The sequence below is a fragment of the Salmo salar genome, chromosome 14 (genome assembly GCF_965601325.2).
Source record: "Salmo salar chromosome 14, fSalSal1, whole genome shotgun sequence".
In the NCBI taxonomy this organism is placed as follows: domain Eukaryota; kingdom Metazoa; phylum Chordata; class Actinopteri; order Salmoniformes; family Salmonidae; genus Salmo; species Salmo salar.
The window spans coordinates 73,915,134-74,174,711 of record NC_138304.1 but is presented as its reverse complement, the minus strand read 5'-3'; the positions used below and the strand labels follow the sequence as shown (position 1 = coordinate 74,174,711).

The 259,578-nt window shown below is 42.9% G+C and overlaps 13 protein-coding genes and 1 long non-coding RNA gene across 22 annotated transcripts in view; 7 read left to right on the top strand and 7 right to left on the bottom strand.

The window, feature by feature from the left end:
• The first annotated feature begins 3,595 nt into the window (after positions 1 to 3,595).
• Positions 3,596 to 13,255, top strand: LOC106569882 (tyrosinase). Its single transcript, XM_014141595.3, has 5 exons — positions 3,596 to 4,595; positions 8,782 to 8,998; positions 9,372 to 9,519; positions 12,213 to 12,394; positions 12,480 to 13,255. The coding sequence occupies exons 1-5, from the start codon at positions 3,768 to 3,770 to the stop codon at positions 12,731 to 12,733; spliced, it is 1,629 nt and encodes a 542-aa protein (XP_013997070.1). The 5' UTR covers positions 3,596 to 3,767; the 3' UTR covers positions 12,734 to 13,255.
• A 3,434-nt stretch (positions 13,256 to 16,689) lies between these two features.
• Positions 16,690 to 17,763, bottom strand: LOC145860305 (uncharacterized). The gene has a single exon (XM_082960667.1). The coding sequence runs from the start codon at positions 17,419 to 17,421 to the stop codon at positions 16,714 to 16,716; it is 708 nt and encodes a 235-aa protein (XP_082816793.1). The 5' UTR covers positions 17,422 to 17,763; the 3' UTR covers positions 16,690 to 16,713.
• A 6,988-nt stretch (positions 17,764 to 24,751) lies between these two features.
• On the top strand, positions 24,752 to 42,542 carry LOC106569890 (GON-4-like protein). 2 transcript variants are annotated; one of them, XM_045694714.2, is made up of 28 exons: positions 24,752 to 24,868; positions 25,551 to 25,834; positions 25,977 to 26,084; positions 26,323 to 26,528; positions 26,700 to 26,774; positions 26,881 to 26,931; positions 27,035 to 27,070; positions 27,207 to 27,302; positions 27,565 to 27,681; positions 27,879 to 28,076; positions 29,334 to 29,532; positions 29,981 to 30,085; positions 30,185 to 30,225; positions 30,401 to 30,519; positions 30,882 to 31,092; positions 31,764 to 31,850; positions 32,003 to 32,180; positions 32,377 to 32,527; positions 33,921 to 34,071; positions 34,375 to 34,491; positions 36,303 to 37,502; positions 37,610 to 37,694; positions 38,077 to 38,255; positions 39,420 to 39,617; positions 39,767 to 39,907; positions 40,086 to 40,399; positions 40,911 to 41,013; positions 41,206 to 42,542. In XM_045694714.2, the coding sequence occupies exons 2-28, from the start codon at positions 25,561 to 25,563 to the stop codon at positions 41,323 to 41,325; spliced, it is 4,860 nt and encodes a 1,619-aa protein (XP_045550670.1). In that variant the 5' UTR covers positions 24,752 to 24,868; positions 25,551 to 25,560; the 3' UTR covers positions 41,326 to 42,542. The 2 variants fall into 2 exon arrangements, with proteins under 2 accessions (XP_045550670.1, XP_013997081.2); XM_014141606.3 differs by having other exon boundaries at positions 27,035 to 27,085.
• Positions 42,543 to 43,278: 736 nt separating this feature from the next.
• Positions 43,279 to 54,089, bottom strand: LOC106569893 (uncharacterized). 2 transcript variants are annotated; one of them, XR_006758900.2, is made up of 5 exons: positions 53,874 to 54,089; positions 45,064 to 45,228; positions 44,354 to 44,527; positions 43,584 to 43,747; positions 43,279 to 43,450 (listed from the first exon to the last, which is right to left on the bottom strand). It is a non-coding gene; the product is annotated as an uncharacterized LOC106569893 (long non-coding RNA). The 2 variants fall into 2 exon arrangements; XR_001320576.3 differs by lacking the exon at positions 44,354 to 44,527.
• A 3,558-nt stretch (positions 54,090 to 57,647) lies between these two features.
• Positions 57,648 to 80,217, top strand: LOC106569891 (protein disulfide-isomerase A3). 2 transcript variants are annotated; one of them, XM_014141607.3, is made up of 14 exons: positions 57,648 to 57,926; positions 58,055 to 58,148; positions 60,494 to 60,572; positions 67,402 to 67,519; positions 67,593 to 67,700; positions 70,569 to 70,698; positions 70,903 to 71,016; positions 71,338 to 71,463; positions 73,895 to 74,077; positions 74,317 to 74,425; positions 74,631 to 74,759; positions 76,792 to 76,871; positions 77,007 to 77,064; positions 78,748 to 80,217. In XM_014141607.3, exons 1-14 carry the CDS (start codon positions 57,773 to 57,775, stop codon positions 78,835 to 78,837), a joined length of 1,572 nt encoding a protein of 523 aa, XP_013997082.3. In that variant the 5' UTR covers positions 57,648 to 57,772; the 3' UTR covers positions 78,838 to 80,217. The 2 variants fall into 2 exon arrangements, with proteins under 2 accessions (XP_013997082.3, XP_013997083.2); XM_014141608.3 differs by having other exon boundaries at positions 57,656 to 58,148.
• Positions 80,218 to 80,395: 178 nt separating this feature from the next.
• LOC106569895 (T-complex protein 1 subunit gamma) lies at positions 80,396 to 105,037 on the top strand. The gene is made up of 14 exons (XM_014141610.3): positions 80,396 to 80,574; positions 81,498 to 81,559; positions 90,553 to 90,603; positions 90,700 to 90,762; positions 90,883 to 90,979; positions 91,130 to 91,247; positions 92,096 to 92,282; positions 92,389 to 92,538; positions 102,621 to 102,753; positions 102,857 to 102,938; positions 103,161 to 103,341; positions 103,564 to 103,809; positions 103,993 to 104,124; positions 104,240 to 105,037. The coding sequence occupies exons 1-14, from the start codon at positions 80,547 to 80,549 to the stop codon at positions 104,330 to 104,332; spliced, it is 1,623 nt and encodes a 540-aa protein (XP_013997085.1). The 5' UTR covers positions 80,396 to 80,546; the 3' UTR covers positions 104,333 to 105,037.
• Positions 105,038 to 105,299: 262 nt separating this feature from the next.
• glmp (CA085 protein) lies at positions 105,300 to 110,625 on the top strand. Its single transcript, NM_001173837.1, is given in 6 exon segments — positions 105,300 to 105,400; positions 106,524 to 106,799; positions 107,127 to 107,321; positions 107,598 to 107,816; positions 108,520 to 108,785; positions 108,992 to 110,625. Coding segments are annotated over 6 exon segments (1,221 nt in total). The 5' UTR covers positions 105,300 to 105,307; the 3' UTR covers positions 109,164 to 110,625.
• A 1-nt stretch (position 110,626) lies between these two features.
• On the bottom strand, positions 110,627 to 123,649 carry crtc2 (CREB regulated transcription coactivator 2). The gene is made up of 14 exons (XM_014141609.3): positions 123,382 to 123,649; positions 120,799 to 120,900; positions 120,482 to 120,595; positions 115,918 to 115,979; positions 115,757 to 115,825; positions 115,586 to 115,674; positions 115,340 to 115,413; positions 115,148 to 115,197; positions 114,840 to 115,051; positions 114,288 to 114,739; positions 113,280 to 114,173; positions 112,213 to 112,299; positions 111,921 to 112,077; positions 110,627 to 111,420 (listed from the first exon to the last, which is right to left on the bottom strand). The coding sequence occupies exons 1-14, from the start codon at positions 123,553 to 123,555 to the stop codon at positions 111,239 to 111,241; spliced, it is 2,718 nt and encodes a 905-aa protein (XP_013997084.3). The 5' UTR covers positions 123,556 to 123,649; the 3' UTR covers positions 110,627 to 111,238.
• A 6,210-nt stretch (positions 123,650 to 129,859) lies between these two features.
• Positions 129,860 to 134,009, top strand: jtb (jumping translocation breakpoint). 3 transcript variants are annotated; one of them, XM_014141613.3, is made up of 6 exons: positions 129,860 to 130,005; positions 130,997 to 131,187; positions 131,276 to 131,316; positions 131,630 to 131,715; positions 132,260 to 132,336; positions 132,652 to 134,009. In XM_014141613.3, exons 2-6 carry the CDS (start codon positions 131,090 to 131,092, stop codon positions 132,806 to 132,808), a joined length of 459 nt encoding a protein of 152 aa, XP_013997088.1. In that variant the 5' UTR covers positions 129,860 to 130,005; positions 130,997 to 131,089; the 3' UTR covers positions 132,809 to 134,009. The 3 variants fall into 3 exon arrangements, with proteins under 3 accessions (XP_013997088.1, XP_013997086.1, XP_013997087.1); XM_014141611.3 differs by having other exon boundaries at positions 132,257 to 132,336; XM_014141612.3 differs by having other exon boundaries at positions 129,865 to 130,005; positions 131,000 to 131,187; positions 132,257 to 132,336.
• An 856-nt stretch (positions 134,010 to 134,865) lies between these two features.
• si:ch211-191i18.4 (uncharacterized) lies at positions 134,866 to 137,710 on the bottom strand. The gene is made up of 3 exons (XM_014141614.3): positions 135,763 to 137,710; positions 135,452 to 135,577; positions 134,866 to 135,093 (listed from the first exon to the last, which is right to left on the bottom strand). Exons 1-3 carry the CDS (start codon positions 135,892 to 135,894, stop codon positions 134,980 to 134,982), a joined length of 372 nt encoding a protein of 123 aa, XP_013997089.2. The 5' UTR covers positions 135,895 to 137,710; the 3' UTR covers positions 134,866 to 134,979.
• Positions 137,711 to 141,224: 3,514 nt separating this feature from the next.
• Positions 141,225 to 142,514, bottom strand: LOC100196198 (Cocaine- and amphetamine-regulated transcript protein). The gene is made up of 3 exons (NM_001141227.1): positions 142,232 to 142,514; positions 141,775 to 141,864; positions 141,225 to 141,521 (listed from the first exon to the last, which is right to left on the bottom strand). Exons 1-3 carry the CDS (start codon positions 142,376 to 142,378, stop codon positions 141,414 to 141,416), a joined length of 345 nt encoding a protein of 114 aa, NP_001134699.1. The 5' UTR covers positions 142,379 to 142,514; the 3' UTR covers positions 141,225 to 141,413.
• A 14,923-nt stretch (positions 142,515 to 157,437) lies between these two features.
• On the bottom strand, positions 157,438 to 214,237 carry LOC106569899 (uncharacterized). Of its 3 annotated transcripts, none has more exons than XR_014380421.1 (5): positions 214,091 to 214,237; positions 161,264 to 161,347; positions 160,967 to 161,115; positions 159,421 to 159,498; positions 157,438 to 158,754 (listed from the first exon to the last, which is right to left on the bottom strand). XR_014380421.1 is itself a non-coding variant. In XM_082961185.1 (5 exons), the coding sequence occupies exons 1-4, from the start codon at positions 170,660 to 170,662 to the stop codon at positions 159,424 to 159,426; spliced, it is 384 nt and encodes a 127-aa protein (XP_082817311.1). In that variant the 5' UTR covers positions 170,663 to 170,761; the 3' UTR covers positions 157,438 to 158,754; positions 159,377 to 159,423. The 3 variants fall into 3 exon arrangements, 2 of the variants coding, with proteins under 2 accessions (XP_082817311.1, XP_013997090.2); XM_082961185.1 differs by lacking the exon at positions 214,091 to 214,237 and adding an exon at positions 170,587 to 170,761 and having other exon boundaries at positions 159,377 to 159,498; XM_014141615.3 differs by lacking the exon at positions 214,091 to 214,237 and adding an exon at positions 170,587 to 170,759.
• Positions 205,202 to 217,270, top strand: LOC106569900 (acidic leucine-rich nuclear phosphoprotein 32 family member E). Of its 2 annotated transcripts, XM_045694713.2 has the most exons (8): positions 205,202 to 205,470; positions 210,767 to 210,916; positions 211,088 to 211,210; positions 212,072 to 212,234; positions 212,320 to 212,444; positions 212,542 to 212,587; positions 214,105 to 214,139; positions 215,365 to 217,270. In XM_045694713.2, the coding sequence occupies exons 1-7, from the start codon at positions 205,417 to 205,419 to the stop codon at positions 214,134 to 214,136; spliced, it is 693 nt and encodes a 230-aa protein (XP_045550669.1). In that variant the 5' UTR covers positions 205,202 to 205,416; the 3' UTR covers positions 214,137 to 214,139; positions 215,365 to 217,270. The 2 variants fall into 2 exon arrangements, with proteins under 2 accessions (XP_045550669.1, XP_013997092.1); XM_014141617.3 differs by lacking the exon at positions 214,105 to 214,139.
• A 19,607-nt stretch (positions 217,271 to 236,877) lies between these two features.
• The window catches only part of plekho1a (pleckstrin homology domain containing, family O member 1a), a 29,104-nt gene continuing 6,403 nt past the window's right edge, over positions 236,878 to 259,578 (bottom strand). The window contains exons 3-6 of the mRNA XM_014141619.3: positions 256,131 to 256,271; positions 242,482 to 242,586; positions 241,715 to 241,816; positions 236,878 to 241,564 (exon numbers count right to left, since the gene is read on the bottom strand). Coding sequence (XP_013997094.1) covers positions 240,266 to 241,564; positions 241,715 to 241,816; positions 242,482 to 242,586; positions 256,131 to 256,271 — 1,647 coding nt within the window. The 3' untranslated portion in view covers positions 236,878 to 240,265. The remainder of the gene's footprint in view (positions 241,565 to 241,714; positions 241,817 to 242,481; positions 242,587 to 256,130; positions 256,272 to 259,578) is intronic.

Below are 259,578 nucleotides of genomic sequence, written 5' to 3'. Positions count from 1 at the left end.
AATTGATGTAGTATGTGAAATGTATGTATGTGTAACAAAGAAAGCTGTAAAAAGGTGGTGGATGGGTTAATAGTTAATAGTTAAAAATAGAAAATCAAGAAAGGGGTGTCACAAAAACCACAATTTGGCCCACATAGAATATAGTTGAATAGCCCTGCCATAGCCCTTCTAAGGATGGCCTTTCCACTCCCTATTTAATCTTTCTCTTGTGACTGACTGGTTTCAAAACAGGTCTCCTTCATGTCACAAGACTGTGTTAGCCCACTTAGCGAAAGCCCATAGGGATGAGTGCACAAGCTAACACAAGTATTTAAGTGTCCAGCAAGATTACTCATCAAAGGAGCATGGTTCAATGAACCACCTCAGTTACATTTCACCCCCATTTGATTTCGTATACTCAGAGATCTCAGCACCAATATAACTGACTGGGTGCGTAACCAGGCCTACTACACAACAACAACACTTTCTGTGGAAAACACAAGCAGAAGGATCTGTGAACCCCATTTAATGAGAACGCAACACGGGTGATTTGGTGATCCATGCACATGATGAGCAACCTTGCCTGAGACCTGAAGACGTGTTAGTTTGACTGATGGGGTTCTAACCCAGGGCTCCCGTGGGCCAGACAATGCCACTTTCCAGGTCTCAGATAAGTTCCTTATCACACAAGCGTGGTCACCGAACCACCTGTGTTACACTTCACCCCCCTTTGCACCCTCCTTGAAGAGACCCATCCAAGTCCCAGGACCAATGCCTAGGTTTTAGCTCAACAGGCTAACACAGTCTTAACCCAGTCAGACACATGTTAACCTTATAATGACTACCCTTGCTGTCAAACACAAACAAACACGTCAAACCAACAAGTCTTCAGGTCTCAAACTAGCTTCTCATCACATAAGCATGGGTCACCAAAACACGCTCTTTTGATGAGTGACCTTGCTAGATCTTGAAGACTTGTATTAGTGCAGCATATAGGGATCTGTGAACCTCACTCCTCAGCCTGAAGTGTCGCCGCTTGCGCAATTAAAGAAGGGCTTTTTTAATAGGACGGGTTGGAATGCTTCAGAAGGGCAGTCAAGTGTGTTTGCGAGGCAGAGGCCCTGAGTTCGAATCTCGGTATGAGCTGAATCAGGGGGAAGCGATACATGTTAAGCAAACATGGTTCTATAAAGTGTTTGTTTTTAATTCTTATCTAATTGTCTTCATTATTAGACAATAGTTGACATATTAATCTTGTTAGGCCTACTAAGTATTGTTTTAGCACAATGTCCAATAGGCCTAAATAAATAAATAACCGTTTTTTTTTTATTATTGTTAAAAAGGCTATTCATTTCTCTGGGAGTCAAATAGAAGGTATGCATCCCAGAAGGTGTCTATTTCATCCATTGCCATCTATAAAAAGGCTTTCATCTCAGGATGAGACCCTGAGAGTTGCTGAGATTTAATGTCCCTTCTGTCAACTGGAACCAGAGGCATCATACACATAGGAGGCAAAGGGGCACGTCTCCCCTCAGATTTGTCCTGTTAAAAAATGTATTTGACTATTTAAATAAAATAACAATAATTGTAATAGGCCTACTACTAGCCACCTAGCAATGTTGAAGTTGGCTTTGGCTAGCCTGGACAGGTTCCCAATCTCCCAACCCCATAACTAGCTACCAAGAAGGAATTTCACATTATCAATCAAGTTAGAGTAGCTAGCTTGTCTAACTATCTTTTAACTGGCACGCCTGCTGCCAAGGTTGGTAGACTTTACAAAAGCAAGCAATAACTAAATGTACTGATTAAGACTGTCATTCCTTTAAATATTTGACCCAGATTTTAGCAGAGATGCAAAGAAGCATTTTTAATGTAATTAAAAAAAGAAACACCAGTCAGGAGGATACATCTCAAGAGGTATGCTTAGATATGCAGGGAAATAGACACATTTTGTTAATAGAATTAAGAATAATGAGTGTGCCTGTAGATTGCAGGAATAAGCTGTTTCTGGTGTTTGAAAAATGCTAAATTCTCCAACTTCTGGACGGAGGACCACCATCCTGCAACACATACAGCTTTTTGGGGTGCATGACGTCCAGTGGTGTAATGTACTTAAGTAAAAATACTTGAAAGTACTACTTAAGTATTTTTGGGGGGTTTCTGTCCTTTACTTTACTATTTATATTTTTGACCACTTTTACTTTTACTTCACTACAAACAAAATAATGTAGCAGCACTTATCAAGAGAACACGTGGTCATCCGTACAGCTTCTGATCTGGCAAGACTCACTAAATACAAATCCATCATTAGTAAATGATGCCTGAGTGTTGGTGTACCCCTGGCTATCCATACGTTTTAAAAACAAGAAAATGGTGCCATCTGCTTTGCTTAATATAAGGAACTTGAAATGATTTATACTTTTACTTTTGATAATTAAATATATTTCAGCAATTACATTTACTTTTGATACTTAAGTATATTTAGAAACAAATACTTTTAGACTTTTACTCAAGTAGTATTTTACTGGGTGACTTTCACTTTTACTTGAGTCACTTTCTATTAAGGTATCTTTACTTTTACTCAAGTACGACAATTGGGTACTTTTTTAACCACTGATGACGCCCCTGAACTCAACCGTTATGAACGTTCATCTTCACATTTTACTGTGTAGGGAAGTATTTAAACACTTGCTTAGGTCCTACCTCTGATCTTTGGACAATAAAGGCATTTAGTGTTGTCTAGAGCGAATGACTCTCTCTTTCTCTCTGCCCAGTAGCGTGATGGTCCTGTGATGCGCTACCCAGGCGTTGAGAGTTAGGGTCGTAGGGGTAACTAGCCCCCTGGGGTAACTGCCCCTCCCCCCGTAATTCACATTAAAACTACAAGATGTCACCAAATTATTTCTCCAACACGTTCCCTGGCTGCCACTACTATTGCTCAACAAAAAATGTCCTCTGTGTCATCACAACTTTTGGAGATATTTCAACGAAACAATTTTGTGATAAGTTTATCAAATGTTTTGAAATTGAAAGTTGTAGATACATTCCAATTAAGTTACATATATATATATATATTTTTTTTTAAATATACAAGTAGGGAAGCCCTAAGATAAATAATCCACTTGTTCAGAGAGAATATTTTTGAAAATGTTTGAGTAAAGTAGTAATATGCTTTATTTGTGACCTATGTACAAATTACAATTGTGCAATAGCAGAGCATAATAGAGTAACCACATCAATGTTACACTGAATTAATTAGTTCAGTTATTGTTATTAAATGTTATATTCCAATGTTATTTAATGTTATTAGTTATATTCCATTCCAATATTAAATTCCAATAAATAAAAAAATATGAATTAAAAACAACTTTTGAAAACCTTTTGCTCCTGAATGTCATTTTAAAGAATGCTGGGATTTAAAGACTGGTATGTATGTGTGTGGTTTGGAGGTGATTCTGTTAGTCCGTCAGAATGTGTGAGAAAGACCCTCGGTGTGTGTGTTCAGAGAACCACCCGCCCATGAAACAAGCTCACCCCCGGGGTCATGGGGTATGTCCCCACCGGTCCAGAGAGGGGGGAGTGCGGGGGAGGGAGGATAAGTCGAGTCGGAGCCGCGGGGTCTCTGATCTGACTGGAGGAGCTACATGGATTTCGTCTTATCTCACTTCTACTTACCAACTTCTCTCTCAATGACTCTAGGCACGTCACCGGGCTGGTGTGTGTGTGTGACAGGACAAGACAGGCCTGGACAGTTGTGTTTGTGTCGGTGTGTGTGGTGAAGTGTTGCGATGCGGCTCTTGCTCCTCCACGGTGTGTTTTTCCTCCAGTGTGTGCGGTTATCCCAGCAGCAGTTTCCCCGTCTCTGCGCCACCACGGAGGCCCTGCTCTCTAAGGAGTGCTGCCCGGTCTGGGATGGGGATGGCTCGGCTTGCGGGGCCAGCTCTGGCAGAGGGTTCTGCCGGGACGTGGAGGTATCGGATCTACCCAACGGGCTGAATTACCCGTTCTCCGGCTTGGACGACAGAGAGAGGTGGCCTCTGGTGTTTTATAACCGGACCTGCCAGTGCGCCTCCAACTACATGGGGTTCAACTGCGGAGAGTGCCAGTTCGGGCTGTTTGGTACTAACTGCGGGGAGAGGAGAGAGTCCGTGAGGCGGAACGTGTTTCACCTTTCGGCGGCGGAAAGGCGGAAACTAATCTCTTACCTCAACCTGGCCAAGCACACAGTCAGCCAGGATTACGTCATAGCTACCGGGACCTACCGGGAGATGAATAACGGGAGCACCCCACTGTTCTCTGACGTCTCGACCTATGACGTGTTTGTGTGGATGCACTACTATGTCTCGAGGAATGCTCTTCTCGGTGGACCGGGGAATGTCTGGACAGATGTGGATTTCGCCCACTGGGCTCCCGCCTTTCTGCCGTGGCACCGTGCGTACCTGCTGCACTGGGAGCGTGATATTCGGAAGCTGACCGGGGACTTTGAGTTCTCCATCCCGTACTGGGACTGGCGGGACGCGCAGGGCTGTGACGTCTGCACCGACGACCTGATGGGCGCCCGGAGCCCGCGAGACCCCAACCTCATCAGCCCGGCTTCAGTGTTCTCTTCCTGGAAGGTGAGACACCTTTCATCCTCTTCTTGTCTCTTCCATCCTCTTCCTTTCTCTTTTCTCTTCACCTCTCCTGCCTACCTATTTTCTCCTCCCTTCCTCTCACTCTCACTGTCACCTTGGCATTATTCTTAGAAGTTCACAATAGTCTCCACAGTGTTGTATTTTCATTGATGGTACGGGGAGGACTGGAGAGGAGAGGAGGAGAAGTCCCCCTTACACTATAGAGATGTAATCAACCAGACAGTACATGCTTCTCAACTCACAAAACGTGAATAGACATTTTAATAATTCAACTCTTCTTTATTACTTTTCCTGTGATGACTTGAATACTGTGATGATATACTATCATTGTTGAGCTCCCCTGTAGCCTAGATAGGAGGGAGGAGAGGTGGAGGACAGGAGAGGACTGGGGAGAGGAGAGGAGGACAGGACAGGACAGGAGAGGACTGTGGAGAGGAGAGGAGGACAGGACAGGACAGGAGAGGACTTGGGAGAGGAGAGGAGGACAGGACAGGAGAGGACTGGGGAGAGGAGAGGTGGAGGACAGGACAGGACAGGAGAGGACTGTGGAGAGGAGAGGAGGACAGGACAGGAGAGGACTGGGGAGAGGAGGACAGGACAGGAGAGGACTGTGGAGAGGAGAGGAGGACAGGACAGGAGAGGACTGTGGAGAGGAGAGGAGGACAGGACAGGAGAGGACTGGGGAGAGGAGAGGAGGACAGGACAGGAGAGGACTGTGGAGAGGAGAGGAGGACAGGACAGGAGAGGACTGGGGAGAGGAGGACAGGACAGGAGAGGACTGTGGAGAGGAGAGGAGGACAGGACAGGAGAGGACTGTGGAGAGGAGAGGAGGACAGGACAGGAGAGGACTGGGGAGAGGAGAAGAGAGGACAGGAGGAGAAAAGAGGAGAGGAATGGGGAGAGGAGAGGTTCGCAGAGGAGAGGAGGAGAAGAAAGGAGACGAGAGGAGATGAGGAAAAGAGAGGAGAAAACTGGGGAGAGGAGAGGAGAGGAGGGGGAGAGGAGGGTGGTTATCAGGAGACTGTCTGAGTACCTCATGTCTCTGCCAGAGGCCATGTTCTGTGATTAATACACACACACACACACACTCTCTCTCTCTCTCTCTCTCTCTCTCTCTCTCTCTCTCTCTCTCTCTCTCTCTCTCTCTCTCTCTCTCTCTCTCTCTCTCCACAGACTGTGGTGGGAGGCTGTAGGTGAATGGGAGAGAAGAGAGGAACCCCAGTATATATGGGGTTTGATTATATTACACAATATTATATGGGCAAAGAAAGTTGTGCTTTAGACTGAGAGGAAGAGAAGATGCTTTATAAAGTTCAACCAGGAGTAATTCTGATGTTTCAGTAAAATAAACCGTGCAGGGTCATAAAGCATCATTATCCAATGGATGACCTTCTACATATAGTATCTCCATCACTACTGCTGTCTCTAACTCATGTTGAAGTGAGCCTTATATAGTTTGTATACTGTGTGTGTGTGTGTGTGTGTGTGTGTGTGTGTGTGTGTGTGTGTGTGTGTGTGTGTGTGGTGTGTGTGTGTGTGTGTGTGTGTGTGTGTGTGTGTGTGTGTGTGTGTGTGTGTGTGTGTGTGTGTGTGTGTGAGAACGTGTTTAACTATACTTGTGAGGACCAGAACGAACAAAGTTTGACCAACTGGGGACATTTTGTTAGTTCCCACAAGGTCAAATGCTATTTCTAAGGGGTTTAGGTTTAAGGTCAGAATTAGTGTTTGGTTTAAAATTAGGTTTAGGGTTAGGAGCTAGGCTTAGGTTTAAGGTTAGGGTAAAGGTCAGGTTTTGGGTTTAAGTTTAGGGTTACGGTTAGGGTTATAGTTAAGGTTAGGGTTAGGGAAAATAGGATTTTGAATGGGACTGAATTTTATGTCCCCAGAAGGTTAGTTGTACAAAACTGTGTGTGTGTGTGTGTGTGTGTGTGTGTGTGTGTGTGTGTGTGTGTGTGTGTGTGTGTGTGTGTGTGTGTGTGTGTGTGTGTGTGTGTGTGTGTGTGTGTGTGTGTGTGTGTGTGTGTGGTTTGGAGGTGGTTCTCTGCCTGAGATCTGAATTTCTACATTGTAAAATAATAGTGAAGACATCACAACTATGACATAACACATATGGAATCATGAGGTAACCAAAACAAATCAAAATATATTTTATATTTTATATTCTTCAAAGTAGCCATCTTTTGCCTAAATGACAGCTTTGCACACGCTTGGCATTCTCTCAACCAGCTTCACCTGGAATGCTTTTCCAACAGTCTTGAAGGAGGTCCCACATATGCTGAGCACTTGTTGGCTGCTTTTCCTTCACTCTGTGGTCCAACTCATCCCAAACCATCTCAATTGGGTTGAGGTCAGGTGATTGTGGAGGCCAGGTCATCTGCAGCACTCCATCACTCTCCTTCTTGGTCAAATAGCCCTTACACAGCCTGGAGTTGTGTTGTGTCATTGTCCTGTTGAAAAATAAATGATAGTACCACTAAGTGCAAACCAGATGGGATGGCGTATCGCTGCAGAATGCTGTGGTAGCCATGCTGGTTAAGTGTGCCTTGAATTCTAAATAAATCATAGACAGTGTCACCAGCAAAGCACCCCAACAACATCACACCTCCTCCTCCATGCTTCACGGTGGGAACCACACATGCAGAGATCATCCGTTCACCTACTCTGCGTCTCACAAAGACACGGTGGTTGGAACCAAAAATCTCAAATTTGGACTCATCAGACCAAAGGACAGATTTCCACTGGTCTAATGTCCATTGCTCGTGTTTCTTGGATCAATCAAGTCTCTTCTTCTTATTGGTGTCCTTTAGTGGTGGTTTCTTTGCAGCAATTCAACAATGAAGGCCTGATTCACACAGTCTCCTCTGAACAGTTGATGTTGAGATGTGTCTGTTACTTTAACTCTGTGAAGCATTTATTTGGGCTGCAATCTGAGGTGCAGTTAACGCTAATGAACTTATCCTCTGAAGCAGAGCTAACTCTGGGTCTTCCTTTCCTGTGGCGGCCCTCATGAGAGCCAGTTTCATCATAGCGCTTGATGGATTTTGTGACTGCACTTGAAGAAACTTTCAAATTTCTTCATGTCTTACAGTAATTATGGACTGTCGTTTCTCTTTGCGTATTGAGCTGTCCTTGCCATAATATGGACTTGGTCTTTTACCAAATAGGGCTATCTTCTGTATTCCACCCCTACCTTGTCACAACACAACTGATTGGCTCAAACACATTAAGAAGGAAAGAAATTCCACAAATTAACTTTTAACAAGCCACACCTGTTAAATGAAATGCATTCAAGGTGACTACCTCATGACACTGGTCACTTTTCTGTTTACTACATGATTTCATATGTGTTATTTCATAGTTTTGATGTCTTTACTATTTTTCTAAAATGCAGAAAATAGTAAAAATAAAGAAAAAGCCTGGAATGAGTAGGTGTATCCATACTTATGACTGGTACTGCATGACCTATAATTAAGCAATAAGGCCTAAGGACTGTTCTTATGCACGACGCAACGCCCTTAGCCGTGGTATATTGGCCATATACCGTTAACCCCTGAGGTGCCATATTGCTATTAAAAACTGGTTAGCAACGTAATTAGAACAGTAAAAATAAATGTTTTGTCATACCCGTGGTATACCACGGCTTTCAGCCAATCAGCATTCAGGGCTCGAATCAACCAGTTTATAGATTTGAGGGAAATCGTTTTCCTTCCAAGAACTGGTAATTAAGTATGTTAAAAATAAGCTTTTCTGTGTTGGAATGGTGTGGGCGTACGTACCGCAACAACAGAATAGTGTGGGCGTATACCGGTCATAAAAAATATTCATGCAAGTAGACCCCTGATTGGCGAGCTCATCCTCCTCTGGAGGATAATGTCATCCGCTATGAGGAAATAGCAAACATTTTTTTAAAGATCTGTTTGAGAAACAAGTTTGAGGTGGGGTTTTTGAAGTGTTTTTCTCCAATTTATGCTTTGGCAACAGATGCGAGTATAGGATGAGTCAACAACTTTATTTGGGTCGGAGTTAAGAGAATATGAACTTTTAAAAGTGAGATTTTCACTGGACAGTTACTTTAATGCTAAAGCCTAGGCTTTAGCTCAGCAGGCTAACACAATCATGTGGTATGCAGTCGTCCTGATTCTATAGTTTTGTGTGTGTATATGTGTAGGTGATGTGTTCGCGTGCGGAAGACTACAGCGTGAGGGGTGTGCTGTGTGACGGTAGCGACGAGGGGCCGTTGCTGCGTAACCCTGGCAACCACAACCGTAACTTGGTTCCACGGTTGCCAACGGCAGCAGAGGTGGAGTTCACGGTCAGTCTCCGTGACTACGACACGGGAGCCATGGACCGCTCCGCTAACTTCAGCTTCAGAAACACAATGGAAGGTAAGTAGGGGTGTGTGTGTGTTATTAGTTCTAGACCTCTAGAAAGTCAGTAGTTCTAGAACACTCTAGAGAGCATTGTTCTAACCCTAACTCTTGTGTTGTATTCTGACCCCTGACCCCTAACCTCTAGGTGTCGGCAGCTCTGTGACAGGCCTGGGTAACAGTGTGGTGATGGGGATGACATCTAACCACTTATCTCTGACCCCTGACCTCTAGGTTCCGGCAGCCCTGTCAGGCCTGGGTAACAGTGTGGTGATGGGGATGACCTTTAATCCCTGAACTCTAGGTTTTGGCAGCTCTGTAACAGGCCTGGGTAACAGTGTGGTTTAGGGGGATGACCACTAACCTTTGACCTTTTACCCCTCACCTATAGGTTTTGGGAACCCTCAGACAGGCCTGGGTAACAGTAGGGTGATGGGGATGCACGCCTCTCTTCACATCTTCATGAATGGCTCCATGTCTTCAGTTCAGGGGTCAGCTAATGACCCTATTTTCCTACTGCACCACTCCTACGTCGACAGGTGAGCACACACATACACACACACACACACATGCACGCACACACCCACCCTCACCCTGTTTCTCTCTCTCTCTTTCTCTCTCTTTTTTTCTTTCCCCCAACACACACCCTCTCTCTCTCAATTCAATTCAAGTGCTTTATTGGCATGGGAAACATATGTTAACATTGCCAAAGCAAGTGAAGTAGATAAACAAAACTGAAATAAACAATAAAAATTAAGAGTAAACATAACACTCACAGAAGTTCCAAAAGAATAAAGACATTTCAAATGTTTTATTTTTTTTATTTCACCTTTATTTAACCAGGTAGACTAGTTGAGAACAAGTTCTCATTTACAACTGCGACCTGGCCAAGATAAAGCAAAGCAGTTCGACACATACAACAACACAGAGTTACACATGGAATAAACAAACATACAGTCAATAATACAGTAGAAAAGTCTATATACAGCATGTGCAAATGAGGTAGGATAAGGGAGGTAAGGCAATAAATAGGCCATGGTGGCGAAGTAATTACAATATAGCAATTAAACACTGAAATGGTAGGATGTGCAGAGGATGAATGTGCAAGTTGAGATACTGGGGTGCAAAGCAGCAAGATAAATAAATAAATACAGTACGGGGATGAGGTAGATTGGATGGGCTATTTACAGCTCTGACAGCTGGTGATTAAAGCTAGTGATGGAGGTAAGAGTCTCCAGCTTCAGAGATTTTTGCAGTTTGTTCCAGTCATTGGCAGCAGAGAACTGGAAGGAGAGGCGGCCAAAGGAAGAAGTGGCTTTGGGGATGACCAGTGAGATATACCTGCTGGAGCGCGTGCTATGGGTGGGTGCTGCTATGGTGACCAGTGAGATGAGATAAGGCGGGGCTTTACCTAGCAGAGACTTGTAGATGACCTGGAGCCAGTGGGTTTGGAGATGAGTATGAAGCGAGGGTCAGCCAACGAGAGCATACAGGTTGCAGTGGTGGGTAGTATATGGGGCTTTGGTGACAAAATGGATGGCACTGTGATAGACTGCATCCAATTTGTTGAGTAGAGTGTTGGAGGCTATTTTGTAAATGACATCGCCGAAGTTGAGGATCGGTAGGATGGTCAGTTTTACCAGGGTATGTTTAGCAGCATGTGTGAAGGATGCTTTGTTGCGAAATAGGAAGCCGATTCTAGATTTAATTTTGGATTGGAGATGTTTAATGTGAGTCTGGAAGGACAGTTTACAGTCTACATTTACATTTTTAGTCATTTAGCAGACGCTCTTATCCAGAGCGACTTACAGTAGTGAATGCATACATTTCATTTCATACATTTTCTTTATTTTTATTTTTTATTTTTTTCGTACTGGCCCCCCGTGGGAATCAAACCCACAACCCTGGCGTTGCAAACACCATGCTCTACCAACTGAACCAGACACCTAGGTATTTGTAGTTGTCCACATATTCTAAGTCAGAACCGTCCAGAGTAGTGATGCTGGACGGGCAGGCAGGTGAGGGCAGCGATCGGTTGAAGAGCATGCATTTAGTTTTACTTGCATTTAAGAGCAGTTGGAGGGAACGGAAGGAGAGTTGTATGGCATTGAAGCTGATCTGGAGGTTAGTTAACACAGTGTCCAATGAAGGGCCAGAGGTATACAGAATGGTGTCGTCTGTGTAGAGGTGGATCAAAGAATCACCAGCAGCGAGAGCGACATCATTGATGTATACAGAGAAAAGAGTCGGCCCGAGAATTGAACCATGTGGCACCCCCATAGAGACTGCCAGAGGTCCGGACAACAGGCCCTCTGATTTGACATACTGAACTCTATTGGAGAAGTAGTTGGTGAACCAAGCGAAGCAATCATTTGAGAAACCAAGGCTGTTGAGTCTGCCAATAAGAATGTTGTGATTGACAGAGTCGAAAGCCTTAGCCAGGTCGATGAATACGGCTGCACAGTAATGTCTTTTATCGATGGTGATTATGATATCGTTTAGGACCTTGAGCGTGGCTGAGGTGCACCAATGACCAGCTCTGAAACCAGATTGCATAGTGGAGAAGGTACGGTGAGATTGGAAATGGTCGGTAATCTGTTAACTTGGCAAATGTCTTATTATGTCTTATATACCGTGTTGTAACGATGTGTAAATAGTTAAAGTACAAAAGGGAAAATAAATAAACATAAATATGGGTTGTATTTACAATGGTGTTTGTTCTTCACTGTTTGCCCTTTTCTTCTGGCAACAGGTCACACATCTTGCTGCTGTGATGGCACACTGGTATTTCACCCAGTAGATATGGGAGTTTATCAAAATTGGGTTTGTTTTCAAATTCTTTGTGGATCTGTGTAATCTGAGGGAATTATTTGTCTAATATGGTCATACATTTGACAGGAGGTTAAGAAGTGCAGCTCAATTTCCACCTCATTTTGTGGGCAGTGTGCACATAGGCAGACCTGGCTCTCAATAGAAGACAGGCTATGGCGGCCTTTCTCAATAGCAAGGCTTTGCTCACTGAGTCTGTACATAGTCAAAGCTTTCCCTAAGTTTGGGTCAGTCACAGTGGTCAGGTATTCTGCCACTGTATACTCTGTTTAGGGCCAAATAGCGTTCAAGTTTGCGCCGTTTTTTTGTTCATTCTTTTCAATGTGTCAAGTAATTATCTTTTTGTTTTCTCATGATTTGGTTGGATCTAATTGTCTCTCTCTCTCTCTCTCTCTCTCTCTAGTATCTATGAGCAGTGGTTGAGGAGACATGCTCCAGAGCAGACCCAATACCCAGAGTTCAATGCTCCCATCGGCCACAACAGGCAGTACCACATGGTGCCCTTCATACCTCTACACAGGAACATAGAATACTTCACCTCCAGCAAAGACCTGGGGTACGAATACTCCTACATGCTCGACTCAGGTACGTGTGTGTTGTTGGCATGTTTTAATCGTGAATGCCTGAAGGATTGTAAAGGACTCATCCTCTCCTCTCCCCTCTCCTCCAGACCAGAGGATATCGGAGGTTCTCAGTCCTTACCTGGAACTGATGATGGAGGCGTGGCCCTGGTTGCTAGGGGCGTTGGTCCTGGGGGCCCTGGTAGCTATGACTGTGGCTGCGGTAGCTGTGACTATGACCCGGGTGTGTTGGGGTGCGTGGCCATGGCAACGTGGGGAGAAGAGTTCAGCGTTCCAGCTACCAGAAAGGGAACCTCTCATCATCAGCAGTGATAGTGATACCCCCAACTACCACACTGTTTAGCCCCAACTACCACACTGTTTAGCCCCAACAACCACACTATATACCCCCAACTACCACACTGTTTAGCCCCAACTACCACACTGTTTAGCCCCAACTACCCCACTATTTAGCCCCAACAACCACACTATATATCCCCAACTGCCACACTGTTAAGTCCCAACTACCCCACTATATACCCCCAACTACCACACTGTTTAGCCCCAACTACCACACTGTTTAGTCCCAACTACCCCACTACATACCCCCAACTACCACACTGTTTAGCCCCAACTACCACACTGTTTAGCCCCAACAACCCCACTATTTAGCCCCAACTACCCCAAATGCCACACTGTTTATCCCCAACTACCACACTGTTTAGCCCCAACTACCACACTGTTTAGCCCCAACAACCCCACTATTTAGCCCCAACTACCCCAAATGCCACACTGTTTATCCCCAACTACCACACTGTTTAGCCCCAACTACCACACTATTTAGCCCCAACAACCACACTATTTAGCCCCAACTACCCCACTATTTAGCCCCCCACACGAGCCCCACCCCACAGCCCCCTCCCGCCCCTGTTACCCCCCCCCGGCCCCAACTACCCCACTATTTAGCCCCCCCCTGTGCCCCACCCCCCGTCCGTCCGACCAGTAAAAGGGGTTGTTTGTTATTATAGTTCGGTCAGGGCGTGGCAGGGGGTGTTTGTTTAGTGTGTTTCGGGTTTTTTGGGGCAATGTTCTATGTTAGTCTATTTCTATGCTTAGTTTATTGGGTTGACCTTCAGTTGGAGGCAGCTGTTCCTCGTTGCCCATAATTGAAGGTCCTATTTAATAGGGGTGTTTGTTCATTGGGATTTGTGGTTAGTTGTTTCTCCGTATAGTCATTGGTCCTTACGGGACTGTTTTTCGTCGTTGTTTCGGTTCAAGTGTTTTGTCTCGTTTATTTAATAAATAAGAAGATGAGCATACACATTCCCGCTGCGTTTTGGTCTACTCCATACGACGAACGTGACAATTTACCCCCAACTACCACACTGTTTAGCCCCAAATGCCACACTGTTTATCCCCAACTACCACAATATTTAGCCCCAACTACCACACTATTTATCCCCAACTACCCCACTGTTTAGCCCCAACTACCACACTGTTTAGCCCCAAATGCCCCACTATTTAGTCCCAACAACCACACTGTTTAGCCCCAACTACCCCAAATGCCACATTGTTTATCCCCAACTACCACACTGTTTATCCCCAAATGCCCCACTATTTAGCCCCAACAACCACACTGTTTAGCCCCAACAACCACACTGTTTAGCCCCAACAACCACACTGTTTAGCCCCAACAACCACACTGTTTAGCCCCAACTACCACACTGTTTAGCCCCAACAACCACACTGTTTAGCCCTAACTACCCCACTGTTTAGCCCCAACTACCCCACTTTTTAGCCCCAACTACCACACTGTTTAGCCCCAAATGTCCCACTATTTAGCCCCAACAACCACACTGTTTAGCCCCAACAACCACACTGTTTAGCCCCAACAACCACACTGTTTAGCCCCAACTACCACACTGTTTAGCCCCAACAACCACACTATATAGCCCCAACTACCACACTGTTTAGCCCCAACTACCACACTGTTTAGCCCCAACAACCACACTGTTTAACCCCAACAACCACACTGTTTAGCCCCAACCCCCTGAGCCCCACCCCCTGTTTAGCCCCAACAACCAGCCCCACCCCCTGTTTAGCCCCCACCCACTGACCCCACCCCCTGTTTAGCCCCAACTACCCCACGAGCCCCCTACCCCTTTAGCCCCAACTACCACACTGTTTAGCCCCAACTACCCCACTGTTTAGCCCCAACTACCACACTGTTTAGCCCCAACTACCCCACTGTTTAGCCCCAACAACCACACTCTTTAGCCCCAACAACCACACTGTTTAGCCCCAACAACCACGCTGTGTAGCTCCAACTACCACACTGTATAGCCCCAACAATCACATTGTTTAGCCCCAGCAACTATACAGCCAACTCCTAGCCCTGCAACCCTAGGCTACAGCCAAGCCGTAACCTTTAAATTACCACCCAGACAATTCCTTGCCTATCTGCCACACCTGCCAACATGTGACGGGGCCCTATGTACAGTTGATGTCGGTAGTTAACATACACCTTAGCCAAATACATTTAAAATCAGTTTTTCACAATTTCTGAAATGTAATCCTAGTAAAAATTCCCAGTCGTAGGTCAGTTAGGATCACCACTTCATTTTAAGAATGTGAAGTGTCAGAATAATAGTAGAGAGAGTGATTTATTTCAGCTTTTATTAACTTGGCTCAAACGTTTCGGGTAGCCTTCCACAAGCTTCCCACAATAAGTTGGGTGAATTTTGGCCCATTCCTCCTGACAGAGCTGGTGTAACTGAATCAGGTTTGTAGGCCTCCTTGCTCACACACGCTTTTTCAGTTCTGCCCACTAATTTTCTATAGGATTGAGGTCATGGCTTTGTGAAGGCCACTCCAATACCTTGAGTTTGTCGTCCTTAAGCCATTTTGACACAACTTTGGAAGTATGCTTGGGGTCATTGTCCATTTGGAAGACCCATTTGCGACCAAGCTTTAACTTCCTGACTGATGTCTTGAGATTTTGCTTCAATATATCCACATAATTTTCCTTCTCATGGTGCTATCTATTTTGTGAAGTGCACCAGTGCCTCCTGCAGCAAAGCACCCCGACAACATGATGCTGCCACCCCCGTGCTTCCCGGTTGGGATGGTGTTCTTCGGCTTGCAAGCCTCCCCTTTTTTCCTCCAAACATAACGATGGCCATTATGGCCAAACAGTTCTATTTTTGTTTCATCAGACCAGAGGACATTTCTCCAAAAAGTACAATCTTTGTCCCCATGTGCAGTTGCAAACCGTAGTCTGGCTTTTTTATGGTGGTTTTGGAGCAGTGGCTTCTTCCTTGCTAAGCAGCCCTTCAGGTTATGTCGATATATGACTTGTTTTACTGTGGATATAGATACTTTTGCACCTGTTTCCTCCAGCATCTTCACAAGGTCCTTTGCTGTTGTTCTGGGATTGATTTGCACTTTTCGCACCAAAGTACGTTCATCTCTAGGAGACAGAACGCGTCTCCTTCCTGAGCGGTATGACGGCTGCGTGGTCCCATGGTGTTTATACTTGCGTACTATTGTTTGTACAGATGAACGTGGTACCTTCAGGCGTTTGGAAATTGCTCCCAAGGATGAACCAGACTTGCAGAGGTCTCCAATTTTTTTGTCTGAGGTCTTGGCTGATTTATTTAGATTTTCCCATGATGTCAAGCAAAGAGGCACTAAGTTTGAAGGTAGGCCTTGAAATACATCCACAGGTACACCTCCAATTGACTCAAATTATGTCAGTTAGCCTATCAGAAGCTTTTTCGGGAATTTTCCAAGCTGTAGCAGTTTGGACTACTGTGACTATCAGTAAAATAAACTCAGCAAAAAAAGAAACGTCCTCTCACTGTCAACTGCGTTTATTGTGTAAATATTTGTATGAACATAACAAGACTCAACAACTGAGACATAAACTGAACAAGGTCCACAGACATGTGACTAACAGAAATGGAATGATGTGTCCCTGAACAAAGGGGGGTGGGGGGGGGCGGGGGGGGGGTCAAAAAATCAAAAGTAACAGTCAGTATCTGGTGTGGCCACCAGCTGCATTAAGTACTGCAGTGCATCTCCTCCTCATGGACTGCACCAGATTTGCCAGTTCTTGCTGTGAGATGTTACCCCACTCTTCCACCAGGGCACCTGCAAGTTCCCAGACATTTCTGGGGGGAATGGCCCTAGCCCTCACCCTCCGATCCAACAGGTCCCAGACGTGCTCAATAGGATTGAGATCCGGGCTCTTCGCTGGCCATGGCAGAACACTGACATTCTTGTCTTGCAGGAAATCATGCACAGAACGAGCAGTATGGCTGGTGGCATTGTCATGCTGGAGGGTCATGTCAGGATGAGCCTGCAGGAAGGGTACCACATGAGGGAGGTGGATGTCTTCCCTGTAACGCACAGCGTTGAGATTGCCTGCAATGACAACAAGCTCAGTCCGATGATGCTGTGACACACTGCCCCAGACCATGATGGACCCTTCACCTCCAAATCGATCCCACTCCAGAGTACAGGCCTCGGTGTAAAGTTAATTCCTTCGACGATAAACACAAATCCGAACATCACCCCTGGTGAGACAAAACCGCGACTCGTCAGTGAAGAGCACTTTTGCCAGTCCTGTCTGGTCCAGCAACGGTGGGTTTGTGCCCATATGCGATGTTGTTGCCGGTGATGTCTGGTGAGGACCTGCCTTACAACAGGCCTACAAGCCCTCAGTCCAGCCTCTCTCAGCCTATTGCGGACAGTTTGTGCACTGATGGAGGTTTTGTGCATTCCTGGTGTAACTCGGGCAGTTGATGTTGCCATCCTGTTCCTGTCCCGCAGGTGAGATGTTAGGATGTACTGTTCCTGTGCAGGTGTTGTTACACGTGGTCTGCCACTGCGAGAACGATCAGATGTCCTTCCTGTCTCCCTGTAGCGCTGTCTGAGGCGTCTCACAGTACAGACATTGCAATTTATTGCCCTGGCCATATCTGCAGTCCTCATGCCTCCTTGCAGCATGCCTAAGGCATGTTCACGCAGATGAGCAGGGATCCTGGGCATCTTTCTTTTGGTGTTTTTCAGAGTCAGTAGAAAGGCCTCTTTAGTGTCCTAAGTTTTCATAACTGTGACCTTAATTGCCTACCGTCTGTAAGCTGTTAGTGTCCTAACGACCGTTCCACAGGTGCATGTTCATTTCCATTGTTCATGGTTCACTGATCAAGCATTGGAAACAGTGTTTAAACCCTTTACAATGAAGATCTGTGACGTTATTTGGATTTTTACGAATTATCTTTGAAAGACAGGGTCCTGAAAAAGGGACGTTTCTTTTTTTGCTGAGTTTATAAACACAACGTGTAAAGTTTTGGTCCCATGTGTCATGAGCTGAAATAAATGATCCCAGAAATTTTCCATACACACAAAAAGCTTATTTCTCTCAAATGTTGTGCACAAATTTGTTTACATCCCTGTTAGTGAGCATTTCTCGTTTGCCAAGATAATACATCCACCTGACGTGTGGCATATCAAGAAGCTGATTAAACAGCATGTCATTGTGCTGGGGATAATAAAAGGCCACTCTAAAATGTGCAGTTTTGTCACTCAACACAATGCCACAGATGTCTCAAGTTTTGAGGGAGCATGCAATTGGCATGCTGACTGCAGGAATGTCCACCAGAGCTGTTGCCAGAGAATTACATTTTCTTTTAGAAAATTTGGCAGTACGTCCAACCGGACTCACAATCGCAGACCACGTGTTACCACGCCAGCCCAGGACCTCCACATCCGTCTTCTTCACCTGCGGGATCATCTGAGACAAGCCACTCGGACAGCTGATGAAACTGTGGATTTTCACAACCAAAGAATTTCTGCACAAACTGTCAGAAACCGTCTCAGGGAAGCTCATCTGCATGCTTGTCAGTCCTCATAAGGTCGTAACTGACTTAAGTGGGCGAATGCTCACCTTCGATGGCCACTGGCACGCTGGAGGAGTGTGCTCTTGACAGATGAATCCTGGTTTCAACTGTACCAGGCAGATGGTAGACCACGGGTATGGTGTTGTGTAGGCGAGCTATTTGCTGACGTCAACGTTGTGAACAGAGTGCCCCATGGTGGCGGTGGGGTTATGGTATGGGCAGGCCTAAGCTATGGACAACAAACACAATTGCATTTTATCGATGGCAATTTGAATACACAGAGATACCGTGATGAGATCATTGTTGCTCCATTCATCAACCGCCATCACCCCATGTTTCAGTATGATAATGCATGGCCCCATGTCGCAAGGATCTGTACACAATTCCTGGATGCTGAAAGTTTCCAAGTTCTTCCATGGCCTGCATACTCACCAGAGATGTCACCCATTGAGCACGTTTAGGATGCTCTGGATCGACGTGTACGACAGTGTGTTCCAGTTCCCGCCAATATCCAGCAACTTCGCACAGACATTGAGGAGGAGTGGGACAACATTCCACCGGCCACAATCAACAGATTGATCAACTCTGTGCAAAGGAGATATCGTGCTGCATGAGGCAAATGGTGGTAACAGCAGATACTGACAGTTTCTGATCCACACCCCTACCTTTTTTTAAGGTATCTGTGACCAACAGATGCATATCTGTATTCCCAGTCATGTAAAATCCATAGATTAGGGCCTAATGTATTTATTTAAATTGACTGATATACTTATACGTTGTCGTGTCTTTGGGGGTACCATTAAACGGAAGATATGTTTATCAATTAGCTCCCTGTAATTATTATCACGCGATTAAACTGATTAATCGTTTAATTGTAATTAACTAGGAGATCGGGGCACCAAGGAGAATATTCAGATTACAAAGCTATAATTTTCCTAATATAACTTTCCTGTACTATAATATTATATTCTATTATAGTATAGGCCGATTATCTTCTAGTTTCAATGGTGTATTTTACCTCTAGTCCAGTCTCATTCCAAACGTCGTAAATTGTTGTATCTGCACGAACCCAGTCTTTACTAAAATCATCCATACATCAATTGTCTTAAAATCATTTATTTACTACACTAAGTAATTAACAGAAAAACATACAAACAGCAACTATCGTCACAGAGGATTGGTAGAGGAATGTGCCCTAGTGGGCTAAACAGCCCGTTGAACAATGGATCATAAAAGGTCAGCTGTGGCACACAGAGTTCATTAATATTAACAATTGACAATTGAAGGCTCACTCATTCGGGAACAATTGCAATCAATATATATTTACGCTCAGTGTGTCGTTCTGATTCTTGTTGGAGAGTAGTTCTGATGGAGAGTCTCTCTCTCGGTTAAAATGGATCTTTCAAAGCGACATTCATTAATGTCGTCATCGAATGGTTGTTTCGTTGGTCTTCGCGTTCAATGATATAATTTACTTAGCTGCAGACTAATAATTAATATCAAAGACTTGTTCTTATTCTGTCAGTATCAATAGTCTAAAAGTTAACCACGTGGTATGGTTCACTTTCAGTAGAGGAATTGGAAGGTAAAACCTATTAGCCAACGGAGTGTAGGCCTGGTCTGAAGAAATGTAAATCCGGGGGTGTTTTATAGTGCCCATAGAACAGCTTGTCAAATGACGCCTGGTCCTGTATGGGTCCCTGGGGGCGTGCCTATGACTGAGTTAGATTTGGTTACAGAAATACAATTCTATCACATTACATCAGTACAATAGCATCTCAATGTCTTACAAAAGCTTTATCCTTATTAATACATTCCATACACCCATATGATGCAAGTCTTAAGCTGAGTCTATTATATAAACAGTTTTATGGTAATATGGCTATATTGTCTCTTCTGAGTATCACAAAATTGTACCAAGCGGATCAATTCGTAGCTGGATTCTTCACCAATCTTCCATACCTTCTCCAGAACACAAAATGTCGCTTGGCCCTCCAATTCTATGAGTTGGAAGAATTTCCTGTGTCTCTCTATGGGCCATGTGGCCAGAGACTCTCCTGGAATTTTAGAGTTTTTACAACCCTTTACACACAGGGTGGATTGGGGGGGGGGGGTAGGTTGGGTGGTGGTGCAACAGGGAGGGGATCAACTGTCCTCCCTGTACCAAAAGAGGCCAACGTCATAACAACGTACAGTCAGGTCCATTAAATATTTGGACATTGACCAAGTTATTATTATTAATTTAGCTGTCTACCACAGCATATTGGAGTTGAAACTAAATTATGAATATGAATATTGAGGGTATTTACATCCAAATTGGGTGAACGGTGTGGGAATTACAGCACTTTTATATGTGGTCCCCCCTTTTTAAGGGACCAAAGGTAATTGGACAATTGGCTGCTCAGCTGTTCCATGGCCAGGTATGTGTTATTCCCTCATTAGTTCATTTGCAAGTAAGCAGATAAACGGTCTAGAGTTGAAGTCCAAAGAGCTGTCACTGCCAGTGAAGCAAGCCATCATTAGGCTGAAAAAGAAAGAACACACTGGTGAGCGCAGGAACACCAAAAGGCCCGGAAGACCACAGAAAACAACTGTGGGGGATGACAGAAGATTAATGTTATGGCCACTAAAATGTATTAAATTGTTTTGTTTTTCCTCATCAATCTACACACAATACCCTAGAATGGCAAAGCAAAAACAGGTTTAAAATGTTTGATAATTTCAAAAAAATACAAAACTGAAATCACATTTGCAAAAGTATTCAGACCCTTTACTCAGTACTTTGTTGAAGTACCTTTTGGCAGCAATTGCAGCAGAGTCTTCTTGGATATGACGCTACAAGCTTGACACACCTGTATTTTGGGAGTTTCTCGCATTCTTCTCAGCAGATCCTCTCAAGCTCTGTCAAGTTGAATAGGGAGCGTCGCTGCACTGCTATTTTCAGTGCAAGTCCGGGCTCTGGCTGGGCCACTCAAGGACATTCAGAGACTTGTCTTGAAGTCATTCCTGCGTTGTCTTGGCTTTGCTTAGGGTCGTTGTCCTGTTGGAAGGTAAACCTTTACCCCAGTCGGAGGTCCTGAGTGCTCTGACATGCACTGTCAACTGTGGGACCTTATATAGACAGGTGTGTGCCTTTCCAAATCATGTCCAATCAATTGAATTTACCACAGGTGGACTCCAATCAAGTTGTAGAAACATCTCAAGGATGATTAATGAATACAGGATGCACCTGAGCTCAATTTCGAGTCTTATAGCAAAGTGCCTGAATACTTGTGTAAATAAGGAATTTCTGTTTTTATATTGTATAAATTTCCTAAATTTCACAAAACCTGTTTTCGCTTTGTCATTATGGGGAATTGTGTGTAGATTACTGAGGATTTTTTTCTATTTAATCCATTTTAGAAAAAATATGTAATGTAACAAAATGTGGAAAAGTCAAGGGGTCTGAATATTTTCCGTAGGCACTGTATGTTTCAGTAAGGTTGGCTTCTTAGCGTTCATAGCAATGGTTATCAACTGTACCACAGAGATGGAATGTAAGTCACAGAAAATAGATGTTGTGGTGTCATCTGCAGAGAACTACTTGGGGGTACAAGATACATAAGTTACAGGGTGTGTGGAGTGGCCGTGTCCCGTCCTCTCAGGTCTTTAGCCTGGGGTAGGATCAGATGGGTTAAAGTAGTGGAATAAGGGGGTGGGTTTTAATGAGTGTAGGGTTAGTTGGTAGCGTAATTAAAAATATATTTGTATTTTATATTTCCCATTTCCCCATTTATACTATAGTTCAGTTGGGGGCTTTAATGCAACATATTGAATGCCAACATATTAAACTCCAATGAAGAAGAAGAAGAAGAAGAGTTACACCCGTGAGGGTCAATTATCGGAATGGTCAGTAGTAGAAAGACAGGAAGAAAAGAGATCATGATACAGAAAGCAGTGGAGCGTCTTCTAAAGAATGCATAAAGAGGTCCAAGGTAGGAAGCAAGAGAAATTATGTGTTGGAGTGGAAAGTGGTGATAGCATTTTATTTTGTATTTTTTTATTTCACCTTTATTTAACCAGGTAGGCCAGTTGAGGACAAGTTCTCATTTACAACTGCAACCTGGCCAAGATAAAGCAAAGCAGTGCGACACAAACAACACAGAGTTACACATGGGATAAACAAACATACAGTCAATAACACAATAGAAATGATGAGACCACAGGGCCTCATTTACACCCTATCCGAATAACTAATGCCATAGAGAAAGAGGTGAAGTCAAATTAGCTGGGTTCCTTGGAAATGGTATATTGTTAATATTTTGTGGTAGCCAGGTGCAGCAATAGAAGATTGTGAAAATGGAAAAGCTAAATGGGAAGAAGATTAAAAGCCATGTCTCTGGTGTTTATGCTAGATTGAGGGGAGTCATCACTGGGGTCCCAATATCTATGTCCACAGTTGATATTAAAGAACATGTGAAGGGAGGAAGAGTGATTGAGACCAAAGGTTGATCAGTAGGAAAGAAGATCAAAGAAGTGAAAGCATGATTCTGGTGAATGATGGAGCAATGTGAAGGTTAAATGTTGTAATTATGGGGGGGTGCGGCATAGTGCAGTATTTGGTGGATGCCAGGTGCAGAGGGCCTCTAGAGAGGCTCAGAGATATAGAATTAGTCATGATGTATCGTATGCAAAGGCTGTAAGACAGATTTGTGGAACTACAGTGTGGAATGATGAAGCTTCCATGACTGCTCCTGTACTAGGTAGACCTACTGTCAGACTGATGAAGCTTCCATGACTGCTCCTGTACTAGGTAGACCTACTGTCAGACTGATGAAGCTTCCATGACTACTCCTGTACTAGGTAGACCTACTGTCAGACTGATGAAGCTTCCATGACTGCTCCTGTACTAGGTAGACCTACTGTCAGACTGATGAAGCTTCCATGACTGCTCCTGTACTAGGTAGACCTACTGTCAGACTGATGAAGCTTCCATGACTGCTCCTGTACTAGGTAGACCAACTGTCAGACTGATGAAGCTTCCATGACTGCTCCTGTACTAGGTAGGCCTACTGTCAGACTGATGAAGCTTCCATGACTGCTCCTGTACTAGGTAGACCTACTGTCAGACTGATGAAGCTTCCATGACTGCTCCTGTACTAGGTAGACCTACTGTCAGACTGATGAAGCTTCCATGACTGCTCCTGTACTAGGTAGACCTACTGTCAGACTGATGAAGCTTCCATGACTGCTCCTGTACTAGGTAGACCTACTGTCAGACTGATGAAGCTTCCATGACTGCTCCTGTACTAGGTAGACCTACTGTCTGGGTTGGTGCTTCTGATGGTCCTGGCGTGGTTTCGAGGTCTGTTCAGAAATCTTGTTATGAATATGCGGTGTCAAATGCCACTTTGATAATAAATAAAGTTGACTTCATAGCTTTTAATGGTAAAGTTATCAATACGACTTGGGTTGTGGAAAGCAGAAATGCCAGGTTGAAGGTTATTGTGGAGACGGCAAAAGAGATATTGGGGGTAACAATGTTACTGTTGAAATGGTTGTTGACATGCTGAACAATCCTATGGATGGAGTGTTTCAGTATGATATAGATACAGTTTAATGGGCTTGGGGAGGGGAAGAAGTTAGTAGGGATGTATTTTATTTTCATGGAAATACAGAATTGGACAGATCATGATTGATCTTACATTCCATCATAGTAGGTGGCTGCATGCACTTCAACGATTGTTTACGGACCGCCGTGATATCATAGAAGAAGAAGAAGAAGAAGAAGATTATTGTGTTACACCTGGAAACATAATGTTGTGCGCAAAAGGAATGTGTGGCATTGGGGAAAGTAGTGGTATGTGTTAATTGTAAGGGTGCCCATGGGCCTGAGGATCAGAAATGTCCCATGTGAGAGAGGCAGGTTGAGTTGGGGCAAGGGGAGGGATCCTGTGAGGAGTGTGTGAATACATTTTAGTCATTAGCAGACGCTCTTATCCAGAGCGACTTACATGAATGCATACATTTCATTTCATGCCTTTTTTTTTTTGTACTGGACCCCCCGTGGGAATCAAACCCACAATCCTGGTGTTGCAAACACCATGCTCTACCAACTGAGCCACTGGGAATACTACATCTGTACCAGTACAGAGATATAGGCCAACAAGTAATATATGTAAGATTGGATTTTTTGCATTTATAGCAATGGTTATCAACTGTACTGCAGGGATGGAATGTAAGTCGCAGAAAATTGAGGTTGTGGTGGCAGCTGCAGAGAGGTATTTGAGTGTGCTAGACTTGACATCAGAAGAGTTACAGGTTGTTGGTCTGAGGTAGGACTAAATAGATTTAAATAGTGGGGTTATTAAATAAGTTATTTTTTTATGAGTGTAGTGTTAGATGGTAGGGTATTTGTTATTTATTTTTCAAGCAAAATATAAGGGCCGTCTAGTAGGTGGCGGTAATGCAACATTTATTGGACGCCAACCACCGTTAAACCTTATCAAAGAAGAAGAAAGAAGGACGGAAGGAAGGAAGGAAGGAAGGAAGGAAACAGAACGTTTGTTGCAGGTTTCATCGTTTACCGCTGATGGAGCTAGCAGTGTTGTGGCGGGGTAAGATTTTGTTTTGTAAATTCATATTCACCAATTAATTTCAACATAGTATTCGCCATGTGGAAAATGAGTTTGTTGACGTGTTGTCCTGTTGAGAATAATTGCCAGGCTATTAGCGAAGGCAGTTTGTTAGCTACTTAGCTAGCTAACTTAGCTTGCTAGCCGTCACACCACAACAACAAGCGTGATGATGATGATTCATGCCACTGACCGATGCCATGGCCAACACCACTCACTCAGTAACAGCTTACATCTTTCAACTAAAGCTAATGATATGCAAACGTCTTCATACATACTACCTCTAACTAGCTATGTTACATAGCGAGATCTGATAGTTAACGTAAGTACTTTACAAAAGGAGCTTGAGCAGATAAGTATTGACATTTTAGCTTTGAGTGTTAGCTAATACTAGTAGGAGTAGAGCCTATATGTGTACAAAACATAGTGTGCATCTCATTCCTCTCCCTCATCCAATCTGAGCTGACAACTGGACAGGTAAAATCTAATTATCTTATACTGACTAGCAAGGATATGCTATTCTGCCATATGGCTTCCCCCACATATTGTCAGACCAGTGCCAATCAAAGGGTCCAGAAGACACAAGGATAGGAAGACACTTTAGACTAGTAATACATGCCCAACCATAAACTCTTATCATGCTTGTTCTCAATTAATCTCACAGGTGGTACTACATGATGAATCTGGTCCGCAAACGCAACTCCAGCTCTCTCAAAGGTGGCCCTGCCAAATCTATTAGAACAGAAAAACCACAGTCTGTAAGACAACCAGCATCCCACAATGCATCATCACCACTCACAACAGAGGCCAGTGGCATTGTCACCACTTCCAAGGAGGAGAGAGGCCTGGAGGTCCATGGGACATCGTCGCCATGGAGACGGTCTCCCAGGTTCAAGAGTCAAAGCCTGCTTGGCCAGGTTCCCAGCGCGGACCTTCTTGTTGCTGAGGGTAAGTAGAGGAAAAGGAGTAGGGGGCAAAGGAGAATAGATCTCGCGTCACATTTAGCTTTCATGATACGTTTTATCTGTTTTGTGTGTCCTACCTAAGCAATTGATATATATGTAAATAAGTGAGTCTCTTGTCTTTGCAGGATCTCCAGGTCAGGTAGAGAATGAAGAGGAGGCTGTCCAGTGCAGCCCTGCACAGTGCCCCCCTCAGACAGAAGAGGATACAGACACTGACCTGGTCATCACTATGGGTGAGGAAAACCTATATCTATTAACTGGCCACCCTTAGCAACTGATCCTGAAACAGTACTCACATCTTGTATACAACATGAACAAGGTTAGGAACAATGTACAAAATGACCCCCTCAGCTAACTATTTTCCTTTTATTTTTTTTACCTTTATTTAACTAGGCAAGTCAGAATGACAGCTGAGTAAAGCATACTGTAGGAGTTCAAGACTGATTGACTCTCTCTCTCTCTTTTTGTCAGATGAAAGGCATGGCGGGGGATACAAGGGCAGCAGGAAGAAGGGAGGGGTAAAGAGGAAAAAGAGAGCTGCGGACAGAGAGCTGGGAGAAAGACAGCAGGAAGGGGCCGGTCCCGAGGTGGAGATTGACAGGGAGCTGGACCGTGAGCTGGAGAACAAGTCCAGACAACATAACCTGACCACCGCCAATGTCCGCAACATCATTCATGTGAGTGCAGAGGGGGGCCAATAGCTGCAACCTAGCCAATGTTTCTTATACAGCTAGTGCGGACTGTGGAAGCGTCAATTTCCTACAATAGCAATTTGCCTACAACCTCACTCATGCAGACAGGCTGATTGTAAGCCTGGTTTGAAACCTTTTTTACCTTTTGAACCACAGGAAGTGATCACCAATGAGCATGTGGTGGCCATGATGAAAGCTGCCATCAATGAGACGGAGGCCATGCCTGTCTTTGTGAGTGTCAACCATTGCATATCCATGTCCAAATGAAGATTTTTCCAGTTGAGAATTGACACTCTGTGTGCACTTTCATTCAACATCTTTCTCATCTACCTCTTAGGAGCCCAAGATGACACGTTCCAAATTCAAGGAGGTGGTAGAAAAAGGAGTGGTGAGTTCACTGCCTTTTAGTGTGTGTGTTTTTTAGTGTACATTTTAGATTTGTTATGTTTTGCTATTGAGTCTCTTGTAATTCAGTCTTTGTGTTATTTCAGGTCATTCCCACTTGGAACATCTCCCCCATCAAAAAGGTCAATAAAGAGAAGGTACCACCATCGTACTGCTATGGAAGTAGTATCAAACACTCATTACCTGACTGGAAAGTATGGCTCCCAACTAGAAAGTGCTGAAGTGCTTGTCTGTTTCTTTTTTTCTCTCTGTTTTCAGGCACCACAGTTTGTGGACATTCAATTAGCAGAGGAAGACTCCTCTGATGAAGAGTACTGCCCTGACGAAGAGGAGGAGGACGAGACAGCAGAAGATGTAAGAGATTCATAGGATTGGGCTTTGTTAGCTTGTGGACTGAACATGTGTTTTTTTTTTCATACATTGGGAGGCGTTCATGCTTAGAGTTGTGTGGTTAACAAAGTAGTTCAGCTTTATCAACTTTAGAATTGCAACAGTATATGATTGTAAGTGGTAATAGATGCATTGATTGGATATGCCAATACTTTAAATATAACATTTTTCGTGTTTCTCTATATCTATATATTGAAATGACTATATTGGACTTTGTGTGTTGTAGACATTTCAGGAAAGTGACATGGAGAGCACAGCCTCGTCTCCAAGGGGAACCAGAGGAGGCTTCCACAGGAAAATACACACAGAGTGGGACGATGACAGGAGCTGCAGCCCCATGCAGGTAACACACAATTCAATTTAAAATATTTATATTTTTACCTCAAGCAATAACATATATGTAAAAACATTATTATTTTTTTAATGTGAAATTAATAATATACAGAATATTGGCTTTTGTAAATAGCATAATATGTTATTGTTATATTCTTGTGAGATACATTTCAATGTTGATATCTCATGAAACTCATCTCTTCCCAGGTCAATCACAGCAGGTCCAGACACCTGAAGGTGGAGGTTGTCCCCATGGGCCCTCCCCCTCCTCCCCAGCCCTCCTCCTCCTCTGGCCCACATGGATTCTATACCACCAGGGCCCCTCCAGAATTCAGCTTCCTGGAGAAGCTCCATGCCGTGGAGGAGGAGCTGGCCATCGGCCCAGTCTGCCTGGAGCCTTACCAGGTACCATGGCCATATCTCAGATTGTTCTTGCAATTCTCACATAGAAACTTCATTGGGAGGAATGATGTTTGACATGTTTTGTTTTTTACATTTGTATCACAAACCATTTTTTTTGAAAATCATGATTAAAGTGGTTATTTTAGGCCTATACTGTACATACTTTCTGTAAGACCTTATAATCTGTGAACCGTACATGATACAGACGACATCGGTGTCATTATACTCTTTGTGTGCTCTACAATATGGAGTATGTCTAGATTCTGATATACAATTTTTCACATACATTTGAATATTAATATCTCAAAAGTACCCATTTTGATTCTGTTAAATTTAAAACATATTGGTTGGAACAATATACTCTACAAGTACATCACATTTCCAGAGTGGGCTTGTGCTAGCATAATTTTGAAGTTCTGATTTTAATTTTATGAGCACCACCAACACAGTGAATGGGGAAAATGGATTCAAAGGGATCTCCCTCTACTGGTGATTTGCTCAATGTGCAGTGGGCTGTAATTGGTTAATGACCTGTCAATTTCTATGTATAAAATGGTTCAGCCCTTCGAAAGAACCATAGAGCCCACTCTGGAATATGACATGTTAGAGTATATTGTTACAAACAGTATGTCTAAAAATAAGCAAAATCAAAAAGGTACTTTTGAACATTTATTCAACACAAACTATTTTGAACATAAATATTTTTCAGAATATAGACATACTCCATATTTTAGAGCACACTATAAGGAGTATGATGACACCAAGACGTCTGTACCATGTATGGTTCACGCGTCATAGGGTCCATGCATAGGTCTAAAAAGTGCTTAAATGGCCACTTTCTCATGATTTAAAAAAATAAATTGATACCAAGGTAAAAAGAATGTCAAACATCTTTCCTTCCAATGACGTTTCTATTTGAGAATTGCCAGAACAATCTGAAATATTTTCGGTCATCCTGGCGTGGAATCGCCCACCACCCACATCAGATAATGGCTCCTGGTAGACGCAACATATCAATGCGATGCTCATAGATTTAGAATGGAATGCGATAGAGATTTCTGCTTTCCGGGTCCTGTTCAGTAGGCTTGAAACAGGGAAAACATTTTGAAACGTGGTGAAACCAGAGGCGCTACCTGAACTACCTGTCCAAAGACATGCTTGGAGATTTACATGACTTTGCACTGCTAACCTCAAGCGTTCCCTCTCTGTTCCCCCTATTCCTCTTCCTTCACCCTCGCTGTCTCCCTACCACTCTCACAGCCACCCCTGGCGGACGGTCTGATGGCGTGTCGTACCCGCTCCAAGAGGCCCCTCCGGGACGTCCCCATGGGCCAGTTGGAGGCAGAGCTCTGTGCCCCTGACATCACGCCCGACATGTACGGGTGTGACTCCGCCCCCGAGGACCCTGAGTGGACCCACTGGCTGCAGGGCATCATGACCTCTGACATGTACAACGATGGTGAGGGGGTGGTGCGTGTGTGTGTGCGCTGCTCAATTCCAAATCCACGCCTAGCAACTACCCTCGGCCGCTAGTGTAGATGTGAAAGGACTGGATAGGTGTAAGCAGTAGGACAATTCTATTCTACCTATATCAGGGATGGGCAACAGTCCTCCTGGGCCTGATTGGTGACATACTTTTGCCCCAGCTAACACACCTGACTCCAATAATCAACTATCCCTGGTCTTTAGTTTACAATGCAATTAGTTGTGTTAGGTATAGGGCTGAGGGAAAAGTGACACCAACCAGACCCCTGAGGACTGGAGTTGCCCATCCCTGATCAAAACTGAGTGTACCTAACATTAAGTACACCTTCCTAATATTGAGTTGGCTCTTCTCACTCTTGCACTCTGATCCTCTTTCTCGATGTTCTATGTTCTTTTTTTACATTTAAAAAAAAATCTTTTAGAGGAAGGCGATGATGATGACGACGACCCGGAGTATAACTTCCTGGCGGAGATCGACGAACCCGACGTGGAGGATTACCGTAACGACCGAGCCGTCCGCATCACCAGTGAGTTACCATGGTGACGAGATGGAGTCAGTTTATCTAGGCTGTGACTGTCAGGCATTGACCCTCATCTCCAATTTTTCTTTTCTTTTTTCCCCACAGAAAAGGAAGTGAACCAGTTGATGGAGGAGTTGTTTGAGACAGTAAGAGAGGATCTATGTTGTGTTTGTCTGTTTTTTGTCCCCCCTCTCTTTCCCTCCAAACACCCCTTCTATGTGTCCTTTCTTCACCCCTCTGTGTTTGGTGTGTTGTGTGGTTGTCTATGTATCATTTATTTCTCTCTCTGTCCCTTTCTTTCTCTCTCTGTGTGTGCACCAGTTCCAGGATGAGCTGACTGCTCAGGAGCAAGATGGGGAGGGACACGAGGAAGAGGAGGAGAGGGAGGAAGAGGCACCTGCCCTGGGGACACCCACATTCAACACCCCACCAGATATCCCGTAGGTGTATCCACTTCATATGCACACTGTTCTGATGTTTGTTACACTGTCATCTTCCCAGTATATAGTTCCATTTATCAAATACGGTTTTAATTGTCACATGCTTTGTAAACAACAGGTTTGTAGACTAACAGTGAAATGCTTACTTACGGGTCCTTTTTCAACAATGCAGAGATAAAGGTACAAAAATAGAAATGGTAACACGAGGAATAAATAGTGAGTAACATTGTCAGAATTCTGTATATTGATTTCAACCTCTAATCACGACCTTTATACCGTCTACTCACCCACACAGTTACAACTTTCAACCTCTTCTGATTTGACCTATGTATAGCTGACCCAGTTTGACCTTTGATCCCTAGGTTGGAGGACCCTATGGCGGAGGTGACGGCAGGGCGCTACCGTACAGTGAAGCAGCAGCTGGAAGCCATCCGGCGTCGCCGGGCCCTGCTGGAGAGCCAGGGCCTGTTGGTCCCCAGGGCCCTCATTACCAAGCCCCGGGAGCCCCCGCCTCCATTCACCCCCACCCTCTCCCACCACCAGAGACTCCAGCTGCAGCAGCAAGTCCAGCAGGTCTGGGGTCCTTGGCTTTGTGTCAGGGTTGGGATTAATTCCACAAATTCTAATTCAATTCCCTCTCCCTGTAAATTCACTCAATTCAAATTCCAGGTCAGTCTTTGAATTCGAGAATTCAAATCCTCTCAATTCCAATGTTGGGTAAATTCTAAGAATTCTATTCCCAATTCAATATTATCCCCAACAATTCCACAAATTCAAATAAAATTCCCTCAGGCTTTCAGGCTGAACATGTCACTGTTCAGACAGCCTAGCTGGAAATATAGGAATACATGTTTAACTAATTAAAAACAAATACTGCAGTACATTTCTTATACTAAGTGCATTAATTCCATTATCTGGGAAATGTACAATTATTAAATTCCAAAGATGAAATTATTTTACAAATTCATTTCTAATCTAAAATTGAATTCAATGCAAATTCTCCACTCCATGAGTGAATTCAAGAATTGAATTGGAATTTCAAATGAAATTGGAATTGACCCGACCCCTGCTTTGTGCTCAATATTTTGTTATTGAGCTTTTATCTCAATGAGTCAAACCTGGTCAAAACAAACATCTAAATCAAAACCTAGGTAGTGAAATCCTGGTCAAGGATCCACAATGAAGATAACCTTTTGTTTGTTTTTTTTGGTCGGTAATTACTGTATTTTTTTCTTCGTCTGCAGCACGTCCAGCTCCTGACCCAGGTCCATATGTTAACCAGCCCGGTGGCTGCACTGCAGAGCGAAGCTGCCACCACCAAGCAGTTCCTGGTGAGAGAGAAACATACTGACAAACCCACTTTCACTAGTGCCTTTAGCTGCACCAACTTCTAAATGTACTCTCGTTCTCTCTCTCTCTGATACTCCCACCATATCTCTGTCTTTCTCGCTAACTCTCCATTCATTCTCTCTATCACTCACAGATGGAGCTACAGATGTTTGCACAGCGTGGGGAGTTGACCCAGGGCCCAGTGGAGCCAGGCTTCACCAGTGTGTTCAGAGCCTGTAACCTACAGGGGGCACTGTCACTACTGGAGGAGCTGAGACTGTCCCCAATCCCTTACCAGGAAGCCCCTAACGAGCCACGAACATGCAGGAGAGGTAAGCGTGTGCATGCATGAGAGCCATGATGATAGTCAAATTGATGAGGTAAAGATGACTTCTAATTTACTAAATTGAATTACAACATACCCGTCTCAGTTGAAAATGTTTGGACTCATTCAGGATGTAGGCCTAATTCATGTTTAATTCATCTCTCTCACTCTAACTGGTTTGTTGTGTGTTACCACTTTGCCAGTCCGGAAGCACCCGTCAATGCCACCCCAGCTGGCATGGCTGTTTGCCACACGGCCGGTGTTCCTGTACCCTGAGCTACTGCCCCATGTCAGCCTGGACCCAGCCCTGCACTCCGCTCGCTCAGTCAGCATGTTCACCGCAGGAGAGGACTGGTAAGAAGGACCTATTAGAATTCCAATATAATGCCCAAACGTTATAACCTCCTTTTAATGCCCATATTGTATCTGATTCCTCATAGAATACCCATATTATACCTGACAAAAATATTAATGCAACATGCAACAATTTCTAATATTTTACTGAGTTACACTTAATATAAGTAAATCAGTCAATTGAAATAAATGCATTAGGCCCTAATCTATGGATTTTACATGACTTGGAATACAAATATGCATCTGTTGGTCAAAGATGCCATTAAAAAAAAGGTAGGGGCGTGGATCAGAAAACCAGTCAGTATCTGGTGTGACCACCATTTGCCTCATTTAGCGCGACACATCTCCTTCACATGGAGTTGATCGGGCTGTTGATTGTGGCCTGTGGAACGTTGTCCCACTCCTCTTCAATGGCTGTGTGAAGTTGCTAGATATTGGTCGGGAACTGGAACATGTCGTACACGTCAATCCAGAGCATCACAAACATGCTCAATGTGTGACATGTCTGGTGTGTATGCAGTCCATGGAAGAACTGGGACATTTTCAGCTTCTAGGAATAGTTTACAGATCCTTGCGACATGGGGCTGTGCATTATCATGCTGAAACATGAGGTCATGGCAGCGGATAAATGGCACGACAATGGGCATTCAAATTTCCATTAATAAAATGCAGTTTGTTAGTAGTTTATGCCTGCCCATACCATAATCCCACCGCCACCATGGGGCACTCTGTTCATAAGGTTGACATCAGCAAACCGCTCGCCCACACAATGCCATACACGTGGTCTGCGGTTGTGAGGCTGTTTGAACGTACTTCCAAATTCTCTAAAATGACGTTGGAGGCGGCTGATGGTAGAGAAATGAACATTACATTCTCTGGCAACAGCTCTGGTAGACATTTCTACAGTCAGCAAGCCAATTGTACACTTAACTTCTTACATCTGGCATCGTGTTGTGACAAAAATGCACATTTTAGTGGACTTTTTATTGTTCCCAGCACAAGGTGCACCTGTGTAATGAACATGCTGTTTAATCAGCTTCTTAATATGCCACACCTGTCAGCTGGATAGATTATCTTGGCAAAGGAGAAATGTTCAATAAGAGGGATGTGCACAACATTTTTGAGAAATTAGCTTTTTCTGGGATATTTTATTTCAGCTCATGAAACATGGGACCAACACTTAAATGTTGCGGTTGTATTTTTATTCAGTGTACTGTGTATGCTGTTTTAAATGCACACCTTGTCCTAAACACATTTTGTTTCCGTAGTACGTAAACTTGGAATCTAAAATTAATTTAATTTCTGCATGCCTTTTTATGTGTTAAGAACTTGCTGACAAATGAACTAAATCCTTAGCTTGAGTCCTTTACTCTCTGCCATCTTGTTTTCCCAGCCTGATCGTCCTGGGCCTGAGAAACCTGGGGGAGACCCTCCAGCCGAAGGAGCTGCTGTGTCACTACCTGCTCCGCGCCAAGAGGGTCTCTCAGCTCCGTGACCACATTATGGAGAAGTGTAAACACACCCATCCCAACAACGTCATCAAGGTAGGACCCGGATCTATATATACACTATTACTAAAGTAAATGTGTTAGGGCGACTGTTTATAGTTTGGGATAGTTCACACACATGTTCTAAATTACTAGTTTCTAGTTGTTTCCTTAACTTGGACCTGTTCTATATTCCAGGAGAGGAATTGATCCACGCTCTAGATTTGTCCACATATCCACTAACATTAACTAATACTCAACTAACATTAGCGTTCACCATAAACAATATGAACGAATGAACCTCAAAAAGCACCTCTCCCCACGTCTTTTTTTAACAATTATTATTATTTTTAATAAAAGGCCTACCAGCTCCAGAAAGTGGTCCTTCCCATGCCGGTGGCCTGTGAACGAGTGGAACCGGGTGACCTGCGCCCTTCAGTGGAGAGAGAGGAGAGAGCCATGCCCGGATGGCTGAGGGTACCAACTACATTTAGAATACTACTGCCTGATCCCAATCCTAAATCAACACCTATGATAGTTAGTAACTACAGTGGCAAGAAAAAGTATGTGAACCCTTTGGAATTACCTGGATGTCTGCATAAATTGGTCATAAAATGTGATCTTATCATTGTCTAAGTCACAACAATAGACACACTGTCTGCTTAAACTAATAACACACAAACAATTATATGTTTTCATGGCTTTATTGAACACACCGTGTAAACATTCACAGTGCAGGGTGGGAAAAGTATGTGAACCCTTGGATTTAATAACTGGTTGACCCTCCTTTGGCAGCAATAACCTCAACCAAACGTTTTCTGTAGTTGCGGATCAGACCTGCACAACAGTCAGGAGGAATTTTGGACCATTCCTCTTTACAAAACTGTTTCAGTTCAGCAATATTCTTGATGTCTGGTGTGAACTGCTCTCTTGAGGTCATGCCACAGCATCTCAATCGGGTTGAGGTCAGGACTCTGACTGGGCCACTCCAGAAGGCGTATTTTCTTCTGTTGAAGCCATTCTGTTGTTGATTTACTTCTGTGTTTTGGGTCGTTGTCCTGTTGCATCACCCAACTTCTGTTGAGATTCAATTCGCGGACAGATAGCCTTACATTCTCCTGCAAAATGTCTTGATAAACTTGGGAAATCATTTTCCCGTCAACGATAGCAAGCTGTCCAGGCCCTGAGGCAGCAAATTAGCCCCAAACCATGATGCTCCCTCCACCATACTTTACAGTTGGGATGAGGTTTTGATGTTGGTGTGCTGTGCCTTTTTTTTCCCCACACATAGCATTGTGTGTTCCTTCTAAACAACTGAACTGTAGTTTCATCTGTCCACAGAATATTTTGTGGAACATGCAGGTGCACTTTTGCAAACTTCTGACGTGCAGCAATGTTTTTTTTTTGGACAGCAGTGGCTTCTTCCGTGATGTTCTCCCATGAACACCATTCTTGTTCAGTGTTTTACGTATCGTAGACTCGTCAACAGAGATGTTAGCATGTTCTAAAGATTTCTGTAAGTCTTTAGCTAACACTAGGATTCCTCTTAACCTCATTGAGCATTCTGCGCTGTGCTCTTGCAGTTATCTTTGCAGGACGGCCACTCCTAGGGAGAGTAGCATCAGTGCTGATGGATTAATGAACATCATGGCTTTTAGAGATACTTTTGTAACCCTTTCCAGCTTTGTAAGTCAACAATTCTTAATCTTAGGTCTTCTGATATCTCCTTTGTTTGAGGCATGGTTCACATCAGGCAATGCTTTTTGTGAATAGCAAACTCAAAGGTGTTTTTATTTTTAATAATTGGGCAGGGCAGCTCTAATCAACATCTCCAATCTCGTCTCTGATTGGACTTCAGGTTAGCCGACTCCAATTAGCTTTTGAAGAAGTAATTAGCCTAGGGGTTCACATACGTTTTCCGACCTACTCTGAATGTTTAAATGATGTATTCAATATAGGCAAGAAAAATGCAATAATTTGTGTGTTATTAGTTTAACCTCTTAAGCGGACAAATGTATGCAGAAATCCAGGTATTTCCAAAGGGTTCACTTACTTTTTCTTGCCACTGTATATTGTTGGCCACCTAGCCTTCCATTTGTCCTAGGAGAGAGTCCACCAAATTGCCTATGCTTATTATTGTCAGATATTCTAACAATAAAGGTTGTTTTGGACTGGAAGTTTCTTTATTTCAGTGAAGATAAAAGTACATGTATTTTGGATAAAGGATGACGTTTCAGGAACCAGCTAAATAGTTCATATTGATTTAAATAAATGTGCTGTTCCTACAGAGAAGTTTGCCTTATATCTACGAGGCAATCAGAGAACTCAACAGCTCGCCGGATACAGAAGCCATGTCGGCCTGTCAATCAAAGAAAGCCCCACTCGTCACTCTTCTCTTCAGTTCCTCCAGAACTTTGGACTACAGCTTCCCTCCCGGAACTCGCTACCCGCCCCAACTCCCCGACAGCCTTTCATTCCAGCGCTGTGGCTTCAGGCGCTGGCACCGTCCACCACCCTGTGACCTCTCACTATCCCTGGCTGTATCGCACAACGCCACCCAGAGTCTGGGAAGTGGAACTACATGCTCTGAAAATAATTCCCAGACAGGTGCTGTGATTCAGCAGTGCATGGCCCACCACAAACTGCGGCCCATCCAGCCTGCAACATTCAAACCTCCTTCTCTTCAGCATCCCACCAAGCCTCATCTGAAACGTCCCCTCAAGCCTCAACACAAACCTTCCCAGAAGCCCCTGCACGTCATCCTCAATTTGCCTGCCCCAGTGCCCGCAACTGTCCTTTGTCCTGCCCCTTCCGCCAGGGTGTTGGCCTCCCGGTTGTCACATTTCGCTCCATTGGCCAAAGACCTGGTTGCTCGGAAGTTCAGCACGTTCGCCAACCTCCGCAGGCTGCCCAGGCTGCTGCCAGCTCCTCCACCCAACAACAAGAACCCTCCCCAAACAAACCTGAATACTGTGGCCCCCAACAGTGGAGCAAACCTCCTTTTGTTGCCCCACATGAGTAGTAGAACAGCCTCCACTGTTACCGAAACCCAAACCTCGGTCTCTACTACGACTCCTATCGAACAATTCAAGAAAAAATCCTCCAGGACGAGCCGGCGGCGGGTGACAAAGAAACCTAAAAGCAGCCTGAAGAGCGAGAGGAAGCCCCAGCCTTCAGCCTCCACGGAACCACCTGCCCTGGACCAGGCTCTGACCCCGTACGACTATGTCACAGTTGTAATGGAGGAAGAGGGGGTGGATGAGAGGGACGAGGATGGAGGTGATTTTGATATGCCCCTCCTGGCCCTGTCGGAGTCCTCTGCCAGCCCCCCGGGGAGCGTTGACCCCGCTGAGGAGTCAGAGGAGGGTCAGGAGATAACGCTGAACCTATCGCCCGGGCCGTCGGACATGGGGGACAGAAATCAGGAGGTAGAGGAAGTCATGTCACCAGCTTCTGAGGAGTCCACGTTGTCCGTGCCAGAGCTGCAGGTGAGTGAGGTCATGCGACACGTTGATATTACACGAACATATGAATACATTTTATTTACATGTCACACGTCTCATCGTTTGGGTTTGTGTGTTATCTTTCCTTGTAGGAGACGATGGAGAAACTGTCATGGCTGGCGTCAGGGGGGAGGTCAGAGGACTTGGAAGAGGGTGAACGATCAGGCACACCCTCAGGTTAGCTTCCCTCCAGTCTTTAAACGCCACAACATGGATGAACACAGTTATTTTTTTCCCCCCTTGTTTTATTTTTCAGCAGCAGTGGCAGAGTTAGCAAGGGTGGGGTCTTCTTATGCGGGGTGGCCGATTTGGGTCTTCCAGGGGCATACATCTATATATCTACATTATAAATAAAACTTTATTACATTTCTTGCAGTGGACGCCACGATTTGGCTGCTAAATGCATAAAGGGGAAACACTGCACATAGGTTCAGGAAATATGTCAATGCTATTAAATCCTTTCAGATTTCTACAAAGTCCTATGGGTCTATTTGGAATTAGGGAGTCCTCCTCTTCTCCCATCTAACCACACCTGCTGGATTTGATTTGTCCTTCCCAGAATGCCATAGTAGTAGCCCCAACCCTCCTAGCTCAAGGCACGAGCAGCGTCACACTGGAGAAGTCGGCAGCAAGGGGATATCCAAAAGCCCACCGATCGTCTACGACGATGACCTACTCGACAGCGACCCCCTGAGGGAGAAGAAGGAAATAGCCTTCGCTCAGAATTATCTCAACAGGGTAAATCATGATAATGATAATGATGATGATGATTCGTTTCATTTATAAAGCGCATTTCTCGCACCCAAGGTGCTTAAAAGGCTGCAAAGGCTTTGGGCTACATTTTCTGTCTGATGAACAGCCCTCTAATTGGGGGAAGTTGTCCCAAAACAATGATTTGAATTGTACTGGGTGGCATTCATTCCGAAACTACATCGGAATAAGGCAGCTTGCGATTGGATGCAGTGCATCACATGCAATACGTTGTTGCGCTATTTATAGTTATAGCCACCCTATCATCAACATAATTTAGATTTCTGCCTAAATAGACATACCCAAACTTGAGATGGTCATAAACAATAACTGTTGTTGTGTAGTTTTAGAAAGCTCTGGAACTCCTTTCTGGTACATGTTGTTTTATAAATTGCTGAGGTGTAGTCACTTTGAGGACCCATACTCAAATATTATGAAAATAATCAGGATTTCCCCCCCATTCAACAAAAGTGGGGCAGTAGGGCTTGAAATGACTAACATGCTTTCTAAATATAATAGCAAATTAGAAACAACTTGCTATAAGGTTTTGCCTTTTTTATAACAGTCAGATAAATATGACCATATTTATTGGTCACAATTTCATATAACTGACGACAGATACATTTCTCCCAAACGTCCACTGAGTGGCGCAGAGACGCCCTTCAAATGTGTGCAGATTCATTACAACTTTGGCTTTTAAATAGTCATTTCGTCCACCTGTGACCAAGAGAACGCGGTCTTGTTTCAACTCTATGAAATGAGTTGGTACATGTATGCAAGCTCTAAATCCGTCTGAGAATATCAGTCACTCAGAGGAAGAGCAAATCAATTCTTTGTCTGGATAGGCCCGAAGATGTGACGTGTCACTCCCTATGCAAATGTGGGGTCTGAAACCTGACACTTCAAGTCCGCTCCGCTGAGAGAGTGGGCAGCACAGAGCAGACAGATGGGGGTTTCTGGCACTATAAGGAACGGGACCCTACGACATTCAGTATACCGAAATGTCAGTTGGAACTGGTCCAGAACCGCCCCAAATCCCCTATATAGGGAGTTTAACCACCTAAGAGGATTTAAGAAATCCTTAATCCTACTGCAAATATAACTCTGCATATCCTACTGCAAATATAACTCTCTCTTGTTCTCTATGACCAGGTGTGTCATGCCCTGCAGGAGGTGCCGGGGCGCGTGGAGGAGTTTCTGGAGGTACTCTACGAGTTTGAGCAGGACGGAGATGAGCACACCTCTGTGGAACTCTTCACCAGGCTAAAACCTGTTCTGAACGAGTGGCCGGAGCTGCTCCGAGACTTTGCTGCCTTCCTCCATCCCGAACAAGCCCAGGAGTGTGGACTGGTATGTGCTGGCTTGGCCTCCTATACACTTTGACAATATACACTTTGAAGCTCGTCCATTACCTGTGTTTGGCTGTGATTACGTCAAAACGAACTCTTATTTGTGTGTGGCAGTGGTCAGTGTTAATGTTCCTTCTCCTCCCGCCGTAGCTGTCAGAGCAGCAGGCGTTTGAGCGTAGCCGGCACTTCCTGCGACAACTGGAGCTGAGCTTTGGGGAAAACTCCTCCCACTACCGCAAGATAGTGAGCGTCCTTCGAGGCCCTACTCTCAGTCCTGCTGGCATTAAGGAGGTGTGCTAGGGAGTGCTACATTGATTTCACTCTCACATGAGCAGACTGTTCTAACTGTCGTGGAAAACAGCAGTATAACATAATTATTATCAAATCTAGCAAAGCAGATAGGAGTGATATATCGTAGTGGAGGAGATGGTAGATTAGAACATTAAATGTCTCTCTTTTTATCTTTCAGGTGAAGTCCCAGATAGCCAACCTTCTCCGAGGTCACACCCACTTGCAGGGGGAATTCTGGGTGTTTTTCAACGAGCTCCACTTACGGCCCTCGCTGCAGTGTCAGACTGAGAACAGAGGCCGTGGTGATGTGACCAACACAAACTCCACTTCCCAGAAGTCATCAGCAGCAAATAAACCTAAGAGATGCAAAGGCACTAAAGCCACACAAGTAAAGGCGAAAGAAGGGGATCGCTACACCCACCCTGAGCCCTCAGTCTGTGCCAAAAACATCTCACTTACACCCAGTGGAGAGAAAGTCATCCTCTGGACCAGGTTAGAGCCACTGTCCTTCTGTTGTATGCTCATTTAAAGTGGCAATCAGCATTTGCTACATCCATTTTTTGACTTAAATTAATATGGACCCATTTTGATTCTTGAAGACTAAAGCTTAGAAATGCCACATGAGCTTAGTTCAACTGTCATCCATCCTCAGAACCCAAAATAGAAGCTTGTTTATGCCAATGTTTGTAAACAAAGTAAATATAAACAAACACGGTATAGCCTCAAAACATCATTACAACTACTATGTTCTCATGGATTGTCAGTTCTTGCATCCATACCTTTGTCAATGAATTTGAGTGATTACATTTCTCCAGGCCCATCCTGCAGCTTTTTCCCCAAACAGTGGCATGGAAAACGCTTTGCTATTGTTTCGAGTTCTGATTACCGCTTTAGGGAGTGGGATGCAAAGTGTATTGTATCGTTCTGGTATATTGCCAAATAGATATTTCACAATTTAAATGTGTTGTGTTCAATCTTGCTTTGTTTTCGTTGTTTGTAACAGGGAGGCGGACCGTGCCATCTTGACCGCCTGTCAGCAGAAGGGAGCAAATAAAATAACCTTTGAAGCCGTCTCCGCCCAACTTGGCAACAAGACAGCCAATGAGGTGAGAGAGAGAAGCGTGGCGTCTTTATATAGAGTGGCTGCAACAGAGTAATAGTCAGATCAGACATGGGTCCTTTTCCGCTTAGTTATGGCACCACCTCCGTCTATGAAACTATACCTCATGTTGGAGGATCTAACTCTTTAAAAAAAATGTTTTCCTTTACCGTGACTCTCCTAAATGTGTTCCCTCTAGGTTTGTGTCCGTTTCCAAGATCTCATGCGCCTTTTCCTCTCCTCCACCGAGCGGGTGTACTCCGACGAGGAGGTCAGTGACACAGAGCCAACCAGCAGCAGAGAGCCAGACCCGGACTGAGCAGGATCCAACACCAGTGAAACAGTACCGTAATAGCACTTAGTCAGCTGGATTGACAAAACTGCAGTCTGAGCCACAGAAAAGGAGGAGCGCTTGACCAATCTCTAAAAACTTGCTTGGGATTTGACTGTGCTTCCTCTCTGACTCAACACTACTGAAGATGCAGAAATATGGGTAAGTCTCCCATTGATGGCACAGATGCAGGGCTATTAAGACACGGCCAGGACTCTACGTGTCTGTGCTGGTATGCATAGACGAAGTACAAGGGTTCCAAATGTGTTAATATGTTCAGGCCATGAGGTTCCTAGTGTTATGAGGTGCTAAAATGTGAATTCCAATCCCTCTTGAATGTATGAAGTAGAAAAGTGCATAAGGTGTACAAGAGGTCTTAGAGCTGTGTCCGGCTACAAGTAATATTGGATGAGCTCCTGAGGGCCTTCCAAATCACAATGAAGAGACACATTGCACAGTAAGAGTCAGTGTAGACAATAGCACAGTCATGTTGAATTAAAGTCTGCTGAAATGTAAAAAAGGGATCAAAATGGACAATTGATTGCCAACTGTAGTGTTTTCATTATGACGTGGATTGACTGATACTGGAGCGTTAGATGCTTTGCTGGTTGCTAGTATGACTGTTTGAATAAAGTGTACATAATTGTTTTATACATTGACAACCAGACTGTTATTTGCGTTCAGTGATCGTTTTATTGCTGTACTATGACACCAACCATTAACTAGGCCTTATTATGAGTGGTTCAAGAGCAGTGTTTGACTATTTTAAACAATAAGTTAAAAGTTGTAGTTTCCAGAACTGACTGAAAAATATGCTTCATTAACATTCATATACTATACAGTAGTTTTATTATCCATTTTGTTGGCTTCTGAGAGTGGGTAATGTATAACGTTTACATTGTCAGGATATGCTATTGGTAGCCATCAGGGATCCTATGAGAGGAGAAGAGACACAGTCTGGTACCAATCACCATGACAGCCTTGAATTGGGGAGTGAGCACTTTGGGGTAGAGGTCAGGTCAGATGAAGTGAAGAAGAACAGATATCACTAAGGTTCTGTCTAGCAACAGAGATGCATTGGCTGTTCAGATGTGTAGGAAAAGACTGCATAGGAGAAAGGGCTAAATATCAGTGCTTGTGTGAAATGTCATTGTCTAATGAAGCTGTATTGATCCTCTGGGAAGAATAAACTTGGTTTAAGCTTTCATAGTGTCTGAGTTTACTCTGAGATTTAGAACCTAACACTCCAATAGATTGTGAGGTCAGCAGTAACTTTTATATACACAACTAGTACAATGCAATGCAGCAGATGGACTACAGTAGACACACATTTTACTATCACATCTCATATGTAATGTACTACTCTGTATGCACTGAATATATGCTGATTGACTCTCTAGTCTAACTGGCAAAGTGTCAGCTTTGAGCCCATATAAACTCCAAACACGGGATGGAGGGGCTCGGTAAACGTGGTGTGGAATGTATACAGGTGGGTCACTGTCACTGGCGACACTGTAGAAGGCTAGAGTGCCAGCCGGCCAATCCAGACACACCCCAATTATTTTTGAGGAAGTGGAGTGGCTAATTTAATGATCCTCCCATTGTGACAGAAGTGATGGCCTTCAAGGTAAAGGCATGCTTTCCAAGCCCTCGCCTTTCCTATTGATTATTTTATATGTGGCTAGTAACAGCGTGAAGTCAGATACTCTTTGCCCAGAGGTTGGTGACAGAATTCAACACTGTCACCTATCTGGGTGATCAAGAGGTTGCTGGTTCTCTACGTTTCGCCTCACCTCTCCGTTCCCCTTTGAGAGTGGCAGGTGTGGGTGCGCTCTGTTTTGGTCCAGACTGAGCAGAACGGCATCTACTGACAAGTTTGAGGGTAATAAGAAAAATGGCTGGTGTCAGGCTTTGTGTTTGGGTAAACGGAACACAACTGAACCAGTGTATTACTTTATACAAGAGTGTACAAATTCTCTCACGTTAATGTTAACATGTGTAAAATGTTTTGTTTGACTACTTGTAGCCCACATTTTAATTGTAATTCCTATCTAGCACAGACTTTTATTTTCTCAGCCCTGCTTTGGCCCTGCATTCCCCACCGTGATCCACTCTGTAGAGAAAATCGAAGGCCCAGTCAGTGATTCAGATTCAGTCAATATAGTTTGGTACAGAAGTGCAGAAACCCTGAGATGGTAAAAAGATTTTCTTCAGTATCAAGGTTTTGTTCTTTCTTTTGAGTTTACCTGAGTTTCTTCAGCATGCTGTGTGGATCTTCCAGTACAGCAGAGAGCCGCTTCACTCCAGAGTCGCCTGGGTGATTGTAACTCCGGTCCAGCTCTCAGGTGTGAAGGGTTGGATCTCAGAGCGGAAGCCAGATAAATACAGCCTTCCTCTGCAGGTTGTCTGGCTGTAGAATCACAAAGAGACAAAAATCAAGAACTTGTCCCCTTCCTAGCATCTGATATGTCTTGAAAAACATTTCCCTTTAGAGAAATGTCAGATTCACAGAAAGCGGATTAAACAAAAGAGAAGGGCGCGACTTCGCATTCTAAACTTTTTTTTTAACAGCAAATCCATCGAGGGGGGGATTTTCTTTTGTATGTCCAGGGAGTTTTAAATGCACAATTTGCGCATTAGGGGAGTTCTGGGTGAGGGGAGAGTTTGGCCGGCCGGGATGTCCTTGTCCCATCGCGCTCTAGCGACTCCTTGTGGCGGGCTGGGCACATGCACGCTGACATCGGTCGCCAGCTGTACGGTGTTTCCTTCAACACATTGGTGCAGCTGGCTTCCGGGTTAAGAAGCAGTGCAGCTTGGCAGTGTCGTGTTTCGGAGGGCGCATGGCTATCGACCCGTACGGGAGTTGCAGCAATGGGACAAGACTGTACCTACCAATTGGATATCACAAAATTGAGGTACATTTTTTAAAATAATAATGCAGTACAGTTCCACCCTGCCATTTTGCTTAATCAGTATCTATCATTACTAAAATGATACACCGCAAAGCTGCTTTTACCCCAATCTCTGTACTTCACAATGTATGTCTCTGAGCACAGCAGAGAGAAGTGCAACTCCTGAGTTTTGCAGGTTATTGTCTCGTAGTTCCAGTTCTTTCAGCTTTGAGTTGGATGAACACAAAACTGTGGCCAAATCTGAACAGCATACACCTGTCATATTCCACTCCCTCAGACTAAGAGAAAGAGACGAGGTAGAATATAAAGGTTATATCCAACCTGCACAGGCCCAGAAATGCTATAAAGTGAGGCATTGCAAGCTGAGGCAACAATTACTTATTATAAAATTGACACTACAAAAATGTTTCTAAATGGATTTTTTTGCCTTCATGGAACATTTTGCCTTGTCTGTATGGTACACAATAATACTCATTGCAGTATCTCTATATGACAGAGTCGACTCGTCAGTCCAGCACAGAGCAGTTTCACTCCACAGTCCCCAAGGTTGTTGTAGCTGATGTCTAGCTCTTTCAGGCATGCGTTTTGAGGCATGAATGCTGATACCAGAGTTTCACGACATCCATATGAAAGGTAACAGCCAGCCAATCTGTAGTAATTAGTTTATTTAGTATAATGGTACCCTTGCATAAATGTTAGTGAGGTGTTGCATGTTTATTCAAAACATGTACTGCTAGTTCACCCATACTATTGATAAACTCCACAAATGGCAATATTACTACTGGAATTGTTGAATAAACTGTAACGGCATTACCCTAGGTTGGCTAGTTTGCAATGTGGACTTCTCAGGCCATTTCCCAGCAATTTAATCTCAGTCACCTCAGGTTGTTGTCGCTGAGGTCCAGCTCAATCAGATGGGGACTGGAGAGCTGAGCCCAGAGTTTCTAGGGATTCATGTGTCAGATTACAGCCAGACAATCTATTAGGAAGATGGAGCGATACTGAGGATGATTTATTTACATGTTTCAAAGCAAACAAAATGCATTACGTTCACCGCTAGTCAGAGATGTGGTCGCAAAATCCGAAAATATGAAGTCAGGATGATGATGATGATGAGCAAACATTTCCACTCACGCTAGTTTCTCTAGCCTACATTGTTGACCCAGAAGTCCATTGAGGAACCACACTCCAGATTCCTTCAAATCATTGAAGCTGAAGTCTAGTTCCCAAAGTGGACAGCTCTGTCCAGCAGCAAACGACTTCTTCATCTCTGACCTCCCAACGTTATTGTAGCTGAGGCTCAGCTTTGTTAGCGTTTTTGGATTGTGTAAAAAAACAAGAATTGTGTGATGGTTGGGGATGCAGGGTTGTATTCCTAACAACATAACAAGTATGCATGCTCTTGTTCTTCAACGGCACTACTATATCTGAATTGTGACCATGCTTATGCATTTTCTATTTGTTCTATAAGAAACATTTTAGTTTAGCCATATCCATATGGGCCAATTCCCACAAGTGTTAAGGACTATTCGCATGTGGAAAAGGTAAGCAATACAACACATCACCACAGTATCTAATGCTGCATACACTGACACTGAATAATACTATATGAAAGTAGCATAAGTAAAGTACATGTCAAAAGTTTGCTCTTCTTTTTTAGAATCCCACTCAGGTGAATATTGAGAATTGGTTCCGATACTGTACTTGTCTCTCGAGTTAATGTGATTGTAAAATAGTACTTGTGAGTTGTAGACATGTTTTCTAATGTTATTAGTAGAGTTCGACCGATTAATCGGAATGACCGATTTAATTAGGGCCGATTTTTCAAGTTTTCATAACAATCGATAATCGGCATTTTTGGGCACCGATTATGGCCGATTACATTGCACTCCACGAGGAGACTGCGTTGCGGGCTGACTACCTGTTATACGAGTGCAGCAAGAAGCCAAGGTAAGGTGCTAGCTAGCATTAAACTTATCTTATAAAACAATCAATCTTAATAACATAATCACTAGTTAACTACACATGGTTGATATTACTAGTTTATCTAGCTTGTCCTGCGTTGCATATAATCGATGCGGTGCCTGTTAATTTATCATTGAATCACAGCCTACTTCGCCAAACGGGTGATTTAACAAGTGCATTCATGAAAAAGCACTGTCGTTGCACCAATGTACCTAAACATCAACGCCTTTCTTAGAATCAATACACAAGTAGATATTTTTAAACCTGCATATTTAGTTATTATTGCCTGCTAACACGAGTTTCTTTTAACTAGGGAAATTGTGTCACTTCTCTTGCGTTCTGTGCAACAGAGTCAGGGTATATGCAGCAGTTTGGGCCGCCTGGCTCATTGCAAACTGTGAAGACCATTTCTTCCTAACAAAGACAGCCAACTTCGCCAAACGGGGGATGATTTAACAAAGGCACATTTGCGATAAAAGCACAATCGTTGTACGATTGTACCTAACCATAAACATCAATGCCTTTCTTAAAATCAATACACAGAAGTATATATTTCTAAACCTGCATATTTAGTTAAAGGAAATTCATGTTAGCAGGCAATATTAACTAGGGAAATTGTGTCACTTCTCTTGCGTTCATTGCACGCAGAGTCAGGGTATATGCAACAGTTTGGGCCGCCTGATTGTTACGAACTAATTTGCCAGAATTTTACATAATTATGACATAACATTGAAGGTTGTGCAATGTAACAGCAATATTTAGACTTATGGATGCCAGATAAAATACAGAACGGTTCCGTATTTCACTGAAAGAATAAACTCGAAATTATAGTTTCCAGATTTGACCATATTAATGACCTAAGGCTTGTATTTCTGTGTTATTATACACTGCTCAAACAAATAAAGGGAACACAAACAACACATCCTAGATCTGAATGAAAGAAATAATCTTATTAAATACTTTTCTTTACATAGTTGAATGTGCTGAGAACAAAATCACACAAAAATAATCAATGGAAATCCAATTTATCAACCCATGGAGGTCTGAATTTGGAGTCACACTCAAAATGAAAGGGGAAAACCACACTACAGGCTGATCCAACTTTGATGTAATGTCCTTAAAACAAGTCAAAATGAGGCTCAGTAGTGTGTGTGGCCTCCACGTGCCTGTATGACCTCCCTACAATGCCTGGGCATGCTCCTGATGAGGTGGTGGATGGTCTCCTGAGGGATCTCCTCCCAGACCTGGACTAAAGCATCCGCCAACTCCTGGACAGTCTGTGGTGCAACGTGGCGTTGGTGGATGGAGCGAGACATGATGTCCCAGATGTGCTCAGTTGGATTCAGGTCTGGGGAACGGGCGGGCCAGTCCATAGCATCAATGCCTTCCTCTTGCAGGAACTGCTGACACACTCCAGCCACATGAGGTCTAGCATTGTCTTGCATTAGGAGGAACCCAGGGCCAACTGCACCAGCATATGGTCTCACAAGGGGTCTGAGGATCTCATCTCGGTACCAAATGGCAGTCAGGCTACCTCTGGCGAGCACATGGAGGGCTGTGCAGCCCCCCAAAGAAATGCCACCCCACACCATGACTGACCCACCGCCAAACCGGTCATGCTGGAGGATGTTGCAGGCAGCAGAACGTTCTCCACGGCGTCTCCAGACTCTGTCACATCTGTCACGTGCTCAGTGTGAACCTGCTTTCATCTGTGAAGAGCACAGGGCACCAGTGGCGAATTTGCCAATCTTGGTGTTCTCTGACAAATGCCAAACGTCCCGCACGGTGTTGGGCTGTAAGCACAACCCCCACCTGTGGACGTCGGGCCCTCATACCACCCTCATGGAGTCTGTTTCTGACCGTTTGAGCAGACACATGCACATTTGTGGCCTGCTGGAGGTCATTTTGCAGGGCTCTGGCAGTGCTCCTCCTGCTCCTCCTTGCACAAAGGCGGAGGTAGCGGTCCTGCTGCTGGGTTGTTGCCCTCCTACGGCCTCCTCCACGTCTCCTGATGTCCTGGCCTGTCTCCTGGTAGCACCTCCATGCTCTGGACACTACGCTGACAGACACAGCAAACCTTCTTGCCACAGCTCGCATTGATGTGCCATCCTGGATGAGATGCACTACCTGAGCCACTTGTGTGGGTTGTAGACGCCATCTCATGCTACCACTAGAGTGAAAGCACCGCCAGCATTCAAAAGTGACCAAAACATCAGCCAGGAAGCATAGGAACTGAGAAGTGGTCTGTGGTCACCACCTGCTGAACCACTCCTTTATTGGGGGTGTCTTGCTTATTGCCTATAATTTCCACCTGTTGTCTATTCCATTTGCACAACAGCATGTGAAATTTATTGTCAATCAGTGTTGCTTCCTAAGTGGACAGTTTGATTTCACAGAAGTGTGATTGACTTGGAGTTACATTGTGTTGTTTTAAGTGTTCCCTTTATTTTTTTGAGCAGTATATTATAATTAAGTCTATGATTTGATAGAGCAGTCTGACTGAGCGGTCGTAGGCAGCAGCAGGCTCATAAGCATTCATTCAAACAACACTTTCCTGCATTTGCCAGCAGGTCTTCGCTGTGCTTCAAGCATATCAACTCCCGAGATTAGGCTGGCAATACTAAAGTATCTATTAGAACATCCAATAGTCAAAGGTATATGAAATACAAATGGTATAGAGATAAATAGTCCTATAATAACTATAACCTAAAACGTATTTATTTTTAGTTCACTTTTTTTTTAACCAGGTAAGCTAGTTGAGAACAAGTTCTCATTTACAACTGTGACCTGGCCAAGATAAAGCAAAGCAGTGTGACAGAAACAACAGAGTTACACATGGAATAAAGAAGCGTACAGTCAATAACACAATATAAAAAAATAAAGTCTATATACAGTGTGTGCAAATGGCATGAGGAGGTAAGGCAATAAATAGGCCATAGTAGCAAAGTAATTACAATTTAGCAGATTAACACTGGCGTGATAGATGAGCAGATGATGATGAGCAGATGATGGTGTGCAAAAGAGCAGCAAAGTAAATAAAAACAATATGGGGATGAGGTAGGTAGATTGGGTAGGCTATTTACTGATGGACTATGTACAGCTGCAGCGATCGGTTAGTTGCTCAGATAGCTGATGTGTAAAGTTAGAGAGGGAAATGTAAGTATACAGCTTCAACGATTTTTACAATTCGTTCCAGTCACTGGCAGCAGAGAACTGGAAGGAAAGGTGGCCAAAGGAGGTGTTGGCTTTGGGGATGACCAGTGAGATATACCTGCTGGAGCGCGTGCTATGGGTGAGTGTTGTTATCGTGACCAGTGAGCTGAGATAAGGCGGAGCTTTACCTAGCATAGACCTATAGATGACCTGGAGCCAGTGGGTCTGGTGACGAATATGTAGCGAGGGCCAGCCTTACCTGGGAATAATTGAAGACTCATGTTGAAAAGAACCACCAGCTTTCATATGTTCTCATGTTCTGAGCAAGGAACTTAAACGTTAGCTTTTTAACATGGCACATATTGCACTTTTACTTTCAATCTCCAACACTGTTTTTGCATTATTTAAACCAAATTGAACATGTTTCATTATTTATTTGAGACTAAATTGATTTTATTGATGTATTTTTTAAGTTAATAAGTGTTCATTGTTCATTCAGTATTGTTGTAATTGTCATTATTACAAATATACATTTTTTTTTTATTTTTATTTTTATTTTTTAATTCTTTTTAAAATCGGCCGATTTAATTGGTATCGGCTTTTTTTTGGTCCTCCAATAATCGGTATCGGCGTTAAAATCATAATCGGTCGACCTCTAGTTATCAGAGTTGTTTAAAAGCATTTTAATCTAATACTAAAGTAGAATGGGGTAAGTCCAAAACAGTTCATGTACACACCACTTCACTTTCACAAACTACAGCTGTAATAGCTAGCTACATCACCAACATCTTCAGACCCCACCACTCATGCATCAAACTACAACACAACCAGTGTATCATTTTTAAAATGTAGACCTATCCTATTTACATTCAACAAATCCAACAAAATCTATATGAACGAACACCATTCCTAATGCCTCAATGGTACAAATGTTTAAAAAAAAGTGTGCATAGTTAATCAATGTGTGGCACTAGTCTTCTGTAATCAATATGTATAGATTCATCCATGGTTAGATGGTTTCATGAACTCCTTTTTAAAGGTTTTAGTGAAGTTGTAACAATGTCTGCAACAAGGCCCGTTACAAGTTTGTCAGATTTTGTCATTATGAGCTATGCAGAGGTATACAATATTTATTCTTATTTATGAACATTCTTATTTAAACAAATGTTTTATTTTGGTGGGAGGTTCTATAAACATTTTAATGTAAGAACATTTATACATTTTCAGCTACATTATGTAGAACTAGAGTTTAGGAAAACAGCATGCATAACATGTACATGTCGGTTGTTTTGCTCTGGATGCCCACAGGCCTCAAGACTCGTCTGAAGGTTCCCTGGTATCAGTTGAAGAAAATGTATGGAAGTATACACTACAGTACATGACCAAAACTATATCGACACCTGCTCATTGAACATGTCATTCCAAAATCATGGTTATTAATATGGAGTTGGTCCCCCCCTTTGCTGCTATAACAGCCTCCACTCTTCTGGGAAGGCTTTCCACTAGATGTTGGAACATTTCTGCAGGGACTTGCTTCTATTTAGCCACAACAGCATTAGTGAAGTCGGGCACTCATGTTGGGCGAATAGGCCTGGCTCGCAGTAGGCGTCCCAATTCATCCCAAAAGTGTTTGATCGGGTTGAGGTCAGGGCTCTGTGCAGGACCATCAAGTTCTTCCACACAGACCTCAACAAACCATTTCTGTATGCACCTCGCTTTGTGCATGGCTGCAATGTCATGCTGAAACAGGGAAGGGCCTTCCTCAAACTGTATGCTGTAGCATTAAGATTTCCCTTCACTGGAACTAAGGGGCCTAGCTAGAACCATGAAAAACAGCCCCAGACCATTATTCCTCCTCCTCCAAACTCTACAGGTGGCACTATGCATTCGGCAGGTAGTGTTCTCCTGGCATCTGCCAAACTCAGATTCGTCAGTCGGACTGCCAGAATTTGAAGCATGATTCATCACCCAGAGAACGCGTTTCCACTGTTCCAGAGTACAATGGCGGTGAGCTTTACGCCACTCCAGCCGATGCTTGGCATTGCGCATGGTGATCTTAGGCTTGTGTGCAGCTGCTCGGCCATGGAAACACATTTCATGAAGCTCCTGACAAAAAGTTATTGTGCTGATGTTGCTTCCAGAGGCAGTTCAGAACTCAGTGAGTGTTGCAACCAAGGACGGACGTTTTTTTTTTACGTGCTACAGCACTCGGCACATGGTCAACAACGATGGCGCGGACTTCATTAGACACAACAGTTCCCTGCCGTCTGCCTCCCCCTCTCTGATGCCCACCTCTGACTGGGCCCATGCCTACCGCTTTGACGCGGCCTATGCCCATCTCTTTGACCTCTTTGATGGGCCCCATGCCTGCCTCTCTGACGGGCCCCTTGTCCACAAGCTCTTTGGTTTCTTCCTCTCCCTTGATGTCTATGCTGCTCCATGTTGAAAGAAATTGCAAGTGTTCACACACACCCTTTTATATGGTGACCACTATGTGAAATCAATTAGCAATAACGGTTATCATGTATCATACCTAGAACTTAGATGTTTATACTTTAAACATTTTATTTATGTAGTTCTCAATATCCATATAGTAGACAAACTAGTTTAAAATCTATAGGTTTACCAAACGGTTAAGTAATTAACCATTAAGCGCAGTTGGATTAAGTGATGGTCAAATGTATTTAAACAAATGACAAGAATTATATAAATAAGTATTGTGAGCATTGCATTGTGAAAGGCAATTACTTTATATGAAAGGTATTTCTAGATGTAATTTTGTGTGTAATTAGTCAATTGAAAATGTGCTTAACGTTTTGAAAAAAGTCATTTTTGATGATCTGTATTGAGTTTGGTACTAAGAGTTGTGAAATTTTACCACATACTTGTGAAAATAGTACCAAAGCGATTAAAAAAAACGAAATACAATTTCCTGACCTTACTGTATCTCTCAGATATAGAACAGATACTTCAGAAAATACTAACCAATCACATAAACCCCCACCATGTCACCATAGGCCCCAATACAATAACCCCTTAATCACCCCACCAAAACCTTTCACAACATGTCTGCACACAGAAATTAGGACCCCTCCTCACAGCCTCGATACTGTAATCAGAACAATGGGTGTGATGTTTACATACAACATGTGGTAATGCCCTAGCTACTCAAGAAAATGGGTGTGATATTTACATCCTAGGAGGAAGTCCCCACTCATTAATCAACAAGGTGTGAAAAACTGCCTACAATAATTACTAATAATTTTATTTAATATAGAATCCTCCCCTGATATCAGTTTGCCATTGGAGGGAATGCTCAAAGTCCTTGTATATCTTAGTAATTTAAGGTGGTAATACTAATGACATAAAACTAAGGGAAACATATTTGTAAAAAAATATATATTTTAATAACTTTTTTTATTGATCGATGCAATACATGAAATAACTTTCTAGCATTCAAAATAATAGATCTCTTAATCCCAAAAACATGTCACTACAACTCTACTCATCACAAGCTTGTACGAACCATCCTGATCTCACAAGATTACTTTGTTTCTCTACACAGATGTAGAATGTAAGCTTGTTCAAAGATAACTCATCACTACTGGGACAAGCCAATTTGCTTATAAAATAAAGTTTTGCAGTATAAAGACCTTGCATGATGTTTTATCACTGATAAAGGGAAAGGGGGATACCTAGTCAGTTGTACAGCTGAATGTATTCAACTGAAATGTGTCTTCCCAAAGAAGACACATAAAATTAAAAAAACATGTATGAGGTCTAACTATTTGTAATTTTAGGGGTTTTTATGGTTGCGAGTGACACAAATGCCACCGCAATTCAAGAACGACCCACCTAACAATTTAATATCTTAGAGCTGATGACTTGAGGAAGATTAATTGTGTTGTTCCCCGGCTCTCACCCCCAGAGACAGTGGCTATATTTAGGAGTTCAGGATGGGTTAGCCTGGTGAACACACAACACACACAGACAACACACATGAACCTGTTTGACTGGTTACTGTGAATTGGCAAGCAGACATTTCACAGAAAAGGTGTCTCTATTGGAAAAAAAACTATTTTCATTACAAAATGTATTGTTGTATTTTTTTTATAAATTACTGTGGTGAAACAATTTTGTATATGCATACAATTTGATAATCACTCTGAAAATCAATAAAAGCAGTGTTTTTCATGTCACTGCATCCGATATGCTATAGTGCAGGGCTCTCCAACTCTATTCCTGGAGAGGTACTGTCCTGTAGATTTTCGCTCCAACCCTAATCTAGCACACCTGATTTTAATAATTAGCTGGTTGATAAACTGAATCAGGTCAGTTACAACTGGGGTTGGAGCGAAAACCTACAGGAGGGTAGCTCTCCAGGAACAGGGTAGGAGAGCCCTGCTATAGTGTAATACCCTGATATGTCCTATATGAATGCCTTTAAAGCGTATAACAGTTTTCTAAAAACTTACTGAAGATGAAATATGTATAAAGAGCACAAACCTCAGACAAACTTTTCAGATGTTTTCTCCAACGCTGCTGCATCTGTCTGTTCCTCTGCCTCTACACCTCATAACAGGAATCTGAAGTTTCGTTTTTGAATACAGAGGGGAGCTCGAGTACATACAGTTCCTTGTTATGGAAAATTACCTAATAGCCAGACTGCATCCGAAATGCAACCAGTTTGGATGACAAATGAAGATAATGTCACACCCTGATCTGTTTCACCTGTCTTTTGTGATTGTCTCCACCCCTTCCAGGTGTTGCCCATCTTCTCCATTATCCCCTGTTTATTTATACCGGTGTTCTCTGTTTGTCTGCTGCCAATTCGTTTTGTTCACGTTGGCTGAGCGGCATGACTGGGCATTGGACAGTTTGCTGGAGGAATTCCGTGGGTTGTTTGGGAGGCAGCCTACCACGGTGGTAACCCCTATGTAACCCAGCTGCTAGCAGCGCCATCTCATTGGTTACGCCACCTTCTCAGGAGCCCCAGGAGGAAATTCGACTTTGCTTGTACGTCCAGGGATTTCACTTTGCCTCCGAGTCATCCCGGAAGTCCAAGACGATCCCGTTGCCGAGAGAACCCAAGGATTCCTGACCTTCCCCGAGAGTCGCCGACGACTGCTGAGTCACCGCTTCCCGAGCGTATGCAACTAGGTAGAGCTGGGCACATTCTACTGTGGGGAAACCAGTCTAAATCTCTCTGGGTCCTCATTAACTCTGGCTTCCGAGCTGAACAGCCCCTCTCCACTCCCATGGATGTTAGAGCGCTGGACGGGCGCTCTATAGGCCGGGTCACTCATATTACCACTCCCATCAACCTACGGGTGTCAGGGAATCACAGCAAGACTATTCAATTCCTGCTCATCATGTCTCCTCAGATTCGTGGTTTTGGGGTTCTCTTGGCTCCAGCAACACAATCCCCTCACCAACTGGTCTACTGGTGCCATCATGGGCTGGAGTCCATTCTGCCATGGCCAGTGTCTGAAGTCAGCGCAACCTTCCCCGGGACATCGTTCTGGGGGCTCCGAAGGTGCCCCAGACCTATCCGCCATTCCCGCGGTGTACCAGGACCTTTGGCAGGTGTTCAACAAGGCCTAGGCCACTTCGCTTCCACTGCACTGACTATATGACTGTGGGATTGACCTTCTTCCTAGCACCACTCCGCCCCGGGGACGACTGGACTCGCTGTCGGGACCGGAGACCAAGGCTATGGACACCTACATTGGGGACTCCCTAGCTGCAGGATTTATATGTCCTTCGTCCTCTCCTGCTGGCGCAGGATTCTTCTTTGTGGAGAAGGACAAGGCATTGCGCCCGTGCATCAACTACCGGGGACTCAATGGCATAACGGTGAAGAACCGCTACCACTCATCTCCTCGGCCTTTGAGCCACTCCAGGGGGCCACCGTGTTTTCCAAGCTGGATCTACGGAACGCATACCACCTGGTGCGGATACAGGAGGGGGATGAGTGGAAGACCACCTTCCACAAGGCCAGCGGCCACTACGAGTATTTGGTCATGCCATTTGGCCTCACCAACACCCCTGCTGTGTTCCAGGCTCTGGTAAATTATGTTCTCCGTGACATGTTGAACCGGTTCGTCTTCATTTACATTGACATCCTCATCTTCTCCCGCGCCCCCCAAGAACATGTGCTCCACGTCCGACAGGTTCTTCAACGCCTCCTAGAGAACTAGCTGTTTGTTAAGGCAGAGAAGAGTGAGTTCCATCGCTCCACCATCCCCTTTCTGGGGTACATCATCTCTGTTGGGAGTGTCCAGATGGATCCCGGGAAAGTGAGAGAGGTGGTGGATTGGCCCCAGCCTTCGCCCAGGCTGCAGTTGCAACATTTTCTGGGATTCGCCAACTACTATCGCCGCTTCATCCGGGGTTACAGCACGCTGGCTTCCCCCCTGTCAGCATTCACCTCTCCCAAGATTCCGTTCACGTGGTCCCCTGCTGCTGACCGGGCGTTCCGGGACCTCAAACACCGCTTCACCACTGCTCCCATCCTGGTTCATCCTGACCCTTCCCGTCAGTTCGTGGTGGAGGATGATGCGTCTGATGTAGGAGTGGGGGCGGTCCTGTCCCAGTGTTCTGCCCTGGACCTGAAAAGCTACATCACTGTGCCTTCTTTTCCCATCGCCTCAACGCCACGGAGAAAAACTACGATGTGGGAAATCGTGAGCTTCACACAGTGACGATGGCGTTGGAGGAATGGAGGCACTGGTTGGAAGGGGGCGGGAACACCCGTTCATCGTATGGACCCACCACAAAAATCTGGAGCATCTCCACACCGCCAAACGCCTCAACTCCAGGCAAGCTAGATGGGCCCTGCTGTTCACACGGTTCAACTTCTCCCTCTCATATCGGCCGGGATCCAAGAATGTCAAGCTGGATGCACTGTCTCGCTGTTGTAGCCCCACGGCTATTACCCCGGAGCCCGAGACCATCCTTCCCACCTCGTGCCTGGTGACGGCACTCAGGTGGGGTATAGGGAAACAGATCTGGGAGGCGCAGCGTTCCCAGCTGAACACACCGGGGGGGGGGGTCCAGATAATCGGATGTTCATGCCTGACACGGTTCACTCCGCGGTCCTCCATACTGGCCTACCACCCGGGCTCCTGCCGGACCCTGGCTTTTGTGCGTCAACGCTTATGGAGGCCCACCATGGTCCCTGACGTCTCCACATTCGTCGGCTCTTGCATGATGTGTGCACAAAACAAGGCTTCTCAACAAGCTTCGGCTGGTCTCCAACCTCTGCCTGTCCCTCACCGTCCCTGGTCCCACATATCCCTGGACTTTGTCACGGGTCTTCTCCCATCTGATGGCAACACCGCCATCCTGACTGATGGATCCGTTTTCCAAGGCCGTCCACTTCATTCCTCTCCCCAAACTACCCTCTGCCAAGGAGATGGCCCAGCTCATGGTACATCACGTCTTCCTGATCCATGGACTCCCGGTCAACATGGTCTCTGATTGGGGCCCTCAGTTCCTGTCTCGATTCTGGAAGGTGCTCTGAACCCTCATTGGGGCGTCGGCAAGCCTGTCCTCCAGATTCCATCCCCAGTCCAACGGCCAGTCGGAGTGAGCCAACCAGCATCTGGAGACAACTGTGCTGCCTGGTCTCCGCCAACCCCATCACCTGGAGCCAGCAGCTGGTGTGGGTTGAATACGCCCACAACACCCTTCCCTGCCACAGGCCTAACTCCTTTTGAGTGTTCCCTGGGGTATCAGCCCCTGCTCTTCCCTAAGCAGGGAGAGGTCGGCATACCTTCTGCCCAGATGTTTGTCCACCGCTGTCGTCGTAACTGGAGGAGAGCCTGGTCGGCCCTCCTTAAGACCACCTCCACGTATTGACAACAAGCGGATCGCCAGTATCGTCTCGGGCAGAAGGTATGGCTGTCCACCCGGGATCTGCCCCTCCGGGTGGAATCCCGCAAACTCTCCCCGTTTCCAATCTCCAAAATCACTAGCCTCTCTGCTATTCATCTTCTGTTGCCCCAGACCCTTCGTAATCACCCTTCCTTTCATGTGTCCTAATCATATTCATAACATGTAATCAAAAGCTGTATGTTTGGAATGTAGGATGTGCATATGCTTGTGTAAGCCTAACATGTGCAATGTTATTAACCTAATTTTTCAGAATATATTTATTTTTCTATATTTTATAGTGAAATAATTATTTGTGTTTGACGTGATTTTCCATGGCCATGTCATATACATCTGTTTTGAGATCGGTAATCCCCCCTCAAATCACCAGTGTAGCATTTCTCCCCAAAATTATCTGGGATTCGACCCCGGGCACCTAGCTCTCTGAAGAAAGCAAATGCCTTGATGATTATCTACTGTCCTGTATGGTAGGCTAGGGGATGTACTATGATTGACGTCGAAGTGGACCAATGTACTACTTACATCGCATCAATGTATGTCCTCCTCGACCAATGACAAGGTCAGTTTCCGGCATTTCTGTTTATATCCCACCTCTCATTTGTCTACTCTATCGCGTTTTTTGGGAGAGGAGCCGGCAGGTGACTGTGGGTCTTTACAGCATAGGTGCCGTTTTATGTTTCTGTATTTCATTTGAAGATTTTGTTCACTTGAAGTATTTAGAAATATGGCTTCCTTTTTGTCGCTCATCCCTCCTTTCTTGTTGTCGGTTCTCATATTTTCTGGAGCGGCAGTCGCACGGGGTGGTGTGCTCGAGCTAGGGGACGCAGATTTCGATTACCTGGCAGCGGAGCACGAGACCATGCTAGTGAAATTCTACGCTCCATGGTGAGAGAAAATACAAATGAAACATTTTTATGTCCATCCATTGTAATTTCTACACACGTAATGTCATTTTAGGCGAATATGTAAGTATAGTGATTGGTGTCGGCTAGGCAACTGTCCAAGATATATTCCGTTAGTTAGCCATCAGCTAATGTTAGCTAGCTATAGTAGTTCTATTCTCAGTATCGGCAATCATCTGCCAAATTGAAGGCAACTAGCTAGCAGATGGCCATATTTGCAAACAGTATTTGAGCAGTGGCCGTGGTTGTGTAAAATCACTGGGAAGTCAAGCCCCCCCCCCCCCCCCCCCACACACACACACACAAATTACAACCTGTTGTGACATTTGCGTTGTTTGCTCAATAAACCTTGTTAATTCCGAGACAAGAAGACACAGTGGCAGAATAAATTAAACCGCACCTTTTGTTTTATCACAAAACCGGATAGCAACCTCTGTCCAGTGAAGTCCACAAAGCATATTCCATGTAGAGTATCATACAGCTATATGGCCAACAGCATGGTCAAGCAAGTTAATGTTTCCGACATTTTCGGACCACCAAACAACTAACGTTATTGATTTGGAACCACAGAGTTACCGCAAATCGCAAAGAAAACAGGAGCTTCAACATATCTCTGCTTAGCCTAATACAGTGACATCTAAAAGATACCAAAAACGTTTTAGTCTATATTCAAAATAAGCTGAATATGATGTGGCTGTCCATGGTTCTGATTTCTGTGTGCGTTCGATTTATAGAGCTCTGCTAATGCCATCCTCCTTTTTCATGTTGTCTAAACGTGATCACCCTGTCATACAGTACACACTTATTTTTGGTTTTCCTACTAGGCTACCTGTCTAAAATGCTTGCTCGCTAGCCTAACTTCCATTCATGGGCAACGTTAGCTAGCCTAGTTAACATTAACCTTCAACATCTAGCTATATTGAACTTTCATCCTCTCAGGCCAGGGGCACAATAATGTATGAAGGAATGGTTGGATCAGAATCACCGTTATAATCATTGGCCAGTACAGAGAATTATGTAAAACCACAAGTCCAAATCCCTATCTCCATCCATGGCTAATTTAGAAAATTTGCCCATTTTTAACCAGAGGACAACAACACAACGAGATGCAACTGTTGTTTTTTTTGGTGCCAGGAACATCCACAGTTGAGCTCAATGATGATTGGCACATTTTTCATACTTTTTTTTGTCAAGGAAGGCCAGATGCTCGATGTTGGGGTTCCTGTCCTTGTTCCTTGTCAGTCATTGGTGAAACTAGGATTATGACAATATCTTTAATTAAATCATTCAAAACCTTTATTAATGTGATTGCAGACAGAAGTTGACAACAGGAACATAATGCATGTTTCCGAGTAAGTTCTGCATCAAAGAAAAGGTCCCATGTTATTTTATTAAACCCGAAGTCCAGCCATAGTGATGTCACTGCCTACGTCATTATCTTTTACTCATTAGACCAAAACCATGCCTACTCAACACTAAAACGTATTTATGTAGCTATCTAAAAGCTTAGCAGTAAATATCCAAGTTGATTTATAGTAGAATGTCTGACTAATCTCTTCTCTTACACTCCCCTGCAGAGTTTTGTCTTCACAGTCACACATTTCTCAGAGGGGTCTCTTTATAAAAGGCAAAGACCAGAAAACAATTGTGGAACAATACTGAACCTCTATAATGAATATATATTGTTAATCTGTAGTCTAGGACCCTATAAATGTAAGGAGGGTGGGGTTTTATAACCCCTCCCCTTCTATTAATACAACATAAGCATAATCAATTATTATAATACATCAAACATTTGGTACAGCCCCTATCATGACCCCTAGGTGAACCTCTAACACTTCCCTTGCCTTTAATGCTACAGGCGGCAACAATGTCATACTCGTTTGGACCAGACAGCATCAGATGGCCTACACGTAGAGAGACGGTGGTGCTGTTTCAATCGCTCGGATGCTTTCTCCTGTGAGATACATTCAGCCTCTTGCAAATTGAAGGAAAATTATGAAACACAGAGCGACGATAGATAAATAATTTTACGTTTTTAAACATTTTTCTTGGTACATTTTTTTGGGGGGGAAGCCTGGCTTCCCTTGGCATCCATGAATACACGTCACTGTATTTGAGGCTGAGCTATTGATATTATTCTTCAAAATTGGCTTACCTTGGTCGGTATGATTTCTTTTAAACCCCAATTTGCTTATGCCTTTTACAGGTATAACACATTTCTACCCACACAACTATGTTATCAATTGCATTGCCTGTAACTTGATTCTGATTCTGTTCCTTGCGTTATATCTACCTTAATCTGCTTTATGTTTATTTGCTCTTCAGGTGTGGACATTGTAAGAAACTAGCCCCAGATTTTGAGACCGCAGCCACTCGACTGAAGGGGACAGTTCCACTTGCTAAGGTACTTATGAATGCATAATAATGCATAACAAAATGACCAGGTGTTTGAACTCTTGCCGTCATCCAGGGTTAAACAATGTTAATTGGTAGTTGCATGCCCTGCATGGCCCACTCTCACTGCACCGGCATAGTGTAAACTTTGTTAACAGAATGACAGCACAAACCGTCATTCTGTTACCAAACTTGCATCTGACCTGTTCTTCAAGTGTTTTTGTAGGGCCTCCCGAGTGGCGTAGTGGTCTAAGGCACTGCATCGCAGTGCTAGCTGTGATACTAGAGATTCTGAGCCCAGGCTCTGTCCCAGGCTCTGACCGGGAGGCCCATGGGGCGGCGCACAATTGGCCCAGCGTCGTCCGGGTTAGGGAGGGTTTGGCCGGCAGGGATATCCTAATCTCATCGCGCACTAGCGACTCCTGTGGCGGGCCGGGCGCAGTGTACGCTGACCAGGTCGCCAGGTGCACGGTGTTTCCTCCAACACATTGGTGTGGCTGGCTTCCGGGTTGGATGGGCATTGTGTCAAGAAGCAGTGCAGCATGGTTGGGTTGTGTTTCGGAGGACGCATGGCTCTAGACCTTCGCCTCTCCCGAGTCCGTACGGGAGTTGCAGCGATGAGACAAGACTGTAACTACTACCAATTGGATTCCACGAAATTGGGGAGAAAAAAGTGGTGGAAAAATAGTGTTTTTGTGAAATTGTCTGTGGAAATTGTTGTGTACCTTGTGCATACATTATTTAACTTCGCAAATAATTGTTTTTTGTTTGGCATACTTTTTAAAGTAAAAAATCTGAGTCTCAGCATCACTGTGGAATTGTCCATAACCCAGGGGATATGTGTCACGTTGTATAAATGATTGGAGACAGGCACAGGAATATGTAATAGGGGGTTTTAATACTCCACCCAACAATACAACATGCCATGAAAAGGCACGGGGACGAAGCCCTAAACAAACACACATACAAAACACAGGGATGTAACCCCAAAAGAAGAGCGAGGGTAAACCTCTAATAAATACACGGGACGAGACCCGTAATAACAGACACGGGACGAGACCTGTAATAACAATACACGCAGCATGAAAGCCGAAACAACAAAGCACAGGTACTGTTGTGGAAATATTTAGTCAATAATATTTCTCAAATACCAGAGCCTGTGTGTTCAATTAGACTTTATTACAAAGTAATATAAGCCGAGCTTGTTCATGAAGTAACTCCCTTTCCAGCCTTTGCACACACTTTCTATACAGGTTTCATCCTTACGCCACACACACAGTAACTCCTCTTTATGTTAATGATTCATCCCCTCTGGCATTTAGCCACCATTATCTTTTTGCCTTGCACTAATTTTAGTTTGGTTTCATATTAGGGCATAGAAACATTAGAGCCATAGCAATGGTACAAAAATAAACAGGCATGCCCACTCCCTAGACAGTTGCATGTCTAATGGTGCCTAATGACCTAGACACACATTTAGAGTACACTTATCCTGCTGACTACTACGAAATGTGTAATGGGCACATATGTACTGGAAAATGGTCAGTAGTACTCACAAGGCCAACGGACTTGGGGAACAATAACTGACCAAGACAATGGTGAACATAGGGCACAATTGTACAATTACTAATCAGGGGAAATGGCCATACGTGTACGTAATGAGACAGTTCAGTGATGCCTAGAGGCCGGTGACATACAGTAGACCTCCGGAACCGGTACATGGAATCAGAAACAGTACGGGGGGGGATCTGTGACAATATGAGGTGAAACGGCTAATGTACTTTATGTTAGGGTTGGGCGATATGGCCTGAAAATCACATCAACATTTTTTCCGAAACTTATGGGCAATTCATGATATACAGTGCCTTCGGAAAGTATTCAGACCTCTAGATTTTTTTTCTCCACATTTTGTTACATTACAGCCTTATTCTAAAATTCAATAGTTTTTTTTCCCCTCATCAATCTACACACAATAACCCATAATGACCAAGCAAAAACAGTGTTTTAGAAATGTTAGCTAATTTGTTTAAAAAAAAAATGGAAATATCACATTTACTTAAGTATTCAGACCCTTTACTCAGTACTTTGTTGAAGCACTTTTGGCAGCGATTACAGCATTAAGTAATCTTGGGTGTGGCACACCTGTATTTGGGGAGCTTCTCCCATTCTTCTCTGCAGATCCTCTCCAGCTCTGTCAGGTTGGATAGGGAGCATCGCTGCACAGCTATTTTCAGGTCTCTCCAGAGATGTTTGTTTGGGTTCAAGTCCGGGCTCTGGCTGGGCCACTCAAGGACATTCAAAGACTTGTCCCGAAGCCACTCCAGCATTGTCTTGGCTGTGTGCTTAGGGTCATTGTCCTGTTGGAAGGTGAACCCAGTCTGAGGTCCTGAGTGCTCTGGAGCAGGTTTTCATCAAGGATCTCTCTGTACTTTGCTTCGTTCATCTTTGCCTTGATCCTGACTAGTTTCCCAGTCCCTACCGTTGAAAAACATCCCTACAGCATGATGCTGCCACCACCATGCTTCACCGTAGGGATGGTGCCAGGTTTCCTCCAGGCGTGACGCTTGGCATTCAGGCCAAAGAGTTTAATCTTGGTTTCATCAGACCAGAGAATCTTGTTTCTTATGGTCTGAGAGTCTTTATGGGACTTTTGGCAAACTCCAAGCGGGCTATCATGTGCCTTTTACTGAGGAGTGGATTCCGTCTGGTCACTCTACCATAAAAGCCAGATTGGTGGATTGCTGCAGAGATGGTTGTCCTTCTGGAAGGTTCTCCAATCTCCACAGAGGAACTCTAGAGCGCTGTCAGTGACCATCGGGTTCTTGGTCACCTTCCTGACCAAGGCCCTTCTCCCCCGATTGCTCAGTTTGGCCGGGCGGCCAGCTCTAGGAGGAGTCTTGGTGGTTCCAAACTTCTTCCATTTAAGAATGATGGAGGCCACTGTGTTCTTGGGGACCTTCAATGCTGCAGAAATGTGCTGGTATCCTTCCCCAGATCTGTGCCTCGACACAATCCTGTCTCGGAGCTCTACGGACAATTCCTTCAACCTCGTTGCTTGGATTTTGCTCTGAGATGCACTGTCAACTGTGGGACCTTATATAGACAAGTGTGTACCTTTCCAAATCATGTCCAATCAATTGAGTTTACCACAGGTGGACTTCAATCGAGTTTTAGAAACATGTCATGGATGATCAATGGAAACAGGATGCACCTGAGCTCAATTTCATGTCTCATAGCAAAGGATCTGAATACTTATGTAAATAAGGTATTTCTACCAACCTGTTCTTGCTTTGTCATTATGGGGTATTGAGTTTTTTTAATATTTAATCAATTTTAGAATAAGGCTGTAACATAAAATGTGGAAAAAGTCAAGGGGCCTGAATACTTTCTGAATGCACTCTACAGTCATGGCCAAAAGTTTTGAGAATGACACAAATATTAATTTCCACAAAGTTTGCTGCTTCAGTGTCTTTAGATATTTGTCAGACGTTACTATGGAATACTGAAGTATAATTACAAGCATTTCATAAGTGTCAAAGGCTTTTATTGACAATTACATGAAGTTGATGCAGAGTCAATATTTGCAGTGTTGACCCTTCTTTTTCAAGACCTCTGCAATCCGTCCTGGTATGCTGTCAATTAACTTCTGGGCCACATCCTGACTGATGGCAGCCCATTCTTGCATAATCAATGCTTGGAGTTTGTCAGAATTTGTGGGTTTTTGTTTGTCCACCCGCCTCTTGAGGATTGACCACAAGTTCTCAATGGGATTAAGGTCTGGGGAGTTTCCTGGCCATGGACCCAAAATATCGATGTTTTGTTCCCCCGAGCCACTTAGTTATCACTTTTGCCTTATGGCAAGGTGGTCCGTCATGCTGGAAAAGGCATTGTTCGTCACCAAACTGTTCCTGGATGGTTGGGAGAAGTTGCTCTCGGAAGATGTGTTGGTACCATTCTTTATTCATGGCTGTGTTCTTAGGCAAAATTGTGAGTGAGCCCACTCCCTTGGCTGAGAAGCAACCCCACACATGAATGGTCTCAGATTGCTTTATTGTTGGCATGACACAGGACTGATGGTAGCAGTCACCGTGTCTTCTCCGGACAAGCTTTTTTCCGGATGCCCCAAACAATCGGAAAGGGGATTCATCAGGGAAAATGACTTTACCCCAGTCCTCAGCAGTCCAATCCCTGTACCTTTTGCAGAATATCAGTCTGTCCCTGATGTTTTTCCTGGAGAGAAGTGGCTTCTTTGCTGCCCTTCTTGACACCAGGCCATCCTCCAAAAGTCTTCGCCTCACTGTGCGTGCAGATGCACTCACACCTGTCTGCTGCCATTCCTGAGCAAGCTTTGTACTGGTGGTGCCTGATCCCGCAGCTGAATCAACTTTAGGAGACGGTCCTGGCACTTGCTGGACTTTTTTGGGCACCCTGAAGCTTTCTTCACAACAATTGAACTGCTCTCCTTGAAGTTCTTGATGATCCGATAATTGGTTGATTTAGGTGCAATCTTACTGGCAGCAATATCCTTGCCTGTGAAGCCCTTTTTGTGCAAAGCAATGATGACGGCACGTGTTTCCTTGCAGTTAACCATGACTGACAGAGGAAGAACAATGATTCCAAGCACCACCCTCCTTTTGAAGCTTCCAGTCTGTTATTCGAACTCAATCAGCATGACAGAGTCATCTCAGCTTTTGTCCTCATCAACACTCACACAGTGTTAACGAGAGAATCACTGACATGATGTCAGCTGGTCCTTTTGTGGCAGGGCTGAAATGCAGTGGAAATGTTTTTTGGGGATTCAGTTCATTTGAATTGCAAAGATGGACTTTGCAATTCATCTGATCACTCTTCATAACATTCTGGAGTATATGCAATTTGCCATCATACAAACTGAGGCAGCAGACTTTGAAAATTTATATTTGTGTCATTCTCAACTTTTGGCCACGACTGTATATCTTGATTTTACACTGCATTTCAAAAAGTCAGCAATAATCGAATGAATTGTGAAGTTATACCTAGGTAAATATAAGCCTTCCACAACCATAATACCCACTAATCATTTAATTAGTCTATCAAAATAGTTTAACCTGTTTTTTTCTTTCTTTTTTTCTTATCACTGATCTGGCTTTCAGGTCTCTATGAAAATGCCCTTTTTATACAAATTTAACTAGAACCATGCATAATGCACATTCAATACTGATGGGTTCTGACTTGTGGGTTCTGCCTTCTGACTTATTCATGTCACTGATGGAGAGGGGAATGTATAACATTTACATTCTGTCAGGATATGTTATTGTTAGCCATAAGGGATCCTCTGGGAGGAGAAGAGATACAGCCTGGTACAGGTCAACATGACAGCCGTGAGTTGGGGGAGGAGTGAGGAATTTGGGCAGAGGTCAGGTTCGATGAAGTGCGGAAGAACATGTGTAACTAATCTTTTGGATAGCAACAGAGGTGTATTGTCTGTTCAGATGTGTAAGGAGGGGCTCAGCATAAGAGAAAGGGTTAAATACCTGTGCTTGTGTGAATGTTCTTTGTCTTATGCAGCTGTATGACCCAGTGGGTGAATAAACCTGGTTTAAGATTTACTAATCGTCCGTGAGTGTTTTACTCTATTTAGAACCTAACACTACTGACTAAATTCTTGTAGCAGGGCATTAGGCTTTAGAAAATTCACACAAGTCTCATCAACAATCTCTCAAGCCCACGTGCTAGTGATTAGCCAGCTAATCTTTACATTTCAAGGTTCGCCAACTTGGATCTATTTGCTAACTAAGAAAGATTAAACACTCTTCTGTCCGTCTCCAATTGTTGAAACGCATATTAGCCTGTCCAATTTGTTCAGATGTTGAAATCAAGTGGCCTTCCTTATTTCTCAGATTGAGAATGAGTTGTCAATTCCTTATATAATTGGGTTTTTTTTTCTACGAAACATATAAAACACAGACTAGACAGCTAGTATAACAGTCTTTGGCAAACATGCTGCTAGCGCTGCGTGGGTACCCCCATTGTCGCGCACAGCAAACTGAGCATTCATTTTCCAGAATCAATGTTAATTGATACTCTCGTTTTAGTAATGTCTGCTCTGTGTGCAGTTTGAGTAGTTGAGACATAAAAAAGGGTATCGTTAGAAAAGTTAACTTCTCCTCTATTACAGTAACGTCTCAATGTGTTTTAGTGTCCATATGACCCATTCTGTTGGACCAAAATGCAAATAGCGAGTTGAAACCGTTTGACATAGAGGAAGATGTGATCTCACAACTTTGTTGGCGTGAGGGGGAGGGGCTTGGTGTGTGTGTGTGTGTGTAAACTGTAGAGGAAGAGGTGAAGCGATAGGTTTCACTCTCGATAAAATAAGGCCAATGCGTTTCCATGGGCTTATTTTGGACCTAAGCTTGTCGCCTGCCTTCCCGCCTTTGGGACAACTGCTCCCATTGTTAGGGCGGAGACGTGCATCTTGTCATTATATACTGATCTCTGGTGTAAATGGGAAGGTTCACTTTGTACAGAAGGGCGAAGGAGACGAGACCAAAAATACAACATGAGAACAAGCGGACATAAACCATTTTTTTTTACATTTCTTTTTTTTTTTTATGATTCTTGCAATACAGGCATTTGGAATATCGTGCAAAAACACAAATTTGAATGAATCAATATATTGCTCAGCCCTACTTTACATTGCCTCTAGCATCTCCATTTCATTATCTTTCTGCCCAGTTTTCTCACACATTTTGCTTTCTATCATATTTTTCTATCCCTTTCTTTCTCTCTCCTCTCACATTCCCTCTTTCTCTTTCTACCTCCCTCCTTCCCTATCATCTCTCTCTCTCACCCCTTAGGTGGACTGCACAGCGAACCCAGACACATGTGGCCGTTTTGGGGTCACAGGGTACCCCACACTCAAGATCTTCAGAAATGGAGAAGACGCCTCGTCCTATGATGGGCCACGCTCCGCAGGTGTGTGGTTTGAATGTTGTTAGAGTACACTAATTATGTAGGCCTATTAATGAATTTGTCTGCATACACACAGATGGCATTGTCCACTTCATGAAGAAGCAGGCTGGACCCAACTCTGTTACCCTGCGCAGGGAAGCAGATCTCGAGGCCTTTGTCAACCACTTTGACGCCAGTGTAGTGGGTAAGTAGTTCTCTAGAAGAGGATAGTTATCTGGACTGGTCAGTGTTTCATGGAAAGAGCAGGTGTTCTTAATGTTTTGTATACTCAGTGTATATGCATTAGAGCTGGGCAATATGGCCTAAACATCCTATCTCGATTTATTTTTTATTTTTTTCAAACTTATGAGCGAGTCACGATTATATCTCCATTAAAAAAAAAAAAATCTAAAAAAAAATCTGATCAAGTGTTATTTGTCACATGTGCCGAATACAACAGTGAAATGCTTACATACAAGCCCTTAACCAACAATGCAATAAGCTTTGTTGTACAATTTTTTAAGGTAAAATACACTTCATTTCAAACACTCTGCAATAATGTAATGAATTCAGGGCGTATGAAATTAGTCTAAATATATGCCACAATAATTTGATTATTTTATCAAAATAGTTTAACCTGCTTTTTAGCAATCACTGATCTGGCTTTCAAGTCTGTCTATGAAAATGCCCTTTTTGTTACAAATCTAACTAAAACCATGTGAATAATTCACATTCACTAATAGTGACTAACATCTTGTAGCAGGCATTATAAACAATCTCTCAAGCACAAGCCTACATGCTGGTGAGTAGCCAGCTAATCTTTATATTTCATATTTAGCCAACTTGGATCTATTTGCTAGCTAACAAGGCAGAACAGTTGAATTTTTCTAAACACACCCTTCTCCAACTGTTTGAACAGTATGCTAGCCTGTCCACTTTTTTCAGATGTTGAAATCAAGTGGCCTACCTTATTTCTCAGAATGAGAACAAGTTGTCAATTCCTTATGTAATTGTGTTTTATACTTATTGCACAATTATAAAGCACAGACTAGACAGCTGGTATAACAGTCTTTGGCAAAAATGCTGCTAGCAGTACATGGTGCCGCAATATTTGAGCATTCATTTTCCAGAATCAATGTTCATTGATACGTTTGTTTTTAGTAATGCCTGCTCTGCGTGCAATTTGAGTAGTTGAGACATAAAAAGGGTATCGTTAGACAGGTTAACTTCTCCTCTATTACAGTAAAATAATGTCTCAATGTGTTTGTGTCCATATGACCCATTCTGTTGGACCAAACCTCAAATGCAAATATCGAGTTCAAACCGCTTTTCAGGATGGAGGAAGTGATCTCTCAACTTTGTTGGTGTGGGTGGCAGGGAAAGGGGCTTGGTGTGCATGTGTGTAAACAGAGAGGAAGAGATGAAGCGAGAGGTTTCACTCTCACTAAAATCTGTCCAAAATAAGCCCAAAGCGTTTCTTGGGGATTTATGCTCTGGAATCGTGAGACAGAACAATATATCCTCGTGAATAGCATCCCCGACTTGTATAGCGAACAAAAGTCCATGCATGGGCATCTTGACCCTCACAGGTAACGGCCATTTGGAGAGCTCATGCTGGGGAATTTTTGAGTCGTTCAGTCAGCATACTTTCCTGTCGGATAAACAAAGAATTTATGTATGAATCATAAAAAAGAAACGGGTACTAATGGAACTGTATGACAACGGTCCAGTTCGTCGTGAACCGTGCTCCAGGTTTAACCTGCTATGTGTGGTCTGAGTTCCGTAATGATTTAAATAGGCTACATGTCCCAAATTATTGCTCAACATTAGCCTAATATGATCCACTAATGCTAGCGAGCCTCAGGAACAGCTACACAGACGTGAAAGAAAGGGAAACGGAATGGAAGGAGATGATGCAAAATGTAAGCTACAAATTGAAGAAAACGAACACGAAAGTGACAGTTCTAAATGTATGTGTTTATTACTGATGGTGGCTGCCGACAGTGGCTAATATTTAACATGATACAAATTGTCAAATGAAACCAGTCATATGCTTCCATATGACTGGTTTCATTTGAATCTAGGGATCATAAGGAAAAATGATCTAAAACATGTATTTACAATCTCCTTCTCCAAATGTATTACTAATTTACCTAGCTCTTATCTATAGCTGTTATCCATTTAGGAATTACAGTGCATGGAGAATGCTGTTATTTCTATCGGGGTAAAATGGAAGTAGAACCGGTAAATTCGCTCAACCTTATTCATGGTTTCCTCGCGTGTAATGGTGGTGGAATTATGAGGGAATAAAGTTGAGGTCAGAATACGGTGTATCTGTACACTCCTCCGCCACACCTTCATTACTTAGATCTCCACCCCGAACAAATAGCAGGTGAATAGCATGCTATTCTCATGCTTAAGTTCAAGTTCAGAATACGCATAGAGAGAAGTGCATTAAAAGGGAATTCCATTCCATTTACGTGCGCTTAACCCGGGTTAGAATTGGCTGCCATGTATATAATAGTGTGGATAATAATAATCTACCTCATAGTGTGGAAATGTGTTTATAAAACACAGGAAAATCACGTTTTTGAATGCACCTTTTTCTCCCATGGCTGCAACTCCCCAATGGGCTCGGGAGGCGAAGGTCGAGTCATGCCTGCAGGCGCCCGGCCTGCCACAAGGAGTCGCTAGAGCGCGATGAGCCAAGTAATGCCCCCATTGGCCAAACCCTTCCCTAACCCGGACGAAGCTGGGCCAATTGTGCACCGCCCTATGGGACTCCGATCACGGCCGGTTGTGATACAGCCCTGGATCGAACCAGGGTCTGTAGTGACGCCTCTAGCGAATATTATTTAATGTCCTTAGACCGCTGCGCCACTTGGGAGCCCCCTGCACTGCCCCTTTAACTGGCTCCCTGAATCTGTACTTTTCACATAGGTTATAAATGATTTAATGTCCCCTGCTCTGAAAAGCTTGTGAGAGGTCAATACAACATGGTGGAAGACGACACACTAGATGTGTTGGAGAGCTCTAATGTACTTTCTCACCATACTTCTCTCTCCCCTCTCAGGATTTTTCTCTGGGCCTGACAGTGGTCAGCTGGCAGAGTTTCTGAAGGCGGCCAGCGTCATGAGGGAACACTTCCGCTTCGCCCACACCATCGACATGACCCTGGGCCTCAAACACGGGGTGGACACTGAGTGAGAGCAAGAGAAAGGGAGGGAGGATGGGGTAGAAGGAGGGATAGGGAGAGAATGGGAGTAAGTGAGCGTGATAACCATGTAGAGTTCAATCAGGATTCTTAGTGCTGGGCTAGAGCAAAATTGTGTACACCCAGGAATGGATTGAGAAACACTGCTATGGTGTGACCAAACGACTACATTCTTTTCCCCGTGTCTCTCCAGGCGTGTTCTGCTGTTCAGACCCCCAAGGCTGAGCAGTAAGTTTGAGGAGAGCGTGCTGCACTTCACTGAAACGATCACCACCCACACACTGCGGCGCTTCAACAGAGACAACATGTAAGACTACTACTCGAATGTCTGTGTTACTTTAATGTCTCTTTTTTCTGCATCTCTTTCTAACACTTTCTCCCTATCATATCCCTATTCGTCTTTTCATTTACATTTTTTACAGGTTAGTCATTTAGCTGACGCTCTTCTCCAGAGCGACTTACAGGAGCAATTAGGGTTAATTGCCTTGCTCAAGGGCACATTGACAGATTTTTCACCTAGTCGGCTTGAGGATTCGAACGAGCGACCTTTCGGTTACTGGCCGAACGCTCTTAACCTCTACTTGACTGTCTAACATTATTGGTCTTCCTTTTTACTGTTTTTGGTCAGTTTCGGAATGTGCCCCCATCTGACCAATGAGAACAGAGATAAGCTGAAGGGGCAGGACTTGTTGACTGCGTACTATGATTTGGACTACCTGCAGAACCCCAAAGGCTCCAACTATTGGAGGAACAGGTTGGTACCACAACACTTTAAACCAGTGATTCTCAATTGATGGGCCACGGTAGGTTTTCAATGGGTCACGGGTGTCGAAGTAAAAAAAAAAACATTTAAGTATCACGCCCCCAAAAAAGAGAAATTCAATCCGTTTTTTAAATATAGAGCTATTAGCAGTGCTATTTAGCATTTGGTTGATTTTGAGGTCGGTCTCAAACCAGTGAGTTTACCGATATTCTCCATTAAGAATATGTTGAATGGAATTATTGACAATGAATAGATAGGAATATTGTCTTATACTTACGACATTTACTGTCAATATAGCTACAAAACATTTTTTTACAGATTGCATTTCGGGAGAAAAAAAAATTGCAATGTGAATATTGGGTCCAGACAACCTGGTTCAATGTGGGTCTTGAGGCATATTACTGTACATGGTGGTTGGACAACTTATAAAATGTGACCAAGTAGTAAGGTAGATATGTGTGTATATTCGCTTCGGAAAGTGTTCAGACCCCTTGACTTTTTCCACATTTTGTTAGGTTACAGCCTTGTTCTAAAATGTATTAAATAGTTTCTTCCCCTCATCAATCTACACACAATACCCCATAACGATAAAGCAAAATGGGTTTTTAGACATTTTTGCTCATTTATTAAAAAACACATATTTCATTTACATAAGTTTTCAGACCCTTTACTCAGTACTTTGTTGATGCACCTTTGGCAGTGATTACAGCCTTGTGTCTTCTTGGATATGACACTATAAGCTTGGCACACCTGTATTTGGGGAGTTTTTCCCATTCTTCTCTGTAGATCCTCTCAAGCTCAGGTTGGATGGGGAGTGTTTCTGCACAGCTATTTTCAGGTCTCTCCAGAGATGTCTGATTGGGTTCAAGTCCAGGCTCTGGCTGGGCAAATCAAGGACTTGTCCTGATGCCACTCCTATGTTGTCTTGGCTGTATTGCTTAGGATCGTTGTCCTGTTGGAAGGTGAACCTTCGCCCCAGTCTGAGGTCTTGAGCGCTCTGGAGCAGATCTCTCTGTATTTTGTTCCGTTCATCTTTGCCTCGATCCTGACTAGTCTCCCAGTCCCTGCCACTGAAAAACATCCCCACAGCATGATGCTGCCACCACCATGCTTCATCGTTGGGATGGTGCCAGGTTTCCTCCAGACGTGACGCTTGGCAATCAGACCAGAGAGTCTTGTTTCTCATGGTCTGAGAGTCTTTAGGTGCCTTTTAGCAAAGACCAAGCGGGCTGTCATGTGCCTTTTACTGAGGAGTGGCTTCCGTCTGGCCACTCTACCATAAAGGGCTGATTGGTGGAGTGCTGCAGAGATGGTTGTCCTTCTGGAAGGTTCTCCCATCTCCACAGAAGGACTCTGGACCTCTGTCAGTGACCATTGGGTTCTTAGTCACCTCCCTGACCAAGGCCCTTCTCCCCCATTTGCTCAGTTTGGCCGGGCAGCCAGTTCTAGGAAGAGTCTTTTTGGTTCCAAACTTCTTCCATTTAAGAATGATGGAGGCCACTGTGTTCTTGGGGACCTTCAATGTTGTAGAACCCTTCCCCGGATCTGTGCCTCGACACAATCCTGTCTCTGAGCTCTACGGACAATTCCTTCGACCTCATTCCTTGGTTTTTGCTCTGTCAACTGTGGGACCTTATATAGACTGGTGTGTGCCTTTCCTAATCATGTCCAATCAATTGAATTTACCACAGGTGGACTCCAATCAAGTTTTTGAAACGTGTCAAGGATGATCAATGGAAACAGGAAGCACCTGCGCTCAATTTCGTGTCTCATAGCAAAGGGTCTGAATACTTATGTAAATAAGGTATATCTGTTTTTTTATTTTTAATACGTTTGAAAACATTTCTACCAACCTGTTTTCACTTTGTCATTATGGGGTATTGTGTGTAGATTGCTGAGGATTAAAAAAAAATAAAAATTAGAATACGGCTGTAATGTAACAAAATGTGGAAAAAGTGAAGGGGTCTGAAGGCACTGTATTATTTCCTGTGGCGGTCCTCATGAGTCACTTTCATCATAGCGCTTGATGGTTTTTGCAAATAAAGAAAAACCCTTGAATGAGTAAGTGTGTCCAAACTTTTGACTGGTACTGTATCTCTTATGCGCTAACTCAAAATGACACAACGACTAGGTTCCAGTTTAACAACGTTTACTTCACCGTATTACCACAGTACATAGTTGCCATCACACTCAGGCCAGGTTCATCTCCAGTGAGACTGCTGCGCAGGTGTAGAAATATAGGGATACTTAAAACATGAACTTAACATTATGTATGTATATTCGCTTATATTATTTATTTTGATTTAGATCTTATCCTTCAAACAATACATGTAATATCTGAGCCCCAAATATTGTATACAAGGTGGTATATTAAGTCACTTGCCATTATTATTGGTTAATGTCTTTCATTCTCTCTCCTCAGGGTGATGAAGGTGGGTTCTCAGTTTGCGTCCCAGGGCCTGAGTTTTGCCGTGGCCAATCGCAGGGACTTTGTGGATGAGCTGGAGGAGGAGTTTGGTCTGGGTGCGTCAGACGGAGGAGATCTGCCCTTTGTAACCATCAGAACACGACAGGGATTCAAGTACACCATGAGGGAGGAGTTCACGTGAGTTACATAGAACCTCAACTACGTCTAACTTCTGAGTTTTACCGCATATAACCCTACGACCCTAATTTTAACCATGAGAACATGGTCGTGAGTTACAGCAATATCAGACCCCTATCCACAGACAATCTCTCATCCTTACCCAAACTCGAACCATCATCTAACATTAACCCTTATCAAAGAGGGTGATGTGGGCTGGATAATGCCATAGAATAATTGTTGTTGAACCTATTTAACAGGCGAGATGGGAAGTCCCTGGAAAGATTCCTCGTGGATTACTTTGCTGGACGACTAAAACGTTACATCAAGTCGGAGCCCATCCCTGAGAAAAACAAAGGCCCCGTCAAGGTATGTTTGTCTATGTGTACGTGTGTGCATTTCTATGTTATTATTCAATACTCAATCACAGTACATTTTTGTTAATTCTCATGTTAATTCACACATGTACTAAGTAAGCATTTCACGGTAAGGTCGACACTTGTATTCGGGGCATGTGACAAGTAGTTTGATTTGACTTAATTTCTCTGGGTTTGTGTGTTGCGCCCTCTTGCAGGTAGTGGTAGCGGAGTCATTTGAGGAGATTGTGAATGACCCGGAGAAGGACGTGCTGATTGAGTTCTATGCCCCCTGGTGTGGTCACTGTAAGAGCCTGGAGCCCAAGTACAAGGAGTTGGCAGAACAGGTGAGCAAGACTACACACATTCATACAGATTCACCATACAGCAGTCATACAGAATCACTTCTGTCCCTTCTTTGGACACTGTGTTAACTAACCTCCAGATGAGCTTCAATGCCATACAACTCTCCTTCCGTGGCCTCCAACTGCTCTTAAATGCAAGTAAAACTAAAGGCATGCACTTCAACCGGTCGCTGCCCGCCTGTCCAGCATCACTACTCTGGACAGTTCTGACTTGGAATATGTGGACAACTACAAATACCTAGGTGTCTGGTTAAACTGTAAGCTCTCCTTCCAGACTCGCATTAAGCATCTCCAATCCAAAATTACATCTAGAAACGGCTTCCTATTTTGCAACAAAGCATCCTTCACTCATGCTGCCAAACATACCTCGTAAAACTGACCATCCTACCGATCCTCGACTTCGGCAATGTCATTTACAAAATAGCCTCCAACAAATTGGATGCAGTCTATCACAGTGCCATCCGTTTTGTCACCAAAGCCCCATATACTACCCACCACTGCGACATGTACGCTCTCTTTGGCTGGCCCTCGCTTCGTACTCGTCGCCAAACCCACTGGCTCCAGGTCATCTACAAGTCTCTGCTAGGTAAAGCCTCGCCTTACCTCAGCTCACTGGTCACCATAGCAGCACCCACCCGTAGCACGCCCTCCAGCAGGTATATCTCACTGCCCAAAGCCAATTCCTCGTTTGGCCGCCTTTCCTTCCAGTTCTCTGCAGCCAATGACTAGAACGAACTGCAAAAATCACTGAAGCTGGAGACTCATATCTCCCTCACTAGCTTTAAGCACCAGCTGTCAGAGCAGCTCACAGATCACAGATCACAGCACCTGTACATAGCTCATCTGTAAATAGTCCATCCAATCTACCTCATCCCCATACTGTATTTATTTATTTATTTATTTATCTTGCTCCTTTGCACCCCAGTATCTCTACATGCACATTCATCTTCTGCACATCAATCACTCCAGTGTCTAATTGGTATATTGTAATTACTTCGCCACCATGTCCTATTTATTGCCTTACCTCCCTTATCTTACCTCATTTGCACACACTGTATATAGATTTTCTTTAACTGTATTATTGGCTGTATGTTTTGTTTATTCCATGTGTAACTCTGTTGTTGTGTGTCGAACTGCTTTGCTTTATTCTTGGCCAGGTCGCAGTTGTAAATGAGAACTTGTTCTCAACTAGCCTACCTGGTTAAATAAAGGTGAAATAAAAAAAATGCAACATTTTAAATGATTTAAAAGTGTTAAATTCTGGAACAGAATATTTTTTTATTTTATTTACTGCCACCGTTCACGATTATGGCTTTCCTCAGAACAATTGTATGCCATAGTACAATTTTCAATGTCAATAAATTAAGGAAAAGAGCTAAAGCCAAGTTAAGCCCTTTGTTCTCACTGAGTAGGTTTATATGCACAGTAATAATTCAATATTAAACTGATTATGGCAGATTATGCAACAGTCATGTAAACACCGTACTCTGCTTATCTTAATCAGCGTAAGGTCAAAATCGAAGTAAGCATACGCCGATTAAAACACCTGGTTTTCTGAGCAATCTTTCATATTATTAGGACATGTAAACACGTTAATCGGCGTTCCAGCGGTGCATTTGATCTGCAGATGTGCCAGCACCGGTAGAGCAAGCCTCCCTCTTTAGCGCGAGAGAAGTGAGTTTGGAACAACAAGAATTTCTGTGTCTTAGAAAAAGTTTTCACATGCAAACTTTATATAGCCGAGCTCAGAATCAAATATACTTCCCAAAAATAACATGGTCACTGTGGTAGAAAGTTTATTTTGATTGCAGATTTTGTGCGTTTATCAAAATCCGATCAGGGGCCCTGATTTCAGATGTGTCCATGTAAAAAGGATTATTCGGGAAATCGTTCTTCTTGCAAAGCATGTAAAGGTTTCAATCAAACTATTATATTAATCGGACTAGCCACAAAAATCACATTATTGTGTGCATGTAACCCTAGTCATTGGTTGATTCTCCTGTTTTCTTCTCAGCTCTACTCTGACCCTAATATTGTAATTGCCAAGATGGACGCCACAGCCAATGATGTTCCACAAGGCTTTGATGTGCAAGGGTGAGACGCCACATTTCATCACCTGGTTGTCCTTTCCCTTCTATCGGGACTCACTTATCTTTCCATTTATTTTCCCCATGTTTCTTTTCATTCATTCATTGTGTTTCTCTCGCTCTCGCTTTTATTGTTCTGTAGGTTTCCCACCATCTACTTTGCTCAGGCAAGCAAGAAGGACCAGCCCAAGCGATATGAGGTGAAGTGTCCTTACACTGTTATTACCATTTTACACAAGTAGACACAAACTAGTCATATACCAGTGTTTCCCATATATTCAGTTAGCAGTGGCAACCTGCCACTCCAAAAAATATGATATAAAATATATAGAGATTTTATACAAAAGTATGTGGACACCCCTTCAAATTAGTGGATTCAGCTATTTCAGCCACAGCCATGCAATCTCCATAGACAAACATAGGCAGTAGAATGGCCTTACTCAGTGACTTTCAACGTGCACCGTCATATGATGCCACCTTTCCAACAAGTCAGTTCGTCAAATTTCTGCCCTGCTAGAGCTGCCCCGATCAACTAAGTGCTTTTGTTGTGAAGTGGAAACGTCTAGGAGCAACAACAGCTCAGCCGCAAAGTGGTAGGCCACACAAGCTCACAGAACAGGACCACGTAGTGTGTAAAAATCATCTGCCCTCGGTTTCAGCACTCACTACCCCATCTAACACTTTTGGGATGAATTGGAACACTGACCCTGAGCCAGGCCTAATTGTCAAACATTCGTGCCCGACCTCACTAATGCTCTTGTAGCTGAATAGAAGCAAGTCCCCACAGCAATGTTCCATTATATAGTGGAAAGACTTCCCATAATAGTGGAGGCTGTTATAGCAACAAAGGGGGGACCAAGTCCGTATTAATGCCGACGACTTTGGAATGAGATGTTCAACAAGCAGGGGTCCACATACTTTTGGTCATGTAGTGTATATTTTTCTGCCAAGATGTGCTTTTAAAGGGATAGTGTCAGATTGACTTTTTCTACTTACCCAGAGGCAAATTAACTCATGGGTACAATTTTTATGTCTCTGCGTGCAGTTTGAAGAAAGTTGCTAACTTGCGTTAGCGCAATGACCAGACGCAATGGCTTGCGAAACTACTCCTGCTACCTTTGCCACCACTGCTGAAAAAAAATCCTAGGGGAAACTGCATGTATTGATGTGATGGGTTCATGATAGGGGCTGCACCAAATGTTTGATGTATTATAATAATTGATTATGCTTATGTTGTATTAATAGAAGGGGAAGGGCTATAAGTCCCCTTCCCCACTATATTTATAGGGTCCGAGACTAGTGTGTGTGTGTGTGTGTGTGTGTGTGTGTTTTAATATTGTTCCACAGTCTTTTCTAGTCTCTGCCTCCTTATAAAGAAACGGTCTGAGAGATGTGAGTTATTGCATGGGGTCTGTGAGAAGGCACCTCAAAGATAAACACACAGAACCCTGCAGGGGAGTGAAAGAGTTAAGAGACTAGTCAGACATGCCACTATAAATCAACTTGGGGAGTGGACATTTTACTGCTGAGCCTTTAGATAACACTGAAACTATTGTTTGTATAGCTGTGTATGCATGGGCTTGGTCTCATGAGTAGAAGGTAATGACTTATGCAGTGACATCACTAGGTCTGGACTAAAGGCTTAATAAAATAACTTGGAACCTTTCTTATTTTGCAGAACTCAGGAGAGACATCAGTTGTATGTGTGATGTTTGATCTTTGACTTCTGTCTACAGCTGTATTTTGATTAAAATTGTTATGATTTATAAGTTCACATTTTGAGTGTTCCTTATTTGTTAAGCAAAAAAACCAGAGCACAGAATATATCAAAGATTTTATGTTGGGTAACAAAGGGAGCTTACAATGTTTTCCTCTAATTCCAGGGAGCTCATGAAGTGAAAGACTTCATCAAGTACTTGAAGAGAGAAGCCTCGCACGTCCCTGTTGTCAGCGGAGTGAGAGAAGACCTGTGAACAGAAGTAAGGCGATGGCAGGGGTGTATTATGGGAAATGTAGCTTGAGACCCCTGGAATTACAGTTGTGGATACTCACAACTTCTGCTAAGATTCTTTATTTCTGATGAAATGACACTCCAAAAACCTAAATCTACCCACAATAATTTCTTTCCTTGAAACATTAGTTTTGAAAGTCACATGATTGACTCTCCAGGAACAGAGCCCCTTGTAATTGTTCAGGAGGAGAAATACCTTTTCTACAGAGGAAGAGAAAACAACAAAGATTGAGGACTGCCGACCTCTAATGTGAAGTGATCTGGAAGGGAGATGAGGTTGATTGTCTTGGCATAAGACTGAACCAAACCTTCCCAATTTACTTTCATAAAAGGACAAAATCAAAATGGGCATCAACTCCACGAGGAGCAGTTTGGTGCAGGTTTGTCATGCATCAAATACCATGAGATGAATGGGCGCTGTATAATGACACTGTAATAACACCTATTTGTTTCTAGGTCTTGACTTACCACCTGTATCTCAGAACTATAGGTCTTCTTCACCACTATAAGCCATACCATCCATTCCACCAAGGATAACCCATCAACACCCCTAGATTGGCAGCTAATATTGAGCACTCTTTTGCATTGGCATTTCACAAAGCAGGAGCAAGGAGTTGGTCAGCTAACCTTGCTTGTGTAAAATAGTCTGAATAGCTTCATATTAACTAGTTCCAAAAGGTACCCACTGGTCTTTTTATGTGTACTTGAGCTACAGAGTTGGTGTCATTCCAGACAGCACCAACAACCAACCAACTGCTCACCGCCTATCTGCCTACTGACTGCATACAAAACCCAAAACATCCCCACTCATTCTCCTTTTTTTTGTCCATGCAAATATCAAATGAAGCATTTTGGAAATACTGTAAAGGCAATATTCAGATTCGTGGCAAAAATGACAAGTAGCCACCATGGTCTTCTTGAAAACAAATGTTTGCACTTTGTTTTTGACTATTCCGGTTATTATTTATGTTTCTATCATTATACGCCATTTTCCCAGGATTTCTTTTTTAGAGCAAGTAACTTCTGAAAAGCGTGTACCATGTTTGGATTTGACTATGAAGGACAGATGTGTGTTATTTATCATATTTCTTATATAGTATAGGCAATACAGTAATTAACATGCTTTGTACTGTACATAATGTGTGAAAACATATTTGCAATATTAATTGTCTCTTTTTTGACAGAGCCTTATTTATTGATGTACATTTTATTTGTTGCAAGAGTTTGGCACTGAGGACCCATTGTCCTTCCACTTTATTTTTGATCTGCTAAGAAATATTTGTCTTTGGCGTTTTCTCACTTAAAAGATGCTGAAACCATTTAATAAAATTATTGACTTCGATGTGTCTTTGACTTTCTTCTGGCTAATAGTCAGACTGTTTGACCCTTTAAGGGTCTAGCCAATGTTGGACTACTGTATATGGACTTGCTTGGTTTTGTACAGGTCAATGAATGTACAGGGTGTGTCTCACAATGATGCCCTGTACATACTCACCTGCCATTTAATCCTTTTGCGTTTATCCCGTCTCCCTAATTGGTGGAATTCACAGTACATCATTTTTTCCTCGAAGTTTATTGGTTAAGACACTGGGAGTAATCAGCCCCCGATGTGGAGCTTCGTTCTCCGGCTGCCCAGAAGGTTCTAGACTGTTGTCCCACACGCTGTCAAAAATGATGGGCCAACAGGTTCTCGTGCTGAGTAAGTAAATAGAAAACCCATAAGCAACGAGAAATGTTACATCTTAACGTAGATTTCTGTGGAGATTTTACTAATTTTGATGTTTCTGTCGTTTGTAATATCCCGACAAGGGGCCAATACAGGCTCTATAGCGTCGATTTCTAGCCAGCAACAAAGCATGTGCTTCTGCTTCCTTGCCGACAGCTGACAGTAGTGTTAACTAGCTAGCGTTAGCGAACTGGCTCTTTGTATGACTCTATTGGCTGTAACGTAAAATAATGTTACAGCAAACCTCTGGCTGGCCGTAGTGCAATTTACACAACCCTTAACTAGTTAGATAGCTAAGTACTCAACTCAAATGTCCATTCTCAATAATACATTTTGCAGTAACGTTACTGTTACATATTACATTAGCTAACTATTTACAACATACAGGAACCTTAGCTAGTTAGAGGTTGACCAAATGAGGCTAAAAATATGGGAGGGGAGCCCATCTGTTTGGCAACATATTAGTGAAGCTCATAGAAAAATGTAATCAAATCAATCTCATTTTAACCTAGTCGTTGAAGCTTCCAGGCATGTCCGTAGCTAACATGTCAGATGAATGAAGCTGGCTTGGGTGATTTAGTTATGTATGCATGTAATTTAGTAACGTTAACTGTACAGTATAACAGATCAGCCTTCCAAATTATAAAATCTCTAATCCACACATGATACGCCTAGCTATACTCTATGGCGTATTGTAGGCATGTAATTTAGCTAGCTAGCTACAGATGTGGGATCTTAATTTGTACATAGAAATCAAAAGGTGCAGAACAGACGTAGACTGGTTGGATCCCACAGTTTACTAGACTAATTGCTGTAATTATGTTTTGGTCTGCTGTGTTTTTCCAGTAAAATTTTACACAACATAGACTTAACTTGGTTTCAATGTTCCACTACAGGCCAGAATATGAAGCGGGAGTCTGGACGGAAGGTTCAGACAGGAAATATCAGTGCAGCCAAGGTGAGGTATCATTCTTTGGTGTCTTCCACTTAGGGCTGTAATGGTGACTGTATTACTGCCACACTGGTGGTCACGAGTCATGACCGCAGTCAAATTCCACATGACGTTCAGTCAGGCTTCCCCAAGCTCTGATGCTGCTGATGGTCATTAGTAGCCTACCAAACTTGCTAACTGCCTGGTACTCCCTCTAATCACTCTGACATCAATGCAAATGTTTTAGAAAATCAAATCACACATCATGAGAGCAACATTTCCATAGGCTATGAAATGATGTGAGAAAATAGTTTTGACGGCCTCTATTAGAAAGAGGATCCAATCAGCGTTCTATACGCTAGGCCTACTATATTTATTTATCAACTTTCCTTATAATAAGCACATTGCTTTGCTTTGCAACAGGAGTATAGCCTACCTGGCTGTCATGAAAATGAACCACGGGAAAAGCGTCCTCCATTCGCTATTTAAGTGCATAGATGACTTTTTACATTTTTTATGGTCCATTCTATATCATTCACAAGTGATTATTATTACTATCACTTGTGAATGATGCCCAACGTGTGCAGTATGGCCTATATGTTTTCATAAGGTACAGTATGTATCACAACTTAAGTGTCCATATAATTTCATAATATTAAGCACATTAATCCGCTTTACAACTGGTGTAGAGCCTAACTGGCATACATACATGGGCGGCGCGAGTTTCACGTTTGGGTAAGATGATGTTCACCATAAAAATGCACCTTTTTATAATAAAGCGTTACATGCGTAATCGCTTTTTCGGTCACTTTTTCCCACAGCTGTGTGCGTATTGCTGCGCCTATAATGTAAAGAAATAGCCTAATAGTTAAAAAGTTAAGCTAAATGCTCTGATTTGTTGCATCAGCCTCATTGCTTTTCAAATATTTTTTGATGCGAGTGGTTGTATTAGCTTGGGATCTATCGCGTCCCACAACTGTCCCAGCGTGTGTTTGGAATATTTACTGTACCAGTCAAAAGTTTAGACACTTACTCATTCCAGGGTTTTTCTTAATTTTTTTATATTTTCTACATTTGTAGAATAATAGTGAAGAAATCAAAAATATGAGATAACACATATGAAATCATGTAGTAACCAAAAAAGTGTTAAACAACAGAAAATATATTTTATATTTGAGTTTCTTCAAAGTAGCCACCCTTTGCCTTTGACAGCTTTGCACACCCTTGGCATTCTCTCAACCAGCTTTTTTTATTTAAACATTATTTAACTAGGCAAGTCAGTTAAGAACAAATTCTTATTTACAATGACGGCCTACCAAAAGGCTTCCTGCGGGGACGGGGGCCTGGGATTCAAAATAAATAAATAAATACAATATAAATATAGAACAAAACACACATCAGAACAAGAGAGACAACACTACATAAAGAGAGACCTAAGATGGCAACATAGCATGGTAGCAACACAACTTAACAACAACATGGTACAAACATTATTGGGCACAGTCAACAGCACGAAGCACAAAGCAGCCATAACTGTCAGTAAAAGTGTCCATGATTGAGTCTTTGAATGAAGAGATTGAGCTAAAACTGTCCAGTTTGAGTGTTTTTGTTGCAATTCGTTCCAGTCGCTAGCTGCAGCGAACTGAAAAGAGGAGTGACCCAGGGATGTGTGTGCTTTGAGGACCTTTTACAGAATGTGACTGGCAGAACGGGTGTTGTATGTGGAGGATGAGGGCTGCAGTAGATATCTCAGATAGGAGGGAGTGAGGCCTAACAGGGTTTTATAAATATGCATCAACCAGTGGGTCTTGCGACAGGTATACAGAGATGACCAGTTTACAGAGGAGTATAGAGTGCAGTGATGTGTCCTATAAGGAGCATTGGTGGCAAATCTGATGGCCGAATGATAAAGAACGTCTAGCCGCTCGAGAGCACCCTTACCTGCCGATCTATAAATAATGTCTCCGTAACCTTGCATGGGTTGGATGGTCATCTGAATCAAGGTTAGTTTGGCAGCTGGGGTGAAAGAGGAGCGATTACGATAGAGGAAACCATGTCTAGATTTAACTTTAGTCTGCAGCTTTGATATGTGCTGAGAGAAGGACATACTCCCAAGTAATTGTATGAGGTGACTACTTCATGCTCTAAACCCTCAGCGGTAGTAATAACACCTGTGGGAAGAGGGGCATTCTTCTTAACAAACCACATGACCTTTGTTTTGGAGGTGTTCAGAACAAGGTTAAGGGTAGAGAAAGCTTGTTGGACACTAAGAAAGCTTTGTTGTAGAGCATTTAGCACAATATCCGGGAAGGGGCCAGCTGAGTAGAAGACTATCATCTGCATATAAATGGATGAGAGAGCTTCCTACTGCCTGAGCTATGTTGTTGATGTAAATTGAGAAGCGTGTGGGGCCTAGGATTGAGCCTTGGGGTACTCCCTTGGTGACAGTCAGTGGCTGAGACAGCAAATCTTCTGACTTTATACACTGCACTCTTTGAGAGAGGTAGTTAGCAAACCAGGCCAAAGACCCCTCAGAGACACCAATACTCCTTAGCCGGCCCACAAGAATGGAATGGTCTACCGTATCAAAAGCTTTGGCCAAGTCAATAAAAATAGCAGCACAATATTGCTTAGAATCAAGGGCAATGGTGATATCATTGAGGACCTTCAAGGTTGCAGTGACACATCTGTAACCTGAGCGGAAACCAGATTGCATACACGAGAGAATACTATAGACATCAAGAAAGCCAGTCAGTTGATTTATTGACAAGTTTTTCCAACACTTGATAAACAGGGCAAAATATATATATAGGCCTATAACAGTTAGGATCAGCTTGATCTCCCCCTTTAATTAAAGGACGAACTGTGGCTGCCTCCCAAGCAATGGGAACCTCCCCAGAAAGGAGAGACGGGCTTGGCGATGATGGAGGCAGCAACCTTAAAGAAGGAAGGGTCTAAACCATCTGACCCAGATGTTTTTTTGGAGTCAAGTTTAAGGAGCTCCTTTATCACCTCGGACTCAGTGACTGCCTGCACGGAGAAACTTTGTAGCGGGGCAGGGGAAAAAGAGGGAGGAGCATCGGGGATAGTTGCATTAGAAGGGGTGGGAGATGAGGAAATGTTGGACGGGCAAGGAGGCATGACTGAGTCAAATAGGAATCCTGACTTAATGAAGTGGTGATTTTAAAGAGCTCAGCCATGTGCTTCTTGTCAGTAACAACCACATCAACATTAAGGGACATGGGCAGCTGTGAGGAGGAGGGTTTATTCTCCAGGTCTTTAACCGTTTTCCAGAACTTCTTGGGGTTGGACCCACAGAGAGAGAACTGCTCCTTAAAGTAACTAACTTTAAGGAGTGCACTTATTTCTCATTTGCCTGAACGATAGCCAGTCAGCTTCAGTATGCGTGTGCTGAGCCTTTCGCCAAATGCAATTCTTGAGGTGGAGTAACGTTCGATCACGGTCGAACCAGAGGCTGAACCTGTTTTTCATTCTAATTTTCTTTATGGGGGCGTGTTTGTTAACAATACAACTGAAAATATAAAAAAAGAAGATCCAAGTGTCTTCGACAGAGGGGATCAAGCTGATTCTATACCATTTTACAGAGGTCAGTTCATGAAGTAAGGCTTGCTCATTAAGGTTTTTTAGCAAGCGTCTATGACAAATCAGGACAGGTCATTTCACTGAGTAGCTATTACGAACACAGGCTGTTAAACAGTGATTACTAAGGTCATTACAGAAAACACCAGACTGATACCTATCAGGATTATTTGTGAGAATAACATCGAGGAGAGTAGCCTTTTCTGGGTGTTTGGAGTCATACCTTGTGGGATTGGTGATAATCTGAGAAAGATGTAGGGAGTCCCATTGCTTTAGGACTTGGTCAGGTGGTTTAAGCATGTCCCAGTTTAGGTCACCTAGCTGGACAAATTCAGACTTAGTGTAAGGGGCCAGGAGAGAGCTTAGGATATAGGCTGGTGCTGATGGAGGACGATAGCACCAAGCAACAGTCAACAAAGAGCTATTTGAAAGTTTAATGCTTAACCTGTTGGGTCTAGGGGGCAGCATTTGCACGTCTGGATAAAAAAAATGTACCCGATTTAATCTGGTTACTAATCCTACCCAGTAACTAGAATATGCATATACTTATTATATATGGATAGAAAACACTCTAAAGTTTCCAAAACTGTTTGAATGGTGTCTGTGAGTATAACAGAACTCATTTGGCAGGCAAAACCCTGAGACATTTTCTGACAGGAAGTGGATACCTGATGTGTTGTATTGACTTTAAACCTCTCCCATTGAAAAACACAGGGGTTTAGGAATATTTTGGCACTTCCTATTGCTTCCACTAGATGTCACCAGCCTTTACAAAGTGTTTTGAGTCTTCTGGAGGGAGATCTGACCGAACAAGAGCCATGGAACGGTGATGTCCCATTAGACACCTGGCGCGCTACTTCATGTTGGGTACCCTCGTTCCAATACGTTATAAAAGGCTATGCATTCGTCCACCTTGAATATTATTCATGTTCTGGTTAAAAAAGGCCCTAATGATTTATGCTATACAACGTTTGACATGTTTGAACGAACGGAAATATATTTTTTCCCCTCGTTCATGACGAGAAGTCCGGCTGGCTTACATCATGTGCTAACGAGACGGAGATTTTTGGACATAAATGATGAGCTTTTTTGAACAAAACTACATTCGTTATGGATCTGTGATACCTGGAAGTGACATCTGATGAAGAGAATCAAAGGTAATGGATTATTTACATAGTATTTTCGATTTTAGATCTCCCCAACATGACGTCTAGTCTGTATCGCAACGCGTATTTTTCTGGGCACAGTGCTCAGATTATTGCAAAGTGTGATTTCCCAGTAAGGTTATTTTTAAATCTGGCAAGTTGATTGCGTTCAAAAGATGTAAATCTATAATTCTTTAAATGACAATATAATATTTTACCAATGTTTTCTAATTTTAATTATTTAATTTGTGACGCTGACTTGACTGCCGGTTATTGGAGGGAAACGATTTCCTCAACATCAATGCCATAGTAAAACGCTGTTTTTGTATATAAATATGAACTTGATAGAACTAAAAATGCATGCATTGTCTAACATAATGTCCTAGGAGTGTCATCTGATGGAGATTGTAAAAGGTTAGTGCATCATTTTAGCTGGTTTTATGGTTTTGGTGACCCTGTCTTTGACTTGACAAAACATTACACACAACTCTTGTAAATGTACTGTCCTAACATACTCTAAATTTATGCTTTCGCCGTAAAACCTTTTTGAAATCGTAAAACGTGGTTAGATTAAGGAGATGTTTATCTTTCAAATGGTGTAACATAGTTGTATTTTTGAAAAATTTGAATTTTGACATTTATTTGGATTCAAATTTGCCGCTCTTGAAATGCACCTGCTGTTGATGGAGTGCACCACAGGTGGCACGCTAGCGTCCCACCTAGCCCCAAGAGGTTAAAACCAGCAAATCAAATTGTTTGGGGACAACTGAGCACTGAAGGTGATCCTTGGTAAAGATTACCACTCCCCCACCTTTGGAAGCTTAATGAGGTAGTCACCTGGAATGCATTTCAATTAACAGGTGTGCCTTTTTAAAAGTTAATTTGTGAAATGTCTTTCCTCAATGTGTTTGAGCCAGTCAGTGTGTTGTGACAAGGTAGGGGTGGTATGCAGAAGATAGTCCTATTTGGTAAAATACCAATTCCATATTATGGCTAGAACAGCTCAAATAAGCAAAGAGAAACAACAGTCCATCACTTTAAGACATGAAGGTCAGTCAATCTGGAACATTTCAAAAACTTTCAAGAGCAGTCACAAAATCCATCAACCGCTATGATGAAACTGGCTGTCGTGAGGACCGCCACAGGAAAGGAAGATCCAGAGTTAATTCTGCTGCAGAGGATAAATTCATTACAGTTACCAGCCTCAGAAATGGTCAATTAACCTGTCTGGGAACCTGGGACGTTTGCGTCGCACCCTAGTCAACAGCCAGTGGAATTGCGTTGCGCGAAATTCAAATCTCTCATAAATGCTATAACTTCAATTTCTCAAACATATGACTATTTTACACCATTTTATAGATACACCTCTCCTGAATCGAACCACTTGTCCGATTTCAAAAAGGCTTTACAGCAAAAGCAAAACATTAGATTGTGTTAGGAGAGTACCCTGCCAAAAAAAATCACACTGCCATTTTCAAAGCAACTAGCATGCATCACAAATACCCAAAACACAGCTAAATGCAGCACTAACCTTTGACAATCTTCATCAGATGACACTCCTAGGACATCATGTTACACAATACATGCATTTTTTGTTCGATAAAGTTCATATTTATATATAAAAACAGCATTGTACATCGGCGCGTGACGTTCAGAAAATATTTTCCCTCAAATGCTTCCGGTGAATCAGCGCTACAATTTACAAAATTACTATTCTAAAACATTGTTAAAATGTAATATTGTCATTCAAAGAATTATAGATTAACATCTCGTGAATGCAACCGCATTGCCAGATTTAAAAAGAACTTTACTGGGAAATCACACTTTGCAATAAACGAGGTGCTATGCTCAGAAAAATAGGCTAGGCGATACAGGTTAGCGCCATCTTGGAACCATCTAAAATCAAATATACTGTTGTAAATATTCCCTTACCTTTGATTATCTTCATCAGAAGGCACTTCCAGGAATCCCAGGTCCACAACAAATGTAGTTTTGTTCGAAAAAGTTAATAATTTGTCCCAATAGCTCCTTCTTGTTAGCGCGTTCCGAAGGCTACTCATAATGTACGAGGCGCGCGGGACTTGTCGTCACGAATGTGAAAAATATATATATTTACGTTCGTTCAAACATGTCAAACGTTGTATAACATAAATCTTTAGGGCCTTTTTCAATCAGACCTTCAATAATATTCAAGGCGGACGATTGCATTGTCTTACTAAACGTTTCAGAACGAGAGGGTACCCACGGACACCTGCGTCATAGTAGTAATGGCCCTCCCCCTATGACCAACTTTCCAGGCCTCTCGTTCGGTCAGTTTTTACCAGAGAAGACTCAAACCACTTTGTAAAGACTGTTGACATCTAGTGGAAGCCTTAGGAAGTGCTAAATGAATCCGAACTCACGGTGTGTTTCATAGGCAAAGTATTGAAGGTGATTCCACAAATCAGATTTCCACTTCCTGCATGGAATCTTCTCAGGTTTTGGCCTGCCATATGAGTTCTGTTATACTCACAGACACCATTCGAACAGTTTTAGAAACTTTAGAGTGTTTTCTATCCAAATCTACTAATTGTATGCATATTCTAGTTACTGGGCAGGAGTAGTAACCAGATTAAATTGGGTACGTTTTTTTTATCCGGCCGTGCAAATACTGCCCCCTAGCCCCAACAGGTTAACGGCAACTCAGATTGCAGCCCAAATAAATGCTTCAGAGTTCAAGTAATAGACACATCTCAACATCAACTGTTCAGAGGAGACTTGCTGCAAAGAAACCACTACTAAAGGACACCAACAAGAAGAAGAGACTTGCTTGGGCCAAGAAACACGAGCAATGGACATTAGACCGCTGGAAATCTGATGAGTCCAAATTTGAGATTTTTGGTTCCAACCGCCGTGTCTTTGTGAGATGCAGAGTAGGTGAACGGATGAGCTTCGCATGTGTGGTTTCCACCGTGAAGCATGGAGGTGTGATGGTGTAGGGGTGCTTGTTGGTGACATTCAGTGATTTATTTAGAATTCAAGGCACACTTAACCAGCATGGCTACCACAGCATTCTGCAGTGATATTTCATCCCATCTGGTTTGCAGTTAGTGGGACTATAATTTGTTTTTCAACAGGACAATGACCCAACACACCTCCAGACTGTGTAAGGCCTGTTTGACCAAGAAGGAGAGTGATGGAGTGCTGCATCAGATGACCTGGCCTCCACAATCCCTCAACCCAATTGAAATGGTTTGGGATGAGTTGGACCGCAGAGTGAAGGAAAAGCAGCCAACAAGTGCTCAGCATATCTGGGACCTCCTTCAAGACTGTTTGAAAAGCATTGCAGGCATGAAGCTAGTTGAGAGTGCCACCAGTGTGCAAAGCTGCAATCAAGGCAAAGGGTGGCTACTTTGAAGAATCTGAAATATAAAATATATTTTGATTTAACACTTTTATTGGTTACTACATGATTCCATATGTGTTGTTTCTTAGTTTTGATGTCTTCACTATTATTCTACAATGTAGAAAATAGTAAAAAATAATGAGAACCCCTTGAATGAGTAGGTGTGTCCCAAACTTTGACTGTTACTGTGTGTATATATATATTTTATTTATTTCCTGAGCCTTCTTATATCTCCTAGATATAGGATAAACACTTCAAAGCCTTGTTTCTTATTTCTTTTGCCATTTATGAATGTTTTTCAAGGTGTTTCTCTGGCCTATAGTAGTAAAGGCCAAATTCAATATTTTATCCAAAAAAAAATTGATACCTAAAGGGGTCTTAAAGTTCAAAATCAAATAACTAAATGATCCATAGTATGACCATCTTAAAACAATTGCACATGTCATCTTAGAAACCCCCCAATGGCTTAAACTTTTAAGAATGAACTTGTTTTCTAGCTATGTTATTTCAACATAATTCTATGTTTAATCTATGTCTATGGGGCCCAGTACTAGGGCAGAGACGATGCCAATATCGCGATACTCTTTAGTATCGTAACAAGGAAACAAAACACAAAGCGGCCCTAATGTTGGAAACAATCATCATTATGTTGACATCCAGAGTCACATTGATTTATTTTCCAAGTTATAGCACACAATATTTTACATGCAGCAAGTTTTTAAAGTACCAGAGTTTGGTCTGCTTTGTTGAAATATTTCCTTATGTAATAAATATTGCGATACTTTTATCGTCATAGCTACTACTGTAGCTCTATTTATGAGGAATGTAGGATCACCATGATGCATTGCCTGTTGGCACTGTATAGATAACTTATTTTTTGTGTGTTATAGACGATCGCAGACATCATCAGAACATGCCTGGGACCAAGAGCCATGATGAAGGTGAGCTATAGGTTTCCTATTATGTCACTGTTTTGTCTGGAACATACTTTATGGTAGCACTTGAATCCGGAACCATAACATGCTTTGTGTTGGTAGATGCTGTTGGACCCCATGGGTGGGATCGTGATGACCAACGATGGTAACGCTATCCTGAGAGAGGTGAGAAGGGCACACTTGCTATGATTCCCATACATCTACTTCCATGCAGAAAATATCAATGTTCAGTGCCCCGGTGCAAATCCTACGTCACTCCTTCCATCTCTGCTTCCACATACGCAGATCCAGGTCCAGCACCCAGCTGCCAAGTCCATGATTGAGATAAGTCGCACTCAGGACGAGGAGGTGGGAGACGGCACCACCTCTGTCATCATCCTGGGTGAGTCACCACATGCCCAATACTGTGAATACGATTCACCATCAGGTCTATTCTCATTGTAGTAGTCCAATCCAGCCTATTCCTGATGTTTTACTCTTACTACTCCTGTGTTTCAACATGGGAAACATCATACTTTTTATGCATCTCTAGCGGGTGAGATGCTGTCCGTGTCAGAGCAGTTCCTGGAGCAGCAAATGCACCCGACAGTTGTCATCAGCGCCTACAGACGAGCCCTGGATGATATGCTCAACCTTCTCAAAGAAATCAGGTACTCTTCCAGCCTCTACCTCCCAACCACACACACAACCTTTTAATCGTTATAGAGCAACTGCCTTTAAAAAGCAACAAATCCTTTTGAAAACGGCCTACGTGACATCGATATGAGTCAAATGGTTATTCTAGTGTCAAAATTGACTACAAAGTGTAAGTAGGATAACTTTAGTCAAAGTCTGTGTCGTTTAAAATGGAGTTTGGAACAGCCGTGTGTGCGTGGTGCATCACAACAGGTAAATGAAGATTGGGTTTTGATTTGACAATGTCCATTTGCCCACTAACATGGGGTGAACAACTGCGGTGATTGCTCTCTATCCAGTAGCATAGACAGTGAGACAGACCTGCCCAGCAGCCCAACTTTGTTTACAGAAGACAACACGTTGTGCATTTTTTTTTACTTGAGAAATACTGCACCAAACACCTTTTAGTTAGATGTAAAATTGCAAAACTATAACGTCTTCAGCAAAAACTCAATAAATCTGTAATAAATTGTGTTGAGGAAGTGAAATGGGCTTCTTCGTCTAAAGTGTATCATGGGGGACAAACATCATTAACCAAACATCTCCCAGACTGAAATCTTGTTTATCTAATGAACAACAGAAAAACACACATGCCAATCAGCGTGTTCAGTGGCTCTTTAAGAGCTGAATTCTAATTTGACATCTGTGCATAATTTCACTTGTTATGAAAATCTGTGATTGGCATTGGTACTTGATTTACACTCATCAGTCTAGAGTATTGGCCCAAGTACTTTTTCTGGTAACTGCATGTTTTCGATGACAACTGCTTTCACACTCATCAGTTCTTTAACAACACTCTCCTCCATCCCCTCCTCCCCCCCAGCACCCCAGTGGACGTGAGCGACAGGAAGATGATGCTGAAGATCATCCACTCTGCAATCAACACCAAGGCCCTGAGCCGCTGGTCTGACATGGCCTGCAGCATCGCACTGGACGCCGTCAAAACTGTGGAGATGGAGGAGAACGGACGCAAGGAGATCGACATCAAGAAGTATGCCAAAGTAGAAAAGGTAAGGGTCAAAGTGTCTGTTAATGTCATACAGTCCAAGTTCTGCATCAGATCAGCATCAGCTTTAACGTCTGTTTTATCATCTGTGTTTGTGTGTGTTTGTTCAGGTTCCCGGTGGGATAATCGAGGACTCGTGTGTGCTGAAAGGTGTGATGGTAAACAAGGACGTGACCCACCCGCGCATGCGTAGAATGATCAAGGATCCCCGCATTATCCTGTTGGACTGCTCCCTGGAGTACAAGAAGGGAGAAAGCCAGGTATGGTAGAAATGGACACACTGTCATGGAATTATTGTAATCAAAAGGAGAGACTTGCATTTCTTCAAAACAAGTTAACTTTAATTAATTACTGCAGTAATGGCGCTTGTCAACGAACCTCCCGTAGGTGATTCTTTGAGAGCCCAACGACAAAAGTTACCATGGCCTTTTATAGCAAAGATACCCCCTTTAGTCTACATGACAAACAACAGATGTATGGAATGAGTCACAAGGTTAAGATTCGTGTGAACGATACTTATAATTCACAGCAGACAGTATCTGCTATGAAGACTTCTCATTGTATAGAGACCAGGGTCTCCAACTCCATACTGGAGCCATCTCCCCCTGGTACCCCAGTACAGAAACATTAACTCATGCTATGGAATGCGGTCTTGTTAGGCTTATCACCCAAAGACATCGTAAATCTTCTGTCAGTGTTGAATCTCCCGGAGGCCCACTTTCAGTCCACATACACACAGATGAGTGTTCTAAAAATTAAAAAAACTATTCTGTTGCATAAAACAACCATTTGATGCAATAACAGTATTATAACATAATCTTAAAATTTTGCTCACACAACACACACAAGAAGGAGAGAAGAGAGGGCCAGGTATGTATGACACAGTTAGTTACACAAAGTGAGTGGGTGCCATCTACCATACACACATACAAAAAGTTGGACCCGTTCCGAAATGGACCTGGGGCTTTCCCACACAGACCCAATATGCATAAATTATATTTGTTTATGTAGAGAACCGTTCCGAAAGGACCCGAGGACAACTAGACCCGTTCCGTATAGACCTTGTCGGATCCAGCAAACAACCGTGCCTACTCCCACTGTAGTAAACTAATAGCTGCCATAGCATGGTTATTTATCAAATATGATTACATAGTACCTGTCTTGACTGCATCAAACCGGGAGAAGCTAGTTAAGCTAGCTAACATTAGCTAATTAAGACTACAGTGCACACGCTTTCTCATCTTACAGTTAAAAATAACTCCATTCTGAATATTAACCCCCTAAGGTCGATGTCCGCGACCCTGCTGAAATCTAATTAGCATAATACAAATATCCCCATAAAAATCTGTCCGTTTTTAAGCTAGAGATCTGTTTTTTTCTGCATCTGCGGTGAAACATGACAGAGCAGGATCAGTGTTTGTCAGACCATGAGACATTCCGAAAATCGGTCTTCTTACAAAATCAGGAAGCGTCCGAACGATTTGGTGTTCTACGTTTTGCTCCACGATCTCCGGTCACAAGACTCGTAATGAAGGTACCAGTTGAAGAAAGGAATGGAAGTATATATGGAGACTGTTTAATGCCAAAAAATGTAAAAAAAACTAACAAATGTTTCCAATTTTTTTCGTAGTGCATTTGGAAATATTCAGACCCCTTGACTTTTTCCACATTTTGTTACATTACAGCCTTATTCTAAAACTGATTACATTTTTTCCCCCTCATCGATCTACACAATACCCCATAATGACAAAGCAAAAACAGTTTTGTAGAAATCTTTGCAAATGTAAAAATGAAAACTGATATGACATTTACATAAGTATTCAGACCTTTTCCTCAGTACTTTGTTGAAGCACCTTTGCAGCGATTACAGCCTCCAGTCTTCTTGGGTATGATGCTACAAGCTTAGCACACCTGTATTTGGGGAGTTTCTCCTATTCTCTGCAGATCCTCTCAAGCTCTGTCAGGTTGAATGGGGAGCGTCGCTGCACAGCTATTTTCAGGTCTCTCCAGAGATGTTCGATCAGGTTCAATCCACATGGTTAATGTTCTTGGAATAAAATATATATATATATATATATTGGTCATGGCTCCCGAGTGGCGCAGCGGTCTAAGGCACTGCATCTCAGTCCCTGGTTCGAAATACAGGCTCTATCACATCCGATTGTGATTGGGAGTGCCATAGGGCGGCGCACAATTGGTCCAGCGTCATCCGGGTTTGACCGGGGTAGGCCGTGATTGTTAATAAGATTTTGTTCTTAACTGACTTGCCTAGTTAAAGTTTACATTTAAAAAACAACTGGTGGCAACCGCAGCACAATCAATAGGAGGTGAACAGTGGCTGGTGCTGAAAATATAGCCAACTTCTTATGCAAGTGTTGCACACCAACAGATGGAGAGAACCTACACCAGTTGAGCAATTTATTTCAACAATAGTCTTCATTTTAATTTGACTTTACAAACAACGAGGGCTTAATTGGAGTCTTTCTTCGGAGCCTAGACCTATATAAAATAACTTAACTGGCTGAGGTAGGCTATGAGGCTTAACAGTCTAATGGAAGTAGGATTTTTTTTTTATTAGGCCTACTTACAATTGCAACTAGTCAAAAATGTAGCATCCTACATAAAACAGTAATTTAAAGGAAAAAAAGTCTGCACATTTGAACTAATAATGAAAAGCGCACATTTGTAAATCCCAAACTCTAAAAGTAATTGAAAGGAAGATACAAATTATTTGTGACATTGTGGTTACAATAAAGAATGTAAACAAGATGCTGTGTTTTTATTTACAGTAGTGATGGACAACTGGAGGCATTTTGAAAACAGGTATTCAAACACTAGTTTTTGGTGTAGCAGGTGTAGCCCATCATGTAGCAGGTGTAGCCCATCATGCAAATGTTTCCTATTAGCAGGACACTAGACTTTTTATAGCCTGGCTACTGTAGTGAAAATCCCTCAACTTGCAATGTATTTGATGCTTAAGTACTCTAAGGTGTTACATTTGTAACTCAAAACAGCAGTACAGTATTTCGTGATCTTTATGCTTTACCGTAAATTCCGGACTATAAGCCGCAACTTTTTTCCCACGCTTTGAACCCCGCGGCTTAAACAATGACGCAGCTAATATATGGATTTTTCCCGCTTTCAATTTATTTTTTCCCAAAAAAACACATTCTTTGACGTGCTCAGTATTTTGGCTGCATGAAGCTTTCATTAGACCAATGAAATTGCCAAATGGGTTAAGGTCAAACAACTTTTTTGTTTACTGTTTAGATTAAATCGAGCGCTCTCAAACTTCCCATCATTCTGATTACGGTAGTCATTTTGTCACCCTCATCATGGCAAAGACACGGAGAAATGCATATGATGCAGCTTTCAAGTTGAAGGCGATTGATCTGGCTGTTGGAAAAGGAAATAGAGCTTCTGCACGGGAGCTTAGTCTTAATGAGTTGATGATAAGACGTTGGAAACAGCAGCGTGAGGAATTGACTCAGTGCAAAAAGACAACTAAAGCTTACTGCTAATGTTTTATTTTTTGTTACAAGCCGTGTTTCGTTAAAGCCTATTTATTTTTGTTACAAGCCGTGTTTCGTTAAAGCCTATTTATTTTTGTTACAAGGCGTGTTTCGTTAAAGCCTGTGTAAAGTTCATTTGTTTTAATGTACCGGTAGGTACCTGCGGCTTATAGACATGTGCGGCTTATTTATGTTCAAAATAAAAAAATTCAGTGGGTGCGGCTTATATTCAGGTGCGCTTAGTAGTCCGGAAATTACGGTAGTTAATAAAATAACGAGGAAAAAATACATTCAAATGCGGATGTTTATTTAAAGTACATTTTAGTCGCACTTCCACCCAGCTCCACGACCACAGATAAAACCTTGCTGAGATGATCAATGTATTTGTTGCGTTGTTGTATCGTCAATTTCTCTAGCCAAAACATCTTGATGTCCTTGACCAGTTCATCTTTTTTTTCCTCAAAGAAATCTCGAGCCATGATACCTGAAAAAGGAGGCAAGAGTGAATTATTGTGGATCACATAACAGTCCGTGAGGTGTAGGCTACAACATTTTATGTACCATTTGCTTTGTAAATAGCCAAACTTACCATAAAAAAATCTAATATGGGCATGATCCCTGGCGAGAAATTGCCCCCCACACATGGAGTTTGAGGGGATGCTTGGGACTTGGCTTGCTTGATCTTCTTTTTTTCCGTGAGCAATTTGCTCAAAATTGCTAAGGGTCACGGTTGATTCGTCTGTGAAGATGTCATTGAATGTCTCGCCAGCTTTGATCCATGCCTGGGCCTGCAGGACGCAATGTTCTTTGTCAGATGAATCATTGGGTCGAAACTACAGAACAGTACAAATCAAGCGAACACACATGGTTAATGTTCTGAGAATTAAAATATATATATATATATATAACATTACTTACCTTCATCAACATCTTTATGCTTTCGTTAATAAAATAATAAAAATCTTTCAAAATGCTGATGTTTAGTTTTGAATCCATAACGAATTACTGTGGGAATAAATATCACTGAATTACAGAAATATTGGAACAAAGTTGTCGAATGAAGGTTAACAAATTGTTGCTTACTGGAAAATACTCTTTCAAACACACGGTCACGTTGTACAGCGCCATTATGGCTATTAGCAGGGCTATATTTTGGCCTTTATAAATATTATGTTGGCCTTTATTCAGATTACAATCACTCACTTTTTTTAACAAAATATTCTCCGAAATATCGTTAATATAGCCTTCCAGCTGTGGACGTCTATTTCAGCACTGTTTCGCGCTGCTCTGAGACAAACACGGAGAAACGAAAATGTTTAATTATATTCTTAAGTTATGTGTTGACTGAATATAAGCAAGTGATGTGTGCTAAATAATTAAGTTAGGTTGCTCCAGAAATAAATAATTCTAAATAACAAACTGGCTTTATTTACAAATTTGTGACAATGTCTCACCCCATGTTCAAGAATTGCATTTTTCTCGCTCACTCTAGGTTAAATGAAAACAAAATCTCCTAAATATTGTTACTTTTTAAACAAAGCGATTATTATTAATTAATTCTGAATTATATAAAAGCTCCTTAGGATCTGTGAGAATATCTAACGGAAAATGCCCTTTAGATATTAATTTAGAATCCTCCAATCCTCTAAATGTAATTATTGGCGGAGAGTCACGTCATTGAAAAAAAAAACATTTTTAGATCTACTCTAGTCCTACCATAGGCGAAATGAGTTTCACGAGTGTTGAGTAATGTGCTGTTAAAAGTGGTGTAGGTCTTAATTATTTAAAGAGCATACTGAAGTTAGAAGCAATAGGATTTGAAGCAAAAGCCTACAACTATTTTATCACCGTTTTGCGCTGCTCTGAGACAAGCATGGGGACTGGTCTTGATAAATCAATGAGATTTGTATTTTCACTTAATCTCCGTTTGGGTATTGGTTAGACTAGAATGAGAAAATTAGGGTGCAGAAATGTTATGCTCTAGTGTAACCTTTTATTTAACTAGGCAAGTCAGTTAAGAACAAATTCTTATTTACAAGAACAGCCTACTCCTTCCTCCCTGTCGGGGAATTGAACCCCGGTCTCCCGCGTGCCCGCATTTTCTAGTACAGACATGGCCTGCTCTCCCTTATGTAAGGAATTAGGCACTTTCCCATGTTTACTACAGTATATATTGTAGGCTATGTTTACTTAACAGACTGAACAGTAGCCTAATAAACTAATGCAGGTGGCTTATATCTTCAAAAAAAATGTAAATGCTTTATTATCCAAATGTAAAAGCATATACTCTACAGTACTGTATTTCTTCATCAGCATCTTTATGCTTTCGTTAATAAAATAATGATAAAAATACTCTTGCAAAATGCAGATGTTTATTTAGTTATGAATCCATAAAGAATTACTATAGGAATAAATATCACTGATTCACAAAAATATTGGAACAAAGTTGTCTAATGAAGACAAACAATTTAGAATCCTCCAATCCTCTTATGCTGTAGCCTACTCCCGACTGTCTCGTTGTACAGCGCCATATTTTCCATTCCATCCTAACGGATACCCTGAGGTTTTCATTTTTTTCGGAATACGTACGTACGTACGTACGTACGTACGTACAGTTGAAGTCGGAAGTTTACATACACCTTAGCCAAATACATTTAAACTCGGTTTTTCACAATTCCTGACATTTAATCCTAGTAAAAAGTCCATGTTTTAGGTCAGTTAGGATCACCACTTTATTTTAAGAATTTGAAATGTCAGAATAATAGTCAAGTAATTTATTTCTACTTTTATTTCTTTCATCACATTCCCACTGGGTCAGAAGTTTACATACACTCAATTAGTATTTGGTAGCGTTGCCTTTAAATTGTTTAACTTGGGTCAAACGTTTCAGGTAGCCTTCCACAAGCTTCCCACAATAAGTTGGGTGAATTTTGGCCCATTCCTCCTGACAGAGCTGGTGTAACTGAGTCAGGTTTGCAGGCCTCCTTGCTTGCACACACTTTTTCAGTTCTGCCCACACATTTTCTATAGGATTGAGATCAGGGCTTTGTGATGGCCACTCCAATACCTTGACTTTGTTGTCCTTAAGCCATTTTGCCACAACTTTGGAAGTATGCTTGGTGTCATTGTCCATTTGGAAGACCCATTTGCGACCAAGCTTTAACTTCCTGACTGATGTCTTGAAATGTTGCTTCAATATATCCACATAATTTTCCTGCCTCATGATGCCATCTATTTTGTGAAGTGCACCAGTCCCTCCTGCAGCAAAGCACCCCCACAATATGATGCTGCCACCACTGTGCTTCCCGGTTGGGATGGTGTTCTTCGGCATGCAAGCCTCCCCCTTTTTCCTCCAAACATAACGATGGTGATTATGGCCAAACAGTTCTATTTTTGTTTCATCAGACAAGAGGACATTTCTTCAAAAAGTGTGATCTTTGTCCCAGTGTGCAGTTGCAAACCGTAGTCTGGCTTTTTTTATGGCGGTTTTGGAGCAGTGGCTTCTTCCTTGCTGAGCGGCCTTTCAGGTTATGTGGATATAGATACTTTTGTACCTGTTTCCTCCAGCATCTTCACATGGTCCTTTGCTGTTGTTCTGGGATTGATTTACACTTTTCGCACCAAAGTACATTCATCTCTAGGAGACATAACACGTCTCCTTCCTGAGTGGTATGACGGCTGCGTGGTCCCATGGTGTTTATACTTGTGTACTATTGTTTGTACAGATGAACGTGGTACCTTCAGGCGTTTGGAAATTGCTCCCAAGGATGAACCAGACTTGTGGAGGTCTTTTTTCTGAGGTCTTGGCTAATTTATTTTCATTTTCCCATGATGTCAAGCAAAGAGGCACTGAGTTTGAAGGTAGGCCTTGAAATACATCCACAGGTACACCTCCAATTGACTCAAATGATGTCAATTAGCTGATCAGAAGCTTCTAAAGCCATGACATAATTTTTTTGAATTTTCCAAGCTGTTTAAATGCACATTCAACTTAGTGTATGTAAACTTCTGACCCGCTGGAATTGTGATACAGTGACTTATAAGTGAAATAATCTGTCTGTAAACAATTGTTGGAAAAAATTGTGTCATGCACAAAGTAGATGTCCTAACCGACATGCCAAAACTATAGTTTGTTAACAAGACATTTGTGTAGTGGTTGAAAAACAAGTTTTAATGACTCCAACCTAAGTGTATGTAAACTTCTGACTTCAACTGTATGTATGTACGTACTCAGCAAAAAAAGAAACATCCTCTCACTGTCAACTGCATTTACTTTCAGCAAACTTACATGTGTAAATATTTGTATGACCATAAGATTCATAAACTGAACAAGTTCCACAGACATGTGACTAACATAAATGGAATAATGTCTATGTAAACTTCCGACTTCAACTGTATCACACCAACGTGTGCCAGTTCAAATTGAACTTGAATTTAAACTTGAACTAATGACACTCGAACTCCCATAAAACAAGTTAGAGTGTTGTTTCATGGTACACTATCTTTGTTTGGTGCCTTATGCTGATCTCTGTCTATCTATATCTCTGTCTAAAATACCTCATCAAATACAGTACATTATATGGCACATTTATTTTATTTTGCTTTCTTCCTGCAGCTGAAAGTGTAAAATGAACAGTACATGTAGCAGTTTGGACTACTGTGACTATCAGTAAAATAAACTCAGCAAAAAAATAAACGTCATCTCACTGTCAACTGCGTTTATTTTCAGTGAACTTAACATGTGTAAATATTTGTATTAACATAACAAGATTCAACAATTGAGACATAAACTGAACAAGTTCCACAGACATGTGACTAACAGAAATTGAATAATGTGTCCCTGAACAAAGGGGGGGGGTCAAAATCAAAAGTAACAGTATCTGGTGTGGCTACCAGCTGCATTAAGTACTGCAGTGCATCTCCTCCTCATGGACTGCACCAGATTTGCCCGTTCTTGCTGTGAGATGTTACCCCACTCTTCCACCAAGGCACCTGCAAGTTCCCGGACATTTCTAGGGGGAATGGCTCTAGCCCTCACCCTCCGATCCAACAGGCCCCAGACGTGCTCAATGGGATTGAGATCTGGGCTCTTCGCTGGCCATGGCAGAACACTGACATTCCTGTCTTGCAGGAAATCACGCGCAGAACGAGCAGTATGGCTGGTGGCATTGTCATGCCGGAGGGTCATGTCAGGATGAGCCTGCAGGAAGGGTACCACATGAGGGAGGAGGATGTCTCCCCTGTAGCGCACAGCGTTGAGATTGCATGCAATGACGATAAGCTCAGTCCGATGATGCTGTGAGACACTGCCCCAGACCATGACGGACCCTCCACCTCCAAATCGATCCTGCTCCAGAGTACAGGCCTCGTGCAACGCTCATTCCTTCGACGATAAACGCGAATCCGACCATCACCCCTGGTGAGACAAAACCGCGACTCCTCAGTGAAGAGCACTTTTTGCCAGTCCTGTCTGGTCCAGCGACGGTGGGTTTGTGCCCATAGGTGACGTTGTTACCGGTGATGTCTGGTAAGGCAGGTCCTCACAACAGGCCTACAAGCCCTCAGTCCAGCCTCTCTCAGCCAATTGCGGACAGTCTGAGCACTGATTGAGGGATTGTGCGTTACTAGTGTAACTCGGGCAGTTGTTGTTGCAATCCTGTACCTGTCCTGCAGGTGTGATGTTGGGATGTACCGATCCTGTGCAGGTGTTGTTACATGTGGTCTGCACTGCGAGGACGATCAGCTGTCCATCCTGTCTCCTTGTAGCTCTGTTTTAGATGGACATTGCAATTTATTGCCCTGGCCACATCTGCAGTCCTCATGCCTCCTTGCAGCATGCCTAAGGCACGTTTACGCAGATGAGCAGGGACCCTGGGCATCTTTCTTTTGGTGTTTTTCAGAGTCAGTAGAAAGGCCTCTTCAGTGTCCTAAGTTTTCATAACTGTGACCTTAATTGCCAACCGTCTGTAAGCTGTTAGTGTCTTAACAACCGTTCCATGTTCATTATTTGTTTATGGATAATTGCACAAGCATGGGAAACAGTGTTCAAACCCTTTACAATGAAGATCTGTGAAGTTATTTGTATTTTTACAAATTATCTTTGAAAGACAGGGTCCTGAAAAAGGGACATTTTCTTTTTTTGCTGAATTTATATAAACTCAGCAAAACACTGTTTCCCATGCTTGTTCAATGAACCATAAACAATTAATGGACATGCACAGAGATACTGTGAAGACATCCTGAGGCCCATTGGCGTACCATTCATCCGCCGCCATCACCTCATGTTTCAACATGACAATGCACGGCCCCAGTTTGCAAGTATCTGTACACAATTCCTGGAAGCTGAAAATGTCCCAGTTCTTCCATGGCCTGCATACTCACCAGACATGTGACCCATTGAGCAAGTTTGGGATGCTCTGGATCTATGTGTACGACAGCGTGTTCCAGTTCCTGCCAATATCCAGAAACTTCACACAGCCATTATCAACAGCCTGATTAACTCTTTGAGCAAGATGTCGTGAGGCGTGAGGCAAATGGTGGTCATACCAGCTACTGCCTGGTTTTCTGATCCACACCCCTACTTTTTTTTTAAGGTATCTGTGACCAACAGATGCATATCTGTTTTTCCAGTCTTGTGAAATCAATAGATTAGGGCCTAATTCATTTATTTCAATTGACTGATTTACTTATATGAACTGTAACTTAGAAATTGTTGCATGTTGCGTTGATATTTTGTGTGTGTGTGTGTGTGTGTGTGTGTGTGTGTGTGTGTGTGTGTGTGTGTGTGTGTGTGTGTGTGTGTTTTTTTAACCATGTGTATTGTTCTACAGACTGATATTGAGATTACTCGTGAGGAGGACTTTGCCCGCATCCTGCAGATGGAGGAGGAGTACATCCAGCAGATCTGTGAAGACATCATCCGCCTCAAGCCTGACCTCATCTTCACAGAGAAGGGCATCTCAGGTACGACACACACACACTGCTTCAAAATGCAATGCTCTTGGTAAGGCACATGTCTGATGCAACTGACATTTTTACCTTGACTATATTTTGCCTCTCTCTTCAGACTTGGCTCAGCACTACCTGATGAAGTCTAACATCACGGCTATTCGCCGTGTCAGAAAGACAGACAACAACAGGATCGCCAGGTAAGTCCAATACACTATGAAAGCAAAAACATAATTTGATATTTCATCGTTATTGGAGACGCTTATCTCTGTTCTGTTTTGCTTGTCTTCACTGCGTTTTGTTACTATGTACAGTACATAGCTAGCAAATGGCCGGTCACTTTAATTGCATATTGGGGTGTATGCTCTTTACAACCACTGCTCTAACTAAACCAACCATCCTCTTTCCCTGTTACCCCTCAGAGCGTGTGGCGCACGTATTGCCAGCCGTACGGATGAGCTGCGCGAGGAGGACGTGGGCCTGGGGGCGGGCCTGTTTGAGATCAAGAAGATTGGAGACGAGTACTTCACCTTCGTCACAGAGTGCAAAGACCCCAAAGCCTGCACCATCCTGCTGAGAGGAGCCAGCAAGGAAATCCTGGCGGTGAGAAACTGAGAAAATAAAAATGTTCAAATAATATGCGCTTTTTATTGTACAACAATCACTAAAAGAGAGGGATAATGGTGAAAAATAATGTTAATGGGATGAGTCTCTTCCTAGAACATGTTTTTTTTTTTTGTAAGTTATCAGAGTAAAGATGACTGACTGAGGTTTTACTTTTGTTCTGAAATCTCTCTCTCTCCACCATTTTCCCTTCTCTCCCAGGAGGTGGAGCGTAATCTGCAGGATGCCATGCAGGTGACCCGCAACGTTCTGCTGGAGCCCAGCCTGCTGCCTGGCGGCGGCGCCACCGAGATGGCCGTGTCCCAGCGGCTGATGGAGCGATCCAAGGCCCTCACTGGCGTGGAGCAATGGCCCTACCGCGCCCTTGCCCAGGCCCTGGAAGTCATCCCCCGCACCCTCATCCAGAACTGTGGCGCCTCCACCATCCGTGTGCTCACCTCCCTCAGGGTAAGAGAGCGACGGAGAGTCAAAGGTAGAACCTCATACCATCTTGGAGTAAGACCCGATGGGAGAGTGGGTGTGTGTTGTGTGAGAGAACGCTCAAGAAGGAGAGAGCGTTGGTGAAAGGGAGTTAGAGAGGATTTACTGTACATTTTAGTGGCCTTTTCACTGAGCTCCATACCTCTACAGGCCAAGCACACCCAGGAGGACAGTGTATCGTGGGGGGTGAATGGAGAGACTGGCACCCTGGCTGACATGACCGTCCTGGGCATCTGGGAACCGCTGGCCGTCAAGGCTCAGACCTACAAGACCGCAGTAGAGGTGAGACTAGCGACCGCCAGATTAATACAATGTTAAGAGACGCTACGTAAGTGTTCATTAGGTACATGTTTGGATGTGCAGCACTACTCCATTGAACTCCTTCTCCTTTCTCCAGACGGCCATCTTGTTGCTGCGGATCGACGACATTGTCTCCGGACACAAGAAGAAGGGAGACGAGCAGACAGGAGGAGGACAGGGTGCTGAGTAGAGGAGAAGACAAGGATCAGGAACAAGGAAGAGGAAGAGGGTAATGGAGGAATAGGCAATCTGAGCTCTGACAACACTGTTATATAAACCACTAACTCCGATATGACATTTGTTATGGACACACTAAGCAGACTGGGATAGGGTTGTTGCATGTATTACATATGAATGCACTGGATTGGGTATTAAGGCACCCCAGTTAGCTTTGGTCGGTGTGTGTATGGTGTGTGTTTGCGCAGTATTTATGGCAGTAAGTAAGATGACTGAATGTGTTCTCCTGGGACCAAGGTTTACCTCAGCTAGTCACTCTGTAGGTATTTCTCTGTATGGTAAAACTCCTTTGTGTGACTTTAGTTGAACGGTTGCCAATGGATGGTGACCAAATCAAGTGACCAATAAGTCATTTGAATTAACGACAAAAAAAAATAGTAGACCTTGTAAATGATTTAGAGCGTGCAATGTCCACTTCTGAAGATCCTTTTTAAATGTTTAAATTCTGTATTATATGGATTGGATCGTAACACATTACTGCATTTCAATGAATGAGAATGCTTTCTCTCTCCCCCAAAAATGTTGGGGTTGTTAAATTGGCCTGGTGACTATGGTTCTGAATCCGGTTACTCCACCAGAACTTTTTCCTCCATTACCCCTTTGCCTGGTGTTGTTGCCTGTGATTGTATCAACCTCAATAAAATTGGAAACAGATGACCATAGGCCTATATTTGTTTCATTCACTTTGATGACGCCCATGATGTGTCGTAGATGTGATTATGATTCTCTCATCACAGATTCTCTCACCATTTGTGTTAATGATGTAGCCTATGATGAAATATGTTGTTTCATTAATTGCTATGGTGGCATTACATTTGCTGCATCCTGAAATCGATACTGGCGAGTCAGCTGAAGACCAATCAGCTGATCAAATAAGGAACTAGGCACGTGATTCCTCCCCCGAAAAAGAAAGATGGCGGCGGATATTATGTACACAATCCACTTTTATGTCTTATTTGTGCTTTTAACGGTTCGATGTTCTTCTAGTTTTATCGGCAATGGTGAGAACTACCGACGGAATGTGAGTTTGATAGTAAATTGTTTATATTTATGTTGTACAGTAATAAAGTTCTATAAAGGTAGCTAACTAACTTCTCAGGGATAGCGTCAGTTGTAGCTACCTAACTTCTGTTTGGATCCAGTTTTCTGTATTTTGACCCGATATACTGCTAGATAGCACGTTATCATATTTTAGCTAGTTGGTGATTTCGAGCATTTTGGATATACACTTGTATTTTGTAGCGCGAGCCATATTGGAATGATGATCAAAAATCAATGAAACTAGCTATCATAATTTACCCATTGTTGGACCCCAGCCATCCATGCATACCGTAGCGACAGACTACACAATCCCTTGTGGGTGTGATTTTTTAAACTAGGGAAATAGTTAAGTCTAAGTATTTGGGTGTTTTGTTGTGATTGATAGCGGTGGGTAATTAAAACACAATCTGTTATGGCAGTCTAGGTCCAAAAGGCTTCTTAACAGCTTCTACCCCCCAGCCATAAATCTGCTGAACGCTAATCAAATGGCTTCCTGGACTATTTTCATTTTTTTTATATAAAAAATGTACCATGCTGCTACTCGCTGTTTATTATTAGTCACTTTACCCCTAACAACATGTACAGTACATATTACCTCGACTAACCGGTACCCCCTGTTTATAACCTCGTTTCATTATTTTATGCATTTCATGGTAAGGTCCACACCTTTTGTATTTGGCGCATGTGACAAATAACATTTGATTTAAAGAGCCTTACCGGTACCCAAGAGCCCTCTACTGAAGATGCTGAGATAGCTAGGTCAAATAGTGCTGAAACATATCTAAACCCTACTCTGTGCTGGCAATCCCTCCATATCAAATAAGATTAAAATATTATTGATTCCACAAATATATGGATTAAGTGTTGATTATAAACTATCTCATTAGACTTCCTTGCATAGGTCAGTACTCAGTAGGACTCTGACCATGTCAGGACCAGCCAATGTTTTTGAGGGTTGTTGGCCTGAGCAGGAAGCTGTGCAAATCTAATGATTTATGAATCACCTCTGCTTACAATTTCAGTTTGCTTGTAAGAATCCCATTCTGTGTCCCTATGGGAAAATGATAAAACGTACTGTGTTTGTGTGACTTACCTCTTCCCAGTTATCCCTGGAGCTTAACCCTGGTCTAAACTCCTCGCTGATGCCGCTACCCCCTGGTGTTGGCTTGCTCCATGTGCGGGCGCTGGGCAAGAACAACACACTGCACTACCTCCTCTGCAGCCAGGGGGCGCCAGCATTACTACTGGTGCACACAAACTCCACTTCATCCAAGGTGAAGGTAGACTGGCCTGCCTTCTTGGTACAAAATACCACAGGCAGCCTGAAATTGACTCCGGAGAGCAGTGTTCTGTACAGCAACACACTCGTCTTTACCAGGGTGAGTCATAAATTGATTGTCATCTTGTTCATAAGTGTCTGTTGAGGTGATATTCTGAGTGACTGATACAGGTATCTCATCCAAATGCATAAGCCATAAAGATGAGCGAGATGCTAGGTTTTGATCCATAATCCAGGTTATTGAAAATTCCAGGTCCAAAATTCAAGCTCTAGACATTTCTTGTAAATCTTAAATGTTTGGATGGTTGTTAGCAATATGATAATAGCTCTAACAAACACCTGGCTATTAACAAGGGGTTGATTTCAGACTGGGCAAAGCCATAGGTAACTCACTCACTAAACCAACTCGTCATTTGTCTCTCGTCAGCTGTGGGAGTACGACGATGTCAACGACACAGCCGTCCCCGAGCACCTACCCCCCTCCAGCTTCTTCCAGCCCTACGAGCTGCAGAACTTCACCTGGGATGACCTGAACAAGACACTTGACCCCATGGCATACACCGCCCTGCTCTGTGGAAGAGACGCCAGCGAGAGCTTCAGCAACGGTTCGCTCTGTCTGAAGGTAGGTGGAACTGCATCATCTAAAGCCTGTGTGATGAAATTAGACATTGCCTATCTTCACTAGATTCAGACCTATGCCTGGATCCACTCAACAGATAAAGTGGGACATGGACTCATCTCTACATTAGACCACTTTAAAGGTCTGAAAATGTCCGGCAAACTTTGATTTTATCACTTAAACTTGGTTAGTGAAGTGAGTATTAATTCATCAGTGCGATATGATTTATTTTATTACATTTTAGCTAGCCTATATTCAACTACTATCTTCCTATCCTAGTTCTCAGCCTTTGATGTTGAGGGGCGGGACCAAGGCTGGCCCAGTCTCCTCCACAACGCAAACTCCTCCCAGCTGAGGGTGGTGCTGGACGGCGTGGTCCCGAGGTCCAATCGCTCCCGCTTCTCCCTAGAGCTACAGGTTGTGGGCGGCACCCAGTCCATGAGCAGAGTGGACGTGCTCCGGTCAATAGATGACGAATACACACCCTCCATATTCAAGGTGATGTCTCTGTGTGTTATAGACATGTAGTTGTACCAAAGATTTGTATAACTTAACCTAGATAGACCACAGCCTGTCGTTTCCAACGGGGAACAAATGTGGGTAAAACAAGCAATGAAGTGGGCAGAGCCAAGCACGAGCTAGCGAGATCGTATTGGCCCGTTCAAGTATACATCTGCATATTTCCGTTAGGGAACGCCTTCTCTGTGAAGTGCGCATGTGCAATAACTCAATTCACCTTTGTACTCCTTCTAAACAAGGCGATTTTTAAAGACGTTAGCAAAGGGTAAAGTCTACAAAACTTAGTCCACTCTGTTCATAACAGATTCTAGTTTTGGGAACAGAAAACTGTATTGAGATCAAATGTTTCATCGGTGAGAGAATGTGCATAATGTCGGCCAAAATCCATCTTCTCCCCCTGCCGTCCACTGGGCATCCTCTCACTAACATATTTGGTAGTGAGTGGAAATGCCAAGCGGATGCTTCACATTTATACATCCGGTGAAATATCTGTCTCATTGTTCCATCTGTGGTTATACTGGAGTAAATGTTACCGAATAACAGTATTTAGATGTTTATAGTTCAACACATTTTTTGTGGTTGATAATTTATGGTTAATTTACTGTTCTTTACCTTCGTTTCTCTGTAGACTGTCACTCAAGCTTTCAGATGCTTCAGTGGCCTTGTCTTTCCTCTCTTTTAGGTATCTCAGTGGGTGTCCTCTCCAGTCAACTCCACCTCCCCTGTTCTTGGTTACGCCCAATGGAAGCCCGTGGCCTACCGCAGGCCATCGCCTGTCTTTGAAGACGCCACTCCCTGCCGCCACTCAACCCCTGTCCCCATAGCCCAGCTTCCCCCCTCCGGCCTGGTGCTGGCTTATTATGGAGGGGAGAGCCAGACCACCGGGCTCAACATGACCTTCAGTATCACTGGAGACCCATTCTACAACACTACCAACTACCTCAGCTGGTAGGTAGCAGTTTACATCCTATTGGTTCATCCTAACTATAATAGGTTTAACTGAATTCTACACTAAATTGCAGTTTATAGCCCCTCCATTAACCAACTATCAAGCATCTGAGGTTGATATCTCACACCATCACCAACTACCTGGAATGATAATGAAATTGTCAGCACTGATAATATTCTTCCTTATCTTGCTTTTCGTACTTCAGGACTGTGTTGGTGGGGCTGGGCTCTCCTCCTGTGGACTCATTCTCTCCCCTGGTTCTGGTCATCATGGCGGTGGGGCTGGGTACTCCGATGCTGATCATCCTGCTTGGCGGGGTGTGTGTGTGTGTCCGCAAGAACAGGCCCCAACCACAGGTCTATGAGCCAATCAACTGAGACCAAGCCAGGATATGTGTACATTAAGTCCTGCTTTAACTATTTTCTTGCCAATGAGCAGACACCTCTGGGCCCATTTTTTTCAAAAGTTATCTGGATTTAGGCTATCGGATAGGATTAAATGCGTAGAAATAGAATGGATGAATTATTGACTTGAATGGGGACAACTGTTCTATTAATTATATTTCTATGCTTTTAATCCTATCCGATAGGAGAAATACAGATAGACAACTTTTGAAAAACTGGGCCCTGGTGTCCGGCAGGTGTCACTCATTTATTATTATTTTTAAATATGAGGTGCACTGATACACATGTGGAATCCACCACTTGTGCATGACTGTCTAATATGGCCACCCATTGTTGGCACAACCGGCCAATAAGGCTTTGACAGAAACACATTTTTAACCACTTCCATAATTTAGGAATGGACTGAATCATCTTGTGGAAGAGATAGCCAATGAATGAGTGCATTTAGTTGTGCTTGGAAATGCCAAAGGCTCCCATCTCAAACCTAACATTCCATGTGAGAACATATTTATACAGCAAATTGTGAAAAGGCTAGTTACTGTAGTTAAGGATGGTTTTTTTTTCATTGTAAAACTCAAATGGCGTACACTGTCCCTCCAGTTCTGTGTAAAACAGTATATTATCGTATTGTTGCTCAACAAACATTAGTACATGATGACATGTTACACTGAAGTTGTCATGTTTGGTACTGCCTATCTAGATATACTGACCTGACATGGGTCCTAACTAATAATGGACCCAAACATATATCTGATGACAGAAGAAGACTTAAAAGGGAGTAGGGCCATTTTTTTCGTAACACTGATCTGAGGTCGGTTTGTACTGTAATGGTTTAGGAATTGGTCAAACTAAAATAATCCAAGATCTGCGCCTGAAGGAGACCTATACCTGGAGCAGTGAAAGGAAAATACATCTCAAGAGAAGAACCTTAAAGAAACAAGGTTTGTTGCTTTCTTTCCAAACCCCTTGGATGTTGGGTAAGGGGAAGCCTAGTTTGGGTCCATGTGCTACCCAAAGTGAACTGAAATGCGATAATTGTAAAATGTTTTGGGTTTGATTTAATGTCAATGAAGTTAGAAATCGGTATGGGATTACAAAATGTTTTATAATATTGTAATTAATGTTACAATTTTAAGGGCGTGTTGATTGTTATAGTTCTCATTTGGAATTAATTTAAAACAAGCTTCATAGTCATATTCAGGTTGTAAATGGCCTTGGGTATTTACCTGTATTTGTCTATTAGGCAACAATGTGTTACCTTAATTTTAGGACTAAATGCCAAATTTAATGCAAAAACACCAGTACCTGAAATATTATTATACAAGCATCTAATACACAGGTCATATTCATTTGTATTTTGAGGAAACGCTCCCTTTCATTAGTAATGTAATGGTCTGTGCATAATTGTCTTTTTCTTAAAGAAATGTTCTGGCAAGTTATTTCCTGCTCTCATTTATTTTTCTTTTAAAACAATGGTACAATGTCACTACAGAAATGTCATAAGATGTTTAAAAAAGCAACAAGGACATGTAAATAACTGGTTTCTTGGCCACATTAAATACACATAGTTAAAGATTTTTTTACTTTTCATCGCTACTAGAGGGTGAAAAGACACACCATTCATATTAGAATATACATCATAGTATTACAAAAAGCCATATCAATACAAATATATATTTTTTACATATCTGATCTCATTATTCAACTACATTTAAACTAAGGTGCAGGGGATGCCAGCTCTTGGGGTGCATTTTTCCATGGCAGGCAAGCATTAAATGACAACTAAGAAAAAGTGCAGTCAGCTAACTAGTCTCATGTGAGGCAGTCGATGTAAAGTTACATGCTTGTTAAATCCCATGACCTTGCCAATCACATGAGGATGCTGTAAGATAACATTAATGTCCAATCAAATGATGTCCAGCAGCGAGAGATCCTGGGACAGATAGATAAACTACAGCCAACTACAACTGACATTGCTGCCATCAGACGATACCAAGACAGCCATCTTAGTTGAAAGTAGTGTTCCTGGATACTTCCAACTACCCCGGTCACCTAAGTAGGTTAGAGCAGTGTCCTTTCACAGTGTCCTCGACCATGTCTCCATCTGCCAGCATGTTAAGCTCCTCCAGGTCTAGGGGATCGATCTGAAGGGGGTTATGCAGGGTGAAGGAGTCTGCATCAAATCCCAGCATGGGCAGAACACCAGAGAAATCCTCATATGCTGCTTTGTCTGTTAAGTGGGAAACAAAGACAAAGTGGATAAGAGCGAAAGAGTGAGGCTGGTATTCAATCCGATTGCGGTTTATAGGCATTGTGACTTTTAAAGTCAATGCTCCCGTTCACAGATATCCCATTCACAGTAAAAGCTGCATATGACAGCTCAATCAGAAATAGCTTTTAAAAGCAGCCATCGGATTGAATCCTTGCCCTTTAAAAAAAAATATATATATATATAGAGAGAGAGAGAGAGAGACAAGATAAGCTTTGAAATGGTTACAATTGCGGTGCAACAAATATGTTTGTTTCAATTACCAGGTCTAACATTTCAGAGATTATTATTTACTTAGGGTGTAGTTTCATCCAGACAGTTTAAGTCCATTAGTTGGTATTGAATAACCAACAAATGGACTTACACAGGTCGCTGTTGTTTCATCCAGACAATTCTAAGTCGAAAATAAGGTAATACTTCCCCCCAAAAAAGTGTAAGAGGGGGGAGAGAGTGGGCCCTACCTGTCATAAGGATGTTATGACAGTCAGCACTGGTTTGGTTCTGGCAGTGGAGGGACATCTGAGGACCCTGGTTCCCACAGTAAACCCCTCCATCTTTCTCCTCCACAGACTGAGGCCCAGAATCTCCCCAGAGAGGCTCCTTACTGAGCTGTCCCAGCTGGGCAGAGGTGTGGACAACCAGACAAGATTAGAGAATTAGATTGAAACTATGCACAGTGAGTGAATCAACAGGTAAAACAGAGTTGTCCTTTCAATACTGTTAGATTATTTACAGTTTTAGGTCTTAGACTACCTGCTGGGAGAGTGCCTGAGTCTGGCGTGGTGTGAGGTGTAGGCCCATGTAGGACTCCTGCTGTAAATGATTCAGTATGAAAGTGTCCTGTGAGAGCAGAAAGGGAGTGAGTACCATTTAATAGGGCTGCACAATTGATCGAATTCACATTGAAATATTGACATGTGCAATATCCATATCGCATTACAATATTTTGAAACGCATCTGTCGCGTGTAACATCCGTTTAATAGTTTACTCTGTTTTTTTCTCTTACAGCTGCTTCCCACACACAAGAAACCCACCCCCTGTCACTCAAGCAGCACAGTTCCTCCTCTCTCTTAGATTCACTATACAGATGTAGGATCTTCATTTGAGCCAGTTTGCTACAGCAGGAAAATAATCCTGCTGCAACAGGAAATGTGAATTATAATTAATGGACATTTCTATAAGGGTTGATGCATTCTTCGTAAGGGAAAATCAAGTCAAATTTCAAATTGGAAATTACTCAATTCAGAAGCCTTTTTAAACCTCAAATACACTACAAGTTTAAAATCTCCTGCAACAGGGTGATCAAATTAAGATGCTACATCTGTAAATTTGCATTCGGTTCTGTTAGGTCAAATGCAGTCAACCGATTGTTCCAAACAAGAACGATGCTGCTTTCCACTTTGCTTCTACATTCTATTCCAACAGTTCACCCAAGTGTTGATCTATAATCGCATGTCAAATTGCAGGATATAATTATTATTTTTTTAACCATTATTCGATTTTTGCCCATATCGTGCAGCCCTACATTACCATATCTTTCTGACAGACCAAACATCAAATGGCCTCTTATTCATCCTAAACATAACCTAAACTGTCCCTAAACAAAGCCTAAACATAACCTAAACTGTCCCTAAACATAACCTAAACTGTCCCTAAACATAACCTAAACTGTCCCTAAACAAAGCCTAACCTGTCCCTAAACAAAGCCTAAACTGTCCCTAAACATATCCTAAACTGTACACACTGACACTAGCTAAACTCAAACTAGTGAAAATAGACATACACATACACAATATGCAACAGATGGGGATATTCTCACATTGTAAAGGCCTGGATTGTTATCCATTGAGGAGTTAATCTGTGAGAAGATTTTGGTCGACTCAATCTGGTCCTTCTGACCTTGCACCTTCTGATGTGCCCAGCTCCTTCCCTGGGCTTGGGTCTGATGCTTACGAGTCATCTGCATCGTTGGTACTTTTTGTGGGTTTGACATGTTCTGCCCATTCAAGTCAAGGCTCTGAGCTGGCGGGTATGCACACTGGAGATTCCACTGATGTTGCTGCTGTTGCTGCTGCTGCTGGTTGCCATTTTTCTGCTGCTGCTGGTAGAGTTGAACCTGCTGTAGCAGCTCATCTTGTCGAAGTGCTCGGTTTTGCTGAGGTTGTCTTTGGTACGCTTGTTGTTGATAATGTTGCTGATGTGGGTACTGCTGGTGTGGGTGTTGCTGGGATTGTTGCCTTTGCTTCTCTAGCTGGTGCTGTGGAAGGGTTTGGTACACTTGTTTCTGTTGTTTTTGCTGTTGTCTTTGATGCTGTTCCTCTTGTGATTGATGTAGGTGTTGTTGCTGTGGGTTCTCACAATGGTTTGACCCTCTTTGAGATTGCTGTTTTATGTCCAGGTTCTGACCTTCTGTCTGGACATGCTGGATCTGGCATTGATATAGTTGATTTGGGTGTTGGTACTGTTGTCGATGGTGATATTGCAGTTGTTGGAGATTGTGTGTCTGTGGGAGCTGTGGGTGTTGTTGGTCTTGTTGATGTCTGGATTTCTCTTGGTGTGGTGGTGTTTTTTTCGGTTCCTGGCTGGGTTGCTGCTGCCCCTCTATCAGAGAATGCTGCTGAGCTGCTGGAGTACCCTCGTGTTGAGGTTGGCAGTGAGGATACCCTGGTGCCCTTGACTCCTTTGGTAATTGGTTGGTGTTCAGGAGAACTCCCTTGGAATTGAAATAAGAGCAATACATCAAATAATGTCTTAATATGGAGTTCTATGAAATCATCTTATTAACGAAAACAACGACATCACTTCAATTCCAGTTTGTTTGATATACCTGAGTAATAGAAGATAACTTTGGAGACCCAACAGGTGAAAACTGTTTAGATTGGAGCCAGCGAGACTCTCCACCAGTGGGAACGACCAGTGGGCTGAGGGGAGTCCGCCTCCTTAACGAAGGCACCAGCGTCTGGCTAGTTGGACGTGGGGAGCAGGATAGGGAAGACGAGGAGCAAGAGCGAGATCCGCCAATCCCACTGCTGTAGCTACAGTGGCTAGTTGCGGATTGCAGGGATAGGCCGCTTAGGGAAGAGCTGCTGAGGAAGGACTGGAGGGATCGGTTGCTAGGGGATGACTGCAGGGAAGAGTTGCTGAGTGACAAGTTCAAGGAGGTGGAGTTTAGAGAGCTGGAAAGGGAGTGGCTGCGGAGAGAGGATTGAATATTGGGGTTGCTGTGGGAGGACTGGAGCAATGGGTTACTGTACGAGCCTTGGAGAGACAACGACAAATCTGAGAACACAAGGAAAGAAATGGACACCATCATCACCATATGAACATACCTAAACCGACACCAACATACACTAAGAACTTAGCACACAGACAAACATACCTGGCACGGGAAATTCATCATCCCTGGCTTCAAGGTGAGCGGGAGTTCCAGGTAGGTGGCCAGTGCTGCAGGTAGTGGGTTTGTGTGAGTCCACGCCTACTGGCTGTGGGGAGGGGAGGTGCAGGCTAGAGAGGTCGGGCAAGGAGCCACTTGCATTGAGAGCGGAAGGGACATTGAGAGCCCTGAACTGCTGATCAGGCGAGGACAGGATGCTGGAGAAACCGCAAGAGAGAAAGAGAGGTGGTTCAGTCAGGGCATAGGGTTTGCCTTTCTTTTAGACAATATTCATTTGGAAAAGCAGAACATACTTTATACCAGGGACTTGATGCGATTTGACTCCAGTGGGAAGTGCAGGAAGCTAAAATGAGACAAACAATTAGCAAGGATACATCAATGAGAAAAATAGTCATCCATCCGCTAGAGCACATTGTGCAATACTGAACCCATTTGTATAGGAAATATGAAGCATTGTGGATGGTTACATTGGCAAGAAATAATACCTTTTTAGTATTCCTTAATGGTTTTCCCTCTTCAAGGACATTCTCCTCAATTGGAGGCACTGGGTATGGAAAACCTGAGGTGACAGAGACGAAACCATCAGGTGCAAAAATCTAAAAGATGAATACATGATATAGGAAAGAAAACTCACTTTCAAGAGGCATTTGCAAGAATTACCTAAGGAATAATACTGAAACGCTGAACACAATAGAATGACTAAATCAATACAACTGGCATTGTGGACTTACCATTGTGCCTGTTCTGTGAGATTAAAGGCTGCTGGTCCCCTGCGTGGGTGTTCCTCACACTGGTGTGCAGGGCTGAGTCTGAGTTAGTTCTGGGGAGGAGAGCACACATTTCAGAGGGGAAAGCAAGAGTGTAGAAGAACAGTAGAGAAACACGATGGGTACATTGCTCACCTATTAAGTGCTGTTAAGAGAGGGTGCATCAAGTGGCTTTTGTCCACTGGAGAGCTGATAGACCAGTTCCTTTTTGGGTGACAGAATCAGTCAAAATATGTATTAGGATGTTTATTATTAAGTGAGCAAAATGCATCATTTTGGATTGCGCCGACCCTTACCTTCTCCAGCTGGGTTCAAGTTGTGGAGACGGGTGAACTGAGCGGTAGGGAGAGTTGTCAATCTGTGAGGGAGTGTTAAGGCTATACAGAGTGCCCTTGGAAAACCTAGGCATAGGTCGACTGTTGGAAAACAATGGTACACAAAGTTGACGGGGCATTTCTTCACTGTACAGTGTGTACATGATTAATCCCCTCTATCTGCTACTTAAGTGGATCAACAGTTAAAGGGCTCCCGGGTGGCGCAGCGGTCTAAGGCACTGCATCACTACAGTCCCTGGTTTGAATCCAGGCCGAATCACATCCGACCGTGATTGGAAGTCCCATAGGGCGGCGCAGGTTTGGCCGGGGTAGGCCGTCATTGTAAATAAGAATTTGTTCTTAACTGACTTGCCTAGTTAAATAAAGGTTAAAATAAAAAATGTTAAAAAATTAAAAAGGTCCAATGCAGGTGTTTTTATCTCAAAATCAAATAATTTCTGGGTAACAATTAAGTACCTTACTGAGATTGTTTTCAATTAAAATGGTTAGAAAGTAACAAAAAATAGCTTCTTAGCAAACAGCAATTTCTCAAGCAAGAATTCTAATAGGACTGTCTAGGAATGGTTTGAGTGGTGATGGGAAACCTGAAAACTAGCTGTTATTGGCAGAGAGGTTTGGAACACTTTCTTATTGGTCAATTAACTAATTTACTGCTTGGTGATGTCACCAGGCAGCCAAAACTCCATCCCACTAAAGCTGCCTGAAATATCAGCATGTCTTTTCAAACTCGTACACTAACATCACCATTTTTTTATTTCACTGTATAATTTCAATTTATAAACTCAGCAAAAAAAGAAACGTCCCTTTTTCAGGACCCTGTCTTTCAAAGAAAATTCGTAAAAATCCAAATAACTTCACAGATCTTCATTGTAAAGGGTTTAAACACTGTTTCCCATGCTTGTTCAATGAACCATAAACAATTCATGAACATGCACCTGTGGAACGGTCGTTAAGACATTAACAGCTTACAGACGGTAGGCAATTAAGGTCACAGTTATGAAAACTTAGGACACTAAAGAGGCCTTTCTACTGACTCTGAAAAACACCAAAAGAAAGATGCCCAGGGTCCCTGCTCATCTGCGTGAACGTGCCTTAAGCATGCTGGAAGGAGGCATGAGGACTGCAGATGTGGCCAGGGCAATAAATTGCAATGTCCGTCTAAGACAGCGCTACAAGGAGACAGGATGGACAGCTGATCGTCCTCGCAGTGCAGACCACATGTAACAACACCTGCACAGGATCGGTACATCCCAACATCACACCTGCGGGACAGGTACAGGATGGCAACAACAACTGCCCGAGTTACACCAGGAACGCACAATCCCTCCATCTGTGCTCAGACTGTCCGCAATAGGTTGAGAGAGGCTGGACTGAGGGCTTGTAGGCCTGTTGTGAGGACCTGCCTTACCAGACATCACCGGCAACAACGTTGTCTATGGGCAAAAACCTACCGTCGCTGGACCAGACAGGACTGGCAAAAAGTGCTCTTCACTGACGAGTCGCGGTTTTGTCTCACCAGGGGTGATAGTTGGATTCGCGTTTATCGTTGAAGGAATGAGCGTTACACCAAGGCCTGTACTCTGGAGCGGGGTCGATTTGGAGGTGGAGGGTCCGTCATGGTCTGGGGCGGTGTGTCACAGCATCATCGGACTGAGCTTGTTGTCATTGCAGGCAATCTCAACGCTGTGCGTTACAGGGAAGACATCCTCCTCCCTCATGTGGTACCCTTCCTGCAGGCTTATCCTGACATGACCCTCCAGCATGACAATGCCACCAGCCATACTGCTCATTCTGTGCGTGATTTCCTGCAAGACAGGAATGTCAGTGTTCTGCCATGGCCAGCGAAGAGCCCTGATCTCAATCCCATTGAGCACGTCTGGGACCTGTTAGATCGGAGGGTGAGGGCTAGGGCCATTCCCCCCAGAAATGTCAGAGAACTTGCAGGTGCCTTGGTGGAAGTGGGGTAACATCTCACAGCAAGAACTGGCACATCTGGTGCAGTCCATGAGGAGGAGATGCACTGCAGTACTTAATGCAGCTGGTGTCCACACCAGATACGGACTGTTACTTTTGATTTTGACCCCCCCTTTATTCCACATTATTCCATTTCTGTTAGTCACGTCTGTGGAACTTGTTCAGTTTATGTCTCAGTTGTTGAATCTTGTTATGTTCATACAAATATTTACACATGTTAAATTAGCTGAAAATAAACACAATTGACAGTGAGGATGTATATATATATATATATATATATATATAAACTCAGCAAAAAAAGAAACATCCTCTCTACTAGAAATATAAATATTTAATCAATTTTAGAACAAGGCTGTATTTATATCTATTATAGATCCCCATTAGCTGATGCCAAAGCACCAGCTACTCTTCTTGGGGTCCAGCTAAATTAAGTCAGTTTATACAATTTTAAAACATTACAATACATTCACAGATTTCACAATACACTGTGTGCCTTCAGGCCCCTACTCCACCACTACCACATATCTACAGTACTACATCCATGTGTATGTTATCGTGTGTGTGTGTGTGTGTGTGCCAATGTTTCTGTTGCTTCACAGTCCCCGCTGTTCCATAAGGTATTTTTTTTTAAATCTAATTTTACTGCTTGCGTCAGTCACTTGATGTTGAATAGAGTTCCATGTAGTCATGGCTCTATGTAGTACTGTGTGCCTCCCATAGTCTGTTCTGGACTTGGGGACTGTGAAGAGACCTCTTGTGGCATGTCTTATGCATGGGTGTCCGAGTAGCCAGTAGTTTAAACAGACAGCTCAGTGCATTCAACATGTCAATGCCTCTAACTCTCATAAATAAAAGTAGTGATGAAGTCAATCTCTCTTCCACTTTCAGCCAGGAGAGATTGACATGCATATTATTAATATTAGCTCTCTGTGTACATCCAGGGCCAGCCATGCTGCCCTGTTCTGAGCCAATTGCAATTTTCCAAAGTCCTTCTTTGTGGCACCTGACCACACGATTGAACAGTAGTCCAGGTGCAACAAAACTAGGGCCTGTAGGACCTGCCTTGCTAATAGTGTTGTTAAGAAGGCAGAGCATCGCTTTATTACAGACAGACTTCTCCCCATCTTAGCTACTACTGCATCAATTTGTTTTGACCATGACAGTTTACAATCTAATGTTACTCCAAGCATATTAGTCATCAAAACTTGCTCAATTTCCATTATTTATTACAAGATTTAGTTAAGGTTTAGGGTTTAGTGAGTGTTTGGTTCCAAATACAATGCTTTCAGTTTTAAAAATATTTAGGGCTAACTTATTCCTTGCCACCCACTCTGAAACTAACTGCAGCTCTTTGTTGAGTGTTGCAGTCATTTCAGTCGCTGTAGTAGCTGACGTGTATAGTGTTGAGTCATCTGCATACATAGAAACTCTGGCTTTACACAAAGTCAGTGGCATGTCGTTAGTAAAATTGAAAAAAGCAAGGGGCCTAAACAGTTACCCTGGGGAATTCCTGATTCGAACTGCATTATATTTGATAGGCTTCCATTAAAGAACACCCTCTGTGTTCTGTTAGACAAGTAACTCTTTATCCACATTATAGCAGGGGGTGTAAAGCCATAACACATACATTTTTCCAGCAGCAGACTATGATCAATAATGTCAAAAGCTGTATTGAATTCTAGCAAGACAGCCCTCACAATCATTTTATCATCAATTTATCTCAGCCAATCATCAGTCTTTTGTGTAAGTGATGTGCTTGTTGAGTGTCCTTCCCTATAAGAATGCTTAAATTCTGTTGTCAATTTGTTTACTGTAAAATAGCATTGTATCTGGTCAAACACCATTTTTCCAGAAGTGTACTAAGGGTTGGTACAGGCTGATTGGTCGGCTATTTAAGCCAGTAAAGGGGGCTTTACTATTCTTGGGTAGCGGAATGGCTTTAGCTTCCCTCCAGGCCTGAGGGCACACGGTCTCTAGTAGGCTTAAATTGAATATGTGGCAAATAGGAGTGGAAATAACGTAACAAAATGTGGAAAAAGTGAAGGGGTCTGAATACTTACCGAATGCAGTATATGAGGAAATCACTTTTTTGACTGCACTGGGCCTTTAACCTTAGACAGTAGTGTGGCATTTGACCCTGCACGCTTTTACAAACAATAGTTGTTTGGTCATCTTGCCATAGACAATAGGAAGTAGACTACTGTGAATGTAAAGCAATAGTTCACCACTTTATTGCAATATAGTGGTGAACTATTACTTTACGATCACTGTTATGGTCATCCTCCATGCACTTCAGATATCTGGGGAGCATGGAGGAAAACTAATTTGTGTGTGCTTACTCTACTACAGTTGCAAATGGCTAACGTTAACATTTACCATTAGAAACCCTTTCCCTAAAAGCATCCGTTTGTGCTTAGCCCCCCCCATGTATTAACTTTAAGGCATGGGAGCCACTAAGCAATACAGATGTTACACTAACAGTGACCTCACTTTACTTTGTCACTTTAAGGGACCCATCTCTGCCTGCTCTTTGACTGAGCATAAAGGATACATGTCTCCTGTTTGGCCTGACTGGAAAACTGAGCCGCCCCTCTCCTTGTGCCCACTCTGCCATTGGGTGAAGTCTTGTGAGGCAGCCATTGTCTGGACTACAGGAGAGCTGACCCTAACAGAGTCAGACAGATAAACAGTTCATTTGACTTTCAGTAGCCTGCATCATATAACCATTGCTATAGCCTGTTTATTAAATAGGCTTATAAATATAAATGTAGTTATAAGTAGTAGGTAATGTAGGTATAAGTAGTAGGTAATGTAGGTATAAGTAGTAGGTAATGTAGGTATAAGTAAAATGTAAGTAATAACTCTAACCTGTACATCTGAAGTGCTTCTCCCAATCTGGTTGACATTGGGAAGGGAGCCTCCATAATAGGTGCCCAGGCTTCTGGCCTGCCGTGCTCTCTGGACCTGAATCTGAGACCCGGAAAGAGTGGGGGAATAAAGAAGGAGTGAATAAAGACAACAACTAGTTCAATTTAGTTGATTATCAGAAAAAACAAAATGGCATTTACAGTCAGTTCTATAATAGTCTCACTTGTATAATGGAATGACTGTATATAGTGACACTATAAGAGTGAGTCAAGGCGACTGTCGGCTCGATCTCGGAAAGAATACCCCCCGACTGCCAACCCTTGGCATGAACATGGGAATCAGATACTGCAGGAGAAAGACCCTTGCATACTTTAAAAGCCAATGTGTAATAAACCATGAATATAGATGGGTGCCATCTCCTACAGCTACTGTATTTTAAGGAAATTGTTGCATGGTGGTTTCGGTAACATGACTTGAGAGCCTTTGAATTCGGGTATTAATGATATGAAAAGTGCGGGCTATGTAAGAGGTCAAAGAGATGCCATAAAACAAGTGCCATGAGGTCTTGGCTCCTCAGTTTAAAGCCAGAGCATGGGGCTGCACCTCATTTCACGTGACACCAGAGACTTAATCAATAGGATACTGCATTGCGTTCACAACATTGAAGATTGAGATGCAATGTAGCCAAGCTATAAGAAGGACGGTGCGCTCTATAATGTAGAATAGGGAAACTCAAACTTGTGCACTTCACACATACTGTATGTCTACCATGTTTCAAACATATTTATTACACACCTGTAGGGCTGACCCCATTTAGTCGACTTGTCGATTGTTTGGTCGATAGGCTGTTGGTCGATTGAGACTTCTTTAGTCGAGCAGTAACAACAACAAAAAGTATTATAATTGCATGGTGTACAAGACACCTGTTTGATTTGCACCTGTCTGAGTGGACTAATCCATTGTGGAGGCCATGGGAATGGCACAGTCCATCAATAAGACATGCTACTGTAATTGTATATGTATAAGAACAATATAAGAACAATGGCGCAACACTAATACAAATATTAGTTTATAACAAATGCGCTTTCTCCCACGTTGTATCGTGGTATAGTGGTCACTGTCTGCAGTTCTGAAACATCACTGTGTTGTTTTCCTCAACCATGTTGCTATGTGCATAACAGCAAAGTTAACCAGCATATTGGTGTTGAGAACACCATCGAGCTGTAGGCTAAAGAGCACATCCTGTTAAGTCTTAATACCATAACTTACTTAGGCCTAATACAATAACTTATTTTCCTGTCAGGGACAGCCCTACACCCCTGGCAAAAAGCTGGAGTCAAATACACAGAAGGCAATTAGATTCCAAAACGATAACATAAAGTATCATATTTTTCACTACTTAATACACTCACTGCACTGTGAGGTTGTAGCACTCCAACTGTGTAGTGGGACACGACACTCACATAAAAATAGAATAGTATTTATATTTCCTATGGGCACAATAACAAATCAGGGCAACCCCTAGCCTAATAGACACCCCCATAAATAGCAACGTGGGGGCATATCCCAAAAGTGTTAACATATTCACATTACCAATGGTGGAAAAAGTACCCAATTATCATACTTGAGTAAAAGTAAAGATACCTTAATAGAAAATGACTCAAGTAAAAGTGAAAGTCACCCAGTAAAATTCTACTTTAGTAAATATTTAAAAGTATTTGGTTTTAAATATACTTAAGTATCAAAAGTAAAAGTACAAGTATAAATAATTTCAGATTCCTTATATTAAGCAAACCAGACCTCATGTTCTTGTATTTTTTTTGTTTACAGATAGCCAAGGGCACTCTCCTACACATCACTTACACACAAAGCATGTATTTCGTGAGTCCGTCAGATCATTGGCAGCAGGGATGACCTGGATGTTCTCTTTTTAAGTGTGGGAATTAGACAATTTTTCTGTCCTGCTAAGCATTCAAAATGTAACAACTACTTTTGGGTGTCAGCGAAAATGTATGGAGTAAAAAGTACATCATTTTCTTTAGGAATGTAGTGAAGTAAAAGTTGTCAAAAATATAAAAAGTAAAGTACAGATACCCCAAAAAACGACTTAAGTAGTACTTGCAAGTATTTTTACTTAAGTACTTTACACCACTGCACATTACGCAGACTACCCAAAGAGTGCAATTTGTCATTCTAGCCTTGCAGGTTGTGGGCAGCCTGCACTCCATGCATCTGTATGGAAAATCAACAGGTGTTATAAGCATAAATGTTGTATAAATCAATATGACGCACATATTATGTTTAAAGGTTATATTACAGTAAGAGTGTTTTGAAGTTAAATTATATCGACACTTTGGATTAAACAGATTTGTCAACCGGCGTATTTGCAGTGAAAGTCTCTATAGTGCAAAATTGAACGCGATGCTTGATATGGCCTGGAAGTTACTGCGCCTCTGAAAAGTGAAAACAAAGTGCTCTGACTGTCGGGTGGTCAACATCACTGACGTTTGAATATTTTGGACAGATTTATGGCGTCTTCTGTTTTATCAACACGAAGTTCGTAGGCCTGTCATCTTGACTCACCCTGGTGGAAGTGATGTCCATCATAACCTCCTGGAAGGCTGCGGTGTCCTCAGCTTGTCGCTGGGTGAGGAGTGCTATCTTCTCGCTAAACTTTCGCGGATTGCAGGACCCATTACTAGATCCTGACCCCTGGCCAGCCCCGCAGCACCCATTTCCTGTGCCTGCCAGAAACATAACTGACCACAACTAGTGTACAGTTAACTAGACACAAGCCCACGGAGAGAACAAGTTGCAACCCGTGACGGAGCACTTTATGCACGTCGTTTCGAAAGGCATTGTGGGATATGTTGTTGTTTAATCGAAGAGGGACAAGTGTAAATAACAAAATTAAACTACAAGCCCATGCTTCATTTTTTTCATCACAGACAAAAACAACTTGGGGAATGTGGGATATGTAGTTTTGAGTGTTGGGTCCCATTACATTGTGACGACTTTGTAATTACATTTTTATTACATTTTTTATTTTTAAGTAACCTTTATTTAACTGGCAAGTCAGTTAAGGACAAATTGTTATTTACAATGACGGCCTACACCAGCCAAATCCGGACGACAGCCAATTGTGCGCCACCCTATGAGACTCCAAATCACGGCCGGTTGTGATTCAGCCTGGAATCGAACCAGGGTCTGTAGTGATGCCTCTAGCACTGAGATGCATTGCCTTTGACCGCTGCGCCACTCGGGAGCCCATTTTTATAGTGCCTGTTTGCAGTTTCTCACAGATTGACTTTTCTAAAACAAATTAACTATGGCTAATGTATTAAAGGTTTATATACCAGTCAAAAGTTTGGACACACCTACTCATTCAAGGGTTTTTCTTTATTTGTACTATTTTCTACATTGTAGAATAATAGTAAATACATCAAAACTATGAAATAACACATACGGAATCATGTAGTATCCAAAAAAGTGTTAAATCAAAATATATTTTAATTTAGATTCTTCAAAGTAGCCACCCTTTGCCTTGATGACAGCTTTGCACACTCTTGCCATTATCTCAACCAGCTTCATGAGGTAATCACCTGGAATGCATTTCAATTAACAGGTGTGTCTTGTTAAAAGTTCATTTATGGAATTTCTTTCCTTCTTAATGCATTTGAGACAATCAGTTGTGTTGTGAAAAGGTAGGGGTGGTATACAGAAGATAGCCCTAATTGGTAAAAGACCAAGTCCATATTATGGCAAGAACAGCTCAAATAAGCAAAGAGAAATAAATGACAGTCCATCATTACTTTAAGACATGAAGGTCAGTCGATCTGGAAAATGTCAAGAACTTGAAAGTTTCTTCAAGTGCAGTCGCAAAAACCATCAAGTGCTATGATGAAACTGGCTCTCATGAGGACCGCCACAGGAAAGGAAGACCCAGTTAGCTCTGCTGCAGAGGATAAGTTAATTAGAGTTACCAGCCTCAGATTGCAGCCCAAATAACTGCATCACAGAGTTCAAGTAACAGACACATCTCAACATCAACTGTTCAGAGGAAACTGTGTGAATCAGGCCTTCATGGTCAAATTGCTGTAAAGAAAACAATACTGAAGGACACCAATAATACAAAGAGACTTGCTTGGGTCAAGAAACATGAGCAATGGGCATTAGACTGGTTGAAATCTGTACTTTGGTCTGGAGTCCAAATTTCAGATTTTTGGTTCCAACCGCTGTGTCTTTGTGAGACGCAAAGTAGTTGAACGGATGATCTCTGCATGTGTGGTTCCCACCATGAAGCATGGAGGAGGAGGTGTGATATTGTGGGGGTGCTTTGCTGGTTACACTGTTGGTGATTTATTTAGAATTCAAGGCACACTTAACCATGATGGCTACCACAAGTGTTCTGCAGCGATATGCCATCCCATCTGGTTTGCGCTTAGTGGGACTATCATTTGTTTTTCAATAAGAAAATGACCTAACACACCTCCAGGCTGTGTAAGGGCTATTTGACCAAGAATGAGAGTGATGGAGTGCTGTATCAGATGACCTGGCCTCCACAATCACCTGACCTCAACCCAATTGAGATGGTTTGGGATGAGTTGGACCGCAGAGTGAAGGAAAAGCAGCCAACAACTTCTCAGCATATGTGGGAACTCCTTCAAGACTGTTGGAAAAGCATTCCAGGTGAAGCTCGTTGAGAGAATGCCAAGAGTGTGCAAAGCTGTCATCAAGGCAAAGTGTGGGTACTTTGAAGAATCTAAAATCTGAAATATATTTTGATATGTTTAACACTTTTTTGGTTACTATATGGTTCCATATGTGTTATTTCATAGTTTTGAAGTCTTCACTTTTATTCTACAATGTAGAAAATAGTAAAAATAAAGAAAAGCACTTGAATGAGTAGGTGTGTCCAAACTTTTGACTGGTACTGTATAAACCTCACCATAGAACAAATAAAATAAAATCTAATTGTATTTGTCACATGCGCCGAGTACAACAGGTGTAGACCTTACCGTGAAATGCTCACTTACAAGCCCTTAACCAACTATTCAGTTTTAAGAAAATAGAGTCAAGAAAATATTTACTACATAAACTAAAGTAAAAATGTAATAAAAAAGTAATACAATAAAATAACAATAACGAGGCTATATACAGGGGGTACCGGTACCGAGTCAATGTGCGGGGGTTCAAGTTAGTCGAGGTAATTTGTACATGTAGGTAGGGGTAAAGTGACTATGCATAGTAAATAAAGTAGCTGTGGTCCAGGTGGCCATTTGATTAATTGTTCAGCAGTCTTATGGCTTGAGGGTAGAAGCTGTTAACGAGCCTTTTGGTTGACACCCATGACTTGGGTGACTGTAGTCTTTGACAATTTTTTGGTCCTTCCTCTGACACTGCCTAGTATACTGGTCCTTGATGGCAGGAAGCTATGCCCCAGCGACGTACTGGGCTTTGTGCATTACCCTCTGTAGCGCCTTACGGTTGGATGCCGAGCAGTTGCCATACCTGGCGGTGATGCAACCGGTCAGGATGCTCTCGATTGTGCAGCTGTAGAACTTTTTGAGGATCTGACGACCCATGCTGAATCTTTTTAGTCTTCTGAAGGGGAAAAGGCGTTGTCGTGCCCTCTTCACGACTGTCTTGGTGTGTTTGGACCATTATAGTTTGTTGATGTGGACACCAAGGAACTTGAAACTCTTGACCCCCTCCACTACAGCCCTATCGATGTGAATGGGGGTGTGTTTGGCCCTCCCTTTCCTGTAGTACACAATCAGCTCCTTTGTCTTGCTCACATTGAGGGAGAGGTTGTTGTCCTGGCGCCACACAGCGAGGTCTCTGACTTCTTCCCTATAGGCTGTCTCATCATTGTCAGTGATCAGGCCCACCACCGTTGTCGTCAGCAAACTTAATGATAGTGTTGGAGTCATGCTTGGCCACACAGTCGTGGGTGAACAGGGAGTACAGGAGGGGACTAACCACACAGCCCTGAGGGGCCCCCGTGTTGAGGATCAGCGTGGCAGATGTGTTGTTGCCTACCCTTACCACCTGGGGACGGCCCGTCAGGAAGTCCAGGATCCACTTGCAGAGGGAGGTGTTTAGTCCCAGGGTCCTTAGATTAGTGATGAGCTTTGTGGGTACTATGGTGTTGAACGCTGAGCTATAGTCAATGAACAGCATTCTCACATACAGTGGCAAGAAAAAGTATGTGAACCCTTTGGAATTACCTGGATTTCTGAGTCACAACAATAGACAAACATAGTGTGCTTTGTGGCGTACCTCAGGTCAGCCACCAGGGGGAGACTCGTCAAGGCCTGGTGACAGACGGAGTATACATCACGAGGCGATGGCTCCATCTGCTGGATGTGCCAGGTCTCGACGGGCTCTCCGGCCAGGACTAATTGGGGCTGATTGGGGTTGGTGAGTAATCAAGGGCTGATTGCTCACCAGCTGTACAAGTCCCATAAAGCTGCCAGAAGGGCAGCACACAGGGGAGGACTGGGGGAGGAAAGGACTCCTGTATAGTTGAGGATGGTACCAGAGGTAACGAGAGAGTTCAGTTTTTGATCCCCACAGGACACAGCAAGGCCCCGGCGCCCAGAAGACAGTATCCCGGAGAAGGTCTCTTGGGGTGACATATTCTTTTCTTTTGGACTATTATTTTAATAAACACCTTTGAAACTGAGCTAATCATACTCTGTCCGTGTCTGATCTGTGTAAACGTTTTGACCCAACCCCCTGGTCTGCCACAGCTTAAACTAATAGCACACAAATTATTACATTTTTCTGGTCTATATTGAATAAATAATTTAAACTTTCACAGTGTAGGTTGGAAAAAGTATGTGAACCCCTAGGCTAATGACTTCTCAAAAGCTAATTGGAGTCAGGAATCAGCTAACCTGGAGTCCAATCAATGAGATGAGATTGGAGATGTTGGTTAGAACTGCCTTGCCCTATAAAAAATACTCACAAAATTTGAGCTTGCTATTCACAAGAAGCATTGCCTGATGTGAACCATGCCTTGAACAAAAGAGATCTCACAAGAACTAAGATTAAGAATTGTTGACTTACATAAAGCTGTAAAGGGTACAAAAGTATCTCTAAAAGCCTTGATGTTCATCAGTCCGTAGTAAGACAAATGGTCTATATATGGAGAAAGTTCAGCACTGTTGCTACTCTCCCTAGGAGTTGCCGTCCTGCGAAGATGACTGCAAGAGCACAGCACAGAATGCTCAATGAGGTTAAGAAGAATCCTACTGTATCAGCTAAAGACTTACAGAAATCTCTGGAACATGCTAACATCTCTGTTTACAAGTCTACGATACGTAAAACACTAAACAAGAATGGTGTTCATGGGAGGACACCACGGAAGAAGCCACTGCTGTCCAAAAAAAACATTGCTGCACATCTGAGGTTTGCAAAAGTGCACCTGGATGTTCCACAGCGCTACTGGCAAAATATTCTGTGGACAGATGAAACTACAGTTGAGTTGTTTAGAAGGAACACACAACACTATGTGTGGAGGAAAAAAAGGCACAGCACACCAACATCAAAACCTCATCCCAACTGTAAAGTATGGTGGAGGGAGCATCATGGTTTGAGACTGCTTTGCTGCCTCATTGCCTGGACAGCTTGCTATCATCGACTGAAAAATGAATTCCCAAGTTTATCAAGACATTTTGCATGACAATGTTAGGCTATCTGTCTGCCAATTGAAGCTCAACAGAAGTTGGGTGATGCAACAGGACAATGACCCAAAACACAGAAGTAAATCAACAACAGAATGGCTTCAACAAAAGAAAATACGCCTTCTGGAGTGGCCCAGTCAGAGTCCTGACCTCAACCCGATTGAGATGCTGTGGCATGACCTCAAGAGAGCAGTTCACACCAGACATCTCAAGAATATTGCTGAACTGAAACAGTTTTGTAAAGAGGAATGGTCCAAAATTCCTCCTGACTGTTGTGCAGGTCTGATCCGCAACTACAGAAAACGTTTGGTTGAGGTTATTGCTGCCAAAGGAGGGTCAATCAGTTATTAAATCCAAGGGTTCACTTACTTTTTCCACCCTGCACTGTGAATGTTTACACGGTGTGTTCAATAAAGACATGAACATGTATAATTGTTTGTGTGTTATTAGTTTAAGCAGACTGTGTTTGTCTATTGTTGTGACCTAGATGTAGATCAGATCAAATGTTATGACCAGTTTATGCAGAAATCCAGGTAATTCCAAAGGGAAACATACTTTTCTTGCCACTGTAGGTGTTCCTTTTGTCCAGTTGGGAAAGGGTAGTGTGGAGTGCGATTGAGATTGCGTCATCTTTGGATCTGTTGGGGCGGTATGCGAATTGGAGTGGGTCTAGTGTTGCCGGGATGATGGTGCTGATCATAATATATGATAGAAGTGTGTATCTACCATTGTTTATGAATAGACACAGCCATGGTCTACCAGTATCTGTACTGTAATAACAGTATTGGGGACACAATACCCTCCTGTACCCACCTATATATCAGGTATTGGGGACATGCATTGGCTACAGTCAACTGGAAATTAAGTAGGCATAGATTTGATCTGACATGAACAAATATCAGGTTAGATACTATAGAACCATATTATACATAAGCCCAAAATATACTTTTGAACAAATTGAAATAAAGTAGTAGGTCAACATATGAGACAAGGACCAGTGAGCTACGATTTTGTTGATTTATAAGCATTTTCATTGGAGGAGGTGGAGTGCTGCAGTGTTATCTGTATATTGTGAGCAGTTCAATGCACTATTCTCAGAGCCAGGTAGAATATAAACAAAATAGGGCATGGTGGACCTGGGCTGACCGGCCCCTGGGCATTTCAGTTATCCAGACTCAGAGCAACATCATTTTGCATTTAAATTGGTTTCCAGTTCTTTCACTATCAGCAGACCTAGACACACGGTATTTTTCCTGAACAGGTAGGTTTAACACAAGTCACAAGTCTGCCAGAGTTTGCGTTGTAGACAACAAGCGCTAGAGGAAGCTGAGGCTAATGACACCGGCGCAACCAGTATGCAACGCATTTGATGACGTACCGTTACGTATTCATTAGCGTTTCCAACATGACTCAAAATGGCTGTGCACTTCTCCACTTCTTCTTTAACTAAACGGCTATTCAGGGACTGAACGAAAACAACAAAATCACACTAGGTCTTTGTGAGACTTCTGTTAAGGTTTGCTTTTCAACGAATAATATCTAACATTACATTTGTATGGTCAATTCTTTCAGCATGCTAATCAGAATGGATTCTGACGACTAAGTTATGCTACTAACGTTAGCCATCTTCTCGCTATGTTAACGTTAGCTAGTAAACCTTAACCCCCGCTAGGCTAACGAGACTAGCGGCTATACTGGGAACAAAATAGCCGGTTGTTAATCATGTTGCTTTGTATGTCATGTAGCTAACTTGCTTGTTAGTGCCTAAACCAAGTTATGATAGTGCTACTTTACTTGCTATAGTAGCTATTATCAATGATTAGTGGCACGATATCAAACTAACCTATTACTTAAGATACCTTTAACTAACTATTTTGCTAGTTAGCGTAATGCCTTGTTAGCTAGTTAAGTTCCATAACTTTGATTTAGAACTGTTGCTAGCTAGTTAGCAACTACACTCCCTAAAAGCGACCCGCATTGTCTGCTTTGTTAATATGTTTAGACAGATATTACGAATGGAAAGATGAGATAAAGGTTGAAGTCCAGTTGACTGGTGGAAGGTTTGCTGCATTGTCTCATTCACGGATGAGTGAACAGGGAGAAATGGCTGGATAAGTGTTTTCATCATGAAGTCAGTTACAGATATTTTGCTAGTTAGCGTAATGCCTTGTTCAGCAGACCCTGCCCACATAGGTAGGTGTCCACAGTCAACCTACGGCGTATCTGTTGGGGGGAGTAGTTTAAATGACTGGAAGACCGCGTATGAGGTCCAGCTCTAGGCTAGGGAGGAAAACACAGTTGAACTTGAACCATCATGCTTCAATTGGACATGTAACGTTAATGCGATTAACAGTGGCATCTAGATAAGCTTCTTTAACCTCTGCTTAACAGTGTCTTAGTGGTTGCTAATTTTACATGGGCTAAATGGATGTTTGGTTGTTGAACATGGGCATTCCCCGTTGCCCAATGTTTCAGTCTCTTATTATGGTAGGGGTTTGATTGTGTAGCAGGTTTAAGCCATTTTGGACCATAGAGAATAATTCCACGATGACAAGCTTCAGGCCTTGGTTGTAATTGTGGCGCACACCACACGCACCTGCATGGGGAGGATGGAGAGCGATTGCAGAATCCCCATGTCGTGCTTGAGGCCCAGAATCCTGGCCTTGCATGCACTCTTCTGGATTTTGGTGTCTCTCAGGTGAGTGTACTGGTGTCATCCTTATTGCTGATAATGCTTTATGCTCAGCGTTGCTTCAGAGCTTAACCCTCATTACGGTCTCTTTCAGAGTGTTTGGTGCAGCTCTGCTGAGTGAGGAGAAGACCACAGGTGCTATACTTTTTATCAGTATTTGATAAGAATGAGTTGGAGAACTTGAGTACAGGATTGATGTGGTGCTGCAAACACAAATGCCAGTGACTGCTCATACATCGTTTGTTTGTATAGCAAGTTAGCAACACATTTCACAGAGAAGCACAGGTTTGTGTGTGGGGCTGATAGAAGCTCCAGTTTACTTCACTATTGTCAGGGGTATAAACAAAACTGTGTCACTGGTCATGTCATTCAGCATAATTTCTGTCAAAACTATTCCCAGTCCTTTTCAGATACTGATTCAAGGCATTGTGTTTCGCCTGTGTTTTAGTGGCCAGGCCGGTAACCACCCCCTGTTGGCAGATGGAGGAGTTTGTGGTTGCAGTGGAATGCTTCCGGTGCAACACTTTCCAGTCGGTGAGATTTCTCTCTTTGTCCATCTCCCTCCCCACACTTCTCTTTACATTTCCTTTCTTCCGCCAATAGTTCTCTGGTTAATAGACAGTTTATTATTGGGAGATGTGAATATCTCTCCTTTAAAGATGAATGCAGTATATTCAATGTATGCTATTAAGGTAGTCGTGTTTTATGCTACCTCACAGTCCAAGTGGTTGCTTATGGCAGTGGACTTCAAGCTGCAACAAGCCCTTTTAACTGTAAGCTATAGAGAATACTGGGATATTCTTATCTGATTTTAAAGTAGGCAGGTTTAAGCTAGCCCAGTGAAAGAGAAAAACACAGTCTGGTATTGCAACCTGGTTTAGGACACTTCCAAGCTAAACACAAACCCTCTCTCCAACTTTTCTGTTGGGCTTGTATATCCAGTGTAAACCCATTGAATTCCCTTGCACCTTCCACCAACACATTACTGTCATGAAAACATTGTTTTCTGTGTCTGATACATCATTTTCGACAGTTTGTAGACTAGGCGCCCTTAACCATCCTGTCCTCCCCCTAGAAGTCGTGGGCAGCATGTATTCAGACGGGATACGTGGAGGGGATCAACTGTACCAAGTCTAATAAAGACGAGTACAAGAGGTGAGCACCTACAGCTTCTATTGACATTTCGTTGTGATCTTGTGATGCTGAGCTGTCTCTTGATTTCACAGGTTGGACCCACATCTCGTGTGAATTGGATGTCATTAACCAGACTAAATAGATAACTGATCTTAAGAAAACACTATGAGGCGCTTTTTCCTAACAGATTACAAGAGACAAACTCAAATGTTAGACTACTGCACAGACTGATTTTTAAGGTTGAATAAAGATTTTTGTGATTTGTTTTTACACATGATAAAATCGATTCTGTCAAGCTTTCCATAATGCATACGCTTGTTTCCCTTCTGCTCGTAGCTGCCGCTCTACCCTGATGGAGGAACACCTTTTCTGGAAGTTTGAAGGAGCCATGTTGGGCCTCACCATACTGTTTGCACTCATAGTGGTCGCTAGGCAACGTTCGCTGGACCGGCTTGCCTCCGAGAAAGTCCGCAGGCAGATCGAGTCCATCTAGCACAGTACACTGGAGTGAAGAGACTAGTAGAACTCACCATGGTGGCTCATCTCAACATTTCAAACTGTTAAGAATTACCACAGCCGCTTCATTTCAACAGCATGGGGGTCTGGAGAACGTAATGTCCAATGGGCCAGACTGACTGGAAAACGGTTTCACTTTTTTGGGGGGGGGCGGGGGGGTTGTTGAAGAAATTAGGCCTGACAGTAACAAGCTTATAAAATCAAGATTGACAGTGAAACTCCAGCCCTAATTTTAACCCGCCAAAGCACAAATGATGAACAGTGTCTGGCGTTTTGTCAATGGAATGAATATCCCTAAAGGGAATGGCTCTTCTGAGCCGGCAACTTGCAGTACTTTGATCTAGACAAAGTGATGAACGGGAACTGTCTGCATTCTAAGTAGCAGACAACTGATGGATTAGTTCAAGCCACATACATTTCTTTGCCATTTTTTTTTGGGGGGGGGGGGCTTTAAAAAGTGGATTGAAACCTGTGTTCAATATACAGAATTGTCTGACAAATGCCAGAGAAGTTTCTGGCACTTGTCTGACAAATGCCAGAGAAGTTTCTGGCACATGTTTCTGTTCTCTGAGAGAACCAATAATGTAATCTAGTGTCAAATGTCCTGTCTGACTTGGAAACATGGCCTAATAACTAGGTCTGTGACTCAAGTGGATCTAGAATCAGTCTTATAGGGGGAGGGGTGTTGCAGTGTTACTGTGTACTGTTGTGTGAGTTTCATGCTGCAGTGCTGTTTTCACCTCCGTGGGATTCATATTTCCAAGGTTCAGTATTGGTGTTCTGCCAAAAGTCTATAATCACTAGGTGGTGAAATCTTGTGTATTTGGAGATTCCAGGCATGGTTCTAAACGCAAACACTGACATTTGACTACTTTTTGATAGGGTATAGCGTCATCCAATACACAAACGACATACTGCACATATTTTTTTCTGTTTTCATTCATTTAAAAACTTAGTTGCATTTCCGGAGACTCACTTTTTTCGACTCCCCTAGTAGGCTCCTAGTAACATTGGTCTCTGAGCTCGGTGATTGCCAGTATTTTCATGATTTTATCATGGTTTTACATTTCAACTGTAAATAATGTATTTTTAGGAATTATGTGACGTGTTTTCCAGCCTCAGCAGCTCTCAAAGAGTTGAATTGTGCAAGAATAAATGGAAAGTCGGAAAACACTTAATCTGGGTTTGTTGTAATTAAATAGGGTAACACTTGACACCCAGTGATGTAACACGTTATAATATGGTAATAACACTCATGACACATTTACACCTGTTGTGACATATTGCATGGCTGGTTATGACACAAGTGTCAACCCATATTTATTCAAATGATTGTTTTTTCCCGCCAAGAATTTCTTTCGTTTGTTTCATAAGTCCATTGTTGTAATGAATTCTTTAGTCATGTTTTTTTTCCTCGTTTGAAATGACTTGCAGATAATACACTTTATGACACTGTCATGAAGCATTATGACCATCCTGTGTGACTTTACTTGGACTAAGAAAATACTTGACTAAAAGTAAATGCTATACATCAGATTCCTCAAATTAACCTGAAGGCACTTTTTAACCCTCCATTTTTTTTCCTTTACGGACAGACAGGCACATTCCAACACTCAGACCATTTACGAATGTAGTATTTGTGTTTCGTGAGTCTGCCAGATCAGAGGCTGTAGGTATGGCAATGTGTTATATTGATAGGTGTGTGAATTGGACCATAAGTCTCTCCTGCCTGAGCATTCAAAATGTAATGACTACTTTTTGGTGTCAGGTAAAATGTATGGGAGTAAAAAGTACATATTTTCTTTAGGAATGTAGTGGAGTAAAAGTAGAACTAGTAATTTACAGAGTCACAACAGGACTAAATATGTGTCATGACAGTGTTACGACCCTATTATGACGTGCAATGATGTGTTACCTTAAATAGGCAAACTTTTCACGGATGTAAGATACAAGTTGATCATAAAATATGAAAAAGAAGATTCCCAGAGTCAACTTGGACTACTGTATTCATATCAAAAGACACAATTTGTGACGTACTGGGAAAGTGTTCATTATATTTTTCTCTTGAAAATGTGCATTTATTTAGTAGTCAAAACAGTTTGACAGGAGACAAATAGCACAACAGACAAAGGAAATCTAGATTGAGCTCTACAGACTCCTCAGAAAGAAGTATTTACACTTTGATGCTCTTGGACAGCGGCAAATGTGGCCATGTTGAGCTCCTTCTCTGACCGAACAGTACTTGCCCACGTTGGAATTGCACTGAAAGAAAAGTACATGACAAAATTGATTCCATTGTTGATTTGTGTGTGCTAGATTGCACCGATGCCAAACAAGGGCACTGTGAAGTTGGTGGGGGTTTCCAAGGAACCACTAGATGTCGCACTGGTACCACAATCAAACTGAAGGCTAACTAGAGTAACTTGGGGCCCTACTCAATCAAAGCTGGTAGTCCTAAATGGGTTTTGATTAGGCCCATGGTTTATAAAATACTAAAATTAGGAAAAGGGCCAACTACTAAAAATATATTGTCCAACTGCATTTTTGACAAATCGGCTCAACAGAAAAGCAGCTCTAGGAAGCATAAAAAAATGGTGGTTAGTTACAGCCAATAATGTACCAGAATTGTGATTCTCCTTCTGCGTAGACGTTGACATACTCCAGGAAGGCGGTTGAACTTGTTCCTCAAAACTGAGGAAGATATTTCCCTCTGAAGCTTCCCCCTATCATGGACAGGGACACCCAACTAGAATAGAAGAGTGAAAATGACTTGGCTATATTGGGGCCGAGACCAAAGCCCTAATCATCATAGTCCATAGTACCATTAAACAATTATGTTCACTAGACTGAATTGATTCATATAATAAAGTTAGCCTTATATTAAATGACTATGCTGTTTAAATCATAGCCAGGATATCTAACCAAACTCACCTGTTTATGCTTGCGTGAGTCTCGTGTTTCCAACGACGGAACGTCCGGTAATCTTCCCTCTACTCCGACAGACAGAAAGTGCACACATAGAACACAACACATCAGCAGAAACAGCACCGTGACATTCGTCATAGCGTGATTTCCACTAAATTGTCAGACAGTGGCGCTGCTGATCTGTACGCACCACGCGGCCGAGTGATTCACTACGCGCAAGAGCTCTCCAAGGTGCTGTGCGCATTTCAGGTCAACTAATGGGTCGTTTGACTCCGATGTCCACAAACAATAGTTTGTCTCGACGTCAATAGCAGACGCTATAGCCGAGCCTCTTTAACAAGCACACTGCCCAGTGTGCGCAAACACTCTCCTACATGCACGGTAATCTTTCCTTTTCTAAACGGGTTTAATGATCACATGACTTCCGTTGCAAATTACACTTTGACAGGTTGACACAAGCTGTAGGCCTTGGCGTTTAGCTCAAATTAACCAACCACGGTGTAGACTATATCCACAAGACAGAGCAAACATTGCCTATTAGCCTATCACACAATTTCCTTTAGTTAATCTACCGCGCCTTCATGTACATGTCTGATAATTGTCTTAAAGGTCCAATGCAGCCGTTTTTATCTCAATACCAAATCATTTCTGGGTAACAACCGTATTAGCCAGGTTTCCCTCCAATTGGCTACCGATTCAATATTCTTGCGAATGTTTAAAACATCTGCATGAAACAATATGTGCATTTTCCCACCGCATGTGTTTCTATCAAATCGACTTGTTGCGGATAAAAGCGTTATGACATAGTGTACATGAAAATAAATGTTGCAGTTAAATTCCCATTGCATTGTCAACTCTACTGATGGTTTCAGCACCAAAAAATGTGGCATTATATGGTGAATGTGCCCACTCTGGTCTTGGCACGTGCGCTCTAGCCAACAGCTTGCAGATGCAATGTCGGTATAACCTATTACATAATGAGATTAAATATCGAGGTTCTTATAATTTGTCAAATAGCAGCCAAGCATCGATCATTATGTCACCAGAAGAAGACCCTCGACATTTATTGGAAAGGAGCATCAAGCTCATCACCATGCACTTTCATCAAACTGTGAAGTTCATTATCATTTATTTAATTTGTAGCCTAAAAAACTGCATGCTTTTCCGAGGTATAGTGGGAGGGACCACACACCATATCATCGAGAGACTCCTCTAAGTTTACTTCGATATTTACAGTTAGATGGCGCTGACAGAGATGGTCGCCTCACTTCGACTTATTATTTCTAACATTGTTACCCCAGGAAATCTTAAGTCTTATTATATACAGTCAGGAAGAACTATTGGATATAAGAACAATGTCAATTTACCAACATTACGACCAGGAATACGACTTTCCTGAAGCGGATCCTCTGTTTGGACCACCACCCAGGACAATGGATCGAATTCCAGTAGTCGACCCAAAACAACAATGCCGCAGAAGGGGCAGACGAAACGGCCACCTGGCCAGCCTCCGTAGACGTGCACATCGCCCACCGCTCCGAGTATACTACTAGCCAATGTCCAGTCTCTTGACAACAAGGTAGACGAAATTCGAGCAAGGGTTGCCTTCCAGAGAGACATCAAAGATTTTAACATTCTCTGTTTTACGGAAACATGGCTCTCGGGATATGTTGTCGGAATCGGTCCAGCCACCAGGCTTCTCCATGCATCGCGCCAACATAGATAAACATCTCTCTGGGAAGAGGAAGGGCGGGGGTGTATGCTTTAAGATTAACGACTCATTGTGTAATCATAACAACATACAGGAACTCAAATCCTTCTGCTCACCCGATCTAGAATTCCTTACAATCAAATGCGGGCCATTCTACCTACCAAGAAAATTCTCGTCAGTTATAGTCACAGCTGTGTACATTCCCCCTCAAGCAGACACCAAGACGGCCATCAAAGAAATTCACTGGACTATATGCAAACTGGAAACCATACATTCTGAGGCTGCATTTATTGTAACTGGAGATTTTAACAAAGCAAATTTGAGAACAAGGCTACGTAAATTCGACCAGCATATTGATTGCGCTATGCGCATGCGCAATACCCTCGACCACTGCTACTCTAACTTCCCTGATGCATGCAAGGCCCTCCCCCGCCCTCCCTTCTGCAAATCTGACCACGATGCCATCTTGCTCCTTCCATCTTATAGGCAGAAACTCAAACAGGATGTACCAGTGACGAGAACCATTCAACTCTGGTCCGACCAATCGGAAGCCACGCCTCAAGATTGTTTTGATCACATGGACTGGAATATGTTCCGGTCAGCCTCTGAGAACAACATCGACCAATGTGCTGACTCGGTGAGTGCGTTTATAAAGAATTTCATTGGAGATGTTGTACCCACTGTGACTATTAAAACCTACCCTAACCAGAAACCGTGGATGGATGGCGGCATTTGCTCAAAACTGAAAGCTCGATCCACCGCATTTAACCATGGAAAGAGGTCTGGGAATATGTCTGAATATTAACAGTGTAGTTATTCCCTCCGCAAGGCAATCAAACAAGCAAAATACCAGTACAGGGACAAGGTGGAGTTGCAATTCAACGGCTCAGACACGAGACGTATTTGGCAGGGTCTACAGGAAATCACAGACTACAAAAATAAATCCAGCCACGTAACGGACACCGACATCACGCTTCCAGACAAACTAAACACCTTCTTTGCCCTCTTTGGCCATGCACGCCCCCAACTCAATCATCAAGTTTGCAGATGACACAACAGTAGTGGGCTTGATTACCAACAACGACGAGACAGCCAACAGGGAGGAGGTGAGGGCACTCGGAGTGTGGTGTCAGGAAAATAACCTCTCACTCAACATCAACAAAACAAAGGAGATGATCGTGGACTTCAGAAAACAGCAGAGGGAGCACCCGCCTATCCACATCGACGGGACAGTAGTGGAGAAGGTGGAAAGTTTTAAGTTCCTCGGCGTACACATCACAGAGAAACTGAAATGGTCCACCCACACAGACAGCGTGGTGAAGAAGGTGCAACAGCGCCTCTTCAACATCAGGAGGCTGAAGAAATTTGGCTTGTCACCAAAAACCCTGACAGACTTTTACAGATGCACAATCGAGAGCATACTGACGGGCTGTATCACAGCCTGGTACGCCAACTGCACCGCCCTCAATCGCAAGGCTCTCCAATGGGTGGTGCGGTCTGCACAACACATCACCGGGGGCAAACTACCTGCCCCCCATGACACCTACAACACCCGATGTCACAGGAAGGCCAAAAAGATCAAGGACATCAACCACCCGAGCTGCTGCCTATTCACACCACTACCATCCAGAAGGCGAGGTCAGTACAGGTGCATCAAAGCTGGGACCGAGAGACTGAAAAACAGCTTCTATCCCAAGGCCATCAGACTGCTAAACAGCAATCACTAACACAGAGAGGCTGCTGTCTACATGGAGACCCAATCACTGGCCACTTTAATAAATGGATCACTAGTCACTTTATACAATGACACTCGAAATAATGCCACTTTAATAAAGTTTACATGTCTTACATTACTCATATCACATGTACAGTATATACTGTATTTTATACCATCTATTGCCTATGCCACTCGGCCATTGCTCATCCATATACTTACATGTACATATTCAGGAAGGACTCAATTTGGTCGGACAGCCAACTCTAGGCAGATTCTGGGTAGTTCCATTTTTTTTTTTTTTTTACATTTCCCAATGATGTAGACCACTGTGCTCTTGGAAACTTTCAACACTTTTATACCCTTCCCCAGATATACAGTATGCCTCATCACAACTCTACCTCAGAGCTCTATGGACAGTTCCTTGGACTTCATGGTATAGTTTCTGCTCTGACATGCACTGTCAACTGTGGGACCTTATATAGACCAGTGTGTTTCTTTCTAAATCATGCCCAAACAATTGAATTGGCCACAGGAGAACTCTAATAAAGTTGTAGTGACATCTCAAGGATGATCAAAGGAAATTGGATGCACCTGAACTCCAATTTGGAGTGTCATAGCAAAGGGCTGTCATCAAGACAAAGGGTGGCTACTTTGAAGAATCTCAAATATAAAATATAGTTTGTGTTGTTTAACACTTTTTTGGTTACTACATGATTCCATATGTGTTATTTCATAGTTTTGATGTTTTCACTAATATTCTACAATGTAGAAAATAGTGAAAATAAAGAAAAACCCTGGAATGAGTAGGTGTGTGCAACCTTTTTACTGGCACTTCATGTAAATTAGATGTTTCTGTATTTCATTTTCATTTCAAAAATGTCTAAAAACATGTTTTCATTTTGTCATTATGGGGTATTGTGTGTAGATGGTTGAGGAAATAAATCAATTTAATCAATTTTGAAAGCTGTAAAACAACAAAATGTTGAATAAGTCAAAGGATATGAATACTTTCTGAAGGCACAGTACTTTACTCACATAAAAAGGATGGATGGAAACCTGGTTTCTGTAATTGTTTTCAATTAAAATGGTCAAAAAGAAACAAAAATAGCTTAGCAAAGAGCAAGAATTTTTCTAGCACTGTGTGGAAGTGGTCTGAGTGGGGAGGGGAAAACTAGCTGCCATTGGCAGAGAGATTTAGGACTCTGTTTCTTATTGATCTGTCCCCTAATTTACCACCAGCTCTTAGACTAAAAGGGCATTATCATAATCTTAAAAATGTCACAGTATTATTCCAACCTTATAGTGTGGAAATATATATAAAATACAGGTCAAGCACGCTTTTGACTGCCCTGGTCTTTTAATATCTGAAATCTGTATTTAAAAAAAAAAGAGCCTTATCTCATCTTCATATCGCACGCATTATTCGTATGATCTCAGCGAAAAGGTCAGACAGTGTGATCTAAGATGTGATAGAAAAGTGCGTCATAGATTTTGTGTTATGTACACCCGCCTCCTTAACCATTTACGGAGTCTGGCTCCAAATCCGTCTGGTATTAAAGATCACCACTTGTCCATCCAGGTCAACTCAAATCTTGAGAGATTGATTCATATTTGGTTGGAAAGTCTTAATGATGGCAGCACAATTAGGCATATGCATAGTCATTATGGAGCGAAGACATCTGCAGCAAAACAGCAGTAACTGGATCACTCGGCAAGATTAAGGCCTATTGCATTAATAATGTAAAATTACCTCCAAACGTGAAGTTTATCACCTTGGTCTTTTGTCAATGAACTAAAATGTGAGAAAAATTCGGACAACGTGTTTTAATGAAAACGTCATTTTAGATAGCATTTCTGTGCAACTTCATCAAATTTTTCGACTTTCAATGTCATTATAAGCAACACATTTGGAGTATAAACCTAAATAAACTGATTGAATTGCAGCTGTAGGGCTACAAATGCAATAGGAAAATAAGAAGTGAACTTTTGATTTAATGACACATCAAAAAGGGCTTGTCTACAATGCAAGAGGATGCATGGAGCTTTATGAAGGTGTTTTATTAAACGAAAATAAATACATTTGTTTATACTTCCAGAAGGCAAAGGAATTCAAGACAGTCATACATGCAGACTGACATTTACATTGGTAACGGTATAGGTGCATGGGCGTATCACAAGCCTGGGTCTCGGAAATGTTGTGCGCCTGAGGGGATAGGTCTGTGACCGGGGTCAGTAACAACGCAGGAAGAATGTGTTGCATGCGGTGCCTCGCAGACAGTCACAAAGCCTTCCGATGCGCGGCCCGTGCTTCATGGCGCACCGCTCTCCAACATCACACTGTAAATATGAGAGGAGAGAGAGTGTAGCAAAATTCGTTAGGTCCTACTTGCACATTTCTGTTCCCAAATAAAAGCACATTCAATGTAACAGACAACTTCCGACAGCACCGTAGGCTCTGCTGGCTCTCCAAATATATGGCTCTCGTACAACCTTTTGCGCTCATTCGGTTTTGCGTTGGGTGCGTTTTGGAACTGAGATATGTAAGGTAGATGTAAAATAACTTAGGTTATTCTTGACTTAATTGACTTACCCGTGGAATGAGACTTGCTTTCTTCTCCACTGATAGACCTATCATGTTGTCTTGCTGCCCGCCTTCCAGAAGCCCCTCGAGCGCATCAGCCTGAAAAAAGTCGCCAATAAAGATTATTAGAACCATCTTCACTATCAACCCAAATAAATATTGCATGGCATCTATTTTTCGACATTAGCTTGAAGGCGGAACGATATAATCGGCTACTTGACATTGGGCAAGAATGTGCACAAATGTCTAACGTACATAATAGATATCTTACATAGCTAATTTGAATACATAAGGTAAAAGTAGACTATCCTCCATCTCCATCACAGAATAGTTACACATCAGTTGATGGTACAACATAAATAAATACTTGAACAAGTTCTGGATTGGTTTGAGTCGAAACAAACAGTTTTATCCTAAAATCCTCAAAAAGAACAGAAAAATAAGTAAATGAGTAAATTTGACACACCAAATTTCTGGTGACATATACCAGTGGAAATTGTTCATCTTGTGAAGAGAGTCTGTTATCGGGTGACATCTGCTTCTGGCAATCAACACTGAAGACAGACAGACAGACGCCCAGGTAGAAGACTGCGCGGACCCTGATGCTGTCCATGGTGCTGAAAATCTTCCGCTTGAACTGAGAGGATGCGAAACAAGTCGTACTTCAGCAAAGTTCTCTTGGCAACTATCCGTGACTTTGGTATTATTCTCTCCCTCTCTAATTTGCAGTTCAGGTCCTCACTCTTCTGTTCATGGGTGGGTGCTGCACTTACTTCTGTTTTTGCTTGGAAACTTTCTCTCTTTATATAGAACCAGCCCGGTGCTGCTCCCATTTCGCTCGAACGTCATCACCTTGGTCTCCTCAGACCGTGTTTTGCACGGATTGGGTGAGATGGGTTTCTCGGTCAATGATATTAAACATTCCCACCACTCCAAGGAATTCAACCACTAGGGTGAAACCTTAGGAGCCCATCTATAGTCGCGGGAAGAAGTTTAGGGGTGCTGCGATGTTTCAGGGTGGGGGGAGGGATGCAGGTAAGAACAGAAGGCACAGTGGACTACTTTTATGATTTTTTTTAACTTAATGTATTTGAGTGTTTACCAGCATTTGTAACTTAAGTCTGATAATTATATGTACAAAACACTTAATCTGATAATACTTAAAGAATATAAAAATACTTGATTATACAGTACCAGTCAAAAGTTTGGACACACCTACTCAATCAAGGGTTTTTCTTTATTTTTACTATTTTCTACATTGTAGAATAATAGTGAAGACATTACAACTATGAAAAAAAACAAATGGAATCTTGTAGTAACCAAAAAAGTGTTCATCAAATTAAAATATATTTTAGATTTTAGATTCTTCAAAGTAGCTAACCTTTGCCTTGATGACAGCTTTGCACACTCTTGGCATTCTCTCAACCAGCTTCATGAGGTAGTCACCTGGAATGCATTTCAATTAACAGGTGTGCCTTGTTAAAAGTTCATTTGTGGAATTTCTTTCCTTCTTAAGCCAATCAGTTGTGTTGTGACAAGTTCAGGGGGGTATACAGAAGATAGCCTTATTTGGTAAAAGACCAAGTCCATATTATGGCAAGAACAGCTCAAATAAGCAAAGAAAATATAATTTGTTTTTCAACAGGACAATGACCCAACACCTTCAGGCTGTGTAAGATGGAGTGATACAAAAAACATATATATTTTTTTTTTTAAATAATATATATATTTTTTTAATTGAATTTGATTGGAATTTGATCAGATGACCTGGCCTCCACAATCACCCGACCTCAACCCAATTTAGATGGTTTGGGATGAGTTGGACCGCAGAGTGAAGGAAGAGCAGCCAACAAGTGCTCAACATATTTGGGAACTCCTTCAAGACGGTTGGAAAAGCATTCCAGGTGAAGCTGGTTGAGAGAATGCCAAGAGTGTGCAAAGCTGTCATCAAGGCAAAGGGTGGCTACTTTGAAGAATATAAAATAACATATATATTTTGATGTGTTTAACACTGTTTTAGTTACTACATGATTCCATATGTGTTATTTCTTAGTTTTGATGTCTTCACTATTATTCTACAATGTAGAAAATAGTAAAAAATAAAGAAAAACCCTTGAATGAGTAGGTGTACAAACTTTTGACTGGTACTGTATATTTTCCAGTGTTTTAAAATACTTTGCAAATGCAACTTATTTGTATGTGAAAACTAAAATGGTCTATTAATTTATTTTCTATTTTAGTAGACGCTCTTATCCAGAGCTGGTAGCTTCATTAAATAGTACCCACAAAACACCAGTCTCAACGTCAACAGTGAAGAAGCGACTCTGGGATGTTGGCCTTCTAGGCAGAGTTGCAAAGAAAAAGCCATATCTCAGACTGGCCAACAAAAAGAAAAGATTAAGATGGGCAAAAGAACACAGACACTGGACAGAGGAACTCTGCATAGAAGGCCAGCTTTAGAAGGCCAGCATAGAGGCCAGCATAGAGTCTTCACTTTTGATGTTGAGACTGGTGTTTTGCTGGTACTATTTAATGAAGCTGCCAGTTGACGACTTGTGAAGCGTCTGTTTCTCAAACTACACCCTCTAATGTACTTCTACTCTTGCTCAGTTGCCTCCCACTCCTCTTTCTATTCTGGTTAGAGCCAAATTGCACTGTTCTGTGAAGGGAGTAGTACACAGCGTTGTACGAGATCTTCAGTTTCTTGTCAATTTCTCGCATGGAATAGCCTTCATTTCTCAGAACAAGAATAGACTGACGAGTTTCAGAAGAAAGTTCTTTGTTTCTGGCCATTTTGAGCCTGTAATCGAACCCACAAATGCTGATGCTCCAGATACTCAACTAGTCTAAAGAAGGACAGTTTTATTCCTTCTTTAATCAGAAAAACAGCTTTCAGCTGTGCTAACATAATTGCAAAAGGGTTTTCTAAAGATCAATTAGCCTTTTAAAATGATAAACCTGAAATAGCTAACACAAGGTGCCATTGGAACACAGGAGTGATGGTTGCTGATAATTGGCCTCTGTTCGCCTATGTTGATATTCCATTAAAAAAAAAAATCAGGCATTTCCAGCTACAATAGTTATTTACAACATTAACAATGTGTACACTGTATTTCTGATCAATTTTATGTTATTTTAATGCACAAAAAAATGTGCTTTTCATTAAAAAACAAGGACATTTCTAAGTGACCCCAAACTTTTGAACGGTAGCGTATATTTTATTTTTTCCCCCCGATTTTTCAGGTCGTGCTGCAGCACCCCTACTATGACCACCAGTTTATATCGTGCCTCCAAAGTTGCAGCCTGGCCTCAAAGACTAGATGTAACATAGTTCATGTAAATCTCTGCCACTCAAATTAGTATATGTTGCTTTGTTATGGTTACATAAGACAGAAGGCTATTTTAGCTAAAAACAAAAAGAGGGAGGTTTGTCTGGAAAGATGGACGGGCATATAACACGAACGTCTAGTAACCCAAAGGTTGCGTGTTCGAATCACATCACAGACAATTTTAGCTCATTAGCAGCTTTGCAACTACTTACTACTTTTTAGCTATTTAGCATGTTAGCTAGCCCTTCCCCTAACCCCTAACCTTAACAGTAACCTTAACCCCTAACAACCTATAAATCCTAACGCCTAGCCTAGCTAACGCTAGCCACCTAGCTAACTCTAGCCACAACAAATTGGAATTTGTAATAGATTATATGTATTGCAAATTCGTAAATTATTATATGAATCGCAATTTGTAAACATAATGTATTATAAGAATTGTAAGTTGTAACATATCATACGAAATGGATGATGTACATCCACAAATGAATTCATACCATACAAAACTTAACATAATACTAAATGGAGGGAGACCAATTTACAGTTACTATGTTGCGTTTACCTCTGAGTCCAGGTTGAAAGTTGTCATATTACCATATTGGTATGGTGCTACATCAGATAAGAGAAGTCAACATTCTGAATAATGCTTTATGATTTATGGCGTTCTCATTTCTTCAATAGGCAACAGCCCGAATGAAGGAAACTCCAATATGCCTAGTATAAACGCATATCAATTTGCAACAGGTTAGATGAATTATGTTAATTAAGTTGTGCACACTTGGAAATAAATTGCCTTCTTATACCATCACAAATAGGATGAGATTGTGTAATATAGATAATATAGATAATAATCTCATTGTCAGTAAAAAGTGACCTACACCTGTGACCAATAGCAATCTTTACAATAGCCTTAACTGACATGATTCAATTAAATGCCATATTATTCTTCAATATTTAGGACTAAATGCACATGAGGAGTTTATGGATGTTTCTCAATGTTGTGTGACTGACTCTGCCTACAGTGTCTAAAGCACAAAAGCAAGTGACACTCTCCCATATGTAATTTGCTGGGATACTTCATGCATGGCTCCCTTGCTAGATGATGACATCACTCTAGGCATTAAGGGTTGAATTATTGCCTTTCTGTGGAATTCTCTCTCTTTCTTTAATGTTATTCTAGTGTGATTGAATCCAATAATTATCTGCTAGTGTTTATGGGCAATCAAGGGTACGGTTAGAGAATAGGTCCACCATAAATGTCAAATTACTCAATTTATGGTGTCCAACAGATATATCCTAGGCCTAGACAATATCTGAGCAATTTCTGGTCCGTAAACAACATGCCTAAAATCAATTAAAAAAAATAAAAAAACCTTTCTTCAAAGCAAATCTCGAAGGAAGAGCGCCGGTGTCAGGTGCACAGCTTGTTTCAGAGAATGAGGGCAAGTTGTGCGTTTCTCAGATTTAGTAAGGCGCGTTGGGATTAGACCCCCGAGGAGCGTTAAATGGGACCATGCATGCACTGGCCTCTCTTCGCATTATGGCTTTGATGAGTTAGAATGCAGCTTGCGCTTTGTTGAACTCAAAGTACAAGGAGGCTTCAGGCTTCTACCGCGCGCATCACGTGGGTCCATCTTATATTAGACCTATAAGTTGTAAACACATCTACAGACTTGTCCTCACTGGTCACCTCCGGGTCTGTATCAAAAGTAGCATATTATCCCTTCTTGGTTCATGAGGATTGCACAACAGGTGCAAATGTTATATGGTCCCACTGATTGCTAGAGAACATAACTGAAGCATCACACAAGCACAAGCTTTCTGGAACATTGTGCTAAGTATGAAACAGTTGGAAAAAGTATTTCTGTGTCATGTTGAACTTAGTCAAATACAGAATCTAACGTTTTAAGAACATCACAGTTGATAGATACATGTTAGACAGCTGTCATCACTGTCGTCTCATTATAATCCACTGCAGAAGGTCTAGCTCAAGGATCCCTCTCCATTACCAGGGCGTAATTAAGTTCATACTTTCCTGACACTCCCCAGCCACAGATGTGTGAAGGTGGAAACTGGACTGCAGTGTTGAGCCATGATGGACGTCCATTGGGAAAGTGGCTACAGGTGATATGCAGTTATCAAAGAAAGGCACATGCTATTGTGCAAGTGACGTGGACTTTCACATTTGGCCACCTTAAGGTTGCTGCTATCCATTGTTGACTAATTGATAGGTCAAGTAAAGGTGTAAGTAATGAAATGATTCAGGGATTCCAGAGTGAACCGATTGGCCTCATCACAGTGGTTCGTGGATTGATGTGGTAATTCGGGGTTAAATTGGGAATTTGGATGTGGGGGAGCCCTACGAGAGGTTAGGGTAAGGGTTGAGCCAGGGTTCATCAAAAGGGTTAGGGTTATGCCAAGATTAGGGTTAGGCTTGAGGCAGGGTGTGGACCAAGGTTCCAGGGTTCCGGTCTTGTAGCATGGTTTCGACTGCTCCTAAGGTTTTGCTTCTGTACTGCAGTTTAACTGATGCCCGGCCCATAGATGGCCACAAAACATCCATTGAATTATTCAAATTATTGTAGCTGAGGTTTATAGCATGACTTTGAAACAATGACGTTGATTAAAACAAACCATTTTATTAAAAACATTGATGTAAGGCCAAATAACACGTATAATCAATCTAAAATTCAACATAATTTCAACAACCCAATTGATATTTTATTTTTTTACGTTTCTATGTGGAATTATCTATGCAATTTCTACGTATGTCACGCTCGTCGTAAAGATGGGACCAAGGCGCAGCGGGAATGTGAATACTCATCTTCTATTATTACAGAAGAAAACCAAAACAAACACTTAAACGAAAACAACGACGATGAAAAAACTGTTCTGTGAGACACACAGCTACACATGGAACAACTACCCACAAAAAAACACCCCTACTAAATAGGACCTTCAATTAGAAGCAACGAGAAACAGCTGCCTCCAATTGAAGGTCAAACCAATAAACTAAGCATAGAAATAGATAAACTAGACACAGACATAGAAATAGACTAACATAGAACATAGCCCAACAAACCCCGAAACACATTAAACAAACACCCCCTGCCACGTCCTGACCAAACTACAATAACAAATAACCTCTTTACTGGTCAGGACGTGACAACGTATACGTAGCTCTGATGATTATGTGGAAATTAGATTGACATAACAACCTGTTAGTCAGACTAAGCCAATTCATTTAAGTTTAAGTTTTACCCTAATTTCAATGTTTACAACGCAGGTTGAAATGAGAAAAACAGTACTGGTTGATTACTTTTTTCAAATCCAATGTCTTTTCCACGTTGATTCCACATCACAATACGTTGACAAGTTACGTTGAAACAATGTTGATTCAACCAGTCTCTGACGTAGAGATCTAATGCTGTGGTTTGTACACGTGAACTGATCACAACCCAGCCAGGCTAGGCCCCATCCCCAATTTATCACTTTCATTTCAGCAGACAAGTGGTGTGGAAGTGGGTGGTGATAGTGTTAATGAGCCATCAATGCAAAGAAAGCAATTAAATCCCTTCTTTTCATCCATTCTCCATGATGGACAACTGCTGTTCTGATTTACAATGGCAATGATGTTGCATGGAATGATTACCTGTGTGTTTGGTTGGGATACAGACAACTCTCTCTGTCACTAGGATTAGTTTCTCACTGCGGAAGAATTCAGGGCATCAGTAATACAGAACTGAGGTAAGAAAATGTTCCTTGACATGTCATTTACACCTTTGCGATTATGGAGGAGACAGAGAATGTGAGTTCATCCTGACCTCACTCGATCACAAATCCTCTCTCCATCTCTCCCTCGCTTGAATATGGAATGCACAGGGCCTTGCTGGCCAGTTCAGACCAGTTTCTAATACTTCACATCTGATTCCCAGGTAAATGATTTGTCCATTCTTACTAGCGCTATAGGAATGGACAGTTGGTCTTTACCCTGCAGGGCCTCCTCTCAAACAGGGAATAGAGAAGGATCACTCCTCCACCCTTTTCTTGATTATTGTATGGCTGGGAATTGTCAATGAGCCAACACACCTAGATGACTCACTCTCTCTCTTTATTGGAGTGACCAAAAATGGTTAAGTGTCCGTGTTACATATTAACTACTCAATTTCAGTGTTGCAGTCCTGTCAAAATGCGATACTGGAAAAAACATACCACAAAGCAATTGACTGAAGTATTTAGAAGATATTAGCTAAATGTTTTGCATGCGAAGATCACAGAGAACAATTTACGCAAAGAGCAGACACTAGATAGTACACCAAGGCCATAATATAAATTCAAACTTGACAACATATATTGGTCGGTTTTGATTGTTTACATGTCTGTGTGTGCAGTTGTGAGGGGGAGCCTTTGATAGACAGCCCTGCATTATTCAGAGGTGTGGGGTCTGCCATGTCCCCGTCAACAAGATGTTAGGTCATTTTTCAACCCTGCGCCTGATTATCCCAATAACCTTGTGAAACACACTCCCAGGGGAATAAACACTCTGAAATATGTATAGGTAGTGCGTCACCGGCATCGTGCGAGGCCTCCCCAAGGACCTCTCACGTAGTTGCACTCTAGAGCGGGCTTTATGAAGGACTCACTGACTCAACAGGTCTGCAATAGTCCACCAAGGACTTGTAATGAGATTTACTACACATCACTTCTGAATTACCCTAGCCAGTTAGTCTACACATCACCACACTTTCACGTGTAGCCGGTGGAGATTCAAGTTGAAATATTCCCAAGCTGCTGAAAGCTGGCACAATCATGTCTCAATATATGTGTCCTTAATTCAGACCTCCATGCATACAGTACTCCAATCTAACAGTAGCTAATGAAATGTGTATCAAGTGGTATTTGTTATCAAAGAAAATGTGTGATTTCAAAGGAGAGCCGTTTGATCTGACAAGCCACATCTACAGTGCCTTGCAAAAGTATTCATCCCCTTGGCGTTTTTCCTATTTTGTTGCATTACAACCTTTAATTTAAATAGATTTTTATTTGGATTTCATGTAATGGACATGCACAAAATAGTCCAAATTGGTGAGGTGAAAAGAAAAAAATAACTTGTTTAAAAAAAAATTATAATAATATGGAAAAGTGGTGCGTGTACATGTATTCACCCCTTTGCTATGAAGCCCCTAAATAAGATCTGGTGAAACCAATTACATTCAGAAGTCACATAATAAGTTAAATAAAGTCCACCTGTGTGCAATCTAAGAGTCACATGATCTCAGTATATATACACTTGTTCTGAAAGGCCCCAGAGTCTGCAACACCACTAAGCAAGGGGCACGACCAAACAAGCGGCACCTTGAAGACCAAGGGGCTCTCCAAACAGGTCAGGGACAAAGTTGTGGAGAAGAAAAGACAGGGTTGGGTTATAAAAAAATATCAGAAACTTTGAACATCCCACGGAGCACCATTAAAGCCGTTATTAAAAAATGGAAAGAATATGGCACCACAACAAATCTGCCAAGAGAGGGCCGCCCACCAAAATTCACAGACCAGGCAAGGAGGGCATTAACCAGAGAGGCAACAAAGAGACCATAGATAACCCTGAAGGAGCTGCAAAGCTCCACAGCGGAGATTGGAGTATCTGTCCATAGGACCACTTTAAGCTGTACACTCCACAGAGCTGGGCTTTACAGAAGAGTGGCCTTGCTTAAAGAAAAAAATAAGCAAACACGTTTGGTGTTCACCAAAAGGCACATGGGAGACTCCCCAAACATATGGAAGAAGGTACTCTGGTCAGATGAGACTAAAATGTAGCTTTTTGGCCATCAAGGAAAACGCTATTTCTGGTGCAAATCCAACACCTCTCATCACCCCGAGAACACCATCCCCCACAGTGAAGAATGGTGGTGGCAGTATCATGCTGTGGGGATGTTTTTCCATCGGCAGGGACTGGGAAACTGGTCAGAATTGAAGGAATGATGGATGGCGCTAAATAAAAAGGGAAATTCTTGAGGGAAACCTGTTTCAGTCTTTCAGAGATTTGAGACTGGGATGGAGGTTCACCTTCCAGCAGGACAATGACCCTAAGCATAGTGCTAAAGCAACACTCGAGTGGTTTAAGGGGAAACATTTAAATGTCTTGGAATGGCTTAGTCAAAGCCCAGACCTCAATCCAATTGAGAATCTGTGGTATGACTTAAAGATTGCTGTACACCAGCAGAACCCATCCAACTTGAAGGAGCTGGAGCAGTTTTACATTGAAGAATGGGCAAAAATCCCAGTGGCTAGAATAAATCCCAGCAGCTGTAATTGCTGCAAAAGGTGGCTCTACAAAGTTTTGATTTTGGGAGGGTGAATAGTTATGCATGCTCAAGTTTTTCAGTTTTTTTGTCTTATTTCTTGTGTGTTTCACAATAAAAAATATTTTGCATCTTTATACTGGTAGACATGTTGTGTAAATCAAATGATACAAACCCCCCAAAAATCTATTTTAATTCCAGGTTGTAAGGCAACAAAATACTTTTCCAAGACACTGTACATGTCCATTTGCTGTGTGGAATTCAAGGGCATGTGATGGTATCACTCCTCTCAATCTTATGATGGTCTGACAATGGTCAAATCAAATCAAATTGTATTGGTCACATACACGTGTTTAGCAGATGTTATTGCGGGTGTCGCGAAATGCTTGTGCTTCTAGCTCCAACAGTGCAGTAATATCTAACATGTAATATCTAACAGTTTCACAACATCTACCCAAAATACACGGAAATCTAAGTAAGGAATGGATTAAGAATATACATATATGTCAGAGCGGCATTGGACTAAGATACAGTGGCATAGTATAGAGTACAGTATATACATATGAGATGGGTGATGCAATATTTACAAACAATTAAAGTGACTTAAGATACCGAAGAATAGTATAGAGTGCAGTTTATACATATGAGATGAGTAATGCTAGATACGGAACATTATTAAAGTGGCTAGTGATCCATTTCTAAAAGTGGCCAGTGATTCCTAATCTATGTATATAGGCAGCCGCCTCTGATGTGCTAGTGATGGCTGTTAAGCAGTCTGATGACCTTGAGATATAAGCCGTTTTCAGTCTCTCGGTCTCAGCTTTGATGCATCTGTACTGACCTCCCCTTCTGGATGATAGCGGGGTGAACAAGCAGTGGCTCGGGTGGTTAATGTCCTTGATTATCTTTTTGGCCTTCCTGTGGCATCGGGTGCTGTAGGTGTTCAGGAGGGCGGGAAGTTTGCCCCCGGTAATGCGTTGGGCAGACCGCACCACCCTCTGGAGAGCTTTGCGGTTGTGGGCGGTGCAGTTGCCATACCAGGCGGTGATACAGCCTGACAGGATGCTCTCAATTGTGCATCTGTAAAAGTTTGTGAGGGTTTTAGGTGTTAAGCCAAATTTCTTTAGCCTCCTGAGGTTGTAACCAGACCTAAATACATGTGTGCTTGGTGCTTGGTAGGTGGCATTTATTACCATTTAACAACACATTTAACAACACATTATCATCTAACAACATTGATTGAAATCACTGTAGCAGCAAGTGGCCATGAGTCAAACATTTTACGCCATTCACTCAGGTGTGCCACAGGGATCAATTCTAGGTCCTTGATTATTACTAATAGACAACATTGGGAAATAGTTCAAAACAACCATTGTACTCATTATGCAGACTATACCGTTGCTTACTCTAATGACAGTAGTTCAGTCTATGCTTTTAGAAGAGTGAAGCGGGCAGCTTTGATAATTCTACTAACCTTGTTCACAGTCCTCCTGTTATTGTAAACCCTAGGTATTGTTTTGTCTGGCCAAAACTTGCCTGAGGAATGATCTTGGTCTGGGAGCTGTGAATAGAGTCAAAGGGATATCGGAGGGCTATCTCCAGCGCTCTGTTGGTTCACTCGCTTGTACAACTGGCCCTTCCTTGTTTTAGCTGAGAGTATTCACATTTTCACACAGTAGCCAATGATAGTAACTTAAGTAATTGTGTTCTGAGTATAGATGCGTTCTATAAATGTCATAGAAATGTAGGAATATACAGGACATGACATCATCTGGTCCAGTATGGCAGTTTGAATGCCATGGCATTTGTATGCCACAAATGTTAATTTATGCCCTGCCATGCCATGTTACCTTTTCCAATGTTTGTATGTGAGAAAGCTGAAGATACAAAAACATTTTTTCCACCATGTTCTGTATCTCTTGGGAGGTCATCTACTTAAAGTAGATTGATTATAGCATTATTGGCACGTGTGAAAATAAAATGGATGGTTCTACACATTTTGTTGTGGTCGAGCCTCTCTATCATAAGTGAAAACAGCTAGACCATCTACCATTGATCTCCAAAGAACACCCAGCTCTGTGCCACTTATTTAAAAACATTTTTTTAGTACATGCTCAATTGTTCTAGGGAATACATTCATTCATTTAGGGCAACTAAAAGGACCAAAAGATGATGTTACACTATTGTTTCTCAAATAGGAAATTCATGAGAATGCTGGTTTCAAGACTAGCCCCTTGTTACATTGGTGTCAGAAGTGGGATTGGAGACCGCAGATGAGATAACCAAATATTTAGTATGAGAGACTTGAGATAAAGTGTGGCTCAATGTAATGGGAAACAGTGAAAACCACCACTTCATCTGGGGTCCAGTGTTCTGCCCAACAATTCAGTTTGGGTTGGCATCCCTGCAATACATGTGTCTGTAAACCCAGAGGTCTTGCTTGGTTTCCTTTTTAATGGGGACTTGCTGTAGCCCCTTATGAATGGCACAATAGAGCTTACATGAGTTATTATTACAATGCACAGAGATGCTTTATCACACTGTTCAGATTTCAGAGAAGTCCAGCTGAAAAGAGCAGATTAATAACCGGTTCAGACTCGTCTTATCTCTCCTCCTCATCAACGAGCCGGCCAGGTACATCTCTACTGACCTTACCGTGTATTTGTTTTTAAATGCCTTCCGACACCCATTTTCTCTCTCCGTGCGGACCTATTGACACTGACGCCGCTTCTCCAGCCCGTGTGCGCATCATAATTCTCTCACTGACTCACAAATTAAAGTAGCAGACGCAGGATTCCGAAGCAGCGTGACATTTTCAATCCCATTTGTTTTGTTTGTTAATTATGTGATCGACCTGAAGTGGCAGCAACTAGATACACGTAGAGTAATATAAAGGAAGATAGGCGTTGTTCTGGCAGCATGTTGGTGCGCCATAGTGTTTTGACCAGAGGGTTTTAAGTGGTTGTTTACATGTACAACCTACCGTCAGGGAAAGAGGTGATTTCAACAGCTTCTTCCGTTTGACTAATTAGGTCACGTTGACTGATCATATTTGTAGACTTCTTGTCGAACATGCCCTGAACACATGAGATGCAACCACATTTAGGTGTTTGTCTTGGAAATACTGCCCCACAAATAGCGTGTTCCTGAATACTGAATTGTCAATGTGTGCCCTTGAGGTGGCTTTTAGTGTATAATATAATTAATTTGAGGCCTAGTTAGATGGCAACTTAATTCCACAATGAATAATATGGGCAGAACCTTGTGTCAGTGTGAGACTGCTACACATTCATAAGATTAGTCATTTCTTCATAGCACAGTGTGTTCCCATGGCTTGAAAGCTCAGGTCCGACAACATGCGGCATGCAAAGTTAAGATTGAAATGCCAAGCTAGGGAAATGATTAGAATTGATCTTTGTTGCCTGAATCGAGGTAATTTTCTAAGCCGCCAATGTCTGTTATTTCAGCTCTTGTCTCTTGACGCTCTAAAAATGAGGGGTTCAACAAGTGTTCTTCTAAGATCCTAAAAGTTCTTTGAAGAACCTTGGCACTGAAAATTGCCCCCAAAAGGTTTGTCCAAGAACCCCATAGGAGGTAGGGTTCTTCGAGGAACCTCCTTTGTTGGTGGGGGTTCTTGCAGGAACCTAACTGCCCAACTGAAACATTTGGATTTGAATTTAAAAGGACAGCAGGTGCAGGCACATAACTGAAAAATGTAAAGATCTCTTCAATTTAAGATAAGGTTTATCCCTTGTTGTAACGCCCATGGCCATAGAGAGGGGTTTTTAGTTCTCTATTTTGGTTAGGCCAGGGTGTTACATGGGTGGGCGTTCTATGTTGGTTTGTTTCTTTGGTTGGCCGTGTGTGGCTCTCAATCAGGAACAGCTGTAGATCGTTGTTGCTGATTGAGAGTCATACATAGGCAGCCTGTTTTTCCTGATTATTTTCTGTTTAGTTTTGTACCTAGCAGAACTGTAGGCTGTCATTCATTTTCGTGTTTTGTTTAAAGTGTTTCTATTAATTAAATATTGAATATGAACACTCACCACACTGCGCTTTGGTCCCCTACTTCCACAGACGACGGTCGTTACAGAATCACCCACCAACAACGGACCAAGCAGCGGAGGAAGGAGCAGCACAAGGAGGGGATGAAGCAGCGTGCTCAGGAGGTCATAGCATCCTGGTCACTGGAGGTGTTGGAGTCAAGGATTGACTGGACATGGGATCAATTATTTGACCACTGCAACAACCTGCCGAGGGAGAGCGATGGGCATGGGAGGCAGCCCCCCCAAAACATTTTGGGGGGCACATGAGGAGATTGGCGGAGTCAGGCGGTAGACCTGAGCCAACTCCCCATGCTTACTGGAGGCAGCGCAGTACTGGTCAGGCACCGTGTTATGCGGTTAAGCGCACGGTGTCTCCAGTGCGCGTTCATAGCCCGGTGCGCTATAGGCCAGCCCCCCGCAAGTGCCATGCGAGTGCAGGCATCGAGCCAGGACGGATTGTGCCAGCTCAGCGCGTCTGGTCTCCGGTGCGCCTTTTCGGTCCAGGTTATCCTGCACCGGCTCTGCGCACTGTGTCTCCAGGGCGCTGGGAGGGTCCAGTTCGCCCAATACCTGCGCTCCGCCTGTGCCGGGCCAAAGTGGGCATTCAGCCTGGAGTGTGGGTAAAGAGCCTTCGTACCAGAACTCCAGTGCTCCCCCACAGCCCGGTTTATCCTGTGCCTCCTCCGCGGACCAGGCCTCCAGTGGGTCCCCCATCCTGGTCAAGCCTGTGCCTCCTCCACGGACCAGGCCTCCAGTGGGTCTCCCCAGCCCGCCAGTCCGGAGCCGCCAGAGCCGCCCGCCAGTCCGGAGCCGCCAGAGCCGCCCGCCAGTCCGGAGCCGCCAGAGCCGCCCGCCAGTCCGGAGCCGCCAGAGCCGCCCGCCTGTCCGGAACCGCCAGAGCCGCCCGCCAGCCTGGTGAGTCCTGTGCCTGCGCCCAGGGCCAGGCCTCCTTCATGTCTCCCCAGCCTGGTGAATCCTGGGCCGGAGCCGCCAGAGCCACCCGCCAGCCCGGAGCCGCCGGAGCCACCCGCCAGCCCGGAGCCGCCCACCAGCCCGGAGCCACCGGAGCCGCCCGCCAGCCCGGAGCCGCCAGGGTCGCCCGCCAGGCGGGCGCAGTCAGGGTCGCCCACCAGTCCTCCGGCGCGGCCAGGGGCGCCACCTAAGTGGGCGACGCCGAGGGTGGAGCGGAGGCCACTTCCCGCACCTGAGCCGCCGCCGTAAGAAGGCCCACCCGGACCCTCCCCTTCACCTTTGGGGGGGGGGGGTACTGTAACGCCCTGGCCATAGAGGGGTTTTTAGTTCTCTATTTTGGTTAGGCCAAAGTGTTACATGGGTGGGCGTTCTGTTTATTTTTCTATGTTGGTTTGTTTCTTTGGTTGGCCGTGTGTGGAACAGCTGTAGATTGTTGTTGCTGATTGAGAGTCATACATAGGCAGCCTGTTTTTCCTTTGGGGTTTGTGGGTGATTATTTTCTGTTTAGTTTTGTACCTAGCAGAACTGTAGGCTGTCGTTCATTTTCGTGTTTTGTTTAAAGTGTTTCTATTCATTAAATATGAACACTCACCACGCTGCGCTTTGGTCCCCTACTTCCACAGACGACGGTCGTTACACTTGTATGATCTAAATTGACACCATCTCTCTTTTCATATTTGTGCAAATCTTTCTAAAACAGAAAATGGACACAATTCAATGGATATCAAATCAACAAAGAGGTAAGAATTTGTAGGCTGTAAGAATATGTTGAAGGCTAGCTGTATTGGGTGCAGATGACTGATCTGCTCCCTTTTGTGTCTGTCTGCAGGTATACAGATGAGGAGGCATAAAAAGGTATGTTAATTGGTATTGGTATGTTATGCAGATCACATGCACCATCCTCCTCCCTTTCCTCTTCAATGAGTATCCCATAGGCCTCTACATTATAGACAAGGTATGTGTATGAAAACCATTATCAAAACAGTTCTTTTAAATTCCCATTTACCACAAAAACCAAGGTATGAGTACTGTCGTGTACATGTTTAATTAAACATCTGTATAATAAAAAATTGGATTCACAGACTTCACCCTCCCTACACCTCTGATGAATATAACAGGAAACATGTTTGATCACCATGCACTGCAAAATCATTCTGGCTGTGGATACGGAGAACATCAACATCAACACGCCAGAGGATATACTCATTGGACTTGTTATGAAACATAAGCAATATGTATAAATGCATACACTACACTGACAATAACATTCATCAGTTGACATGATTAACCTTGTGTGCATTTGAGTAGTCGGTATGATCCCCTCTGTAGAGTTCATTTATACACGTCTATAAAATATTCATAAAACACTTATAAAAATGGTCTAAAACACATGGTAAATACTGGTATGCTGCAGAGGGTTACCTGCCCTTTTGAGGAGGTGACTGGTGATGCAGAAGTGCCAAAGGAAAGTGCCTGTGTATTTGCTCAAAGTCAATAAACAGCATGGCTTAGATTAAAAGGATGCTGTGCCGTGTTTGTGTATAACGAGAGGAACCAGGGTAAATGCGACACACAGGAAGTAACGGAGCTTGGAATGAACACGTGTGAAACGGAACATCAGATATATTTGTGCTATTGGTATCGACAGGTTCACAATATTTTCAAACCAGTTTTTTCGGAGCTTTTCATTGACAGAACGACGAATTCTCTCAATAAAAATCCACATGACTCAAAGTAGTTCCAAAACAGAAGATTAATAAGATTGACCTCCCCGATGGACAAAGCACGTAACCGGTCATGTCTTTCTGTGGTATTGGATCTACTTTTTGAGAAACAAATTGAAGTCCTCTCATTAACCTGGCCTACTTTCACATTTAGGACCTTCTACCCTTTAATAAATCGTCATTGGGCATTTCTTTCCATCAGCCTAATGGTGCCTGAACCAACCTTACAGATCAGCTACCTCCCTGAATGATGCAACACGGAATGCATATCAATATTGTGCGGTGGTGGCGTTTGCTACATAAGCAGGGTTGCGTGTGTTATAGCGCATAAAAACACAATTGTGTAGTAATTTATCCTACAGTGTGCAGTGGTTTTCGTCTCTCCATTGCTATAGAATACTATGGGTGATGTTGTAGTAACATCATATCCAATGGGAGCAGTGGTTTGAGTCCCTGGTTTGGGCTTCAGGTCCTACGGGGGAGCAGTCAAAGACTGAAGGGGTTCTTTGCATAATAAAGTTTGAGTTCACAGGAGTCCAAGAGTCACTGCCGGTGAGTGTTGAGCCCTGTCCCGCCGGTCTTTCTCGCGCTTCCCCTTCATGCTTAGACTCATGGATATCTGAAATGTTAGAGAAACACTTTAGTCATGTTTTCCACCACATAATAATGAAGTCATCACACTACACACAATGTAATACACATACACTGACTATACCAAACATTAGGAACACATTCCTAATATTGAGTTGCACCTTAAAAATCCTTCTTTAACCGTCTCCTCCCCTTTATTTACACTGATTGAAGTGGATTTAACAAGTGACATCAATAAGTGATCATAGCTTTCACCTGGATTCACCTGGTCATTCTATGTCAAGAGCAAGTGTGTTTTGTATACTCAGGGTATGGAGAGGTAGAGGTATATATTTTTTATACTAATGGTGGGTTCACCTCATAATCTACACAATCTGCACATAGCTCTGTGGCAATCAGCCATATTCACTACATCATTTAGTGTGCACAAAGCGCCATCTACTGTATCTAAATATCACTACATCTACATACCACAAAACATTGTGTTATTATTGGAAGTGTAGTACACAATTATCGGAAGAGTATATTCAGCTTCTGCTTAATATACGTTCTAAAGTATCCCACTTAAATCTGTAGTATGCATTATTATGCATTCGTGTGTTTCAAGTGTGTATTCAGTACATGTATTTTAACGTGTGTGTGTGACCCACCTCCTGAGTGTGTGTATGTGTGCGTCCTATAACGTCGGTGGTACCTCTCATAGGAGTTGGCCCAGCTGGTGCACGGTCAAGCCCAGGGCAAGCAGCAAACATGGAGGAGCTGTCCTGGAGCCCTGTACAAACCAATACACAACAGCAACGTAAGTCCATCTCAACCGTCATAAAATAACAACCGTCCTCCACAGGAGAAAATAAACGATAACCAGAGAGTTAGAAACTGAGGAGCGGCAAGGTGACCAGACGAGAACTGAGTAAGACTCGATCACTGCCACCAATGTCCACCACTGCCATGGACATCCCAAAAGTTGTTAAACTGAAAGATTCAATGGAATTTCTTGTGGGAGAGATGAATGGTTCAAGTCTGTTATATAAATACAGTATGCTTTTGTCTGGCTAGAAGGCAATAATTACAGCTGCCTTCTAACATTTCGACAGTTATGTGAATGTGTTAGCATGTACTGTATATGTGTATAATACATTACTATATATACTATATCTATTCTGTATATTGTCTAGTCTGCATCTTCAGCATTAACTCTATATGAACGTGCAATGTTCAAATAATTTAACACACACCAGCTAAAGATATGGTGTAGCATTGTTACTTAACCTCAGTGTTATATGTACACACTCCTTGACATTTCCTGGAAAGGATCTGAAGGAATCTTGAGCAAGTGAGTTTGAAACCCCCCCCCCCCCCCCCACTATGATTCACCACATGGCCATCCAGCACTCTATTGTTACACAGACAAGGGAGAGCTTCTATCTAAACATGAATTCCAATGATTAGTGTTTGTTTAACTGGCGAAGACTAAACCCTCCTAGAGTTTACGCTCATGGTTGGGAAGTTTTGGACAAATCCTAAAGTGTTTGTTGATGATGGACTTGAGTTTGAGATAAAAAAGCAGATGGGGCTTTCAGACAGACCCGTATTGATAATAGGATACACCTGTTGAGATATTGACTAAGCCACTGAAATGTACTGAGTTTGTACTTTTAAAATAAGCACTCAAAGCAGTATTTATCAGATGTCATCACTAAGTTGAATTGTCTTTTCCAGAGAAAGTATGCGTAATTACCGTTTTGGTAAAGCTATCCACTCATTTTTAAATACAACTAGGCTAACTTAACAAAAGTGTCAGTTTGTTCTTGCTGTCAGTTAAGAATTGAATTTAGAAATGCTGTCTATTTTAAAATAACTGAAAACACTTACAACTGTAGTGGAAGTAGCAGCAGGAGAAGTGGCTCCAAAATTGCTCTGATTCCTAGTACATTTATTGTTCCAAATAAACCCATCTGTCTTAAATCTCTCCAGTGTTGGTTTGTCTCTGAGTAATCCACACACCCACGCAAAACACAAGTAAACTTCCACAAGCTTGGAACAGAAGGTCAGCGTTACATGGTGTTCTCAGGACAGAGGAATGTGGTTTTGGTTTAAGCCTCCATCTTAAAAGATATATTCATCAAAGGTGAACTTTATACACAATAGACCATTTGAGAAGAACAGGCACTGTTACAGTGTCTGGGAGATAAAAAGGAGCCTCATCAGACACAAACGACTGCAGCAACATGATGGGATACCTTCGCTATGCTGCTGTCTGTGGTCGACATAGTGGTCGACATAGTGGTCGACATAGTGGTCGAGAAGGTCGTGTCTTCCTCTTCCCCCTCATAAAACTCCTCTTCACTTGCTCTTAGAAACTTGTCCAGGTCCTCAGTACTAGCGTTGCCTAGTGAACAACACATTTTGTGAGGTACTTTCCAGTACTTAGTTCAAATAATTAAACAAACAATGAAGCAGATTAAATGATTTTGTACAAAACAGGGGGATAAAAACATCCGTCAAAACAATTCAAAAGTTGAGGTGTTTTAACATACTGAAAAAGACGTATTCAAAGGTGGCGTTGTAGTCGTAGTCCGGTGTCGGTGTTGCGTCACCGTAGTCATAATATACAGTTTGGCCTGTAGGGATGGAGTAGAAACAGAAGGTTATGGCAACGCAGTGAGACAATAGCAGATTGTGTTTGGGTCCAAAAAACAACAAATAAAAAGCTTCTGACAAAAATCAAGGTCAAAGATGAGGGGAAAGCTGACCCACAATGTTTTGTTTTCCATGTGCTGTCTGGCACACAGCTAGCATCAACATAGCTTAAAGAGATGGCACACTAAATGCATAGTTTATCAGATATTTTCAGACCTAAAAAGTGGTCTAATGTCAAGAGGAGTCCCAAGCCATCGGTTGTATAGATACAGCAATATTCCTCAATTCCAAAATAATAGGAAAGATGGGCACTAAATAAAATCAGGAAATTAGACAGGGCCTATCTTATATTGATTTAGAGTTGAGGCATATAGCTGTATCTACAGTATACAACCGATAGGTTGGGACTTCAGAGGTCTGAGCATGTCTCGCAAAGATGAACTTTATAGTAATTTATCACTTAAGAGGCCATATGGACAGTTCAACCCCCCCACCAAATAAAACAATTTAATAAAAAGGAGAAATAGATAATGGTGCCAAATCTCCTAAATCTCAGTAAACTTTCAAATTGGTTAATCCATCTCGCCTTCTGTTTAAATTCACTGAGCTCTTTCATCGTCAAGCATTATTAAAGTATTTTTTTTATCAGTATTTACAGACACCCCATTAACACTCCTTAAATGATGTGATTAACCTTTATATTCTGAATAATCTAATGGTCTGTAAAGATCCAGCAGAGGCTGTTGAACGTTAACGGCAGTCTTAATCATTTACTATGATAAATGGATGTAGAGTCCAGTGCTAAACAAAGCTGATCGACTCAAGAACAGAAGCTGACTCAAGGGAAATCATGCATAGTTTTGGCACGCGAGTGGGGGGTGTCCATGAATTGTGCCTGGCCTACAAAGCAGTGGCATGTATTCATGGAAGCCAAGGGAAGCCAGGCTACCTCCCCAAAAAGTCTCTCTGTGTTTCATAAATGTCCTTCAATTCTCAAGAGGCTGAATGTATTTTACCGAGCGAGCATCCAAGCAAACGAAATAGCGCCCCACTGTATGTATAGCCCATCTATGCTGTCTGGTCAGAAAGAGTATGTTCTTGTCGCCACCTGTATCGTTGAATGCAAGGGAAGCCAGCAAGCATTTGGTTTGGCCTCCCTTGATAAAAAAAATGATAGAAAATCAGAATTGAGCTAAACTGAGTGAGCTCAGCTGTGAATGGTCCTGGCGCACCAAAAAAATAAATAAAAAAATAAAAAATAAATCATAATTAAAAAAAAAGTGTCAAGGGTAGCCAGTTTGGATTTGGCTTCAAACCAATCACATCGCATTAAACAGAAAATTAATTGTTGCATCCCGTTGTGCTCCGGTTGCTAGCTAGATAAAATCGTGACTTTACTAAATTAGATGGATGGATGGAGAAAGGGATTTGGACTTGTGGTTTTACTTAATTCCCCATTCTGGCCAATGATTATAACGCCGATTCTGATCCAACCATAAATTCATACATCGTGCACCTGGACTGAGAGGATGGAAGTTCAACATGTAGTTAGATGTAGTTGGCTGGCTAATGTTAACAAGTTGGCCTGGCGCATCATTGCCCATGAAAGGAAGTTAGGCTAGCGAGCAAGCATTTTGACCAGGTAGCCTAGGACAACACTAACTAAATGATTTGATGATGTTGAAATGGTGCTGGAATAGTGGAGGCAGCTCCTGTTTTCTTTGTGACTTGCGGTAACTCTCTGTTGTTCTAAATCAATAGTTGTTTAGTAGTCTGAAGATGTCAAAAACATTAACTTACTCGACCATGCTGTAGGTCTTGTAACTGTTTGTTATATACAATATGCTATGTGTACTTCACCAGACAGATGTTGCTCTCCGGTTTTATGATGAAGAAAGGTGCAGTTGAATTTATTCTGCCGCTGTGTCTTCTTATTGTCTCGGCCTTGCAGTAGGAAGGCATATATATATATATAAATAAATAAATAAATAAATAAAACACAGTCACAAGGCATATGAACTAATAGGTTATAGAGCAAACAACACCATTATCACAACACATAGGTTGTAATATGGCTTTTTTCTTGGGTGGGCTTGGCTTCTCCAGAGATTTTACCCACGCACTGTTACTGCAACAAAGATGTTTCTGTGAGGAAAATATATCTCTGTCACGATAAGTCCTAAATATACTGGGTAGTGAATGCCATCTCACGAGTTGTAAGTATTTCTGGATAACAGCGTCTGCTAAATTGCTAAAATGAAAATGTAAAATCTCTGCATCATTTACAATTAAAAGCAGTGGTTTCCAAATGTTCTACCCTTTTCCCCCAACAAGTTAGAAGCCTCAACAAATATGCCTCGTATTGTTCTACAGTGCCCTTTCATTTCCAACACATTTTCCTTTTATTATCGAACAGCGAGGAGATTTTGATAGGAGGTAAAGCGGTAATATGAGACTGATATATCACCCATACACACCTTGTACGTTAGTCAGCAGATGTTTGGCTGACTGTGAAATGGGCAGAGTTGCACAGGACTAAACCAGGAAATGAGAGGTAAGCTCCTCCAAACCAATCAAAATCAGCGCAGCACTTAGTTCTGACAGCTGTTGCTCAAACTTAATTTAGAACAGCTTATCTGGTAAGGCAATATTTGAGACAAACTCGGGTTATTAAGGTGGGTCAGCTAAATCAATAAAGAAGCAACAACAATAGCTACAGCAAAGCTGGTTCTGTCAGACAATCATGATGGTGGATACAGGTGGCAAAAGGGTTACAGCAAGTCAGATTTTATTTGGACAGCACTGATGTCACTCAAGGAAATGATGTTCTACCCCAATATAAGTAAATGACAATTGTTTTGTTAGCATATCCATCAGTTAGTAATTTCACTGAAACTAACTTCCTTAAGCATCTAAGTCTAAATGTACTCAAGAGAATCAGTAATCCTCTCTATAACAGCATTCAAGCTGCAGAACTTCCATTCAGTCACCTGAGACCTTACTAATGGGTGGACATCAGGGAGAGACGATGGCAGCCACGGTACATCATCGTCATTAAATAGTTTGGAAAGTCACATCACTTAGGCCATGCGAACCAGGGCTGGAGTCCAGGAAAAGAGGACATGATATGGGAGACCTCAGGTCAGGGGTCACCCTGCCTACCCACTACAGGGCTCTGGTGGTTTTTGGTCCATAGAACTCACAGAAGCTCTGGACCCTGCACTTTGGACCGGAAGTTCTGAAGAACAGAGGATGGGAACTAAACTGACCCCAAGAGCCCACTTCCTTATCCCAAAAAAATGCCTATATAAATAGGGATCCATCAGTTGCACGTGATTCATTTATAGTTCCAGGATGTATCACAACCGGCTGTGATTGGGAGTCCCACAGGGCGGCACACAATTGGCCCAGCGTCGTCCGGGTTTGGCTGGGGTAGGCCGTCATTGTAAATAACAATTTGTTCTTAACTGACTTGCCTAGTTAAATAAAAATTAAATAAAATGAATATACAGATGTATTAGTCTAGAGCATTTCCCAAGGATAATATATTGTATGTGTCTGCCTCAGTTGAAATAACAGACTCCCTGCTTTTTTCAAGATGTGTTAAAATGCCCTCAAAGTCAGTGAGACTCATCATGATCATCTGGGTGGACTAGTTTATCATTTTATTGTGCCCATCTCCCTCCTCATTCCAGTTTCACATGCCCCAAACTTCCTCCTGCTTCAGTTCGGTCTACTTGAGCGGAGCCCAATAAATCCTGTACCAGTCCCGCTCTCTGATCATCTGTTTCTGGTGGAGTCATAAAGGCTGCCTTGAAGTAGAAGAGATGGCCTACACATATTACAATGCCTGATGGGAAGGGTCAGTGCAAAATGATAAGATACATGTGGTCAATGTTACTACCAGAGAACTTTCAGATGGGCTTTGATTCTAGCTTCTCATTTCAATTTTTATTTATTCCTTTAACCCAGAGATGAACTGTACTCCTTAGCTTGTGGCAGTCTGCCATCATGACTTCAGATACACAATCCCATTCTCTTTCAACACGCCACAACTGGCAATGGAGTGCTACGTGGAAGAAAACACCAATGCACTTGTATCGGCATTGTGTGGGCAGCTGTGGGCAGCTTAGAAAAAAAAACTGTTGAAACTTGGGTCAAAGCTAACTACGTTGAAACTCACATGCACCATTAATGAGGCAATGTGTGTGCTCCTGTCCTCTATATCTTCCTGTCCTTGATCACCACATAATGCTTGTGTGTCAGTCTCCTCTCAGGACCGAGATTCATGCTACCTCTATGAAAGTCAATTAAAATAAAAACGCCCTCATACACAACAGTGAATGACACAAACCTTTTATACTGAGTGTAAGTGGATCTGTTCTTCCTTTGAGAAGACAGGCTGCTTGTCTTAACACTGTCCACCAGTTTAGGAGGAAAAGGTTCCATTGTGGTCACAGTATGTGCTGCACAGGGAAGGAACTGTAGGAAGGGAATCTCAATCCCATTGCTTTGCATCCTGAAGATTCAGCTGATTCCAATAGTGGGCTCTGATACCAAACTAAATACATGTTCAGAATACCAACCACATCACATGCTAAGCCCGTAGGGGAAACGGTATTAGCAAACCGACACTAACGCCAGCCATATAAGCAAACTGGGGTTAGGTGTTGAATGACTGTTTTCGAACACCCTATCGAAAAGGAGTGGTCCTTTCTTGTCTATCTCCAACAAGGAACATTAATGAAGTCATGGCCCAAGTCGAGCTTGTCCAAACACTGTCAAAACGTTGCCTGGCATGAAACATTGGGAGCCAACAAAAAAATGATTTTTTTCCCCCATACATCCACGGATGAGCCAGTCACACTTCAAATGCAATGTAGGCTATGGGATGGTAGCTAGCTAAGTGTACAGACGCAATCCACACAACACAAATACTTTCTCCAAGCTTGCTAACCACTGTAGCTAGTATTGAAATTATAATTAAATCACAACTGATTAGTTCGTTTCCATGAAACTACTGCCTGTGTTAGCTGCCGAGTTAGTGCAGTGTCCTTAGCTAGCTAGTGTAGTGTCGCTAGCTAGCTATGTTGTGCTAGCTAGTGACTATGCTAACGTTAGCTAGCTAGCTAGCGAAACCTTTGGCTATGGACTGGCACTCAGAGTATGGGATTATAGACAGTGAATTAAATTGTTTCTTCGTCATTTAGGTAGTTATCTAGCTATTGCCATCTGGCTAGTATCAACATAAGCAATTCGCACAAATATCCATTGCCAAACAACGCTACTGCACCTTCTGGTTTGGAGTATTTTAACAAGGCTGAGTGGCTGACGACTTCCAAGGTCTTTGCTGTGTGAACACGAAAGAGATCGACTGCCAACACTGTTCAGAGGTGCTAAGTACTGTCCGCAGGCAAACATTTGAGCTACCAGTGTGTTTGCTTAAAGATTTTCTCCAGCTATTTTTTTACTTTTCCTGTTAGAAAGTGATACCCCAAGTAAAATACAGTACACTCACTAAAGGGTAAAAAAATATATGTTTTGTGCAAAATAGTGCTTTTTAGACAACTGCAAACTTCCCTACTAGTGAGCATTTCTCCTTTGTCAAGAAAATCCATCCACCTGACAAGTGTGGCATATCAAGAAGCTGATTAAACAGCATGATCATTACACAGGTGCACCTTGTGCTGGGGGCAATAAAAGGCCACATTTTTTTTTGAAGTTTTGTAAAGCAACACAATACCACAGTGTGCAATTGGCATGCTGACTGCAGCAATGTCCACTAAAGCTGTTGCCAGATAATTAATTAAAACTTCTTAGGGCTAGGCCCCTTTTTTCTTCACTTCCTGTCTGAATGACGTGCCCAAAGTAAACAGGCCCTGAAGCCAGGATATGCATATAATTGGTACCATTGGAAAGAAAACACTTTGAAGTTTGTGGAAATGTTAAAATAATGTAGGAGAATATAACACAATAGATGTGGTAGGAGAAAATCCAAAGAACAACCAACCTGAGAGACCACCCTCTTAGATATGCAAGAGAAAGGTCATATTTAGAATTAGCTGGACGCAATTCCTATGGCTCCCAGCAGTCTATGTTCAATGTTTCAGGCTTGTAACTTCAAAAACGAATAAGAAATATCAGTTTTAGCAGAAGGACACGGTCTTGGAAATTTGTGTTTGCGCGCACCCTGAAGAAATTACGCACCTGCTAAAATCGGTTTCCTATTGAACATACTTCTTTCCGTAAGAAATATTATAGTTTGATTACATTTTAGGGTATCTGTGGAGTAGATAGAAATGCATTTTGACTTGTTTAAACAAAGTTTAGGGGTAGATTTTCAGATTCCTTTCTCTGCATGTTGAACGAGTGGATTACTCAAATCGATGGTGCCAAATAAAGACTTTTTGGGATATAAAGAAGGATTTTATCTAACAAAATGACACTACATGTTACAGCTGGGACCCTTTGGATGACATTTCAGAGGAACATTTTCAAAAAGTAAGTGAATATTTAATTGTTATTTGAGAATGTATGAAACCTGTGCCAGTGGAAAAATATTTTGATGTGGGGCGCCGTCCTCGCTGTAATAGCTACTGTAAATCGGACAGTGCAGTTAGATTAACAAGTATTTAAGCTTTCAGCCGATATAAGACACATATGTACATAAATGTTTAAAATCCGTATTATTTAAGATTTATTTGAATTGCGCGCCCCCCAGTTTCACTGGAAGTTATCCCGCTAGCGGGACCCCTAGCCCTAAGAAGTTTTTAAACATAAATTTCTCTACCATAAGCTGCCTCCAACGTAATTTTAGAGAATTTGGCAGTACATCCAACCGGCCTCAACCTCAGACCACGCGTAAACATGCCAGCCCAGGACCTCTACATATGGCTTCTTCACCTGAGGGATTGTCTAAAATCAGCCACCTGGATAGCTGATAAAACTGTGGGTTTGCACAACAGAAGAATTTCTGCACAAACTGTCTCAAGGAAGCTCATCTGCATGCTCATCAGCGTCTTGACCTGACTGAAGTTCAGATTCGTAGCTCACCTTCGAATCCCGATTTCAACCGTACGGGACGTGTATGGCGTTGTGTTGGCGAGCGGTTAGCTGATGTCATCGTTGTGAACAGAGTGCCCCATGGTGGCGGTGGGGTTATGGTATGGGCAGGCATAAGCTACGGACAACGAACACAATTGCATTTTATCGATGGCAATTTGAATGCACAGAAATACCGTGACGAGATCCCAAGGACCATTGTCTTGCCATTCATCCGCCACCATCACCTCATGTTTCAGCATGATAATGCACTGCCCCATCTCGTAAGGACCTGTACACAATTCCTGGAAGCTGAAAATGTCCCAGTTCTTCCATGGCTTAAATACTCACGTGTCACCCATTCAGCAAGTTTGGGATGCTCTGGATTGACGTGTATGACAGCGTGTTCCAGTTCCCGCCAATATCCAGCAACTTCACACAGCCATCGAAGAGGAGTGGGACAAGATTCCACAGGCCACAAGCAACAGCCTGATCAACTCTATGTGAAGGAGATGTGTCGCGCTGCATGAGGCAAATGGTGGTCACACCACATACTGACTGGTTTTCTGATCCACTCCCCTACCTTTTTTAATGGTATCTGTGACCAACAGATACATATCTGTATTCCCAGTCTTGTGAAATCCATAGATCAGGGCCTCATGAATTTTTTGAATTGACTGATTCCCTTATATAAACTGTAACTCAGTAAAATCTTTGAAATTGTTGCATTTATATTTTTGTTCAGTGTAAATCACGTGTTAAATGAGGTGGAAGGTGAAAATGAGATGAGGTGAAATGAGTAGGACACCCAATACAGCATCACAGCTTTGTTTGGTTTTTAGGTCTATATTTCATCCTCTTGAAATATGTCATTACCACCAAGATTTCCTGAATCTGGGAGGTGGCCCAAGTCAAGGTACATTTATTTTAAGGAGGCTGAACACAGCCTGAACATTGCAAAGCACGGACAAAATAATCTCAAAGAAATTTGAGACAGGCAAACAGGGTTAGCGTGACATAAAATGTGGCCTCATTCGCTCTAATTATGATTCATCAAATATTTTAAAAAAAATGTCAAGTCCCTGTCGGTACAATCCCAGAAGTGGAAGTTGCCAACCCTCTTGAAAAAAAAAAAAAAACTATCTACACTGTGTACTTTTGAGATTTCAAAACAAAAAGGCAACCATCAAGCAACACATCATGCCATTCGTCATCATTAAGAAGAGTAGCATCTGGTAATGTCGGTCATAAGCATTCATTTATTCAGATATTTCCTTATTTAATTAGATTGCCATTTTTTGTTAAATGTGATGCACAAGTTGCACATGTTTTTCATTCAGAATTGGAACGCGTCCACCACTGCTACCTGATGGACGGAGTGTTTGACAGGCACTTCGCAAACATATACTGAAAACAATCAAGCTTCCCACTCACTGTCTGAAAGCCAATGTGGCCCATGGTGGGACAGGGGGGTTAGAGGGAGAGAAGGAGGATGCTGGCTGGGAACTGCAGCGGGATTACATCGCCGGGTGATTGTTCTGCCCCCAGGCCTTGAGAGAGGAACATGGTTGCGTACGGCTTGGTTCACTGGCTTGTGTGTTTTCAGACTTTCCCATACTTTGAAGCGTTTTAGCTGAGTAGACTTAGATCAAGTATATTTGTATGGAAAGTCAGACCAATTAACTGGATTTGTAAATCTGATAGTCAGCAATGCCTCAGCCCACTATTATCCTGTAACTACAATTGTGAAACAATTGTGCAAGTCTGGCAAAACTTTCAGGGGAAAAACTTTCCACTTTGTGTTAACTTTAGAAAATGATCTTGCAGAAAGTTCCCAGTCTTAAAATTCACCGAAATACGCAACCCACTGGGCACAGACGTCAATTCAAAGTCTATTCCATGCTGGTTCAATGTAATTTAGTTGAAATGATGTGGAAACAATGTTGATTCAACCAGTGTGTGCCCAGTGGGAAAGCTCTGACACCTGCCCCCCTCAGAACTCCCCTCAATGTTCTAGATCACCCAATAATACACTCACACACACTAACACACCTGCCTGTCTCTATCAGAGGTCAATCCAAACAAATACACATGCCACAGGTCTTCAACCCTTACATTCCGGTTTTTCATGGTACTCAATCTCCCCACAGATAAACACCCTGCCTATTGCAGTACTCACCGCAGCAGAGAGGTAGCAACAGCAGCACTCCAGTCAAGCAGACAAAGAGAAGGCGGTAGTGGGTTAGCCTGTGCATGTTGCTCCAGAAAGAGATAATGTGAGTGTGTGAGGAAGTGATTAGACTCCAAACTGGGCTCTGAATGAATGTGGTGTGTGTGTGTGGGAGAGAGAGGGAAGGGGGTGAGGGGTGGGGGAAGAGGGAAAAGAGGGAGGTGGCAGAAGAGGGGAACTCTCCTTTGTCTCAATGTGTCTCTCAATGTGCCAAGGAGTGTAAACCAAACACACCCCAAAAATGTCAATGGCACACAAAGTGGCTGTGATCTGGATTAAGGGGAGGTGCACTGATTCTGGATCCATCATGGCTTTTTAACACTGATGGGTTAAGGTTGGGATTACTGTAAATTCATTTGATTTTCAGTCAGTGACTAGTGACCACTTTTTACAAACTGTTTGGGATTATATTTGGATGATTCTAGGTTCTAAAGGTCTGGGTTCTAAAGGACACGGAGTGGTGGTAAATTGTCAAGACAGCGAGTCCACTAAATGAACTCCAGTACACAAGGCACTGAAATGGAGCTGCAAACTTTGGGATGAGAAAATGCATTTCACAATTAGTGAAAAGGTTACCGGGTGGCGAGAAATAGTATTCTGTCTTTCTTATATATTACACAATAAATTCATATACATTCCAATTGAACATGATGATTAGATAACATAGGATAACAGTGCATATATTCATGCATATTTTACCTATGTTCAAATTGTGCCTCTAAAAAGCCATTGTTGTTTGGACAGCTCATCTCCTGTGAACCAGCCAGTAAAGACACAGGCAACTACTCTTTCCCTATTGTATCTGTTGTAGAGAAAATGCTCTTTTCCAAATGCCAGATGTTTTTGCGTTTTACATAGAAGGTGGGGGTTTCGACCGCCCCCATCCTCCCCAGTCAGCAGGGGGTCGGGGAGTAAGATATATTTAAGCCAGTCACCTAAATGGTCCCACGGTCCTGTTCACAGCCGGTAGTGCTTATAGTAACAAGAGAAACCAGGCCAACTCTCACTGAGTCATAGAGCTGTTCCAAAGAACATCTCTTGATCAGAGTTTGGGTTGGTCTCTCAGTTCCTTAAACTCTCACTCTTTCCGTGCTCCCTCAACGCTTGCGGCCTGTATTCTTCTTGTGAACAAACAGCCAAACCCTGAATGTCTCGTTTGTTTCCCACCGAGTTGGCAAGGGCGAGTCCAGCAGCCTGGCAAAGCTTTTCACAAGTGTCCTATTTTTTCCCGTCCCATTTGTTATTTCTTTGCACAGAGAGACACCTTTTAATGGAATGGCCCACTGCCAGGGGCAAATGGTATGAACAGAGCATGCACAAATGTGCCATTCTCCAAGTCTCCAGTTTCAGGACTGCAGGATGGCTGGGGGAGAGTGAGAGTGACATCCCTGACCTGAGCATTAACAAAGGGGCGCGTATAGGCATGTACACAATTCACACTGCTCAACACCCTGACGGATAGATATGTGACAGTAGCGGGGGAAGTGTGGAGTGGTTTTGAAAACAGCCATGGTCAGGACAGGGGGTTGGCAGGGATGCCCAACATGCACAGGCAGTGTTCAATGAAGTGGACAAAACTCTGTACAAGGCCTTGTTTTGGGTCTAGTTTTGTGGTTGTCACAGTGTCAGATTTGCAGGCTGACATACACATTCCAAGAAATCTCATTTAGTCATATGGCTGGTCAGCATCATGCAAGAGGGTGTACTTATTTTGAGCAGATGTAACCTAGCCCAGTTTGCAGTGTCACCTAGCCCAGTTTGCAGTGCTATTCACCAATAACGTACACATATGAAAGGCAGATAAGAGGACCCCTGCAGGCCAACGAATGGTAGTTTAATGATGTGTTTGGATAGCAGGTCAAGCATGCGTTATAGACAGGTCTGAGATGTTATTTCCTTTCTGGGGATTCCCTGTTGGCACTATCTACTGTGTGTTGATAGATAGTCCTATGGACACTCTGGAAAACAAACAGGGCATTGCTCTAGGAATGGACTTTTTGAGGGCATTGAAAGTTCAACAATATGATCAAAGTTCTTAGAGACTTGGATCATATGCATTCTTAAATGCATTATACACAACATTCAACCCCCTCCCCCCCACACACATTAATTATCAAAACAAAACCCTGAAGACTGAGTCAGCGTTTAACGCTGTGTTCTCTCCCACAGAAAAACTTGTGTGGGTGCGAGGGAATCATACAGGATTTGTCTGTGGGAGAGTCCAGAAGATAGGGCTCCAGAGGGCCCCTTAAGGCGGGGGGCTGTGTTGGATCCGTTGTGCTTGCAGAGGGTCCAACCCAGCGGGAGAACACATTTGTGAACGTTGACCATTGGACATTTGAATGGAATCTGGGCACGGTTCCAGCAACTGTTTTCCATATGTGCACTGATCCATCATGGTTTCTCACTCATCTCCTCGTAGAAATCATCCCAAATCTCTTTATCTACATGACAGAGCACTGAGCCTATAATACAGTGCATTTGGAAAGTATTCAGACCCCTTGACTTTTCCCACATTTTGTGACGTTACAGCCAGATTCTAAAATGTATTAAATTGTTTTTCCCCCTCATCAATCTACACACAATACCTCATAATGACAAAGCAAAAACTGGAATATCACATTTACATAAGTATTCAGACCCTTTACTCAGTACTTTGTTGAAGCACCTTTGGCAGCGATTACAGCCTTGAGTCTTCTTGGGTATGACACTAAAAGCTTGGCACACCTGTATATAGTTTCTCCCATTCTTCTCTGAAGATCCTCTCAAGCTCTGTCAGGTTGGATTGGGAGCATCGCTGCACAGCTATTTTCAGGTCTCGCCAGAGATGTTAGATCGGGTTCAAGTCCAGGCTCTGGCTGGGCCACTCAAGGACATTCAGAGACTTGTCCTGAAGCCACTCCTGCGTTATCTTGGCTGTGTGCTTAGGGTCGTTGTCCTGTTGGAAGGTGAACCTTCACCCCAGTCTGAGCGCTCCGGAACAGGTTTTCATCAAGGATCCCTTTGTACATTGCTGTGTTCATCTTTGCCTCAATCCTGACTAGTCTCCCAGTCCCTGCCACTGAAAAACATCCCCACAGCATGATGTTGCCACCACCATAAGGATGTTGCCAGGTTTCCTCTTGATGTGACGCTTGGCATTCAAGCCAAAGAGTTCAGTCTTGGTTTCATCAGACCAGAGAATCTTGTTTCTCATGGTCTGAGAGTCCTTTAGGTGCCTTTTGACAAACTCCAAGCATGCTGTCATGTGCCTTTTACTGAGGAGTGGCTTCCGTCTGGCCACTCTACCATAAAGGCCTGATTGGTGGAGTGCTGCAGAGATGGTTGTCCTTCTGGAAGGTTCTCCCATCTCCACAGAGGACCACTGGAGCTCTGTCAGAGTGACCATTGGGTTCTTGGTCACCTCCCTGACCAAGGCCCTTCTCCACCGATTGCTCAGTTTGGCAGGTGGCCAGCTCTAGGAAGAGTTTTGGCGGTTCCAAACTTCTTCCATTTAAGAATTATGGAGAAACATTTAAAGGATGATCAATGGAAACAGGATGCACCTGAGCTCAATTTCGAAATCTCATAGCAAAGGGTCTGAACACTTATTTAAATAAGTTATTTCTGTTTTCTAAAAAACTGTTTTCACTTTGTCATTATGGGGTAATTTATGTAGATTGATGAGGACATTTTTTATTTAATCCATTTTAGAATAAGGCCGTAACATAATAAAATGTGTGAAAGGGAAGGGGTCGGAATACTTTCCGAATGCACTGTATACCCACAATGGCCCAACTAATAGCCAGGGCTTTTTCAAATGAGACTACAAGGTTTTTTGATACTTAAGAACATAGTAAACAATATTGAACTGTTGAAATGAGATACTAATAAACCTATACTGAGCACTACATTTTTAAGTAAACATATGATTTAGAAAGTCTGTACTGCAGGGTTAAACAGTGCAGATTTGCTATTTTTTTCACAATTAGAGACGGACTATGGCTACTACCATAAAGAAGAAGTCACAAATATCTGCCTCTTTTCTTAGAGCCATGAATACAAATGCGTCACAGATAATAGGGCCTGTTTGCCATCCCCAAGACATCCTCTAAAACTAAAGCTGATGGACAGGGATTTTCACTGGTGATGAGAGTAAATCTAATCAAATCAAATTTGATTGGTCACATACACATTGTTAGCAGATGTTAATGTGAGTGTAGCGAAATGCTTGTGCTTCTAGTTCCGACCGCGCAGTAATATCTAACAAGTAATCTAACAAATTCACAACTACCTTATACACACACAATGTAAGGGGATGGAATAAGAATATGTCCATATAAATATATGGATGTGCGATGGCCGTGCGGCATAGGCAAGATGCAATAGATGGTATAAAATACAGCATATACACTACCGTTCAAAAGTTTGGGGTCACTTAGAAATGTCCTTGTTTTTTAAATAACATCAAATTGATCATAAACAGTATACAGATCACAAACATATACAGTGTAGACATTGTTAATGTTGTAAATGACTATTGTAGCTGGAAACGGCTGATTGTTTTTAATGGAATATCTACATAGGCGTACAGAGGCCCATTATCAGCAACCATCACTCCTGTGTTCCAATGGCACGTTGTGTTAGCTAATCCAAGTTTATCATTTTAAAAGGATAATTGATCATTAGAAAACCCTTTTGCAATTATGTTACAGTACAGGAGAGGGCTGAGAATGCACCCTTGTGGGGCCCCAGTGTTGAGGATCAGCGGGGTGGAGATGTTTCCTACCTTCACCACCTGGGGGCAGCCAGCCAGAAAGTCCAGGACCCAGTTGCCCAGTGCGTGGTCAAGATCCAGGGTCTCAAGCTTAATGATGAGTTTGGAGGGTACTATGGTGTTGAATGCTGAGCTGTAGTCAATGAACAGCATTCTTACGTAGGTATTCCTCTTGTCCAGATGGGATAGGGCAGTGTGTAGTGTGATGGCGATTGCATCGTCTGTAGACCTATTGGGCTGTTAAGCAAATTGGAGTCGGTCTAGGGTATCAGGTAGGGTGGAGGTGATATGATGCTTGACTAGTCTCTCAAAGCACTTCATAATGACAGAAGTGAGTGCGACGGGGCGATGGTAACTGAACTAAATTACTTTCGCTTTCTTGGGAACAGGAACATTGGTGGCCATCTTGAATCATGTCGGGACAGCAGACTGGGATAGGGATTGATTGAATATGTCCGTAAACACACCAGCCAGCTGGTCTGCGCATGCTCTGAGGATGCGGCTAGGGATGCCGTCTGGGCCGGCAGCCTTGCGAGGGTTAACACGTTTAAATGTTTTACTCACGTCGGCCACGGAGAAGAAGAGTCCAGAGTCTTTGGTAGCAGGCTGTGTCGGTGGCACCGTTTTGTCCTCAAAGCATGCAAAGAAGTTGTTTAATTTGTCTGGGAGCAAGACGTCGATGTCCACGACGGGGCTGGTTTTCTTTTTGTAATCCGTGATTGTCTGTAGACCCTGCCACATACGTCTCGTGTTTGAGCTGTTAAATTGCGACTCTATACTGACGCTTTGCTTGTTTGATTGCCTTGCGGAGGGAATAACTACACTGTTTGTATTCAGTCATGTTTCCAGTCGGCTTGCCATGATTAAATGCGGTGGTTAGCCCTTTCAGTTTTGCGCGAATGTATCAATCCACGGTTTCTGGTTAGGAAGGTTTAATAGTCACAGTGGATACAATATCTCCAATGCACTTCCTAACTAACTCACCGAGTCAGTGTATACATCAATGTTATTGTCTGAGGCTACCGGAACATATCCCAGTCCACGTGATCGAAGCAATCTTGAAGCGTGGAATTGGTCAGACTAGCGTTGGATAGACCTAAGCACGGGCACTTCCTGTTTTAGTTTCTGCCTATAGGAGGGGAGCAACAAGATGGCGTCATGGTCAGATTTGCCAAAGGGAGGGCCTTGTATGCATCGCGGAAGTTAGAGTAGCAGTGGTCCAGTATTTTGCTTGAGCGGGTACTACAATCAATGTGCTGGTAGAATTTAGGTAGCCTTGTTCTCAAATTAGCTTTGTTAAAGTCCCCAGCTACAATAAATGCAGCCTCCGGATATATGGTTTCCAGTTTACATAAAGTTCTTTCAGGGCTGTCGAGGTATCTGCATGGGGGGGATATGCACGGCTGTGACAATAACCGAAGAGAATTCTCTTGAGAAATAATGCGGTCGCCATTTCATTGTAAGGAATTCAATGTCAGGTGATCAAAAGGACTTGAGTTCCTGTATGCTGTTATGATTACACCATGAGTCTTTAATCATGAGGCATACACCCCACCTTTTTTCTTACCAGAGAGATATTTGTTTCTGTCGGCGTGACGCATGAAGAACCCTGGTGGCTGTACCGACTGACAACATATCCCGAATGTTACAATCTCTGATGTCTCTCTGGAAGGCAACTCGTGCCCTAATTTCGTCCATCTTGTTGTCTAGAGACTGGACATTGGTGAGTAATATGCTTGGAAGCGGTGGATGGTGTGCTCGCCATCTAAGTCTGACCAGGAGGCCACTTAGTCTGCCTCTCCTGCGGAGACAACGTTGTTTTGGGTCGGCCTGTGGGATTAGATCTAATGTCCAGGGTGGCGGTCGGGAACAAAGGATCCACTTCGGGAAAGTCTTATTCCTGGTTGTAATGTTGGTAAGTTGATGTCGCTCTTACATCCAATAGTTCTTCCCAGCTGTATGTAATAACACTTAATATTTTCTGGGTTAACAATGTATGAAATAATACATAAAAAACAAAATGACTGCATAGTTTCCTAAGAACTTGAAGCGAGGTGACCATCTCTGTCGGCGCCATCTTGCTAATAGCCATCAGACTCATGATCTAGTATACCCAGCGAAGCATAAACACAAAGGAGGTAAGACTCCCGAGTGGCGCAGCGGTCTAAGGTCTCAGTACTAGAGGTGTCACTACAGACCCTGGTTTGATCCCGGGCTGTATCACAACCGGCCCTGATCGGGAGTCCCATAAGGCAGCGCACAATTGGCCCAGCATCGTCCGGGTTAGGGGAGGGTTTGGCCGGGGTAGGCCGTCAATGTAAAATAAGACTTTGTTCTTAACTGACTTGCCTAGTTTAAAAAAAAAGGGAAAAAAAGACAATCATAAGATCCAATGCAGGTAGACTGGAATTTCCCTTCACTTGAACCCTAAGAATTTTGTGTGATCTATACAGATGGGTTCATTTTAAACAACTACATGCATGATTGGAATGCAACTCCTTCCCTTCACTGGAGAACCATTGTTCAGCCATCCCGATCCAAGCCTATCCCCGACATCTGATGTGGGTGGAAGATAAAACTTGGAAATGATTTCCAAATGTTGAGGCAAAGCATTTCAGTCATTACCATGGCAGGCTTACATTTGCAGGCGGTCTAATTCAACAAATCTCGAATCATTTTGTAGACAAAGCTCAATTGCTACAGTATTTTTATAGAAGAGCTAGGTGAGATACAAATCTGATTCAAATGGAATTTGATAGAGGGTTTTGCCCATGGGTATGTTAGGCACTGAAATGTCTGTTCCCATTATTAATCAAAGCTGCCCACGGAGGCAAAGGGCCGAGGCTATGAAGTGGCAGAAAAGCGGGGGACTGGGAGTTGGATGGGGGCCCAGACTCAGGCACCTGCAAGGCTTGTGTCACATAGTATAAACTCTCAAGCACAAGGAGACACCAAACTTGTGATCAATTCTCTGATATGTAGGCTATATCGTTTTTTTAAGAAGTTAAAACATTGTTATGGTAAAGAAAACATTTAATGAATCATAAATGGGCTTGACTGAAACTCCCTTGAGTTAGACCTATTATGCCATTACAGGAGACTAAAGCATATTTTGAGTAGGAGAGTGTTGGGGGAAGCAACTCTGAAAATATACACTGCTCAACAAAAATAAATGGAACACTTAAACAACACAATGTAACTCCAAGTCAATCACACTTCTTTGAATTCAAACTGTCCACTTAGGAAGCAACACTGATTGACAATAAACTTCACATGCTGTTGTGCAATTGGAATAGACAACAGGTGGAAATTATAGGCAATTAGCAAGACACCCCCAATAAAGGAGTGGTTCTGCAGGTGGGGACCACAGACCACTTCTCAGTTCCTATGCTTCCTGGCTGATGTTTTGGTCACTTGAATGCTGGCAGTGCTTTCACTCTAGTGGTAGCATGAGACGGAGTCTACAACCCACACAAGTGGCTCAGGTAGTGCAGCTCATCCAGGATGGCACATCAATGCGAGCTGTGGCAAGGTGGTTTGCTGTGTCTGTCAGCATAGTGTCCAGAGCATGGAGGCGCTACCAGGAGACAGGCCAGTACATCAGGAGACGTGGATGAGGCCGTAGGAGGGCAACAACCCAGCAGCAGGACCGCTACCTCCGCCTTTGTGCAAGGAGGAGCACTGCCAGAGCCCTGCAAAATGACCTCCAGCAGGCCACAAATGTGCATGTGTCTGCACAAACGGTCAGACTCCATGGGGGTGGTATGAGGGCCCGACATCCACAGGTGGGGGTTGTGCTTACAGCCCAACACCGTGCAGGACGTTTAGCATTTGCCAGAGAACACCAAGATTGGCAAATTCGCCACTGGCGCCCTGTGCTCTTCACAGATGAAAGCAGGTTCACACTGAGCACATGTGACAGACGTGACAGAGTCTGGAGACGCCGTGGAGAACGTTCTGCTGCCTGCAACATCCTCCAGCATGACCGGTTTGGCGGTGGGTCAGTCATGGTGTGGGGTGGCATTTCTTTGGGGGGCCGCACAGCCCTCCATGTGCTCGCCAGAGGTAGCCTGACTGCCATTAGGTACCGAGATGAGATCCTCAGACCCCTTGTGAGACCATATGCTGATGCGGTTGGCCCTGGGTTCCTCCTAATGCAAGACAATGCTAGACCTCATGTGGCTGGAGTGTGTCAGCAGTTCCTGCAAGAGGAAGGCATTGATGCTATGGACTGGCCCACCCATTCCCCAGACCTGAATCTAATTAAGCACATCTGGGACATCATGTCTCGCTCCATCCACCAATGCCACGTTGCACCACAGACTGTCCAGGAGTTGGCGGATGCTTTAGTCCAGGTCTGGGAGGAGATCCCTCAGGAGACCATCCGCCACCTCATCAGGAGCATGCCCAGGCATTGTAGGGAGGTCATACAGGCACGTGGAGGCCACACACACACTACTGAGCCTCATTTTGACTTGTTTTAAGGACATTACATCGAAGTTGGATCAGCCTGTAGTGTGGTTTTCCACTTTAATTTTGAGTGCGACTCCAAATCCAGACCTCCATGGGTTGATAAATTGGATTTCCGTTGATTATTTTTGTGTGATTTTGTTGTCAGCACATTCAACTATGTAAAGAAAAAAGTATTTAATAAGATTATTTCATTCATTCAGATCTAGGATGTGTTATTTTAGTGTTCCCTTTATTTTTTTGAGCAGTGTAGTTTACCAGGCTACCAATCACTTCCTGTTGGAAGAAGCTACCCTTTAAAAATATATAGTTTACTTTACTAAAGTTACTTTGAACTACCTTGTGAAAAAAACAACTTTGTACCATATGTCAAATCTGAAATGTCATAGACAACAAATTCCAAGATCAGATCACTTTGGGGTCATATGTTAACAGAATGTGTAATTTAGCCTTTTAAAACACAAAAACGATTTTCAAGTGAGATTCATTCATTGCCTATTTTACCCATATTTTATTTTATTTTAGCCAAAAGATTAGTGTGTAGTTCCAGTAGTTAGCTACCCCACTACATGGCAAAAAATGTAATTACTAGTTGACCTACATGAAGTTCACTACTCCCCAAACACTGAGTAGGACATCATGAAAATCACTGTTGGAAAATACAGTATAATGGTAGGAGATAAAAAGATATTATTGGTGGCTTCTCTAGGAAGAAAGGAGTATCTTGTACATTGCATCCTGCAATGTGCAGCATCCGTTACAATAAATGGTCCTTTTCCACACGAGAGGACAACTTTGAATCATGAGTGTACAGCTGTATTACAATAAACCAAAAGGAAGTGTGAAACTAATTGACCAGATGTTTGTCTTTTACCAATAGTTTAAGAGTGAGACTTTTAAGCCTTTGGTCTGACATGTTGAGAATGTTTATAAAATCCCCCAGCTGTGAAAATGACTCAATAGTATCTCTGGGCTTATTGTGATTTCAAACCAGCTACTTATTATTATGAATTAATACATTAGCTGCTCTTATTACAAATCGATTAAGAGGGACTGTGAAGAGGGGAATGTACATATACTGTGAAGGGTTTCCTGGTGAACCACTGGCAGATGGTTTACGACAGAGGTGCACTTGACATTGAACTACCTAAATATAGTCACAGGGTCCCCTGCCCGACATGGTTCAGAACTAACATGCATACAGATCCCACATCAATGGAATTGGAACTTCATACGAGACCTCTGTGGCGAGCAGTGCAGCACTCCAATGAGCTGCCGGCACAGCTGCGTGGTGTATATTAACGTAATTCCATTGACTAGCCCACTAAGGACAACGGTAAGAATCCACAAACTCCAGTCTATAGCTGCTGCTGAGACAATTGTACACAAATGCATGCCTTAAATTTTAAAGTCCATTTCATTTTGTACCCTCACTTTCAGAGCATTTGTTTGTTATTTCCCCATGTTAGATCAGTGAAAGTAAAGACGTGCAAATATATTGTGCAAAGGTACCACTGTCCACAAACCTAGTTAGTTTACGTGATAGTTGGATAGGTAATGGCATTGTAACCCTTTTATAACTACTTAGTGTTTACAGACACAATTATATTTGTAGTGCAGTTTTAACAAAGTTTCAGTAATGATTTGATTGAATGCCAGTCCAAGTCAAGTAGAGTTCAGGAGGTGGTCAGCAAGACAGTAGTCACTGGACCACGAACTATGCATTTCCCACCATTTGCACATAGACCTACATGACAGCTGGCTATCCCCCATCATAGCCTATATTTTACCTTATATTAAGAACATTCCCAATTACCTACGAGGCAGACCTTCAAGCTCCATATTCCCAACTGGCCAGGCTGGGCTGTAAGGCATGTACCCATTGTAACGGGCGTCATATGAAGGGGACCAAGGCGCAGCATGTTGAGTGCTCATCGTTCATTTTAATGAAAATGAACACTGAATACAAATAAACAAAAATGACAGCCGACAGTTCTGTCAGGTTAATCTAACAAAACAGAAAACAACTACCCACACAAACCAAGGGAAAAAGGCTGCCTAAGTATGGCTTCCAATCAGAGACAACGATAGACAGCTGCCTCTGATTGGAAACCATACCCGGCCAAAACATAGAAAACAAACACAAATAATGCCCACCCCCCATCACACCCTGACCTAACTAAACAGAGAAAAAACAGCTCTCTTAGGTCAGAGCGTGACACCCATACTCACTTATTATTGGTTTCTCCCTTTGGTGACCATTACAAGAATCATGGGATGAAAACTGCCTACATTCTTGCCCTCCCCATCTGTAGGACTAGTGGATGGGGGGTAATTTAGGGAGATTATACAAGTATTACATTAAAAAACTGAAGAGGGGGAACGATGAAGAGTGAGAGTCACAACTGTTAAATTCCAGTGTTATGAAGGAATCAAGCAGCAAACCAAATAGTTTCAGAAATGGAGAAGGCACATAATTCAAGTTGAGTTTCAAGTACCGCAGCCAGTTTGCTACAGCAGGAAATAATTGTGCAGCAACAGGAAATGTGAATTATTATGTTGATTATAATTGATGGACATTTTTGTATGGGTTGATACATTATTCGGAAGGGAAAAATAAAGTCTGACATTTCTAGGTGGAAATTACAAACTTCAGATGCCTTATTAAACCTCAAAGTTCTCCTGCAAAATGGTGATCAAATTAAGATCCTACATCCGTAGTGATTGCATGGCGTGCAATGTGTTGTTCGCAAAAAGCAGCACCACGAACATCATGAAATAAAGTTACACCATATATTGTGCTGTAGAGTTATATTGTGCTATACAGCTTTTTCCACAATTTTGTGTTATTTTCTGTGAGAAAATTAAAAACCTAAAAGGTTTCAGGCTGTCCTTTTTATAGCTCACCTTCCTACATAACACACACATGCCTGGCTACACAAAAACACACGATAGGAATCAATATACAATCCAACTTGGGCATACACCGGCATAACTGCAATAAATATAAGCACTGTAATCCACACACAAACACACACTACCGTTCAAAAGTTTGGGGTCACTTAGAAATGTCCTTGTTTTTGAAAGAAAAGCAAAATTTTTGTCCATTAAAATATCAAATTGATCGGAAATACAGTGTAGATATTGTTAATGTTGTAAATGACTATTGTATCTGGAAAGGGCTGATTTTTAATGGGATTTCTAAAAAGGCGAACAGAGGCCCATTATCAGCAACCATCACTCCTGTGTTCCAATGGCACGTTGTGCTAGCTAATCCAAGTTTATCATTTAAAAAAAGGCTAATTGATCTTTAGAAAACCCTTTTGCTATTATGTTAGCACAGCTGAAAGCTGTTGTTCTGATTAAAGAAGCAATAAAACAGGCCTTCTTTAGACTAGTTGAGTATCTGGAGCATCAGCATTTGTGGGTTCGATTACAGGCTCAAAATGGCCAGAAACAAAAGAACTTTCTTCTGAAACTCATCAGTCTATTCTTGTTCTGAGAAATGAAGGCTATTCCATGCGAGAAATTGACAAGAAAGTAGTTGTACAACGCTATGTACTACTCCCTTCACAGAACAGAGCAAACTGTCTCAACCAGAATAGAAAGAAGAGTGGGAGGCCCCAGTGCACAACTGAGCTAGAGGACAAGTACATTAGAGTATCTAGTTTGAGAAACAGACGCCTCACAAGTCCTCAACTGGCAGCTTCATTAAATAGTACCCGCAAAACACCAGTCTCAACATCAACAGTGAAGACTCCGGGATGCTGGCCATGCTGGAGCAATGGGGATCCCTAAACTATGGGAAAATGAACGGTCAATAAAGTTCCCAGCTGCACCTGAATCTACTAGCGCCTTATGCTGGGAATGCGGGGAAAACTCAGGAAATTCTATAAACACAAACATGTGAGCAACAGGGGGCTCTGGGTGAGTCTGGTGCCTACTCACCTGGGGTAACACGACAGGCCTGCTGCCTCGACTCCCTGAGGGACCCCCCCAGCACTGACCAGCAGTGTGCCCTCTGCGGCCACAGATGGTGCAGGGAATGGCCCCCCCTCCGGTCACCCTAAGAGCAGCACCTCCTAGCTCCATGGGTGTCGGAGTGGAGGTGCTGGGGGATGGAACTGACGGACCCCGATCTGGACGTCCGCGGGTGGCCAGCAGGTTATCCAGCCGGATGGACAGGTCCACCAGCTGGTTGAAGGTAAGGGTGGTGTCCCTGCAGGCCAGCTCCCGACGAAACGTCCTCGCGCAGACTGCACCGGTAATGGTCGATCAGGGCCCTGTCATTCCATCCCCCGCCGGCGGCCAGGGTTCGGAAGTCCAAAGCAAAGTCCTGTGCGCTCCTCGTCCCCTGCCTTAGGTGAAACAAGCGTTCCCCCGCCGCTCTACCCTCAGGCGGATGGTCGAAAACCGCCCGGAAACTGCGGGTGAAATCCTCATAGTGGTCCACTCCAGAGCCTTCCCGGACAGACAGGAGACGAGGGCGGACACTCTCTCGCGTCCCGAAGGAGCCGGGTGGACGGTCGCCAGGATGAGCTCCAGCTGGAGTAGGAACCCCTTGCACCCAGCAGCCGTCCCATCATATTCCCTCGGGAGCGCGAGCCGAATCCCACTGGGACCAGGTGAAGGAGGGGTGGACAGCGGTGTGGGTTGTTGTGATGATTGGGGCGCTGGAAAACCTCTCTCCCATCGCTCCATTGTTTGTAGCACGCGATCCATGGCTGTGCCGAGACTATGCAACATGGTCGCGTGCTGCTGGACTCGCTCCTCTACTAACAAAGGAGGGCTTTGTGCACCTGCTGACTCCATTTTCAGGTGCGTGTTTCTGTAAGACTTCTAGGTGTAGCAAGTAAGGCGGAGTCAGGCGCAGGACACAGAGATGAGTAATTCACGTAACCTTACTCAAAACAACAAAGATTCCAAGAAGGAACATATAATTATGGGAATGGAAACCAGGTGTGTACAATGAAGAAAAAACAAATGGAAAATGAAAAGTGGATCGGTGGCGGCTAGAAAACCGGTGACGTCGACCGCCGAACGAACAAGGAGAGGGACCAACTTCGGCGGAAGTCGTGACATTAGATAACACAACGTGCCATTGGAACACAGGAGTGATGGTTGCTGATAATGGGCCTCTGTACGCCCCATGTAGATATTCCATTTAAAAAAAATCTGCCGTTTCCAGCTATAATAGCCATTTACAACATTAACAATGTCTACACTATTTCTGATCAATTTGATGTTATTTTAATGGACAAAAAAAATTTGCTTTTCTTTCAAAAACAAGGACATTTCTAAGTGACCGCAAACTTTTGAACGGTAGTGTAGATGTACTGTATAGGACAGAGGCTATAAGTCTGTGCAAAGACATGTGAGAAAGAATTTGATGGACAGCCCCTATGGCAGACTGTGCTTATGAATGACATTACTCCCCTTCCTCTCTATCTATGATATAATGAATGGCAGTGTTCATTCACAGCAAGAGTGCCTGTAAAGACAAAGGCATCACTTGGCTGCCAAGATGTTTTCCTCTTTGGGGCATGCCATCTGCGTAATGGTGAAGGCATGTTGTTGGCACGTTGCCCTTGGCCCGCGTACACTGGTGGTAAATGGCCATTGCCAGATCATGAACTGTACCCAGACAAATTCAATGAAAGTCATGTTGACTCACTGTTGTGTGTTAGAGTTCAACATGTAAAAAGTTAGGCTGAACTCTTGATTTAGGCTAGAAAATGCTTATAAGCTTGCAGTAGTCCTGGCAAGTCTAACTGCTGCTTGGACTTGGAAGAACCCAGCAGTCATTTCAGCCCATCTACATCCATCATCACTGCAAATATGACTGGTAAAAAGTTAACGTAGACACAGACAGCCTGAAAGGACTGAGTCACCATGATTGATATAGAACACCTCTATGCTCACCGTACTGTATACTGTACATCATTAGGCTATACTGATTTTAAGATCGTCTGTACAGTACAGAAATCCCTCTCTTCAGGAATTATGGTAATGGTAGTACATTTTACAGAATGGCACATCTTCTTGACCCGTGCTGATTACTGATGTGATTTAAAACACATACAGGTCTCTCCACATGTGACAGAAGACATGAAACCACATCTGGAATCTGTTTAAAACAGTTACACTAAGGACTCGTCAAAATGTAACTACTTCTTAGGATAATTCAGGTTTTCATGTAGCCCTCTATACAGAAGTTAATTTAATCAGCTGATACCTGGCTCAGTTAAAGGGACCGTGTGGGGCCATTTTGGGGGGAGCCGTAGTACCTCTGAGCACTGTCTGACACATTGTAAAGTAGTAAATCAGTGGGCAAGCTGATGCAAATGTATATTTTCTGTTGGGTATATTTTCTGTTGGGTCTGACCTATTCAGGGTCAGTCGTTGACATAAACGCTCAGAGTAAAAGAGCTGTGTACTCCTGTGATGGCTCGCGCCAACCACAACCTTTCCTTTTGTGTTTGTAAGTACCAGAGCATTTTATGAAGCCATTGTTTGAAAAGTCATCACACATTACAACGGGAGGGGTGTGGCATGCATATTGTATATTACAATTCTCTACCCTTCACCCAGAAGTTTGCACTCGTTCACTCCCCCGCATGCCTTTAAAGGATTCGATTGGTGCAAGAATGGCTGAATTCATGAAGGGGAGTGTTCAAGTGCTGACTGAAGCCACAGACTTTATTTAGGTATTGGCTCCTCGAATGGACTTCCATGTCATGTAACTAGCGTTAGCCATGTAACTAGCGTTAGCCATGTAACTAGCGTTAGCCATGTAACTAGCGTTAGCCATGTAACTAGCGTTAGCTTTAGTCAGTAAACATCTTCAAGTGCAGTAGTACTACACAGAGTACTACACTGTTTTCAGACAAAGAAATCAGAAAATTCAGAGTAAAGGAAAAATAGCAACATTGGGCTGAACAAAAATTTGAATGCAACAATTTCGAGTTATAGTTCATAAGGAAATCAGTCAATTGAAATAAATAAATTGAATTAAAACATCCTGGTGCTCAAAAAATCATAGTGCAAGAAAGTGCATAAATGAAAAGGTGAAAACAAAACACCTTTTATTTATGGACTATCTTGCGCTATGATTTTTTTGGGCATCTTTATATTGCATTCAAGCCTCAGTTTTGGATGTATTCATTTTTTTTGACAGTGTGCGGGTTTCATCTCTTCCAGAATTCTTATTTTGACTCCTACTCACCTGGAACAGACACTATTCAGTAGTAAGGACCTTAAAAGAGAGCAGACAGCCTCATCATTTATGTATTTATTCCCCGTCTGCAGCCACCATTTTTGAATTTTAGTGGATATTTTGTCCTTTGCAGAAATCGGAGGCTTAACTGATGCCCAAGCACACAAACGGACTTACACTGAGGCGGACATTTAAAACATATTTTTTCCTGACACGGGCCCCTTCCAAATGCTGGCTCCCTCAGCTGACAACCTCTCCTGCAAACTGAAATCTCTCTACCTCAAGGAAACCAGGCCTCAACTACATGGCACGACACTGAGTGAGTATGTAAGGTCAAAGAGGATCCCAAGAGGCCTCCGTATTCAGAAAGCTACTCTGGGTCGCAAAGATGAGGATTTCTGCATCAAGTGGTGGGAGGTCCTCAATAAAGCCTCCTTGGACCTTAAGGTTCTTATCTTTGAACACACTCATCAGGAACGGACCAAAACTAAGACAGAGATCTATGAAACCAGAACCTTTTAAAGCTCTGGAAGAAGATCTCAAAATATCCATGATAACCTACAAAAGACAAAGATAAGCAAACTAAGGAGAGCTACCATGGACAACCGCGATGACAGGGTGTACCCATGGAGGTTGAACGCACCATCGCAGGGCTATGGAAAACCTAAGAAGCAAGTCGGTTTAGAAGAAAAAAAAACATCCTACACCTTTGGCTCCAGCAACTCCGATTTTCCAATCTGACTCTGACCAGGGTTTTCAAAGGGAAGGAGAACGACACAGCCCTGTAGCAGGATCAAGACCCCAACAGTACTGCTACAACACCAGACAAAGACAACGAGGAGGGGTCGACACAGAATGGGGAGCAAGATTTCAGCAGTGGTCGAACACCAGGACCAGAATCTAATCTTCAACCTGTCTGACAACAACCAGTTGAGCAACGCCTTCTTAACAAAGGTTTGTCCTATGTCCCCCCTTCTACCAAATCATCCATTTATGCTAAAGGTTGAGATGTTCAAATTCTATAGATCCATCAAGTTGAAATATTTCAACAACAAATGACGATGTGCAGGTGTACAATCCCACTACTGAAAAACCACTCTAAGAGTCAAAAGTAACTTTTGTCCACCAGTAAACAATGCCAATATTGACATTATTTTTGTAATCTGGTGGATGTTGACTTAATCCTGCAGTCATCTAAACACAGAGACATAGGGAAAGTTGAACGTGATACACTGTCGTCCCTGAGCAGCAGCAACAGGAAAGTGGTTTGGAAACCCGCTGACAAAGGAAGCGGCTTAGTATTGTTAAATAAAGACAATTATGACTTTGAGGTCATGTCCCAACTCTCTAACGGGACTTGTTACACAAAAATGGTGGTAGGGTTGCTTTCCATTTTGAAGGAAGAAAATGGCTATTTTCTCCAAAACGCATTGGCAGAGGGCCACATCTCCCAATCTGAATTTAAGTTTCTTAAAAAAAAGACTTCCCTTCAGTCCCTCTTGTGAACGTTAGGAAGGCAGTACATAAATCATTAGAGGAGCCCCCTGGACGGCCCATTGTAACATGTAATGACAGTTTAACTGAACCTATTTCCCATTATGTTGACCAGATCCTACGTCCTATTGTGGTGTAACTGCCCTCATACTTGAGAGACACTGGCGATTTCATTAAACAGCTATCTGAACTTGAAATTGGTTTTGACTATTTAGATTTCTCTCTCATTACCCTAGATGTTGTTTCTTTATATATTAATGTACCACATCACAAAGGACTGGAGACTTTTTGGAACAGAGATGGGACACAACAACCCTATACAGCTTTTTGTTGGACCTGGGTACTATCCTCCTATACAATAACTATTTTTTGTTTGAAGACTGTTACTATTTACAAAAACAGGGAGCAACTATGGGCTCCATTTTCTCCCCTGAGAAAATGTGTGGGTTACCTGGAAGACAAGTTCATTTGGCACAATAACCCTTTCTCCCAACATATACTTGTGGAAAATATATATTGAGGATGTGTTTCTCGTTTGAAATGGTCCCCTTAATGTGTTTGACGATTTTCTCGCTTACCTTAATCATATGGGTCAATCTATCAAGTTTACAGCTGAGATTCGGCATAGCTAGATATCCTTCCTTGACACCTTTCCTCAGGGTCCTTATCGACTACTTTGTATACAAAGCCCACAGACAAGAACAGTATTCTACATGCCTCTTGTGCGCATCGCACATTTCTAAAGAAGGGATTAGCGTACACACAATTTCTGAGACTGAAGCGCATTTGTACTGATACAACAGAGTTTGAAAATGAGACTATGAGAATGTAGACAGTTTGAGGCCTGCTCATACCCTGAAGAATGGCTTGATGATGCTCTCAGTAGAGTACATACCATTGGTGAGACCTCAACTGGAAGGAATAAAAGTAATTAAAAAAACATGTATGTCTCTGCACCACTAAATATTGTTCTCTGATTGATGACATCACATCAAGGGAGCGATTAAGAAACATTGCACTGCCATCATGGCTGATCCTGCTTGACAAACTATTTTCTCTGACCCTCCTCTCTTTTCACACTACAGGGCCAGGAATGTCAGGGACTTCATTGTTCGGGCTGTCCCCCCTGAAAATAAATGACGCAAGACTGGACGAGGTGACTGGTTTCTATCCCTGCCGTAGTTGTGCAGCATGTAAGGATTCCTGTAACAAAGTGTGTGTATTCAGCAGCTCTGCCATTGGCAAACAATACACTTACATGCAGCTCTTCTAATGTCATATACCTTATCTCCTGTCCATGCAATGATCCCCTATTAAACGTCATTTCTCAGAGGCTGGTCACCGCGTCTCCGCCATGTCCTTCTGTGCTGTACAACAGATTAAACATTCAAGTAGGGGTGGTAAGCTTGTACTTAGTCTTCTCCAGACAGAATTCAGATGGATGTTCTACTTAAAAAAAATAAAAAATAAAAAAAAAAAAAAACTCTCCACCCATCAGGCATGAATGGCATGAATGAAGAATTGTTATTGAAGGGTTTTATGTAACTGGTATATTGCCTCATTGGTGTTCAATACCCCCATCTAGTGGTGTCTCTAGCACCCTACTCTACAGTCCTGTGTTATTTATTCTGAGGAATGTTCACATGTAAAAGCAATAATTGATGACATTTCTCTGTCCGCTTTTGTATCATGCATTCTATTCTACTATGCACAGATTTATAGATTTTCTGATGTGTTTTCTTGCTTGATCATGTGACATGCAATTACCCTTGAAGTAGAAGCCAGGTGTGTGTGCTGACATTCACACTGATGATGGCCTGAGGCCGAAACGTTTGCGTTTTGTTTTCACCTTTCATTTATGCACTATGATTTTTTGGGCACCATGATGTTTTAATAAACATCTTTATTTTGCATTCAAGACTCAGTGTTGAATGTATTTCTTTTTTGACAGTGTACAGGTCTCCACCTCCTCCAGTATTCTTATTTTGACTCCTACGCACACCCAGAGTTTCATCAGCTGTCTGGGTGGCTGGTATCAGATGATCCCGCAGGTGAAGAAGCCAGCCCAGACTTTATTTATCCAGGGGGAAAAGTTCAGGATATCACCAGGTTGCTTCCCGAGGCTGTGCGTCAGTCACCGGGGGCTGATACTGTCATGGTTGGACAATGTGGACAACTACAAATACCTAGGTGTCTGGTTAGACTGTAAACTCTCCTTCCAGACTCACATCAAAACATCTCCAATCCAAAGTTAAATCTAGAATTGGCTTCCTATTTCGCAACAAAGCATCCTTCACTCATGCTGCCAAACATACCCTCGTAAAACTGACCATCCTACCGATCCTCGACTTCGGCGATGTCATTTACAAAATAGCCTCCAATACCCGACTCAATAAATTGGATGCAGTCTATTACAGTGCCATCCGTTTTGTCACCAAAGCCCCATATACTACCCACCACTGCGACCTGTACGCTCTCGTTGGCTGGCCCTCGCTTCATACTCGTCGCTAAACCCACTGGCTCCAGGTCATCTACAAGACCCTGCTAGGTAAAGTCCCCCCTTATCTCAGCTCGCTGGTCACCATAGCAGCACCCACCTGTAGCACGCGCTCCAGCAGGTATGCATCTCACTGGTCACCCCCAAAGCCAATTCCTCCTTCGGCCGCCTCTCCTTCCAGTTCTCTACTGCCAATGACTGGAACGAACTACAAAAATCTCTGAAACTGGAAACACTTATCTCCCTCACTAGCTTTAAGCACCAGCTGTCAGATCAGCTCACAGATTACTGCAACTGTACATAGCCCATCTATAATTTAGCCCAAACAACTACCTCTTCCCCTACTGTTTTATTTATTTATTTAGCTCCTTTGCACCCCATTATTTATATTTCTACTTTGCACTTTCTTCCACTGCAAATCTACCATTCCAGTGTTTTACTTGCTATATTGTATGTACTTTGCCACTATGGCCTTTTTGCCTTTACCTCCCTTATCTCACCTCATTTTCTCACATTGTATATAGACTTATTTTTCTATTGTATGTTTGTTTTACTCCATGTGTAACTCTGTGTTGTTGTATGTGTCATACTGCTTTGCTTTATCTTGGGCAGGTCGCAATTGTAAATGAGAACTTGTTCTCAACTTGCCTACCTGGTTAAATAAAGGTGAAATAAATGAAAAATTTTAAAAAATGGTTCATGTGGGGTTGAAGGACATTATGAAGGGCAGCTCAGAACAGCCGAAGATGGATTTTAAAGAACTGATTGGGTCACTACTTGACACCAACAAATGCCCCATAATATCTGGCCCTCTGCCCTCCCTAAATTGTGGCATTGAACGGTTCAGCAGACTTGTAGCCCTCCTTAACTGGCTACTAGACTATTGCAGCTCTATGGGAGTAACATTTATTGACAATTTTGATACCTTCTGGAAACAAAGCTTGTATTATAAGAAGGATGGGATTCACCACCCAAATCATTTGGGTTCCTGGATCCTTTCACAGCATTATAAGGCTGCGTTGAGACAATGACTTATCAATGACCCATCAATGACCCAAGTCCAGCTCATTTAATCCCTACCATTGTGTTGCTGAGTTGTCATAATGTTTCAGCAAATGTACATTATCCCAGGGACGTTGGAAGACACAATGTAAGGAACCTAATTTATGTCCCTCTTACTGCCTTGAATGCCTCTGCTGATCCTACAGCTATTGTATGCAGTAGTCATATGCCTATGAACCAGAGTTATACTGTTAGCACTGAGGTGGTGTGCACAAGCAGGAAGTCCACTGTGTGCAGCTCACCCTGCACTAACATAAATAACCGAGCATGTCTACCTGTTTTTTTGCTTTACTGGGAAATTTAGCAAACAAATAAACATCCCAGAAAAGTGTTAACAAGGTTCATGAAATCAATAGTTTGCCAGTAACAGATTATGTTCATATCTAACAATCTCTGAAACTCACTTAGATAATACCTGTGACGATACAGTGGTAGCAATACCTGGTTTTAATATCTACAGAAAAGCCAAAGGTGTAGGTGTGGCTGTTTATATTCAGAACTACATTCCTCTAAAGCTTAGAGAGGATCTAATTTAAATACTGTTGAAGTAATATGGCTACAGGTTCATCTGCCTCACCTAAAGTCCATTCTGGTGGGAAGCTGCTATAGACCACCAAGTGCTAACAGTCAGTATCTGGATAACATGTGTGAAATGCTTGTTAATGTATGTGATATCAATAGAGGTATATTTTCTGGGTTATTTAAATATTGACTGGCTTTCATCTGGCTGCCCTCTCAAGAGAAAGCTTCAAACTGCAACTAGTGCCTGCAACCTGGTTCAGGTTATCAATCAACCAACCAGGGTAGTGATTCCTATGTTGTAAATAATATTTGTTGGTCTGTGGTGTGTAATGACAAGCAACCAGACGCTGAACTTGACACATTTATGAAATTGCTTATCTCGGTTACTAATAAGCATGCACCCATTAAGAAAACAGTTTTTACAGTAATTAACTCCCCGTGGATTGATGAGTAATTTAAACATTATATCGTTGAGAGGGATGAGGCAAATTAAATGGCAAATAGGTCTGGCTGTACAACCTATTGGCAAACGTACTTCAAATTGAGAAATCATGTGACTAAACTGAATAAAAAGAATAAGAAACTACACTATGAAACAAAGATAATTTTTTTTTTAAAGATAAAATCTTTCTTTTCTCTCCAAAACTCTTGAACGTGCCGTCCTAGGCCAGCTCTCCTGCTATCTCTCTCAGAATGACCTTCTTGATCCTAATCAGTCAGGTTTCAAGACTGGGCATTCAACTGAGACTGCTCTTCTCTGTGTCACGGAGGCTCTCCGCACTGCTAAAGCTAACTCTCTCTCCTCTCATCCTTCTAGACCTATCTGCTGCCTTTGATACTGTGAACCATCAGATCCTCCTCTCCACTCTCTCCGAGTTGGGCATCTCCGGCGCGGCCCACGCTTGGATTGCGTCCTACCTGACAGGTCGCTCCTACCAGGTGGCGTGGCGAGAATCTGTCTCCGCACCATGCGCTCTCACCACTGGTGTCCCCCAGGGCTCTGTTCTAGGCCCTCTCCTATTCTCGCTATACACCAAGTCACTTGGCTCTGTCATATCCTCACATGGTCTCTCCTATCATTGCTATGCAGACGACACACAATTAATCTTCTCCTTTCCCCCTTCTGATAACCAGGCGGTGAATCGCATCTCTGCATGTCTGTCAGACATATCAGTGTGGATGACGGATCACCAGCTCAAGCTGAACCTCGGCAAGACGGAGCTGCTCTTCCTCCCGGGGAAGGACTGCCCGTTCCATGATCTCGCCATCACGGTTGACAACTCCCTTGTGTCCTCCTCCCAGAGTGCTAAGAACCTTGGCGTGATCCTGGACAACACCCTGTCGTTCTCCACTAACATCAAGATGGTGACCCGATCCTGTAGGTTCATGCTCTACAACATTCGCAGAGTACGACCCTGCCTCACACAGGAAGCGGCGCAGGTCCTAATCCAGGCACTTGTCATCTCCCGTCTGGATTACTGCAACTCGCTGTTGGCTGGACTCCCTGCCTGTGCCATTAAACCCCTACAACTCATCCAGAACGCCGCAGCCCGTCTGGTGTTCAACCTTCCCAAGTTCTCTCACGTCACCCCGCTCCTCCGCTCTCTCCACTGGCTTCCAGTTGAAGCTCGCATCCGCTACAAGACCATGGTGATTGCCTACGGAGCTGTGAAGGGAACGGCACCTCCATACCTTCAGGCTCTGATCAGGCCCTACACCCAAACAAGGGCACTGCGTTCATCCACCACTGGCCTGCTGGCCCCCCTACCTCTGAGGAAGCACAGTTCCCGCTCAGCCCAGTCAAAACTGTTCGCTGCTCTGGCACCCCAATGGTGGAACAAGCTCCCTCACGACGCCAGGACAGCGGAGTCAATCACCACCTTCCGGAGACACCTGAAACCCCACCTCTTTAAGGAATACCTAGGATAGGATAAAGTAATCCTTCTAACCCCCCCCCCCCTTAAAAGATTTAGATGCACTATTGTAAAGTGGTTGTTCCACTGGATATCATAAGGTGAATGCACCATTTTGTAAGTCGCTCTGGATAAGAGCGTCTGCTAAATGACTTAAATGTAATGTAAATGTAAATAAATTAAAGAATGATAGTAAAAGCTTTGGAGCATTTTAAATGACATTTTGGGCAAAAAGGCAAACTCCGCTTCATCATTCAATGAATCACATGGCTCATTCATCACAAAACCCACTGATATTTCCAACTACTTTAATGATTTTTTTTCATTGGCAAGATTAGCAAACTTAGGCATGACATGCCAGAAATGACACTGACACTACACATCCAAGTATATCTGACCAAATTATGAAAGACAAGCATTGTAATTTTGAATTTTGTAAAGTAAGTGTGGGGGAAAAAATCTGGATAATATAGGATGATATTGCCACTCCTATTTGCCATATCTCCATTTAAGCCTACTAGAAAGTGTGTGCCCTCAGGCCTGAAGGGAAGCAAAAGTTATTCCCCTACCTAAGAATAGTAAAGCCCCCTTTACAGGCTCAAATAGCCGACCAATCAGCCTGTTACCAACTCTTAGTAAACTTGTAGAAAAAAATGGTGAGAGAAACTGATAATACAAAGCTTTTGACATTATCGATCATAGCCTGTTGCTGGAAAAACGTGTGCTATGGCTTAAACCCCCTGCTATATTATGGATAAAGAGTTGCCTGTCTAATAGAACCCATAGGGTGTTCTTTAATGGAAGCCTCTCCAACAAAATCTAGGTAAAATAAGGAATTCTCCAGGGCAGCTGTCTAGGCCCCTTATTTTTTTTTCTATCTTTACTAATGACATGCCACTGGCTTTGAGTAAAGTGTGTCTATGTATGCGGATGACTCAACACTACACACATCAGCTACCACAGCGACTGAAATGACTGCAACACTTAACAAAGAGCTGCAGTTAGTTTCAGAATGTGTCACAGCTCCTCCTCTGCAGTGCAGGGGCGGTCGTTAGTGATTGGAGCCACAAACTTCCTCCGATCCTGTTTTGTTTGTTCCTCTGTTGGTTTATTTAGTTTCCATTCAGTCATGTTTACACACACATATTCATGCATCCATGCACCTTACATTATGACATTTCCACAACTCATTCCTTTTTTTAGAACTAATAGTTTTGTTTGATAATAAAGAACTTTTTGAATTGGCCTATACCGGTTGTTGATGTCCTCTCATTTTTGCCACAGGCTATGAGCCGGCCTGTGACAAATGGGTGGCAAGGAATAAGTTAGTCCTAAATATTTCAAAAACTAAAAGCATTGTACTTGGGACAAATCATTCACTAAACCCTAAACCTGAACTAAATCTTGTAATGAATAATGTGGTAATATAACTGCCTTAATTTTGCTGGACCCCGGGAAGAGTAGATGCTGCCTTGGCAGCAGCTAATGGGGATCCATAATAAATACAAATACACGTGGTCTGCGTTTGTGAGGCCGGTTGGACGTACTACCAAATTCTCTAAAACGACGTTGGAGGCGACTTATGGTAGAGCAATTAACATTCAATTCTCTGGCAACAGCGCTAGTTGACATTCCGGCAGTCAGCATGCCAATTGCACGCTCCCGCAAAACTTGAGACATCTGTGGCATTGTGTTGTGACAAAACTGCACATTTTAGAGTGGCCTTTTATTGTCCCCAGCACAAGGTGGACCTGTGTAATGATCATGCTGTTTAATCAACTTCTTGATATGCCAAACCTGTCAGGTGGATGGATTATCTTGGCAATGGAGAAATGCTCACTAACAGGGATGTAAAGAAAATTGTGCCCAAAAAAATTCAGAGAAATACGTTTTTTGTGCATATGAAAAATTTCTGGGATCTTTTCATGAAACGTGGGACTAACACTTTTTACATGTTGCATTTATATTTTTGTTCAGTATACACAGATGCACCTGATTTGCTGTTTGTTTTAGTTTTTTTACAAAAAGCCCATAGCATTCACTACCTCAGATTTGTTTCCTTATGGAAAATGTCTGTTTAGAAAATGTTTTCTTACAGTAACCAATGTCCGCTTGAGGACTTCTCTTGCATCTACGGCTCTATACGACATAGCTTAAGAGACCAACAATTAAGCTATCAATGCTATTCGTTAAACTGCAGTTTGATCTTATTTCAGGACCATGAGGACAAACCCAACCTGCTGTTCTCATTCCACACTGAGCTCAAACCTACAGTCACCGAGCCACAATTGTGACATTGGAGCCCAGAGTGCACAACAGGACCTGGAGATGTCCTCATTGAAGATGGAAAACTGTAGTCAAACACTGAGCCTTATAATTTCATTAAAGTTGAAGAGGAGGAGAAGATTTGGAAATCGGTTTATCATGGTCAAATAAAGATGATCAAGTAATGAGAGAGTTCTGTTTTGGCTGGCCTATGTTATCCCAGTGAGATGGGTCCTATGAGTGGATTTACACACCTCTAATATCACTTGGCCTAAAAGCTGTGGACTGCTAGCTAGCTAACAAATGTCACAGTTTACAGCTCAGTCAAATGAAGCCTGCGGATAACTTTGCTAATATCGCTCCCACACAGGCCCTCAATCGGACTCTGATGAGCAGCCCGGTAGCACCAACTCTAGTGAGCTGTCTGAGATAGTCCCAAGCATACTCAATGCTGATTGCAGCCAAGCTCTTGCCTCTGGGAACCTCGGGCGCAGAAAAAGACCCTGTGCACGCACTGGTCAGTATACAATATAGTTTACTACAATTGTCATTAAAGTTTAGTTGGTTATGCTACACAAGGAAAGACAGCATTCTCATTCATGACCTCAGGTTATTTTTTTTAAAAGCATCCATAAAGAGATGTATGGACAGAAGTAAAGATAACAAAGATGCACAAGAAATGGCTGAAGGCAGAGGAGGAGACAGAGGAGGCATGATAAAGGAGGTGGAATGCAAATGAGTTGTGAGAAAAGTGGTGGTTGTATGACGACAACAAATTGAAACAGATGATGGCTCGTCACATAGAGATGATGGAACAACAGATGATTGCCGTTATGAACATAAGCTGGCCCCTCTTCCATGAGTAGTGGTGCTTAATGGTCCTGAACCTATGGGCAGCACTAGATCACACGGCTTCAGACAACCGTCAGAAATAGTCCCACCACAAAATGTTTTTTGAAAATGTATAGGCGTATTTCAACTTCGGAACTTTTTACTTATTTCCTCCGCTTTGTATTAGTTTATAGTGTTTTGCATTGATTTTACATTAAAGTTTGACTCTTTAAATCAGTTTTATTTCGAAATAATTAGCCTTTTTATCAGTTTGATCGAAAAAGTATGCATATACTACACATGTAGTTTTATGTACAGCTTTGGGAATGTAGTCATACGTTTTCATGTTGAACAATTATTGTTAATCTTTTAAATGTTATGAAAATTCCGGAGGATTTTTTTACAGGTACATTTTGAAACTTTCCAGATTTTTTTTTTTTATGTTAATGTCATGGACTGTCAGTCCTGCATTCATAACTCCATCTATGCATTTGAGAGTGATTACATTTCTCAAGCCCAATCCCAAAGCTTTATAGCAACAATGTGGCTGGGCTGCCATTTGGCTTAAACTATTATAGCGTGTGGTTTTCAAACGCTACAATGCAACAGCTTTCACATCACATTGTTTAAGGTAAATAATCCTTTAACATATGCATTTAATTAACTCAAATGACAAGAATTCTAGGTGAGGAAATGCAGTGGTAGCTTCTTATTCCTTTGTCTCAATCAGTGGCGACACGTCATTCAGAGCAACAACAAAATATATATATCATATTTTTGCATGTCATTTTGGCATTAATACGTGTCACATATCAGTTTGCAAACAATGTAAAAAAATAAAAAATAATAATAAATCATTGAGTTAATAAAGCGGCATACAAACATGGTCGCTTTTTTGCTTTCTTGAGTAAGGCAATCCCGAAATGCAGGTGTTTCAGCCTAGCTCAGGGCCTTTTGTGGTGGTGGGGCAGCCAGCGGAAAATACGGAGCGTAGGGGTTGGCAATGTTCTCTAGTTGCGCTGTGATTGGCTCAGGGTTCTGTCACTCATGGGGACACCACGTCACCGCAAAATGTATGGGCAGAGCTATAAAATTCAAGCCCCTTGGGTGCTGCCATAGATTTACATTAGAAGTGCCCATCCAAGAAGACTTAAGGTCATTGGCCACAGATAAAATGACGTGAAATCCCATGTCTACCGTAGCTTTGATTGATCATGTCAATATCATACTTTAAAAATCTTAGCTAGCAAACTAGACAAGCAGTCATCATGAATCAAGTTGGCAATCTACTGGCAAATCCTTTTCAATCCTTGTCATATGAAGAGAAATTATAAATAAAATGTATCGGTGCTCATCGGCCATAAACATTACACAACAAGTTGCAAATCTCAAATTCAACAATGAATGGTTTGGAAGGAATCAGTGGCTAACTGCAAGCTTTGCAAAGCAATCACTAGCCTGATATTTATTGGAGTGGATGTGTGGTCCAAGTCTGGGAATAAGGGTCTCTCTTCCAAGTTTAAAAGGATAAAAATTCACTCGCAACACACCATGGGCCAGAAAAGGTTGAATACATTGGCCATGCTGTCCATCCAGCATGACTTCTGCGGCGTTCAAAACAACTGGAAACACGGAACTGGGAAATCTCGAACTTCAGTGAATTCAAGACAACTGGGGAACTCAAAACAATTAGCGCCAACTGGAAAAATACGTTTTGAACTTTCATCCAACTCGGAATTCCAAGTCGGGAACTCTGACCTGAAGATCACTGATGTCATGATTAAACCTCGTTTTTTTTTTTTCCCCCAGAGTTCCCAGTTGTCTTGAAAGCACCATAAATCCAGAGAATGACAGACATTGATGACAAAGTTTGATGATGAAATTTGCCCACAAGAAGGACCACCGCCTCACATTCCTGTTCAAGTGAGCACAGCACAAGGTGAGTCCAAAAAGGTCTTGTATGCTGCTGCATAAATTATGTAAGATGCCAGGGAGATATGTATACGGTAGCTAGAAAGTAATACTAAGTATATGTTGTGTAGTAGGCTGTTAGTAGCCCATGTGCCTCACCCTAATAATTTGGTCCCTTTCCCCCCTCATACCTTAGCCTACTGTTCTAACTTGGTTGTGCACATGTAGCGAAATGTAATCATCTGATATTGTAAGAGCTTTCATTGTCTGCTTATATGCCCCCTTTATCCTACGGTTCTGACTTGGTGTACAGGGAGAATACTGTAAGAACAGCCCATTTTCTGAATTCTGTCGCTGTACATTTCAAAGTGCTGAACAAATTGTTATGTTGACTACATCCGTCCTTGCTCGCTCATTAATGTCTTAATCGAAATTACGTATTGCCTCTTATCCACTCGTTGTTCCCTTGTGCCATAGTTTGTACATCTCAATTCTCAGTAGAAACCACATTTGTTTAAGCAAGTCAGCCATCATTTTTTTATTTGACCATTATTTAACTAGGCAAGTCAGTTAAGAACAAATTCTTATTTACAATGACGGCCTACCACAAGGCAAAAGGCCTCCTGCAGGGACGGGGGCCTGGGATTAAAAAAACAAAATATATATAAATATTGGATTCACTCCATGGTACTGAAAAGACAGCTTTATGTAGGCCCTAACAGTTTATGGGCACCGTTTGTCACCATTATAGTGCAATTAATGTATTGTTTAGTGTTGCTTTGTGGCTTTGCTGGCATGCATCTAAAAACAATCATTTTTGAGTTTGCCCCACCAAGATTACATGCTAAAATCACCACTGGTCTCAATGCATTTTCTTCCCATTGAGGACCCAAGAGAGTCCAGACAGGGTCATTGCTGCAGCTGCTCCTTGCCGAGGTATTCCCCCACTGTGTGTCTATCATTGTTCAAGTTTGATCCCACCCCAACCCCCACTGTTTATGAACAGCAGTAGGTCAATGTTGTCGGCAGACAAAAGACTGTAGGAAACGCTGCAACAACAATCCACTACCAGGTTCAAAGAGGACAATCACTGGGGTTCCCCCATGAATGGAATTCTCCAGCAATGAGTCCTTCAATTTGACACATATCAATAGGTCTATGTAATCTTACTATCCTAAACGTTTGAGTACATGTGAATCTTTTAGGGTCACAAAGCATGTATAGCCTAATCAGTGCTAGAATACTAATCAATCAAGATTATTGACAAGGACTCAATGAGGTGCAATGGTTGAGGGGGGAAAAAAAAAACACTGTTTAAGTAGCTACAATACCTTCTAAATTGTGGTAAACATTTTGCGAATGTTATAACGCATTAGTAAGCCTCTATTCAACGTCAAAGAAGACAAGGAAGATAAACTCGTTGGTTGAAGCATTATTGCACCCTCTAGCGACTTGCGATTGAAAATAAATGTACCAGGATACAAGGCACAGCAACGTATGTGCATGGGTGATTACGCATATCCAGTTTTATCTGGTTTTGACTTCATCCTTGCGCCGTCTGCCATCTTGTGGACACTGATAGCACGGCACACTTTTGGGGGGGATAACTTGCTGTACAGTCAAAGTTATGGTTTACAATATAACACGTAATATATGGTTCTTAAATTAACCTGTTGCTTTTCAAACTGTGTCTTTCTTTGAAAGAATCATGCAAAAATATATATAAAACGTCTGTCCCGAACCAGCCTTAACTATCTCTCCTAACTTTTCCCTAAAAACTGTACTGCTCCACAGTTTGTAGTCTGGCATGTTTTAGGCCTCACCAAAACCAATGGAGTTGGTAATTTGCTACACTTGTCTAAATTTCTATAAGGGAAAAAAGTATTTACAATTTCTGTGTAGTAACAGGTGTTATAACAGAGTTTGTAAATGTAGTAAAAATGAGTTAAACTTTTATTTCTCAAGACTGGGTGTGCAATATCTGTGGATCGATCCATAAGTGACACAACAACAAAAAATTGCTTGTGGAGACAGACATGCACAGCAATGGTGGATATCAACCTCCATTCTGGTAACTTAATGAACAAATCAGCTTAGTGATAGTGTCAGGATATTCACCTCTCTCAGAGGTCATTGTGGGTTGTCCCTCTTGTGGTCACCTTGAGGCATTGCATTAATCGTGTTGTTTTTTTACAATGGGTTGAAGGATATTTTTATCCTAATGTGAAATACTAAACCAATAAAGATTGGGCCGAATGTGTGTTTTGTAATACATATGAAATTAACTCTTTAAAAGTATGCTGCCTGCAATGTTGCATCATAAGACCACACTGCTTGTCCAAGACAAATACACAAATAGGCCTATTCAGATTTATAGTAATACCTTCGAACGGATATGCCATTATGAGTCTCCATCCCCATTGGATCAATAATGAAAGATTAGACTGCAAGAATAGCTTTTAAACACCACACGCTTGATATGATGTAAGACTGAGTGCAAAGGACTTTGGTCTATGAGAGCAAAGCAGCTGAGCGGTCGACAACCCATTACATTGCACAGATGGTGTGGCTTACTGCCTCTCCTCTTTAAGCCACCATGCTTGGTGTGGTACATGGTCAGCCATTTTGTTACAGTTTCAACTGGATATTCTGCCTTGCATATCGAATGGTAGAGCAAGTCTGTTAGCTGCCTAAGCCTTGGACTCTATATTTAAAAACATATTGCTGCAGCTTTTGGATAAATGTGCCAATGAGAACAAAGACAAGGTGGATTTATGGTTTAAAGCCATGTCTGCAGATCAGACTTTTCAGGTTCTGCACATGTGCTTCTTTACTCACACATTTGTTGTGGTCTCCTTCCCTTCACATTTCCCACTGTCAATCGTGAATTAGAATTATCCACGTTTTACCGGTGAAACGTCCATGCAGCATTTGCATACCAACCATTGGATCCCATCCAGTTTCATGGGGATATGCATTAGATCTTGAGTTATACAGTGTTGTTTCAAAGTAAACTGTAGTGTTGTTTTGAATGATGTACAGTGAGCGAATTTTAGAGCAGGTGGTGTTAAACTGTAGATTAGTTTGCCTGTGTATTTTGGCTAGTGGCACATGCTGTTGAGTTCTGGCCATGTGAGAGAAAAATGCAGTGGTGTTTTTTTCTTACAGTAAAATAATACTATTATATTCGGTTCTGTTATGTACAATACTATAGTTATGTGATCTTGCAGACATTGGGCTTGTTTGAGTGGTAAGGAAAAAGCAACCAACTGTAGACGAAAGTTGTGGAGTGAAGTAGGGGGAGATGCATCTGCAACAGGCGAAACTCGGACACTGATGTGGTTTTGCAGCAGCAAGGCTCAGAGCAACATGGCAGTGTTGCCATTGTTTAAAACATTTTTCTTCGTAATGTTGAAATAAACTTGTAAAGGTGTGTACATTGTACTATCAATTGGTGAGAGAGCCTCATATCACATCCATTTGTACATATAATGTATACATGAATTTCTGCAAAGTTAGTCATGTCTTTGTCACATTCACTTGGGTCAAACAAAAAAACACCCTAATGATTGGTTGACAATAGAAGCTCTCACAATGCAGGTAATGCCTGCATTATGTAGTTGGTGAAGAGCAACTACAGAGATTTGCAGTCGACTGCAGTCCGAACTTCATGACCTTTGATCACATGGTTTTTGTAACGTTCATGCAGTGGTCATGTAGTTGCAAGTCAGATCATTGTTAGCCCTATAATGCAACACACTTTGGAAGGCGGTGACCATTGACTTTGTCACCATTGTCACCCTGCTCCTCCGCTCTCTCCACTGGCTTCCAGTTGAAGCTCGCATCCGCTACAAGACCATGGCGATTGCCTACGGAGCTGTGAAGGGAACGGCACCTCCATACCTTCAGGCTCTGATCAGGCCCTACACCCAAACAAGGGCACTGCGTTCATCCACCTCTGGCCTGCTGGCCCCCCTACCTCTGAGGAAGCACAGTTCCCGCTCAGCCCAGTCAAAACTGTTCGCTGCTCTGGCACCCCAATGGTGGAACAAGCTCCCTCACGACGCCAGGACAGCGGAGTCAATCACCACCTTCCGGAGACACCTGAAACCCCACCTCTTTAAGGAATACCTAGGATAGGATAAAGTAATCCTTCTACCCCCCCCCCCCCCCTTAAAAGATTTAGATGCACTATTGTAAAGTGGTTGTTCCACTGGATATCATAAGGTGAATGCACCAATTTGTAAGTCGCTCTGGATAAGAGCGTCTGCTAAATGACTTAAATGAAAATGAAATGAAATGACTTGAAAAAAAGTGATCTGCTCGAATGCGCCCACTGATTCAGCTTTGATCCAACTTTATTCAACTTTGAACGCCATTGGCCAGAGTAGACTGTAGAGCCAGAGATGAAAAGGTGAAGCGAGAGGTTACTCTCGCCAGAATCTGTCCAAAATAAGACCAATGCGTTTCTATGGACTTATTTTGGACCTAGGCTTGTAACTTGCCCTCTCGCCTTTGGGACAAGCAGCACATCACCCTGCAGCCCCCTGCTGGCTTGCAACTGAAGCTAAGAAGGGTTGGTTCCTGGATGGTAGACCAGATGCTGCTGGAATTGGTGTTGGAGGGCCAGTAGGAGGCACTCTTTCCTCTGGTCTAAAAAAAGATCCCAATGCCCCAGGTCAGTGATTGGGGACATTGCCCTGTGCAGGGTGATGTACTTCAGATGGGACGTTAAACAGGTGTCCTGACTCTGGTCACTAAAGATTCCATGGAACTTATTGTTAGAGTAGGGGTGTTAACCCTGATGTCCTGGCTAAAATTCCCAATCTGTCCCTCATACAATCATTGCCACCTAATCATTCCCAGCTTCCAATTGGCTCATTCCTCTCCCCTGTAACTATTCCCCATGATGTTGTTGCTGTAAATGAGAATGTGTTCTCAGTCAATTTACCTGGTAAAATAAGGGTTAAATACATTTTTTAAAAACGACTCCCATTGTTAGGGCGGAGATATGAGCATCTCTTCATTATATACAGATCTCTGGTAGAGCAGAGACTGTGGTTTTCGACAGTGCAGGTGACTGACTGATCTACAAACCTTACATCATAAATAACTAGTAGCCTACTGATTTATTATTTGTAGATCAGTCAGTCACAATTTACCAATGATACATTAATGTTAATGTTTAGATTCTCTCTTAAAGTAGAACATGAACACATGCGCAGAACGTGATCCGCACATGTGCAGAAGTTTCATGATCTTTAGTCCGGAGAAAAAAAATGTCCGAGAAAAATCGGATTAGCAGTTTTTTGGTCTTAATTTAAGATTAGGGTGAGTCATAAGGTTAGCAGTGTGGTTAAAGTTACGGTTACTTTTAAAATCAGATTTTAATACGATACATTTTTTTAATTAGCGGGGTTTAGCCATAATTACGACTTTGTGGCTGTGTTAACTAGTGACGCCCCCGACGGTTTCAAAGGAAGACCGGGTGGTTTAAAACGATGATATTGACGTTCGCGTTGACCCATCTAAATCTACTGCGCGCGCAATCACAACCAATCACCTCCGTCGTTAGAGGCGGATTATGTTGAACGGCATGATCTGTTTGATTGGCGTTTCAATCATCCGATTAAGATGAAGGAAGAGAGAACTGGCCTATCAAGAGCTCCATAGGGCGGGATTTGATAGAGGGGGCTGGGTGCTAAGTATCATGGAGGATCAGTAGAACTGTGGCCATACAAGAAAACCGAGCTGTGGGTCCAAACTCTGGAGTTGAACATTTTATTGCCATATTTTTATTTTTTTATTTTACGTTAACCTAGTGTTTTATATTTGACTAATAATGGAGATGAAAAAGAGGATCAGTTTAGAATTGAGGAATAGGACACCAGCGGAGGTAAGTTATCTTGCCATTATTTATCTTACATTTGAGGTGATAACTATGCGAGCCGATAACCCAGAGAAGAGCAGGATTTCTTAGGAGCCTCCGCTCTGCACATTGACAACAGAGGATGCGAGTCCGATTAGGTTTAAGTTTTTTTGGGGGGGGGGGGGGGAATTCTGATTATTCGTCCGATCACAACATATGTTGGTTGCTGTACAAAAACGAGCTGAAAGTATCCACAAAGCAATTTAAATCGCTTTGTGATTCTAATAGCATTTTATAGATCTGCAACACTGTCTTTGCCATCATCCTCCTTGTCTTGTGCCCGGCCAGAGATCCATTGGATGTTCAAGGTGGCGGAGCGGACATAATTATGAAGAACACATTCCGCTCCGATTTATGCCATTGTTGTGAGAATAATTTAAATTGTGAAAAGCCAATAACATCTTAATAAGGCTTAGCTGACGTCGTGTTGACTCCTGTAATATAGCAAGCTAATCCAAATAGAGAATTCACAACTGATATGGAAATGTAAAATAACTTTTGATAGCCTTCGGGAATCGATTAATTGGTTTGTCTTGGAAGTTGCCTGATGTTATTCCATATGAATGCCGATGCAAATAACTTTCAGTCGAATTTAAAAACTCAAGCTTTCCATGCGTAACGAGGCTTTTGACAGATCTTACCAGGTTAACCAAATGTCAAAACAAGCTGGTTGGTTTCTATGAGCGGACATTTTACTAATCGAATGGTTTTAGCTAAGACCCACTTATTTTACCGTAGCATTTTTAAACGTCCACGGGATTTAAACATCAATACTCGAATGAACAGCGCCTGCAAGAATTTAGAAGCAATATAAAACCAGCATGCACGCAAGCTGACCGTTGTCGGAGCGAGACGCGCAGTCACTGTCTACGGTGGCGTCAGTGTAGCGGATTTTTTTTTGTACAGTACAGGCTGTTGAGCCCTGTTTCTGACGGGCGGGGAGTGGAAGTCATTTTGTTACATCTATACACGAGCACATTTTGACGGCGATTACCAGTTTAACTCGATTTAGATAAGTAAATGGATAAATTGTGCGTATTAAACGGCTAACGTTACATGTAGGCCTAAATCAAAATTTAGAAAGTCTACTTCCAAGCGAATTTCATATAGCCTATACGATTCACTCAGCCGGCCATTTAAATAGCCTACTTGTACTCCCATCGGAAAGCAAGTTGTCTATTTTGCCTCCATGATGTAGTGATTATGTAACGACAGGCTTTTCCTCGGGATGATTAACGACGTCTTTGTAAAACGTATATGTACACATTCAAGTGTAGCAGCGTTTGCAGTCCTGTTCTGCGTTTTATGAATTTAAGTAATATGGCAGATGGCGTGCGGGGCTCAGACCTCCCCCCAATTTAGTAGATTAGGCTACAGTAAATCCCCCAACCCTCAGAGAAGACGCTTGTTTGAGGATTGACAAATCAGGTCCCCAGTCATTCATGCCACTGACTCTAGCCTTCGACAAACCTATTTCTCTTACCATTTCTGTAGTTACATAACTGCTGTACATTCAGCAGTGAAGTCCATTAATAGGATGTAGGCTACATCTCCACTGTTTCTCACTCCACGACAATAGAGATGTGCACAGAGCTGGTCCTTTACAAACGAGAGGCATTAGGTGAAGATTAAACCACACTGAGGCTGTGACAATACCAGCCTCCTTTACCAGCTCTTGTTTTGAGGAGCGTATTATTTACAATTTTTAAAAGGTACGATCATACAGTGCATTCGGAAAGTATTCAGACCCCTTGACTTTTTCCACATTTTGTGACTTTACAGCCTTATTCTAAAATTGATTAAATCGTTTCCCCCCCTCATTAATCTACACACAATACCCCATACTGACAAAGCAAAAACATGTTTTAGATTTTTTTGCAAATGTAACAAATAAAACGGAAATATGACATTTACATAAGTATTCAGACCCTTGACTCTGTACTTTGTTGAAGCACCTTTGGAAGCGATTAGACTCAAGTCTTCTTGGGTATGACGCTACAAGATTGGCGTACCCGTATTTGGGGAGTTTCTCCCATTCTTCTCTGCAGATCCTCTCAAGCTGTGTCAGGTTGGTTGGGTAGCGTCACTGCACAGCTATTTTCAGGTCTCTCCAGAGATGTTCGTTAGGGATCAAGTCCAGGCTCTGGCTGGGCAACTCAAGGACATTCAGAAACTTGACCCGAAGCCACTCCTGCGTTGTCTTGGCTGTGTGCTTAGGGTTGTTGTCCTGTTGGAAGGTGGACCTTTGCCCCAGTCTGATGTTCTGAGCGCTCTGGAGCAGGTTTTCATCAAGGATCTCTGTACTTTGCTCTGTTCATCTTTACCTTTATCCTGACTAATCTCACAGTCCCTGCCACTAAAAAACATCCCCATAGCATGATGATGCCACCACCACCATAAGGATGTTTACAGGTCTCCTCCAGACGTGACGCTTGGCATTCAGGCCAAAGAGTTCAATCTTTGTTTCATCAGACCAGAGAATCTTGATTTCTCATGGTCTGAGAGTCCTTTGGGTGCCTGTTGGCAAACTCCAAGCAGGCTGCCGTGCCTTTTACTGAGGAGTGGCTTCCGTCTGGCCACTCTACGATAATGGCCTAATTGGTGGAGTGCTGCAGAGATGGTTGTCCGACTTGAAGGTTCTCCCACCTCCACAGAGGAACTCTGGAGCTCTGTCAGAGTGACCATCGGGTTCTGGGTCATCTTCCTGACCAAGGCCCTTCTCCTCCGATTGCTCAGTTTGGCCGGGCGGCCAGCTCTAGGAAGAGTCTTGGTGGTTCCAAACTTCTTCCATTTAAGAATGATGGAGGCCACTGTGTTCTTGGAGACCTTCAATGATGCAGACATTTTTGGTACCCTTCCCCAGATCTGTGCCTCGACACAATCCTGTCTCAGCTCTGCGGACAATTCCTTTGACCTCATGGCTTGTTTTTTGCTCTGACATGCACTGTCAAATGTAGGACCTTATATAGACAGGTGTGTGCCTTTCCAAATCATGTCCAATCAATTGAATTTGCCACAGGTGGACTCAAATCAAGTTGTAGAAACATCTCAAGGATGATCAATGGAAACAGGATTCACCAGAGCTCAATTTCGACTCGCATAGCAAAGGGTCTGAATACTTATGTAAATAATTTTTTTATTTTTATACATTTGCAAACATTTATAAAAATCTGTTTTCCTTTTGTCATTATGGGGTATTGTGTATAGATTGAGGATTTTTTTATTTATTTAATCCATTTTAGAATAAAGCAAACGTAACAAATTGTGGGAAAACTCAAGGGGTCTGAATACTTTCCGAATGCACTGTAATCCCTGGATTGCTGATGCTACACTACATCACCAAAAGTATGTGGACACCCTTTCAAATTAGTGGATTCATCGTTTTTAGCAACACCCGTTGCTGATGGGTGTATAAAATCGAGCACACAGCCATGCAATTTCCATAGACAAACATTGGCAGTAGAATGGCCCGTACTGAAGAGCTCAGTGACTTGCAACGTGGCACGGTCATAGGATGCTATCTTTCCAACAAGTCAGTTGGTCAAATTTCTGCCCTGCTAGAGCTTCCCCGGTCAACTGTAAGTGCTGTTATTGTGAAGTGGAAACATCTAGGAGCAACAACGGCTTAGCCACGAAGTGGTATGCCACACAAGCTCACAGAATGGGACCGCTGAGTGCTGAAGCACGTAATATGCGTCAGTCCTCGGTTGCAACACTCACTACCGAGTTCCAAACTGCCTCTGGAAGCAACGTCAGCACAACAACTGTTCATCATGGCCGAGCAGCCACACACAAGCCCAAGATCACCATGCACAATGCCAAAGATCAGCTGGAGTGGTGTAAAGCTCACCGCGATTGGACTCTGGAGCATTGGAAGCGCCTTCTCTGGAGTGATGAATTACTCTAAACTATCTGGCAGTCCGACGGACAAATCTGGGTTTGACGGATGCCAGGAGAATGTTACCTGCCTGAATGCATAGTGCCAACTGTAAAGTTTGGTGGAGGAGGAATAATAGTCGTGGGCTGTTTTTCATGATTCAGGCTAGGCCCCTTAGTTCCAGTGAAGGGAAATCTTAATGCTACAGCATACGATGACATTTTAGACAATTCTGTGCTTCCAACTTTGTGGCAGTTTGGTAAAGGCCCTTTCCCGTTTCAGCAGGACAATACCCCCGTGCACAAAGCGAGGTCCATACAGAAATGGTTTGTTGAGATCTATGTGGAAGAACTTGACTGGCCTGCACAGAGCCCTGACCTCAAACCCATTGAACACCTCTGGGATGAATGCCGACTGCGAGCCAGGCCAAATTGCCCAAAGGCAGTGCCCGACCTCACTAATGCTCTTGTTGCTGAAGTCCATGCAGCAATGTTCCAACATCTAGTGGAAAACCTTCCCAGAAGAGTAGGGACTGTTATATTAATGCCCATGATTTTGGAATGAATGTTCAACGAGCAGGTGTCCACATACTTTTGGTCATGTAGCGCATGTATTGGCCATTGAGGCTTTGAAGCCACCAGTCAGCCATATTGGCACTCCCCATTCCTCCATAGGAATGAATGTAATTCTACAGTATTTCAATTAAATGTTTAAAGGACAAAGTTACATGTATTAAAGTAGTTGTTAGTGGGGACAGTAATATTAGTACAAAAAAAATACATTAAGAAATGTTTTTCATGTTTTATTTAGCGCACATAATATAATTTTAAGTATGCATGAACATGTCTGTAATAGAATAAATGTCAAAGAACGTAGACATTAAATGTATTTCTATAGCTTCCAAAAAAAGATACAATGGAGGAGTGCTAAGATGGCTGTGCGGTGGCTTCAATACAGTGCCCCCTGTCAATCATCCAGGGTTTATACACATCATTGGTTAGCACATTCATATTGTTACCTCTTTTGAAGCCTTGTAGCTAGTCAGCTACTCCAGCCGTGACATTTTTCCAGACAGGGCTTCAGTCTTGTGTCCACACAAGGCATTCAAGCAGAACATTTTTGAAAAGGCATGTGTTCTCACAGGAAACAGCTGACTTTAGGTCAAGGGTCAGCTTTTCCAATCAACATGCAATTAGATGACAAAATGGTGAATTAAACCAAACAAATAAAATGTTTGCCTTTGTCATTAAAAATGCAACAAACTAGCTAAGCATTTAATTTGGTTTAATTAATTTGTTTATTTAACATTTTGCAGGATGAAATATCTTGAAATGCACCATCTCATTTTCAAGAGTGTCCAATGTATGGTGATGACTATTCCTACAGGTGGCAGAGCTGGTGGTGGATAACTGCCGCACCAGTGATGGTGAAGTAGAGGGCCTGACGGATGACTTCAAGGAGCTGGAATTCCTCAGCATGGTCAACGTTGGACTCACCTCCCTGGCAAAGCTACCCTCACTGCCCAAACTGCGCAAGGTGAGTAGGGAAGCTGGATCTTTTTGAGCAATCAATTATCTCACTGAAAATAATTTAGTTAGCAGAATAAGCCACTCTGGCTTTACTCCCAATTGCCAATATTTGATATGCAGGATTACATTTTTTTTCTTCCTAAATGATTAATCAAGAAATTATATTTTTTCCTCACAGTTGGAGCTGAGTGACAACAACATCTCGGGTCATTTGGAGACACTTTCAGAGAAATCCCCCAACCTGACGTATCTAAACCTGAGTGGCAACAAGATAAAGGAGCTGAGCAACGTTGAGGCCCTGGTGAGTAGAGTCGTTAACAGTTGTAGCATTATGCGGTTCCAGGCATAACCAGTTTTTTTGTTTTTTGGTACTCAGTCGAGGTCTTAAATCAAATTGTATGTCACATGCTTCGTAAACAACCTGCGTAGACTAACAGTGAAATGATTCCTCAACAATGCAGAAGGAAAAAAGAAAACACTAGGAATAAATACACAATGAATAACGATAACTTACTGTTGAGACTTAGTATAGTAGAATACACAAGGTGCAAGTAAAACATTTTGATGTGCATCAGCAATTTCTCACTTATGTCAGTCACTGACAGTCACTTAATTAGCCATGTCAGCTAACAATTTTTAGATCTGTAAGTTAGTCTAGCCAGCTATCTAAACCTGCAGTAATCATGGCCCTAACCTCCAGGGGCCCCCACTGAATTGTTAGTCACTCTCACTCAGCTATCATGAACATGGCATAAGTCATGGCAAAATGTGTAGAATTGCAGGAAACTAGCTTTAAAACTGCAAAAATGTCTCTCCACCCCATGGCAAAATTTGTAGACTTGCATGAAATTTGTTATAAAATTGTTACATGTTTTCTCCACCTCATGGCAAAATGTGTATAACTGCATGTTTTGCCTACGAGATAGGTGGGGGGGGGGGGGGGGGGGCAACCAAATCTCGTTTAAGGCCCCCAAAAGGCTAGAGTCGGCCCTGAGGCTGCTGGTTTTATATTATCTGGGAAAACTACTGTTAGCTTCGGGTATTATATTATAGTACAAACTAATCATCCCATTCACAAGGAGACTAGTACTTGGAGAGAATTCATTAATAAGGATTGTCTGATAAGAGGTGAGAGCACAACATCCGCTCTCTAAAACCACAGCAAAATCTGAAGAACCTGAAGAGCCTGGACCTGTTTAACTGTGAAATCACCACACTGGAGGAGTACCGGGAGAGCATCTTTGAGCTGCTGCCTCAGGTCACCTACCTGGACGGCTTCGACCAGGAGGACAACGAGGCCCCTGACTCAGAGGCAGACGCCGATGGTGAGTACGGCTACCACAACACAACAACGTGGTGTCAGTGATATTTAAGCTGAACTTTGTTGAACGAAATGCTTCTTCATCATAGATGATGAGGGGGAGGACGGAGCCGGAGCGACAGGGGACTATGATGACGAAGACGACGAGGAGGAGGAGGAGGTCTCGGAAGGAAGAGAGGTTGGGCTCTCTTACCTAATGAAGGAAAAGATCCAGGTGAGACAACTGGAATATTTCTCATGTTTTTTCCAGAACATCTTAGTCTTATTTCCCAATGCTTAATTAAAGAATGTTAACTCCTCCCACCCCTAAGGATGAAGAGGATGATGATGACTACGCAGAGGAGGAGGATGGAAAAGGTGAGGACAATAATTATTATTGACCTGTCACTAGTAATCAAACCCAAGTACATGGACTCCAGCCTGGAAAGGGTCAGATGTGTTTGTCTGACAGATCTATTGATGTCGTCAACATACACCAGGTATACCAAATATTGGGAACACCTTCCTAATGTTCAGTTGCATGGGCACTCCCCCATTTTGTGCTCAGAACAGCCTCAATTCGTTGGGACATGGACTCTACAAGGTGTCAAAAGCATTCCACAGGGATGCTGGCCCATGTTGACTTCAATGCTTCCTACAGTTGTCAAGTTGGCTGGATGTCCTTTGGGTGGTGGACCATTCTTGATATTGACAGGAAACTGTTGAGCGTGAAAAACCCAGCAGCGTTGCAGTTCTTGACACACTGAAACAGGTGCACCTGGCACCTACTACAATACCCTGTTCAAAGGCACTTAAATCTTTTGTCTTGCCCATGCACCCTCTGAATGGCAAACATACACAATCCATGTCTCAATTTTCTCAAGGCTTAAAAATGATTCCTTGCATCTACACTGATTGAAGTGGATTTAGCAAGTGACATCAATAAGGGATCATAGCTTTCACCTGGTCAGTCTGGAAAGAGCAGGTGTTCTTAATGTTTTGTATACTAATGTCTATTAACATTGATCACAGGTTGGCTGTTACTCAATTTGTGACATTGACTCAGAGCAAAGGAGCATTGGCTCTTTGACACAGGAGGGTTTGACTTCTATTGATCCGTTCCTCAGCCCTGTGTGATTTGTATTCATTTGTCACTGATCCGTGTGCGATTCCCCCATTGAGAGCAGTTGCTAGCATTGACCTCTGGAGCCAAGTTAGGTCTACCCTCTACACTTAAAACAAGGTTAGAATACCTCCCTGCACCTTAGGAAGATCATTCCTTTCGACTTTACAGTTATTGCAGGTTGCGGACATGTAATCCAGAGATGGTTCAGGCCATTTAGTTATTACCTTGTGAATGTAGCCAAAGGCCCCATGTGTGCAAGTGAGCTACTCCTTCTGCACTCTGATTTGAAAGCTGTGCCTACTGTGACATTACATCAGTAAGCAGCACACTCACCTGTGTGTGCAACGAGTATAAATCAGAACTCTCCTATATAAATTACCAGCAAGAATACTTAGCTATCATCTCATACGTACGCATTTGATCTGAGGTATTGGGGAGCCTTTGAAAGTGTACTTTGATGCAAGAGAACTACATTAACGTGAAACCAAAATGGATTCCTTACACCATGCCCAAACCACTCGCCATCGTGCGCAAATTGACTTTGTCCCCCCACACCAAACGCGATACACAGGTTGAAATATCAAAACAAACTCTAAACCAATTATATTAATTTGGGGACAGGTCGAAAAGCATTAGACATTTATGGCAATTTAGCTAGCTAGCTTGCAGTTGCTAGCTAATGTCCTATTTAGCTAGATAGCTTGCTGTTGCTAGCTAATTTGTCCTGGGATATAAACATTGAGTTGTTATTTTACCTGAAATGTACAAGGTCCTCTACTCCGACAATTCATCCACAGATAAAAGGTAAACCAAATCGTTTCTAGTCATCTCGCCTCCTTCCAGGCTTCTTTTTCTTCTTTGGACTTTATATGGTGATTGGCAACTAACTTTCATAATAAGGTGCAGTACCGCAACCGACCTCAGTTCGTCTTTCAATCACCCACATGGGTATATGTTTTTAAAAACCAATGAGAAGTTGGCACTTGGGTATATGCTTCTAAAAACCAATGAGAAGATGGCACTTGGGTATATGCTTCTAAAATCCAATGAGAAGTTGGCACTTGGGTATATGCTTCTAAAAACCAATGAGAAGATGGCACATGGGTATATGCTTCTAAAAACCAATGAGAAGTTGGCACTTGGGTATATGCTTCTAAAAACCAATGAGAAGATGGCACTTGGGTATATGCTTCTAAAAACCAATGAGAAGTTGGCACTTGGGTATATGCTTCTAAAAACCAATGAGAAGATGGCACTTGGGTATATGCTTCTAAAATCCAATGACAAGTTGGCACTTGGGTATATGCTTCTAAAAACCAATGAGAAGATGGCACTTGGGTATATGCTTCTAAAAACCAATGAGAAGATGGTACTTGGGTATATGCTTCTAAAAACCAATGAGAAGATGGTACTTGGGTATATGCTTCTAAAAACCAATGAGGAGATGGTACTTGGGTATATGCTTCTAAAAACCAATGAGGAGATGGGAGAGGCAGGACTTGCAGCGCGTTCTGCATCACAAAAATAATCAAGTTCTATTTTAGCGCCTGGCAACGCAGACGCTCGCAAACAGTATTATAGAAGCATATACCCAATACTGTTAGTGTGGGTGCAAAGATTGAATGACGTATGCATACATTTTATTTTGCAACGCTCGCGCACGCAACGCGACCATTAAGGTCAGCATGTTAGCCTCTCTTGCAGTGTTTCGCTAGTGGTAATTCAGTCTACAGGGTGGACTTTGTTACGTGACTGAACAGATGTATACTGGTGGTACTGTGTTTGTTTTCCCTCAGGTGTTTTTGAGATGGGTATGTGGGTGCGGAACATACAGTGGGTTGTGTATCAACTCCCACACAGCCTGTGGATATGATTTCATCTAATTCTGAATTAAGGGAAATGCCAATTGGATTTGCTTGCCATTGTTCATTTTTACTTGGTCCTGATTAGAAATGATTGTCACCACTTAAAAAAAAAAAATATGTATCAGACAAATTCTGACATTTTGATTGGCTTTTGTCCTGTGCAGAGGAGAAGGCAGGAGTCAAAGGGGAGAAGAGGAAGAGGGATGCTGAGGATGAAGGGGAGGATGATGAAGATGACGACGACGACGATGACGAATAGGCTTGTCTTTCCCCAGCGAACCTCTGGATCCAGATCCAAGCTGTAGAACAATAACCACAAAAAAGTGTGATCTTGCAGATTGTTTCTCTTTGTATACCATAGATATCACTGTAGAGGCTGTTTCTTTCATTTTTATATATATGAGATACAATATGAAAATGAGATTTTATCGACAATTAATTTGTTAATCATTCCATGTTAAATGACCACCCCAAATCTCTTCAATGTGTAAGGGCTCTAAAATAAATGGATGGGGGGGGGGCTGGATTTATCTCGAATTGCTTGCCAATGATATGATCAGTTGCAACTAGAGGTGTGTTATGGGCTAATTTAAGAAGGGCTGTCGCAACAATGACCAGCACAACAGAAGTGGCCCACACTGTCCCTCGTTGACGTCAGTGTTCAACAAACATCCAATGGCGTTCCAAGACCCATGACAGGCCATGCAGCCCAGAGTCCAGTCCAGCCCATGGAGATAGATAGAGGACTCATCTTTGTATCTGTGCCATTATAGTGTCTGTGACAGCATGAGCAGCACCATTAAGGCAATCTCCATTTTGAAGTAGTCCATTTTCTTCTTTACGATTGGCTGATTCTGCCTGATGACCCAGTTGGACATTACTCCAACAGGGTCACCAGGAGGGATCAGTCAATGAAGTTGGAAGTTCCACACAGTTGACTAAATTAAAATGTTGGAAGCCCTCAATGGCGCTGCCCATGCTAATACGGCCTTTTGGCCACTAGAGGCCTCTTATCGTTCTCTATGGTCCAGCCAAGTCTCATCTACCTCTCTGGGCCACGGTGAGGAAAGAATGCCCCCTACAGGACAGCACTCTACACAGCACCGCGCTCACTACTCAGGCAGCCAGGGATACCAGGCTAGAAAAGAGGCAACAGGAAGTTCAGGAACCTCTACCGTCATCGTTGTCTGCCACAAGCGGTCTCCTCTTTCCCCTCAATGCATTTTGTACCAGATAGTTTCCACCCATCAATGAAAGTCCTGTCTCGTGTAAAATAGCATAGCAAAGACTGTTTAATCCCTCACACAGTATATGACTTGTTTTAGGAATTTAAAAAATAGTGGGAGATGGGGAGGTCCAAAACAGTAGTCTAACAGTTTCTATACCAGCGTTAGTCCTGGGGAGTCGCACTGCCAACTGATGTGCAAACTGACCCCAAAACATTTGTGAGGGCCATACATGTGAGGGCCAACATTTGTGAGGGCCATAGAGCTGTGGCTTTCTAGGACCGGGGCTGGTAATCTCTAGTCTAAATCAAACCTGGCGGTTTGGACTTAACATCCATCCATAACAGATGGGTCAACAAGGCCAAATCTGTTTACAGCTTGAAATACTGTAGCCTGACTGTTAATGCTGTTGTCGCGGTAAAGGTGACAGAGTGGTACGGCCGTAATGTTTTCATTGTAAAGTTAAGGTCAAACTGCTTCGGATTTAGGATTTAATCGCATCCCTAAGTACATTTTTACCTTTGTTTTGCTGTTGATGCAAGTTAGTTTATAGTTGTACTGGTATTTTACATAGCAGGAACTTTAATCTATTATTTGTAAGGCAATATGTAAATAGTTTCAGTTCCAACTGTTTGGTGTTTCATGTTTTTTTTTTTTTTTTATAAAAGTTTTTGTCATTTTGTTTTAATATAAAGCACAGGTCAAGGGGCCAAAGTCTGACCCAACACACTCAATATAGATTATTTTCCATCCTTGGCTGTTGTGACAAGTTATCTGTTTGGTGTTTTGTGTGCTGTAAACATCTTAAAAGAGGAGTTTTGATTAAAAAAATATGAACAGAAAATGCTTTGAAATGTATTGATAGTTTTTTGTCTTCAGAAAATGATTACCTAACTACACAAATGTCATTCACTGCGAGACAGTAGAAGGGACATTATACCACATGTAGCAATGATCTACAATTTGCCAACAAGTGACCAAAGGAGTGAGAATTTCAGCATATTACATTTGGCTGGACCAAACTCACAAAACTATATATTTTCTAAAGGTATTCAGTGAGATGTGAGGAGTGTGAGTGTAATGGAACCCATAAGGCCTTGGGCCACTGTGGGGTATGAGTTACAGTTCCTCACGAACACAGTCTGCTGGCTTTGTTTTCTAATATCACCCACAGCTGCCATCTGCTGGGCATCACAGGCATTAAGAATTCATGAGAGAGGTCTTGGTAGGTGGAGCACAATGGACATGAAGGGGGTGGGGTTTACGGGTTATGTCAGAGATGGAAGGGCAGGGCCACTGTGGAACATGGCATTAACGATTTATTATACTGGTTTTAGGTTGCTTAGTGCTGTGCAGATGGAGTGGGGGATTAGTACTGCTATTATCCCTTCCAAGCCTTATTGTGGCATGGCTAGTGATGGGGATGACGCCATATTGCTTTCACCTTTCCAGTTAATTCAGATAATTTAGGCACACTGCTAAAGACTTGTTAGGGGAATAGCTGTTTTACTGCTAACAGTAAGAAACACCTCAGATGTTCTTCTATCAATAACAGAAGCCACATAACAGAAGCCACAGAAATAATCTGACTCACAGAAAACTTAAAGACTGCTCCTAAAAAGCAACCGATATGAGTCAGAAACATATGTGTAAATAGGATAATTTTGGTCATAAAGTCAGTCTTGTCCAAAACCTAGATTTGCGAGATGATAGGATTTTTTTTTACACTATTTATACAGAAGTATGTGGACATCCCTTGAAATTTGTGGATTCGGCTATTTCCTCACCTGTTGCTGACAGGTGTAAAAAAATTGAGCACACAGTCATGCAATCTCCATAGACAAACATTGGCAGTAGAATGGCCTTACTGAAGAACTCAGTGACTTTCAATGTGGCACCGTCATAGGATGTCACATTACATCCCTGGTAGAGCTGCCCCGGTCAACTGTAAGCAGGGGCGGAAATCCCGGGGGGGACAGGGGGGACACGACCCCCCCCATCCTGGGAAAAATATGATTTGTCCCCCCCAATATATCACTGAAACATAACTATGTAATTTAAATAATATTAATAATACGCAATGAAAGCAATTGTGCTGATTATAGACACTTAATAGCGCGTTTTTAAGTTTCAAAAGATTGCGACCCCCCCACCCTTTTCCTCACAATGGTTTGATCCACTGGCAAGGTAACAGAGGGGTTGTAGCCACTGTCTGAAAGGCACTCAATGAACGTAACTGACGTGAGGTTAATCCAGTCAATCGCGCACTCACACTAGCTGAATATGCAGAGCTAGCGCGCAAATATTAACTATTAAGCTAGCTAGTACCTATTCCATTTATGTGGCCTCGTCAAAGATGGAATCTTTGCTATCATCAATTTATTCCGAGATCAGCATGCAGATGATGTAAGTTAGTGCTTCAAAGTCCCTGTGATAAGGTTAGCGATAAACTGAAGTCCAAACTGAACAGAACTACACTCTCTTCTACCATTGTCTTAAATATATTTAATGGTCTCGTTGCAAAAGCTAAATTGTCGCAAGGGAACTTTTATTTCTTTATTTTATTTAACCCGGGTAGCAAAGATTATAGCAAACACCACTGAAACTGAATTGGTGCTCGCTAGCTTTGCAAATTCAGCTATTGTTGGAAGCCAGCCAATATGAAACAAACTATTAAAATTACAAAAGGTTGCAGCATATGTTGTGTAAATGGTGAACTCATACAGCTGTCAACTCTTGTCATTTTAATCCGTTTCACATTTGCTAGCTACCTTTTAGATCGAAGCCCAAATAGAATGATAAAAGATAAGATGGTAGAAGCCCATCTCCTACTGTAAATAACCTACACACTGTGTGTGTGTGTGTGTAGCCAGCCAGGTAGAAAAATGGCAGAAAAATAAAAGACGGACATCAGAGTATTTTTCAGTACACCAAAATGCAAAGTAAGAACCCTAGTAGCCTAATATCTCAAAGACTAGTTGATAAAATGTTCATAAGAAAGAAATTAAATTCTAATGGAAATGTTTCACAATGATGTCATTAGGCAGAGCAGGCAACAGATGGCACACAGACAGCAGAGTTGGGGACAGATATGCAGGGACAGACTGGCAGAGACAGGGAGTCTCAGGTAAGTTTGTTGAGTCTTTGTTTGGCAACATTATGAAAGGTTCTCCATTTTTTTTACTTGTAAAATAGGAACATAATTGGAAAATGCCATGGATACCCTCACTCTCAACTTAAACTGGTGACTGAACTAAGATTTGTTAAAGGCAATGGTATTGCTGTTGTGAGTAGTTGTGTAGTTTTGGGTACCGGCAGTTAGGAGTACGGCAAACACCTTATTTCTTTGGTTCCTCAATATACATTTACCATATTACAATGTAGGCTATGTGTTACAGCACTACTTTTGGTGTCCCCCTCAGGAATTGCTCTTGAGAAAATTTCATGTAATTGTCCCCCCCAAAGTTGATATCAGATTTTCGCCCCTGACTGTAAGTGCTGCTATTGTGAAGTGGAAACAGCTCAGCCTTGAAGTGGTAGGCCACACAAGCTCACAGAACGGGACCGCAGAGTGCTGTAGCGCGTAAAAATCGTCTGTCCTTGGTTGTAACACTCACTACTGAGTTCCAAACTGCCTCTGGAAGCAACGTCAGCACAAGAACTGTTCGTCGGGAGCTTCCTGAAATGGGTTTCCATGGCCGAATAGCTGCTCACAAGCCTAAGATCACCATGTGCAATGCCAAGCGTCGGCTGGAGTGGTGTAAAGCTCGCCGCCATTGGACTCTGAAACATTTGAAACAACCTTCTCTGGAGTGATGAATTATGCTTCACCATCTGGCAGTCCAATGGACAAATCTGGGTTTAGCGGATGTAGGAGAACGCTACCTGCTCCAATGCATAGTGCCAACTGTAAAGTTTGGTGGAGGACGAATAATGTTCTGGGGCTGTTTTTCATGATTCACGCTAGGCCCCTTAGTTTCAATGTAGGGAATTCTTAACGATACAGCATACACTGACATTGTAGACGATTCTGTGCTTCCAACTTTGTGGCAACAGTTTTGGGAAGGCCCTTTCCTGTTTCAGCAGGACAATACCCCCGTGCACAAAGCGAGGTCCATACAGAAATGGTTTGTCGAGATTGGTGTGGAAGAACTGACTGGCATGCACAGAGCCCTGACCTCAACCCCATCAAACACCTTTGGGTTGAATTAGAACGCTGACTGCGAGCCAGGCTTAATCGCCCAATATCAGTGCCCGACCTCACTAATGCTCTTGTGGCTAAATGGAAGCATGTCCCCGCAGCAATGTTCCAACATCTTGTGGAAAGCCTTCAAGGAAGAGTGGAGGTTGTTATAGCAGCAAAGGGGGGACTATCTCCATATTAATGCCCATGATTTTGGAATGAGATGTTCGATGAGCAGGTGTCCACATACTTTTGGTCATGTAGTGTATGTACACGGAATGAAGGGTACTGTAACAAGTTCTCCTTCGGTTGGGTTATTTCAATGCTCACAGCTGGCAGCACCCAAGTAATCATCAATTCTGAGTGAAGATGCAAGATACCTGATTGTAATGCAATGGTCAATTTGGCTTGATATTCAATATCCTGATGGGTCTAGTTAGGGACCATCAGTAAATTACCCAATGAACACGGGACAATATTTAAAAATGTCAATAGCTCCAAATTTCGATGACTTAAAAACCTCAAACCAACTATAAATGGTAGAAATTAATCTACAAATATTGAAAGGATAAAAAATGTGCAACATGAAAATATTGTCCCATTTACATTGTGTAATTTATTGACGGCCCGTAACTAGCCTCAGAGGCTATCCAATGTCAAACCAATTTTGCCATGATCACCACTAGCCTGCTGAAGCTAATTGGTGAAAGAAGTTGGCTAGCACTAGCTACCCTAGGCGACATCAAGACACAAGACCTGGTTAGACTGTTTCAAGTTATCTAGAAGGGTGAGTGACTGTAATTGTGAACTGTTTTGGCAGAGTGAATATACAAAGGCTTGCCATGTGTAAACACACACACAAGATACATGACTGGCTTCAGTCATGGCCGCTGCATTTCTTAACGACCAAGCTGAAAAATAAGGCCAAATCAGGACATTCAGCCCCCCTCTAACATTGATTCTATGTCCTTGGATGGCCACCCAGAATTAGAAAAAAAATGTTCCTCACTGATAATAATTGCACATGTCTAGACATCTAAACATGAACTAGTTGATAAGATTTGTATGGAATTTGTATTCCTATCAGTCACATTTTCAGTGCCGACTCTCCTTTAGACTTGACACTTTAACTTCATAAACACCAAATCCTTTGAAGTGAGGTTCTGCATAAGTTTCAGTTATGCCTTGCCTCCTTGGATCATCATTCCTAAAATACGTTTCCTCTTCGTGGCATTCCGATAATTTCTGCATTGCATACATGAGTATGTTGGCTGCCATCGCCATGGTGTCATATAACAGCAATTTTTTCCCACCCCCATCAGCACTTCCTAGGAACAGTCCGCACTGTATCTGTAAACCATCATTCTCCTTGAGACAGCCAAGACCAAAGCTGACTGTTGACACAACTGACGAGTTAAATGATATAGTTGTACAGTTCTTCTATTCATTTCATACATTTCAGGAACGGTAACAGTATATTTAATTAAATAAATGCATTTCTCCGAAACGCCATAACAGCAAGTGAAATACAGTATTGCTAAAGCATGTTGAGAACTGTGGAGTGAGTGCCATGTTGAAAACAAACTAAACTGAATCCAGAATGAAGCGCATATAGCACTGTCTTTACTGTCCCACTAGATGGCATAGTGGTCAGTGCTGTTACTGATGGCCTCCACTTCTGATATCAAAGCAGCTGGTGATAAGCCTTGCCTTGATGTTTTGCATAAATTGAACTCAAATAGCATCCGTTCTGTTTTGTAGTTTTGTCTGTGTAAAGGGTAGTGAACTTGTGACCATAAACGAGTGCAAAGGTGTTTGGGTTTTGCTGCTCAGGCTTGATGAACATTATTGACATGAAAGGTTATGTGGGTCATCCCAGGTTCTCCTTTATCCAGTCCAAATACATTTGTTTGATGTATTTTGCTCTGTTGTTGCCCGTGATTCTCGTTTTTTTTATCCCCTTGGACTGTCTGAGGGGAGTGGGAAAATGTCTGCCTGCCAATGCCCTAATAGCATCTCACCAGTAGAGATGAACAAAATCATGTAAGGTTTTCTGTATTTCACTTAAAATATTCTTCCTATTTAGCAGCTATATTTATTAAAAGTATATTAATTGATTCATCAATGACCTTAGATTTTCTTTTGGCACTACACATTAAAGATATTTGAAGTTTCTAGCTACCAATACTCTTTTTAAGCCTATTATATGACATTATCTTCAGCTTAAATCTTTATTTTGGTATGACTGCGTCAGTCAGCACTGGCTCATTGGAACCCGCGCTGGTAAAAGATGATTGCTTTGCTTTCCTGTGTTATCTAAGGCCTGATTTGACCCAGCTAAAGAAGTGAAAAAATGGGTCCATATTCAGATCAGCCACATCTGGTTGAGTAACAGAGGCTTTAGCACACACACACACACACACACACACACACGCACACGCACACACGCACACGCATTGCCAAAAACATTTGCAGACAGTCTGTATTAGATTCATACATGCACACATACTGTAAATTCCCACATGAATTACTACGTAAACCTAAGCACAGTAGGCTGATTGTTGTTTCTAAAAACAGGAACAACAGCTTGAACCTTTGACCTCTCAGAGGAGACGACCTCTTCAGTGAAGTGGGTCTTAAAGGATCAGGAGTCATCATCCCTCTTTCTGACTACAATCCAGATACACAAAACGCCTGTCCAGAGGAAGAAAAACATCTACTTAGTTGATGCTGTGACACGCATTCCATTTACACACGCCTGGACACTACTGTGCACACATGCACGTCTCACACACACTCAATCACACCAATGCACTCAAATACACATACATAAAAACTACACCATATTCAGCCAGTTTTGCTACATTATGAAGTTAAAGATGGAATGTGCTTATGTAACAGCCTCCTGCATCGTCGGCACACTGGATAAACCTGATATTCTCTGTAATGATATCCAGACAACGTGTGGGCAGCTGCAAGGCACAGCTGCTGCATCAGACAACCAGAGGCCAGTTGAATACACTGCTGTGCTGACAGGTCAGACCCCTTTACTTTTATGTCTTCCAACAAACGTAAGCATCCAGTGAAACGACACCCCCTCTGTGTACAGATGTAGGATCTTCATTTGAGACAGTTTGCCACAGCAGGAAAATAATCCTGCAGCAACAAGAAATTTGAAATATTATGTGGACTATGTTTAAATGGACATTTTTGTAGGGCTTGATACCTTTTTCGAAAAAGGATATCAAGTCTTACATTTTAAAGTGGAAATTACAAACTTCAGAAGCCTTTGTACACTACAAGTTAAACATTTCCTGCATTGTAGGGAAGTTCTCCTGCAACAGGGTGATCAAATTAAGATCATACATCTGTGTGCATGGACAATTATACAGAAACATCTGTTCATCCAGAGATTGTTTGCATTTTGATTGTTATAGTTAAGGTTGGTTTTTAGGCTAATTACTTTCACAAGTTAACTTTTTGGGGTTGGGTTTCTGTATACTTATATAGTCATTGCCTAAATTTGTTTGTGTGAAGTTTATTGTTTATGGATGTGTATTGAGGCCTGAGCTCACTGGCATGTTTGTACTTGTCTTAACCCATTGGGGGCACTGTAACCATTCTGTTGCCGCCTGTCTTACCCTGGGGTTTGTTGAATGAAGGAGAGAATGAAGGACCTGAGGTTCAGGTACTGTATAGATGTTTTTGTTGTTGTTGTTGGTATAGATGGTTTATCATGGTCTGATATTCTTCCAAACTGTAGCAAATGTTGGGGATAGCAGCTGGGATCAAACCAGAGACCTTGTATTTGCCAACTCAATGTCCAGACAATAACTGAACCATATTCTAACAATAAGAATATTTTTAAATTATGTGACATTAAATAAACCTACAACCAAATACATCAAAAGTCCCCAGTCCACCCGGTCGTACTGCCAATCCAGTTCTGCCTGCGGCTATGGAACCTGGACCTGTTTCACCGGATGTGCTACTTTGTCCCAGACCTGCTGTTTTGACCTACTGTAGCTACCAGGCATTTACCAAATTATGACTCACTTCTCTCTCTGTCTGAAAAGCAAACTGATATTTACTCCTGAGGTGTTGAACTGCTGCACACTATAAAACCACTGTGGTTATTATTTGACCCTGCTGGTCAATCTCTGAACATTTGAAGGTAGGAGCCCGGTTCATCTCTAGGTTTCTTCGTAGGTTCCTGCCTTTCTAGGGAGTTTTCCTAGCCAATGTGCTTCTGCACTGCTTGCTCTTTGGGGTTTTAGGCTGGGTATCTGTAAAGCCCTGTATAACAACTGCTGATGTAAAAATGCTATGAAATAATTTTGACCAATCAGATCAGCTCTGAAAAAGATCTGATGTGATTGGTCAAAATACCAATTAGTCAAACAAATATCAGAATTTGTCTGCCTGTCTCAACGCAGCCTAAGTAGCCTACTTCAGAATGCAAGTATATTTAACATTCAATCCAACCCCTTTACAATTAACTATTGTATTTTTTTTCACTTACATAATCCCTATTTCGGTACCAAGAGATACACGCACCATAGACCTACAGTTGAACATTAGAGATGATTTTGTATCGTGATGTGCACAGCATAGCAAGACTAAGACCAAACTGTTTTCCTGTTTAACAGTGGATAAAACTTAAATTATTAATCCTGAAGACTTCTGTTCATATGGACACACGTACATGTAAGTGTACCCTAATGCACACTGCACTCAAGCTGCACTCAAGCAGATAATGGTTAATTAAATCTAAAGACTTGTAATACATAATGCTTATAGCAATGTAAAAAAGCAGCATGTGATTACAGATACCACTTAGGGGTATGTTAATCACAGCCAAAATGTCAACATGATCCAACGGGCCACTAAGGGACAAAACCCTTAGTGACCCCCCCCCCCCCCCCCCCCCCTCCATTACTACCCCCAAGAGTCCCCTGCCACTATTACCCTGGGAACCCCCTGGTGTAATCACTACGCTCTTCTCCCTCCCACACCCAATTACCACACTGGACCCCACCTGGTATCTCCCCAGACCTGCTATCAGCCCCTTCGAAAGGGGATTAACAAAATATTAATCAGAGATTAACGTATTTACATAGGGAAGTCGGGTGAGGTGATGACTTCTTATTTAAAAGTGATAGCAACTGTCTAGTCAATAAACAACTACCAATAGTAAGGGATGCTAAATTCTGTCTCTTCAATGGTAAACCTATAGTTACAGACAAGGCCATCTGTAGCTCATGAATTCTACATGAGGAGACAGGACCTCAGCTGACTGTAGAGGATTGAGTTTAAAGGCCGTACATTTCAGTGACAAAAGCTGTGCTACAAACGTAAAGGCTAGCAGCAGAAGTACTATCATTTTTCAACCTATGTATCAAAGGTGTAATATGAAATTCACAACTCAAGGGTTTTTGCCACCGGAGCCATTCCAGGAAGGGGCCTCCTTGTGTGCTATGAAATAGGTTTATGTGAATGATAAGAGACGCCATGTGAGAAGAGCTTAGAGAGTCTAAAGAACCTTGGGACTAGTTTGTCTATCTTGCAGCCAGTCTCTCATTATCAATCGATCCACCGCCACGCTCCAGGAACACATTTGATTTCTCTGTGACTCAATGTGGACCCTGGAGTGCATACCTGACAGACTTCAGTGTGTAGAGGACGTGCTCCATTTCGGTTGTGATGGATGGGAAAATCAGCCTATGAAGCATAATAACCTCTATGAAATCCCTGAGAGAACATATGATGGTTATTTTTTATTTATTTTTGGATTTAACCTTTATTTAACTATTTAATTATGACGATGGGGAGAAGAGCGGGGATAACGAAATTACCCATTATACCGTGGTGTGAAACAGATAGTGTGGTGCGTTGCATGTGAGTGCAATGTAGCATAATATGTGAAGTACAAATGAGGTGCCCGCCTGTTAACGCAAACAGAAGTATTTGATATTTGTTCATGCTCTAAAAGGTGCACCATAAATGCACCTGTGACTAAATGCCCATTCATATACATCAATCTATCTGCAATAGAACTTTGTGGATAGGAAGTTGAGCACTCCAGTTGTGTCAGAAAATACTTTAAACACACAGTGAATAAAGGATAGTTGAAATCAAAGTGTAAGAATATTTGGAAGATAAACATACAACGCAGAGACAGAGGACGAGAAGTCAAAAGGACGAGAAGTCAATAGAGTAATAACGATTAAGGGAAATAGCGTTTTTTCTGTAATAGGGAATTATTGATCAATGGTTCAGAGGCATGGGAGGAATTCGTCTTCTGAAATAGGATACGTGTTATTGGGCCATTGGCTAGTTTTATTGCAAGGAATTCTAATTGGTCAACCACAGGCTAGGGCTGGGTTATAAAACTACATGCTGTCCCTTTGTTCTGGGGAGAGAACCACTGGACAGAATAACTGTGTCACGCCCTGACCTTAGAGAGCCTTTTTTATTTTCTATTTTGTTAGGTCAGGGTGTGACTTGGGTGGGCATATCTATGTTTCTATTTCTTTGTTGGCCTAGTATGGTTCCCAATCAGAGGCAGCTGTTCATCGTTGTCTCTGATTGGGGATCATACTTAGGCAGCCCTTTTTCCCACCTGTGATTGTGGGATCTTGTTTGTATGTTGTTGCTTTCTGCACTGCATATAGCTTTACGTTTGTTTTTGTATTTTGTTGTTTTTTCCGGTGTCATTTTTAATAAAAGTAAAATGTACGCCTACCATGCTGCACCTTGGTCTCATTCCAACAACGGGCGGGACAAACTGAGAGAGCATCACTGAGGACAGGGGAGAATGACCATCTACCTCTCAGCATAACATCTATGATTTATCCTCTTTGAATAAAAATATTTTCCTCCCCCTGATTTGCTTTGGGGTTTGTGTTATTAAAAAGTAACATCAACTGCTAACAAAAGTGTTAAAATGTTTTTGGTTAAATTGACTCTACTGGGAGTTATTTTAACCCTCAAGAGTTATACACTCCCTGGAGTCAATGTTGATATCTGGAGTTCATTGGGATGGACTATTTTTAACACGTTTAAGAGTAAGCAGAGCCATGCAGTTAAATCTATGGGGTTATCCACTGATGAGGGAGGGGCCTCATTGCCACATTTTCCAGCATGCTCTGTTACAGGTTGATTTTTTTTTTTAATAGTTTGTTGCAATATCTGTGTTTTCACATGTACATTGATTGTTTTTGATCTTATGCTACACATTGATAAGAACGTGCCTTCAGAAAGTATTTACACCCCTTGACTTTTCCACGTTTTGTTGTGTTACAGCCTGAATTGAAAATGGATCAAATTGATATTGTGTGTCACTGATCTAAAATATGCTTAACCAGTCACATAAAAAGTTGCATGGACTCACTCTGTGTGCAATAATAGTGTTTAACATGATTTTTGAATGACTACTCCATCTCTGTACCCCCCACACATACAATTCTGTAAGGTCCCTAAGTCGAGGAGAGAATTTCAAGCACAGATTCAACCACAAAGACAAGGATGTTTTCCTATGGTTCACAAAGAGGGGCACCTATTGGTAGATGGATAAAAAAAAAGCAGACATTGAAAATACCTTTGAGCATGGTGCAGTTATTAATTTTAAACTTTGGATGGTGTATCAATAATACAGGAGTCACTACGAGTCACTTCCTAAATCAGTTGCCGGAGAGAAAGAAAACCGCTCAGGTATTTCACCATTAAAACAGTTACAGAGTTAAATGGCTGTGGTAGGAGAAAACTGAGGATGGATCAACAACATTGTAGTTACTCCACAATACTAACATAAATGACAATGGTGATAATGGTAGTGCTTGCATCATGTTAGGGGTATGCTTGAGAATGGCTGTCTAGTGTCTAGCAATGATCAACAACCAAGTTGAAAGAGTTGGACAATTTTTAAGAATAATGGGCAAATATTGTACAATCCATGTTTTGAAATCAAATCAAATTGTATTTGTCACGTGCTGAATTCAACAGGTGTAAATCTTACAGTGAAATGATTACTAAAAGCCCTTAATAACCTGTTAGGGATAGGGGGCAGTATTTTCACGGCCGGATAAAAACCGTACCCGATTTAATCTGGTTACTACTCCTGCCCAGAAACTAGAATATGCATATAATTAGTAGATTTGGATAGAAAACACTCTAAAGTCTCTAAAACTGTTTGAATGGTGTCTGTGAGTATAACAGAACTCATATGGCAGGCCAAAACCTGAGAAGATTCGACACAGGAAGTGCCCTGTCTGACAATTTGTTCTCCTACTAGGGCATCTCTATCAAAACGTGACATTTTCTAAGGCTTCCATTGGCTCTAGGAAGGCGCCAGAAAGTGAAATGAGAGCTCTCCAGTCTCTGGGCGAAAAACAGCAGGGGTTTTTGTGAGTGGTCCTTCTGAGAACAATGACACTGGAGCGCGCGTGCACGAGACGACTCCATGTTTTACTTTCAGTGTTTGAACGAATACAACGTCGCCCGGTTGGAATGTATTTTAAACAGCGTTTGACATGCTTCAAAGTACGGTAATGGGATATTTAGAATTTTTTTGTCACGAAATGCGCCGGAGCGTCACCCTTCGATAGTGACTTGAACGCACGAACAAACGCAGCTATTTGGATATAACTATGGATTATTTCGAACCAAAACAACATTTGTTGTTAAAGTAGAAGTCCTGGGAGTGCATTCTGATGAAGAACAACAAAGGTAATCAAATTTTTCTTATAGTAAATCTGAGTTTGGTGAGTGCCAAACTTGGTGGGTGTCAAATTAGCTAGCCTTGATGGCCGGGCTATCTACTCAGAATATTGCAAAATGTGCTTTCACCGAAAAGCTATTTTAAAATCTGACACCGCGATTGCATAAAGGAGTTCTGTATCTATAATTTTTAAAATAATTGTTATGTTTTTTGTGAACGTTTATCGTGAGTAATTTAGTAAATTCACCGGAAGTTTGCGGTGGGTTTGCTAGTTCTGAACAACACATGCTAATGTAAAAAGTTGGTTTTTGATATAAATATGAACTTGATTGAACAAAACATGCATGTATTGTATAACATAATGTCCTAGGAGTGTCATCTGATGAAGATCATCAAAGGTTAGTGCTGCATTTAGCTGTGGTTTTGGTTTTTGTGACATATATGCTTGCTTTGAAAATGGGTGTGTGATTATTTTTGGGAGGGTACTCTCCTGACATAATCTAATGTTTTGCTTTCGTTGTAAAGCCTTTTTGAAATCGGACAATGTGGTTAGATAAAGGAGAGTCTTGTCTTTAAAATGGTGTAAAATAGTCATATGTTTGAGAAATTGAAGTTTTTGCATTTTTGAGGTATTTGTAATTCGCGCCACTCTATACCATTGGATATTGGTGAGGCGTTCCGCTAGCGGAACGTCTGTCCCTAACAGGTTTTAACCAACAATGCAGTTTTAAGAAATAATTTAACAAATAAATAATCTCCTGATAAACTGTAGACCACAGTATTGACCAAGAGAGTTTTCATCTATATTTTTGGTCGCTGTCTATTTACCACCACAAACCGATGGTGGCACTAAGACCGCACTCAACGAGCTGTATAAATCCATAAGCAAACAAGAAACTGCTCATCCAGAGCCGGCGCTCCTAGTGGCCGGGGACTTTAATGCAGGGAAACTTAAATCCATTTTACCTAATTTCTACCAAATCAAATTTTGTTTGTCACATGCACCAAATACAAAAGGTAAACCTTACAGTGAAATGCTTACTTACAAGCCCTTAACCTGTTGGGGCTAGGGGGCAGTATTTTCACGGCCGGATAAAAAAACGTACCCGATTTAAACTGGTTACTACTCTTGCCCAGAAACGAGAATATGCATATAATTAGTAGATTTGGACAGAAAACACTCTAAAGTTTCTAAAACTGTTTGAATGGTGTCTGTGAGTATAACAGAACTCATATGGCAGGCCAAAACCTGAGAAGTTTCCATGCATTGGCAGGGTACTCTCCTGACATAATCTAATGTTTTGCTTTCGCTGTAAAGCCTTTTTGAAATCAGACAATGTGGTTAGATTAACGAGAGTCTGGTCTTTAAAATGGTGTAAAATAGTCATATGTTTGAGAAATTGAAGTTAAAGCATTTTTGAGGTATTTGTATTTCGCGCCACGCGATTCCACTGGCTGTTGAACAGAGTGGGACGCTAACGTCCCACTGGCCCAGAGAGGTTAACCAACAATGCAGTTTTAAGAAAATACCCACCCAAAAAGTAAGAGGTAAGAATAACAAATGATTAAAGAGCAGCAGTAAATAACAATAGCGGGGCTATATACAGGGGGTGCCGGTACAGAGTCAATGTGCGGAGGCACCGGTGTCTCGGTAATTGAAGTAATATGTACATGTTGGTAAAGTTATTAAAGGGACCAGCATGTCACATGTGCAGCCAGAGTAAAAAAAAAACTCTAGACCACCTTTACTCCACACACAGAGATGCTTACAAAGCTCTCCCTCACCCTCCAATTGGCAAATCTGACCATAATTCCATATAACTCAAAGGAAGTAAACTGATAGAGAAATGTACTCTGCTGTAGTTGATTGTTAATTCAAAACAACACAGAAAAGTGTAGTTGGTTAAAAACGACATTGAAAAGAGACAAATATCAATTGGAGTTACATTTAAGCAACTCCCAGAGTTGGATATTTACTTAATTTAGTGTCGTTTTAACAAAAACAATATCAACACCATGACCAGGGTAGTTTTAACACATAAATGGGCGTGGGACGATATAAACCCCAAAATAGTGTTACATTTTTTTTAACTAGGCAAGTCAGTTAAGAACAAATTCTTACTTTCAATGACGGTCTAGGAACAGCTGGGTAACCGCCTTGTTCAGGGGTAGAATGACAGATTTTAACCCTGTAAGCTCGGGGATTCAATCTTGCAACCTTTTGGTTACTAGTCCAACGCTCTAACCACTAGGCTACCTGCCGCCCCTGACTCCATAGTAGTTTTACTGTGATTTTACTGTGCAGAAAGAACTTTAACCCTTGTGTGGTGTTCGGGTCTGTAGGACCCATCTTTAATGTGTACTAAAATAAAAAGTGTAAATTCAACCTGAGACTCATGAACATGTAAAATAATACATTTTCATTGAGTGCACTCTGTGCACCCCCCTACACATTTATACCCGAGGGTAATAAAAGTGTGGGAAAGTGTGTGTGTAGGTGAAAACAAGTACAAATTAAACAAAAAGGTTTGCTGTGTGCCTTCCCTCTGTCTTCCTCCTCCCTGGGCCTGCTGTTTCAACATAGCACCAAGAACCTGTCTGTCTCGCTGCCTGTCTGCATGTCTCCCGCTTTTCTCAAACTCTTTACCCTTTGTAGTGTGTGAAACTACACAATGTCTTGCGGGAACCTGCACAATGTTATTACAATACATTATTTCAATACATTGTAAAAAATGCTGTATTTTCCCACACTCTTCCCCAGCCAGGTGCACATTGGGGGAGGGACACAACAAATAAATAGCTTTGCGTGTGTGGCTCCTTACCACAATCAATCAGTATGGCAAAAATTATCTCTGCTCAGAGGGCCTTAGAAATCATTTTTGCAGAGAGAGAAGCTAGTGTTCCACTTTGTAAGATTCAGCCAGCCCCAGGACCAGCCTGTCAGCAACCAGCCTGCAGGAGGAGAAATATGGATGTCAAAAAATGGTCTTGGATGGTCTTCTTGCCCAAATAATGAGCCACCCCGCATGGCTGCCAATGTGATAAGGAAGCAACCAGGGCCGACGCGGATGGCGGTTACTCATGTGAAGTACATAGAATCTTCTTTTGAACTGTTCATCCCTGACACCACTCAGAAAATCATTCTGGACTGCAATAATTTGGAGGGTAAGCGTGTTTTTTTAAAGAGATGGAAGGAGATGGACCAAACTCATTTATATGCATACTTTGGGGTTCTTATCCTTGCTGGTGTTTTCAGATCCAATGGGGAATCCACAGAATCCCTGTGGGATGCAGGAACTGGCAGAGACATTTTTTGTGCAACAATGTCTCTGGAAAACGTCCACATTATTTCCAGGATTATCCGCTTCGATAACCGAGACACAGACCAGCTTGACGGCAGAGAGACAAGCTAGCTGCAATCAGGTCAGTGTGGAACAAGTGGGTGGACCACCTTCCCCTGTTTTACAACCCTGGGCCCAACGTTACTTTAGGGGCTGCTGCCCCTTTAGGCAGTACATACCGTCTAAACCCACAAAATATGGAATCAAGATCTGGGCTGCCTGTGATGCTGCTTCATCATATGCGTGGAACTTGCAAGTGTAAACGGGGAAGCCAGGTGGAAGAGCCCCTGAGAAGAATCAAGGGAAGCGGGATGTATTGGACGTGACACAGGGACTCCGTGGCCACAACCTCAAATGTGATAACTTTTTTACTTCGTAGAAGCTGGCGATGGTAGGAACAGTACGAAAAAATAAGCCAGAGCTCCCACCTCAGCTGTTGAATACACGGAACAGGCCTATCAATTCCTTTAAGTTTGTGTTCATGGCCGACACGTCCCTAGTGTCCTACGTGCCAAAGAAAGGCAAAAATGTGGTACTCATGAGTACGCTGCATAGAGATGGGAGAATCTATGGCCAAGAACATCAAAAAACAGAAATCATAATGGATTACAATGCCACAAAAGGAGGGATGGACAATGCTGGTGACTGGCTACAGCTGCAAAAGAAGAACCCTACGCTGCCACTCGTGATATTCTTCAACATCTTGGACATCTCGGTGTACAACGCGTTTGTCATCTGGATGGCGTTGAACCTAGATTGAAACAGAGGGAACCTCCAGAGGAGACGGCTCTTTCTCAAGGAGCTGGGCAAGGCATTGGTAAGACCTCAAATCCAGAGGAGGCAACTTATCCCAAGGACCCCAGCTTCGGCAGCCATCGTAGGGAGGATTCAGGAGGAGGATGCTGGTGCCCATCCGCCTGACCCACAAAACCAACAACTCCAATACTGGAAGTAAGTGTGAGTGATGTTGTTGCATGTGTGTGTGTCTGACTCTCCTACCTTGGCCTGCTGTAACTATATACAGTGGGGAGAACAAGTATTTGATACACTGCCGATTTGGCAGGTTTTCCTACTTACAAAGCATGTAGAGGTCTGTAATTTTTATCATAGGTACACTTCAACTGTGAGAGACGGAATCTAAAACAAAAATCCAGAAAATCACATTGTATGATTTTTAAGTAATTCATTTGCATTTTATTGCATGACATAAGAATTTGATCACCTACCAACCAGTAAGAATTCCAGCTCTCACAGACCTGTTAGTTTTTCTTTAAGAAGCCCTCCTGTTTTCCACTCATTACCTGTATTAACTGCACCTGTTTGAACTCATTACCTGTATAAAAGACACCTGTCCACACACTCAATCAAACAGACTCCAACCTCTCCACAATGACCAAGACCAGAGATCTGTGTAAGGACATCAGGGATAAAATTGTAGACCTGCACAAGGCTGGGATGGGCTACAGGACAATAGGCAAGCAGCTTGGTGAGAAGGCAACAACTGTTGGTGCAATTATTAGAAAACGGAAGAAGTTCAAGATGACGGTCAATCACCCTCGGTCTGGGGCTCCATGCAAGATCTCACCTTGTGGGGCATCAATGATCATGAGGAAGGTGAGGGATCAGCCCAGAACTACACGGCAGGACCTGGTCAATGACCTGAAGAGAGCTGGGACCACAGTCTCAAAGAAAACCATTAGTAACACACTACGCCGTCATGGATTAAAATCCTGCAGTGCACACAAGGTCCCCCTGCTCAAGCCAGTGCATGTCCAGGCCCGTCTGAAGTTTGCCAATGACCATCTGGATGATCCAGAGGAGGAATGGGAGAAGGTCATGTGGTCTGATGAGACAAAAATAGAGCTTTTTGGTCTAAACTCCACTCACCGTGTTTGGAGGAAGAAGAAGGATGAGTACAACCCCAAGAACACCATCCCAACCGTGAAGCATGGAGGTGGAAACATCATTCTTTGGGGATGCTTTTCTGCAAAGGGGACAGGACGACTGCACCGTATTGAGGGGAGGATGGATGGGGCCATGTATCGCGAGATCTTGGCCAACAACCTCCTTCCCTCAGTAAGAGCATTGAAGATGGGTCGTGGCTGGGTCTCCCAGCATGACAACGACCCAAAACATACAGCCAGGGAAACTAAGGAGTGGCTCCGTAAGAAGCATCTCAAGGTCCTGGAGTGGCCTAGCCAGTCTCCAGACCTGAACCCAATAGAAAATATTTGGAGGGAGCTGAAAGTCCATATTGCCCAGCGACAGCCCCGAAACCTGAAGCATCTGGAGAAGGTCTGTAAGGAGGAGTGGGCCAAAATCCCTGCTGCAGTGTGTGCAAACCTGGTCAAGAACTACAGGAAACGTATGATCTCTGTAATTGCAAACAAAGGTTTCTGTACCAAATATTAAGTTCTGCTTTTCTGATGTATCAAATACTTATGTCATGCAATAAAATGCAAATTAATTACTTAAAAATCATACAATGTGATTTTCTGGATTTTTGTTTTAGATTCCGTCTCTCACAGTTGAAGTGTACCTATGATAAAAAATTACAGACCTCTACATGCTTTGTAAGTAGGAAAACCTGCCAAATCGGCAGTGTATCAAATACTTGTTCTCCCCACTGTATGTGAGTGAGTTAGATGTTAGTAAAATTCCTGAACTAAGTGTTTTCATCATTCTAGATTGCAGCCGATAGCAACAAGAATCGCTGCGATATGTGTGTGACCAAAGAAGGACAGGAAGACATGCGTCAAGTGCAAGAAATCCATTTGCAACACACACACAGTAAAACTCTGTCCCTCATGTGGTGTTTAGACCGGCCTTAATTTGTGTTCAATGGGGCTCATTTAACATTTCCATCAAATACTGTATGTAAAATTTGTCCATCCAATTTGTTCAGTCCTTTTGGCTAGTGTCAGCCAATGCACACTAGAACATGCTTAGCCCGTCTGCAGTGAGTGGACCGGCCGGCTGAGCAGACCCACAGCTGAGCCACACCAAGGGATTTATAACTCCAGAGATACCATGCTATCCGATCGCCGCAGTCCCACTTTACTGCCTCTGAAATATTCAGTCCCTTGTGTCCCTAAAAGCCTTTCGTTGTCATGTTATTTTTATAAGCAACCATGTGCGCGGTGCGTTCATCTGCAAAGGAACGACGCATTAGCTTCAGAGCTTTGGTTCCTCCTATACAGCTTCTGAACGTGCCGTTGGTTAGTCATGTTGTGGTTGTAATAAGCAGGATGTATTTTTAGTGCTGTTGCTAACGTCCCTCGCTGGGCCATGACAAGGAGCAAGTTGTTACCTCCCTACTCCAAATGAACACGTTCTCCTTCGAGGCAAGCATGGCAACGTGGAGCACTGCGTGAGGAAATTATGTTTCTCTCTCCTGCATACCAATGTTGTTGTTGGGGTCTTTTCTACATGCTGGGGCCTGATGTTATGCTTCAGTAATCCTGCTCTTGTTGGCTCCAATAGTGTACAGTAACTACCTGTCTGATGTTATGTTTACTCTTACTGTACTCTAGCTGTCATTTTGCATCCATTCATTTGGGTCATATTTATCTATTATTATGAAGTCCTCTCCTATAAAATAAACTGATGAAAACGGGGGCCAGGCAGTAGCACTTTTGCTCCAGGCTCCAATATTACTAATGCCATAACTGGAGCGTCATTATTAATCCATTTGAATCAGTGGCCAAGCTATAGCCAGATGCTGCAAGGCTGTTGAGTCACAATGGAGCACGGAGCAGCCCCCCCCCCCCCCCCACACACACACACACACAGACACACACACAGCACACACACACACACACACACACACACACACACACACACACACACACACACACACACACACACACACACACACACACACACACACACACACACACACCCAAAGGAATCAGGTGATATGATTCTTCCACCGTCACATCTGCTCTACCATACAACCTTTATCTGTATATCCCTCTGCTTAAACAGGGCTACTGGCAAGAACATGCAGTAACACTCCTCTAATACAAAATGGATGGGGGGTAAAATGAATTGAACCCCAGTAAAGATGGAGCCGTGAGTCACGTTCGTAATAATGTATTATTAAATTTGAATACTTAATTCAGTCCTAATGGGTAAAATGATAAAAATGAAATTCTGCACCGAAGGGACTCAAACCCGTAGTTAAAAGTGATGAAAGACAAAGGGAATTCAGTGTAAATAATTTATTTCACTTATACATACATTAGTAATTTCACAATTGCTGTTAATACAATCTACTTATGCAGATTGCTTGAGACATGTTAATGCCTTTTCACTTCTTTCTGGCAGAGTTGCTATACACTGGTCTATGGCTTAGCTCAGATTACAAGCGGTGGTGGATATCTCTTTCGTTATCAACATTAGGCCTACTATATTGCATGTTGTCATGTGCACCAAGGGCATATAATTGCTGCTGAAGGGACACATACACATAATCAAATAAACCAATAAACCGCAATCATACATGACTGATTTTAACCGTATGTAAGGTGAGCCTGGTGTAATGGAGTGATGTTTGTCCTGTCCTAGATGCACTGTGCATTTTAACTTCAACTCAGTGACCTATGAATCATGTTTTGGCAGTCAGCCAATGACATGGCAGGAAATGCTAACCATGTGACTAAACAAGGACATGATACTGAGAACATTGATTTCTACCCTAGTTTGGTATGAAATAGTGCAGTGTGACCAACCCATCTTCATATCTCCAAGTTTAACATCTTTGTGCCCTGAAAATGGTTCAGAAGCTTTCATTATCCCCTCTCTCATAAAATAATTGATCCTCATGAAATAATTAATGAAAGCCTCTGAAATGTGAGATTACCCTGTGCACCTTTTGGAAGAGACAGAAGGACTGTTGAAATCATCTGCCCACTTGATTCGAATTGCAACGAACGCTACAGAGACTCAACATGACGCCTGCAATTATAATCCCATAATAGCATTTCTCCTCAGAAGCTGATCAGAGTTAATGAGCACTTTCTCTTGCTCTCTGCCACCGAATCACTCACATGCAGGCTTTTGTAGATCATAGAACCTCAATTAACCAAAACAATAGAGGCATTCTGAGTACAAGCAGGAGACCATGTTACATGACCAGAATAATAAAAGTAAATTTAATAGAGCGAAGTAGTTAGCTACTTAATATCCTTGCAATCAAAGTGGCCTTGTGGTCCGTGAGTTTCAGCTATAAGTGTTGGGAATCCAATTGATGACATTAATCAGTTTGATTGCATAATGTAAACAGACATCTTGAGTCTGTCCCTGGAATACTATTGCTCAGTTTAGGACAGAGAAGGGATGACGAAATAGCTCATTATCTGACACGCTCACAGCAAGAGAAAGATCGCCTTTGTATTCGGTCTCTGAGAAGACCAACAACTACAATACTAGGTTTCTGACACCAAGAGACTGGGGAAATTCTTGATGTTTGAAGGTCATTGGACTTGACTGCAAGTTGTCAATAACTGAAGCTAACCGAAAGAGAGCAATCCCAGGCAGCTTCTCCACATATGAATTTCGCAAGGAAATAATGCTCCTTAGACACTGTTTCCGCTCAAACACATTCTCATTCCATTCGTCCATTATAAAAAAGCATTTAATGTTTATGTTTACAGTACAAAGCATTTTCCAATGAACCCTAATCCACCTCTGGTGCATAATAAATGTAAATACACAGGCAGAATTACTTTCCCTGGTGGTGTCAGTGTTACCGAGGCACACCAACTCTGCTCTTAGCCCTGTTTATGCCTCTCAGTCTGAGTCACCCACTATTCCAACCTATTCAAATCAGAAAGCAAACGGCAGTGATAATGACATTATTATTTCATTACTTGCTCAGCTTGATTTGACTAGTATACAGTACAATGCATTCAGAAACTATTCAGACCCCTTCACTTTTCCCACATTTTGTTACGTTACAACCTTATTCTAAAATTGATTCAATTTTTTTCCCTCGTCAAGCTACACACAATACCCCATAATTACAAAGCAAAAACAGGTTTTACATTTTTTTGGCTAAAATAAAATGTGAAAATGAAAATATCCCAGTTAGTATTCATACCATTTATTCAGTACTTTGTTGAAGCACCTTCAGCAGTGATTACAGCCTTGAGTCTTCTTTGGTATCACGTGACAAGCTTGGCACACCTGTATTTGGGGAGTTTCTCCCATTCTTCTCTGCAGATCCTCTCAAGCTTTGTCAGGTTGGATAGGGAGTGTCCCTGTACAGCTATTTTCAGGTCTCTCCAGATATTTGTTAGATCGGGTTCAAGTCCGGGCTCTGGCTGGGCCACTCAAGGACATTCAGAGTCTTGTCCTGAAGCCACTCCTGCGCTGTCTTGGCTGTGTGCTTAGGGTCATTGTCCTGTTGGAAGGTGAACCTTCACCCCAGTCTGAGTTCCTGAGCGCTCTGGAGCAGGTTTTCATCAAGGATCTCTCTGTACTTTGCTCCGTTCATCTTTCCCTCGATCCTGACTAGTGTCCCAATCCCTGCCGCTAAAAAACATCCCCCCAGCATGATGTTGCCACCACCATGCTTCACCGTATGGATGGTGTTGGCCAGGTGATTAAGCGGTGCCAGACGTGACGCTTGGCATTGGGGCCAAAGAGAATCTTGTTTCTCACAGTCTGGGAGTCCTTTATGTGCCTGTTGGCAAACTACAAGCATGCTGTCATGTGCCTTTTACTGAGGAGTGGCTTCCGTCTGGACACTCTACCATAAAGGCCTGATTGGTGGAGTGCTACAGAGATGGTTGTTCTTCTGGAAGGTTATTCCATCTCCACCGAGGAACTGGAGCTCTGTCAAAGTAACCAGCGGGTTCTTGGTCACCTCCCTGACTAAGGCCCTTCTCCTCCGATTGCTCAGTTTGGCCAGGCAGCCAGCTCTAGGAAGAGTCTTGGTGGTTCCAAACTTCTATTTAAGAATGATGGAGGACACTGTGTTCTTGGGGAACTTCAATGCTGCAGCCATTTTTTGGTACCCTTCCCCAGATCTGTGCCTCGACACAATCCTGCTCCTTTGGCATGGCTTGGTTCTTGCTCTGACATGCACTGTCAACTGTGGGACCTCATATAGACAGGTGTGTGCCTTTCCAAATCATGTCCAATCAATTGAATTGACCACAGGTGGACACCAATGAAGTTGTAGAAACAAGGATGATCAACGGAAACAGGATGCACCTGAGCTCAATTTCGAGTGTCATAGCAAAGGGTCTGAATACTTATGTAAATAAGGTATTTCTGTTTTTTATTTTTAATACATTTGAACAATTATCATTATGGGGTATTATGTGTAGATTGATGAGGGAAAAAATGTATTTATTCCATTTTAGAATAAGGCTGTAACGTAACAAAATGTGGAAAAAGTGAAGGGGTCTGAATACTTTCTGAATGCAAGGATCAAGATAGGAAAATGCAAAGGGAGCAATAAAGCCTAAAAGCTTTATACTTCAACACTGGCATGTAATGACAACAAAACGTGACAAAAATGTATTTACTCCATGCCCCTAGTGCTCTTTTATTTTCTCTTTGTTTGGAGACAACCCAGCGTGCTTTTCAGCTGTGGTGGCGACAGAGGCATGCGTCCTCCAGCCTATAGTCCGGTGGCGGTGTTGGGGGCCTGTCTATTGTCTTCTTTTCAGAGCGGCGGTTTAGTGACTGCGTCTGCAGCTCCTTCACCTCCTCCAGCACCTCCTTAGCCTGACGCCAGGAGGAGACGGCCTCCTGCAGAAGTCGCTCCGCCTCTGCCCGTCTACTCTCCAAATCACAGTCACTGAGAAGTGAGTATGCACTCTTACTATGGAGTGAGTCATTACCCTTCAGACAGGGTGAGTCAGCACCTTTCAGAGAAGGTGAGCCGATACTCTTCAGACTTGGGGAGTTCTTACCAATTATATTTGGCAAGTCCTTACCCCTCAGAATAGTATCCTTGATGCGAGGCGAGTCAGAACCCTTCAGACTTGATGAGTCAAAACTTTTTGAAAAGGGTGAACCAATGTTCTTGAGACGTGGGGAGTCAGAACCCGTCAGACTTGGCGAGTCTGTTTCCTTGAAACTGGAAGAATCCAAACCCTTCATACGTGGCGAGTCAGTAGCCCTGAGACGGGGAGAGTTGTTACCCCTCAAATTAGGAGAGTCAGCCCTCTTTGAATGGGGTGAGTCTGTACCTTTTGAGCGGGACTTCTTGCCCTTCGTACGAGGCGAGTCTTTCCCCCTCAAACGAGGCGAGTCTTTCACCCTCAAACGAGGGGAGTCACTACTCTTACTGCGAGGTGAACCTGAGGCCCTGGAGTGAGGAGACTCAAAGCCTCTTAGATGGTACAAACGGGGTGAGTCAATGCCCTTTAGGTAGGGCGAGTCTAAGCCTTTTGCACGTTGCAGTTCCTCCAATCGCATTTCTTCCAGCAGTTCCTGAGCCCTCTGCATTTTCTGGGCGATAAGACTCTGCAGTGGTCCGACAGGCTGGACAGGTTCACCTATGGGGCGAGGGTGAAGGACACCCCTGACTGGCCGCAAGGAATGGACCTCGTCCATGGAGGCGCAGCGGCTCCTACCTTGGGCACTGAACCTCTTCCCTGGTGGAGGGGTACGGGACTGAGCCTCAAGATGGTGCGCCCGGTCCCAGGAGAGCTCGCTCCCGCGAGGCAGGCTGCCCGTCTTGGGTACCCTTAGGTCCTTTGTGGTGACGCAGAGTTTGGAGACGTCTGTGCCAGAACGCTGACGACCTGTGGTCCATTTGTCTAGGTCAACCCTGAAGTTATTTTCCCAGAAGCCTTCTTCCTCATCTTCTGGGGTGGAGTCATCTTCCTCATGGACAAGGTCAAGGGTCAACATTCCGTCTGAGGAGGTGGATGCCTAGGGAGAGCACAAGAGAGTTTAGCATTCAACGCAACAGACCAGGATAATCCTTAAAATATAAACAGTATAATTCCTTGTTTGCTGTCCAAAAATATAATATTGACTTGGAACTGAATTGTCAATGTTAGCCAAGGTAGTAACACCCACCACAGCCATGAGATGTCCCCGGGTGGGCAAGCGCCGTGCATGGGGAATCTTGGCACGATCACGTGTAGGGTGCACCAGGACACTGTCCTCTTCAATTGTAACCTATGGAGACAATCAGAAAGAGACCGAGTGATTTTTTTTGACAATCAGCATAACAGAAATGTATATTTGTGGAGGGAGAGTTATGGGAATGTAATGTACAGAACATGATGTACATTAGAGTAGAGTACATTGTAGGGCGTTGAGAGAGGATTCTCACTATCAGGGCGGCAGACATGCTGCAGAGTTCATTCTCACTTCTTGACGATCTCTAGCTACGGAAGATGGATTTTCACCCCATAGTGTGTGATGGGGAGTGAGCCACTGTTTGATCGCGAGGCACTGGGAAAACAGGTGGGCGTCGGCAGGGACGGAGCATTAACAAGGACTCTGTTCCCGATGGAGATGGATGAGTCAGCGAGATATAAACACTTTGATCTCTCAGCCACGCCTGGGGAGATTGAATTTACGTGTTTCCTGTATTGAAAGATGTAGACTGTGCTTTTGTCCAAATTCACAAATTTTACAGTGCGCTTAGTAACTGCAAGGTTACATTTGTCTGGAAACTTTTTAGGGCTGGCTGTAGGGGCATTTGGAGGTTTCATTCATAAATGTTGCACGAGAGACATGCTAATGAGAGAGAAAAATAAGAAAAGCTCTAGAAATCTGGGGAGACGTGAGAGCTAGCGAAATAGGGACAGGGAAGGGGAGAAGAGTGACTGACCTACCTCATCAAAAATGCGGTTCTTGGCTTTGATGATGGCTGTATTGAGGGCATTGACCCACGACTCCTTCTCCTCGGGGCTAACAGCCAAGAACACAAGATTGGGAACCTGAAGAAAAAAAGGAAAGAATCAATTGATTGGTTGAAAGAAGATGAGAAAGTTTAGGCTACTCCACCCCTCCTTCTTAAGTGTGCACTTGCACACTTCCATCATGGATTTGAAAGGAATAAATTGGTGTAAGCATTGGTTGGAGGGAGAGTCGGAATGTAGCCAATTTGTGAGCGATAGAGAGGGGCACAGAAAGCTTAATGGGGCGGCTTTGCCTAAATCACCAAGGAAGGGGGATTGCACCTCATTAAATGCATTGACAAATAATTATGTTAAAGATGGTTCTTATCTAGAGCAGGGTCTAAGCTGTAAACTGGAGGAAGAATCTCTGCAAAGCTCGACAAAAACAGGTAAATTGAGCATCTGCCCTCCAATTACATCTCCTTGTATATACTTACGTACCTTCTCTCAAACACACACTTCCCCCTAGAATATCACACTAAGACAGTGAATAATGACGCCAAATGAACCACAAGCTGGTGCCAAGATCTACAAGAACTGCAGTGGGTCAGAAGTGACAACTGTGAGTGGAATCTTTGTAGGATTTGGGCGTTATAGAGATTGCCTCTTTAGAGGTAATGGGATTCTCTGGATTATGTCTTTCTGGAGAAATCCACCAATCCCGGTCTGTGGTGGGGGTGCATTAATGGCCGATCTAATGTGGCAACACAACCATATCATCATCAAGGGAGACAAATAAATAAATCCCATCAGCTAGACACATTTTTTGCACTAACTCTCTTGCACTGACTCTATGCACACACACTGGACTCTACCCATACACTCACACATACTTACACTGATACCCCAACACAACATACACACACGCGCACACATGCATACTGACGCCACACACACACACACTCACACTTACCACATACACTCATTGGTCAGTTTATTAGGCACATCCATCTAGTACCGGGTCGGACGGACCCCCTTTGCCTCCAGAACAGCCTGAATTCTTCAGGGCATGGAAACGTTGCTCAATTGGTATCAAGGGACCTTACGTGTGCCAGGAAAACATTCCCAACACCATTACACCACCGCCACCAGCCTGTACCGTTGAAACCAGGCAGGATGGGGCCATGGACTCATGCTGCTTATGCCAAATCCTGACTCTGCCATCAGCATGACGCAACAGGAACTGGGATTCGTCAGCCCAGGCGATGTTTTTCTACTCCTCAATTGTCCAGTGTTGGTGATCGCGCAGCCAGGTCACCTGTGATACAAGTCAGTATTCAACGTCTATTCATATCTGAGGACGTCAGGAGACAACGTGGAAACCGGCCACTAGGGGCAACAGTGAGGGTTGTTACCTTCAAGTAGGTTTCGGTTTTGCTAGGGCATTGTGGATGGGGATGGCAGATGGGTGTAAGCATCTACCTGTGATTCCCAAGTTTGAATCCAGTGATAGAAAATTGCTTTTGATAATTTTGTTTTAAGCCTATCCCAAACCTTAACCCTTACCTTAACCATTCGGAGTTAATGCCAAACCTTAAGAATTTGGAGGTAATGCCTGAACTTAACCCTAAACTTGCAAATTCAGAGTTAATGCCTAAACTTACCCTTAAACACTTAGAAATTTGACATTTGGAACAGCTTTGAAATTTGACGTTTGAGAAACATGAATGTCTAATTCTGATGTGAGACTGTGAGAGCTGGTAGAATTGCGTGCCCACTGGAGCCGCTTCTTCTTGTTTTTAGCTGATTGTCACGCCCTGATCTGTTTCACCTGTTCCTGTGATTGTCTCCACCCCCTCCAGGTGTCGCTTATTTTCCCCAGTGTATGTATCCCTGTGTTTCCTGTCTCTCTGTGCCAGTTCATCTTGTATGTTAGTCAAGTCAACCAGCGTGTTTTTCCCGTTCTCCTTTTGCTATTCTATTTTTGATAGTCTTCCCGGTTTTGACCCTTGCCTGACTCTGGACTAGTTTCCTGCCTGCCTGATCATCCTGCCTGCCCTGACCTTGATTCGCCTGCCCTTCGGTACCTTTTGGGCTCTGAACTGGTTTTGACCCTTTTGCCTGTCCACGACCATTCTCTTGCCATACCCTTTTGTATTAATAAATATTGTAAGACTCCAACCATCTGCCTCCTGTGTCTGCATCTGGGTCTCGCCTTGTGTCATGATAGTACGAACTGGCCATGACAGACCCAGCAGACTTGGACCAGCTCCGCCACGCTGTCTCCTTGCAGGGAGCCACCATTGGGAGACATCAGGAGTTGCTACAGGGCCTTTTGGAAGGGCTCAGTTCCTTGACGGAACGCCACGACCATGGGTTAAAGGCTATTATGGAGCAAATCAGGGAGTTAGCTCAGAGACTGTCTGCCACCTCTGAAAAACCCCAATCACCCGGTAATTTTTTCCCTATCTGTGGTGAGTTTGTACAGCCTATCCCGACTCCCTGTGAACCCCGCTTACCTCCTCTAGAGCGATATTCGGGGAATTCTGGTACCTGCCGGGGTTTTCTTTCTCAGTGCTCGTTTATTTTTGAGCTACAGCCATCTTCGTTTTCTTCAGACCGATCGAAGATAGCGTATATAATTACACTACTGTCAGGAAGGGCGCTCTCCTGGGCTACAGCAGTTTGGGAACAACAATCTGCCATTTGCGGTCATTTGGAGGAATTCATGGCAGAGGTGAGAAAAGTTTTTGAGTCTCCGGTATCTGGGAGAAAGGCGGCCAGCAAACTGCTTGACTTATGTCAAAACTCCCGTAGTGTGGCAGACTACGCGGTGGACTTTCCCACGTTGGCCACCGAGAGTACCTGGAATCCGGAGTCTCTTTTCGATACTTTTCTGCACGGATTATCTGAGGAGGTAAAGGATGAGCTAGCTGCTCGGGAACTGCCGGTGGACCTCGACTTTCTTATCGCCTTAACCATTAAAATTGATGGACGCCTAAGGGAACGCAAGAGTGAGAGGAGGTCTGGCACACTCGTGCACCCGATATAACGCGTTCACCTACTATGGAAACCAGAAGTTTCCGAAGGCAGCTCTTCCGAGAGGAGTCGAAGTCACCCGAGCTCTCTCGTGAATCTATGACGGGTGAGTTGGATACTGAGCCTATGTAGTTGGGAAGAACTAGGCTATCAGTTTGGGAGCGCTCATGGAGGATGAATAATAACTGTTGTCTGTACTGTGTAGGGGCCGGACATTTTATTGCTACCTGCCCTATTAGGAAACCCTTGTCCCTAGTGGGTACCAGTACTATGGTGAGTCAGACTGGGAGTTCCCTAATTCCCATCACCCGCACACCTCTTTTTGCTCTTGTGCTGTGGGGAGACCAATCTAAGTCTCTGAGTGCTCACTGACTCTGGGGCTGATGAATGTCTTATGGATTGCACGATAGCTTCGGAGCTTGGTATTCTCACTTAGCCTCTCTCTGTGCCCATGGATGCTAGGGCACTGGACGGCTGCTCTATAGGGTAAGTCACCCATAGTACTGTGCTCGTTCAATTACGGTTTATAGTAACCACAGTGAGACAATACAGTTCCTCTTCACTGCATTTCCCCATGTTCCGGTTGTTTTGGGATTTTCCTGGCTCCAAAAGCACAATCCTGTGATTGACTGGACCACAAGCTCCATCTGGGGTGGAGCCCATTTTGCCATTCCCACTGCCTTCAAGCAGCACAGCCTTCCCCATGTCGTCTTCCTCAGGAGGTTAGCAAGACTGTTATCCCCACGGAATACCATGACCTCCTGGAAGTGTTTAGCAAGGCAAGTGCTACTTCTTTTCCCCCCTGCACCATCCTTATGATTGTGTCATTGCTCTTCTCCCAGGTAATACACCACCTTGGGGTCGGTTGTACTCTCTGTATCGACCAGAGACCATTGCTGTGGAGGAGTATATAGAAGAGTCTCCAGCCACTGGGGCCGTCCCTCCATCTACATCTCCTGCCGGCGCAGGGTATTTCTTTGTGGAGAAGGACAAGACCCTGCGCCCATGCATTGACTACTGGGGACTTAACGATATCGCTGTCAAAAATCGTTATCTCCTACCTCTCCTTGTCGTTTGAACTTCTCCAGGGGGCTACCATGTTTTCCAAGTTGGACCTTCGGAATGCCTACCACCTGGTTCGGATACGCAAGGGGGATGAGTGGAAGACAGCCTTCAACACAGCCAGTGGACATTATGAGTACCAGGTCATGCCATTTGGACTCACCAACTGTCTTCCAGGCTTTGGTTATGATGTGCTTCGGGACATGCTAAACTGGTTTGTGTTCGTCTACCTGGACGACATCCTGTTTTTTTCCGATCTGCCCAAGAACATGTACTCCATGTCAGACAGGTCCATCAGCACCTCCTGGAGAACCAATTGTTCGTGAAAGTCGAGAAGAGTGAGTTCCACCGCTCTTCTATCACCTTTCTGGGATATGTCATTGCTGAGGGCAATGTTCAGATGGATCCTGGAAAGGTGAAAGCAGTGGTGGATTGGCCTCAAACAATGTCCAGGGTGCAGTTGCAACGGTTTCTTGGTTTTGCAAACTTCTACCACCGTTTCATTCAGGATTACAGCACCCTGGCGGCCCACCTCTCGGCACTCACCTCCCCCAAGGTACCGTTCAAATGGTCTCCAGCTGTCGACAAAGCCTTTTTGGACCTGAAGCATCGGTTCACAACATCACCCATCCTCATCCATCCGGACCCCTTGCGTCAATTTGTGGTGGAAGTGGATGCTTCAGATGTTGGAGTGGGGGCCATCCTGTCCCAGCAATCTGCCCAGGACCAGAAGCTTCATCCCCTTGGGTTGTGCCGTGGCGGAGATCTTTGTTGGCTATACTCGGCCTTGTCTCAAGATGGTAAGTTGGTGGTTGAAGATATCCCTCTAGTGGTGTTGGGGCTGTGCTTTGGCAAAGCGGTGGGGTTATATCCTGCCTGTTTGGCTCTGTCCGGGGGTATCGTCGGATGGGGCCACAGTGTCTCCCGACCCCTCCTGTCTCAGCCTCCAGTATTTACAGTGAGGGAAAAAAAGTATTTGATCCCCTGCTGATTTTGTACGTTTGTCCACTGACAAAGAAATGATCAGTCTATAATTTTAATGGTAGGTTTATTTGAACAGTGAGAGACAGATTAACAACAAAAAAATCCAGAAAAACGCATGTCAAAAATGTTATAAAATGATTTGCATTTTAATGAGGGAAATAAGTATTTGACCCCTCTGCAAAACATGACTTAGTACTTGGTGGCAAAACCCTTGTTGGCAATCACAGAGGTCAGACGTTTCTTGTAGTTGGCCACCAGGTTTGCACACATCTCAGGAGGGATTTTGTCCCACTCCTCTTTGCAGATCTTCTTCAAGTCATTAAGGTTTCAAGGCTGATGTTTGGCAACTCGAACCTTCAGCTCCCTCCACAGATTTTCTATGGGATTAAGGTCTGGAGACTGGCTAGGCCACTCCAGGACCTTAATGTGCTTCTTTTTGAGCCACTCCTTTGTTGCCTTGGCCGTGTGTTTTGGGTCATTGTCATGCTGGAATACCCATTCACGCCCCATTTTCAATGGCCTGGCTGAGGGAAGGAGGTTCTCACCCAAGATTTGACGGTACATGGCCCCGTCCATCGTCCCTTTGATGCAGTGAAGTTGTCCTGTACCCTTAGCAGAAAAACACCCCCATGTTTGACGGTGGGGATGGTGTTCTTGGGGTCATAGGCAGTATTCCTCCTCCTCCAAACACGGCGAGTTGAGTTGATGCCAATGAGCTCCATTTTGGTCTCATCTGACCACAACACTTTCACCCAGTTGTCCTCTGAATCATTCAGATGTTCATTGGCAAACTTCAGACGGGCATGTATATGTGCTTTCTTGAGCAGGGGGACCTTGCGGGCGCTGCAGGATTTCAGTCCTTCACGGCGTAGTGTGTTACCAATTGTTTTCTTGGTTACTATGGTCCCAGCTGCCTTGAGATCATTGACAAGATCCTCCCGTTTAGTTCTGGGCTGATTCCTCACCGTTCTCATGATCATTGCAACTCTACGAGGTGAGATCTTGCATGGAGCCCCAGGCCGAGGGAGATTGACAGTTCTTTTGTGTTTCTTCCATTTGCGAATAATCACACCAACTGTTGTCACCTTCTCACCAAGCTGCTTGGCGATGGTCTTGTAGCCCATTCCAGCCTTGTGTAGGTCTACAATCTTGTCCCTGACATCCTTGGAGAGCTCTTTGGTCTTGGCCATGGTGGAGAGTTTGGAATCTGATTGATTGATTGCTTCTGTGGACAGGTGTCTTTTATACAGGTAACAAGCTGAGATAAGGAGCACTCCCTTTAAGAGTGTGCTCCTAATCGCAGCTCGTTACCTGTATAAAAGACACCTGGGAGCCAGAAATCTTTCTGATTGAGAGGGGGTCTAATACTTGTTTCCCTCATTAAAATGCAAATCAATTTATAACATTTTTGACATGCGTTTTTCTGGATTTTTTTGTTGTTATTCTGTCTCTCACTGTTCAAATAAACCTACCATTAAAATTATAGACTGATCATTTCTTTATCAGTGGGCAAACGTACAAAATCAGCAGGGGATCAAATACTTTTTTCCCTCACTATATGCTGCAGTAGTTTATGTGTCGGGGTGCTAGGATCAGTCTGTTATATCTGGAGTATTTCTCCTGTCTTATCCGGTGTCCTGTGTGAATTTAAGTATGCTCTCTCTAATTCTCTCTAATTCTCTCTCTTTCTCTTTTTTTTCTTTGTCTCTCTCGGAGGACCTGAGCCCTAGGACCATGCCTCAGTACTACCTGGCCTGATGACTCATTGCTGTTCCCAGTCCACCTGGCCGTGCTGCTGCTCCAGTTTCAACTGTTCTACCTGCAGCTATGGAACCCTGACCTGTTCACCGGCCGTGCTACCTGTCCCAGACCTGCTGTTTTCACCTCTCTAGAGACAGCAGGAGCGGTAGAGATACTCTGAATGATCGGCTATGAAAAGCCAACTGACATTTACTCCTGAGTTGCTGACCTGTTGCACCCTCGACAACCACTGTGATTATTATTATTTAACCCTGCTGGTCATCTATGAACATTTGAACATCTTGGCCATGTTCTATTATAATCTCTACCCGGCACAGCCAGAAGAGGACTGGCCACCCCTCATAGCCTGGTTCCCCTCTAGGTTTCTTCCTAGGTTCTGGCCTTTCTAGGGAGTTTTTCCTAGCCACCATGCTTCTACACCTGCATTGCTTGCTGTTTGGGGTTTTAGGCTGGGTTTCTGTACAGCACTTTGTGACATCAGCTGATGTAAGAAGGGCTTTATAAATAAATTTGATTTGATCCCTGTGCTTTCCTGTCCCATCATCTCAGTCCTGCTGAGAGGAACTACGATGTTGGCAACCGAGAACTCCTGGCGGTGAAGATGGCGTTGGAGGAGTGGAGGCACTGGCTGGAAGGAACAGAACAGCCATTCCTGGTCTGGGCCGACCATACAAATGTGGAATATCTCCGTTCAGCCAAGCGCCGCAACTCAAGGCAGGCCTGGTGGGCCCTCCTGTTTACCAGATTCAACTTTACCATTTCCTACCATCCAGGGTCCAAAAATGTGAAGCCTGATGCTCTCTCCCACCTATACAGCTCCTCTGCCACACCCTCGACTTCCGAAACCATTCTCCCTACCTCATGCCTTGCTGCCACCGTGGATTGGGGTATTGAGAACCTGGTTCACGAGGCGCAACGCTCCCAGCCTGGACCTGAAGGGGGCCCGGCTAGCCGGCTGTTTGTCCCTAAGCCAATCCGGTCCCGGGTCCTGGAATGGGCTCATTCCTCCAGGCTGACTTGTCATCCAGGGTCCCATCGTACACTAGCCTTCCTTCGACAACGTTTCTGGTGGCCCACAATGGTCCCTGACGTCTCTGCCTTTGTCACTGCACGCACTGTGTGTGCTCAAAAAATTGAAACATTTCCCGGTTCTCCAAGGCCAACCATTTCATCCCTCTCCCTAAACTACCTTCTGCCAAGGAGATGGCCCAGCTTATGGTGCAGCATGTCTTCCGGATCCATGGACTCCCAGTAGACATGGTCTCCAATCAGGGTCCTTATTTCTCGTCTCAGTTCTAGAAGGCATTCTTCATCCTTATTGGGGCGTCGGCCAGCCTGTCATCCGGATTCCCTCCCCAAACTAACGGTCAGTCGGAGCAAGCCAACCAAGACCTGGAGACCACCTTAAGGTGCCTGGTCTCAACCAACCCCACTACCTGGAGCCGTCAACTGTTCTGGGTGGAGTATGCCCGGAACACTCTTCCCAGTCCTGCCAAGGGACTCTCCCCTTTCGAGTGCTCCATGGGGTATCAGCCTCCACTCTTCCCTGAACAAGAGCAAGAGGTCAGCGTACCCTCGGCCCAGATGTTTGTCCGCCGCTGTCGACGTACCTGGAGAAGAGCCAGGACGGCTATTCTCAAGACCAACTCCAGGTATTGTCAACAAGCGGACCATCGCCGGACCACAGCTCTACCGCATTGGGTATGGCTTTCCACTACGTTTGAGAAATTGAAGTTATAGCATTTTTGAGGTATTTGTATTTCGCGCCACGCGATTCCACTGGCTGTTGACTAGAGTGGGACGCTAACGTCCCACTGGCCCAGAGAGGTTAACATGACCTCTATGAATTATGAAGCCTTTAAGTGCTTTTTTTAAATTACATAAATGCTTCAAGATCTCCTAAGCCTGTGTTTACCACAGACCTTATTTTCGGTCTTTATCCAAAAACGCCATTCATTTTCCCATAGGCTTTGTTCAATGAACCATGGCGGAATTAGTGCCTAGAAAAAGATGTCATTACTATTTATCTCTATTGGGATACAAAAACTCAGTATCCGTAGCCACTCCATTATCTTTAACTCTGCGTTCTTGGAAAAGGACTCGTAAGGAAGTATTTCACTGTAAGTCTACACCTGTTGTATACGAAACATGTACAGTCGTCGCAAAAAGTTTTGAAAATGACACAAATATTAATTTTCACAAAGTGTGCTGCCTCAGTTTGTATGATGGCAATTTGCATATACTCCAGAATGTTATGAAGAGTGATCAGATGAATTGCAATTAATTGCAAAGTCCCACTTTGCCATGCAAATGAATTGAATCCCCCAAAAACATTTCCAATGCATTTCAGCCCTGCCACAAAAGGACCAGCTGACATCATGTCAGTGATTCTCTCGTTAACCTGTTTAGGATAGGGGGCAGTATTTTCACGGCCGGATAAAAAACGTACCCGATTTAATCTGGTTATTACTCCTGCCCAGAAACTAGAATATGCATATACTTGTTTGATTTGGATAGAAAACACCCTAAAGTTTCTAAAACTGTTTGAATGGTGTCTGTGAGTATAACAGAACTCATATGGCAGGCCAAAACCTGAGAAGATTCTAAACAGGAAGTGCCCTCTCTGACCATTTCTTGGCCTTCTATAGCCTCTTTATCGAAAACAGAGGATCTCTGCTGTAACGTGACATTTTCTAAGGCTCCCATAGGCTCTCAGAAGGCGCCAGAACGTTGAATGATGACTCTGCAGTCCCTGGCTGAAAAACAGTAGCGCATTTGGATAGTGGTCGATCTGAGAACAATGAAACAGGCACGCGCGTGCACGTGAAGAGTCCATTTTACATTTTCAGTCTTTGAACATAAACAACGTCGCCCGGTCGGAATATTATCGCTATTTTACGAGAAAAATCGCCCAAAAAATTGATTTTAAACAGCGTTTGACATGCTTCGAAGTACGGTAATGGAATATTTTTTAAAATTTTGTCGCGATACGCGCCGGCGCGTCACCCTTCGGATAGTGTCTTGAACGCAAGAACAAACACAGCTATTTGGATATAACTATGGACTATTTGGAACCAAACCAACATTTGTTGTTGAAGTAGAAGTCCTGGGAGTGCATTCTGACAAAGAACAGCAAAGGTAATCCAATTTTTCTTATAGTAAATCTGAGTTTGTTGAGTGCCAAACTTGGTGGGTGTCAAAATAGCTAGCCATGATGGCTGGGCTATCTACGCAGAATATTGCAAAATGTGCTTTCACCGAAAAGCTATTTTAAAATCGGACATAGCGATTGCATAAAGGAGTTCTGTATCTATAATTCTTAATAACCTCTTACATCTAGACGTTCCGCTAGCAGAACACCTGCTCCAATATCCAATGATAGGCGTGGCGCGAATTACAAATTCCTCAAAAATACAAAAACTTCAATTTTTCAAACATATGACTATTTCACAGCATTTTAAAGACAAGACTCTCCTTTATCTAACCACACTGTCCGATTTCAAAAAGGCTTTACAGCGAAAGCAAAACATTAGATTATGTCAGCAGAGTACCCAGCCAGAAATAATCAGACACCCATTTTTCAAGCTAGCATATAATGTCACAAAAAACAAAACCACAGCTAAATGCAGCACTAACCTTTGATGATCTTCATCAGATGACACACCTAGGACATTATGTTATACAATACATGCATGTTTTGTTCAATCAAGTTCATATTTATATCAAAAAACAGCTTTTTACATTAGCATGTGACGTTCAGAACTAGCATACCCCCCGCAAACCTCCGGTGAATTTACTAAATTACTCACGATAAACGTTCACAAAAAACATAATTATTTTAAGAATTATAGATACAGAACTCCTTTGTGCAATCGAGGTGTCCGATTTTAAAATAGCTTTTCGGTGAAAGCACATTTTGCAATATTCTGAGTAGATAGCCCAGCCATCACGGCTAGCTATTTAGACACCCACCAAGTTTAGCCCTGACCAAACTCTGATTTACTATTATAAAAGTTTGATTACCTTTGGTGTTCTTCGTCAGAATGCACTCCCAGGACTGCTACTTCAATAACAAATGTTGGTTTGGTTCAAAATAATCCATTGTTATATCCAAATAGCGGCGTTTTGTTCGTGCGTTCAAGACACTATCCGAAGTGTAAATAAGGGTCACGAGCATGGCGCATTTCGTGACAAAAGATTTATAAATATTCCATTACCGTACTTCGAAGCATGTCAACCGCTGTTTAAAATCAATTTTTATGCAATTTTTCTCGTAAAAAAGCGATAATATTCGACCGGGAATCTGCGTTTAGGTAAAAAGACGAAAGAAAATAAAGCATGGGGTCGACTCGGGCACGAGCCTGAGTCTCACAGTACTGTGACCAGCCATTATCCAAACGCGCTACTTTTTTTCAGCCAGAGCCTGCAAAGCCACGATTCAGCTTTTTGCCGCCTTCTGAGAGCCCATGGGAGCCGTAGGAAGTGTCACGTAACAGCAGAGATCCCCTGTAATGGATAGAGATAATCAAGAAGGCCAAGTAATTGTCAGACAGGGCACTTCCTGCATGGAATCTTCTCAGGTTTTGGCCTGCCAAATGAGTTCTGTTATACTCACAGACACCATTCAAACAGTTTTAGAAACTTTGGAGTGTTTTCTATCCAAAGCTAATAATTATATGCATATTCTAGTTTCTGGGCAGGAGTAATAATCAGATTAAATCGGGTACGTTTTTTATCCGGCCGTGAAAATACTGCCCCCTAGCCATAACAGGTTAAAATAATTGTTATGTTTTTTGTGAACGTTTATCGTGAGTAATTTAGTAAATTCACCGGAAGTTTCGGTGGGTATGCTAGTTCTGAACGTCACATGCTAATGTAAAAAGCTGGTTTTTGATATAAATATGAACTTGATTGAACAAAACATGCATGTATTGTATAACATAATGTCCTAGGAGTGTCATCTGATGAAGATCATCAAAGGTTAGTGCTGCATTTAGCTGTGGTTTTGGTTTTTGTGACATTATATGCTAGCTTGAAAAATGGGTGTCTGATTATTTCTGGCTGGGTACTCTCCTAACATAATCTAATGTTTTGCTTTCGTTGTAAAGCCTTTTTGAAATTGGACAATGTGGTTAGATAAAGGAGAGTCTTGTCTTTAAAATGGTGTAAAATAGTCATATGTTTGAAAAATTGAAGTTTTGGGATTTTTGAGGAATTTGTAATTCACGCCACGCCAAATCATTGGATATTGGAGCGGTGTTCCGCTAGTGGAACATCTAGATGTAAGAGGTTAACACAGGTGTGAGTGTTGACAAGGACAAGGCTGGAGATCACTCTGTCATGCTGATTGAGTTCGAACAACAGACTGGAAGCTTCAAAATGAGGGTGGTGCTTGGAATCATTGTTCTTCCTCTGTCAATCATGGTTACCTGCAAGGAAACACGTGCCATCATCATTACTTTGCACAAAAAGGGCTTCACAGGCAAGGATATTGCTGCCAGTAAGATTGCACCTAAATCAACCATTTATCGGATCATCAAGAACTCCAAGGAGAGCGGTTCAATTGTTGTGAAGAAGGCTTCAGGGCGCCCAAGAAAGTCTAGCAAGCACCAGGACCGTCTTCTAAAGTTGATTCAGCTGCGGGATCGGGGCACCACCAGTACAGAGCTTGCTCACGAATGGCAGCAGGCAGGTGTGAGTGCATCTGCACGCACAGTGAGGTGAAGACTTTTGGAGGATGGCCTGGTCAAGAAGGGCAGCAAAGAAGCCACTTCTCTCCAGGAAAAACATCAGGGACAGACTGATATTCTGCAAAAGGTACAGGGATTGGACTGCTGAGGACTGGGGTAAAGTCATTTTCTCTGATGAATCCCCTTTCCGAATGTTTGGGGCATCTGGAAAAAAGCTTGTCCGGAGAAGACAAGGTGACCGCTACCATCAGTCCTGTGTCATGCCAACAGTAAAGCATCCTGAGACCATTCATGTGTGGGGTTGCTTCTCAGCCAAGGGAGTGGGCTCACTCACAATTTTGCCTAAGAACACAGCCATGAATAAAGAATGGTACCAACACATCCTCCGAGAGCAACTTTTCCTAACCATCCAGGAACAGTTTGGTGATGAACAATGCCTTTCCAGCATGATGGAGCACCTTGCCATAAGGCAAAAGTGATAACTAAGTGGCTCGGGGAACAAAACATCGATATTTTGGGTCCATGGACAGGAAACTCCCAGACCGTAATCCCATTGAGAACTTATGGTCAATCCTCAAGAGGCGTGTGGACAAACAAAAACCCACAAACTCTGCCTAACTCCAAGCATTGATTATGCAAGAACAGAAGTTCTTGCATGCCAGGGCGGATTACAGAGGTCTTGAAAAAGTAGGGTCAACACTGCAAATATTGATTCTTTGCATCAACTTCATGTAATTGTCAATAAAAGCCTTTGACACTTATGAAATGCTTGTAATTATACTTCAGTATTCCATAGTAACATCTGACAAATATATCTAGACACTGAAGCAGCAAACTTTGTGAAAATTAATATTTGTGTCATTCTCAAAACTTTTGGCCACAACTGTACATTTGATTGTTTTGATTTGAGCTTGTACTTTGTCTCATACTCTCTCTTTATAGAAAACCACAAACTATGTCTGACGATAAGCTTGCCTCAAGTTTCAAATGCATTTTCAGCTAAAATCAACACCTGCAGTAAGGACTTCCCACTGAGGCCTAAACACCCCAAGCCCTGCTGAGCCTCCCTGCCTGACTCCTTCACTCTCCCTGGGCAGAAGGACTCACTATATTCCCAGGCTGCTTGCAGCGGAGCAGGGTGAACCTGCTGTGGTTCTTCTTACTGCGGCTCTTGGCCTTGCGCAGCTCCTCAGAGCGTTCGTAGTCAGCCAGGTCAAACAACTCCTGGACTTTCCTCTCATCCTTCACCTGGAAACACACAGAGAAAACAGGAGGTAGTTACAACTCAGGTCTGTACATATGTGCAAGATGGCACTGGCAAATGAGCTTTGTCAATTTGTTTTGAACCTTAAACCATCTGTCTACCACAAAAATAGACCTATGCACACACACACACACATATGCGCACATATGCACACACACACAGAGAGAGAACAACCTACTGTGCATTACAGCAGGATATCTTGAGTTTAACCCAAGGGAAAAGACTAATTACCAATCTCTGTTATCCAGCAGCTTTCGACAGCACAGAGACACACTACGGTGCCAGGGTAAAACTCAGCCGTTTTGAAATAAAACCTTTTCTCACATTCGTATCATCCATTATTTTAGGATGTTAATGAGGTTTCAAATAGAATTCTCTTGCATTTCAGGCCTTATATGCCCATACAGAAGATATTCTGTGTAATGAAGGTCTTTTTAGGATATGTCCAAATGTCTATAAAAAAATCCATTACAGGCCTGATATCAGAATGTTACCATGTTATGATCATACTTTTACCCAGAGCATTGAAAAATGTGTTTATTTTCATAACCTGCTTCCCAATGCCACCAAAAAGCAATAGCCAGACAAATTGGTAGAAAAATTGAGTCTTGGAGCGTGTCACGTCCTGACCATGGTAAGCTGTTATTTTCTATGGTAGAGTAGGTCAGGGCGTGACAGGAGGGTTTATTCTATGTGTTCTATTTCTATGTTGTTGGGCGGTGAAAACTAGAACCTGAGGGAGGAGTATCACCGCCCAAGGGAGGAGATTGAGGCAGCAAGAGCAGAGCGGCGTTATTATGAGGCACTATACCAACCACGAGGCAAGTGCGAGAGGCACCCCCCCAAAAAAAATTGGGGCGGGCACACGGGGAGTTTGGCAGAGTCAGGGTGGAGACCTGAGCCAACTCCTCGTGCTTACCATGGGAAGCGAGTGAAGAAGCAAGCACCATGTTATGCGGTGATGCGCACTGTGTCGCCAGTGCGCATACACAGCCCGGTGCGATCTGTGCCCGCGCCCCGCATTTGCCGTGCTAGGTTGAGCATTCAGCCAGGAAGGGTGGTGCCAGCTCAGCGCTCCTGGTCTCCAGTTCGCCTTCTCGGTCCAGGATATCCTGCGCCGGCGCTGTGCACTGTGTCGCCAGTGTGTATTCACAGCCCAGTTCGTCCTGTGCCAGCTCCCCGCGTTTGCCGGGCGAGAGTAAGCATCCAGCCAGGACGGGTTGTGCCAGCTATACACTTGAGACCTCCGGTGCGCCTCTTGAGACCTCCAGTATATCCTGTGCCTGCCCCACGTACCCGGACTCCAGTGAGTCTATCCAGCCTGGTACAGCCTGTTCCTGCTCCCGGCACTCGACCTGAGGTGCGTGTTACTAGTCTGGCGTCACCTGTGCCAGCCCCACGCATCAGGCCTCCAGTGCGCATTCCCAGTCCAGAGCTTCCGGCGACAGTTCCCAGTCCAGAGCTTCCAGCGACAGTTCCCAGTCCAGAGCTTCCAGCGACAGTTCCCAGTCCAGAGCTTCCAGCGACAGTTCCCAGTCCAGAGCTTCCGGCGACAGTTCCCAGTCCAGAGCTTCCGACGACAGTTCCCAGCCCGGCAGCCCGGAACCTCCTGAGACGGCCTGCAGCCCGGAACCCCCTGAGACGGCCTGCAGCCCGGAACCCCCTGAGACGGCCTGCAGCCCGGAACCCCCTGAGACGGCCTGCAGCCCGGAACCCCCTGAGACGGCCTGCAGCCCGGAACCTCCGGCGATGATCTACGGTCCGGTGGCACAGAAGCAGAGGGATCAGCGGGAGGAGCGGGGGGGTACACCCCGAACCAGAGCCGCCTCCTCTACTGGAGGATGCACTGGATGATAAGGTTCTGGGTACTGCACCAGAGCCACCATAGACACTGGTTACCCTCCCTACCCTCCCTTTTGTTTTTTAGTTGCATTCGGAGTCTGCACCTTTGGGGGGGGTACTGTCACGTCCTGACCATGGTAAGCTGTTATTTTCTATGGTAGAGTAGGTCAGGGTGTGACAGGGGGGTTTATTCTGTGTTCTATTTCTATGTTGTTAGGTTCTAGTTTTTGTATTTCTATGTTGGTTTGTTTGGGATGATCTCCAATTAGAGGCAGCTGGTCCTCGTTGTCTCTAATTGGAGATCATACTTAAGTAGGGGTTTTTCTACCTGGGTTTTGTGGGTGATTATTTTTGAGTAGTGTTTGTTTCACCTCTGCGTCACGGTTTGTTGTTTTGTGTATTCAGTTTATTTATGTACTGCATAGTTTCACAGAGTAAATAGAATGTGGAACGACACACACGCTGCACTTTGGTCCGCTTCTCCTTTTGACAACCGTGACAGAGTGGGTGTTCATGTGTTACTCCCCTGCCTCCCATTATTGGTCTTGTTGCCCCGCCGCAAAGTGTCTAATTTAAACGCAGATCAATTGTAATGAACAGTGCTGGGGCAGAGACATCGACCCCTCCATTCAGCCTGACTGACAGGTGATTACATACAACCTCAATGGTGGTGGGACCTCTCAGAGGGCCCCATTAGCTTCAACACAGCAACGGGATCACTGGGGGTCATGGTGTGTGTGTGTTTGGAGGTGTTGGGGGTTGGTTATTGACATGGATACAAGCCTATGTGTAGGTCTGTTGTGAGAACCTAAGGAGACGCATAGAGACATGGTTGAACGCCATTGGTACACACAGCAATGATGTGTGTGGGTGGATGTGACTGTGTGTTGGGAAGGGGCGGGGGCATTCCACTTTCATCTGGAGGAATAGAGTTTTTCCACAGCAACAGCCGTGCATCAGAGGAATCTTCCGACGTTAGAACGAGACACGGAGCCACTCTGTGATCAAAGAAACAACCACATACGGTATAATTAATTAATGTGTCACAGCCTTGTATCAACCCCCATTAAACCACTAGCAGCCTGAAGTCCACTTGTTATGGCTGTTATTAGTTGTGTCCTAAATTTGACCATTTGCCTTTTAATTTAATTGAGGAACTGTATTATGCCTAGCGATACAGTATATGAGGACAATACATACATCAAAGTGTAGTCCAATTTCTTCCTGACTAAACACAGATCCAAACTGTGCCCCACCGCATGCTGCTACACATTCATTAGCCACCCAAATTGCATTTAAAATGTAAAAGATAAACAAGAGCTCTGTGTGTGCGTGTGTGAGAGAGGCTCACAACTATAATATGGGGCTGCATCGTGTGTGAGTGTGTGAGAGAGAGAGAGGCTCACAACTATATGGGGCTGCATCGTGTGAGTGTGTGAGAGAGAGAGA

Coding starts and splice junctions, on each gene's coding strand:
- LOC106569882 (XM_014141595.3), top strand. CDS start 3,768: ATGCGGCTCTTGCTCCTCCACGGTGTGTTTTTCCTCCAGTGTGTGCGG. Junction 8,999..9,371: donor CTTCAGAAACACAATGGAAG/GTAAGTAGGGGT, acceptor CCTCACCTATAG/GTTTTGGGAACCCTCAGACA. Junction 9,520..12,212: donor CACCACTCCTACGTCGACAG/GTGAGCACACAC, acceptor CTCTCTCTCTAG/TATCTATGAGCAGTGGTTGA.
- LOC145860305 (XM_082960667.1), bottom strand. CDS start 17,421: ATGCCCAGGATCCCTGCTCATCTGCGTGAACATGCCTTAGGCATGCTG.
- LOC106569890 (XM_014141606.3), top strand. CDS start 25,561: ATGATGAATCTGGTCCGCAAACGCAACTCCAGCTCTCTCAAAGGTGGC. Junction 27,303..27,564: donor AGGACGAGACAGCAGAAGAT/GTAAGAGATTCA, acceptor TGTGTGTTGTAG/ACATTTCAGGAAAGTGACAT. Junction 37,695..38,076: donor ACGATCAGGCACACCCTCAG/GTTAGCTTCCCT, acceptor TGTCCTTCCCAG/AATGCCATAGTAGTAGCCCC.
- LOC106569891 (XM_014141607.3), top strand. CDS start 57,773: ATGTACTACTTACATCGCATCAATGTATGTCCTCCTCGACCAATGACA. Junction 70,699..70,902: donor AAACACGGGGTGGACACTGA/GTGAGAGCAAGA, acceptor GTGTCTCTCCAG/GCGTGTTCTGCTGTTCAGAC. Junction 76,872..77,006: donor CAAGGCTTTGATGTGCAAGG/GTGAGACGCCAC, acceptor ATTGTTCTGTAG/GTTTCCCACCATCTACTTTG.
- LOC106569895 (XM_014141610.3), top strand. CDS start 80,547: ATGATGGGCCAACAGGTTCTCGTGCTGA. Junction 102,754..102,856: donor CACAGAGAAGGGCATCTCAG/GTACGACACACA, acceptor CTCTCTCTTCAG/ACTTGGCTCAGCACTACCTG. Junction 103,810..103,992: donor GTGTGCTCACCTCCCTCAGG/GTAAGAGAGCGA, acceptor ATACCTCTACAG/GCCAAGCACACCCAGGAGGA.
- crtc2 (XM_014141609.3), bottom strand. CDS start 123,555: ATGTTTCTGGCAGGCACAGGAAATGGGTGCTGCGGGGCTGGCCAGGGG. Junction 115,198..115,339: donor CATTAAGGAATACTAAAAAG/GTATTATTTCTT, acceptor GTCTCATTTTAG/CTTCCTGCACTTCCCACTGG. Junction 114,740..114,839: donor TGATGAATTTCCCGTGCCAG/GTATGTTTGTCT, acceptor TTGTGTTCTCAG/ATTTGTCGTTGTCTCTCCAA.
- jtb (XM_014141611.3), top strand. CDS start 131,090: ATGGGGAGGATGGAGAGCGATTGCAGAATCCCCATGTCGTGCTTGAGG. Junction 131,188..131,275: donor TGGATTTTGGTGTCTCTCAG/GTGAGTGTACTG, acceptor GGTCTCTTTCAG/AGTGTTTGGTGCAGCTCTGC. Junction 132,337..132,651: donor AATAAAGACGAGTACAAGAG/GTGAGCACCTAC, acceptor TTCTGCTCGTAG/CTGCCGCTCTACCCTGATGG.
- si:ch211-191i18.4 (XM_014141614.3), bottom strand. CDS start 135,894: ATGACGAATGTCACGGTGCTGTTTCTGCTGATGTGTTGTGTTCTATGT. Junction 135,578..135,762: donor ACTCACGCAAGCATAAACAG/GTGAGTTTGGTT, acceptor CTTCTATTCTAG/TTGGGTGTCCCTGTCCATGA. Junction 135,094..135,451: donor GAAGGAGAATCACAATTCTG/GTACATTATTGG, acceptor CTTTTCTTTCAG/TGCAATTCCAACGTGGGCAA.
- LOC100196198 (NM_001141227.1), bottom strand. CDS start 142,378: ATGGACAGCATCAGGGTCCGCGCAGTCTTCTACCTGGGCGTCTGTCTG. Junction 141,865..142,231: donor TATATGTCACCAGAAATTTG/GTGTGTCAAATT, acceptor GACTTTTTTCAG/GCTGATGCGCTCGAGGGGCT. Junction 141,522..141,774: donor AAGCAAGTCTCATTCCACGG/GTAAGTCAATTA, acceptor TCATATTTACAG/TGTGATGTTGGAGAGCGGTG.
- LOC106569899 (XM_082961185.1), bottom strand. CDS start 170,662: ATGCACAGGCTAACCCACTACCGCCTTCTCTTTGTCTGCTTGACTGGA. Junction 161,116..161,263: donor CTTTGAATACGTCTTTTTCA/GTATGTTAAAAC, acceptor GTTGTTCACTAG/GCAACGCTAGTACTGAGGAC. Junction 159,499..160,966: donor CAGACAGCAGCATAGCGAAG/GTATCCCATCAT, acceptor TGGTTTGTACAG/GGCTCCAGGACAGCTCCTCC.
- LOC106569900 (XM_014141617.3), top strand. CDS start 205,417: ATGGAGATGAAAAAGAGGATCAGTTTAGAATTGAGGAATAGGACACCA. Junction 205,471..210,766: donor GGAATAGGACACCAGCGGAG/GTAAGTTATCTT, acceptor CTATTCCTACAG/GTGGCAGAGCTGGTGGTGGA. Junction 211,211..212,071: donor TGAGCAACGTTGAGGCCCTG/GTGAGTAGAGTC, acceptor CTAAAACCACAG/CAAAATCTGAAGAACCTGAA.